General features: G+C 43.8%; 4 protein-coding genes, 1 long non-coding RNA gene and 1 other non-coding gene across 7 annotated transcripts; all 6 read right to left on the reverse strand.

The window, feature by feature from the left end:
• Positions 1–2174: 2174 nt before the first annotated feature.
• On the reverse strand, positions 2175–7193 carry LOC106601560 (gap junction delta-2 protein). The gene is made up of 2 exons (XM_014193871.3): positions 6588–7193; positions 2175–6138 (listed from the first exon to the last, which is right to left on the reverse strand). The coding sequence occupies exons 1-2, from the start codon at positions 6656–6658 to the stop codon at positions 5292–5294; spliced, it is 918 nt and encodes a 305-aa protein (XP_014049346.1). The 5' UTR covers positions 6659–7193; the 3' UTR covers positions 2175–5291.
• Positions 7194–12815: 5622 nt separating this feature from the next.
• On the reverse strand, positions 12816–17147 carry LOC106601553 (actin alpha cardiac muscle 1). Its single transcript, XM_014193859.1, has 7 exons — positions 16999–17147; positions 16094–16236; positions 15569–15893; positions 15322–15483; positions 14548–14739; positions 13418–13599; positions 12816–13161 (listed from the first exon to the last, which is right to left on the reverse strand). The coding sequence occupies exons 2-7, from the start codon at positions 16220–16222 to the stop codon at positions 13018–13020; spliced, it is 1134 nt and encodes a 377-aa protein (XP_014049334.1). The 5' UTR covers positions 16223–16236; positions 16999–17147; the 3' UTR covers positions 12816–13017.
• Positions 17148–25105: 7958 nt separating this feature from the next.
• On the reverse strand, positions 25106–27500 carry LOC106601549 (uncharacterized). The gene is made up of 2 exons (XR_001328026.3): positions 27218–27500; positions 25106–25831 (listed from the first exon to the last, which is right to left on the reverse strand). It is a non-coding gene; the product is annotated as an uncharacterized LOC106601549 (long non-coding RNA).
• Positions 27501–28991: 1491 nt separating this feature from the next.
• On the reverse strand, positions 28992–90195 carry aqr (aquarius intron-binding spliceosomal factor). The gene is made up of 35 exons (XM_082973741.1): positions 90110–90195; positions 89713–89816; positions 89179–89235; positions 89049–89089; positions 88911–88946; positions 88699–88819; positions 88327–88467; positions 87642–87710; positions 87322–87422; positions 86013–86089; positions 84879–84943; positions 83438–83668; positions 82772–82875; positions 80081–80183; positions 78453–78573; positions 77848–77989; positions 77488–77666; positions 72350–72517; positions 65092–65261; positions 64298–64539; positions 64032–64178; positions 63128–63197; positions 61634–61744; positions 60151–60260; positions 56347–56482; positions 54674–54883; positions 52185–52322; positions 52000–52071; positions 51136–51323; positions 50222–50393; positions 44513–44683; positions 36887–36972; positions 33553–33727; positions 32083–32196; positions 28992–29565 (listed from the first exon to the last, which is right to left on the reverse strand). The coding sequence occupies exons 2-35, from the start codon at positions 89785–89787 to the stop codon at positions 29227–29229; spliced, it is 4482 nt and encodes a 1493-aa protein (XP_082829867.1). The 5' UTR covers positions 89788–89816; positions 90110–90195; the 3' UTR covers positions 28992–29226.
• A 1167-nt stretch (positions 90196–91362) lies between these two features.
• Positions 91363–95712, reverse strand: LOC106601540 (uncharacterized). Its single transcript, XR_014391948.1, has 2 exons — positions 95563–95712; positions 91363–95224 (listed from the first exon to the last, which is right to left on the reverse strand). It is a non-coding gene; the product is annotated as an uncharacterized LOC106601540 (transcript).
• Positions 95713–97302: 1590 nt separating this feature from the next.
• dph6 (diphthamine biosynthesis 6) lies at positions 97303–184235 on the reverse strand. Of its 2 annotated transcripts, none has more exons than XM_014193806.3 (15): positions 184054–184235; positions 183613–183704; positions 183275–183459; positions 161703–161776; positions 160725–160843; positions 150084–150145; positions 149731–149825; positions 149552–149639; positions 147312–147453; positions 146942–147064; positions 145585–145714; positions 145095–145281; positions 123095–123340; positions 117065–117461; positions 97303–98682 (listed from the first exon to the last, which is right to left on the reverse strand). In XM_014193806.3, exons 1-15 carry the CDS (start codon positions 184074–184076, stop codon positions 98564–98566), a joined length of 2082 nt encoding a protein of 693 aa, XP_014049281.1. In that variant the 5' UTR covers positions 184077–184235; the 3' UTR covers positions 97303–98563. The 2 variants fall into 2 exon arrangements, with proteins under 2 accessions (XP_014049281.1, XP_014049270.1); XM_014193795.3 differs by having other exon boundaries at positions 149546–149639.
• Positions 184236–288358: the final 104123 nt, after the last annotated feature.

A 288358-nucleotide genomic window follows, 5' to 3' on the forward strand; every position in this document is an offset into this window, starting at 1 on the left:
TAGCTCCACATTGATCTGGTACTGGTACTCCCTGTATATAGCTCCACATTGATCTGGTACTGGGACTCCCTGTATATAGCTTCACATTAATTTAGTACTGGTACTCCCTGTATATAGCTCCACATTGATCTGGTACTGGAGTCCTGTATATAGCTCCACATTGATCTGGTACTGGTACTCCCTGTATATAGCTCCACATTGATCTGGTACTGGTACTCCCTGTATATAGCTCCACATTGATCTGGTACTGGTACTCCCTGTATATAGCTCCACATTGATCTGGTACTGGTACTCCTGTATATAGCTCCACATGATCTGGTACTCCCTGTATATAGCTTCACATTAATCTGGTACTGGTACTCCCTGTATATAGCTCCACATTGATCTGGTACTCCCTGTATATAGCTTCACATTAATCTGGTACTGGTACTCCCTGTATATAGCTCCACATTGATCTGGTACTGGTACTCCCTGTATATAGCTCCACATTGATCTGGTACTGGTACTCCCTGTATATAGCTCCACATTGATCTGGTACTGGTACTCCCTGTATATAGCTCCACATTGATCTGGTACTGGTACTCCCTGTATATAGCTCCACATTGATCTGGTACTCCCTGTATATAGCTTCACATTAATCTGGTACTGGTACTCCCTGTATATAGCTCCACATTGATCTGGTACTCCCTGTATATAGCTTCACATTAATCTGGTACTGGTACTCCCTGTATATAGCTTCACATTAATCTGGTACTGGTACTCCCTGTATATAGCTCCACATTGATCTGGTACTCCCTGTATATAGCTCCACATTGATCTGGTACTGGTACTCCCTATATATAGCTCCACATTGATCTGGTACTCCCTGTATATAGCTCCACATTGATCTGGTACTGGTACTCCCTGTATATAGCTCCACATTGATCTGGTACTCCCTGTATATAGCTTCACATTAATGTAGTACTGGTACTCCCTGTATATAGCTCCACATTGATCTGGTACTGGTACTCCCTGTATATAGCTCCACATTGATCTGGTACTGGTACTCCCTGTATATAGCTCCACATTGATCTGGTACTGGTACTCCCTGTATATAGCTCCACATTGATCTGGTACTGGTACTCCCTGTATATAGCTCCACATTGATCTGGTACTGGTACTCCCTGTATATAGCTCCATATTGATCTGGTACTGGTACTCCCTGTATATAGCTCCACATTGATCTGGTACTGGTACTCCCTGTATATTGCTCCATTCTTGTCTATTTTATTTTATTCCTCTTGTGTTACTATTTTATTATTTTTTAACTCTGCATCATTTGGAAGGGCTTGTAAGCAAGCATGTCATGGTAAAGTCTACACCAGTTGTATTTGGTGCATGTGACAAAGCCCAGACCAATGAATACAGTATACTGTATCTGTAAGGATGTACTGTATGTTGACAGGGCACTGATGCAATGTCCCTCACTATGGTTGCACAGTGCATCAAATATATCTGACAAATAGTTTTCTCTCATGGGCCTCGCTCACCAACCAGAAATAATACATTGCTGGTATCCCACTTTGTAAACCACCGTCTGTCTCCCAGTGGTCTTGCCAATGGTCTATGACCTGGAACTAAACTGTCATTGAATTAAACCAGGGTCAAGGAGGCTTATTAATGCATAATGCATGAATACATTAGTCAATTATAAGCAACAATAGTTAATGAATTGACTAAAATATAATTCATTATAATTAAATGTGATGGTCTTGGACCGTCTCCATAGGTGACCCTCTCACCCTTTCAAATGTACAAGACATATGCACACACAATATTCATAGAAATAAACTGTGTATTATTTAATTGGCTTTCCCACTTTTATAGTATATAGAAGAATTTACAGCTGTGCTGATGATAAGGTGTAAGAGTGCTTCTGCAGAATTTCAGTTGTGAGCCCGTGCCATACAATGTTGACGTTGTTTGGATCTTCTTCCACATAAAATCCTCTTTGGATGTAGCAAATGACTTCATATTTCTAGACAGCAAGTAGAGAAAATAAAGACTCAGCGTTTGAAAAATAACCAGCTCTGAGTTTTTTCTACATGGCTGTCTTAAAGATTAATTCCTCCTGTAGAGAAAAGAAGGAGAGCAAGGAGAGTCAGAACATAAGAGAAAGAAATGACAGCACACCCTTAACAAATGTATTCTCCTCTTGGTGAGAAAATGGATTTAATTCACAGTATGTCTTTCAAAGTCATTCCGCTTACAGTACATATACGGAACCAGCGCATTAAATAAAAAACGTCAAGGGTTGGAGGCTTGGTTTGGTTTGTTGTTGAGAAAAAGAGTATTGATTTTTTTTATGGTAACCAGTGCATTTTTTTTATCGGCAAAGCCTTATTAAAGTGTTGAACAGGAAGGATGAAATTACACTGAAGCAGTAATGGATGGTAATAAAATGAGCTTGATATTTTATGAGGACAGGACACTGACCACCTCTCCTCTCTCCCAGACCATAACAGTCTCAGGGAGATGATTCTCTCTAATTCAGAGGTGTTTCTCTAGACAAAGACTGAGAGATTAAGAGATAAAATGGTCCTCTAAAATTCCCTCCCTGTATATTTAAGCACCTGCAATCAGCTGAAATGTGTGGTTTTCCTGAGCATTTGTCTTGGATCCTTGAAATAGCTGCAGTCCTTGCTCAGATGTATCTACTGTTGTCAAGAGTGGGGGCTGAAGCGAGCACAAGATAAATGGCATAGAACTGGGAGAGTCACTTACATCTGTCGCTATCTCCAGCTATCTCTCTGGTCAAAAGCCCTCTTCCTTTTTAGCCCGGCTCTAGCGAGCTGAGCACAAAGGAAATAAAGAGCAGCACAGGTACAACGTAATATTAAACCAAGCCTCCCAACGCTCACATGGAAAATGCAACACAGCATGCATAATTGCATTCATACATAACCCAATAATTTGGGCATTTAGAAGTAGCCGTGAAATTACCAGGATGAATATTGCAGGGAAACCACAAGCACAGCATCAGAGCAAGTGGCCCTTTAGTAAATGTACAGTAAATATACAGTAATATACAGTGAAAATATAGTCTTTGTTTGTAGGATCCCTTACACAACAGCCTTGTATAACTGGGAATTCTCAATGAAAGAAAACCCAAGAGATTTACAAGCGTTGAAAACAACTGAGTGGAATTGGACAGGATGGCCTGTACAGTCATTTGGTCAGTAAACATTTTCAGAGATAGGGAAGGGAGAGACAAATAAAGAGAGATGGAGGAGAGAGGCCAAGTAGGCAAACTGCACTTTTCCTCTGTTTTTTTATCCAGAGTTCTTGAGTTACAGACAATTTTCACGTCCCTGCTGAGTTTGAGATGGATGTCAGAGTGCAACACACTTCGATTTCTCTGGGCTTTGCCAAGTCATCCTGGCAGAGGCAGAGTCTTGCATCCTACCATCCCTCAGATCATCCTAGATGGTCAGCCTGGAATCCTCCTCTCTCTCTCTTTCTCTCCCCCTCCCTCTCTCTCTCTGGAGTGTGGGCGTACAGTTCAGCACTTTCTCTTTTTTCTCTTTCTCTTTTTCTTGCTGACCTTCATGAGGCTCACACGACCTTCCCTTCAGCCAGAGCCGCTCCTTTGCTCACTTCCTTGAGAAGAGGGAAGGGGTGGACAAAAACGTCCTCTATCAACGAAGATCAGGTTTTAATCATCCCTGTTCTGTAGGGTGTGTCTGTCCAATAGCTTCCTGCTCAAGGTCACAAAGTCAGTAACAGTATAGCAGCCATGTGAACAGTCATGGTCGGGTCAGCTATGACTGGGAAGGGACAGTACATGGATGTTAGAATGCATTTCACATTAGGGCTGCGTCTGGTCACTGTTATGGGACATGCAGTATTGATGTTTGTCATGGAAGCATCATCCCCATTGAAATGCATTACAGCACACCCACATGTTAACAGACACTGATAACATCAAAGGAAGAGCTCATAGGGGTTTTCTCATGGGATGGATGTGTGTGGCAAACATTGCCATTTTCACTGAACCAAACCATGGTTAGACAGGGCAGCTATAGGATCCTTCTAACATTCCAGTTCAGCTTTCAGACAGAAAAGTATTGCACCTCACACGTTTCTGGTGTACATGAATCCCACTTTTATTTTTCGACAGAAAAGGGTGTTTTTTTTCTGGTTTATTTTGGTTACATTGAAAACCATCCTGTGAAAAACCGTAGCACCAGAGCAGATACTTATTGCCCATTCTTAGTTTGTTAAAAAGGTCAATTTGTGCTATTTGAGTTGAGATCAATTATGATTGTGGAGAAACATTTTCTTCCCGTATATAATAAAGACTAGCACTTTATTCATTTCCCAGTCATTTGCCAAATAAAAAGGGAGATAGAGAAAAATGTAATATATCCATTTAAACAACAAGTTAAAGCAAAAAATAGGGCGGCATTTAGCATAATTCATGCAGGGAATTAGCTTTCATGATGAATAATATTATATATTTATATATTTCTATGTATATATATGTCTATGTACAAGTATGGCACTTAATTACACGAAAGCAAGAAAACACTTTTCACAAATGAAAGCAGTGGGCGCTTTGGTGTATTATAAATTAAGGAAGTCACAGACGTTAGCGTTTGCAGCAAATCCACCAGATACTGTTTTGCAAGTCAGCTATATAGCAATGGAATGATTACATACGTTAAGGTCAGTGGTGCGAACACAGGCAACAAAAATATGAATGATGCTAATGTATTTCAACTAGGTCGATCCATAGTCAAAATGTATTTATATATTTAGGCATATGCCTACATAAATCTGGAGAATATTTCCCCTCGAACATATGGTCAACCGGTGTATTGTGTCGCTTAAATAGATTGGTGTCAACAATCGGTTTAAATTTTTTTTTTAAACACTGTCACGCATCGGGTTAGGTTTGGCTCCCGGGTGTTCACCTCTTAGTGCAATTTTAATTTACCCTACTCTCTTCAAGTACAGTAGATCAGCCCACAAAGAGTAAATGCGTGAACACGTCGACATGATCTCTATTTAGCGCTTTACATAGTATAAACGTTACTAAAAAGTTGCATCAGTGCAATGTAATAAATAAATGAACAAACGTGTAATCCACGCTTGCCATTGGAGTCCTTAAAAGATAAACAAATAAAAAATCGGCCCACGCTTTTAAGTCATGAAACGGATGTGGCGTTGGGAGCTGTCATCATCCAGTGTTCATCTTGGTTCAATCTTTACACATCGCACATTGTCCCATCGGGAACTCTCTCCATGTGCTACACATAAGCAGAGTCACTGGATTGAGTGCGACCGAAATTAGGCACACTCATTCTAGGCAAGTCCTTATTTCTGATTTCATAAATGGACTTCCGCCTCGCCTGAACTCCTCGCACCGCCGTTTTGATTTTCTTCCACCCCAAATGATTGAGTTCTGCCAGATTCAGCAACACACAAAAGCCACTGACCGCGAACATGAAGACTAGAAACACGGTCTTCTCTGTTGGTCTGGAAACATAACACTCTACATCTTTTATGCAGGGGTAACGATCACACTCGTACACCGATGGGACATTGAATCCGTACAAGAAATATTGACCCACTAAAAACCCTATTTCCAGCGCGTTTCTGAAAACCACTTGAATTATGTAAAATCTCGAGATACCCTCTTGCCGACTCTTTTTAGACTTTCCAGTAGTTCTCATGGCAGAATTGGGGATATCTTTGACTTCCAAACAGTCGGGCTCGGCTTCTTTGGTGGAGTTCTCTGTGTTCTGAAGTACTCCATTCACAATGGTGTTTTTAATCTTTTTGCTGTCATCTCGTTTCATTGAATCTTGATCCTTATCCAGGGTCAGAAAGACGGTGGAGTACCGTCGCTCCTTCTGTTTCGCCGACTGATGCACCGAGTATGTGATAAAACAAAGACTCGGGGTGCAAACCATTATGATCTGGAAAACCCAAAATCTAATGTGTGAAATTGGGAATGCCTTGTCGTAGCAAGCCTGGTTGCAGCCCGGTTGTAAGGTATTACAAACAAACATGGTTTGCTCGTCATCATAGACTGTCTCTCCAACTATTGCTACGATTAGAATCCGGAAGATCACCACCACAGTTAGTAGGATCCTAAAAACAAACAAACAAACAAACAATGTATGAGTATAGAGTCAGTAAATTATGTTCATTTTGTGAAAATGGCTGGAGATTGAGTCCAGTGTCTCTAAACAGGCGCGTGTTTGGGAGCTGTCCAGTGCTGAAACGAACGCTCTTTGCTGGGATATACGCTCTGCTCGCTCTTAGCACGGGGCTTGGTTCGGATGCTATGTGTATTATGCTTTTATAATGTCAGTGCGCCATTGTTATATATTTCTGTGTACTCTGAATTATTTACTCATTGATAATCATCTGTATTGTGTTTTGAAATGTTTTGCTAGCGTTTGTTTGGTAAAGTGAGCGTGACAGGCAATAGCGCCCAGTCTCTGCTTCTCAGTTAGTGCCACCTATCTAGCACCAACAACAGCCATTAAAACATGCATATCTAGTTATTACAAATCCAGTTGACGTTTTGCTCTTACCTTCCTATCATAGTAGAGTGCTGCTGGACAGCAGCCTCCAGGAGCCTCTCTAGTATGGTCCATTCCCCCATTGTTGTTCATCCGGAGGAGGCGAGAGCCCACGGCACTCTGTACGAACTCCTGCCGAATATGTGGAAAATATTTCCCCGGGTTTTTGGTCGTTATCACTCTCCAGAGGCTCCGAGGTTATCTGGCAAATGCATTGATCACAACCCCACAGCTGTCCCGCCCTCCTCTCTCCAGCGCTGTGCAATATTGGTCTGTGCTTCTGCCCAAGCGCTGGTACGACGCTGCCACACTTTCTCGTTGTCTTGTGGAGCTGAAGGGCTGATTACTATAAGCCCTCCTATTTTCGATCTTCAGATCAGGTTGATGGGTCGCGCACTGTCTGGATGGAGGGTGGTTGGATTTAATGTCTTGCCAGCATTAATCCGCCTTTAAGTAGTCCCCTCCCTACGTCACGCGCAGACAGGTTGGTGGAGCGCCGCCAAAATACCAGGATTTCTCATTTTCAATATTCGACGAATGGAATCCAGGGACAGCGCGCAAGATTAATCTGTGATAACATGATTGGTGATAACCTCAATGCACCTTGTGTGTTTCTAGTTTATAACACATCAAAATCACTGAGCCAGATCGAACTGTGTCCGGTTGCGCGCACTCAGTGTGACAGAGGTAGAGTTGTGAATGCGCCGTGACCTAAAACCGCAGGTCAAGACATGGCGCCCAGATATTCGGAGCCACTTTTAAAGCAGATAGGCCTACCTGTTGCTTTTTTTTTTACTGTAATTGTGACAGTCTCCGTGCTCCTAGTAACCCAGTGGGCATAAAACGTGATAAAGACGTCTTTTACTGGTTGAAATCTGGTCGGGACTTCTTATAACCAGATCACAATCAGAAATCATTAAAAAATATGTCGTTTTTTGGTTGATATCTGTTTTTTGGTTGAAATTGAACTACTAACCAGTTATCTAAATGCTACTCAATTAATAGACACCAATCTATATAAACATTTGCGTAGTGTTTGTGGGCCATGCAGCCATTGCATATAAGACACTAGAACCATTACAATTATACAACATTTGGGTAATGTTCTTTTTCAGCAGGGTTTGCATGATTCAGATTTGCATACTTGGCAAACAACAGCTGGCAGCACTCACCAAAGCGGGTTATGGTCTCGTTGGCATACTGTACTCAGTCAACACTTTGGGCTTGGGCCTATTCTGTTTGAGTTTCTGGAGACTCAGCATGGACTTGGACTCGGGGGGATTCATATTTTCCAGAGCCTTGCAGAATCACATTACTATGGGCTAGGACTAATGGTACTCGGTCCGAGTTCTCTTCAGTTTATCCACCCAGACTAACTTTTTCAGGATTAGGGCAAGGTTTTTATTCTGCAGGTGATGAAATACCAACATTTTTTTTAAACTAGGAATTGTGATATGTCACCTCCAATTCATAGAATTTGCTAGGTCATTAAAAGCTGAAATTGAAATAATGGTTATTTAATGAATGTCTGGTGTGTGCTGTTGGCTGTTAATACTACTATTTTGTTGATGTTAATTGCACTGTTCATTGTGTTGCACATTTTCTTCTGTTCCACTGAATGCAATTTTAATGTTCTATTATGACTAACTACATTTCTTTTCAGAATTTAACAAATAAAACATAAGTCTATTTTATTTCAATATCCTACTACAAAGATTTACAAAAATTATTGCACCTGAATTTGACCCTTTTAATGTATTTTATTTACCCTGAGAAAATTACATTTCTATATTTTCCGTTAAAGCTTTTAAGTAATTAACATAATGCCTGCAGTTATTTTATTACAATTTCATTAGCTAAATAAGGAGGTAGGCATAACAGTTCCAGCTAAAACTTGGATTGGAATCTGTGCTTCAAGCAGCAATAGATCTCTGCGTGCAGGCACTGCTTCATTGGGACAAAGAGCCCGCTAGGTTACACAACAACAGTGCTGGGGAACAACAAAAAAGATTTGACTGCTAGGTGGTAGTCCCTGTTCTCCTGCATTCTTGTTTTATTTTTGTAAGTAAAGCAGCGGTTTGTTGGGGAGAAGAATGTCAAGGAAAGTGTTGCTAGCTAGCTAGCTGGCTAATGTTAATGTTAGCTCTCTGGCTAATCTTCCATTGTCATGGTAAGTTTACATTTTGATATCATTTTAGTTAATGACAATAACATGTGTGTATGTGTGTTCTCTCTCTCTTGCTCTGTGTGTGTGTGAGAGAGAGAGAGACATTATGAGCTAGCCTAATTCTTGAAACTTGTACCCCCCCATATGAATATGAAGTTTTTCATCATTCATCAGGGATCCTTGTATTGTGTGTATTTGGGATTTGACCATATGATACATTTAGCTTATCCCTGCTCCCCCTCACGCATTCTAACTTTACAACTCTCAACTGCCTTTTTCATTCTTGATTCTCTTTTTTGCAGGAATCTTCTTGCTTGGATGGCAGGATGGAGGAGGGAACAAAGGGAAAGAGTACAGAAGTTATCCAGCCGGCTGACTAAGACATGTAAATAGCCTATGTTTTGCTGTTGATCTCTCTATCTCTCTCCGTATGTCTGCCTGACTGCCAGATTGCTGAGGGGCAACATAGTCAATGTACTTGCTAGGCTAAGTCTAACTTAGTGAAGACCTTAGGTAATGGTCAATGATGATTCGTCTCAGTCTTTAGAGTACTGGAAACATGTAAATGTCCTGATGCTTGGCCACCCACTCAGTTACCAGTGACCTATTCTGCCACATCCCAGGGAAAGGAAAGCGCTGAACCACGACTCCTAAAATCCATAGTCAAGTTTTATCAGTAAAATGTTAATTTTTTTCTGTTTGATACTCTGATCTTCAATGTGTTTTGATTCCTACTAGCCAGCTTTGTAAGAGCTAGGTTTGTACTAGTTATGCAGATGATCATTCAAGTTTTTTCTCTGTATCAGGTCTCACTGAGACTGGATTCCCCAAGAGACATGCTATTCAGCTGCCCATAATGGCTGATCATACACTCTTAGAAAAAAAAGGTGCTATCTAGAACGTAAACCGGTTCATTGGCTGTCCCCATAGGAGAACCCTTTGAAGAACCCTTTTTGATTCCAGGTTAAACTTTCTACAGAGGGTTCTATATGAAACCAAAAAGGGTTCTCTTATGGGGACAGCCGAAAGAACCGCTTTGGAACCCTTTTTACGAAGAGTGTAGTGTAAGTAGATCCAATTAAAATAGCACTGCTTCTAATAATATAAAGTAAGTTTGTAAAGCAAATAATACCCTATTTTAACTCACCTTTTTTTAGGTGCAAAACCCTTGTGTCCTGATTCAACAGACACCTCCCTTGGTGAGTCATGTAAAGTTTCTCCCACTTCTCTCTTGCTCATTCTCCCTGTCACTCAATCAAACTCACACACGTGCTCAGGTGCAGCCAATGAACCCCTTTAGGTTGCAGAGAAGAGGAAGAGATTTGCCATTTCCATTTCTAATGTTTGTTGCAGGAATTACATTTTTTTCCCTTCTTTTTAATGCCTCTTTACACATAATTACATTTTTGCATTTACCTTTCTTGGGGGACTCTTTGTCCCAAACAATGTCCTCCGGATTATAGAGCTGTGTGTTTATACAAAACTTTACCATTTAGAGATGAGTTAAAAATGGTCATTATCCAACTACTGTCTAATTTAATATCCTCTTAAAATGTTTCAAATTGATGACCAATGAATTATTGTCCCACTTCTGTACTACTGTGTCCTGCATATTCACATTATGCCAATCGTTAATTTATTTTCTTCTCTTTTTATGCTTACGGTCCTGAAAAGCCAGAAAACTCAGGAGGTTGATGTGTTGCGGGCCCTCCAGAAAGTCCTAAAATATGCTCCTGACCCCTGTGTTGGAGGAAGACACAAAGTACAGTGCCAGTCAAAAGTTTTAGAACACCTACTCATTCAAGGGTTTTTCTTTATTTTTACTATTTTCAACATTGTAGAATAATAGTGAGACATCAAAACTATGAAATAACACATGGAATCATGTAGTAACCAAAAAAGTGTTAAACAAATCAAAATATATTTTATATTTGAGATTCTTCAAAGTAGTTACCCTTTGCCTTGATGAGAGCTTTGCACACTCTTGGCATTCTCTCAACCAGCTTCATGAGGTAATCACCTGGAATGCATTTCAATTAACAGGTGTGCCTTGTTAAAAGTTAATTTGTGGAATTTCTTTCCTTTTTAATGCATTTGAGACAATCAGTTGTGTTGTGACAAGAAGGTAGTGGTGGTATACAGAAGATAGCCCTATTTGGTAAAAGACCAAGTCCATATTATGGCAAGAACAGCTCAAATAAACAAAGAGAAACGACAGTCCATCATTACTTTAAGACATGAAGGTCAGTCTATCCGGAAAATGTCAAGAACTTTGAAAGCTGAGTTCACAAAGTATCTTCAGGAATATCCTTTTTTAAATCTTTTGTTGTTGTAATCCGCTGATTCTCTTCACTGCAGATGTGACCCATCACACCACTCTTCTTAATCATTAATACAATAAAATAATCTGACTTTATATAAACTGTGTCCCAGTCTTTCCATATATGTAATATCTGTGGGTGAATTATGAAACAATTGTGATGCAGATTTGTTTTTGCCATTGCTTGATCTATTTTAAATGCAAGAATATGTTGCAGATTTAAACTTGAATTGGTGACTATGGAAACAAATCGAAATGTAATGAACCATATTTTCAATATCCAACTTTATCCTCGGCAATACTTTTTACAGTAGGTAATAAACTGGAGTCAGGTGGTCATTTCCAGGTTATGATGAGGTCTTAACTATGACCAGTAGGCTACATAATATAGCACATAATATAGTGCTCAGAATTATGATCAGCTTGTCAGATAGAGGTCACAATTATGACCAACTGGTCGTATGATGTTCAGAAAAATACGTAATATTCTGGTCAGTAAAACGACGTATAAAAAAAATGTAATTTTTCAACCACTTTGCGACCAGAATAAGAAGTCATGACCTTTCAACCAGGTTTTGCCCACTGGGAAAGCTATTGTTTCCATCACAGGGCAAAGATATTGCTGTGGATACACTGTGACTAAGTGAAAGTGCCATCCGTGTTGCTAATAGCTTTTTGCCTGCCTGTGTGTGGGGGTTTAAAAAAGGCATCAAAACAGGCCTGTTTTGCCCTTAGATATGATCAATTCAACTACAGAGCAGGGAGCGTGTACACGTGACTTAACATTAGGCTATTTTTAGATGCAACCACACAAATATTTGTCAGTGATATCTCAGATTATTTCAAAGAAGTGGTAGGCCTAATAATAATAATTTTAAATTGAGTAGCCTTTATTGTATATTCACATAAATATTAGAAAATATAAAATACAAATAATCTTATTTCCCCCCAAATGTCATGCATTACAATGCAGGATAGGCCTATGCCTAATAAGTGAATTGTTTAATGAGGCAACTAAAATGCCTCAAAAATGCTCTGTAAAATATTCCAATTTTTGACCCTTGGTATGGAAGAGAACCGATATTTACACACAGAATGTACCTTTGCAGATAGAATCTATTGCCTGATCTAAGGTGCATGGATTAGAGTGAGCGATCATGTGACTGTTTTTATTCAATGAACAGGCATGTTTAATGGATCATCAGATGCCTTAGCTCTCCCTGCTGTAATCTTTCATAACCTTCCAATGAATCATCACGTGATGTGATAGACGAGGAGGCGTGTGTGTGTGTGTGTGTGTGTAAGAGAGAGAGGGAGAGGCAGAGGGGAGGGGGGAAGCTCAGCACATGATCTTGAATAATAGAGACATAGGTGGCTTTGAGGTCATCAGGAATGCAAACACTGCATACCAATACACAAGTCACAACGCCCATGAAACACAAGGCAAAAACACACCAATCCAAGTCCTTCATTTATGCAGTGTCAATTTCTGTCTTTTCTTTGATGCTTTTGATTTGCATGTATGCTCCCCACTGGCTCACCTGTACAGGACAAGGTATTTTACAGTGCCATTCCTGACACCTTTGTCATTGAAGAGTCATATAGGCCTATAGGTTTAAGCTATAAGCGATTGTGATTAAGAAACATGCTCTCCCTACATGATTTATAAGTGACCTCTAAAACATATAGGCTATCCTTATAGGGGATAACTGAAGTGTATCTGTTGCAAGCCATAATGAGACACAAAAAGGTATGTTGCAAGTCCCGGGTCTCGTTTATTTATAAACCTATACATATCCACATATAAATTGCACTTGAGTGTAAACAAACTGGTCAATGACGACAATACATGAAAGGCTGCCTGGGCCTGAGCCTGGGCTGTAAGTTAAGTTGAGCGCAGATGGAGCAGAGGTAACTGTGGGGCGGAGGAGAAGGTGGAGGAGGGGCCATGGAGATTAGAAGCACTTCCGGTGGACGATGGAGGGGCCGGCCTCGTCATATTCCTGCTTGCTGATCCACATCTGCTGGAAGGTGGAGAGAGAGGCCAGGATGGATCCGCCGATCCACACAGAATACTTCCTCTCAGGGGGAGCGATGATCTACAAACAAGTGATAGTGCCATTGGTTAGTGGCCTAATAGCAAGGTGTTTTATAAAGTGAAAAACATTTGTTCTTATGTGCATAAAATCTACATAATTGACCATTCTCTCAAATGGGCAAGAAAACAGCTGACTTTGTTACATTTTTGGGTTTAAAAGTTGTGCCCCATAGCACTAAACCGTTTAGGAAATACATTGCAATAGAACATTGAAAATAAAGAACAATCCTAAAACAGCATGTCTAAATCAACATTACCTTAATCTTCATGGTGCTAGGGGCCAAAGCTGTGATCTCCTTCTGCATACGGTCAGCAATTCCAGGGTACATGGTGGTACCACCAGACATAACGTTGTTGGCATACAGGTCCTTACGGATGTCGATGTCACACTTCATGATGCTGTTGTAGGTAGTTTCGTGAATGCCAGCAGATTCCATACCTGTTTACCAAGGACAATGATGTTATCAGTCTTGCCCATCGCTGCAATTCCTCTACGGACTTGGGAGAGGCGTAGGTCGAGAGCCATGTGTCCTCCGAAACACGACCCTGCCAAGCCGCACTGCTTCTTTACACACTGCTCGCTTAACCCGGAAGCCAGCTGCACCAATGTGCCAGAGGAAACACCGTCCAGCTGGCAACCAAAGTCAGCTTGCAGGCGCCAGGTCCGCCACAAGGAGTCACTAGAGCGTGATGGGACAAGGAAATCTCAGCCAGCCAAACCCTCCCTAACCCAAACGACGCTGGGTCAATTGTGCGCCACCTCATGGGTCTCCCGGTCACGGCCGGCTGTGACCCAGCCTGGGATTGAACTCGGGTCTGTAGTGATGCCTCAATGATGTTATCTTTCCATCTGAGCCAGCTCTCTCTGGAGAAATAGGCTACACTTGTTATGACCTTCAACTGTGAAAATACAGTAGTTGGGCAGTTGACCTCTAGAGCGTTGGCTGTGAACAGGTACTGAAATGGACAGCTCCTCAGCACCAGCTGCAAGCTCTTGTTATGGTAGGTATTTCAACAAGCATTCACAGCTCATGCTTCACATGCTGGGGTTGTATTTCAAAAGCAGCATCAATAAGTTAGTCAGCTAAACCAGAAAACTTTATATTAACACACAGAAAGACCTTTGATTTAAATATAATACAAATATGAATGAAAGCTCAAACTGAATATGGGTTTAGTTAAGCCTATCTGGATATCAGGATAATTCATTGATTCTGCTCTGTGAAAATACCCACAGGCATATGCTCTGTTACCCTACGTCACATAGATGACTTAACGAAGTCTAAACTAATCCACAGCAGTCGTATGCGTTACTACACAATGATTATCTCAACTTAAGATAACCATGTGCAATATATCAACGGCTGGGGAGATCAGTAATACGCACCAATGAAGGAGGGCTGGAAGAGAGTCTCGGGGCAACGGAACCTCTCGTTACCGATGGTGATGACCTGTCCGTCGGGCAGCTCGTAGCTCTTCTCCAGGGAGGAGGAGGAGGCAGCGGTGGCCATCTCATTCTCGAAGTCTAGAGCCACGTAGCACAGCTTCTCCTTGATGTCACGAACTATCTCACGCTCGGCTGTTGGGTTTCAAGTGATGCATTTGATTGTTATTGAAAAATATATTTGTGGCATATCATTTTACTTTTACGATTTTGTTTTACAAAAAAAATGTACCCCCTTTTCTCCCCAATTTTGTGGTATCCAACTGGTAGTTGCAGTACTGTCTCATCGCTGCAACTCCCGTACGGACTTGGGAGAGGCGAAGGTCGAGAGCCCAACCAAGCCGTACTGCTTCTTGACACAATGCCCACTTAACCCGGAAGCCTGCTGCACCAATGTATCGTAGGAAACCCCATACATCTGGCGACCGTGTCAGCGGGCACTGAGCCCGGCCTGCCACAGGAGTCGCTAGTGTGCGATGCGACAAGGACATCCCTGCCGGCCAAATCCTCCCCTAACCTGGACGACGCTGGGCCAATTGTGCGCCGCACCATGGGTCTCCTGGTCGCTGCCGGCTGCGACAGATCCTGTACTCAAACCCAGAATCTCTAGTGGCACAGACCACTGCACCACTCGGGAGGTCCCAATGGCTTATCATTTTTGCCAAATATCATGCTTTTTGTCATTCCTCATGCGGTTAATATTGCCCATGTGCGTACCAGTAGTTACGAAAGAGTAGCCACGCTCAGTCAGGATCTTCATGAGGTAGTCTGTGAGGTCGCGACCGGCCAGATCCAGACGCATGATGGCATGGGGCAGAGCATAACCCTCATAGATGGGCACGTTGTGGGTCACGCCATCACCAGAGTCAAGGACAATACCTGAAAAAGTGTGGTGATACATGTTAGCATTGGACAAGACCTTTCAGGTGGTCATGGCTGAAGACTACTCATCTATCCATCATACCTGTGGTACGTCCAGATGCGTAAAGGGACAGCACGGCCTGGATGGCCACGTACATGGCGGGGACGTTGAAGGTCTCAAACATGATCTGGGTCATCTTCTCCCTGTTGGCCTTGGGGTTGAGGGGAGCCTCTGTCAGCAGGGTGGGGTGCTCCTCAGGGGCCACACGCAACTCATTGTAGAAGGTGTGATGCCAGATCTTCTCCATGTCGTCCCAGTTGGTGATGATGCCGTGCTCAATGGGGTACTTCAGGGTCAGGATACCCCTCTTGCTCTGGGCCTCGTCACCGACGTAGGAATCTTTCTGACCCATACCGACCATGACGCCCTGAGAAAACGCAAGGATAGGTCTGAATCAATGTGGCGTATGAGTATGATAGCCTATCAAATGGCCTCTGAGTGGAATTTACACATGGCTCTCCAAGGTTCCGACGTGATGTTGTGATTTTACAGACAATAATAATCTAACCACTTTTTATTGACTATTTATTTGGTTTTCACACAGCAGCTTTAGGTGAAGTACTCTACCTGGTGACGTGGGCGACCCACGATGGAGGGGAAGACAGCGCGCGGTGCATCATCTCCGGCGAAGCCAGCCTTCACCAGGCCAGAGCCGTTGTCGCACACCAAAGCCGTAGTCTCCTCGTCGTCGCACATGGTGTCAGCTTTGACTGTAACGGTAGAACAATATGGTCATTTTGCAAACGAATTTAAGCTTGGACTATGTGGCACAATCAATGCACCACGCTCCAATCAACTGAGCTATGAATTATGCATCTACGGCAAACTGAAATGAAAGTATTAATACTAGGCTATTTATGGGCATTATATTTTAGAACAATGTTTACTGCAGGTTTGTTAGTTGAATCACATCAGTAGAAATAAGGGGTGGATGCAACTATCATATACTGATTTTACATGATTTACTCTTCAGTCAATCCATTTTATAGAGGACCCTAGTTTAGCAAGTATTTATGGTTGTAATTCAGAAGGTTAATGGTTAGTGACTTTTTGTACAAATGCTTCATGCCAACCAATTTTGACTTATTTTGACTTGTTAATGCAGCTCACATTGTGGTAATTTAGTAGCCTACTACTACATCATCGTTTGTTACTTGGCACACCATGTCCCCATCTATTATCCATGGTCTGTATACAATAACCACATGTCAAACGCGGGACAATAAATGGGCATTGAAAAAGAACAATGTATGCAGCCGAAAAACGTAGAATTAGTGTATGGTGAAAAATCTGTATCTTTGACGCAGTTCCAGTTAGGGGATGCCAGTTGGTTAGTTGCGGACGAGAGCATTCCATTCACAAGCTTTCCAGTCGGGTTAGCATTAATGTAGTCCTCCGAGGTCATTCCAAAACACTTGTAATTTCTTACTCTTGACGCAAGAGGAAGAGCTGATGAAACTAGCGCTACTCACCAGATCAGCACCGTGCGCTAGACCTTGAGGGTAAAACCAGGGGCAAGGAGCTGTGAGGACGCGCCAATTTATACTCTGACAGCGTGCGCTACCTTCTCCTTATTTGGTAGCCCTCGCACCATTGACAAGCGCGTGCCCATTAATGGAACGGTGAGGAGAGGGGAGTCCCGCGCGCGGCATCCTTGCCCGACGCCCATGTAGGGAGGAAGATGAGGGCAGCTAAACAATGCGGGTCAGCGGACAATAGGCTACAGCAGTGGAGGCTAGTGAGATGAGCTATAGGAGGACAGGCTAATTGTAAAGGCTGGAATGTAATGAATAGAACAGTATCAAACATATGGAAACCACATGTTTGACTCTGTTCCAGGTAATCCATTCCAGCCATTACAATGAGCCTGACCTCCTATAGCTCCTCCCACCAGCCTCCACTGGGCTACTCACAACTCTGTTTCCAACAGATGTCAAATACCAGGTTAGAATACAAGGACTGAAATAAACAGCCTGTCAATTGAAGACTGTGAAGTCATTGATTCCTTATTGTTAAAATGACATCTTAGTTGACATCTTGATGCCGCAAGTTCCCAGAACATTGTTCTATTGATCCTATTCTGTGGGAAATTAAGCAGATTCTAGCATTGGTTGATTGATTATAATGATAACACGTTTAATTCCATGTGGTACATGGATAGGCAACTAGTTCGATTGCACTTGGAATTTACAGAGGCACATGGAAAAGGCCAAGAAGCTTGTTATAGGTTACAGTAGTAACAATTCCCAGACAATAGACATTAAGATGGGATGAAACAGCAGGCAGCATATGGGGAGACCACTTGTGCCACACAGCTGGCTCCAGCAGCTGTTTTCCATGATTAAGAATAGAAATTCCAAACCCCACCATTCTGGATTCTCTTTAAGCAGAGGGAGAGGTCAGTCATTGAGGCATTGTGAAGCAACAGCACGAAATTGAAGTTGTGAAATATATGATTCAGTTGAACCTGTTTTCATTGTATAGGCCTACATGGCCTGTCTAATTCATGTCTGTTTCCAAGAAGAAATTGATATTTCAATTGTGGAACTCATACATTTGGGTGATTGGATTTGCATAAATCAATAACCATTGCAATAACCATAATGCATTATTTATTGTTATTGAGTAAATCATTTTCTAAAATAGACATTTTGATTATTATTGATAGCTGTGATATAATGGCTATATGCCAACATGAACTATATCATTTGCATAATTCTGTACTCATTCCGTCTGCAATTTCAATAATGTATTTAATGTAATGGTAGCAAATAAGTTTGGGATGCCTTTAAATTGACAAATTCAAATTCCACATCAGAATAGCAGAAATACGCGTTCCTTTCATGACTACCAGTTTGTGTGTGTTGAACTATTTCATATTTTGTTAAAAGGACAAGACATTACAGATTTCAGATGACACTGCCTGTGCTCTTGAAACAGAGAAAGAACAAGTTGGTCTAAAATAACACTGGCTGAGAGCATTGGAGGGGTCAACCACAAGGAAGAAACACAAAAGGGCACAACGAGCCATGAATCATATGCTGCTGTCACCCGACCCCAAGCCATAGTCCTCATTTTGCTACTCGTTGTTTTTACATTACATAATGAACGCTAGCCTAGGCCTGCTTTCCTCATCATTCTGCCCCTGTTTTCAAACATTGTTGTCTTGCTATGAACATACAGTTTGGCTAAACTGAATTATTATCCTCGTCTGAAAAATCCTTTCTGAGTGGAGAAGGGTACGATAGCGCACAACATGTCGGGAGGCAGTGCCAGAGTGAGGGGAAGAGACACTTTGGAAGCTGCTCAAATATTCACATACTGAGATTTCCACATTAGCAGTAGTCATTGAGGCTAAATAAACATGACACTATCATATTTCCTGTGCCACCTCCTTAATCACACACCCTGAAGGAGAAACACGTTTTTTTGGGGACTGAAACCACAATCATAGGGGCCAAACTGTCGAGCAAAAGTGAGTCGATTTGATTTCCATTGGGAATGACTAATAATAATAAACAAATGTAAAGGCCCCAATTCACACCCCTGAAGCACATCTTTTGCGTAATGCTTTAAATGTGCTTTCACAATAGATTGAGCAAGATTGGTTCCATAAGATGCAACTCAGTGTGTTTCAGTTTTTAACAGTTAATCAGAACTGGTTCAATTCATATGCTATGAAAGCATTTAGTCCTTTCCCACACAACTCTGAACTGAGAGGCAACTGGATTGTCTTGAACATGTTTTTGCTTCAGACCTTCTAACCTGGAGAAGGTACTGGGTGCACCATGGCATTAGGGCTGCTATGAACAACACACACTGGATGATTCCAACACATTTTCACATGTGGAAATGAAATCAATGAAAGCACAGATATGCGGAGCACTGAACAGAATAAGTAACTGATGAGCATTTGTTACCAAGGTAATATTTGTATAAAATGAATAAATAATGTTTTGATGTTATGATCTTGGATAGATAGAAAGATAAACAGATCCTCACCCCAAGTGCAGTCCACCAAAACAAGCCTATTTATTAAATATGAAAGAAGTGGCATGCCTACAACAGCATCCATATTCATCAAGTAAGAGAAAAGCAGGTTGAAAAGGAAAAGCTAATCGGGTTATAAGACCAAGAATGTATTGTATAATTCTGAACTAATTTCCAGAAAGCGTGTTCAAAGCTCACAGCTTGTCGTGCTTCATACTTTGTAAACATGCACCATCTTTAATTAAAGCTATAGTTTACATACAGTTAATGCTTACATAATGTATGTTCTGCACGTATTATAATTAATCAATAAGGCCCGAGGAGGTGTGGTATATGGCTAATATACCATGGCTAAGGGCTGTTCTTATGCACAACGCAACACGGAGTGCATGGATACAGCCCTTAGTGGTGGTATTGTCACGTCCTGACCAGTATAAGGGTTATTTGTTATTGTAGTTTGGTCAGGACGTGGCAGAGGGTATTTTGTTTATGTGTTTCGGGGTGGTGGTGTATGTAGTAGGGTGTTTGATTTATTATTTCCGGGTTTTGGTCTATGTTCTATGTTTTGTATTTCTATGTTCTTTCTGGTTTGTGGTAGGTTTATGGGGGGTTGGACTCTCAATTGGAGGCAGGTGCTTTCTCGTTGCCTCTGATTGAGAGTCCTATATATGGGTAATTGTTTGGTGTAGTGTTGTGGGAGATTGTTTCTTGTTTTGCCTGTGTGAGCATGACAAGACTGTTTTGTTGTTCGTGAGTTCTTCATTTTGTTATTTTGGTGTTCTCTTTATTTTAAAATAAATACAAGATGAGCATCCACATTCCTGCTGCGTTTAGGTCCTCTATTCCCGACGACAACCGTTACAGGTATATTGGCCATATACCACAAACCACCAAGGTGCCTTATTGCTATTATAAACTGATTACCAAAGCAATTAGAAAAAATAAATAAAAAATGGTCATACCCGTGGTACACGGTCTGATACACCACAGCTTTCAGCCAATCAGCATTCAGGGCTCAAACCTCCGGTTATACAGTTGAAGTCGGAAGTTTACATACACTTAGGTTGGAGTCATTAAAACTTGTTTTTCAAACACTCCACAAATGTCTTGTTAACAAACTATAGTTTTGACAAGTCGGTTAGGACATTACTTTGTGCATGATATAAATAACTTTTCCAACAATTGTTTACAGACAGATTATTTCACTTATAATCACTATCACAATTCCAGTGGGTCAGAAGTTTACATACAGTAAGTTGACTGTGCCTTTAACCAGCTTGGAAAATTCCAGAAAATTATGTCATGGCTTTAGAAGCTTCTGATAGGCTGATTGACATCATTAGAGTCAATTGTAAGTGTACCTGTGGATGTATTTCAAGGTCTACCTTCAAACTCAGTGCCTTTTTGCTTGACATCTTGGGAAAATCCAAAGAAATCAGCCAAGACTTCAAAGAAATTGGAGACCTCCACAAGCCTGGTTCATCCTTGGGAGCAATTTCCAAATACCTGAAGGTACCACGTTCATCTGTACAAACAATAGTACGCAAGTATAAACACCATGTGACAACGCAGCCGTCATACCACTCAGGAAGGAGACGCGTTCTGTCTCCTAGAGATGAACGTACTTTGGTGCAAAAAGTGCCAATCAATCCCAGAACAGCAGCAAAGGACCTTGTGAAGATGCTGGAGGAAACAGGTACGGTTCCTATATCGACATAACCCGAAAGGGCGCTCAGCAAGGAAGAAGCCACTGCTCCAAAACTGCCATAAAGACAGACTACGGTTTGCAACTGTGCATGGGGATAAAGATCGTACTTTTTGTAGAAATGTCCTCTGGTCTGATGAAACAAAAATAGAACTGTTTGGCCATAATGACCATCGTTATGTTTGGAGGAAAAAGGGGGAAGCTTACAATCCGAAGAACACCATCCCAACCGTGAAGCACGGGGGTGTCAGCATCATGTTGTGGGGGTGCTTTGCTGCAGGAAGGACTGGTGCACTTCACAAAATAGATGGCATCATGAGGTAGGAAAATGATGTGGATATATTGAAGCAACATCTAAAGACATCAGTCAGGAAGTTAAAGCTTGGTCGCAAATGGGTCTTCCAAATGGACATTGACCCCAAGCATACTTCCAAAGTTGTGGCAAAATGGCTTAAGGAAAACAAAGTCAAGGTATTGGAGTGGCCATCACAAAGCCCTGACCTCAATGCTATAGAAAATTTGTGGGCAGAACTGAAAAACCGTGTGCAAGCAAGGAGGCCAAAAACCTGTCTCAGTTACACCAGCTCTGTCAGGAGGAATGGGCAAAAATTCACCCAACTTATTGTGGGAAGCTTGTGGAAGGCTACTCGAAACGTTTGACCCAAGTTAAACAATTGAAAGGCAATGCTACCAAATACTAATTGAGTGTATGTAAACTTCTGACCCACTGGGAATGTGATGGAAGAAATAAAAGCTGAAATAAATCATTCCCTCTACTATTATTCTGACATATTACATTCTTAAAATAAAGTGGTGATCCTAACTGACCTAAGACAGGGAATGTTTACTAGGATTAAATGTCAGGAATTGTGGAAAACTGAGTTTAAATGTATTTGGCTAAGGTGTATGTAAACTTCCAACTTCAACTGTATAATTAATCAATAAGGCCTGAGGAGGTGTGGTATATGGCTAATATACCACGGCTTAGGGCTATTCATATCCACGACACAATGCGGAGTGCTTGGACACAGCCCTTAGCCGTGGTATGTTGGCCATATATCACAAACCCCAGAGGTGCCGTACTGCTATTATAAACTGGTTACCAACGTAATTATAGCAGTAAAAATAAATATTTTGTCATACCCATGGTATACGGTCTGATATACCACGGCTGTCAGCCATTCAGCATTCAGGCTCGAACCAGGACTCAAGCCCTGAATGCTGATTGGCTGACAGCTGTGGTATGCAACGGGTATGACAAAACATGTATTTTTACTGCTCTAATTTAATGCTGTAACTCTGGGGTTTGTGGTATATGGCCAATATATAACGGCTAAGGGCTGTATCCAGGCATTCCGTATTGTGTCGTGCATAAGAGCCCTTAGCTGTGGTATAAGGCCCCCCTCATGCCTTAATGCTTAATTATTACACATTAATAACACACAGGTTCATAAGATACATTACTACAGTATAAAGACAACCATCAGCACAAGCAAACCCCATTTGTGATGAGTTTGTGAGCTCCTGTTGGTGCACTGCACAGACACAGGTTAGCATACCACACTCTCCTCTCCCTTTGAGAGGTGGCCAACTTTGACATTCCCTGAGTTAACAGTACAGGAGTATCCCTGTATTTTTTTGTGTGTGAGAGGGTGAAATTACAAAGCAGTATGGGGTTAATTGGATGCTGAGCCACATTTTCCTTTCTCTGAGCCACCCAGGTTTCTTCCCAGCGAGGCACGCCGGTCTTTTTCCATCCCCAATCTCACACCCCCAAAAAATATTCACCAGCCCAGCCGAATCTCTTCCCTCTCTCCTTTATCTTTCTCTCAGCTTCTCTCTCTTTCTCGCTCTTCCTCCCTCCTTTTTCTCTTCCATCTCCCCTCAGTCTTCCCCTTCCCTATCTTTCTCTCTCCTTTGCTCTCTACCCCGCCTCCTTCTCTCTCGCTTCCTCTCACATGCAGCCTCTCAGCACGACGCTGTCAGCTTGGCTTCCATGCCTAGGCTGCTCCAGCCAACCAAGCCTCATCCCCTGCCAAGACTTCTGGGAGATGGAAAAAAGACAAACTTAAAATCAGGCAGTTTTTGGCAAGTTGTTTTCTGCCCCCAGGACTTTTGGGAGAAAAAAAATCAGCCCAACTAGGTCTCATATGGCACTCGCATAAATATTTCACTAAGATTTTGGGAAGCATACATCTTTTTTCAAATGAATTTTTGCAAAGATTAGAACTCCCCATATAAAAAGCATTAGAGAATTATTGTCACAATGTGTATCAGTCAAAAGTGAGAGCGAGAAAATGAGTTTAAATAGTGCTTTGGGAAAAAGACAAATCTTTCATGAATTACATTTGAATAGTTTAATCTACAAATGCATATAGCTCCCCTGGTTTTGGTAATGGCAAAGGCTACACTCAGCAGGAGTGTTTTGGATAAATCCTAATAGGGATTTTAAAGTATTAGAACCTGGGCTATTTTTTTGAAGTTGATGCATTGTGTCAATCAAAACAAGATGGGGAAGAATTTTAAGGAGACAAAAACTATAAAGGTACTTCATCTAGCACAATAGAGGAATTTACCAATAATTTGCATTACTCATGCCAGCATAACCCACTGTTTCAATTGGACTTTCATAGCTCTGCAATTCATTTAAATGCATCATCCTTCAGTGTGCATTTACTCTTGCTTTTATTCTTGAAGGAGGAATTGTCCATGATGAATGGTTTAAGCATGACGCAGGTTTCGCAAAAGTGAACTTCCTGATAGATGTGCTTGAAAAGTTGGAATGTTCCACTCTCTTTCTCCACTCTGACCTTGTGTTCTCTGTGCATTTCCTTTGAACTGGAGCTATTTTTCAAGTTTCGTCTCTTTCATGTCCCAATTGCATGAGAGCACGAAGAGATGAAAGGATGGCATCTCTGGTGGACCTTTCAATTGCTTGCTGAACTATGGTGCCGGAGTGGGCTTTTTAAACAAAAGTCAAGGTGATGCTGACTTTCACTGAGAGAAGGAACTTCGTCTGTGCTATGAGGAAAGATCCAAATCACATAGTTTGAGAAAAAATAAAGCTCATTGAAAGGTGACATAAGGTAATCCTTCCGCGAGAATTTGAATTCACCAATAGGCAATTAAAAATGGCCACCTATCATAGTTTAGAGAGGTAATGCTTATTCTTATCCCCAGTTACTGAATTCTGCAATTTCTGCATTTCACATTAAGGGTCGAAGTTGAACTTTTATGATTGCTGATAGATCCATAAATCTCAGCACTTTATTGAGGGAGAGCCTAGAGTATCTGACATTCACAGTGCATCAAAATATGTTACAGGACTTCATCCAGATTTCCATCTGTTCTCATCATCTAACAAGTTCACACCAAAACCTTCCCTATAAGCAAAGAAACGCTGATGAGCTGGCACTTTCCTTATTTGGCATACATTTCCAATTACTGCATATGGCCATCTCTACATTATCTTCTCATGTACACTGAGCATACAAAACATTAACACCTGCACTTTCCATGAACTAGACTGACCAGGTGAAAGCTATGATCCCTTATTGATGCCACTTGTTAAATCACCTTCAATTAGTGTAGATGAAGGGGAGGAGACAGGTTAGAGGAGGATTTATAAGCCGTGAGACAAGGCTTAGTGTATAGTCAAACAGAGAGAACTGAAACTTCATTTTAAAGTTTGTAGTTAACCCTAAGGTAAGAGGTAGTTAACCCTAAGGTAAGAGAAGTGGACCAGTAGTCGGAATTCCACAATGTACTACCTCATTTCGAGGTGGAGAAATAGAGAGCTTGTAAACTTGTAAAAGTGCAATTTAAATCTTCCACTTCAGTCTGAAAATGTTTCTGAGGATTGACAATGCAGAGATATTCCTATGTAAAATATTAGAGACAGGCAGACATTTTATTTTCTGTCTAATGACAATTCGATCAATAAACACTATGTAAGTTCAAAATAATTGTATCACTTTTAGTTTAAATCCATAACTGCTCTACTGTTAAAGTTAAGCTTTAGAACATTCTTATCTGCACTGTGCAGGATGTCATCATGAATTAAAATCAGCAAATTCAGGCTATGAATGCAAAGTATCTGTATTTCAAGTTGTAGAATAGATAAACCCAAACAAAAAAAAGAACATCCACTGTTAATAGCACTTTTATAGAGCGAGCATAATCATTTTGTTAAAAGTTTGGTAAGTGAAGTTTTCCTTGTGTTTTGGCTTTGGACTTATATTAACACCTCAATAACGTGACAAGACGAACAATAACACAATGGCCTTTGGCATGAACAGTAACAGTGACTCTTCCTCTGTGCAGGAAACGTTTGTCTGTTTCCACGGTGACAGGACCAGAACCAGCAGTCAGGACCAGGACCGGTCTCAGCACACTGCCTTGCCGTGTTTCATGTTCTGGGCACAGGTCCGACCCAGGTTGGCCCCCTCCAGGAGCAGGTCTGACAGGCGGTCCAGGCCCACACAGGTGGTCAGGGGGGTGATGAGGCCATACAGCCCCCCGAGTAAGATACTGAGGGGCCAGCCTATGATCAGTAAAATCACCAGCCACACAATGCTCCAGAAACACGACCCGCAACTGGCCATCCTAGTCTGGGAGAAAGAGAAGAGGAGAAGGGGAAAAAGATTGACATTTTTCATTCCGTTAACAAATCAATCATGAATACAAACAATAGGCAACTTGCATCACACAAAGATGGAATTTGCAGAGTTGACAGAAATAAGAAATTGTTAGCCAAACTTGTCTATTGTATTGATTTCTCATAAAAAAAGAATAGGGAAACAGTAATATTTATATTGCCAGAGCTGTTCCCCTCCCCATGTGATCAGAGACGATTAATATCCCTTCAGATGATTCGATTTGCATAATCCCATCTATACATCGCCCATACAAATATCAATGGCTCCCAGACTTCAGATCAGACGCCCAGTGTATCGGGTCCAATCTATGGTGATTCAATCACAGGATATAAACTCTGACACTCCCATCTGTAATTGGAGATGATCAGATTGAATGTGCCGGTCCAGTTGATGTGGATGTACTCGACACTCCCCGCTATCACCACGCTCCCTACCCGCTGGGGTCAACAGTGAGTCTACGCCTTCCCTACAGAAGATTTAGTGGACCTGACACTGCTCAAAGTGGCAGTGAACAGCAAGCGCTAAGGATTCATTTGCAGTCAGTGTATATAACACTCATTGGTCTTTAACTGCAGATGCAAAAAAGTATAAACTTAAATTTTATTCAATCCGTGGTCTTATCCAAAAGAAAATCTTCCAAGAGCTCAGTAGCTGAAGTAGGAACTGTCAGACTGACTCGTTCAAAAGCCAACGATCAGATCGATTAGCAAGGCTATTTCAGTTTTATGAGGTATTGTACACTTTCCTCCCCTCTTCCTTGTCTGTTCTGTGTAATATCCTGTTGTGGCGAGACAGACCGTGTGATGAGATCAGCTGCCCTGGTTAATCTCGAGGTTGTCTCGTGCTTCAGGGAACGCCCTTTACAGTGTATTAAAAACATCAGACAATATTAGCATTCCAAAAACACTACTTTTCCCAGAATCCATTGACTATTTCAACAATTTAGGATAAGATGGGCAATAAAAGTTGCTTTCATATTTTGAAGCAATATGAAAACATTTAACCATGCCTGAAGAAAAACATCCTGAGAACAGAAAAGTACAGAAATCACAGCATCAAATCATCTCTCTAACAGTTTACTGTCATACCTTTGTGTCTTTTAAATTCACCTTCTACAAAAGACCCTTAAAAGACGTAGAGAAGTGCAGTCACAGTACTTCCTCTGCACACAGACAAATGCATAGCACTGTTTTACTGCATGCAGTTAGTGATTGTGACACATCAACCAATAGCAGTTAACGGTTAACAAGTAGAAAGCCATTAAGCTCTGCGAAGTAGAGCTATGTAAAGTCATATTGTGGAGAGTACCTGTGGAGTGAGTATAAAAGACATGTTCACCTTCAGATGTGGGAAGTTTGAGAGTTCTTTGAGAAAGTATGAGCCTGTTTTTCCTCCTTGCCTGTGGAATGGATATCCCCCTGTCTCAGTTTAGTTCCTGCTTGGAGCTGCCAATGCCAAGTAAAGTCAGTCTGTATGAGTGGCCTCTTCCTCCCAGTTAACGCTAATTTACTGCAACAAGGAAGGCTCTGCTAGGGGAAACGGAATGCCAGCTCGAGATAAAGATAATTGGTAATTTGTTTTCTAGAGGGAGGCTATGACACAATGTGTGCATTCATGGACCGGTTGCAAAATAAAAAAAATCCTGGTTGTTGTAGGTTTAAAAAGTGTGTTACACTGCACATGCAGAACCAACGCAGAGAAGAAACTGGGGATTTATGGGACAAGTCTAGTTGTAAGGGAATATTTATCATACAAATAACAACTGAATTAATTAACCCTGTAATTGTTTATGGATTATGATTTAAACTGTGTACAAAACATTAGGAACACCTTCCTAATATTGAGCACCCCTTCTGCCATCAGAACAGCCTCATTAAATCGGGACATGGCCTACAAGGTGTCAAAAGCGTTCCACCGGGATGCTGGCCCTTGTTGACTCTAATGCTTCCCACATTTGTGTCATGTTGGCTGGATGTCCTTTGGGTGGTGGACCATTCCTGATACACACGGGAAACTGTTGACCGTGAAAGACCCAGCAGCATTGCAGTTCTTGACACACTCAAACCGGTGCGCCTGGCACCAACCACCACACCCCGTTCAAAAGGCACACATTTTTTGTCTTGCCCATTCACTCTCTGAATGGCACACATACACAATCCATGTCTCAAGGCTTAAAAATCCTTCTTTAACCCATCTCCTCCTCTTCATCTACACTGATTGAAGTAGATTTAACAAGTGACATGAATAAGGGATCATAGCTTTCACCTGGTCAGTCTGTCATGGAAAGAGGTGTTCCTAATGTTTTGTCCACTCAGTGTAACTGACACATAAGAGAAATCTATTCTAGGCTGACTAGAGTACATCTGCTTTGATGTCGCAGAGGCTTTGAAATCAAACATTAACATTTTTTGAATGTCTAAACAGCCTTTGAAGATGACACCAGTACACTGAAACAAAACTGTATAATCGTATTACATACATTGCTCTCAATGATAACCATTTCCCTTAATCTAAGCACTACTGGTTCTCTAGCTTGGCTGCGTTCAGGTCTGTTGAATCACGACTGTACTGTGACTTGAGCAGCTATGGACGCGATCTCTCCTCTCAGACAGTGGGAGTGTAGCTTGGGGAGAGGGTGCATGATAATGCCTAAATTCCCAGTCTGTGTTGTGAGCCTGCAGGCTGTGGCCTCTTCACTACCAGGGCCAATGAGGCTAGAAATGGGATTCAGGGCAGGGTAGGCTCTAATCCACCACCAAAATCTCAGTGAACTGTATGCCACTGTGTCCAGTTGTTTCCAAATACGGATATGGACACTGATGATTTGAGTGGAGTTGTGAGTGATACAGTATGTCTGATGTACCGGCTTCTCTCCCCCCGTGGCTTCATGTGCACGGTGACTGACCTATAAATCCAGCTTAGCGTCAACTTGTCCAGACGCTATTGGGCGAGCCAATCAGATTGACAGATGACAGTGACGCTGTCTGAGGGCGGGGCAGAACGGGAGTGTGTAGACTGGAAGAGTAACACGACAGGGAGAGTTGAACAAGGATTAAATAGGATGGCTGGGTGTCTGTAAATGTATGTAGAAAATTAAAAACTCAAGACTGCATTCACATTGAGAATTATTTTACTAAAAAAGTATCGATTACAAAACAGACCATTTCGGAAAATCGAATTAAACATTATCCTCAAGGCTTCTCAAGAGATCTTCACGGCTTCAGTAGAAAAAAAATTCTAAAACAGGATAATCATTTTAGCTCCAAGCTCTTTTCTAAGGGACAGTCCAGTTCTGGCCCCATCTATGGCAGATAAAGCAGTGCAGAGGCCCACAGAGAGGCCCCACTCTAAGGTGCTTCCGCTTCGTCACTCTCCTCTCCATCACTGTCGCTATCTCGGCCAGGGTGCTCTGGCATTTTGGGGTGCTCCTCTGGCACCTTCTCTGGTGTCTCCTCTGGCACCTTCTCTGTGCCGGCCTCCCCTGAGGGCTCCTGCTCCATCGGTGTCTCTTCCTGGTTCTCCACTTCAACTGGGGTCTCTTCCTGGTTCTCCACTTCAACTGGGGTCTCTTCCTGGTTCTCCACTTCAACTGGGGTCTCTTCCTGGTTCTCCACTTCAACTGGGGTCTCGGCTTGGTCCTCCTCTGCCTGGGTCTGCCGAGGTGGAGGCAGGAGCTTCTGCTGTTGCTGGGCATGGAAGAGAACACAGGGAAAGAGAGGAAGATGAGGAATGTGGGTGTATATAAGCAGGGTGTCACCATATCATTCCTACATTTATTAAAATGTTCATATCTTGAATTCGTGACAAAATGTCTCAGACAAGACCCTAACAGATTTTCCATGCTGTACCAAGAAAACAATTTCTATCACTGCTCATCTCATGTCTCACCCCCCCCCCCCCCCCCCCTCTGTCCTCCTGTCTCTATCGCTTTTGCTCTCATTCCTTCCTTCTCTTGCTCTCTCTGGTTGAGGACAGAATCCATGCACATGCCTTAGGGACAGGTTAGGGAGGGGCACTCGTCTCCCTGTTATGTTTGGAAAACAAAAGTTCCCTCTCCACTGCAGCCCTGCCACTTTAGGCGGGGGATAAGAGGGGTGGGGTAGCTTAGCATCACCCGTTATCCCCCCTCCTTTATCCACTCCCCACGGTGTCAAACAAAAGAATGCACTGCTCTTTTAATTAAAACTCACTCTGGTTCCCTCATCTAAAATGTTAGGCTCGTGGCCTGTTAAGGCTCGGCATGCAGAACTAAAACAATTCTCTTACATCTGACCTATTTCCACCACTGCATTATAAAGTTTAACAAATTACAGACCCTAAAAACAGATGAGGGATAAAGATACTTAAGACCTGGATGAATTACTGTAAGAGGTTGTATTGGAGCAGGTGTGTTTGTGAGAACCAGTATTAACCGGTCTCAGGTGTGGGTAAATAAACTGATAGGTGACATTGGAGGAGCTAGGTGCATCTTTCACTGCTGGACTATTAGCCTGTACTCAGTCTGTACTGCTGGACTATTAGCCTGTACTCAGTCTGCACTGCTGGACTATTAGCCTGTACTCAGTCTGTACTGCTGGACTATTAGCCTGTACTCAGTCTGCACTGCTGGACTATTAGCCTGTACTCAGTCTGCACTGCTGGACTATTAGCCTGTACTCAGTCTGCACTGCTGGACTATTAGCCTGTACTCAGTCTGTACTGCTGGACTATTAGCCTGTACTCAGTCTGCACTGCTGGACTATTAGCCTGTACTCAGTCTGCACTGCTGGACTATTAGCCTGTACTCAGTCTGCACTGCTGGACTATTAGCCTGTACTCAGTCTGCACTGCTGGACTATTAGCCTGTACTCAGTCTGCACTGCTGAACTATTAGCCTGTACTCAGTCTGTACTGCTGGACTATTAGCCTGTACTCAGTCTGTACTGCTGGACTATTAGCCTGTACCCAGTCTGTACTGCTGGGTGGAGCGAGGTCACCCGATACCCGTCTGTCTGTACTGCTGGGTGTAGCGAGGTCAGTAGTTACCCGTCTGTACTGCTGGGTGTAGCGAGGTCAGTAGTTACCTGTCTGTACTGCTGGGTGTAGTGAGGTCAGTAGTTACCTGTCTGTACTGCTGGGTGTAGTGAGGTCAGTAGTTACCTGTCTGTACTGCTGGGTGTAGCGAGGTCAGTAGTTACCCGTCTGTACTGCTGGGTGTAGCGAGGTCAGTAGTTACCCGTCTGTACTGCTGGGTGTAGCGAGGTCAGTAGTTACCCGTCTGTACTGCTGGGTGTAGCGAGGTCAGTAGTTACCCGTCTGTACTGCTGGGTGTAGCGAGGTCAGTAGTTACCCGTCTGTACTGCTGGGTGTAGCGAGGTCAGTAGTTACCCGTCTGTACTGCTGGGTGTAGCGAGGTCAGTAGTTACCCGTCTGTACTGCTGGGTGTAGCGAGGTCAGTAGTTACCTGTCTGTACTGCTGGGTGTAGCGAGGTCAGTAGTTACCTGTCTGTACTGCTGGGTGTAGCGAGGTCAGTAGTTACCCGTCTGTACTGCTGGGTGTAGCGAGGTCAGTAGTTACCTGTCTGTACTGCTGGGTGTAGCGAGGTCAGTAGTTACTTGTCTGTACTGCTGGGTGTAGTGAGGTCAGTAGTTACCTGTCTGTACTGCTGGGTGTAGCGAGGTCAGTAGTTACCTGTCTGTACTCCTGGGTGTAGTGAGGTCAGTAGTTACCTGTCTGTACTGCTGGATGTAGTGAGGTCAGTAGTTACCTGTCTGTACTGCTGGATGTAGTGAGGTCAGTAGTTACCTGTCTGTACTGCTGGGTGTAGCGAGGTCAGTAGTTACCTGTCTGTACTGCTGGGTGTAGCGAGGTCAGTAGTTACCTGTCTGTACTGCTGGGTGTAGTGAGGTCAGTAGTTACCTGTCTGTACTGCTGGGTGTAGTGAGGTCAGTAGTTACCTGTCTGTACTGCTGGGTGTAGCGAGGTCAGTAGTTACCTGTCTGTACTGCTGGGTGTAGTGAGGTCAGTAGTTACCTGTCTGTACTGCTGGGTGTAGTGAGGTCAGTAGTTACCTGTCTGTACTGCTGGGTGTAGCGAGGTCAGTAGTTACCTGTCTGTACTGCTGGGTGTAGCGAGGTCAGTAGTTACCTGTCTGTACTGCTGGATGTAGTGAGGTCAGTAGTTACCTGTCTGTACTGCTGGGTGTAGTGAGGTCAGTAGTTACCTGTCTGTACTGCTGGGTGCTCTGGATCATGTGTATGTACATGTTGTAGACCAGGTTGGCCATCTCCGGCATGTTCTTGATCACCTGGTCGAGCTGGGAAGAACGAGGCTCTCTCTGGAGGAGGGAGAGAGATGGTTTACGGTTTATTCATTTCTCCCTTCAGTCCTCATCAAATCGATTAGTTTAGACCACTTACTATTAATGCGCCTACGGTGTGAGAGTGAGTGTGAGAGAGAGAGAGAGAGTGTGAGAGAGAGAGAGAGAGAGTGTGAGAGAGTGTGAGAGAGAGTGAGAGAGAGTGTGAGAGAGAGTGTGAGAGAGAGTGAGAGAGTGAGAGAGAGAGAGAGAGTGTGAGTGAGTGAGTGAGTGAGTGAGTGAGAGGCAGAGAAAGGGAATATGCAAATAGGAAGACAGAGCCTGGTGGGTGAGTTGAATATTCTCTCAGCTGCATTAATGAATTCCCCCTAAACATAAGTACTACTCTGGCATTGCAGCGGTCCACTGGGCTGTGTGTGTGTGTGTGTGTGTGTGTGTGTGTGTGTGTGTGTGTGTGTGGTGGGAGCAGGGAGCTGCCGCATTGCAAAACAAGACTGCCCACTAGGAACAGATGTCTATTCCACAATGATTCAACCAGTGGGCGCGCAGTAAAGTCTGTGGGTGAGTTGCGCTTAACTGTTTCCCCTTAAAACTATTTTACTGCAAGTTAAGGGGAAAGAGTTAAGTGCAACTCGCCCACAGCATTACAATAACTATACATTAGCCAAATCACGTTTCACTATCATGTCATCAAGGGCAACTAAGCATAGACAAAGTGAATATTACATGATTTCTCTATGTGCTTTACAACAGGTCCCAGATAGGTGTTATTATATTGTCTATAATGAGTAAGGCTCAGAGAGGGATGGGAAAGACAGTGGAAAGTGGAGCGTCCGGGAAGGCACTCTTCTGATAGGTCAAGGGGGGCACATGTGCGCGCCTAGAGGAACTATCTCCCCCGGGAACTGGAGCTCTTGTGCCAGTGTGTGTGTGTGTGTGTACACCGTCTAGCACTATCCTGGAGGGGGTATGGTTTGGGGTAGACTGGCTTTGCCTGGTGACCTTTGGGGGTTAATAATATACTGTTTCCCCCCTGTCTGTAACAGTCTACCTTTACCTGAATGGTATTAACTGACTGGGCCGGTGGGTAAGAGGCTGGATAGAACGAGGGGGGGGGAATCACTCCATCCATTAAGAATTCAGACAGGCAGGATTAGGCTGCAGTGGGGATGAAGGGGTATGTACTATGCAGGAGCTGGAAAGGGTACTGCATAGAAATGTCTGTGTGTGAGAAAGTGTTTGAGTCAAATAGTTTTGTGTGTAGTTGTGCCTGAGTGTGCATGTGCCTGATAGTGTGCATGAACACATATTCAAGCTTGCATGCTTGCGTGTGTGTATTCGTTTGTCTCTGTGTGTGATTGTGTATGTACTCACAGGCTGTCCCTGTGTGTAGTATTCATTGGGTCTGATGTGGAGCTTCATGGGTCTGGCAGTGAGCTGGTTGAAGGCAGGAGTCAGTTCAAAGCAGTTCTGGAACAGACTGACCCGTCCAAAGATGTAGAGGCCAAGTCTGGACCTGGACATGGCTACTACCAACCGTCTCACATCCCTGTGGAGAGAGCGAGCGAGGGAGGGGGGAAGAGGAGGAAGGGGGAGTGAGAGAGAAATATTACATTTTAAACCACTTGGCGCATTTAGCCTATAAATCACAAGCTTATACACTATCTACACAGCCATTCCACTCCCAAAGCAAGTGGGTGAGAAAAATACATTTCTAAAGGAACTGGAAAGGAGCGAAAGGGACAGAGATGAGAGAGCAGGAGTAGAGTCTTTAAAGAAAGATAAGGCGGCAAAGGTGAGGATAAATACAAAAATAGAGAGGGAGGGGCGGATGGCGAGAGGAGAAAAAGCAGAGGGCAAGGAACGAGAGGGAGAGAAAATACAGCGAGAGGAGCGACAGACAAAAGAAAAGGGCAGAGGGGCGAGGAGATAGGCTACTTTCTTTCCATCCAATGGAATTAAAGGATTAGCAGGAGGGAGAGGGGAGTCTGGAATCTTCTCTGTTTCCCTGGCTGTAATACAGCCGTACCGTAGTGGCGTGTTTAATAAAACAGAGGCTGCCATACTCTACTAGTCCTGGTCCCCAGGGAGGAGCCAGTGACATTATGGGATAGATATATGTATGATATATGCCTCATTTATCTAAGCAGCCATGAAAAGACAGCGCACATTAGCAGCACAATATTTCCTCATTTCAACTTCTGGACTATATGGGTAAAAGCAGGGAACCAACTGTTCCCAATGGGCTGCTGGTTAGCCATTATGTTACACCAGTAGGTTTATCTACTGTATTCAGACCTTAGAGAGGCAGTAGTTCAACCAAGACAAAGGCAGGTAGTTCCAGGTAGAAATATCAAATGACTGTATAACAGCTGCCTGTAATACCTTCTCCAGTTCCACCACTACTGCTCCTGTCAACATGGACCGAGGTGAAGGCTTTTACGTGGGAAGGGAGGAGATTTCTCTGGCGTATTCAACACACAAAACATACATTCATACGCAGACAAGATGTGGAATGAACACAAGTAGACCACGAGATGAATCTACACTTGTGTGTTAGTATGGTGTGCTGTGTTAAACTGTGTGTCGGTGTGTGTGTAGTAATCTCTTTAGTTAACAAGGCAACAACAAGTCAAGAACGTGGACCATGGAAAAGCTACCTAAAAACACATCACTGCCACAGAAACAAACCACAAGAGAAGCCCTCCAATCAGCAAAGAGCCTGACAAGAGAGGAGCCAATCAGAAGCAGTGTTGGCCTGGGGAAACAGCTCTGTGTGCAGGGGTAGAGGACGCCCAGCTGGGTGGTTCCTTGACATAAGCAGCCACGTAGAGGGGCAGTGAGTCTGTCTGTGCCCGTCGAGGTGTGTCGGTGGCCCTGCATGTCTACTCTCTGGTGTGCGTGTGTGCGTTTCTGTGAACATTTGGGTATACCTGCACATGTGTGCTGTTGTGCACCTGTCAGTGTGTGTCTGCGTCTGACCCGGTGTGTGTGTGTGTCCCAGTACATGCGTGTGTGTGATCCTGTCACAGTGTGTCTGTCTATGTATGTGTCTCTCTCAGTGGGAGGGCTTCTCCTAGACTGTCAGATCCAGGGGTCAGCTTGTCATACGGTCAGTTGCATGGCAGCGGGTTGCTGTGAGCAGAGTGGAGTGAAGCGAGGCAATACCGCAGCGTGGGAGAGACAGCAGGGGGAATTTCCCATGAATCACTGCTTTCCCACCCATTCAGAAAGGCCACCAATATATGAATTAAGTTAGCACAATCAGTCACAGAGATCCTCTCTAGCTTGATGTATTTCTATACTCAAAACAGACAAGTAGGCAATGTTGTTATTGAAGGGGTCGTTTGAGAATTCATAGGGCCATGTTCAACAGTGGTTTAATGTCTATCATAGTATAAAGTACAAAGCCATTCAAAAAGAACACTTGCAATGTCTCATTGATGAAACGCTCATGTCTTGCAGTTACAATACAGCATTTCCTCTCCTCTTCAGTAAATAACTAACTCTTGGCCATAATAGAGGTGTTTTAAAACCCACTCCACATATAAAGAGACAGAGAATGAACTGTGAATTAGGCAGAAGTGTGTAATCTCCCGTGTGAGACAAGATTAAACGGGAGATAGGCGAGACGAGGGCATGCCTGGGTGACGACAACATGATAAACTGGCGACTCTCCCTGGCCCACACGCACCACTTCATCACCAGCCCATCAATCTACTCCTTTATCAGACACAGAGAAAAGGGAGTTTAAGTGTTTTTCTGGCCCTGGCTTTATGCACTTGCTGCTAAACTAGAAGAGGCTTCAAAAGAGAGGATGGCTTATTCATCCAGCCAAAGCGCCATTTGGAGACTTCAATTTCGGTCGGCTGTGTCGCGACTCCAATGGGGTAGGCCTTCATCCATAAAAACCCATTACACCAGCACACCCACCACTATATATCACAAGGAGAGGGAGAGTATGTGTGCGCGTGGCCTGGTACAGAGAGCTAAAATACTGTGGCAGTGTTTGCCTGGTGTTTAATATGCAGCGTATTAAGGAAGAGGGGCTCGTGGGTATCTCACAGCAGCCTGGAAATGAAAGGTCTTTTCACTAGGTATCAATTCAGAGAGAGCGAGAGGGAGACGGAGGGTGGGAGAGAGAGAGAAAGGAATAGAGGGAGAGAAAGAAACAGCAAGAGAAAAAGAGTAAAAGTAGACGCGAAAGGGGAAGCGAAAGGTTAAGAGAGGGACAGAGACAGGGACACCGACAAAAATGGTAAGAAAGAGTTTGCGATAAAGAGCAGAAAAAGACAACTTAACACAGGCGAGGGGTTACCAACAGGGCTCTTTGAACCTGTAATAGGCTGTTTTACAAAAAGCCTTTGATGGTAAAGCTGCTCTTTGTTCGATACCCTCACCCCAATCATCTTCACACAATGCTGCAGCTGAACTTTACAAAAAATGGTTAGTGCGGCTGCACGCTCCCCTTTTTTTACCTCCTCAAAAGCTGACTTTATCCACCCTGTGCGTGACATGAGAAATAAGTCTGCAAAGACCTAACCAACTTTCAGAAAACTCCATATTTATTCATACCAAGAGACTCTTTAAAAAGACATACTTAAATAAAAATAAATAAAAAAAAAGCTCCTCTGCAGGGTAAAGTGACTGGTGTGGTGGATTTCTGCTTGTGTTGAAGTGTGTGTGTGTTGTGCGGTAAAGTGCCTACCTCAGATGTCCCACAGCTCTGGTGCGGACCAGTGACAGGATGATGTAGTCATTCTGCTGACCCTGAAACCTGTCCACCGTCGTCACCTAAAGAGGAACACACACATCCATTATTTAACACGTCTTTAAATCAGGCCAAAACCCGCAAGGCCGCGGGCCCGATGGTGTTCCAGGGTGCGTTCTCAGAACAACTGGCAGCTATATCCAGGTACTCTACCCAGTCTGTAATCCCCACGTTTTAAGATGTCCACCATCATTCCTGTTCCCAAGAACTCTAAGGCTTCACGCCACAATGACTACCGCCCTGTAGCCCTCACATCTGTAATCATGAAGCTTTGAGAGGCTGGTTACGGCACACATCAACTCCATCATCCCAGGCACACTAGACCCAGTCCAATTTGCATACAGCCCCAGCAGATCCATAGGCGACGCAATCTCAATTGCACTCCACACTGCCTTCACCCACCTAGATAAGAGGAATGTCTGTGTGAGAATGCTGTTCATGCTCAATGACTACAGCTCAGCATTCAACTCCAAGCTCGTCACCAAGCCTAGGGCCCTGGGACTGAACACCTGCAACTGGCTCCTGGACTTCCTGACGGGCCAACCCCAGGTGGTGTGGGTAGGCAACATCACGCTGACCTTCAACACGGGGGTCCCACAGGGGTGTGTACTTAGTCCCCTCCTGTACACCCACGACTGCGTGGCCACACATGACTCCAACACCATCCTCAAATTTGCTGACGACACGAAGATGGTAGGCCTGATCACCAGCGACGATGAGACAGCCTACAGGGAGGAGGTCAGTGACCTGGCAGTGTGGGACCGGAACAACAACCTCTCCCTCAACGTCAGTAAGAATAAGGAGCTGATCGTGGACCACAGGAAACGGGGGAGGGCATGCCCCAATCCACATCAGCGGGACTGCAGTGGAGCGGGTCGAGAGCTTCAAGTTCCTTGGTGTCCAAATCAGTTAGAGATTAGTGGTCCAAACATGTGCACAGTCGTGAAGGAGGCGCGACAGCACTTTTTCCCCCTCAGGAGGTTGAAAAGGTTTGTCATGGGCCCTCAAATCCTCAAAAGGTTCCACCGCTGCACCATTAAGAGAATCTTGACTGGGTGCATCACTGCTTGGTATGGCAATAGCACCGCCCTCGATCGCATGGTGCTATACAGGGTGGTGTGGACAGCCCAGTACATCATTGGGCCAAGCTCCTTGCTCGGAAAGACCTCTATATCAGGTGGCGTGAAAAAGAAAATCATTAAAGACTCCAACCACCCAAGCCATGGACTGTTCTCTCTCTGCTTCCACATGGCAAGCGGTACCGGTGCATCAAGTCTGACACTAACAGGCTCCTGAACAGCTTCCATCCCTATGCCATAAGACTGCTAAATAGCTAGCTAACAAAAATATGGCTACACAGACTGAGTTGACCTTCCTATTTTATTCTTATTTATGTCTCTATGCACAGTCACAGGGCCCTACACACTAAGCACACTGATACTCCAACACACATACAAAACACTCTCCATTTCCTCATACACACATAATATGCACATACATTTATACTCACTCTACACACCCACTCACATACAATCATCATATACACTGTTGATACCCTGTTTATCATATATCCTGATGCCTAGTCACCTTACCCCATACATATCTACCTCTATTGATCCAGTACCTCCCCTGCACATTGTAAATATGGTACTGGAACTGACCCTCTATATAGTATGCTTACTTACTTAATCATGTTCTTATGTTTATATATTATGTTTTTGTTCTACCTTGTTATTTTTAGTATTACATTATTGATTACTGCATTGTTGAGGTTAGAGCTGGCAAGAAACGCATTTTACTGTACCTGTGCATGTGACATTAAAACAGGAAACAACCTGCAAAGTGCTAGCTCTGCGGTGGCTGGTGTGTTCTGCAGTAGATTAGTGAACATGAGGGCATGCGTGTGTTGAGGATGGCCGGATTTAGTTCAGATGTTTACGAGCGAGAGTGTGAGCTGAGCTCCCTTCCTAAAAACCCAGAGAGCAGCGGATCTTCTTACAGAGGAGGGAATGGTATGTGTTGTTCCTGCTGTAATCATGCTGGGCCACATGGAGAGGCAGGGGGGTGTAATACGGTTTAGAGGGGCCCAGCCCAGGGTATTTACCTACACTACCCAGGCTGCTTACCTGGCCCTCACAGACTCAGGGTGACAACACAATTTATGGCTGTTATAGGAGGGAAATAGCCGGGATTTCTGAAGCCGAGGAATCGCGTGTCAGGCGAGTTGCTTTATCCCCGGCAATCCTGTCCGTATAAGAAGCACATTTCAAAGAATTCCTTTTCCTTGTAGTGAGGAAACAAGCTGATTTTGGGAGGCTTTATTGTCAGCCTTATGCAATAGTGTTGCATACAGTATCTAATAGGTTGAGCTGTTCACTAAAGTAGTTCATGACGACTTCAGTTGATATAGCTAGACCCAGGCTGTCTCAATCGAAACCCTCATCCATCAACCTACGCTTTGCGCATTGCAGACAGTTCAAGACCTTACCAGTGAACCATTAATGTTGACTGGAAGGGTCTAGGTGACGAAGAATGCCAGATGGGTATCCCAGTAGCAAGAGACAGCCTCTTCCATTCTCCTGAGTGGATCAATACTCCAGAGGGAAGAGAAGAGCCATAGAGCTTCAGAACAGTAATAGCGTTAAATAAATCATCCTATCGTAGCCTTTTCTTTTGGGCTAATGCACTATTCATTGACTTGGGAGTCCCACAAGTCAAACCGCCTCCGAGTCCCCTTATGGGAAAAAGGAAGGCCAGGGAGAGAGGGAGGTAGAAAAACCAGGAAGTGGACCAATATTTATTTAGATCGCCCTGTTGCTATAAAGAACAGGTGCAGCACTAGAAGCAACAATGTCACTTTTACAACAGCGTGAGACGTCGAGATGTGTCTGTTCAGACACTATGGCCAGTCGCTCTCAGGACCTCCCACCCACGTACCGGGCCTACTGTTACCCCACAACACCCACCCACCCAATGGCATAGCCTAGTGGAAACTGAAGGGGGAAAATATGCTGTGCAATTTCAGCCAAAATGCTTCACCATATTTTCCAGCGCAGAGCAACGGCTGAAACCTTTTATTTTTAGCTCTGGGAGAGAGAGCGAGAGAGAGGGGGCTAGATAGATTTCCCGGGGGCTTTTGCATTGTGTTAAGTTATTTATGTGAAATCTTCCAGGGAGGGAATCGCAGAGGTCATGACTTCACAGCAAGCAGCCAGGCACACATCCAAGGGTAGTGGGATCTGTTCTAGTGTACACACACACACACACACACACACTAGAATCCCTGACAGAAGACACCCGACCAGAAAGAAAAAAACACTAGCTCTCTTTCTCATCACTGTCATACTGAATCTCAGCAGATGGTCACCGGATTCAAATATTCATTGTTGTATCTCTGGTCTCTCTCTGCTCTCCCCTTCTTCCCTCTTGTTCATGTGCCTGTAGGTAACTACTGAAGACCGTAAGCAGGAAATTCCATGGTAACAAGGTGACACAGACTCATACAACTATATGTACAAGGACTACTTTTAACAAATTCCACAGAACATTTTACCAAAAAATACATTTACTTGAACAGCGCAGATGCAAAGTTTGGTAGCAGAATGATGACACCACCAGCACAAACCGGCATTGTTAACAAACTTTGCACCTGCACTGTTCTTCAAGTAGATGTTTTTTGTAAATTGTTAAAAGTAGTCCTTGTACATATAGATGTATGGTTGATTCATTTAGCAACCAATGTTTTTTGTTTGACATACATTTTAAAGCGAAAAATCTGAGTCTCCGTGAAACTGTTTGCGGGGAATTGCCCATGCCTAATTGTCCCATCTTTCACTTGGTTGAGTGGGTTCCCAGGGCTATGCTGGGTGTAGTGAGAGGTCAGCGACCCACACAGAGGAGGCAGTGGTAGAGAATTATAACTCTCTCTCTATGACACCGTCGTCCAAACTCTGAGTCCATCTGTATGAGTGTCCCTGTGTGTAGCAGCGCCCTACCACTGCTTTCAGAAAACGAACCCACCGGAAGAGAAGGAGAGATTGATTTCAGTGCAGGCTCCTAACATCCCTCCTTCCCTCTGTCATTCTCCCTCTCCCTTCATCCCTCCCACCACAGCGTCGCAGTGAATAACTAGGTGGACTGATTAACCTTATCGCTTTTGTTACGGGTTCTATCAATGTCAATCTAAATTAGCCCTGACCTGCCTATGGATGTTTGCATGAGTGTGATCGCTCTAAATCGAGTTTGCATTAATGTGATTGTGTGCATTAATCAAATGACCCATTCACACAGTTAAGGTAGCAGGTTAAACACAGCAAACGGCTTTAGTGTTTATAAAAAATATCTATTCATCACCATTCTAAAGTCTGGGTTTGGCCGGTGTAGGCAGTCATTGTAAATAATAATTTGTTCTCAACTGACTCGCCTAGTTAAATGTATATATATTTTTTAAATAAAATATTTAAAGAGAGCACTTTAACATTTCCCCAGTAACTACAAGTCCTTAAAAATGCATAGTATGCAAAAAATTTGAGATATGTTAAACTTGCTCCCGATGCATATGCATGTGAACAGTTCCTAAGACTCACTGTACTGTGGTCCACAGCGGAATATAGAGCTATTCAAACCCAGGGCCTTGAGGTGCGCAGCACAACACTGCTGATTTTCATCATTCACCTCTAACAAGGGACGGCTTCAGCCCCGGTTGGAACACTACCTGGCTAATCAGTGAGTTTCAGTTAACTGACTAAATAAAAAGGAAACACTTGATTAAATTAGAGATGAAGTATACTGAAAGCAGGTGCATCCACACAGGTGTGGTTCCAAAGTTCATTAAGAAATTAACATCCCATCATGCTTAGAGTCATGTACAGTGCATTCGGAAAGTATTCAGACCTTGACTTAAAAATAAAAAAACATCTGCGTTGTCTTGGCTGTGTGCTTAGGGTCGTTGTCCTGTCGGAAGGAGAACCTTCGCTCCAGTCTGCGCGCTCTGGAGCAGATTCTCGTCAAGGATCTCTGTACTTCGCTCCGTTCAGCTTTCCCTCGATCCTGACTAGTCTTCCAGTCCCTGCCATTGAAAAACATCCCCACAGCATGATGCTGCCACCACCATGCTTCACTGTAGGGATGGTGCCAGGTTTGTTCCAGACGTGACACTCAGCATTCAGGCCAAAGAGTTCAATCTTGGTTTCATCAGACCAGAGAATCTTGTTTCTCATGGTCAGAGTCCTTTAGGTGCCTTTTGGCAAATCCCAAGTGGGCTGTCGTGTGCCTTTTACTGAGGGGCTTCCATTGGCCACTCTACCATAAAGGCCTGAATGGCGGAGTGCTGCAGAGATGTTTGTCCTTCTGGAAGGCCCCCCCCCCCCTCCACAGCGGAACTCTGGAGCTCTGTCAGAGTGACCATCGGGTTCTTAGTCACCTCCCTGACCAAGGCCCTTCTCCCTCGATTGCTCAGTTTGGCTGGAAGGCCAGCTCTTGGAAGAGTCTTGGTGGTCCCGAACTTCTTCTATTTAAGAATGATGGAGGCCAGTGTGTTCTTGGGGACCTTCAGAAATGTTTTTGTACCCTTCCCCAGATCTGTGCCTTGACACAATCCTGTATTGAAACTCTACAAACAATTCCTTCAACCTCATGGCTTGGTTTTTGCTCTGCACTGTGGGACCTTATATAGACAGGTGTGTGCCTTTCCAAATCATGTCCAATCAATTGAATTGACCACAGGTAGACTCCAATAAAGTTGTAGAAACATCAAGGATGGTGGTCAATGGAAACAGGATTTACCTGAGCTCAATTGAGTCTCAAAGCAAAGGGTCTGAATACTTATGCAAATAAGGTATTTTGTATGTTTTTATACACTTGAAAAAATTTCTAAAAACCTGTTTTCGCTTTGTCATTATGGGGTAGTGTGTGTAGATCGATAAGGATTGTTTTTTTATTTAATCCATTTTAGAATAAGGCTTTAACGTTAAAATGTAGAGAAGGTCAAGAGGTATGAATACTTTCCGAATGCACTGTATGTGTCCAAATCTGTGTTGCCTTACTCTCATGAGCTGTCCAAAGAATGGGTTTCTGTGTATTTACATGGTTTTGTGTGTGTGTGTCCGGGTTTCCGTTAGCCGGTAAAAGCCGGTTTTTGGCCGATCTTTTTCTCAAGCTGATAAATAAAATAGGCAAATTGGCAATCCCATTGCAAAATAATGCTTTTTAGCCTATTAATTGATGAAAATACCAGTCGATGTAAATACAGCACATGCTCATCAGTCTATAGGTACATTTACCTAATTTTGTGGAATTAAATTGCTGTGTATTTTCGGTAGTCGTTATGATTCTTATTCATCGCACACGCACAGCATACAGATACAGAGCCTAGTTAGAGAGGAAAATCTGTCAGACAGCGTGAGAGCTGCTGCTACAGCTCCTGTTGCTGCTGGTGTGAAACGTGCTTTTATAAGAGCAATCATTACGCAACAATTCTAAATGCAATCGCGTGTTCAAATTGTTTTGATGGCCACGATAAAAAATAGCTACTATTTTATTTTTCAAACTGGTAATTGAAGCACGCTTCCCATTCAAGTGCATAGGCAACGGTAGGCATGCTTCAGTGCATCACACGACTTTCCAATGAGCTGGAGGCGGTACGCATTTTGAAAACATACCTAATTGTGTGAAATCTGAATATTTTATTTAATATTATGTCTTACCTTGCTTCAAAGTAGCCTAGTCAAAATCAGTTTCTATAAATGTGGAGGCAATTACAAAGACTTCCATATGCTATTGAAAAAAGTAGCCGATTTCTCTCATGTTCTATTGTTTTCAAAACAACTTTGTTTCATTGTTCAGTAGCCAAAGGAACAATCCTTGTCATATTAGCAACCCATGCTGGTTGTTGCATCTTTAGATCTCCCATCTTTCAACATTGATAAGGGATAATTTCATCTCTGTCACATGAAACCGCTGGCATGTGCAGTGCACCTTTGACAACGGTGTTCTCCCGCTAATTGCATTATTGAACTTACATTTGCGCGTAGTCTACTTCCTTGTGTGCATTGCTTAGCTTATAATGTGAAGAAATAGTTTATCAACATTTTAAGTTAATGTTCTGATCCATTGCTTCAGACTCATTCATTTTTAATATGTTTTTTTCCCAAATGTATTGTATGAATTTGGGATCTATTGTCCCACAACTGTCCCAGAGTCTGTTTGGAAATGCCCTTTCTTTCACGCACGTACAAGCTGACCAATAGAATAGGTCAACTTTTCTACTATGGGGGACAGTAGATTGACATAGGCTTGTGATTTTGTTACTCATCTTGTCTGAGGAAAAGTAAACGTGGAGAGTTATTCTAACATCTTCAAAGCTTCCTCTGAGTTGCATGTTCTGTTAAGATGAATTACCATAATCTAAAATGTGATTTCTGTCATGCTGAGCACTGTGGGTAAAAGCCCTAATCAGGTTACGCACCCAATACATATGGGTCCGGTACATTTCTCAAATGTCCAGTAAATTAAAACGCTGCCGGTCAAATGTCCGGAAACTCTGGTGTGTGTATGAGACCTTACCTTGTTGGGCTGTCCAAAGAAGGGGTTCCCAGCACAGCGCTGGTTGATGACGTCTCTGATGAGGTGTTTCTGTCCATTGTAGGTGGTGAGGATACTGATCCTGTCAGCAGGGTATCCCAACAGACGCATGTACATGAACAGAGCGACACAGTACTCTGCCTCACCCAGATTCTAGAGGGAGGGAGGGGAGGGCAGGTTAGATAACACGTTTTGCACACAGAGGAAATTAAACAAAATACTATTACAAATACAAAAACCAATTTCCTAGCGTATGAGAATGTTTTCCCCTACTGGTTTTAAATGGGCCTATATTACATAGGAGAGAAAGTGAGATGATTACAAAAGTGTTCATGTTCGTAATACAAATTTATTTCCACACCAAAGTCAAACTCTTTTAGTACCCAGAGAGCATCCGTCCTTGAGGGTAATGGAAACCATTGTGTGTGTATATTAAATCTGTGCCCAAGCGGTGGTTTGAGAGGCATCTCTCCCCCTCCACAGCCTGGGCCTCTGCTAGACAGCTAGCCATGGAATTTCATCAAAACAATGTACCTCTGTTTCTGTTCCCCTTGACCTGGATGGACTGATATGGACCCCGTTAATATGACTAAGGCCAGGAGATTTTCCTGACTATGTCATCTGACCAGGAAATACTCTGGGGCCCAGTTTGAAGCCCAGAGACACTCCCTAGGATACAGACATGCAGTAAGGCACACATATCCACCCATCAGAGCAGACATCTGTGTGTGTGTGTTTGCGTGTGGCGTATCCAGTAGTTGTGCCCGTCTGTCTCATGTCACTGCTTAATACAAAATGTGATCTAATGTGCCCAAACTCCAGATATCTCAGTAACCATGGCAACAGCTGCCTCTGCCCATCGCCTCAGTTTGAGTGTAACGGCCCAGGACTGGCATGTGGCTGAGAGCAAGGAAGATGGGAAGGAAATAGGGAAAGAAAAAGGGAGGGAAAGAGTATATGGATGTGGCACACTCCTCTACCCCTTAACACTAAAACCGCTGGGCATCGAGGGCCCCACCCCTTCAAGCTAATGAGCAGTTATTTTGACTGCAACATTATAACAGTGTAATTAACACATTTCATATATGCTTGTGTTTATGAAGGTCTAAGGCGCGGTCAGCAAGACGCGCGGTCAGCAAGACGCACGGTCAATCGATGAAAACAGCAGTAGTCTAAACATCTTTTTAAGCACCAAGTGCGCTTGATAAATAGTGATAATCAGCACAAAAGCAATAATGGCATTATAATAAATATAAGTGTTAATATGACAGCAGTCAAAAATAGTCTATTTATAAATCAGATACCGTGGCAAATTTGTCTGTTTCTTTGTCATCAAAATGGAGGTAACGTATGATCTCTGAAGCAACCCGGTGACATGGTTTCTCCAAAGAAAAGTATCCCTTACATGTCTGACCAGAAGCTCTCCATATACACGCTCCTCCCACCGAATGCTCCATGGACATACAGGATAGAAATGAAAGCTTCCCAGCTCATCAACAGACAGGGTCTCCTTGCTTAGCCAGAGTCAAGTCTCTGAATGCTGTAACACGCCCATGTCATAAACAATGAAAGCTGGTGATGGCATTGCTGATGCGTTTTGCTTGAGATGAAGGATCTGCTGTCTCAGTGATGACATTTTGTGCCGATAAATTGTCCCGTAGCATTGTCACTGGCTTGTTCCATCTAAAAATGGTGCAGTCCTTTCCTCTCCCACCGTTTCATTTGGTAGTGGCACGGGCACTTGCTCAGTGTGCACTGTTCTGGATTTTTTGTGTTTAGGCCTCGGAGATGTAGTTATTCAGGCTGAGGCTCAGAATCAGGAGAATAATCAGAAATGTCATGATTCATTTCTTCCTCGCCAGAGTTTTCATTCAGATCTTATAGCAGCGCAAACGCAGCATGTGCATCCATTCATCTTGGTCTTGATGGGTAATTTACAATGGCAAGTTCTCACTGTGTACTCCAAGTAGACTGAGAAAACTGCTTGGATTTGGTGGAAAGATGAACATTTGAAATATACCAATACAATGGCCCACTCTGTTCTTAATGACAATTGGTGATTACATCATTGTGCATTGTTCGCTTCCCTTCACTCATCAACTCACCCATTCTCCCTCATCATACTTTACGTCATTTCATTGGTTCTTATATATGTGTGAAATTAGTTTCGGTATAGTTCAGGTTCAGTTGAGGCAATTATCTGGGTGATTATCAACTGGGCACGGCCCATTACTCTGTCGGGAGAAGGAGCGGAGCAGACCCAACTGTCAGGAAGATGATGAGCAATGGGGGGGACTATTTATTTATTATTTTTATTTATTATTTTAATTTTTTTAAAGACAAGCCGCCATAAAAGTGGTTATAACTCCAGTTCCGTTAGTGATATTAAGATTCTAACAGCAGCAGCATCTTACAGTCTATAGACTTACTTAGGAAAAGCCCGGAAGGGGGGAGGCATGACGTTAAAAATGGCACATTCATGTTTTTTAATTCACGAGCAGTCAAAATTACTGCCTTAGCGGTTCTAGCGTTTAGGAAAATTAAAGAGAGTTAAAAGTCCTCAGTTGAACTACTGTAGAATCAGGGCTGAGTGAAAGATACTGAGAATGTAATGTACTGGTAAATACACAGACATGCTAAAGTAATCCATCGAATGTTAACCTTTTCCAATGACCAGTGACTTCAATCTTCTCTAGCGCCCATCAGTGATCTATTGAATAATGAAGTGAGGCTAAGACCATATACAGCATAGTCCAGTGGTTCCCAATCTGGGGTACATGTACCCCTGGGGTACTTGAGAAGGCTCATAAGACCAGGCCTCTGGTCAAATCCACCAGGGTACTTTGTGGGTTTTCAGTACAGAACAAAATGTGATTCGGGGTACAGTAACCAAAAAAAGGTTGGGATTAACTGGTCTAGTGTACATCACAACCATACCTTGTGTGTCATTTTACAACTATAGGAGATGTGGATTAATAAGGGGAAACATTTTCATTTTATGGCCCATTGCAAGTGTGTGTACAGAGCAGGGGCACTCACAATGATCTTGAGGGGTTGCCGTATTAACGTAAAATGTACTTTAGCAAATGAGCCATGCCAAAGAGACAGGGGGATAGATCGCTGTTGGCTAGGTCTCCTGTTGCTAGAGCCCAAAGGAGTGCCTTGAGCTGGAGTGTGTGATGGGGGGAGGAGGCTGTTTGTACAGCTGTGACAGGCATTCACCACACTTTTGGACACTATTGCCTCTCCAGAGTCCAATTCACCCCTCTGATCTCTTGATGTGTGTGTATATGTGGTGGGCGCCACTACCCCTCTGGTCTCTGGACAAGAGTGCTTATTAAAGGGGGGGGGGGGGGGGGGTATTTATGAGATGTGGTACATTTCCTTGCGGCGCCTGAAAGTGGCAATAGGAAAACAGAGAGGAGAGGAGCTCATGTGATCTGATGTACAGACCGAGAGACACACGCTCCTCATTTAACCAACAATGGGCAGATTCAGCACACACACACGCATACCAGGGTTTCCGTTAGCCAGTAATAGCCGGTTTTTGGCACCCCAAAAAATATGAAAAGCCGATAAATCTAATTGCCGCAGGCCACTTGTCCGGGAGAAGAAGAAAAAAATGCCCTTCTGAAATAATGCTTTTTAGCCTATTCATTGACGGAAATACCAGTCGATGGAAATACATTTGACCGGTCATGCTGATCGGTCTACAGGTTCATTTGCATAATTAAATTGCCTAGTGTATTTTTGTTAGTCAGATACAGCTCTGTCATATAGCTGCTGCTACAGCTACTCAAACAGCTTGTTCGTTGCTGCTGGAGTGAAACGAGCTTTTACGAGGCCAAAAACATATACCGGTACTTCATTTCTTAAAACCGGAAAGTTTTACTTCATATTATGAGGCAAGTCTTACCTCACTTCAAAGCAGCCTCGTTAAAATCCGATTCTGACCATAGAAACGTGGAGGCAATTCTTTAATAAAGACCTCCATATACCATTGAAACCAGAAGCTTATTTCTCTCAAGTTCTATTGGTTTTCAAATCAACATTCTGTCATTGTCCAGTAGAGTAAGACTACATCTTTAGGTCTCTCCTCTTCCTAGATTTCTAACTGCTATTTTCTTATCAGTCACATGAAACTGCTAACATCGGAGGTGCCCTTTTGACAAAGTGTTTTCCTGCTCATTGCATTAGGGAATTAACATTTGTGCCTAGCCTAGTGCTTGTGTGCATTGGTACGCTTATAATGTGAAGAAATAATTGTTTATCAACATTTTAACCTAAACATTGTGACTCATTGCTTTTAAAAAAAATTATAATAATATTTTTTTTTTAAATGTATTGGTTGTATCGTCCCACAACTGTCCCAGAGTCCGTTTGGAATAGGCAATTTCTTTCTTGCACAGAACGACAAGCAGACCAATAGAATAGGTCAACTTTTCTACTATGGGGGATAGTAGATTGACATAGGCTTGTGATTTTGCTGTTCGTTACTCATCTTGTTGTGTGAGGAAAAGTAAATGTGGACAGTTATTTTAACATCTTCAAAGTATTATTGGCCGATATACCGTTTATACCATAAACTGTGCAGGGTCTGCGGGCTACACCACTGCTTATAACTTTAAATTAAGTATAACTATAAGAAATATAATATGTGAAATAAATGAAATCCAGCTCAGAGCTCCAGCTATACATTGGTTTTGCTAACCTGCTGGCTAAGTGGCTACATCAAGCTTCTTGGTTACAGCAGAGACATTCAACCCTCTCCTGGGTCAAGACCTCTGTTGCCTAAATTGTTTTGTGCGTCCCCCCAGAAATAGCCCCCCCCCCCGTTTTTATACCCCGGTATGGCACAGCAACGGTACGGCACAGAAACGGTATGGCACAGAAACGGTATGAACATCTGGATACCGCCCAACTCTACTTCAAAGTGTGCATCAGAACTCAGTAAGGACGACGCACGGAGCTGCATGTTCTGTTCAAACCTATCACCATAATCTAAACCTGATCTGTCATTCTGAGCACTGTGGGTGGAAGCCCTAATCAGATTATGCACCCAATGCATATGGGTCCAGTTCATTAAAATGCTGCCAGTCAAATGTCCGGCGCCACATTTTCCTAACGGAAACCCTGAGACGGAAACACAGACAGAGACACGCACACAGACAGACAGAGACACGCACACAGACAGACAGAGACACGCACACAGACAGACAGAGACACGCACACAGACAGACAGAGACACGCACACAGACAGACAGAGACACGCACACAGACAGACAGAGACACGCACACAGACAGACAGAGACACGCACACAGACAGACAGAGACACCAGCCTAAGCCACTTTATAAGGAAAGACAATCTAAGTGCTAGTCTGGAGGACAGAGTCATTAGCCTGTCCTGAGTGGCTCCAGTGTTAACGGTTAGCTAGCCCGGGTAATGAATATATCATCTGGACTTGTTCTGAATCCATTAAGCTTTAAAATGAATGAATCCTTGAACAATAAACACTACTATGCTACTGTGGTGAGTGTGCGCATATGTGAAGTGTGTGTGTGTGTGTGTGTGTGTGTGTGTGTGTGTGTGTGTGTGTAAGTCTAGGTGGACTGCTTGTGTTTGCGTGCTTGTGTGTGTGGGCGTACGCAAAGTCCTTGTGCGTGTTCCTGTATAAATGTGCATTATTAACCTGGTAGAAGTAAGGGTTGGGCTCGGACTCTCCCACTCCATTGAAGTCCTCCACGTTGATTAGCTGGAAGTCGAAGGTCAGGCCAGGGTTGGGGGCCTGGAACTGGGGCAAGAGCTGTACGTGGGGCAGGTTCCCCAGCTGCTTATAGCGCCAGTTATACAGGTTACACAGACTGGAGGAGAGATGGACTACCATGTTAGCAGTCATTCATATGGTTAGAGAATGACACAGTATTAAAAAGGTGCTACACATAGGATTATGTAGAATGTTTGCATTGTAATTTCAGAAAATGGCCATCATTTATCTGCCACTAATAGCCACAAAGTCAAAACAGCTTTCCCAGTTTGACAACAGATTCCGCTCTGGCAGAAGAAATCCAAAGGCCAATATCACGGCCAGTCAGAACATTGGCGGGTAAGTAATACTGTGAAACACTATCATTCCACTTTTAGCGCCAGGAATATGATCAAGGTTTTCTGAAATTATAATGCAAAAATGTAAAAAAAAAAAAAACCTTAGTGTAGCACCTTTAAAGAGCGATTCACTATTCACCATTTTAGCGTTCATGTTAGTATACAGTACATACTGAGGGCACTACTACTGATTAGCCAAGCCAATTAGCCAGGGAGCCATTCACGTGTATCAGCGGCTACTTAGAACCTATTGGATCACGGACATAACCAATTAAACCCTCCTGGCTAACAGACTAGTTATTCTTGTCTTGTCTTATGTTTAAGAGGATTAAGAAATGTCACATTCACACTAAACCAAATATTCTGTTGCTATTTGTGCATAAATGTTTGATGATGAAAACTTCAAATGACTTGTTTATGTTTGATTAGATCAAAATAATATGTACCGTATTCAGCGTTTCAGTTTAAACCATATTCCCTTGTCCCCAGTGTCTAACCCACCTGGCGCGGGCACGTCCCTGTGCGTCCAGGTCAACGGTGGGCACCCCTAGGCGTACGAAGCGGGTGAACAGGGACTGCTCCATGTTGGAGTACTTCTGGAAAGCCATGTTCTTAATGACGGGGGGCAGCTGGTGGTGGTCTCCTATCATGATCCAACGCTTCAGCCTGCTGTAACCGTCTTCTGGGTTCTGGAGCGGGAGAGGAAAGATACAAGGTCAGTTCTTCTCCACAAAGTGTTCTTAGGGAAAACGCCTTGTAATTCAAAAACGCCCATCACCGGCCCTGCACCTCTTCACACATCTGCTCTTCACCTTTCCTTCTCTCCATTCTCCTCCCTCTGCCTGTGAACTGAGTGGTGAACTTTGTGCGCCATCTATCTGGCTGGTATATAATACTGGGAATGCAGGAGAGGAGAGGTAGGATAGAGACAGAGCGGAGCCTCACTGATGCGTTTACTAGGCTTCTGCTGATTAGGAGGGAGAGTAATGAGGGCTTGACCCCAGACAAACCTGATATTACCAAGGCTCATAAGTCCAGCCTGATTCAATCACTGATAGGGATCCAATGGAAGGAAAATGAAAGGTGGGGGATGTGGATTCTCGTTACCGCCTGCGATGCTACGACAGCAGGCATGATGGGTTGGATGTTAGCGTTGGTTGGAGCAAGAGGAGACTAAGAGGTTGTTGGCCAGGTTGATGTGGCTTAATGGTCTCCCTGATGCCATCTGCTACCTGAGGCTATTAGGCCTCAGCATGATGACCCCATTCATCCTGAGTGACAAGGAGTTCTCTTCTCAGGGGAAGTATAGACCTAAAAAAGGGCTTCAGACCAGTGGGATTTGGGGGTCTGGCTGTAGTAATGTACCTGCAGCAGGAGAGGGATGAAGGTCTCTATCTCCAGGATCTGAGCTGCTTCCTCCATCAGGATGTTGTCATACTGAAAACAGAAGAACATTTGTGTAAGTGACGAGTTGCCTCTGACCCGAGTTGTGTGTGTGATCGTAGGGTGTGTGTGTGTGTGTGTGTGTGTGTGGAGTGTGTGTGTCTGACCTTGAAGCCCAGCTCTACCAGGTCATGGCGTTTGAGGGCAGCGTGGGTGCAGGTCATAGCGATGATCTTTGCCTCCTTTACCAGCAGGTACTTGGAACGGTCCAGTCCGCTCCTCAGCAGCTCAAAGGCCCGGAACTCCTGATGGACACACACACACACACACACACACACACACACACACACACACACACACTAGTAAGAAGGTGGTTCAGAGGGCTGGGGTTAGGGTTAAAGGTTAAATCGCCCGCATTGTCAGGTTGTGATGACTGGTTCAAAGCGCTGCACCACAGTGAGCAGATGTTTATCATAAGATGACACAATGGAATACAATTATCCTTGGATGTAAAAAAAAGTGAAGGGTAATATAACACTTAAACCTCCATCCACGGGGATGTGATCTGACTCAATGCTCTAAATAAACACAATACATCTATGTCGGAAAAAATACTTTGCTTTGGTGCCAAAATAGGGGACCATAATCAATTGTGTGTCCAGATATATGTCAAATGCTGTCATCTACAACAGGGAGGTCATGCAAGGCCGTACATTTTTTTAAATATAAAAACAAAAATTCACATTCCATTACCTAAAAACAGGATTCTTAGAGATTCCATTGAAAAAAATACCAAAACAAGGAATGAAATGTAAGACAGTAATTGCACGTGACCTTGCTATGCTTTTAGGAAATCCTTGAGATCTCAAGACCGGATATCCTCATTTTCAGCAATCTACTTGTCAGTCCTTTCTATCCTCAGGAGCAGGCAGGGTGAGCATTTAAAGGATATGGGTTAGTGTTCAATAGAAGCTTAGTGAGCAGCCCAGCACTTCACAACAGATTCCATTACAGGGCTCTTCTGAATGGGAAAAGCAAGACTGGGGGTGTTTTCCTAAAAGGGACCGAAAGGGAGTCGCTTAAATTGAGAGAGACCAGGCAGAGACATCATAGCTCTATACTGCTGGGGATGAGAGTGGGCTAGTAGGCTAGTGTGGTTATTTTGAGACGGCCACATTTGCGGTCAAGGGGCTTGGGGGGTGAGGAGGGCTGAGGGAGGTGGAGCCTCAGAGGGAACTGGGAGAGATAAATATTTGATAAGTTCCTATTTTTACAATAATATTAAACGCGACCAAAACATGTAATATTAATGAGGGCTATTTTTATCCCCCCCGTGGTTCCTCAGCGGTTGAAGGGTGAAATTAAGCCGTCTTTCTTCCTACCTCCCTGGGAGGCTTCGCGGACTGAAAGGAGAGGAAGAAAAATATAGGAAAAAGAAAAGAAAAAGGATAAATAGCGTGAGGCTGGATGTAGAGAAATCCAAGCGGTAGACATCTCTGTACACTGTGTTCCGGTTGTGTGTGTGTGTGTGTGTGTGTTGGCACCTCATAATACACAAACATCTTTAAAACACTCCTGGTAGGCAGCCAGGCAACAGAGCACTTTCATTCTCCTGTGATTGTAGAGGGAGATTGTAACATCTAGGTGGGGAGACAGACTGATATCACAGCAGCATCATGGGCGAGGCTAAGGCCAGGCTGAGTGAACATAGTGAGGTTCTCCTGTCTGATGTGATGGGGCCAGTGATACGAGGGATGCTATAGAAAAATCAAGGCCACACATACATGTTAGGATATTACCTCCAGTGAATAACTTCTTTATTGCTTCTGTGAGGCCTTCAACGTTGCTCCCATAAATCTCTAACGTTATTGTTATCTCTATATAAAGACTGGGCGCAACCAGGAGGGGCTGTATCTGAGGTGTGTGTGTGTGTGTGTGTGTGTGTGTGTGTGTGAGTGTGTAGGGAATGCAGAGTGAATGCAGGGGCCTGTAATCTCCCAGCTTCATCTGGGGAGACATGCACTGCCACATGTCATGTAATGCCAACCCATGTCTCACACAACACACTCACACAGAGAGAGGGAGGAGAGGGAGAGGAAAGGGATAGGAGGGAGAAAAAGGGAGGCCGAGAGAGAGAGTTACGTGGAGATAAAGATGGTGGTGAAAATGGAAAAGAAAAGAATTGCGCCATCTATCCAACCGCATCATATTACAAACTCCTAATATCACAACAGAAACAGCTGTTGAAATCTGATTCAATGCGATGCAACTGTGCCTGCAAAGCTACTTCCGCAAAGAGTAGGACGTCCATAGAGAGAGGGGATCAGAATCGGACCTGTTATGGAGCCAGTGGGGTAAACACAATCATGTGTTCAGTGTTCCAGCTCCCACCTGCCCACAACACACACAGCTGGCTAATGACCCATGAGGAACAGCCAATCTGCTGACATGGTGTGTGTGTGTGAGAGAGAAACACACTTACCACTGACTGGGGTGAAGATGTGTGTGTTCAAGAGGTTGTGAGTGTGACATGTTGACCTCTGACAGTGAGGAGCTTCTTGGCGTGTTGAGCATGTGCCTTCATCTAGATAAACATGTGACGTGTGTGTGTGCGCCTCTACGTGATGCGTGTGTGTGTGTGTGTGGCCTGCCCTACCTCCAGCTGGGTAAAGATCTTCTTGATGTGTCGGTAGCAGCCCTCTGCGATGTCCATGTCTTCTTCGTAGGAGCGACCGTAGAACACAGGCTGGGGGGCGTTTGAGAAATACTTATGGAAGGGGAACTGTGCTGCCACGGCCTCGGCCTCCACCGGACAGCCCTGCTTCGAACGGACCTTGCTCATGTACTCTTCCCAGCGAGACATCACCTACAGCGGGAGGACACCAGACAGACCCCCCCTCCTGGATGTTACAGGTCTTGCTCCTTTTTGGAATGCCGCACACATGCATTCTCACTCATACAGATACACACAGTTGAGTCCCATTCACAGAGCACGCCTGCTTCTTCATACAAACACGCTCGTTGCATCACATACAAAAAAGGCACGCACAGTCATAGACATGGACGCAAACACACATTTTATAGTAAGAATATAAATGGGAAAAGAACAGAATAAAATATGAATTCTATTTTCCCCTTGAGTGTCACGAGAACGTGTGGAACCGTGATATATAGTGATACTTTCAAACAAAGGAAAACAAACACAGCCTTAGGGAAATGAACAACTTTCAATTGAATCAGTATTCCAAATGGGGCTGTCGCTTGGCCATCTGCTTTAATAGGCCATAACGATTAACAGAGACCATTATCCACCCCTGATATTCTACATCAGGACCATCTCCTCATGCTCATTACTGCCTGATGTCCAATCCCTTACAAGGTCTCTGAGTGGTAAGGTGACAGGGCAGATGAGAGGGAACAGAGGACACTCTTCATCTGACAGGAGTGCCCTGGCCTATACACAGAGATGTGTAACCATTTAGAAACCTTTATGACAATGTTATGGGAGATATTTTGATGAGTTGTCCGTGAAGTCGTGTAGATAGCTGGTGTCTGTTCTGCTTGCGTCTGTTCAAAGACTATAAAAAGCTTGATGACAATAGGAATCAGAGAAGAGGGGAGACCCCTTACTGGCATGGAGGATTTCAATGTGTTGAGTGAGGGGTCTGGCATAGACCATAGGTTCCATAACCCCCACTACAATACTGAGCCTGACACAATGACTGTGGAATCTGCTATTAAACCACTGTCTCCCTCACTCCTCTGCCTCCCCTCACCAGCCTCCCGTGCTCCTAGTTTCATCTTACTGACAGCATGCCTCCTCAGTGAGAACTCTTCTTGATTATTGATATGGGCTATCGTATGAGCCATCTCAGGTCTTCTTAAGTTGACAGTTGCCTTGGGTTGTCTTCTCTTTTGTTTAAAAAGGCTCTGTTGTCTATTCTGGGCTGTTCTGCTGATGCCTCCTGGAGCCAGTATGCAGTATTTAGGTGACAGAAATAAACGGAGGATCGAGTATAATAACTGAGGGGTTGGTATAATATTGTGGTATTCTCTGTCGAAGGCAGATATGAAGTGAAAGGAAACTAGATACTGACACTTACTGAACTGGGATGTGGAAAGCGCAACACGGATAAGCAGACTTTATCCCCTTGAACGTTGATTTTAGAGATGCATTTTATTCTCTATTTTTGCAGGTGGGGATATAAAGAATTATTGATTCATCTGGAAATGCATGTGTCCTCCCTGTACTGGAAAGTGGCACACACACACACACGTTCACATCCATATACGCCTGCACCCAGAACCCACACATCCTCCTGTACTGACCTGGTAGAGGTAGAAGTGTCCTGCGGTCTCACAGGTGTAGGACACGTCTCCGGGGACATCCAGACTCTCCTGCAGACGACCCACCTCTCTGAGCAGCTCCAGCCTCCTGGCCAGCACGTAGTTCACACGCCCATACCTGAACAACATTCCACATTACATCAGTCTTTTCATTCTAGGACAACCTCAACCCTGTTACGTTATTGGGACTTACTAGCGTATTTTTTTTTTTTTATGTTTTTTTTTTTTACCTCGAGATGGAAAATCATAGTGCTGATAACAGTCCCAACCTCCCTTACACATTGCCTGCCCTTCAATAGCTGAGGGTCATATCACACAATTCTGAGGGGAAATGTTCATGTTTTGAGGAGATCTGAAGCCTAAACCTGTGACATCATAGCCTAGGGATAGCGTTTTAAACCTCTAAAATGTTCATCCTACACGTGAGAATCAGCTGTAAGCAACAAGGCAGCAGGCTTCAAGTGGATAATCAAAAGTATACGAATGCTAACTCAATGGCAGTGGTGGAAAAAGTACCCAATTGTCATACTTCAGTAAAAGTATAGATGCCTTAATAGAAAGTTACTCAAGTAAAAGTGAAAGTCAGCCAGTAAAATAATTCAGTATAAAAGTATTTGGTTTTAAATATAATTAAGTATCAAAAGTAAATGTAATTGCTCAAATATACTTAAGCCTCAAAAGTAAAAATGCTTTAAAAATCCTTATATAAATGTAATCAAATCAAAATGTATTTGTCACATGCACCGCCTAAAACAGGTGCAGACCTTACCGTGAACTACTTACTTTCAAACCCTTAACCAACGTGGTTAAGAAAATATTTACTAAATAAACTAAAGTAACAATAAAATAACAACGAGGCTACAGTATATACAGATACCGAGTCAATGTGCTGGGGAACAGGTTAGTCTAGGTAATTCAGGTAATATGTACATGTAGGTAGGGGTAAAGGGGCAAAGCAGACGGCACCATTTTCTTGTTTTTAAACTGTATGGATAGCCAGGGGCGCACTCCAACACTTAGACATTATTTACAAAAGATGAATGTGTTTAGAGTCCGCCAGAGGCAGTAGGGACGACCACGTGTTCTCTTGACAAGTGTATGAATTTGACACATTTTCCTGTCCTGCTAAGCATTCAAATGTAACAAGTACTGATTGTCAGGGAAAATACTGTAAAAAGTACAATATTTCTTCAGGAATGTAGTCAAGTAAAATTAGTCAAAAATATAAATAGTAAAGTACAGGTACCAAAAATACTTAAGTACTTTACACCCCTACTCAACGCTGGGTATTAAAGTGTTGGTTGCTGAGGCGATGGGAAATAAATGCACAAAATAGCTAGATGGACCAAATTTCCTTTGTCACTAATAATGTGTACCACTGATCACATATATTATTTACCACAATTGACTACTATTGAATAAATAAAAAATAAATAAAAAAAGATTTTGAACAAACGGAAAAGACTAAAATCACAGTAAAAACTTGTCATCTTGTCTAGTTAGGTGTCCCGCCACAACAAACCAGAAAGCCAATTTGTATTAGTACGTGGCACTGGGACATGCCATGTCAGAGGTCACCCAGACACAGTGCTGTGAGAGAGAGTTGAGGTAGGGACCTATAAATAGATATCCCACTAAGCTTCACAGCAGAGGATTCAAACAGAATTACACCGGCTGACGATAACATTTAAAAAAAAGTGGCGACCTTGTTTCCCTCCTCACAAAAGCAGCCTTCTGCTCTACCATCCCAGGAGAGACTGAGAAAGCGAGAACACACAAACTGACCCATTTAGTCACGAAGAGCTTTCAACTTACACCCGTGTTCTCTGACCAACCAGTATTTCAATCTCATTAAAACTTCACTTAACTGAGAGAAGGGAAACGGTGTATTTATAGCATTTGACATTTTTGATTAAAAGGCAAAGTACTGTATATTAATGTCACTGTAAACTACCATTGGTTGAGCAGTGAGAACAGAGAAGGCCTCTATGCCTGTTCATTGTTCCTCCCATACAGTAGTGTTAATTAGTGTCCCCAGCTTACTCCTTCCTCGTCATTGGACCGGAAGGAAGGAGTGAATGTGGAGTCAGTGTGCATGTTCTTAGCAGCAGCTTAATCTGCCTCTCGTCCTGGTGCTGTAGCTAGCTTTAGCTGATCTGCATAATGCAATGGTGCTCCTCCAGAGAGAGGGCCGTCACATCCACTCCTCATCTCTGCTCTACGCAACAAGGAGCTGTGTTCAGTTGGCAGGAAACAGGAGAAAACCATTCAGTTTTAAAACAGAAGAGGATCGTGCATGAACTCCTAATGCTAAGGTCGCGATTCAATACGATCTCGGGTTATAGGCATTGCGGCTTTTCCGATAGAGCCGACATACGCAGCGTTTACTGTAAATGGGATCTTTGCGAATGCGGAATCATTGCCGTTAAAAGCTGCAATGCCTTTGACCCGCGATCGGATTGAATCCCGGCCTAAGGCTTTAGTGAGCCAAGACTAGGTAAGGCCAGAATCTCTAGGTTTAGAGCAATGTCTGCCTATGTAATCAACACAACTGATCTGATCCATGTATATTTTGTATCACTAGACCTATTTGTTGTGGCTTCCACTGACATTCTTTGAGCACACATAGTTTCCATTGGCTAAAGATGTAGTAGTCTAATAGACAGACTCCATTAGGCTCCTGCTCTGATACAAGGCTCGAGGCTATTCATCCTCACGGAGGTTTATACTTGGTCTCAATTAACTAGTTAGTCCGTCTGACAGCAAGATCAAAGCTAGTCAAAATGGACGCTGCACGAGCACTTAATATTAAATTAGGTTGGAACTATTTTAGACCAACATCCCTATTTTGGTCTTTAAAGCAGACTGAATAATAAACAATACTTTTTAGGTGCTTCATGTAAAGGTGGATGGGGAAAAAATGGTTATGTAAAGGTTTTGGGTCTCTCCCTTCCGCTCTTCCTCCCTCCCCCACTCAGTCTCAGGTCTGCTGTAAATGGTTTCAGTTTGCTGGCTTCCCCATCTCTCTCCCGCTAGTCAATGTCTGTGTGGTTAGGTCTCTGAGTCACAGTACCTCAAGGCATTGAATGAGACAGAGACACATAGCAACAGAAAGAATTCCCCCAATTGCGTGGGTGGGTGAACTACCGCGGCTGCCCTGAGAATTCTAGCGTGTTTCCTACCGGTGAGACAATCTGCTCCCGGCATCTGTGTGCATGCACCAGGGGTCTGCAACAACAAGGGACCACCGAGGCCTCAAATCCACAGCCTAGTAAGGTCTTGAAGAAGACCCAACCAGTTTTGGTAGCCAAATCGGTCCTCCAAATAAAACTCTAAAAACACTTTTCATGCCAAATGAGTCCCAAATGGGCCAGTGAGACACTGTACAAGGCTCAAATGTTGAGAGCACTAATCAGGATGGAATGGTTGATGGAAATAGGGGAGACAGCGAGCATGCGTGAGCGCAGTAGGCCCTAATTAAGATAAAACCATGACCAGGCTGGAGTGTATGGGGGGTATCGAGTGGCTCTGTCTGACTTGGACTAATTATGAGAGGGACCAGCTGGCTATACCCGTCACTGTATGTTGTTGTACTGCATGTATGTGTACTGCATGTGTGGAGCTGGTTGTGTGCTCAGATAGATGTATGCATGTGTAGAGTTGTGTGTGTGAGGTCAGTAAGGAATGTGTGTGTAGTTGGGCATGTGAGAGGGGGAGGGAGAGACGTGCGTGTGTGTGTGTGTGTGTGTGTGTGTGTGTGTAACACCACATGTGGCATTCTCTCACCTACTGAAGTCCTTCTCAGTTTCCAGTGCCTCCTCTCCGTGGCCCATACGCAGGAGGTGACGCTCGTCTATGTCCAGAGCCATGATCTTCTCAAACAGCTGGTTCAGAGCCTGGAACACACACAGAACAGAGGTGAATGCCTGCGCACGCGCACACACACACACACACACACACACACACACACACACACACACACACACACACACACACACACACACACACAGTTGCAGGGTGAACAGAAAGGGGACAAGGCTTTTTGATTAAATACTGAGGCGAGGAGACTGGGGCACAGGGGAGATTTTTAATTTTTCCTCCGTGACATTAGGTTGGGATTTCTCAGTGATTAATGGCACCATTTTGGGGAGGATTGGTGAATTCCTCCTGCAGCAACTTTGCTTCCTAAAATATGATCAGTCAAGAGGTGAAGAACCTTTTTATAAAAAAGGTTCCAACATGCAATACGTGTGACTATATGGGCCATATCTATGAATATAGGGGCCTGTGTGTTATCCATATGTTGCTTTGGATAAAAGCTTCTGCTACATGCCTATAAATGATGGTACACAGTGCATTCAGAAAGTATTCAGTCCCCTTCACTTTTTCCAATTTGTTACGTTACAGCCTTATTCCAAAATTGATTAAGGAGCCCCCCCCCCCCCCATCAATCTACACCCAATATCCCATAATGACAAAGCAAAAACAGGTTATGAAATTGAGCACATTTATTAAAAATATAAAACAGAAATAGTCACATTTACATAATATTCAGACCCTTTACTGAGTACTTTGTTGAAGCACCTTTGGCAGCGATTACAGCCTTGAGTCTTCTCGCGTATGATGCTACACGCTTGGCCGACCTGTATTTGGGGAGTTTCTCCCATTCTTCTCTGCAGATCCTCTCAAGCTCTGTCAGGTTGGAATGGGAGTGTCACTGCACAGTTCTTTTCAGGTCTCTCCAGAGCTGTTTGATCGGGTTCAAGTCTGGGCTCTGGCTGGGCAACTCAAGGACATTGACACTTGTCCCGAAGCCACCCCTGCGTTGTCTTGGCTGTGCGCTTAAAGTCGTTCCTGCTGGAAGGTGAACCTTCGCAACAGTCTCAGGTCCTGAGCGCTCTGGAGCAGTTCTTCAAGGATCTCTCTGTACTTTGCTCCGGTTATTTTCCCGATCCTCCCTCCCAGTCTCCCAGTCCCTGCCGCTGAAATGCATCCCCACAGCATGATGCTACCACCACCATGCTTCACCATAGGGATGGTGCTAGGTTTCCTCCAGACATGACGCTTGTCATTCAGGCCAAAGAGTTCAATCTTGGTTTCATCAGACCAGAGAAACCTGTTTTCGCTTTGTCATTATGGGGTAGTGTGTAGACTGATGACTTTCTTATTTAATACATTTTAGAATAAGGCTGTAACATAAAATGTGGAAAACGTCAAGGGGCCTGAATACTTTCCGAATGCACTGAGTCATTTTAGAGGCATTTCCTACCTGGTTGGAGTGTGTGACTATGAGGGTTCTCTGCTCAGGGAAGTTGTGGTAGAGGTTGGAGATGATCTGGACGGCCACATCGGTCTTTCCTGTACCTGGAGGACCCACAACCTAACGGAGAGTGAGGGAGGAGGGATAGAGAGAGAACATGAGGCAGCGAGAGAAAGTGCACGGAGGAGAAAAAGGAGAAGGGTGGTTAGCTAACAGAAAATGCCTCTGCCATCAGAGAGCCCAGTGGTTCTGACAAGGCGGCCCTGTGCCTGTCAGAACACACACACAGTTTCCCCCTCAGCGGATCAGACAGGACCGGTGTGTGAGAGTAGGGCTGAGGTGAGAAGTGCTTGGCATGCAAGGTCATCCTCCCTGCACTCACAGGCAAGGACACAGAAACACAGAGAGAGAAGACAAATAAAACTACAGAGAAGAAGCTCTTTCCATCGGCTCCTTGACCTTCTTTGTATCTAGTTAAGGTTTTAGAGATCCTCGAGTCTAGAACCATCACCGTCCTCAAACAAACACCACGACACCAGTTGGAAAGGATCATAAACAAACTATTCCATTTCCATCAGGGCTTTCCCAGGACGAAAGGTGCTCACAGACTAGCCGAGGCGACAACTGGGAATGGAGTTTACTTGACAGTATATTCATAAAAACATTTAGCCACTGTCTTACCACAGGTAAGTGTTAAGGCACTCGCATAAAAGCCAGTCCACTTTACGGACTGGACACCCCAAAACAAAGTAAAAACTTTAAACCAGGGTTAAAAGTGGCTCCTACACTGATCCAACAGATGATCGGAAAAGCATGGGACTGGGAGGCTGTCTTGGCTGCTAACGATTGTCGCGACATGCCAGTGAACGGTGTGTGTGTCTGTGCAGAGTTGTTTTACGACTGCCATATTTACTCAGACTGCCCACTCAGCCAGCTACCAATCACCACGCCAGGAATGAGCTTCATCAAAGCAAGGCGGTAGTGTGTGTGTGTGTGTGTGTTCTTCATCGGCACCATTTAAGATCATTTAGCGGATGGGCATTCAGGGAAGTATTTCACTGGCAAGGTGTGACTGATCTGCACCTTATTTACTAGTGGCTGGGGAGTTCCCTGCGTCAGGAAGAGTGGTCACAAATCCTCAGCTCTTCAAGCAGACAGGGCCAATATTACACCTGTCATATCACAGCTCACTGGTATGGCCGGCCTGCTGAAGTAGCCAACATCACACCCTGGGCTATGAGTGATTGAAAGGCAGTTTAACTCACAAGCCAATGGCCGGGAGACTTCAATTGTTGCTCAAACTTTTAATGCCGTCTGTCCATTGCCTTGGTTTATTCAAGTGGCCAGATAGGAGTCAATTCCTACAAGATGTTTCATCTTGAAAATATATTAAAGTATGAAAAGCAATATCAATGATTCCTATGAACAGTATGAGGTCAGTTTATCGGATTTGTGTAAAAAGGTAGCAGACGAGGTATACTTAAGTCCGTAAAATGTTCTTACCATGGTCAGTCCAGGCTGCATCCCAGCGCGGATGGCCTCAACCTGAGTTGGTGTAAACTGGATGGTATTTCTGTTCAAACACAAAGTTAGAACTCATGGTTAGAAGGTTTTAAGGAAAATGTTCAGAGAAGCTAAACGAAAGCTGTTTTCAACAAGCTCTGTGATGAAGTGTTTGAAACCCTCATGAAAGACGTTTCAGTCAAGGGACCCAGAGGAGCTTCTGTGACTAACAGGATTTGAATATCAATGTGCAACTGAAGAAGCAAAGTTACCATCAGATCAGATGAATGATAATTTCATTAACTAACAAGCCAATTAATTTCTGCTCAGTTATGATTAAGATTGATATAATTAAGACATCAACAACCGAATTTGACAGTTTGTTTTGATCTAGTTCGCTACAGGGCTAAAATGTCAGGAAATTACCTCACCAAACAGAACCACCAAAACACTACACAGCCAACAGCGCAAATCCCCAGAACTCACGCTAACATAGCAAATCAAAACACACCAACCCGAATAAATAGGAATCACTATAAAACGTCCCTGACAGAAATGTAAACATTTTAGAGCGTTGCATTTTACAGAGCAGGGGTTGTTTTTGCTCTAGGGGGAAAGGTTTGCTCAGTAAGCGCCCTCAAGCATAAACTAGTCAGGCCTTTGGGGGAAGCTAAATTTGGAGCAGGCAGGCACATTAGGGGTGGAAACACGCAGGCCCTGAGCATAGGCTAAACAAAAAGGTGGGTGCTTTATTTAGGAGCCCTGTGGACATAGTGGAGCAAGATGAGACTTGACTGGCTAGAGAGAGGACAAGGACTTGACCTCTGTGCGGTGCCAACCCTGCAGGGACTCCTGAACTCTTTTGGTTGACCTGGGAACCTGAACTTTAACCTTCGACCCTCACCGTTTGGGCTGGTTGTAGGGGTAGGGTCCCCTGTTGGGCGTGACGTGAGGCTCCACTATAAGAGTTTTTTCTTCCTCTATTTTCTCCTCGGAGTCTGCCTTCCTCTTCTTGCCTTTCTCTACCGTGTTCTGCACAGGGAACTTGATTCTAGGGTGGGGAAAGAGCAGAAGGTTCAAAGATATGTTGAGGTTGGACCACATCAAAAAGACAACAGCCCAGGAAGACAATGACCCCAACCCTACTCCATCTGACCCTTGACCTCTGACCTGAAAGGGGGTATCTGCAACTCAGGGTTGTCCTCGGTGACCTTGACAGTGTAACCAGGGAAACAGGACCTCAGGTGGTCGATCGACAGGAAGGTGTCATTGAAGTCCAGGGAGGAGATCTGATTGGGCATCTTGGAGTAGTGGGCGGAGCCCGGGTCACCATAGCCCAGGATGATGTCATGGAGCCATTCTGGGACCACACACTCAGTGTTCATCAGGTTCCTGATCGTCTCCAGGACAGCCTGGGGGAGAAAACACACCAAGATAGTTAACGGCTACATTTGAATTGCCAAGATAACTCCTGGCTCTCTTGGCCTTCTCTGCCAGCAGCAGCCTCCTCCAGTAGTGCAACCTGATTTAACAGAATGTGCATCATACTACAGGAATTCCTCCAGAGATGGACAACAAGAGATGAGGGGGAGGGGGGCCCTCGAGGGCCTCTGTCTGGGGTCAGTGGGGGGGGGGAATCAGAGGCCTTGAACTGGAGGTAATCCTGGATCACCCTCAGGCTTCCAGCTCCAGGACCCAGCCGCACCAGTCTGAGTGATTGATCACCCAGGGGTGGGGTGGAGAAGAAGAGATCAAGGCCTGGTGGCGATGATCAAATAAAGGGAGGGATGATGGGAAGGGAAAGAGAGAGGAAGCAATAAATGGATAGATGGCAGGTGAGAGGTAGTTTGAAAAAAGTAAAGAAGGGATGGAGGGGAGGGAGGGATATTGAGAGAGGGAGTTTAAATAACAAAGGTGGTCTGGGTCATGTGTAATGAGCAGTAATACAGTACCCCCCCACTCACCTTGAAGTTGTTCTCTTTGGGCTTGCGTCTCATGATGATGTTGAAGGACTCGTAGGGGTCCTCAGTGGTGTTCTGAATACTGCTGGTCATATCCTGCTGGTACTGGTTAGGGTCCAGCCACACTCTGAACGTCCTGGTGTCTCCTCTCAGTTTGGGCTTGGGGTCAGGGCCTGGGGAATAGAATAGGGACAACACATTGTAGTACATTATGGTCAAGATTTAATTAATACGTATTTGCACAAAGGTAAAACGTTTACCTGTGCATTTCCAGCAGGAATAGGATAATAGAAAGAACATATTTAAATAGAATATATGATAGGATTGTAAACGGTTTAATATTTAAAAAGTTAGTTTTTAGTATTAATTCACTTGAGAGAAGAAAAAAAAACAGGCATGCAAGGCAGAAACTGGTATGTGATCTTGTGACATGCAACCATTGATTTATATACTGTACACACACACACACACACACACACACACACACACACACACACACACAACACACACACACACACACACACGATGACTGACAGGGGGTGCTGTTTTGAAGCCACCACACCATCTTGGTACTTCCCCACCGTTGTAAAAAACAATTTTGGAAGCTATAGAAATGCATTTAATGTCCACATACATTTTTACCATGTTTATTCTATTACAGACACCTAGTGCATACTTTAAAAATACAGTTGAAGTCGGAAGTTTACATACACCTTAGCCAAATACATTTAAAAACTCAGTTTTTCACAATTACTGACCTTTAATCCTAGTAAAAATGTCCTGTCTTAGGTCAGTTAGGATCACCACTTTATTTTAAGAATGTGAAATGTCAGAATAATAGTAGGGAGAATGATTTATTTCAGGTTTTTTTTTTTTTTTTCCATCACATTCCCAGTGGGTCAGAAGTTTACATACACTCAATTACTATTTGGTAGCATTGCCTTTAAATTGTTTAACTTGGGTCAAACGTTTCGAGTAGCCTTCCACAAGCTTCCCACAATAAGTTGGGTGAATTTTGCCCCATTCCTACTGACAGAGCTGGTGTAATTGAGTCAGGTTTGTAGGCCTCCTTGCTTGCACGCGCTTTTTCAATTCTGCCCACAGACTTTCTATAGGATTGAGGTCAGGGCTTTGTGATGGCCACTCCAATACCTTGACTTTGTTGTCCTTAAGCCATTTTGCCACAACTGTGGAAGTATGCTTGGTGTCAATGTTCATTTGGAAGACCCATTTGTGACCAAGCTTTAACTTCCTGACTGATGTCTTGAGATGTTGCTTCAATATATCCATGTACATTTTCTTTTATCATGATGCCATCTATTTTGTGAAGCGCACCAGTCCCTCCTGCAGCAAAGCACCCTCACAACACGATGCTGTCACCCCCGTGCTTCAGGGTTGGGATGGTGTTCTTTGGCTTGCAAGCCTCCCCCTTCTTCCTCCAAACATAAGGATGGTCATTATGGACAAACAGTTCTGTTTTTGTTTCATCAGACCAGAGGACATTTCTCAAAAAAGTACGATCTTTGTCCCCATGTGGAGTTGCAAACCGAAGTCTGGCTTTATTATGGCGGTTTTGGAGCAGTGGCTTCTTCCTTGCTGAGCGGCCTTTCATGTCTATGTTGATATAGGACTCGTTTTACAGTGGATATAGATACTTTTGTACCCGTTTCCTCCAGCATCTTCACAAGATCCTTTGCTGTTGTTCTGGGATTGATTTGCACTTTTCGCACCAAAGTACGTTCATCTCTTAGAGACAGAACGCTTCTCCTTAGTGAACGGTATGACGGCTGCGTGGTCCCATGGTGTTTATACTTGCATACTATTGTTTGTACAGATGAACGTGGTACCTTCAGGCGTTTGGAAATTGCTCCCAAGGATGAACCAGACTTGTGGAGGTCTACAATTTATTTTCTGAGGTCTTGGCAGATATCTTTTGATTTTCCCATGATGTCAAGCAAAGAGGCACTGAGTTTGAAGGTGGCCTTGAAATACATCCACAGGTACACCTCCAATTGACTCAAATGATGTCAATTAGCCTATCAGAAGCACCTAAAGCCATGAGATCATTTTCTGGAATTTTCCAAGCTGTTTAAAGGCACAGTCAACTTAGTGTATGTAAACTTCTGACCCACTGGAATTGTGATACAGTGAATTATAAGTGAAATAATTTGTAAACAATTGTTGGAAAAATGACTTGTGTCATGCACAAAGTAGATGTCCTAACCGACTTGCCAAAACTATAGTTTGTTAACCTGTTGTGGCTAGGGGGCAGTATTTTCACGGCTGGATAAAAAACGTACCCGATTTAATCTGATTATTAGTCCTGCCCAGAAACTAGAATTTGCATATAATTATTAGCTTTGGATAGAAAACACTCCAAAGTTTCTAAAACTGTTTGAATGGTGTCTGAGTATAACAGAACTCATTTGGCAGGCCAAAACGTGAGAAGATTCTGTACAGGAAGTACCCTGTCTGACCATTTCTTGAACTTCTGTCGTCATTCCAGCCCCAGGCTGAAACACATTATCGCCTTTCTCAAGTGGCCGATCAAGGGACTGTGGGCTTAGGCGCGTGCACTGGCCGCCCCCGTCTTTGTGTTTTTTCCTCTGTTTGCCGAAAAGGAGATTCCCGGTTGGAATATTATCGCTTTTTTACGAGATAAATTGCATAAAAATTGATTTTAAACAGCGGTTGACATGCTTCGAAGTACGGTAATGGAATATTTACAATTTTTTTGTCACGAAATGCGCCATGCGCGCGACCCTGATTTACCATTTCGGATAGTTTCTGGAACGCACGAACAAAACGCCACTATTCGGATATAACGATGGATTATTTTGGACCAAACCAACATTTGTTATTGAAGTAGCAGTCCTGGGAGTGCATTCTGACGAAGACAACAAAAGGTAATCAAACTTTTGTAATAGTAAATCTGATTTTGGTGAAGGCTAAACTTGCCGGGTGTCTAAATAGCTAGCCCGTGATGGCTGGGCTATGTACTTAGAGTATTGCAAAATGTGCTTTCACCAAAAAGCTATTTTAAAATCGGACATATCGAGTGCATAGAGGAGTTCTGTATCTATAATTCTTAAAATAATTGTTATGCTTTTTGTGAACGTTTATCGTGAGTAATTTAGTAAATTGTTAGTAAATTCCCCGGAAGTTTGCGGGGGGTATGCTAGTTCTGAACGTCACATGCTAATGTAAAAAGCTGTTTTTTGATATAAATATGAACTTGATTGAACAAAACATGCACGTATTGTATAACATAATGTCCTAGGTGTGTCATCTGATGAAGATCATCAAAGGTTAGTGCTGCATTTAGCTGTCTTCTGGGTTTTTGTGACATTATATGCTAGCTTGAAAAATGGGTGTCTGATTATTTCTGGCTGGGTACTCTGCTGACATAATCTAATGTTTTGCTTTTTCTGTAAAGCCTTTTTGAAATCGGACAGTTTGGTTAGATTAACGAGAGTCTTGTCTTTAAAATGCTGTGAAATAGTCATATGTTTGAAAAATGGATGTTTTCGGATTTTAGAGGAATTTGTATTTCGCGCCACGCCCATCATTGGATATTGGAGCAGGTGTTCCGCTAGCGGAACGTCTAGATGTAAGAGGTTTTAACAACAAATTTGTGGAGTGGTTGAAAAATGAGTTTTAAATGACACCAGCCTAAGTGTATGTAAACTTCCGACTTCAACTGTATATTATGTGAGCTAAACATAAAAAAAAGCATGAAAACATTGTCCTTAAAGTATAGTTTTACATAACATTCTAATGTTACTGTCCCCACTAAAACAAAAACAATTAAATACATATAATTTTGTCCTTGAAACATTAAATTTAAATACTGTAGAATAGCATTCATTCCTATGGAGGACTGCTCCTTCTGGGGAGTGCCAATATGGCCGATCGGTGGCTTCAAAGCCTCTCACTAGCCAATACATAGCATCAGCAATCCAGGGTTTTTATATACATCGTTGCATGCAACTCAACTAACCCCAAAATTGCATTTGGAGGTTTACTGATAACCCAATTAATTCTCAAACAGTCTATTAGCCAATACATGTCTAATGATGTACGGCGGTGGTATATGAGCCTGGCCATGTTCATCACTTATGTAACAACACAAGGACACACAGCGAGAGAGATGAGAGAGAAAGATGAAAGATCTTGAAATCAGAGAAGCATTAGTTACACTGGCCAGACCCCCAAAAATACATTTTAGGGGTCATCATCTGCCTACCATTTCATGAATACCAGGGCATCTTCCCTGGTCCCCAAGAGAGCTAAGCTTTCAAATCCTAGTCCAGGCCACTAATCTCCCACCTCACTATCCACCCCCACATTACATTCTCATGCCACTCATCTCCCACCTCAGCACCGACACACATTACATTCTCATGTCTCTCACACACACAGGCTAGAGGCTTTAGACTTATTCCCATGGGGAGCCACTGACGTGCCTGTGTGTGTGTGTGTGTGTGTGTGTGTGTCTCACCTTTCACAAACATTTAAATGGGAGTATTGGTGGTGCCATAGTCCAGAGCCCTGGTAGTGAAACTCAAGCCGGTGGCCCCATCCCATGCATTTCCTTTAAATCCCCTCTACTAAAAGTAGTGTGGTGCGATTGACGAACGAGTGGCTGGAAGGAGGACACTTACACACTGAAATAAAGGGCTGAGGACAGCTGGAGATTGGTGTCTGAAGAGCTAGGCAGGCAGGCAGCCAGTAGAGAAAAGTAGCCAAACTCAGATTTAGGCGTTTGTATCTTTGAGCTATTTCCAGCTTTGCTGACTTTTACAGCTTATGGCAATGTAGACCAGGCAAAAAAGCTTCTATAAAAGCTTTTAAATCTCTATTGGGTTGCTGAATAAATGGAGGATAAATAAATAAATAAATAGAAATGATAGCGCCACTTTTCACAAAGTGCCCAGTGATAGGTGTCATGTCTGTCCCTGGCTGGGCCCTGTGGGCATCTGAAAGTTTAAACAGCGCTAGGCTCGTTACATAGATACACCAGCCCAGTTAGCACCTCTCTCTGCATTTTTAATACAGTGGGAACATGGAGAGGAGCGAAGAAGGTACATAGTGCTTTGGTAGAGGTGCACGGACACATGTTCAGACGGGAAAGGACGAACACTTAGGATAACATTTCTGGAGGTTAACCTGACATTATACACTCCAATAGCCCGCTCTGAACGCTGCTGGTGGAAGAGGAAGGCTCTAGGTAGAAGTTGCCTGTAGTAGGCTAAGCCCTAGGATCAGCGTACACTTCCCCAATCATAACCTTAATCATTAGGAGGGGTAATGCAAAACTGACCTTCGATCAGGGTAATATGCCTGAATGTCTCTTTTCATAGCCAAACATTTAGCGGAAAGAAAAGCCATGGCAGGCCCAGTCACAGCTTCAATAGGATGGATCTGAGACTATGGATGTCATGTTGGGAGTCTAGAAAAGCCTGTCATACAGTGCAAGTATTCAGACCCCCCCCTCAATCTACACACAACACCCCATAATGAAAAGGCAAAAAAAACAGATTGACATTTTGGCAAATAAAATATATTTACTGAAATATCACATTTTACGTAAGTATTCAGACCCTTTGCTCAGTACTTTGTTGAAGCACCTTCGGCAGCAATTACAGCCTCAAATCTTCTTGGGTATGACGCTACAAGCTTGGCACACCTGTATTTGGGGAGTTTCTCCCATTCTTCTCTGCAGATCCTCTCAAGCGCTGTCAGGTTGGATGTGGAGCGTCGCTGCACAGCTATTTTCAGGTCTCTCCAGAGATGTTTGATCGGGTTCAAGTCCGGGCTGTGGCTGGGCCACTCAAGGACATTCAGAGACGTGTCCCGACTTGTTCCTGCGTTGTCTTGGCTGTGTGCTTAGGGTAGTTGTCCTGTAGGAAAGGTGAACCTTCGCCCCAGTCTCAGGTCCTAAGCACTCTGGAGCAGGTTTTCATAAAGGATCTCTGCTCTTTGCTCCGTGTATCTTTCCCTCGATCCTGACTAGTCTACCAGTCCCTGCCGCTGAAAAACATCCCCACATCATGATGTTGCCACCACCATGCTTCACTGTAGGGATGGTGCCAGGTTTCCTCCAGATGTGACGCTTGGCATTCAGGCCAAAGAGTTCAATCTTGGTTTCATCGGACCAGAGAATATTGTTTCTCATGGTCTAAGAGTCTTTAGGTGCCTTTTGGCAAACTCCAAGCAGGCTGTCATGTTTCTTTTACTGAGGAGTGGCTTCCGTCTGGCCACTACCATAAAAGCCTGATTGGTGGAGTGCTGCAGAGATTGTTACCCTTCTGGAAGGATCCCCCATCTCCACAGAGGAACTCTGTCAGAGTTGCCACAGGGTTCTTAGTCACCTTCCAGTCCAAGGCCCTTCTCCCCCGATTGCTCAGTTTGACCGGGTGGCCAGCTCTAGGAAGAATCTTGGCGGTTCCAAACTTCTCCCATTTAAGAATGATGGAGGCCACTGTGTTCTTGGGGAACTTCAATGCTGCAGAAATGTTTTGGTACCCTTCCACAGATCTGTGCCTCGACACAATCCTGTCTCGGAGCTCTTGGGAAAATTCCTTTGGTTTGGTTTTTTCTCTGACATGCACTGTCAACTGTGGGACCTTATATAGACAGGTGTGTGCCTTTCTCAAATCATGTCCAATCAATTGAATTTACCCCAGGTGGACTCCAATCAAGTTGTAGAAACATCATGTATGATCGATGGAAATTTCAAGTCTCATAGCAAAGAGACCAAATATTTACACAAGTATGGTATTTCTGTTTTTATAAATTTGCACAAACTAAAAAAAAAAAAAAAACTGTTTTTGCTTTATCCTTATGGTGTATTGTGTGTAGAATGATGAGGAAAACTTAATTTAATCAATTTTAGAATAAGGCTGTAACGTAACAAGATGTGGAAAAAGTGAAGGGGACTGAATACTTTCCCAAAGCACTGTATAAAATGTCCCATTCTATATTAATAAAATGGAATAAATAAAACATTGAGAAGCGTTCAGGTACGATGGGTTGCCCTAAGGTTAATGGAATGTTAATGCGAACAGGTCAGTTCTCTGGTTGAGTGTCACCATGACAACCCCACTAGACTTCATGGGCTGGAAGTTAGGGGGTCGGAGGAGGATGATGGGAAGGGCGTGTGACATGAGTATGTGTGAGTGTGTATGGGCAGGATGCGTGTGCCTGTGGTGGTGGGAAGTGCATGTATGCACATCTGTGTGTGCGCGCGCCAGCCTACCTTCCTCGATGACACGGCCTTTGTCGTCCAGCATGCCCTGCACCTCGCAGCCCCTCACGTAAGCCAGGCCTGTCTGCTCCACAAAGGGCTGGCGGCGGTCAAAGCGCGTGCCGTAGGGCAGGTTGGGCCGCACCGTGACCAGAAAGCAAACGTCGTGCTTACGCAGCCCTGGGAAAGGTGAAAAAAAGAAAAAAAGGGAGAGGAGAGGGAGAACGCCCCGTCAGCGCTCGGCTGATCTTTAAAACATGAAGTTGTAATTATACAAGGGGGAGGAGGAGAGGGGGATATTGAGATGACATTGAGCCATCCTCCTGCACGCTGAGGTTTGCTAGGTGTGGGTGGAGAGCAGAGACCCTTTAATAAAACTACAGATTGATTTTAAATGAATCAATTCACTAAATTGACCAGCACAATTTCCACATCATACATTTCATCCTTCAAAAACATTCCTATTTGACAGAACAACCTCTCGTGCTAGCTACAGTCAGCAATGTCATATGGTTTGATGTGTTCATGGTAAAACAATGAATCTTGATTTGATTAATTAGGATCCCCATTAACCGACGCTAAGAGCTAGTCTTACTGGTTTCCATCACAATACCAGGGAGGCCAACACCACCCTGTTAACATTATCTACAGTAGCCCTGCTGCACCCGTTGGGGGAAGAAGATAAGGAAATAGAACACTGAAGCCAAGTGGTCAGGGCTGGTAAGAAACATGCTTACATGCAGACAAGCCTAGAGGAGGTCACAGGTCAAGGTACAGCAGGACTGATATAGAGGTCTGGATGAAAATACTATATGGAGGACATTAAAGGCTTCATTACTGAGATGTTGAAGTGGGATCCATAGAAAGATAGAGGGAGGGAGACAGTCGGTGAGAAAAGGAGTATAAAAGATAGGAGACAGAAAAATAGATGGCATAGAGCAGTGGTTCCTAAACTTTTTATAGTCCTGTACACCTTCAAACATTCAACCTCCAGCTGCGTACCCCCTCTAGCACTAGGGTCAGCGCTAGTGTTGTTTTTTGCCATCGTTGTAAGCCTGCCACACACACTAAACGATACATTTATTAAACATAAGAATGAGTGTGAGTTTGTCACTTCTCACGAGCCGGGTTGTGACAAAGAGCTCTTATAGGACCAGGGCACAAATAATAATTTTGCTCTTTATTTAACCATCTTACATATAAAACCTTATTTGTTCATCAAATTGTGAATAACTCACCACAGGTTAATGAGAAGGGTGTGCTTGAAAGGATGCACATACCTCTGCAGTGTTGGGTTGTATTGGAGAGAATCTCAGTCTTAAATCATTTTCCACACAGTCTGTGTCTATTTTGTTTTCATGCTAGTGAGGGCCGAGAATCCACTCTCACATAGGTATGTGTTTGCAAAGGGCATCAGTGTCTTAACAGCGCGATTTGCCAAGGCAGGATACTCTGAGCGCAGCCCAATCCAGAAATCTGGCAGTGGCGTCTGATTAAAATTAAATTCACACAGAACCGCTTGTTGCAATTTCCATCAGGCTTTCTTCAGATATCAGTAAGTAGACTGGAGGCAGGGCATGAAAGGGATAACAAATCCGGTTGTTTGTGTCATCCGTTGCGGGGAAGTATGGGCGTAAATTGTGCACCCAACTTACTCAGATGCTTCGCTATATCACATTTGACATTGTCCGGTAGCTTGAATTTATTTCCTCACAAAAAAAAAATCATACAATGATGGAAAGACCTGTGTGTTGTCCTTGTTAATGCAGACAGAGAAGAGCTCCAACTTCTTAATCTTAGCCTCAATTTTGTCCCGCACATTGAATATAGTTGGAGAGTCCATGTAATCCTAGATTCAGATCATTCAGACGAGAAAAAACATCACCCAGATAGGCCAGTCGTGTGAGAAACTCGTCATCATGCAAGCGGTCAGACAAGTGAAAATGGTCAGTAAAGAAAACTTTAAGCTCGTCTCTCAATTAATAAACAAAAGTGTCAATACTTTGCCCCTTGATAACCAGCATATGTTGTAAAAGTGTTACATGGTCGCTGCCCATATCATTGCATAGTGCAGAAAATACACAAGAATTCAGGGGCCTTGTTTTAACAAAGTTAACCATTTTCACTGTTGTGTCCAAAACATCTTTCAAGCTGTCAGGCATTCCCTTGGCAGCAAGAGTCTCTATCGGTGGATGCTGCAGTGTACCCAAGTGGCGTCGGGAGCAACCGCTTGCATGCGCGTTACCACTCCACAATGTCTCACTGTCATGGCTTTTGCGCCATCAGTAAAGATACCAACACATCTTGACCACCAAAGTCCATTTGATGTCACAAAGCTGTCCAGTACTATAAAAATATCCTCTCCTGTCTTGGTTTACAGAAGAGGATGTCTTCCTTAATTGACCCCCCATAAACATAACGGACATATACCAGCAGCTGTGCCAGGCCCGCCACGTCTGTTGACTCATCCAGCTGTAACGCATAGAATTCAATGGCTTGTATGCGAAGCAGTAATTGTATCAAAACATCTCCTGCCATGTCACTGACGCGGCGTGAAACAGTGTTGTCTGATGAAAGCATTGTCTGTTTAGTTTTTTGGCTTTTTCCCCCAGCATTGTCCCAGCCACATTCGCAGCAGCAGGAAGAATTAAGTTCTCCACAATAGTATGGGGCTTTCCTGTCCTAGACACGTGGTAGCTCACCACATAAGACTCTTCAAGGCCCTTCTTATTACTGGTATTTGTTGCTTTTATACGTCTTACTACTCAAAAGTCTTAACCGCGTTCGCTGCGCAAGTGTACTTTTGGACATACAGTTGAAGTCAGAAGTTTACATACACCTTAGCCAAATACAGTTAAACTCAGTTTTTCACAATTCCTGACATTTAATCGTACTAAAAATTCCCTGTCTTAGGTCAGTTAGGATCACCACTTTATTTTAAGAATGTGAAATGTCAGAATAATAGAGAATAATTTATTTATTTCATCACATTCCCAGTGGGTCAGAAGTTTACATACACTCAATTAGTATTTGGTAGCATTGCCTTTAAATTGTTTAACTTGGGTCAAACATTTTGGATAGATTTCCACAAGCTTCCCACAATAAGTTGGGTGAATTTTGGCCCATTCCTCCTGACAGAGCTGGTGTAACTGAGTCAGGTTTGTAGGTCTCCTTGCTCGCACATGCTTTTTTAGTTCTGCCCACAAATGTTCTATAGGATTGAGGTCAGGGCTTTGTGATGGCCACTCCAATACCTTGACTTTGTTGTCCTTAAGCCATTTTGCCACAACTTTGGAAATATGCTTGGGGTTATTGTCCATTTGGAAGACCCATTTCAACCAAGCTTTAATTTCCTGACTGATGTCTTGAGATGTTGCTTCAATATATCCACATAACTTTCCTACCTCACGATGCCATCCATTTTGTGAAGTGCACCAGTCCCTCCTGCAGCAAAGCACTCCCACAACGTAATGCTGCCACCCCCGTGCTTCACGGTTGGGATGGTGTTCTTCGGCTTGCAAGCCTCCCCCTTTTTCCTCCAAACATAAACGATGGTCATGTGGCCAAGCAGTTCCATTTTTGTTTCATCAGACCAGAGGACATTTCTCCAAAAAGTACAATCTTTGTCTGGCTTTTTTTTTATTTTTATGGCGGTTTTGGAGCAGTGGCTTCTTCCTTGATGAGTGGCCTTTCAGGTTATGTCGATATAGGACTCGTTTTACTGTGGATATAGATACTTTTGTACCCATTTCCTCCAGCATCTTCACAAGGTCCTTTGCTGTTGTTCTGGGATTGATTTGCACTTTTTGCACAAAAGTACCTTCATCTCTAGGAGACAGAATGCATCTCCTTCCTGAGCATTATGACGGCTGTGTGGTCCCATGTTGTTTATACTTGCATACTATTGTTTGTACAGATGAACGTGGTACCTTCAGGCGTTTGGAAATTGCTCCCAAGGATGAACCAGACTTGTGGAGGTCTACAATTTATTTTCTGAGGTCTTGGCTGATTTCTTTTGATTTTCCCATGATGTCAAGCAAAGAGGCACTGAGTTTGAAGTTAGGCCTTGAAATACATCCACAGGTACACCTCCAATGGACTCAAATGATGTCAATTAGCCAATCAGAAGCTTCTAAAGCCATGACATTTTCTGTAATTTTCCAAGCTGTTTAAAGGCACAGTCAACTTAGTGCATGTAAACTTCTGACCCACTGGAATTGTGATTTAGTTAATTATAAGTGAAGTAATCTGTCTGTAAACAATTGTTGGAAAAATGACTTGTGTCATGCGCAAAGTAGATGTTCTAACTGACTTTCCAAAACTATAGTTTGTTAACAAGGAATTTGTGGAGTGGTTGAAAAACGAGTTTTAATGACTCCAACCTAAGAGTATGTAAACTTCAACTGTATAACATACTGTGGTTGAGTTAAGGCCCTACTCCCAATATAAGTGAAGACCAAATCAATGCAGTTATCATATTTGCGCCTCTTCGATGGTCCAACGTCCCTGTCTGTTGTTCGGTGCTTTCCCGGGTCAGGGGGCAGTAGCTCTTCGGCTACATCAGATTCACAACTGTCAGTGTCCATGCCAGCTGGGCTAACAACAAATGTAGAATTACTGATGCTAGCATTGGATGTGCTCGTGAAAGCAGAACAACTTGTGTTGTCGACAGGTGCAGGTGTCGTACTGCTGGTGTCTCTATGGACGTGGGCCTTAAAAAAAAAAAAAACTATTTATCCATTTTAGAGCAAACAGAATTAGCAGCAGCTACGTTTGGCTACATACGGACCGTTAGTGGAATTCTCGCGGGAGAGTAACGGTTAATGTGATTGGATGTTAATTATTTGACTAGGCTACCTGTATTTGACATCGTGTTGTTATTTCACTGAACACTAGATGGTTTAGTTTTATTTTTGGCAGTGAAACGAGGCTACTCAGGCGAGGATAAAAACCTCACCCAAATGTATAGCCCCGTTGGAAAATATAAATGGGCTGTTTGGAAATGATTTTTTCTCTATCCCCCGACAGCATTGCGCATACCCCAGTTTGGGAATACCTGGTATAGATGGAATGCTGAAAGGAAGAAAAGAGGGGGAGAACGAGAGAGCAGGGGATAGAGAAAGGAGAGGTAGGAGAAGAGAGCCATGTACCTTCCCACTCGTGTTTGATGTGGTCTCGAACGTTGAGATTGACAGTGATGTCCGCTCGGACGCGGGCGGGCCAGTTCTCGCCGATGTTGGGCTTGGCCACCTCCACAATGGAGAAGGCTGTGATGGTCTGAGCCATCCTGGCCCAGCCCCCAAACACCACACCACCATACTCTGACTGCCTATAGGAAGACAAGACAACAGGTCAGCCCCTAAACACCACCATACTGACTTCCTGAATGTAATAAAATGTATTATAATATGAGTGATACAAAATTATACATTTGAAAGAAACAGAAATGTGGCAACCTTATTTTACCATCAGTTTGGTGCTTGGTGTGTGTGTGTGTGTTCTCTGCTCACCATGGTTTCATGCGAGTCACCACGTCCTCCACGTCCTGTCTGATCTCGTAGGTGGACTCCAGACGGAACAAGTTGAAGTTTCTCAGCAGGTAGTCATGGAGGGTCAGGAACTGCAGGTTCAGCTTCGGCAGAGCCAGACAACCTGGAAAACACACACACACACACACACACACACACACACACACACACGCAAAGATGAAACAGATTTGGGAACAAATGCTCAGAATTGGATGCACGTCATTGGTATAGACCTATTACCTACACATCTATTTCAGAGTAACATAAATAGGGCCCTGTGTTTTCCCTGACCAGGAACAATTCTGGACCCACTTGACAGGGACAATCCCTTAGCTAAAAGTCGACTATACAGCTAGTTTTACACCTTTAATCTCCTGGCAGGCTAAAACAGCCTTATAAAATGTCGATAGGCTCATGGATTTCAATGGCTTAGGGGTGTAGGCATCTTAGCTGGTGAAGGTGCTCCAGCCAGCCTAAAGAGGATTGCCCATTAAGAGGATGCCAGCTCAGGTGCCCCTGAGGTGTGGGATAACAGCAGTGTGTGTGTGTGATGAGTTTGCGAGGAGATACCGTAGAAAGACACGGACCTTCGCCAGAATAGTACTCAGTGGGGACGATGTTCTCATCCCAGATAATCTTCTCCGTTGGATAAAGAGGCATTTGATTAAGTTGCTCAATCTGGGAGATTCTCCTCTCATGACGAGACACCTGGAAGAATGTGCGAGAAGGAAGAGAGAGACATGAAAGACAGAGAGAGAAAGAAATTGGATGAATGAGCCATTGGTGTACTCTGGCACTGACTGCCCTTGCAACACATATCCTCCCCTTCACTCACTAGATCAGACAGCGGTATTAAAAACAATGTTTGGTCAAATTAAAATCGGGTCAGACGTATTGCGTCACACCAGTCACCAGTCATGACAAACCCCTCATTCATTCATGTGTTTTAGGTCAGGGGCCTTAATGTTGTGGCCTAAATTATGGTTGTGTTCCAAACAAGATGCAGAAGCCTATATAATCCCTGTGTTCCCATATGTGATCAGTCAGTCAATAACCGCCATGCTACGCTAATCCTGTTACACTGCTGTGTTCTCTGCCAGGCACTATCCAACCCAGGGTTTCGTCATACTCATGTCCATCAGGGACTGGCAGAGAGGTCCATAGAGCTCTAGACCCTATGCCCCAATGGAGAGTAACGTTCAGTTCAAATACCTCTGACAATTTTAAAACTATGCAAAAAAACTAAGAAATATCATAATGTTGGATCAAATTCACTGCAATCCAGGAAAACTCAAGTTCCCAACTTCCCCTCGGAATTCAGTCCACATTAAAGGAAAAACAATATTCTGTTCAGAATTCAAGAGTGGTTGGTTAATGTCTTGGGGAAATGAAATAACCATCAGAACAGTGATAGCTAGAGGCTGAACAGAGCCTAACTCCAGTCAGCTCATCCTCTCCTTCCCCAGGTTTAATTGCAGACTCTCTCTGCAGTGTGTGTGAGCTGCTCTGCTCCCTACCGTACAGCACAGCGCCCCGAGCCTCTGACAGACACATAATACCTAACTGGACTCTTTGGAGATTTTCGGTTGCCCAGGGCAACCCGGGGCCAAATGAGTCCCCTGACATTGTTTCCCAGAACCAATCTAATCAGCTAATTATGGAAAAGCTTCTCTTCAGTAGTGGGGAGAGGAGGCCTTGAGAAAACTTGAAGTGGGTAATTACAGTAGTAAGGACAGAGCAGCAGGTCAGTGGCTGGTCGCTTGGTAACGGAGGGTTATGGGGGATGAGACTTGTTTTCAACACACTGGATGCCTGTTTTTAGGAGGGACTAAGGGTGTGTGTGTGGAGAGCAATCAGATCAACTGCTGTCTTTTCCTAGGATAAGAAAAACATTGCTGGGGGTTGCATACTGTATTCCAAGGTCAAAAGCATAAATTAGCGGCTTTTAAAACGAGCCACAAATACCAGTTACGCCGCTACGCTCCCCAGGCGATTATTGTTCTGAAAATGACCATATCCTGACGTTACTGCTGTTTAGCCATGCACCTTGGGGGGCGTCTCATTATCGTTCACTTCCCATCACCCCTAACCACAGATCTAGGATCAGATAACCCTTTCCCCATTCCTAACTTAAAGCATTAGGACGATGACACAAATATCTGATCCTCAATCAGTGGTTAGGGACAACGTCTCCCTGTTTCGTAGCAGCACCTACCAGCAGCTCCAGGAGGACCTCCTTCTCATAGGTGGTGTCCTGTCCCTCTGCCAGCTCTGGTAACAGGCATAGATACGAGGCCACCCTGTGGAGAGTGTTGGAACTGCATGGAGGAAAAAAGAAAAAAACTTCAGCATATTTGACATTACGAACTTCCAATTAACATTTATTTCCTTTGAGCATCATGATTTAAACAGTCGTATATTTTCTGCTAAGTCAGTGTGTTTACTACAACATGAAGACCCAGGGGTAGAAACGCACATTCAGGAGAATATTTACACTGTGCCGATTATTCTATTTTTCTGTGGAAAACTCCCCTATTCCCGCGTCCGGGTCGCTACGCTTCATTTGACAATATGAAAAATGCCACATTCTCCCAATGCACAGGCTGTTTCTTAAATCTGTGCTTGTTAGACTTGCAATGTAATGTATGCTAGTCCTTGTGTTTTCCTCAGCTCTGCTAAGTAGCGGCCACTGAAGTCCTGCTCTGTCAGCACGGCGTGTACAGGGACCGGGTCGATGCGATTATTAAAATCCAACTGCAGAGGCTGCCTCAGCATGTGCCGTGACACAGGCAGCGTTGGTATAGAGAGAGACACTGTGACTGAGTCCTGTACAGACAGACAGGGACACGTGTCACTGTGAGCAGAAGCGTGGGCAAGCTGGTGATGATGCCGTGGTTTGACCACATGGATCCGTGTTCCGTCTAGGGACTGGTGTGGGTCAGGCTGCTGTACTGTACTTCATGACAAAGCTAAAATAGCTGCTTTGAGTTGTTAAGGAGATGAATGCAGCAATAATCTCAATATCAAATCATTTCTGATAACAATTAAGTTCCTTACTGTAAATGTTTTCAATTTAAAAAAGGGCATTTTTTTTATTTTATTTTTAAGATTCTTAGCAAAGAGCAATTTCTCAAGCAAGAATTCTGCTGGGACTGTCTAAGTGGTCTGAGTGGGGAGGGGAAAATGGCGCCGGAGGAGATGGCTGCCGTTTTACTAGCTCCTAACCAATTGTGCGTTTTTTCGCGTTATTTCTAACTTATTTTGTGCATAATGATTCTGCCACCGTCTAATATCTTGTGTTTGACAGAGTCGTGGCTCAACTAAATCTAATATTAAGGAAGTCCCAGGTTTTGCTCGCCTGACGGTAGAGTATCTCATAAGCTGTGGACCACACTATCTACCAAGAGAGTTCTCATCTATATTATTCGTAGCCGTCTATATACCACCACAAACCGATGCTGGCACTAAGACCGCACTCAACGAGCTGTATAAGGCCATAAACAAACAAGAAAATGCTCATCCAGAGGCGGTGCTCATAGTGGCCGGGGACTTTAATGAAAACTAGACGTTATTGGCAGAGAGGTTTGGAACTCTTTTTTATTTGTCTATTAACTAATTCACCACCTGGTGATTTCACAAGGCAGGCCAAAACTCCATTATACCAAAACAGGCTGAAAACTCTTACACCACAAAGGGCATTATCATCATTTTCACAATATTATTCCAAACTCATAGTGCAGAAATATTTATAAAACACAGGAAAATGGGCCTTTAAAACTGAAAGGGAAAAACACCCAGTCTGTGTGTGTTTTGGGTACTTAGCAGATCAATCGGGAATAGTGGACGAGTGGCAGTTTATCTTGTGGGTAGCACAGCGGAAATAGCTGGCATTAAAAATAAGGTTCTCTGGGCAAAAAGTGCCTTGTTAAAAGTGATGGGCATATGTGGAGTTTCCACAGCTGCTTTGAAGCCAGTGGGGCGACTGGATAACAATGCAGAGCCTGGCTTTATTCATGAGAACAACATTACACAGGAGAAACGACAGCTTGAGCTTCTCTCTCTTCTGGGATAAATACACACAACAGCTCTGATACTTCACAGCCTGGCTTGCTGAGACCCAGTGTTAACCATCTCAAACTCAGCAGCACCTAGGACCAGGAGGAAAGGAGGCAAGGATAGGAAAAGGGATACCTAGTCAGTTGTACAACTAAATGCATCTTCCGCATTTAACCCAACCCCTCTGAATCAGAGACATCCACGTCATTGGCGCCCGGGGAACAGTTGTTGTTGCGGGTTAACTGCCTTGCTCAAGGGCAGAACGGCAGATTTTTGTACACCTTGCTGGCTCGGGGATTCAAACCAGTGACCTTATGTTACCGGCTAGGCTACCTGCCGCCGCTGCCCCCCCCCCCCCACACACACACACAAGGCCCCATCAAAGGGGGGAATGCTTTTTGCTGAGGCCACTCCCTAACATGATCTGACAAACACAGCTGTTCAAAGAGTTTATTCTCCAGCCCCTGCAGATCGATTCAATTAATGAGGCGAGTCTCTCTCCCCCTCCGACTGGCACCACTACTGCACATTCAAGGACTCACAGGCTGACTAACATTCACTGTCAGGGGGGGCAGCGTTAGGGATGCTAGCGTTACGACACTGACAACTCAACGTTTGTCATCAGGGTAGCGTGAAGATATAAAAGGTTAAGATGTCTATGGATGTTCTTTTCCTCCACACACAAAAACAGCTTATATTTGACAGCCTGGCTTGCTGAGACCCAGTGTTACCTATATCAAACTCAGCAGCACCTAGGACCAGGAGGAAAGGAGACAAGGATAGGAAGCGCACACACACACACACTAACAATTGATTTTTCTCCCACCCGTCTATCGCAGACACACTTTACCTGAGATGACCAAACTGTTTTGTAAGGGATTCCCGTGTGTCCACTGCTGCCACATTGGACAGGGCAAAGTCCTGCAGCTCTGGGAAATGGGCAAAGGCGGCCCTCTGAAAGACAACACACAAACATTAAAAGCAGGTGCAAACACCCCCCCCCCCCCCCAAACACCTCAGAGCCAGTGTTGTCCCTCATTTATTAAACCAGCATCTATGTGGGGCTAGAAAGAAGTAGGGGAAATAGAGAGATGGACAGATGGCGAGCCAAGCTAAGAACAGATGAATCAGCCTGTATATTTCTCTGAAGATACATTTGATCATATCAAGTTGAGAGGTAAAAAAAAATTAAAAATAAAAACACGAAACATGTTGAACACTGAAATCTATGGAGAATTCTCTCTGGGACTGAAATGTGACTTGATATTCTTTCTTGTCAAAGACCTCTGGAAGCTGTCATTAAATCATGAATTATATCAAATTCGTACGTTTTACTCACAGCCTCGTCGCCCAGGTGCACACAACTCTCGTGCTCTACTTTCAACACTTAAAATGTGCCACTGACGTTAACAACAATCCCTATCAAATAAACGATTTTAATACACAATACATTCTTAACAAGACAGGCAAGGTAACCAAACAAAATGGAGGCCAGCATGGTGTTGTATGCGTGTACCTGCAGTGATGTGATTCTGTCGTAGTGGAGTGTGGTCATCTCCTTCTCTGTCAGGGCGTTGCCCGTCTGGTCGTTGATCTCAAAGCCTGTGTAGAACTTCAGCATGTCCAGTAACTGGCAGAAGAGGTGACCCTCCTTCTCTCTCTGCATGAGACTGGACAGGTGGCAGCTCACCACCAGGTGGGAGTCGTCCAGCACCGTGTTGAACCAGCGCCTGGTGGGCAGCAGGGCCTGAACACAGACATAGAATGGAACCACACATTACACATCATGGTAAAACAGCAGCCTTTATACAAGACCAGAACCTCAATAATTATATTTTTTTTATTTTATTTTTTTACACATAACCTATAAAAACAAAGGTGTCTCAGTCAGAATGTTAACACATTGAGGGTGTTATAAAATCTAGCCTACTATTACTATGCAGCCCAGGCCTGTAGCTGATAACAAGGAGACGGTGCAACATCACAGCCAGGATTAGTCCATGTATGGATTGACTCAGTCTCTGAAGTCATTCAGATCAATCCATCTACAACCCAGAATTCCCAGCATTGAGGCCCAGAGTATAAATAGGGCCCTATTGATAAAGGCTCTATTTGAGAAGGTTGTTTTAGACTCTTTGTAATGAGGGTTAGAGAGTTCACATTTCCAAAAAAGAGGAAAGGAGAAAAACAATGACAATACTTATACAGAAACATTTATGGAAAATGGCAACACCAGAACCTTGATTTATTCCATTGAATTCACCTCTATACAGAAGGCAGGTGCTGCAAATGATATTACCCTCTCACAACACAGGCAGGCATTATGTATGGCAGCCATCTTTGATCCCCACACAGCCATGACAGATAGACAGCTCAGCCTAGCAGGCGTGTAAAATGTAGGGTCTCTTTTTCCATCCAGATTCACAGGGCATCATCATATCATCCCAGAGAGGCAAGTATGAGATTTCAGCCATCCCTTTGTAAAATGATACTGCTGAGAGGGAAAGGATTTCTCCGGAGGCAGCTTGCCTTGCCGGTGCCAGGGGGAAAAAGAATAGCCTGTCATCGGATGCAATAAAACTCAATTTATCCTATCCTCCCTGTGTGGAAACAGGAGCACCGCTGCCTTGCACCCCGGAGAGGGAAGGGACCACCTTGACTGTGACACCTCGCTACATGTCATCATAAAGCCAGAGTAGAGACGATAAGAAAGCAGGCTACATTGTGACCTTACACCTCTGTTAGAAATAACCTTGATTTTCTCACAGTCATCAAAAACCAGTCATTCAGGGACAGGGTTCCATACTCAACACAGATCAAGACCAAAATAGCTATATAGGTAAGTACAGCAAACTCAATAGTGTCTTTGCATGCTCAGTGATTGCAGATATTCAGTTGATCATATATAATAACTACACAACAAGACCATAGCATCCCTTATAAATGGTGTTCCTTACCTCCAGGTCAATCATGAGCTCGATGAACCTCTCGCAGTAGTGCACCTTCTCCATGGGTACAGGGCCTGAGAGAGAACACAGAGAGACATTCAGATCAGGTAATACAATACATGACCATACACTCTGCTATCACACAGGAGGGAATGGGGGGAGGGGTGATGTGTGTGTGAGAGGTAGTGCCAGGAAGTGGCCCGGGCGTGCACGGAGAACGCGGTGTGTCTCTTCCTCAGGCACTGCAGCACACTGGGAGATCAGCCCTCATTAGGGGAGGTGTGTGTGTGCCCGTGCTGTGGACCAGGACTCTGACGGGGACGATTAGAGTCTGGGTCTCAGCATGACCCCCTTCACCCAGCTGCATGTTGGGAAAGATGCTATTCTGAGCACTCAGGTTGGCTGGGAGGGGTCTGGTCACCCTGCATTACATCACCATGGAGGCTGTGAGGAGGGGGAGCATCTGGACAGGACTGCTCTTTCAAAGTGGGGGTCAAGTCGGAAGGAAAGGATGAACTTTGGGACAGATAGAGGGTTGAAAAAGTGGGTCTCACACCAGTAATGAGGTCTGAGCTGAGAGAAGGCGACAGACGGTCACAGAGAGATGAGGCCTGCACATAGATAAAGACTATCAAAGATCTATGGCTAATCATTTACAAGGATAAAGGCTAGCAAGTAACACCTGCCTGGGCTGTCCTCGTCTGCCTCTGGTAGGAAAGGGGATACGTAGTCAGTTGCATGACTTAATGCATTCAAACAAAATGGTGTCTTAACCTAACCTCTTTGAATCAGAGAGGTGGGGTGGGGGGCTGCCTTAAGCAACATCCACTTCCTCGGCGGCTGGGGAGGAGTTGTTGTCAGGGGTTAACTGCCTTGTCCTTGAGCAACAACTGTTCCCCGGCCTCAGAACGGCAGATTGTTTTACCCACCTTGCCGGCTATGGGATTCGAACCAGCGACCTTTCGGTTACTGGCGCAATGCTCTTAACCGCTGGGCTGCCTGCCGCCAGAGTAAGATTTGTACCTCTGCTATGAGGACCATTTTTAGCCTTGAGAATCTCTCTTCTTAGTAAATCCTGCTGCTTGTGGGGAATAATGAAACACTGCTTTGCTCATAAATCATAACTGTGTTGCTAAATGTTACCTGCTGGGGAAATGGACACCAGAACACCAAGAAACTTCTTAATGAGCGCAGAGAGGAACGTCCTCTCCATCTTAGCTCTGGAAATAAAGGCAGGGAAATAATAATTAGCGACACACATCACAACACTGGTCCAGATACAGGCAGAAGGTCTATTTCTACTGGTCCAGATACAGGCAGAAGGTCTATTTCTACTGGTCCAGATACAGGCAGAAGGTCTATTTCTACTGGTCCAGATACAGGCAGAAGGTCTATTTCTACTGGTCCAGATACAGGCAGAAGGTCTATTTCTACTGGTCCAGATACAGGCAGAAGGTCTATTTCTACTGGTCCAGATACAGGCAGAAGGTCTATTTCTACTGGTCCAGATACAGGCAGAAGGTCTATTTCTACTGGTCCAGATACAGGCAGAAGGTCTATTTCTACTGGTCCAGATACAGGCAGAAGGTCTATTTCTACTGGTCCAGATACAGGCAGAAGGTCTATTTCTACTGGTCCAGATACAGGCAGAAGGTCTATTTCTACTGGTCCAGATACAGGCAGAAGGTCTATTTCTACTGGTCCAGATACAGGCAGAAGGTCTATTTCTACTGGTCCAGATACAGGCAGAAGGTCTATTTCTACTGGTCCAGATACAGGCAGAAGGTCTATTTCTACTGGTCCAGATACAGGCAGAAGGTCTATTTCTACTGGTCCAGATACAGGCAGAAGGTCTATTTCTACTGGTCCAGATACAGGCAGAAGGTCTATTTCTACTGGTCCAGATACAGGCGAGGCACACGGCCGTCGGCGGGCTATTTCTACTGGTCCAGATACAGGCAGAAGGTCTATTTCTACTGGTCCAGATACAGGCAGAAGGTCTATTTCTACTGGTCCAGATACAGGCAGAAGGTCTATTTCTACTGGTCCAGATACAGGCAGAAGGTCTATTTCTACTGGTCCAGATACAGGCAGAAGGCTCTACTGGTCCGTCGGCGGGTACTGGTCCAGATACAGGCAGAAGGTCTATTTCTACTGGTCCAGATACAGGCAGAAGGTCTATTTCTACTGGTCCAGATACAGGCAGAAGGTCTATTTCTACTGGTCCAGATACAGGCAGAAGGTCTATTTCTACTGGTCCAGATACAGGCAGAAGGTCTATTTCTACTGGTCCAGATACAGGCAGAAGGTCTATTTCTACTGGTCCAGATACAGGCAGAAGGTCTATTTCTACTGGTCCACATACAGGCAGAGGGTCTATTTCTACTGGTCCACATACAGGCAGAGGGTCTATTTCTACTGGTCCACATACAGGCAGAGGAGAAGGTCTTACTGCTCTGATGCTTTGCCTTCCAGCTTGTCAAAATTCTTCTTGATCAGATTCCAAAACTTTTGGAGTTTGGGAACTTTCTTCAGCTCGTGTTGCAGTCTAGACTGTAAAGATGACAGTGTGTTCATTAATCAATCTTAAGGATGCTATAAAAATAGTAAAACCCAACATTTGCACTAGGAATGTTGTTTTTGGCTCACCAACCCTATTCCACTTAATCAACCACAATTTGTAAATGTGTAAAATATTGTCCAAATGTTAAAGATAATACATATCTAACAGCGTGACAGTTCTAAGGACATAAGGGGAAGAGGAGTTCTTACAGGTAAGATACACATCCACATGGGCAGTGAGATGAGCTGCTGCACCTGCTCTCTAATCAAATCCACCTCCTGAGAGAGCGAGAGAGAGAGAGCGAGAGAGAGAGAGAGAGAAAGAGAAAGAAAGGGAGTAGGTCGGAGAGGGACATAAGGATATTTGTACATTGGTAGACTAATGGCAATGCACCAAACTGATTAGAATCATCGCATTGAGTTCAGGAGAAACAGAGGGGATGAAAATAGATTTTCAGAGTGAAACTGGTGCAATGGCTACCCATAGTTTTGAGAAGGAGTGGAGAATACAGATGTGCTAGGGCGACACCCGAGTACACAATTTGAAGCGTAATACTGCCACCTAGTGGAACCTGCACCAAACTACTTTTATTAAAACCACCTCCAGGAAGTTTTCCATTTGTTAGCTCATCTTCGTGGCCCTGAGACTACTGGATAGGAGTAAGCAGTAGCTCCATCTAGCTTCAGCTTTGTTGCTTTCACCTAGCCATTGTCATCAGGCCGGGGAAAGGGGAGTGAACAAGGGCAGAGGAAAGGGACTCTTCATTCTATGGTTGTTACTAACATACTTTCGCAATAAAACAATGCATTACTCATCTTATATTATGTGGTTGATTCAGCCAATAACCTATTCCACATTTCCAGAGAGGTAGACATTGGTTGGTGTGTGACATACCAGGCTGTTGAAGCAGTGGTCGAGGAAGACCAACAGTACAGTCTGCTCCTTCAGAGTCAGGCCAGCCTCCTCTCCAGCCAGCACGGCCTCCATCACACACTTAAAGAAGTACGGGAAGTGGCTGGGCTCCTTCTTAAACACCTGGATAAAGATAATAAACCAAGGGATAAAGAGGACATGCATTGATATTAGAGGACATTGATCAATGCTTTTCCCTAAGTAGCCGTAACACTGGGGCTGTCCCTGTACAGCAACACCCATATTCACAACATAGCATGTTGAACAACACTCGCTGTTAACACAGATAAGAATTTGCTACGTGAACCAAAGGATCGACATTCCTGTTTGACAGGCCACTGAATCCATTCTTACCTCCCAGGCAGGGACGTTCTCTCTGAACTTCTCATTGACTATGCAGCAGATGGACATGAGGTAGGCATTACTGGAGACCCCCGGATTATAGTTCACCCACAGGTAGTTCTCCAGGTACTGACTGAGAGGCAGGACACAAATAGCAGCATATTAAAAACATTAAATGAATGATAACGTATTGAGGCCACATTAAAAAAAGGTCAAAAACCCACCTGAACTCCAACAACATGATCTTCCTAATGGCGAACCTGAAGATAGAAAATTGCAGATATGGAGGATTTATTCTACTTGTAGTAAGACAAGTTAACATTACAAAATACTGATGCTATTCAAGAGTTGAGTTCACTCACTTGGACTTGAGAATCTCTCTCTCATAGACATCCTCCAAAACCTGAGTGGGTGACAATTATAGTTTGTTAGAGCAAGCAGACCGTCTCCTCCACTATATTCATAACACAAGTTTGTCAGTAGAAGGTTCACCTTTGGGTCAAATGGTAGTTTATTCTTGGCATGGGGAGCCCAGTATCTGTTAGACAACTTAGAGAAGAAAGAGTGTTATTATAACAGCAATCCATAGTACACCCCCTCCTCGGAAACCCTTCCCCTCCAATTCAAAAGGATGGCAACCAGGGCTGTGTTCAGTACGAAAAAACGGTGCGCAATGTTCAATCAAATGGAAACGGTTCTGTTCCGAACGTCCAGTTGAAAAACGGGGCGGGGTTGTGGAATGCCGTCAGCAACGTAGCAAACGTTGAAACGAACGAAACGCACCCCTGCTACATAGTGATTCGGTCAAATAAATCAGTGACATAAAAAAAAACAAGTAAAAAAAACCTCACATCCCAGTTTCCCAATCCCGACAGGTAAGGACGTTAACAGAGTAAAGTTACAGCAACTACCAATGTGATGCCCAAAATAAGGAGATATAGCAGTTATTTTAGCACAAGTGTAATTGAGACACCTATTAAAAAGACACTCATAAAGCACTAAAACGTTATTTGCGTATATAGTTACCTGTGTGACATATTCTGCGTTGATTTGGGACACAGAGGGCGCAGATGCTTTCTTAGCATGGGTTTGATTCTCCATGTCGGTGTTCAACTCGCTATCTTACTTTCCTGAGGAAAAATGTAACTATAGGATAACATAGCAAAGTACTTATTCCAATGACATGTGTAATTTATAGCACTAGTATGCTAGCTTGGACGAGCTAGCTAAGTTGACTTTACAGTACAGCGAACTAGCTAGCTAGTTAATGCTAACGTTAGCTAGTATCGTTACAGAGTAGTAGTAGATGACACTAGCTAGCTAGTACCTGTTATATTCAAATAGCTGGCTATGGTGGCAAAAATGAGTTGCTAATAAAACATTGCTTGTTTATAAACAAAGTCAAATAATTGTAGAAACCAACCTTGTATTTCAAAACATCTGTGTGATTCCCGCTACGCATGTACACAAGCAAAACGATTTATGTGCGACACATTTCCGGTTCGCTATGTTTAGATTCCTAGTGAAACAAGGGATGTAACATAACAGTTCCTACACAGCAAGCAGTGCCAGTATATTCATTCAGTATATTCCAAAATCTTTGGGAGTACCCATATTGAAAATCGATCAAGTTTGGTGTTATTTCTATAATATCTGGGGTTATCATTCTAGAGTTGTTATTATGGCTAAACAATATTTTAGACTATAGTGATATGAGAGAACATAGTAGTCTATAAAGATAGGTTACCTGAATCATTAACATGCTATTATGATGAACTATGAAGTACCATTTTGCATAATTCAACAGACTATATAAAAGCGCAGAGATAGACATTTATATAGTATAGACATTTATTTGTTCTAAACATGTCACACAAACTTTGATCTCAAAACAGCAAAGTATGGTTTTACCATTCGGCCATCAGATTTGCCACCAATGCTCCTTATAGGACACATTACTGCACTCTATACTCCTCTGTAAACTGGTCATCTCTGTATACCTGTCGCAAGACCCACTGGTTGAGGCTAATTTATAAAACCCTATCTGAGATATCTACTGCAGCCATCATCCTCCACATACAACACCCGTTCTGCCAGTCACATTGTTAAAGGTCCCCAAAGCACACACATCCTTGGGTCGCTCGTCTTTTCGGTTCGCTGCAGCTAGCGACTGGAACGAGCTGCAACAAACACTCAAACTACTGGACAGTTTTATCTCAATCTCTTCATTCAAAGACTCAATCATGGACACTCTTACTGACAGTTGTGGCTGCTTTGCGTGATGTATTGTTGTCTCTACCTTCTTGCCCTTTGTGCTGTTGTCTGTGCCCAATAATGTTTGTACCCTGTTTTGTGCTGCTCCCATGTTGTGCTGCTCCCATGTTGTGTTGCTACCATGCTGTGTTGTCATGTGTTGCTGCCATGCTATGTTGTCTTAGGTCTCTCTTTATGTAGTGTTGTCTCTCTTGTCGTGATGTGTGTTTTGTCCTATATTTTTCTTTTTAATCCCAGCCCCCGCAGGAGGCCTTTTGGTAGGCCGTCATTGTAAGTAAGAATTTGTTCTTAACTGACTTGCCTAGTTAAATAAAGGTTAAATAAAACAAAATAAATGGCAATTATGCAGATGATTAAAAAATAACTCTTAACCAATAAATAACACATTGTTTTTACCATAAATGCCTTGGCTTCACATGACAATTTAATTTTAAACTCTGGAATCAACAACTGACAATAAAAAGGCACATTTTATTAAAATCAATCAAATTGTAATTTTAATCTTTCTGAACAGTGTTGTGGGCATACAACACTAAACTGAGAAAAGATAGAGATAAATAAATCATATTAGATATAGGTAAAAAAAATAAAAAAAATAATCTAATACAAAAATGTATGAACCCACTATTGTAAATTGATCTGGATAAAAGTGTCTGCTAAAAGACTAAAATATAAATGTATCTGTTAAGGCCATTTCTTATTTGTGTGTACGTTGGTGTGTTTTTAGATGAGACGCTTGTGTGAAAGTCTTCTCACACACTTTACACTGGAATGGCCTCTCTCCTGTGTGGGTGACATAATGTCTCTGGAGTTTGGAGGGAGTCTTGAAATCCTTGAAACAAATTGCACACTGATATGGGTTTGACTGAGTAAACTCAATTAGATTTCTTGAGACACATTTATGGACCTGAAGATCTCTTTCCGTTTCAAAAGATGTGATGCATGTGTCACACTGAAATGGCGTGTGAATTGGTTCACTCCAGTAATGATCAAGCCTCTCATTTTGGATAACATTATGGCTGTCTGCATCTGCTACGACTCGATTGGTTTGAACATCCATGTGTCCCCCCATTTCCTGTTGCAATGAAGTCTGACCTGTAATCTTGTTGCTTTGGACATGAATATTTAGATGAGTAGCAAGCTCAGATGGGGACAAGAAGTGACTGTGACACTCAGTGCACCAATAGTCCTCACTTTGTCTACTCCCAGATTCCATACTATCATCTGGTACGTCTCGTTTTACCACAAAGCTTGGGTCTCTCGTCTGTGAAGAATGTTCTAAACCCTCATCAGTGACTGAGCAGTGATCAGAACAGTCTTTGTAGGACTGTGGCATGTCTCTCAGTGTCTTTCCTTGAGCAGAGGCAAGAGTTTCATGGTCCCTAAACCTGCTGTTTTCCTGGACATCACTGCATGTTTTATTCTCATGTGTTCGTTGTTCATGGCTTCTCAAGTGGCAAGGCTGTCTGAAAGTTTTAGTGCACAAACTGCATTTGAATGGTCTTATCCCAGTGTGTATGAGAAAGTGTCTGGATAGTTTGCTTGGAGTGTCAAAGCCCTTCTGGCATATTGTGCACAGGTGTGCTTTTCTTTTAACACAGATCACTTTGTTTATAGGCCTGGAGTTGTTGCGCTTGTGCAAATTGTTTTGTATGGATTGTTTAGAAGTGTTGACTATGTTGTCGTCCTGTTGTGCCTTTGCTTGATTATTACAAGTATCCTCAAAATTGTCCTGGAATGGTCTCCATTCATTCACACCATTCAAATGTAACAGCTCTGTTTTCATAGAACTCGCCACAGGAACTTGAACACAGACTTTAGAGTACTGATGTTGTTGCTGCCTTCTTACTTTCATTCTATTTCCTTGTCGAGAGGCAGGTCTGAAGGGTTTCCACTTGTTGTGAGTTCGCTCGTGGACTTTGAGGTGTGTGGCCTGTCTGAATGTTTTTCCACATGCCAGGCATCGGAAAGGTCTCAAGCCAGTGTGTACAAGGTTGTGTCTTTGTAGTTTAGAGGCACATGGGAAATATTTGAAACATAGCAAACACTGGTGTTGGCTATGGCTTGCATTCCCCACAGGGGTGGCATCAGCACCTTTTAAAGCCAATTCAGGACCTATACTCAGGAAAGGGTCATTGTGAACTTTTCCTGCTGAAGGTTTTGCTTGACTTTTCAATTCTAAGTGGCCACTTTTATTCAGTGTTGTTTCTGGTGGCATTTGGAGAGGGAGCCGAAGCTTGGATAGGGAGGATGTTGAACAATGAAACCACTGCACTTCACTATTGCATTCATTGTGTCCACATGTAAAAGCACTGCCTTGACCTGACTGACTCTCTGTAGGGGAGTTGAGGTGAAAGTTCCTATCAAAATTGAGCTTTTCAGGAAGCTTTTCCTGAAATTGGACACCCACTGGAGACCCTCTGTATTCAGTCATTCGACGTAATGGAGGTCTAGAACGCTGAGCATATGTTTGCTTGCCATTTCTGGGCCACAGATGAGTGCGGGAGTGGATCCTTAAATGTGTTGGCTGTCGAAACCTCTTCCCACATGTGTGGCACCCAAATGGTCTCTGACCAGTATGGGTCAACATATGCCTCTGCAGTTTGGATGGAGAAGGGAAACTTTTAAGGCATGCGAGACATTGACGGTTCAGTGGCTGATTCTTTGTTTTCTGGCTGATCTTCTTACATTGGCTGTTGGTTTGACCAGATACCGGTGTCTCCAGGTAAGATGTTGCAGTTGAGTCCTGAAGAGTGGAAACTGGAAAGTCTTTATCAACTTTGAAATTCAGCTTCCAGTGCTCTGGTTTAACAATAATATCAAGCTCAAAAACTTTTGAATCATTAGGCTCTGGAGAGGTCATCCCTTTGTCTGAATTCTGGTATGCATGTTCTGTCTTCGACACAGCATCCCTGTGATCATCCACCTGACTTGTGTTCTGAGATTCATCTAAGTTCTTATGGCTGAATTGGTGCCTCTTTAAATGGGTTGAAAGATGGAAGGCTCTGCCACAGACACGGCACTGAAAGGGTCTTACTTCTTTATGCATCATGTAATGCTGCCTGCGTCTAATTGAACTGCTGAATGTCTTCAAGCAAATGCTACACTGAAAGTGACTGGTACCACTGGTATTCGGCTCCACTTTGACAGGAAGAGGAGACTTTGTTTCCAACTTGTCCAGGTGCTGTGGAGCACTGACACTTATTTCACACTGTAGCTCCATCTCTTTATTTTTGTTTCTAGCATCTATTCGTTTTTGTTTGGTACACCCACTTTGGGAATTTGATATATTATGCGAGGCATATAGGTGGGTTTTCAGGTGTGACACCTGCCTGAATGTTTTCCCGCAGTCCTCACAGGAAAATGGCTTCTGGCCAGTGTGAGTAAGAAAATGACGCTTTAGTTTGGATGGAGAACAGAACGTTTTTGAACAGGTTGGACATTCATGGTTCACCCTCATTCTACCTCTGGAAGAGCTCTGCTGAGACCCTAGCATGGGGATAGTCTTAAACCCAGTATGTCTACGTTCATGTATTTGAGAGTGCATTTTCAAATGCACCCTTAGTCTGAAGGCCTTCCCACAAATGCTACACTCAAATGGTTTTGGATGACTGTGAACTGGTAAGTGCCTCTGAAGCTGGTGAGATGAACTAAAACACATCAGGCAGACTGTACATGTGTGGACACTGTCTGTATACCACGCACTGTTCTCCATTCCATCAGAGCCGATCATGTTATCTTGCAGTATTACATTTGTGAAGTCATTTCCACTTGGCAGAGTGCTTTGTTGGCTGATAAAGCAACCATTATCAGCAGGTGGGATTAGTTCAGGTTGCGGTTTGATCTCTGTGGCTGTAGTGTACATCTCTAGTAATGTCCTCTGCATGGTCCCATCTCTTTGAAAAGACACTGTAGGCAACAGTGGGGTATCGGTAGTCAAATAATGTCCTGATTTCTTAAGGGATGGATCAAGGTTTGTAGGTACTGATATGGGATGTGGCAAACTGTCTGTGGGTGGACTCCAATTGCGGTAATTCCCTGTGTGAGTCTCAGAGTGCTTCTTTAAATGTACAGATTGTCTAAAGGCTTTTCCACAAACCAAACAGATAAATGGCTTCTGGCCTGTGTGTATGAGATAGTGTCTCTGGAGTTTAGAGCCACTCGGAAAACCCTTCTGACAAACGGAGCACTGATGCATTGTTGTTGCCTTCTTCGTTCCTATGATGTTCCACAAATGCTTTATGATTCTCCTTCATTGAACAATCTAGGAAAAACATAAAAACAGTTTAGAATAGGCTATTCAATAATACAGAATTTATTGAATCAATCCCAAAACAACTGCATTCTTCAACCTAACAACAACAAACTTGTCCACCCCGAAAGGCAAACCCATTAATTATTCACAGCTTTCATCATGCTCTTGTAATAAAATGTCACCTGATCATTAAAACTCCTATTTAACATAAAATAGGCCTAACTTGAGATGTAGTAACATATTACGGAAAGCTTGATTCAAGCCAGAATGACACAATGAAGACGATAGTTAGCTAACCTTACCTAATGTTTCATTTAGCCCACCAGTTACACCATGATAAAACTCACCAAGCACGAGTCCGGCTGACTGTTCTCCAGAATAAGAAACATGTATGCTTTGCGATCCAGAAAACGACGATAAATTGAGGTTACGCGACAACAGCGTTCAAAATTAACTGTGTCCGTCTCTCAATAATGCTCGGACGGAAACAGCAAGACTTATTTTAGGTCCCCACACTACGGTCACTTCTGCCCGGACGTCTACTTTAGTGGCAGTATCTATGACGTTTATTTTATTTCACCTTTATTTAACTATCCGAGGTGATAGTAACAAACCAAAAACTTAGCAGAGATCCACTACCACACTTTGAACGAGTTATTTGTAATAGGATTGTGGTTGGTTTAGCACACCAATGGAGACACCAACTAATTACACAGGCTCATCTCTAGATTTATTTTTTACTGCAGATTAAGATTGTATCCACAATCCAAATCTGCCCCGGACTCATGGATTTGACCTAGACACGATCAGTCAGACACACCTGTCTACAATCAGTCAGAGATAAAAAATAGCCAAAATTGGGGAAAGGGTATTGGAAATCCAACTATAGAAGTATATGTTTACCCCAGCCTCTACTTCGATGTCCCACATATTGTAGTTTAATTCAAGATTAACCAATTAACCGAGTGGCTTTCTAGTTTTGAAGATGTCTGGAAGCTTACTGTTTACTGCCTGAGCTCAGTCACCCTTGGATTAGGTGCTTGACTAAATACTTAGAGATGCAAAAATACACAAATAAATAGACAAACTGTTCAAGGAACTCAAGTAGGCTTCCAGGAAGCTCAATTGAGCCAGTTATTTGGCTGCAGTTCATAAAATCAGCCACAAGAGGGATGCACACACCACTCAATAAACTGCTTCATCATCAAGCTGTATAAAAGAGTACATGTCAGTGATACAGGTCTCATGATGGTTGCTGGTATTCACAATTGTGAATCAAGAAACACAAATAAGAACTCTTTCAAAAAGATCCAAAACATGATAATCATATAAGTCACTGTGGATTTGTGGCCAGTGTCTTAAGCCCCAGAGATATCCTGACAAGGTCTCCCCCGCTGTAGACAACTGCCAGGGGGAAGGGAGCTGCGAAACCAGCCTGAGTAGCCTGAAGAAGCTAACACACAGTCAAAGTCCATGTGCCTGGTCACAATGACATGGGCCGCAGGCTGGTACACTGCACACAAAGGACAATGTTAGCCACAACAACTACTAGCTTGTGTGTGAGCTGGCTGCCGGTTTCTTAAATTGACGATGTAGATTTTTTTTAACACACAAAGAAAGAATACAAGGAAAAATAAAAATGTCACCCTGTCTTTATTCCTTTTCTGAAGGGGCAGAGGTGATAACATTGAGCAGTTTGTCTAGACAGACAACACAGTCTGTACAGTAGCCTTACTGTATGTGTTAGCCCATGTCCAGGGGTGTGACAACATGCTTGATGTCTCTGCTTGTGTCTGTCTGCATGTCTGGGAAATAATTGCTTTCTGTGGTGATCGACAAGTGGTTGTCTGTCTGTGTTTGGTACCAAATGTTATGGCTGGAGCATTGTTGACTCATTCTAAAATGCTGACATTATCCCCGTAGGCCTACCACATTCAGATTAGAGTGTGTAAAACAGGATGTAGGATTGTACCGACCACAAGATTCCTACCTCGGGGTGTCTACCCAGAGATCTGCTTGGTATTTCAATAAGGCAAAGGAATGCTTTGGACTCACAGTTCAACAAAGAAAAAGAGAAGAGTCTAAACTTCCAACATGTGTTCAGCATTTTAATAAGGAACTTATATACATTGTTAAATTGAGTGGTGCTGCTATTTCATGATTTTTCCTCTCGAGTTATATTCCATATTTGTGCCCTTGCGTTTCCTTTAGGTAGACTAAACCTACATGGTTAATCTTAACATGTGTTAGAGTGGTGCGTTATTTTGCTCAGCCTCATAGATAATTGCTTGTCTGTTTTTTGAACCTTCAATAAAATCTTCAGGCGCTGTTGGTTGCCTCTATTGTTCAATTTTTGATAAGAGCAATGAAAACAACAGATAGATGGTTGAGATCAATAGCGCACTCTGCTCCCTCCATCACCAGCACAATGGAGAGAATAGAGCCTGAGTAAAGATGCATTCCAATTGAGCTCGTCAATACGGTTCATAATCTTTGAGAAAAGAAATGTTCCAGGAGCAATAGTTAATGGTGTTGTTTTCTTCACACCCCGCACGCACAAACACACACACACACTCTTCCGCTCTCTTTGTGTGGACGCCAGACCTGCAGCTGTGTGTAGGCTAGGGGAACGACCCTCTCCTATAAACCAGACTGTGTTAGAATCAATGGGCAACATAAAGAGGCTTAATCTTTTCAGGTGCTTGGTTCTGATTGCCTATTGTAATAACACATCTCTAGCCGTGCCAAACACCAGGCAGACACAAACAACGCATAACACCCTAAAAACAAATCAATGTATAGCTTTTCTACAATCTAGGATTTTATTAGGGGTGTTAGCTTGCTAAGTGTGAATCTATTGATAACAGTAGAAGATCCAGGGATATTTAGTAGCTCTTAGCTCGTGGTCTGGGATACACTGACTGCAGCTCTCTGGTGCTGTGGCATGTGGGCTGTACTGTCCTGTCCATTAGATCTGTCTCATAAACGCTCTCTCTGTTTCAGAGTGACAGCTGCTGGAAGCCTTGTTTGAAGGATACAGTTGATTACTAGCCTAGTGTCTTAAGTAAGCCTCTATACTCATATGTTCGCAATTAGACATACATGTACAGAAACATACTACATCAGCACATTCACACACCACACATAAATAACAAATAGTAAGGCCATCAAGCAAAGGGTTGGTGTGTGTCCAAATGTAGTCTGTAATATAAGTGGTCTCTATGAACATTCAAGTCCCTCTTCTTCTCTGGGTGGATCATGGTCCCTCCTTTAGGATTGCTCTAGAGTTGTAGTTCCGTGCAGTGGATGGGGGAGTGTGGTTTCTCTTGTCCAGATATGTCTCACTCTCTACAGACTGAGCCAGCAGGACAGGTGGAGGACAGCAGAGTCAGGCAAGTCTAGGACTGGAGCAAAGGCCACAGATGGGCTGGCCTGGCCTAGAGTGGTCCTCAAACATTCCTCAAGTCCTGGGAGAGAGATAGAGGCAGTGAGAGAGGGGGGGTAAGGGAGGGAGAGAAAGGCGGGGGAGGAGGAGGAGGGAAAGAGAGAGATGTGAAGCGAGAAAAAAGTTGTTAATATCATCTGACTTCCCCATTGAAAAGCTGTAAATCTGCTTGTACCTCAGGATCTTAGGATCAGGCACGAGGCCCTAAGATGTCTGTCCCGGTGGGGCTGCCCCGAGACCGAGGCTGCACTTAACCCTTCAACCAGGGAACACAGGCCCATTCACAGAATATTGACATTCTCAAATCCCCGGCAGATTGTATAGCCCCCCATTTAACTCCCTGCAGTGCAGACATATGTTCAGCAAGGGCTGGACTGTAAGCTACTGAACCACACACCCTGCCCAAGACACACACACACACACACACACACACACACACACACACACACACACACACACACACACACACACACACTCCTTCCTACACCCAACTACATCCCAAACCCCTAACCTACCAATGGACAAATGAGCAGCAGCTTGTTGTGGGGGGATCTAGTGGAATAGATCCTGCACCCCCTGTCGTGTTGGGATGTAAGGAAGCTGTGTTGGGACGGTTGGCTCTCAGCTTGAGCGGAGCTGAGAGATTGTTCGAGAGGGTTAGTGTGTGTGTGTCTACAGACAGACAGGCAGTGGACATGTGAGAGTGTCTTTGACTGTCTCCTTGCTGACAGCCTGTCCATTTAGCAGTGGCCCACTGGGATGATGTGGCCGCCATGTCCTCTCCTGCTCCTCAACCCCTAATAGTCACAAGTGTTCCCCTGGCCTCGAATGGATGGCTTTCATGGGCTTGTTAGTTCCATAGGTCTAACAGTGTGTTGAGTGTGTCGTGGTGTGGTCACTGGGATGTGATATGTTGTTGGGATGTGGTAGCTAAGTGCATCTAGATATCAGTTGGTTGGAACCAATGGCTCAGATGGTTGTTGTATGGTCCTTGGGACATCAGAGTCATGGGTAGGGCTGTGGCGGTCACAAAATTCTGTCAGCCGGTGATTGTCAAGCAAATAACTGTCGGTCTCACGGTAATTGACCGTTAATTAACATAAACACATTTAGCATCTCCTGGCTTCCACCCATAGCCTACAAGCCACTGATGCAGACCTTTGGAACATATACATTTTAAAAAGTCTAATAAATCCATCTAATATAGCCTACACTATCACAATAAATCCATTATTTACTTTAGACAGGTCTAAGCATGATATGAAGAAAATGTCATCTATTTCAGAAGAACAGAATAGCATACTCTGAGTTGTCCTTATGTTAGGTCCTGATCTGGTTATGCCAAATGGCTGTGGGCTACACAAGTTCATTTAGCAGACAAGATTAGCTTAGAATTCCATGGCATTATTTTATAGTATGAAAAATACAATTCAATAAAGCTGAATAAAATAGAAAGAATATTTTCTCCAAATGATTTGAGGGAGTGCGCACATATGGCTGTTCTGTGTTGAACGCTTAACAAAGAAATAGGTATTCCTACATGCTCAATTTAGAGTTAATAATGTAACTTTAATTGTTCTACAAAAGTTGGGCTATATGTTTTGATGTTTAATACATTGTAAGGCTGCATGATGCGACTCTAATGATGATTTGAATACATTTTATTGAAAGGCATGAGCTCTGCTTTGTTTTTTGCGAAGGCTGTACAGTCGTGGCCAAAGGTTTTGAGAATGACACAAATATTAATTTTCACAAAGTTTGCTGCTTCAAATCAAATCAAATTTATTTATATAGCCCTTCTTACATCGGCAGATATCTCAAAGTGCTGTACAGTGTCTTTAGATATTTTTGTCAAATGTTACTATGGAATACTGAAGAATAATTACAAGCATTTCATAAGTGTCAAAGGCTTTTATTGACAATTACATGAAGTTGGTGCAAAGAGTCAATATTTGCAGTGTTGACCCTTCTTTTTCAAGACCTCTGCAATCCGCCCTGGCATGCTGTCAATTAACTTCTGGGCCACATCCTGACTGATGGCAGCCCATTCTTTCATAATCAATGCTTGGAGTTGGTCAGAATAAAATATCGATGTTTTGTTCCCCGAGCCACTTATCACTTTTGCCTTATGGCAAGGTGTTCCATCATGCTGGAAAGGGCATTGTTCGTCACCAAACTGTTCCTAGATGGTTGGGAGAAGTTGCTCTCGGAGGATGTGTTGGTACCATTCTTTATTCATGGCTGTGTTCTTAGGCAAAATTGTGAGTGAGACCCCTCCCTTGGCTGAGAAGCAACCCCACACATGAATGGTCTCAGGATGCTTTACTGTTGGCATGACACAGGACTGATGGAAGCGCTCACCTTGTCTTCCCCGGACAAGCTTTTTTCCGGATGCCCCAAACAAGTGGAAAGGGGATTCATCAGAGAAAATGACTTTACCCCAGTCCTCAGCAGTCCAATCCCTGTACCTTTTGCAGAATATCAGTCTGCCTGATGTTTTTCCTAGAGAGAAGTGGCTTCATTGCTGCCTTTCTTGACACCAGGCCATCCTCCAAAAGTCTTCGCCTCACTGTGCGTGCAGATGCACTCACACCTGCATGCTGCCATTCCTGAGCAAGCTCTGTACTGGTGGTGCCCCGATCCCGCAGCTAAATCAACTTTAGGAGACGGTCCTGGCGCTTGCTGGACTTTCTTGGGCGCCCTGAAGCCTTCTTCACAACAATTGAACCGCTCTCCTTGAAGTTCTTGATGATCCGATAATTGGTTGATTTAGGTGCAATCTTACTGGCAACAATATCCTTGCCTGTGAAGCCCTTTTTGTGCAAAGCAATGATGACAGCACGTGTTTCCTTGCAGGTAACCATGGTTGACAGAGGAAGAACAATGATTCCAAGCACCAACCTCCTTTTGAAGCTTCCAGTCTGTTATTCGAACTCAATCAGCATGACAGAGTGATCTCCAGCCTTGTCCTCGTCAACACTCACACCTGTGTTAACGAGAGAATCACTGACATGATGTCAGCTGGTCCTTTTGTGGCAGGGCTGAAATGCAGTGGAAATGTTTTTTGGGGGGACTCAGTTCATTTGCATGGCAAAGAGGGACTTTGCAATTCATCTGATCACTCTTCATAACATTCTGGAGTATATGCAAATTGCCATCATACAAACTGAGGCAGCAGACTTTGTGAAAATTAATATTTGTGTAATTCTCAAAACTTTTGGCCACAACTGTACACACTACATCAGTCCCTCATTCACAATTTCACAATCACTTGAAAATGCCTAGAATTTCACTGCGGCATCCCCTTTGTGTGGCCGTAATGCACCCTAAATAATCCAAGCCTTTTGCGGCCAGTGGCCATTGTGTGCTTCTCCCTGAGTGCTGCGTGCTCCATCATGTGATCGGGCCTTTCTCACAGGCTACAAGTGAAGACAGACACATCGGGGACACAACTGCGCGCATCCTTATCCAATTCCGAGGTGCAAATTGAAGATATTGGAAGGACTGTCCACATTTACTTTGTTAGCCAACAATATGAGCAGGCCCAACGAACAGCAAAAGCACTATCCTATGTCAATCTACTATCCCCATAGTACAAAAGTCAACCTATTCTATTCTGTGTGAAAAATAAATATTCAAACATAGTCTGGGACAGTTGGGGGATTCGATAGATCCCAAATGAATACAACCACTAGCATCAAAAACTTTTTTACACAATGTGGCTGACGCAACAGATTAGAACGTAAAATGTTGATAAAATATTAGGCTATTTCTTCACATTATAAGCGCATGGTAGTAGGCTATAAGCGCAAATGTTCCATTAGAGGAAAATACCATTATCAAAAGTGATCGCAAATGCAATTATCCATGTGATGCTTTTATTATAAAAGGAACAATTATGGTGAAAATGAACTTGCCCAAACTTGAAACTCACGCGCTGCTTATGTATGCCAGTTAGGATCTACACCCCTTGTAAAGGGGATTAATGTGCTTCATTTTAAGAAGTTATTTGGTCACTTTAGTTGTGATACAAACCTTATCAAAACATATAGGCCTATGGGCTAGGCTACATGAGGTGTGCGACTATGATTCAAACAAGTCGCAAAAAAAAGGCATCATTTCTTAAGCTGGGCATCATTCACAAGTGATAATATAGTAATTCACAAGTGATAGGCTAATATTGTCACCCATCAGACTATTCTTGATTTAATCTTGTCTTTACATGTACTAAATAATATATGTGTGACATTTGTTTTGATTTAGAATAGATCCTTATCATGCACCTGAATCAAAACGGGGCAGCTGGAAAAAATACATGTCATCTATGCACTTAAATAGCGAATGGAGGACGCTTTTCCTTTGGTTTATTTTCATGCCAGCCAGGTAGTAAAGCGAAGCAATGTGCTTAATATTAGGAAAGTTGAGAAATAAATATAGTAGGCCAAGCCTATAGAAAGCTGATCCTACTATTTTTAGTAGAGGCCATCACTCTGTTTTCTCGTGCAATTGAATAGCATATTGAATTGTTGCGCAACATGATCTCATGGGCTCTCATTAAGTGTTTGATTAGAATTTCAATTACATTTGCATTGATGTCAGAGTAATTAGAGGGACAATAGAGTGCTGAGTACCAGGCAGATAGTAAGTTTGGTAGGCTACTAATGACCAGCAGCAGCATCAGAGCTTGGAGAAGCCTAATTACAGTGACTAAATGGTCATGTGGAATTTAACTGCCTTCATGACTTGTGACCGCCGGTGTGGCGGTAATACGGTCACAGCAACAGCCCTAGTCGTGGGTTTGATTCCCGCGTGAGCCACATATGTTGAGTTTAGAACGTGCCATTTTGTCACTTAGGATAAAAATAACTGCTAAATGACTATATCAAAGCTTCAAAAACCTGTGTCACCAACTGTCAGTCTGCGGTTACATTCACACTGAATTTACATTTAATTCAGTGAAGTTACAATCTATAGAGACTCATCTTGTCACGACTTCTACCGAAGTCGATGCCTCTCCTTGTTCGGGCGGTGTTCGGCGGCCGACGTCACCGGCCTTCTAGCCATCGCCGATCCATTTTTCATTTTCCATTTGTTTTGTCTCGTTTTTCCCTCATTATGTGTTGTGTATTTAACCCTCTGTTTCCCCCATGTCTTTGTGTGGTATTGTTTATCTGTGTTGATGTATGCGCACGTTAGTCTGGTTGCGCTGGGTTACGTATATACCCGTTTTGTATTTTGTGTTCATTGTGCCGTGTGCTTTTGGTTTCGCCTGAATAAAAGGCTCCGTGTGCTACCAAATACCTGCTCTCCTTTTGGTTCGCCTGAATAAAAGGCTCCGTGTGCTACCAAATACCTGCTCTCCTTTTGGTTCGCCTGAATAAAATTCTCCGTGTGCTACCAAATACCTGCTCTCCTGCGCCTGACTCCCTTGCAGCCACTTATGCATACTTGACACATCTATAGTGAACAATAGCCAGTTTCAATAGCAAGCCTCAGTGTAAGAGCAGAGAAGTTCTGTCACCATGATGAACTTGTGGAGGGTTTATCAGGACAGAAAGGTTACCAGCACTGTTCAGTGCCATTTAATAAGCCTCATTGTCTTTCATTAGAGCACAACGCAGCACGCCAAACACACACACAAAGAACCCGTACGGGCTAATTAGCTAATATGTGTGACGGCTTAAAATGCCCCCACTGAACACACAGCCTTTTTCCTATTTTATGAAAAGGCTAAATATGGTTGTTATCTGTGCGTGAGGCTTCACCCTGGGATGTAGGACCCTCTGGAGATCAAGTGGAGACAACAGAGAGAGGCAGGGAGATCACAGAGAGTAATGGTAACATTAGGGGAGAAGAGACAAAGCCTTCATCACACCTCTGAAACAAGCTCTTTTTAGTCTTTGAGCATTGAGGCAGACAGGGCCTTTGTGTGCCTGGGACCAAGGCGAGGGGTGAAGGTGAAAATGGAGTGACCATCCGTCCGTGTGTGTGTACACTACGTGTGTAGTATGTGTGCTGCTGAAAGAACCCTCCCCACACTCGACACACACACCCGTCCCCCACCCAGAGAAGTGGGGACCCTGGTTGCGAGGTGCAGGGGACAGAGGCCATTAAGCAGGATCCTAAAAGCAATCACATTAGCAATGGGATGGAACTAAACCATCTACCCAAGGGAACCAGCCATTATTCTGCTTCACATCCAACACAGGGGGTAAAAAACCCGGCCTGCATGCGCCTGTTAAATCTCCACATTTTGAAATGCATCATTTGCCCATCATTAGTACCAACAATATTTAGCATTAGCATTACCTTTTTGTTTTTCATTTTAATCAATCAATACGTAAATATATACATGACTGGGGATCAGGGAGATTAGAGTACTGTTGTGGTCGGGCACAGCGAGAGAGAGAGAGAACAGGATAGAAAGAGGGGAATTTTGTGTGAAATTGCCAATGCCTGCTGGGCTTATGGGGCTTTTAAGCAGGGGAGAGAGCCCAGAGCTGCGTCCATGGTTTTTAGTTGTGCTACACTGCCTTCCAAACTGGTTCAAATTAACCGCTAAATGAGAACATAATTAGCAGGCATTGGCTCATGAAAATTGTTCATTTAGGCCGAGGTGAGTGAACAATGTGGCCGAGAGGCCAAGCACAGCGGGTGCAGCCAGGCTCCGCTCTATGGGGAAGGAAGATATCCCGCTAAATCGAGGCGCTCTAGTCTACAGTGCTTACAGCAGTGCCATCCAGTCCAGTGGCCATTTTCGGTGTGTCATTTATATATATATCACACACACACACACACACACACACACACACAAGTTTGGGGTCACTTAGAAATGTCATTTTTTCCCCCACGAAAATATACATTAAATGAGTTGCAAAATGAATAAGAAATATAGTCAAGACGTTGACAAGGTTATAAATAATGATTTTTAATTGAAATAATAACTGTGTCCTTCAAACTTTGCTTCATCAAAGAATCCTCCATTTGCAGCAATTACAGCCTTGCAAACCTTTGGCATTCTAGTTGTCAATTTGTTGAGGTAATCTGAAGAGATTTCACCCCATGCTTCCTGAAGCACCTCCCACAAATTGGATTGGCTTGATTGGCACTTCTTACGTACATACGGTCAAGCTGCTCCCACAACAGCTCAATAGACATTTTACTTTTTTTTTTTTTTACATTTAGGGTTGAGATCCAGTGACTGTGCTGGCCACTCCATCATAGACAGAATACCAGCTGACTGCTTCTTCCCTAAATAGTTCTTGCATAGTTTGGAGCTGTACATTGGGTCATCGTCATGTTGTAGGAAATTGGCTCCAATTAAGCGCCGTCCACAGGGTATGGCATGGCGTTGCAAAATGGAGTGATAGCCTTCCTTCTTCAAGATCCATTTTACCCTGTACAAATATCCCACTTTACCACCACCAAAGCCCCACCAGACCATCACATTGCCTCCACCATGCTTGACAGATGGTGTCAGGCACTCCTCCAGCATCTTTTCATTTTTTTCTGCTTCTCATGAATGTTCTTCTTTGTGATCCGAACACCTCAAACTTAGATTCGTCTGTCCATAACACTTTTTCCTCTGTCCAGTGTCTGTGTTCTTTTGCCCATCTTAATCTTTTCTTTTTAATGGCCAGTCTGAGATATGGCTTTTTCTTTGCAACTGTGCCTAGAAGGCCAGCATACCGGAGTCACCTCTTCACTGTTGACGTTGAGACTGGTGTTTTGCGGGTACTATTTAAGGAAGCTGCCAGTTGAGGACTTGTGAGGCGTCTGTTTCTCAAACTAGACACTCTAATGTACCTGTCCTCTTGCTAGGTTGTGCACCGGGGCAACAGTTTAGAGCTGTGCTAACATAATTGCACAAGGGTTTTCTAATAACGTGCTTTGAAAGGCTGGTCATGGCTCACATCAACACCATTATCCCAGAAACCCTAGACCCACTCCAATTTGCATACCGCCCCAACAGATCCACAGATGATGCAATCTCTATTGCACACTGCCATTTCCCACCTGGACAAAAGGAACACCTATGTGAAAATGCTATTCATTAACTACAGTTCATCGTTCAACACCATAGTGCCCTCAAAGCTCATCAATAAGCTAAGGACACTGAGACTAAACACCTCCCTCTGCAACTGGATCCTGGACTTCCTGACGGGCCGCCCCCAGGTGGTAAGGGTAGGTAACAACACATCCGCCACGCTGATCCTCAACACAGGGGCCCCTCAGGGGTGCATGCTCAGTCCCCTCTGTACTCCCTGTTCACTGATGACTGCACGGCCAGGCACGACTCCAACACCATCATTAAGTTTGCCGAAGACACAACAGTGGTAGGCCTGATCACCGCCAACGACGAGACAGCCTATAGAGAGGAGGTCAGAGACCTGGCCGTGTTGTGCCAGGACAACAACCTCTCCCTCAACGTGATCAAGACAAAGGAGATGATTGTGGACTACAGGAAAAAGAGGACCGAGCACGCCCTCATTCTCATTGACGGGGCTGTAGTGGAGCAGGTTGAGAGCTTCAAGTTCCTTGGTGTCCACAACACCAACAAACTAACACGGTCCTAGCACACCAAGACAGTCGTGAAGAGGGCACAACAAAACCTATTCCCCCTCAGGAGACTGAAAAGATTTGGCATGGGTCCTCAGATCCTCAAAAGGTTCTACAGTTGCACCATTGAGAGCATCCTGACTGGTTGCATCACTGCCTGGTATGGCAACTGCTCAGCCTCCGACCGCAAGGCATTATAGAGGGTACATCACTGGGGCCACGCTTCCTGCCATCCAGGACCTCTATACCAGGCGGTGTCAGAGGAAGGCCTTAAAAATTGTCAAAGACTCCAGCCACCTTAGTCATAGACTGTTCTCTCTGCTACCGCACCGCAAGTTGTACTGGTGCGCCAAGTCTAGGTCCAAGAGGCTCCTAAACAGCTTCAACCCCCAAGCCATCTAATCAAATGGCTACCCAGACTACTTGCATTGCACCCCCTTTACACCGCTGCTACTCTCTGTTGTTATCATCTATGCATAGTCACTTTAATAACTCTACCTACATGTACATACTACCTAAAATAACCGGTGCCCCTGCACATTGATTCTGTACCGGTACCACCCTGTATATAATCTCCCTATTGTTATTTTACTGCTGCTCTTTAATTACTTGTTAATTTTATTTCTTATTCTTATCCGTATTTTTTTTAACTGCATTGTTGGTTAGGGGCTTGTAAGTAAGCATTTCACTGTAAGGTCTGTTGTATTCGGCGCATGTGACTAATACAATTTAATTTGATTTAATGATCAATTAACCATTTAAAATTATAAACTTGGATTAGCTAACACAACGTGCTATTAGAACGCAGGAGTGATTGTTGCTGATAATGGGCCTCTGTACGCCTATGTAGATATTCCATAAAAAAATAGCTGTGCTTATCTTTCAAAAACAAGGAAATTTCTAATTGACCCCAAACTTATATATATATATATATAATATATATATATATATATATATATATATATAAATAAAGGTACCACTTTCATCTGTACAAACAATAGTACGCAAGTATAAACACCATGGGACCACGCAGCCGTCATACCGCTCAGGAAGAAGATGCGTTCTGTCTCCTAGAGATGAACGTACTTCGGTGCAAAAAGTGCAAATCAATCCCAGAACAACAGCAAAGGATCTTGTGAAGATGCTAGAGGAAACAGGTACAAAAGTATCTATATCCACAGTAAAACGAGTCCTATATCGACATAACCTGAAAGGTCACCCAGCAAGGAAGAAGCCACTGCTCCAAAACCGCCATAAAAAAGCCAGACTACGGTTTGCAACTGCACATGGGGACAAAGATCGTACTTTTTGGAGAAATGTCCTCTGGTCTGATGAAACAAAAATAGAACTGTTTGGCCATAATGACCATCATTATGTTTGGAGGAAAAAGGGGGAGGCTTGCAAGCCAAAGAACACCATCCCAACCGTGAAGCACAGGGGTGGCAACATCATGTTGTGGGGGTGCTTTGCTGCAGGAGGGACTGGTGCACTTCACAAAATAGATGGCATCATGAGGGAGGAAAATTATGTGGATATATTGAAGCAACATCTCAAGACATCAGTCAGGAAGTTAAAGCTTGGTCACAAATGGGTCTGCCAAATGGACAATGACCCCAAGCATACTTCCAAAGTTGTGGCAAAATGGCTTAAGGACAACAAAGTCAAGGTATTGGAGTGGCCATCACAAAGCTCTGACCTCAATCCTATAGAAATTTTGTTAGCAAAACTGAAAAAGCGTGTGCGTATTATTCTGACATTTCACATTCTTAAAATAAAGTGGTGATTATGGCTTATATATATATATATATATATATAATAAATATATATAATAAAGTGGTGATTACTTTATTATATATATATTTATTATATATATATATATATATATATATATATATATATATGCCATAATCACCACTTTATTTTATATATATTTTTTTATATATTATATATATATATATATATATATATATATATATATATATATATATATATATATGAGATTCTTCAAAGTTGCCACCCTTTGCCTTGATGACAGCTTTGCACACTCTTGGTATTCTCTCAATTAGTTACCTGGAATGCATTTCAATTAACAGATGCACATTGTTAAAAGTTAATTTGTGGAATTTCTTTCCTTCTTAATGCGTTTGAGCCAATCAGTTGTGTTGTGACAAGGTAGGGGTGGTATACGGAAGAAAGCCCTATTTGGTAAAAGACCAAGTCCATATTACGGCAAGAACAGCTCAAATAAGCAAAGAGAATTGACAGTCCATCATTACTTTAAGACATGGAGTTCAGTCAACAGAGAACATTTAAAGAATTTGAAAGTTTCTTCAAGTGCAGTCGCAAAAACCATCAAGCGCTATGATGAAACTGGCTCTCATGAGGACCGCCACAGGAAAGGAGGACCCCAGAGTTACCTCTGCTGCAGATGATAAGTCCATTGGAGTTAACTGCACCTCAGATTGCAGCCCAAATAAATGCTTCACAGAGTTCAAGTAACATACACATCTCAACATCAGCTGTTCAAAGGAGACTGCGCGAATCAGACCTTCATGGTCGAATTGCTCCAAAGAAACCACGCCTAAAGGACACCAATAAGAAGAAGAGACTTGCTTGGGCCATGAAACACAAGCAATGGACATTAGACCAGTGGAAATCTGTCCTTTGGTCTGATGAGTCCAACTTTGAGATTTTTGGTTCCAACCGCCGTGTCTTTGTGAGAGTAGGTGAAAGGATGATGATCTCCGCATGTGTGATTCCCACCGTGAAGCATGGAGGAGGAGGTGTGATGGTGTTTTGCTGGTGACACTGTCAGTGATTTATTTAGAATTCAAGGCACACTTAACCAGTGTGGCTACCACAGCATTCTGCAGCATTATGCCATCCCATCTGGTTTAAGCTTAGTGGGACTAGCATTTGTTTTTCAACAGGACAATGACCCAACACACCTCCAGGCTGTGTAAGAGCTATTTGACCAAGGAGAGTGATGGAGTGCTGCATTAGATGACCTGGCCTCCACAATCACCGACCTCAACCCAATTGAGATGGTTTGGGATGAGTTGGACCGCAGAGTGAAGGAAAAGCAGCCAACAAGTTCTCAGCATATGTGGGAACTCCTTCAAGACTGTTGAAAAAGCATTCCAGGTGAAGCTGGTTGAGTGAATGCCAAGATTGTGCAAAGATGTCATCAAGGCAAAAGGTGGCTACTTTATTCCATGTGTTATTTAATAGTTTTGATGTCTTCACTATTATTCTACAATGTCAAAAATAGTAAAAATAAAGCAAAACCCTTGAATAAGCAGGTGTGTCCAAACGTTTGACTGTTACTGTATATATATATTTGGTACCACCAAGACTCTTCCTAGAGCTGGCCGTCAGGCCAAACTGAGCCATCGGGTGAGAAGAGCCTTGGTCAGAGGGGTAACTAAGAACCCGATGGTCACTCTGACAGAGCTCCAAAGTTCCTCTGTGGAGATGGGAGAACCTTCCAGAAGGACAACCATCTCTGCAGCACTCCACCAATCAGGCTTTTATGGTAGAGTGGCCAGACGTAAGCCACTCCTCAGTAAAAGGCACATGACAGCCTGCTTGGAATTTGCCAAAAGGCAACTAAAGACTCTCAGACCATGAGAAACAAGATTCTCTGGTCTGATGAAACCAAGATTGAACTCTTTAGCGTGAATGTCAAGCGTCACGTCTGGAGGAAACCTGGGACCATCCCTACGGTGAAGCATGGTGGTGGCAGCATCATGCTGTGGGGATGTTTTTCAGTGGCAGGGACTGGGAGACTAGTCAAGATCGAGGGAAAGATGAACGGGGCAAAGTACACAGAGATCCTTGATGAAAACCTGCTCCAGAAAGCTCAGGATGTCAGACTGGGGCGAAGGTTCACCTTCCAACAGGACAACAACGCACACATCCAAGACAATGCAGGACTGGCTTCGGGACAAGTCTCTGAATGTTTTTGAGTGGCCCAACCAGAGCCCGGACTTGAACCCGATCGAACAGCTCTGGAGAGACCTGAAAATAGCTGTGCTGCAAAGCTCTCCATCCAACCTGACATAGCTTGAGAGGATCTGCAGAGAAGAATGGGAAAAACTGCCCAAATACAGGGGTGCCAAGCTTGTAGCATCATACCCAAGAAGACTCGAGGCTGTAATCACTGCCAAAGGTGCTTCAACAAAGTACTGAGTGAAGGGTCTGAATACTTTTTTTACATATATATATACACATTTGCAAACATTTCTAAAAAACAGTTTTTGCTTCGTCATTATGGGTTATTGTGTGTAGATTGAGGAGGGTAAAAAAAAGGATAAAATTAATTTTAGAATAAGGCTGTAACGTAATATAATGTGGAAAAGTCAAGGGGTCTGAATACTTTCCGAATGCACTGTAAATATAGATTTTTTTATGAAACAATTGATGCCTTTCTTTCAACATTTCAGTGGATCTGTAACAGCATTTTTACTCATTATTTATAGAAAACAACCAACATACTAATAAGACTTTTGAAATGTCTATTTAAGAATATTGTTAAATAGTAGACAAATCACTTCATTAGAAGTGCAAATCATCTGACACAACTAGGCCATATGTGGGGTTGTTGAGTCTCTGTAACGTAAGTAACATCTTCAGACAACATGTAAAAGGTTTCATCCGGAGCATATGTCTGTCTATCAGCCGTGAAGCGCAACGATAGTGACTCGGGGTGGGTCACATTTTTCAGCGGCGTTGCACTGCGCTACAACAGTGGCAGTTTGTGGCTGTGACGGCTAGCGCCAGAGGTGCTACTTTTCCTTCTTTGACTTTTGGGAAGCATTAGGCGCGGAGCTGGGCTGTGAACCATGAAGGCTGCCTGGCCACAGGCCCTCTCCCAGGCCATGGCTGGGGCTGTGCGTGCTGAGGAAAGGTAACAGATTCCAGTTCAATGATGAGTCAATAACTGGCTTAAGGGAAAGTGTCTGAGCACATAGCATAGAAATATGAAATGAGGGGTAAGCTGTGGACTTTTTCAAATTAAATCTGTCTGAAAAGTCAAATAAATACACTTATTTTTCTGTTCTAACTGCTCTGGTGAAACAGTACAAACCAATAAAATACCAAAAGGACGTTGTGTTATTTTACATATTTGAGATCCAACAACGTCATTAAAATTCAGCAATTTTTAAACACAACATTGTATTATATGCCCATATTCACATCAAACACGATTGCAGTACTAAAATGTCAGAGCATCCTTTAATTTCAGCCCTACTTTGTGTGAACGGAGTAGTTTCAAACTCTCCTGAGATGTTCAGAACAAGAACTGATGACCTTTCATGAATTGTCATCATATAATTATGTGACAAAACAAACACCCATGTTTATGTCCAGACATATTGTTGTCGACTATGTTCATTCCTATTCATCACTTTATAATTTCATACTCCCCAATAAAACATGTCAAGGCCGAGAAATGACTGTAAAAGTGTCGGGTCTGGCGTGGATTCAACTGTGTCTGGTTGATGAATGTGTTGGTTGGAACTTTTCTAAAGACAAAACGAGTCTCGCAGGGGAAAATAAATACCATTCCATATTTGTCTTGATGAGGAACCAGAATCCTGAGAGAGTACGATGGTGGCATAACAGTATAATGATGACAGAGGATGCTGCCAGCCCCAGTGCTGTTCTTTACAACAGAGAGCAAATGACTCCCAATAATTAAACACAAAGGAAGATGAGCTTCTCTCCAGAGACTAGTTTCTACTAGACCGTTGTTCTCACAACTTTACGTATGGAAATATCTTTACCAATGTCACCCCAAACATTCTTTAGGGCAGTAATATTCAAAGTCGGGGTCTGCAGTGGGGTTGCCAATCAGTCAAAAGTTTCGGCACACCTACTCATTCAAGGGTTTTTCTTTATTTGTACTATTTCTACATTGTAGAATAATAGTTAAGACATCAAAACTATTAAATAAATCAAATCAAATTTATTTTTATATAGCCCTTCGTACATCAGCTGATATTCTCAAAGTGCTGTACAGAAACCCAGCCTAAAACCCCAAACAGCAAGCAAAGCATGTGAAAGAAGCACGGTGGCTAGGAAAAACTCCCTAGGAAAAACTCCCTAGAAAGGCCAAAAACCTAGGAAGAAACCTAGAGAGGAACCAGGCTATGAGGGGTGGCCAGTCCTCTTCTGGCTGTGCAGGGTGGATATTATAACAGAACATGGTCAAAATGTTAAAATGTTAAAATGTTCATAAATGACCAGCATGGTCAAATAATAATAATCATAGTAGTTGTCGAGGGTGCAACAAGCACGTCCGGTGAACAGGTCAGGGTTCCATAACACATGTGGAATCATGTAGTGACCAAAAAAGTGTTAAACAAATCAAAATATATTTCAGATTCTTCAAAGTAGCCACCCTTTGCCTTGATGACAGCTTTGCACAGTCTTGGTATTCTCTCAACTAGTTACCTGGAATGCATTTCAATTAACAGATGCACATTGTTAAAAGTTAATTTGTGGAATTTCTGTCCTTCTTAATGTGTTTGAGCCAATCAGTTGTGTTGTGACAAGGTAGGGGTGGTATACAGAAGATAGCCCTATTTGGCAAAAGACCAAGTCCATATTACGGCAAGAACAGCTCAAATAAGCAAAGAGAATTGACAGTCCATCATTACTTTAAGATATGAAGGTCAGTCAATACGGAATTTTAAAGAATTTGAAAGTTTCTTCAAGTGCAGTCGCAAAAACCATCAAGCGCTATGATGAAACTGGTTCTCATGAGGACCGCCACAGGAAAGGAGGACCCAGAGTTACCTCTGCTGCAGAGGATAAGTTCATTAGAGTTACCAGCCTCAGATTGCAGCCCAAATAAATGCTTCACAGAGTTCAAGTAACAGACAGATCTCAACATCAACTGTTCAAAGGAGACTGCATGAATCAGGCCTTCATGGTCAAATTGCTCCAAAGAAACCACTGCTAAAGACCGAGGCTCTGCATCAAAGACCGAGGCTCTGCATCTGTCCTCGTGCTCCTAGACCTTAGTGCTGCTTTTGATACCATCGATCACCACCTTCTGTTGGAGAGATTGGAAACCCAAATTGGTCAACACGGACAAGTTCTGGCCAACTTTAGATCTTATCTGTCGGAAAGATATCAGTTTGTCTCGGTGGATGGTTTGTCCTCTGACAAATCAACTGTAAATTTCGGTGGTCCTCAAGGCTCTGTTTTAGGACCACTATTGTTTTCACTATATATTTTACCTCTTGGTGATGTCATTCGGAAACATAATGTTAACTTTCACTGCTATGCGGATAACACACAGCTGTCATTTCGACGAAACATGGAGAAGCCCCAAAATTACCCTCCCTGGAAGCCTGTGATTCAGACATAAGGAAGTGGATGGCGGCAAATTTTCTACTTTTAAACTCGGACAAAACAGAAATGCTTGTTCTAGGTCCCAAGAAACAAAGAGATCTTCTGTTAAATCTGACAATTCATCTTGATGGTTGTACAGTCGTCTCAAATAAAACTGTGAAGGACCTCGGTGTTACTCTGGACCTTGATCTCTCTTTTGACGAATATATCAACACTGTTTCAAGGACAACTTTTTTCTATCTATGTAACATTGCAAAAATCAGAAACTTTCTGTCCAAAAATTATGCAGAAAAATTAATCCATGCTTTTGTCACTTCTAGGTTAGACTACTGCAATGCTCTACTTTCTGGTTTCTGGCTACCAGGATAAAGCACTAAATAAACTTCAGTTAATGCTAAACACGGCTGCTAGAATCTTGACTAGAAACCAAAAAAATTGATCATATTACTCCAGTGCTAGCCTCTCTACACTGGCTTCCTGTTAAGGCAAGGGCTGATTTCAAGGTTTTACTGCTAACCTACAAAGCATTACATGGGCTTGCCCCTACATATCTTTCCGATTTGGTCCTGCCGTACATACCTACACGTACGCTACGGTCACAAGACGCAGGCCTCCTTACTGTCTCTAGAATTTCCTCTCTCTCTCTCTCTTTCTCTCTCTCTCTCTGAGGACCTGAGCCCTAGGACCTCAGGACTACCTGGCCTGATGACTCCTTGCTGTCCCCAGTCCACCTGGCCGTGCTGCTGCTCCAGTTTCAACTGTTCTGCCTGCGGCTATGGAACCCTGACCTGTTAACCGGACGTGCTACCTGTCCCAGACCTGCTGTTTTCAACTCTCTAGAGACAGCAGGAGCGGTAGAGATACTCTGAATGATCGGCTATGAAAAGCCAACTGACATTTACTCCTGAGGTGCTGACCTGTTGCACCCTCGACAACCACTGTGATTATTATTATTTGACCCTGCTGGGCATGTATGAACATTTGAACATCTTGGCCATGTTCTGTTATAATCTCCACCCGGCACAGCCAGAAGAGAACTGGCCACCCCTCATAGCCTGGTTCCTCTCTAGGTTTCTTCCTAGGTTCTGGCCTTTCTAGGGAGTTTTTCCTAGCCACCGTGCTTCTACACCTGCATTGCTGTTTGGGGTTTTAGGCTGGGTTTCTGTACAGCACTTTGTGACATCAGCTGATGTAAGAAGGGCTTTATAAATACATTTGATTGATTGATTGATTGATTGATTGATTGATTGATTGATTGACTAAAGGACACCAGTAATAAGAAGATACTTGCTTGGGCCATGAAACACAAGCAATGGACATTAGACTGATGGAAATCTGTCCTTTGGTCTGATGAGTCCAAATTTGAGATTTCTGGTTCCAACCACCATATCTTTGTGAGATGCAGAGTGGGTGAACGGATGATCTCCGCATGTGTGATTCCCACTGTGAAGCAAGGAGGAGGTGGTGTGATGGTGCTTTTCTGGTGACAGTCTGTGATTTATTTAGAATTCAAGGCACACTTAACCAGTATGGCTACCACAGCATTCTGCAGCATTATGCCATCCCATCTGGTTTACGCTTAGTGGGACTAGCATTTGTTTTTCAACAGGACAATGACCAAACGCACCTCCAGGCTGTGTAAGCGCTACTTGACGCATCATATGACCTGGCCGCCACAATCACCCCGACCTCAACCCAATTGAGATTATTTGGGATCAGTTGGACCGCAGAGTGAAGGAAAAACAGCCAACAAGTGCTCAGCATATGTGGGAACTCCTTCAAAAATGTTGGAAAAGCATTCCAGGTGAGGCTGGTTGAGAGAATGCCAAGATTGTGCAAAGCTGTCATCAAGCCAAAAGGTGGCTACTTTGAAGAATCTCAAATCTCCAATATATTTTGATCTGTTTAACACATTTTTAGTTACTACATGATTCAATGTGTTATTTCATAGTTTTGATGTCTTCACTATTATTCTACAATGTAGAAAATAGTAAAAATAAAGAAAACCCCTTGAATGAGTAGGTGTGTCAACTTTTCACTGGAATTGTATATATTTTTTTTATTCGTAACAAAAACTGTAGAGTACAGATTATTGCATGGGACAAAGGTTTTTGAGAAAGATAATATGTATTTTTTTATTGTATTGAGTATATGTATTTGTTTCTTTTAGATGAAAATGCAATGAATTTTATGTTATTTGTTGATGTGGGGTCACAAGAAATTCTTGGTGGAAAAATGGGGTCTCCAGAAATTTCAGGGGGAAAAAAGGCTTCCCCACTATTTTTGGGGGAATACCACTGTTTTAGGCGGACAGTTACCCAATCTCGGTTGCTTAATTTAAGATCTTAGTAACATAAAGATCATATTTATACCAAATAAATGTAATTGTATTTAACTCAAATTATTTTGAATTTGAAAATGTTTAAACATCTATTGCTATGTGTATGAGGAGCGAGCAGTGTAGTGTGTGGTTTACCTACCTTTTACAAGCTGTCCAGCCAGAGCATTGTTACACCTGTAGAACACCCTGGCACACAGTGGAGAGATCCCGCCACCACCAATCTTCTGCATGGCACTCTGAAGGGTAGCAACCAGTGCCTCCAGTATCTCCCCTTCCACCCCTGAGACAGCTGGCGCAGAGCTGGGCACCATCAGTGCCAAGGACAGAGTGGCACACTGGCTATCGCTGGACAGCACGGCATGACATTCTATGATTCCACACGCCACCTCAGTAGTCACGTGACAGGAAGTCCTGTGTCTGGGGTTGTCGTGGGCAGCGATGACGTGCAGTTCCACAGCCGCTCCCCTGGGTAAGGCAGGGACCACGGTAACCACCAAGGGTCCACTCTGAATATCTTGCTCCCCGAATGATTCCTCCTGCAATATAGAAATGTGCCCTTTATATTTGAGACAATTATTGCACATTTTATCACAAAGATAATTATTTGTATATCCAATACCTGAGAGAAAGTATATGCAGGGTGTCAGAGGAACATGAGGAAGATTTGAGATGGATTATATTCAGGGTATGGAAAATAATCATTTGTCAAACAAACATATATGGATGCCGACACAGTTATCCATCAACAACAGCACATATAAGTCCATCTGATAACATGACAGCTTCTTTCAAAGAAGCCCTTTTCACCGTTTCAAAGGAGATCATGATTCATGCTGTGGCCATTTCACACTATTTCACCAATCACCCTTCCACATTTAGCAGAAAACTGCCTTGATGGCTTCAAATGATTACATTTGCAGAGTTCAAATCTGTTCTCCCCTCCAGACGGTGTCAGTGGGCAATTATCAGCTACAAAATGTCTTCTGCCAGCTCGCGGCACAATGTAGCCCTCAAATAATACTTGGCTGCGGCCCTCATCTGCTAATGGGAGAGAAATGAGCGTTTTATACAAGTCATTTCGGCTGGAGTCGATAGGACAAAAACACTTAACCCCCTTTTCAATTTGCTGGATCAATTTTCATCCACTTACACCCCACTTCGTAAGTGCAGAATAATAACAGGTTACATACACTTTATTTTGTAATTCACTCACACAAAAAATCATTGACAAGAGCAGACGAGCGGCCTCTTTGTCCCCCTCGATAAACAAACCCATCGCGACCCAACACGCCAGCTACATGAACGCCTGCACCACTTACCTCCAGATTAAACTTTAGCTAAGGCCTAATTGTGTATCAACAGCCAACCTCTCGCCTTGGAGAGGGGAGAAAGACGATGGGGGGGGGGGGGGGGGGGGGGACCTAAAGAGGAGAGCCTAGATTTGTTCACTCCATTTCTTCACTGTGAAGCCCTAGCTAGTGGTGATGGTGAATAATAACAACAACAGGGAACAATAGTGTGACAGGGACGGCAGGCCTGTGTGGTGTTGTGTGGTGTGACACGATACATATGTGGCCTCTGCTTTGATAAATGTTAAATTAGCACTTAGCGCACGGCAAAGTATTCTCCTGGAGGGGCCCAGGTCTACACTTGTCAATACTCATTGCTCTGGGAGGGGGGAGGGATGTGGTGGTGATGGGGACAGGGGGGAGAAGAGCCCTGCTTAACCAGGCTTAAAGGCCATCCTGTTGGCCCTGGGTGCTGAGGTACCGTACTCAGTGAGACGACAGAGAACCTCGATGTCGATGCTACGGTACTCTAGCCTCTGGCCGATCACTGCAGACAGTCACACAGATCTAAACTTCCAGACTTTGTTTTTCCTCCCAGACTTGTCTGAGGTGGTTAAATCAACTCCTTTATTTATTTATCTCTCCAAATGTTACATGAACAGAGAGCGGTTGGTGCAGTACATTTGGTCCTTTCTGAGAATCTTGTTTCCTTCCCTGTGATTTCAGTGTTTCAGTTGGTGGTGATGTTTCAGTCTGTGTGTGTAGTCAGTACTTCATTGTTGTAGTGTGTCTCCCTGCTGTCAGGAGTGAAAGCACTCTACCCACCTGACACCCCCTGCCAGACTAGAAATAATGTATTAAATGAATACAATAAAATAAGGAGGTGACACATTGTGATATATGACTGAGCTGAGTGCCTGCAGTAGAGTTTGTGTGTGTGGCATGGTGTGTATGTACGTGTGATTGGGGCAGCCCTGCTCTTTAATGCTGGTTTCTCCACAATGCAATACATCACATTACTTCATCCCTTCATTCAGTTGGCTCACTAGCACAACCCCCCTCTCTCTCTCGCACTCTGTGAAAATCTGGAACTCACTCAGCCACTGTCGAAGGAGGGTGTGACCTGCTTTCCACCATGTTTATTTTATCTCCCTCCTTCCTTTCCCCCGCTCCTTCTCGCTCACAGACGCTTGGCGCAGGGCTGGGGACCAGAGAGGCGTGAAAGGCGAACGGTAAACACCGTAATAAGGAAGTGGTGTAAAGCCGGCGAGCAGCAGGGAGCTGATGGGGCCTAGCCGCTTAGGCAGTTCCCCTACATTTCCTGCCCAGCGGGAGGCCTTCAGCGCGTGGCTGGGGCTGCCTGGCTCTCCTCTGTGTGGCTACCTGAGAGACGTGGGCCACCAGTCCCCACAATATCCCCCCTCTCGTCTCTCCGTTTCCTCTGCAGGCTGGCTGGCTGGCTGTAGCCCTGGGGCCACTTGTATAAACCAAAGCCTGTCTACTGCTGCTGTGGTGTTGGAGGTGCGTTAGGTTAGCTAACACTAACAGCTCCCTCCTGAAGAGAGGGGGCAGAACAGGGTTAAAAGGAGGAGAGGGGATATACAGGAGGGAGTGAGAGGAACCCTTATATAATAAGGGCCTATATGTTTAGGTGTGTGGGGGTACCCATGGAGTTAGATGGAGATTGATGGATACCATAAAGAGGGCCTACTACAGAACACTCAAGCCAGGATTCAGGCAAACACAGAAAACGACCATAGCACGGCACTTGACTTCACACTGTGATCTTGTGTAACTTCTTATGATGGAAAGTGCCATTCGATCACACATCACATAATGTGCATTCATGAATACCAAACGTTTAGCCTAACTAATAACTAGGAGAAAATCAATTGGCATCAACACAAAAGAAGTCGCTGTGTTTTCCAGTCCTTTTGTCCATACCAACTGAGAAGTCTGGCTAACAATTACAGACGTATTGTATGCACACCTCCTTATTCATCACACTCACACACTGACCTCGCGGTTCGACGCGCCATAAATACAATTTCACATGCGAGGCGGCTCCGGCGTGCTCCCAATTAACCCGTGCGAGCTTCCCCGTCCACCTGATTAGAGAAATTATCAAGGCACAACAACAACACGGAGCCACGCGGCTGTGTTTCCTTCTGCCTCAGCAGCCTGATGTCTCCCACCTCATCACTGCTCTGATTGCTGGTTACGTTTGTGCGCGTCGCCGGAGGTAAACGTGATAAATGTTTTTGGCCGTTATTATTCGTCACGCTGAAAATTAATAGCAAGAGGGTTTTAGTGTTGCTTGACTGGCTGCAGGAGCTGGTCAGGTAAAAGTGAGTGCGACCTGGGAGTCAAATTGTTGAAACTAACAAGAGAAGACACTTTTATTCAAAGTGAGCCTGGTTTTATTCAGGGGTGGATTCAGGGTCTATTGGTTTCCTATGTAGCTAATTGCATGGGTCAAAATGTGGTTTCTGTGCTGAGCCACCTCATCAGGTGTCTCTAGTGGGAATCAATAGCTACTGACAAAGACAATAGTTAAGACGATCCACATCCAAAAACTGGCCCTGGAGCTTTACCCTTTCTAGTTTACATCATTATCTTCCAAAAAGTTGAATAATGACCACTTTACCATGGAATTTCTAAGTTGAACTTCTAAGTAAATACCAGGTAAAAAGCACACAGTAAAATACAGGTACCAAGAACATAAAGATCCCATTTACTGCAGGTGCACTCAGCCAGTCCTGAGCCTTGTATGTGTGAGTGAATAAAGGAGAGGATAAGTTATTCCCCAGTCTCTGCAGGAGTGGTGTTATCTGTATTTGACCTGTGTTAAATATTCTCATTACAATCACTTCAAATGAGCACCGGCGCTTTGTCTAATCCCCACCCCAGGGACAGAGCCATTTCACCAGGCCCAGGATGAAACGCAAGCAGGCCCCTGCCACAGCCTCTCTCTCTTCCCTGGATCCTCTCCTCCCTCCCCACCTGCGCTGAGAGAGAGGGAGGGAGGGGAGGAGGGATGGAGGAGCTGGGATCTACCAGCATCTATTGCTACTCGAAGACTACCTCACAAAGGGGAGGTGGGAGGTTAGTAACCCTTACCAGCTAGCCCACTGTAATAGTCTAAGGGCTGAGAGAGGGTTAACTAGCCTGTTTAGGGGGAAACTAACAGAGCTGTCAATCTGTGGAGGGGTTCATTCAAGTGCAAGTTCAGATAGAGGACTCTCAGGGTGCCAATAAACAGTTCGCTTAACACATCAAAGACTTGTTTTCACCAATTTATTGAATGTTGGCCATCTTGGAGCACATCTGACCTGGCCCTGATTGACCTGGCCCTGATTGACCTGGCCCTGATGCTGTAGCCAACCAGTTCCCTAAGCTTTGACCTCACAGTCCCTAAACTACATGCTAATTACTAGCATTCCCTGTTTTAATACGTTTATTTTACTCATGTTGGGGGAGGCCAGCTATGGGCCAGGCAACAGTTTACATGAATTCCTATTACCCTCCTCACAATAGAGTTATGGGTCCTCACTTTGTTATGGGTCCAACTCTATCAATACATTGTCACTAGACTCTTCTATGGAGCCTATACACTGAGTGTACCAAACACTTTCCTAACACTGAGTTACACCCCACTCTACAAGGTGTCAAAAAACGTTCCACAGGGATACTGGCCCATGTTCACTCCAATGCTTCTCATAGTTGTGTCAAGTTAGATGTCCTTTGGGTGGTGGACCATTCTTGATACACACGGGAAAGTGTTGAGTGTGAAAAACCCTTGCAGTTCTTGCCTTGCAGTTCTTGACCCAAACCGGTGTGCCTGGCACCTACTACCGTAGCCTGTTCAAAGGCACTTACATGTTTTGTCTTGTCCATTCACCCTCTGAATGGCACACATACACAATCCATGTCTCTATTGTCTCAAGGCTTAAAAATACTTCTTTAACCTGATTCAAGTGGATTTAACAAGTGACATCAATAGGGGATCATAGCTTTCACCTGGTCAGTCTGTGTCATGGAAATTGCAGGCGTTGTTAATGTTTTGTACACTCAGTGTAAGCTTTAAGAGGGTATCTAGTCTGCGATCTCCATCATGAAGGCAAGTCCTGCAAGTGAGCGAGTCCCCATTCTGCCCTTTTAGTGAGTCCCCACTTTGCACATTTTAGAAAGTCCCTGATTTGCACTTTTAGTGAGTTCCCCGACTGCACTTCCCACCACAGAGTCTGAGACACATGTTGGAGGTGGGTTCTTCCCTTCTCCCCTGCTCCCTTATTCCCCAGGGCTGGCAGATTACCGCGGGAGGAGCAGGCCTGGCTGGGGAGCCTGGTGCCCTTATTAGCCATGTGGAAGAGGGTCTGTGGCAGGGGAGAGGGGTTTGGGGCGGGGATATGGACTGGAGGGGGATAAGCTGCTCAGAGAGTTCAGCCTAACTCCAAAAGGGGGGATAAAGGATTAGGGAGGTTCTAACGGAAGACATCTGCTTCTGTGCCAAGCTCCATATTATCAAAGACACCAGTGTTTCCCACATCATCAACTTTTCATGAGCACACTCACTGGTAAATATCAGCAACAGAGCTCTGGGTCTCTGAAGGGGGAGAGGGTGGGACTTTGGCTCATTTGGAAATTCCACTTTTTGCCCATTAAATTCTGATAGAGAATTCAAGGCTCCATGTCTAATATCCCTATCACATTTTCTCCCTTATTCAAATGGAGATGGAAGCACACACAGATGCTATTTTTTTGCCTACTCTGTGTGAGTAGAGGTTAATTCAATTTATTTATGCTATTGATCATATTCACAAAAGGATAAATACACAAAGGATTTATACAAAGGATAAATAGTTGATAAAATAGCTCACCTTCTCTTGTGCGGCCCTCAGCTTGCTGTCCCAGACTGCTCTGATGACAGGGATGTCTTGGCTGCGGGTGGCATAGCAGTGGGCCTGCAGCACATGGCCCAGGGTAAGGCTGCTGATCACTGCTTCCAGAACCTTCTCTACGTGGCTGAAGGACAGGCTGGCCTGGGTCCTCGCTCCAGCCCTCACCAGCTGCATGGTACAAGGCACCAGGGCGATCTGGCCTGCACAGTACACTGCCTCATCCACCTGTAAAGGGGCAAAGGTACCACACAATCACATGTTAGTTAAGCTGATGCTAGCCTATTTCATGGTGTAGCTATGGAACCCTGTGCCTGGTTCTCCCTAGTTCACTTTCATTCTGGTTCCTCCTGGTTCTCAAATCAAATCAAATTTATTTATATAGCCCTTCGTACATCAGCTGATATCTCAAAGTGCTGTACAGAAACCCAGCCTAAAACCCCAAACAGCAAGCAATGCATGTGAAAAAAGCACGGTGGCTATGAAAAACTCCCTAGGAAAAACTCCCTAGAAAGGCCAAAACCTAGGAAGAAACCTAGAGAGGAACCAGTTCACTTTCCCTAGTTCACTTTCATTCTGGTTCCTCCTGTTTCTCCCAAGTTCACTTTCATTCTGGTTCCTCCTGTTTCTCCCAAGTTCACTTTCATTCTGGTTCCTCCTGTTTCTCCCAAGTTCACTTTCATTCTGGTTCTCCCTATTTCACTTTAATTCTGGTTCCCCCTGGTTCTTCCAATGGAATTGAGCCATATATGTGATTAAACAGGAACTTATACTCATACTGGACGGTTGTTCAGCTCCATTCACATTATAGACCCTGACATCAGTCTCATATGTTAATGTTACATTTCACTGCTATGCGGATAACACACAGCTGTTCATTTCGATGAAACATGGTGAAGCCCCAAAATTGCCCTCGCTAGAAGCCTGTGTTTCAGACATAAGGAAGTGGATGGCTGCAAACTTTCTACTTTTAAACTCGGACAAAACAGAGATGCTTGTTCTAGGTCCCAAGAAACAAAGAGATCTTCTGTTGAATCTGACAATTAATCTTGATGGTTGTACAGTCGTCTCAAATAAAACTGTGAAGGACCTCGGCGTTACTCTGGACCCTGATCTCTCTTTTGACGAACATATCAAGACTGTTTCAAGGACAGCTTTTTTCCATCTACGTAACATTGCAAAAATCTGAAACTTTCTGTCCAAAAATGATACAGAAAAATGAATCCATGCTTTTGTTACTTCTAGGTTGGACTACTGCAATGCTCTACTTTCCGGCTACCCGGAAAAAGCACTAAATAAACTTCAGTTAGTGCTAAATACGGCTGCTAGAATCCTGACTAGAACCCCAAAATTTGATCATATTACGCCAGTGCTAGCCTCCCTACACTGGCTTCCTGTTAAGGCAAGGGCTGATTTCAAGGTTTTACTGCTAACCTACAAAGCATTACATGGGCTTGCTCCTACCTATCTTTCTGATTTGGTCTTGCCGTACATACCTACTCGTACGCTACGGTCACAAGACGCAGGCCTCCTAATTGTCCCTAGAATTTCTAAGCAAACAGCTGGAGGCAGGGCTTTCTCCTATAGAGCTCCATTTTTATGGAATGGTCTGCCTTCCCATGTGAGAGACGCAGACTCGGTCTCAACCTTTAAGTCTTTACTGAAGACTCATCTCTTCAGTAGGTCCTATGATTGAGTGTAGTATGGCCCAGGAGTGTGAAGGTGAACGGAAAGGGTCTGGAGCAACGAACCGCCCTTGCTGTCTCTGCCTGGCCGGTTCCCCTCTCTCCACTGGGATTCTCTGCCTCTAACCCTATTACAGGGGCTGAGTCACTGGCTTACTGGAGTTCTTCCATCCCTAGGAGGGGTGCATCACTTGAGTGGGTTGAGTCACTGGCTAGGGTCAGTCTGTTATATCTGGAGTATTTCTCCTGTCTTATCCGGTGTCCTGTGTGAATTTAAGTATGCTCTCTCTAATTCTCTCTTTCTCTCTTTCTTTCTTTCTCTCTCTCGGAGGACCTGAGCCCTAGGACCATGCCTCAGGACTACCTGGCATGATGACTCCTCGCTGTCCCCAGTCCACCTGGCCGTGCTGCTGCTCCAGTTTCAACTGCTCTGCCTGCGGCTATTGAACCCTGACCTGTTCACCGGACGTGCTACCTGTCCCAGACCTGCTGTTTTCAACTCTCTAGAGACAGCAGGAGCGGTAGAGATACTCTCAATGATCGGCTATGAAAAGCCAACTGACATTTACTCTTGAGGTGCTGACTTGTTGCACCCTCGACAACTACTGTGATTATTATTATTTGACCCTGCTGGTCATCTATGAACATTTGAACATCTTGGCCATGTTTTGTTATAATCTCCACCCGGCACAGCCAGAAGCGGACTGGCCACCCCTCTTAGGTTTCTTCCTAGGTTTTGGCCTTTCTAGGGAGTTTTTCCTAGCCACCGTGCTTCTACACCTGCATTACTTGCTGTTTGGGGTTTTAGGCTGGGTTTCTGTACAGCACTTTGAGATATCAGCTGATGTAAGAAGGGCTATATAAATATATTTGGTTTGATTTGATTTGATCATACATCCTGGCAGCGGTCAACCAAAGCTCTTTCCAGGGGTTAATGTTTTCCCTCTCAGTTGCCCTATAGAATGGCTGTGCTTCTGCTTGGCCATGTGGCCTATGTACACACTCCTGGTTTCAGAGAATAAATCTCTCCTCAAACTCAATCCATTGCCTGAAACTCAATTACACACTCCCACAGAACTGGCTACTGGTCAAAGATGATAAATGCAGTCATTCTCTCAAACGGACAAATGGCTGGTGAAGACGTTGGGCTGTTCGATATAGAACTGAGGCTAACTTATTTATTTAATTTCCAAACATACACACACCTCATGGAGGACTACAATGGAAAAATATACGATTTTGTAAAGCTATAGAGTGCAAACTGCAAACACAGACCTGACACAACTTGAATGTGAAAACAGACAAACAAAAATATGTTCTAACTGCAAAGAAGTGCCGTTCATTTCCTAATCAAACTAACTTAACTCTACCGGAGTCCTGTCAAAATAACACAGTGCAGACATCAGTGAGGTGTAACGTCCGAAATTAACATCAATTATCAGCCTGTCTGATTAGTGCATCAACTAACAAGTTCCATCTTTTTTCGCAATGTATCATATCACCAATAATACACATGTCCCACCAGGAAGATAAGCAGGTGCCTTAGCATGCGTGAGAGCAGATCCGTTCAAACGGGGGTCTGTCTGTGTTGTCTTATTCATGAGCATAATTAGCCACGCGATAATAAGCTGAGATTCCCAGATAAACGGCCTGTTAGACGACAAAGTTCCTAAACTCAATAATTTAAGCTCAAAGAAATCCATGCGATTAATGCAGAAGGATGCGTGGGGACCAATGAGACCAGTGGAGAGGTCAGGTCCCTGGACACCCATCACCTTGCTACATTAGGATATCAAAGTGTAGCTAACATGCCACTTCCTAGTCAATGCAAACAGCCGCTGGTGACAGGGTGTTAATTGGTGGTCTAAACAGAGACCTTTAGGGTCTGTGAAGAAGCTGACCTCCAGAGGGATCAAGGAGACCAAAATCAATTGATACATGGCATGAGAGCAGGGTCCTTAACCGATTACCATATGTACATACATGGGTATTGTATTTCTCCCCCAGATTACCAGGGTTACCAAGTGTGGACCAGTGGTATTACTGAAGGCTTAGCACTTCGCCCCAACCCCCTCTTCACCTCCACTGAGTCAGTACCCTTGCTCACTTTGTTAGTAGCAAATGAGGCCAATTGTCTAACCCCCACCGCCCTAAGGTTCTAGGCGTTATAGTCCAATCACCTACTAGGCTTATCTGAGATATCGAGTCCACATCAATGAGACAGGGGAAATCGCTTTTACATAAAAGTAGCCTTTATTACTTAATAAAATTTCCAATGAGCAATGTATAAGATAAGAAGCATTGCAAAGCTATGGGATGAACGCAGGATAACATGGTGCATATGTTTTGAGTTACACTGTATTTTCAGTACACATCAATGCACCATAGTGGACATTACTACTGGACATTCAAGGGCAGTGTGATGCCGCTTTAAAATTCTGCTGCAGCACACACAAAGGTTTTTCTTCACCATGACAAAATCAGCAGTTTGTAGAATTTGATTTGATAATAACAGAACAACATAAAGCTCTTTGCTAGAGGGGGATATGGCCACAGCCATTTCCATATGGGTTTCCCATGATTCCTAGCTCCTGGGTTCACTTGTCAACTTTGATGAATCTTCAGCATCTGCCTCTGCTGCTCCAAATTACCGCGACAGAGGAGGAGATGAGAGAGAGGACGCAAGGGAGGAGAGGAGAGGAGGGGGATGGAGGAGGGAGGACTCCCGTCTTTCAAACGGTCGGATCAACCACCTGATCATTTACCTGCGAGCACTATCTGTGGAAGCGCGAACTATACATCTACGGCTGGTCTGCAGCGTAACATAAAAGCCTGAGTTGTTGGAGACGTCGACAACAAATCGTCATTGGCATTCCATTTATGAGCCATCAAGGGCCATCATATCTCCTCCATCTGAGGGGCCTTGATAAAGTCGGACGGGTGGCGAGGACCTCATAACAAGCCATAAAAAGAGCTCCCCATTTTGACTTCCAAAATAGGAGGACTACCATTTGTTGATTTGAATATCAAGAGGCCAGCGCACGCCCCCTTGACTGTTAAAGACAAACTCCCCATAGCTTCCACCAAGCAGGTGTGTGATGATCAATTATTAAAGCTCCAGCTCAGGTTATTACTGGCGCATAAGGGGGGGGGGGGGAAATCGGCTTTTCACGGCAAACCTGAGAGTGGAGGAAAAAGGGAAACGAATACTATTTACATAAAATTAAAAGTTCAAAAGAATGAGTTCACACACCAATCAAACTTGTTAATTGACTGTCAATGGTGTGTCCCTGAATATACAACACAGCTACATTATTTATCTACTGCACTGACAGGGAAGACAGTCCAATTTGCATGGGCGTCCTAAACGTGATCAACAAGCACAATGCCACATGCATTTTTAATAGGCCAGAGATGAGACTGTTAATATTCATAAGGGTCAAACAATAGCATATTACATTAAACTTCCTATAAACAAGTCAAGTATTTTTCAAACAGTAACCTTAGGAGTCTAAATGGCCCAGTGAGGAAAGGACACGCGGTATTAAATATTTCACGGTTAAATCAATAATAAGGCGTGTTCATGGTGAATGGTATACCTAGCCTCCACTCCCTCTCACTGCAATTGCAGATATCCTGACCCTAATGAGTAAAAGGTACAATGTAACTTATGTTTTTCAATCTGATATTTCAATTGTTTCCTGTCTTACTGAAAATGCATATTTAGTTATTGTGCAAGCCAAGTTTTGAATATTGTACCTCAGGGTTACAAAATCTATTAGTCTGGCTTAACACTAAATGTGTCTCAGACCTTATTTCCCCTACAAGCTACACAAACATCCTCTCTGTGAGACGCCTGAGGCAGTCGCGGCACACGCTGCCTGCTTAGCATTAATTGAATCTGTGTTTTGGCTTCATGCTTTATCAACCTTTATTTCATGGCTTAAACACCATCATTTTTCATAAACCCAATGACGTGTCAAAAGGTCACTGAGCCCCAAGGATCCAGACAGTAACACGTATGCAAATGCTGGAACACTGGAACACTAGAACCGGTTGCATGGATGAATCCATCCGCTCTCAAGCCTTCACTGCTTCTTGTAACACGCCTAGCGTGTCTGAGGCCTTCTTAATTGTCGTTTTAGTTCGAAACCTCCAAGGCATGAACAGGCTAGGGTGCTAGGCTATATTTACATTGGTGTTGTAAAGTAACTCTTTGGGCTCAATTCTGCTGAATGACAGTTTGACTCTGTGTCATTAGCAGGGCTGGGTATAGAACGACCAGACTGGGCCAGTGCAGGTAAGGTTTTCTTCCTGGTCCAAGGACAGGGTGAGGGGGAACAGCTCCATGGCCTGCTTATCAGATATGCTAATTCACATCTCCCATTGAGCCCTCATGCGTAATTTAACTAAGGGAATGATAATACAAATGTACAAAATGAATCAAATGAATATGCTGGAACTTTTGGCTAACGCAGGAAGGAAACACATAACACAAAATGAAAGGGGTAAACAGTGTATGACTAAATGCAGCATAATGTGAGTAAAAATTGGTAACAGAATTATGTTTGCTTCTGAATCTTTGAAGCATTGTTAACAGTGGGTCCACAGTAAATGGGTAAATGTAGTACTTTGGACTGAAGGCAGGGGGGGATATTGAATGACTCAATCACTAGAACGCTGGAGCAAGGCATGTCATAACACCTATCAAACTGAATTAGAACGAATCGCCCTTCTAAACCTCACAATATCATAGTCTATAAAGGAACATGCTTATTTCATGCCACAAAATTCTTAATCTCTATCCTGTATTTTTTATTTCTTTAATATTTAAAGGTTGGCAAATAGTTGTAAATGTGCGGATCAAGGAAGAAGTTTATTCCACGCATTTAAGTGCATATATTATTTCTGCTTTTTGGATTTGATACGGAATAACTGTTTAATCCTTCCGCGGTGGATGTCAGTTTGTCAGGTCTGTGTGCTGTGATTCCATCTTCAACTGGCTTCAAGTCTGTGGGGCTCTTTCAGCATTAGTGCATTCAAAGCGCATCACGTCTCCGAATAAGAAATGATAAGAGATGGACTCATGTTGTGCTACGCCCTGAGGAGATTCTGGGGCTTCTGACACCTCATTTATAGAAATATTACATGTTCAGGAGAACCAAAACCTCTCTCCCCTTCTCTTGTATCTTTCATCATCTTAGTCTCTCTTAATTAAGGCTTCTTCTGAAAGAAAACTAAATTGTATTTTTTTATTTATTTCCTTGTCTTATTAATCCTCCATGTCCCTTTTTTCAGTTTGTGCTCTAGTTTGAGCCTAACCCTTGTATGCTCAACTGTCACACAACATCAGCGTTACTTAAACGGCGACATAAATAGCCCGAACGAAACTCACAAAGAAAGGCAAACATGGGGGATCTCTCAAGCATCCTCTCTGGTCCGGAACTGCATATGGAGACAAAAAAGACCTACGGACATATGTTCTAAATAGAATAGTTATTACCAGAACAAATATTTGAGAAAGAAAAATAATCAGGAATTGTGAAAAGACACTATAAAGACAGAACGTGACATTGGCCCCTCTCTCGCTTTCACTACACCGTTTCCATTCTGCCTGCCTGTCTGCCCTCGACATACCCGTTCCAGAGATGCCCGCGTGGAGAAGTAACACTGTCACGTCGGCTCTGGTCAACTTTATGCTGATTACTCGTCTGTCTGAAGCCTAGGCTGCGTTGGGGAGTATTATCAAGGTCAGAAGGGACTGCTTTATGTTATTGTGGGAGACACCCTCCTCACGCACATCCACACGCCACAATACAGGAGCAAATAAATAAATCATTTCGAATTTTTGAATTTCACAATTTCGGTTGACAAAAATAAATAGATTACAATTGACATTTGCTGTGTTTAATCTTAAATTCACTTCAACCCAAATCATTTTTTAAATAAAATCTAAATGAAAAAATCTCGCAAAATATAAAAAGTCAAAGTGATAAAGGTACATGTTAATGAAGAGTGTGGTAGCCCAGACCATCAGAGTTGTGTGCTGAAGTGATAGAAGAGCATGTTTTCTTTTTGCGTTAAAGCAAAATGCCCTGGTGCCTTCAACTGTCCCGACCTCAGATTTTTTTGACAAATTGGTTGTGAGGCTTTTACGACTGATGCACATATCTCAAAAATCATTTCTGCCAAGCTTCTTCTATGACCTGCCCGTGGGACATGACAAGCTCCTCGATGCGTCGCTCTATCAAACAGGATCATTCCAGGACAATGCAAATTATGACAAATTCCATCATCCCGCATTATGCGCTTTCCCGCTAATCTCCCTAATTCGAGAGAATCGGAAGGGTTTCGCTGTTTCAGCTGAGGGGCATGTTTGTCTGATTGAATGATGTTGAAACTGCAACCCTCAACCCCTGTTCATTCTCCCTTTCCAGCTGTGACCACCTCTTTCAGTCATACATTGTTTATTTTTTTTTACATAGTGGCCCATGCAAGCTTTATTTACCTTTTATTCACAGTCAAAAGAAAAGACTAGATTGGTCAACTCCTAACCTGCGCACCTGAAATCAAGACTCAAATGTAATCTTATATCTGGAAAATGTCTATCTCTTGGATGGTCTTATTGTGTCAATATCAGTCAGTTCTATGTATGTCATTTATGTGTGTGTTGTTGTTGTGTATTAGTGTGTGTGTGTGTGTGTGTGTGTGTGTGTGTGGGGCGGGGGGAGGGGGTGACACAGTGAGTGATGTCCACTCTGTCTCCCCCGTGACTTGTGGTGACACGTGAGGCTGTCTCATTGGTAAAGGCGCTGGTCTGGAGAGGCAGAGGCCAGTCCTACCGCATCGCCTTGTCCAGCCATCATTTACTGTTGCAGATAGGGTCCAGCCACACCAAGGTTACACTGAAGGACCTCTGCTTAAAGCGAGTGGACAACCTGCAGTACAGTAGACATCAATACAAATACAGGCAAGCGGAATAAAAGACAAACAGAGAGAGGCAGAGAGAATGTCCCAGTGAGGATTGGTTGTGGTAGTTCCCTTTCCTTTCAAGAGATGGCAGTATGACTGCATGGAAAAGGCTGTGGTCGTAGGGGAATGCGGCTAAGCATTCTCAATGTAGGCCTACACTTTATACAGTGTGTATGGCCAGACATATTCTACCTCCTCTCAGATGTGTTATGGACAACAACAAAATGTTTTTACTGATAAAAAATAAATCCCAAGTCAAGGAAAGGTGGATTAAGGTCAATGGAATGTCAGAAAGGAAATCATTTTCTGGAAATAATTTGGATGGTTTTTATGTTCAAAATGCTGTACCAATATTTCTTGCACTTACAAATTCAGGATCTTATTAAAATGTTCAGGTCAATTTTGGTTCCTATTTGGAAAATAGTGTCAAACTTGTTCCTCTATCCTTCATGGCTTTATGGTATACATTTGACTGAATATTTAATTAAATAGATAATGTATCCACTAGATATATTATTTAGTCTATAAAACTCTAGTTATTTTTTAATTTAAGCTGTTGAAACATTGAATTATGATGTTTCTACTTTAAAATCAAACAATTACTGTATAAAAAAACATAAAATACTATATTTGTACTGTTCTCTTTCCCCCTAAAAGCCCACTAACATTTATAGTACCTGACAGATACTTACATAATAAATCCAACCATATCAATAATACATCTGGAAAAAGACGAACATGGTTATATGTCCACAGTAACGCAGCGCTTGCTTAAAACAGGAAATTGTTTATAATTCATCCACAACACCTCTGTAAAGTGTACTTAAATGGCAATGGCTGTTGAAAAATGTGTGACCCAGGTTAAAAGTTACCGTGGCTTTGTACCGTACCCACCACCTCAATGTGAAATTCATGAAAAGGTGAGTGTCCAGAAGTAAATGGGACATAAATGCTAACTTTTCCCTGAGCCGTCAATAAATCACTTAATAAATGAAGACAAAACGGCGATGCTCATCCACCGTCGTATGATGACGACGAACTAACAAGCATTTTTCACCAGAAGCACTTACTGTCACTTTGAATATAGTAGAAATATAAAATTAAATATAGCAGCAAGTCATAGAAAGTCTAAAAATAACCAATACCACCAAAATACACAGTTTATAAAACAAACAGCGGTGTAAAGTCAGTTGTGGCATTCTTGAACTCACACACTAAGCCGTATATTAACCTCAAGGTGATGATTCTTGTTACTAGGGCACACTACTACTCTGCTCTTTCCGTTTATGTATGATGTATCCCTTTATCTCTCTGTCAGCACCATCTCTATTCAACTCTGTCTGCTGTCCTGCCTTCCTGTGTGCTTATATACAGTGTATTAGCTATATTCAGTGTGTAGGCTAGTGCTGGGCTGTTCTGTTAACGTTTATTAGACTAGATCGTACTACTCAAGTAGCCTCTCTGCATTGTGCTGTGTGGAACTATGTACGCTAAGCCAGGTTTGTTTGTGTTTATTTTCTTAAGCATATAGCTACTATACTGTATGTTGGCACCCACCTTGTAGTGAGTGTGCGCCTGTCAACCAACCTCTATACTTCAGAAGGAGCATTTTACGTCCGTCCATCCGTCCGTCCGTCCGTCCCTCTGTCTCTGTGACGGTGTCTGTGTCTTTCTGTATGTCTCTGTGACGGTGTCTGTGTCTTTCTGTCTGTCTCTGTGACGGTGTCTGTGTCTTTCTGTCTGTCTCTGTGACGGTGTCTGTGTCTTTCTGTCTGTCTCTGTGACGGTGTCTGTGTCTTTCTGTCTGTCTCTCTGTGTGTGTGTGTGTGTGTGTGTGTGTGTGTGTGTGTGTGTGTGTGTGTGTGTGTGTGTGTGTGTGTGTGTGTGTGTGTGTGTGTGTGTGTGTGTGTGTGTGTGTGTTCACTCCAGTCCTGTCAGCTATGCCCACTCATCACTGCAGGGGGAATAAACACACCCGGGCATCACTGAATATAGTGGCTAGTTACCATAGTAATAGAATGGTCATACATCTCCCATTCCTCAGACAGTGATGGGACTGGACAGCTTGGCCGTTTTTCTTTTTATGTATGCCATTGTTACTCTGCTATTTATACCGCACAATAAAACAGAGCCACTCCCATTTTACAATGCTAAAAAAGGGGACAATATTCTGGTGAAATTTCATACCAAAAGAAAAACAATATTTGGAACAGAGTGTTTGTGATTGGATGGTAAAAATGGATTGAGGGTTTTAATATGCATCTCTGGCTGTGGCATTAATCAAACATATTTTGTGACATGGCTGGTCTATTCCTTAATGTCCTCCTTTAGACTGATCAACATGGACAAATCTAAGAGTAAACAGACTCTCTCTCACACACACACACACACAAGATGTATGACCATTCTATTACTATGGTAACTAGCAACTATATTCAGTGATGCCCGGGTGTGTTTATTCCCCCTGCAGTGATGAGTGGGCATAGCTGACAGGACTGGAGCGAACACACACACACACACACACACACACACACACACACACACACACACACACACACACACACACATCTGCATGTCACTTATTCACTCACTCCTACAGACATTAAAGCCCTTAAATTAATCTGTCAAATCACATCCATACATCCTGAGTCCTGACAGTTAAATATGTGTATTCATTTTCCTTTTCCCCCCTAATATTCATCCACTGAACTTTCTATTCAATTCAATGGAGTTTATAAGTAAATAGAAATGGAGATCAGTAATTGTGTTCCCTTCTCTAAGCCAATAACAAACACTAGACATGGTTTCACTGACTATACCAGGGGAGTGGGAAAAAGGCCACCCACTACAGAAGAGAATGCATCTCTGATCTCCAGTGACTGCCTGGGTGTGTAAGGGTCACTGCACTGGGGCATGTGGCTAGAGTGTGTGTGTGCGCATGTGTGTGGAGGTCTATGCCTCTGTTCATACAGTGTGTGTAGGTGTGTGTGAGTGTGGTATATGTGTGTGTGCCTGCGATGGTGGTGGCTATCCTGTCCCTCCTTTCCGCCGCTTGTTTACATGAACCAAGCCAGTCAGACACCAATAATACATGAAGAGTTGTTCATAGCCAATCAGGATCAGTTGTCAAGGCAGGACCCATTAATGAAGACCTGTGTGTGTGGGTGTGTCTGTGTCTGAGCGCGTCACGGGTAGAGAAAGGAGGGCGACAGTGGCCCAGCGCAGTGAGAGCCCAATGCACTGTGACAGATCCAGTCCTTCCCATGTCCTGGGCCGATATTAGCTAATATCAGCCTCCCAAACCACGTGGCCGAGGCAGGGCTGGAGTGGGCTGGGGTAGTGCTGCCTGCCTAACACAGCCTCTTCTTCCTGGAAATGACTGCTGCCACTGGCACTCAGCCTCCATGGGGTCACAGCAGGGAGAGGAGGGGTGTGTGTGTGATGGTGGGGGGGGATAAATAATGACCCCATCTCAGTCCCACCCAGCCCTGCTACTATCCACTACCACCCCCTCACACCGCCTGTACTAATGCCCCCTCATCAGATCCTGTTATAAAAAGCCAAATAAAGAATGAAAATAATATACAAAATTGTCATTATTTTCTGTTATCTAAATGTTTTTTTCTCAATGAATCTGGTGTTTTTCATGCACAAAATCAAAAGAATTGCTGAAACTGCATCAAAACCTCTCTAAGGTATTCATGCGTTCCTTTTCAGACATTTCAGACGTAGCAGAATGGAATCAAACACCTGTAAACCACGTTTGATGTATTTGATACTATTCCATTGATTCCGCTCCAGTCATTACCACAAGCCCGTTCTCCACAATTAAAGATGCCACCAACCTCCTGTGTTGCACATGCATACTGCCTTAACATGTTGGGTATTGACTGGGGTAAGCTGTGTACATTTGGCCGTGTCCACATCATTTGACGCTCGCATCCCTTGAACTGAACAAACTCAAAGCTAGCTAGCAAAAACAACCTGGGAAACGGACACCATACTTCACCTCAAACAATTTCAGCTGTCGGGCAGACGAACAGTGAGTACTGCACTGTCCACTTGTCTGAAATGTCATTACCAATTAATACTTTTTACCCAGACTTTTACACATTTTGGACATTTACTGTTACTTTGTGGACGGAATTACTTTTTGTGTCAGTGTAAAAATGGAACCGAAGGAGGCCTTGTGGATGTGTCTTCCATATGACCGTGGGCCTGCTGTTTGCATGTAGAATAAAATAATGGACATGGGGTTCTGCTGTGACTTCTATAGCACTGTCCATGGGGCCATGCTGTGACTTCTACAGTACTGTCCACGGGGTTCTGCTGTGACTTCTACAGCACTGTCCACGGGGTTCTGCTGTGACTTCTACAGCACTGTCCATGGGGCTCTGCTGTGACTTCTATAGCACTGTCCATGGGGCCATGCTGTGACTTCTACAGTACTGTCCACGGGGTTCTGCTGTGACTTCTACAGCACTGTCCACGGGGTTCTGCTGTGACTTCTACAGCACTGTCCATGGGGCTCTGCTGTGACTTCTACAGCACTGTCCACAGGGTTCTGCTGTGACTTCTATAGCACTGTCCATGGGGCCATGCTGTGACTTCTATAGCACTGTCCATGGGGCCATGCTGTGACTTCTACAGCACTGTCCATGGGGTTCTGCTGTGACTTCTACAGTACTGTCCACGGGGTTCTGCTGTGAATTCTACAGCACTGTCCATGGGGTTCTGCTGTGACTTCTACAGCACTGTCCATGGGGCTCTGCTGTGACTTCTACAGCACTGTCCATGGGGTTCTGCTGTGACTTCTACAGCACTGTCCATGGGGCTCTGCTGTGACTTCTACAGCACTGTCCACGGGGCTCTGCTGTGACTTCTACAGCACTGTCCATGGGGTTCTGCTGTGACTTCTACAGCACTGTCCATGGGGTTCTGCTGTGACTTCTACAGCACTGTCCACGGGGCTCTGCTGTGACTTCTACAGCACTGTCACTGAGAGGTTCACCAGAGGAATGGACTTAATTTACAAGTAAAGGTTGGGCTAAATGAAATTGAGCAATTTCATGTTAGGCTACTGTTTAATCATGAGAATAAACAACATCCCTTTGAATACTTTTGATTTATCGATCTAGAATTTAGTTTTGATAAGACACTTTTTGGACATTTTGAACTGCATTCAGTCACTTCGATCGTTGATATGGAAATTGAATCAGAACCTTGTTTATTATATGTGTGTAATAATATTTCAGATAATAATATTATGTTTGTGTGGGTTTGTGTGCGCCGTGCATTGGAAGAATTGTAAATCCATTGTGAAAGGCTAAGCTTGTGTTTCAAATTATTCGGATGAAATGTGGTCTTATAGCGCCACCTATCAGTTGTAACTGTGGATGCTACATCGGTCTATGGCTGAGATGAGCAGTGTGTCATTTTTTCAGATGATATGAAATATGCTGCCATCGGAGGCTATCGCATCTTGGCTACATTGGTATTTATATTTGGTGCAAATTTCTGTTAATAGCCTATGTCACTCTGGTTGTTGAATCTATCTGTTGTATGGTGAACTTAGACTTCATCAAGGTTGGTCCCGTGTGGCTCAGTTGGTAGAGCATGGTGTTTGCAACGCCAGGGTTGTGGGTTCGATTCCCACAGGGGACCAGTATGGGAAAAAAATGTATGAAATGTATTCACTACTGTAAGTCGCTCTGGATAAGAGCGTCTGCTAAATGACTAAAATGTAAATGTAAAAATGGTTTATTTGTGAGTAAATCTGGCTTTGATAATAGCCTGTGCTTACCCAGCCACCGACCTCACCGCACGTCACTGCCTCACACATACACACACATACTCATCCATGCGCACACAAATATACACAGACGCCCAACCCCCGCCCTCTGATTCCACCACTGTCCTCATCACAGAGACCATGTGTCAGGGCAAATATCCGTCTCCTTAAACGGGCTTGTTTTAGGGAAGACGAGGGTAAGGAGGGGGTGGAGACCCTGTTGTTGTTCTCCACTTAAATCCACCAGACCCCCAAGTGCAGTGTGTGGTGGTTGTAATTTTAGCCAGCCAGCTACTGGGACAGGACAGTTACCCCAGCCACTCTGGTGACTCACAGAGGGACAGAGACTTACGGATGCTCAGTCACTCTCACTAGGGGCCTACATGTCCCATAATGTTTGTGTGTGAGCATGCGTGTTCATCTCTGTGTGTAACTATCTGTTTTGAACACAGTGTACTTGTCCTGTCACTCATCTATGAGAACCATGGCTAGTCATAGGTGAATCATTATTAGGCTGATGCCTGACCCTGTACAGGTGAGTCTGTGTGTAATACTAGGCTCTGGGGCATACCACCGACATGCCATTCAGGTAAGGCCTTATCGGGTATGAAAGGTGAGTGGTATGTTTGTCAAGCTCAAGTGTGTACAGTTGACCCCAATGTTTGGGCAAGATGAGTAAGGTCTGAGTGAGTCCGTATAGACGTACACAGATGATGTTCAGAGACGAGACAAGAAGTTAGACCCGTTTGGGGCTTTAACCACAACTGTCAGTCCTAAAAGCCGTTTTGAATCACCACCTTCCAAAACAGAGTAACGTATTACTTTTTCTAGGACTCAGATATTCAACTGAGGGAAACAACGAAAACATATTTTGACGTACGTCAACTAATTCCAGCTCCAACACAAATCCATGTATAACATCCTCCAAGGAAACTGTGGCCACTGACTGAACGAAAAGAAAAGTACCCTCATCTTCAATCTCTCGGCTGATCAAACCCTTCTAGCTGCAAACCTCATTTTTCATCAGCTCAATTACTCGACAACTGTTTCGCTCTCTCCCCCTCCTTTTCCCCTTGCCTCCTCCTCCTCCCTTCTCCTCCTCGGTTGGAAGTGATCATTTGTTCTTTTATTAGAGCTGATAACATCCCCTGCATTGTCTGCCAGCGCTCGTTGGAGAGCCGCCCCTACTGTTCTAGCCTCCAGCGCTACTCCGTATTACTGGTGCATTATTTCACCCATGCCCTGCTCTTTTATCAAGCGCTTTAGAAGTAATGTTAATACACTCGAAAATGTTGACATTTATGAAGTATAGGCCGTGTTTATGAAGAAATCCATAAAGTATGACAGGGAGGCGAGGTAAAAGCGGGTGTTTTAGTATATTATGGAGAAAGGGAGAGCCGTCAGGGGCCCTGAAAGAGGCCTCCGCAAAGAGCGCATATTTTTTATGGCCTTATTTTTGTTGTATTAGAAATGAAGTTAAACGTTCAAATTAATCAGCACATACTGTGTATCTGTCCTCCCACGCACGCACACAGGCCACACACGCACGCACGCACGCACGCACGCACGCACGCACGCACGCACACACACACACACACACACACACACACACACACACACACACACACACACACACACACACACACACACACACACACACACACACACACACACACACACACACACACACACACACACACACACACACACACACACACACACACGTCTGACTTGCATAGATCTTTCTGGCCCCCTGAAGCTAGACACCTCCTTTTTAGAGTAGCTAATTACCCTCCTGTGGTAATTTAGGTGCATGTTGCCTCCACTGGCTGGCGGACGGGGTTGGGGGGTGAGGGAGGGAGGGGTGATGGAAGAGAAGGGCGGGGGGGACAATGAGGTGTGGAAGTAAGCTCTTTATGGCTGTGAAATATTCAGAGGAAGAACAACTTGCCATAAAACAAAGCACTTAGCTTAATATTGGCTATTGATCAAAAGCTAAGCTTTCTTTTTTCTCCCTCTCCCAACCTGAAACTCAGTCAGTCAGTCAACTCACCATGACGCTCTATTGGCTCCCTAATCATCAATCAGAGAACCCTCACATATAGTGCTTCATCTTTATATGAGAGGAGGGAATTCCTCCCTATGTTCTCTTCAGATAGAAACAGAGAGAGGACAGACAGGCCTAAGTGGGAGGTTCTGCTTAACTTGACCTGTGAACTTCCCCAACAAGAGGGTCAGCCTCAGCTCAGCTCAGCTCATTGTTTTAACACATTTAGCCTCCCTTAAGAAGATTATTCAAATTCTACCGCCCACCACGCTTCTGCTCCTCCCTTTGACGCTAATTGCCAACGTCAGATCCACTTTCCCCTCCATGCTTCCGAGTCCACTTTCACAATTTTCAAAATCCAATGCAAATCCTATTGCAGGCTCGCGAGAGGCTTCCTCAATATTGAATGTCACTCACAATTAGGGGAGTGAAGGAAGGGTGAGCGGTGAGCAGAGCGTTGGCCTGGCAACCTGAGGCTAACCCCGCTAGCTCCCCAAACGCTCTTCTACAATTTGATCAGTGAATATCATTACCCCACCAAATATCCCAGGGGTGCTCCATTTACCTTAACACAGGAAAGAGGATATGTTTAACAACCATTCAACTGATGCTGCTGCAGCTCAGGAGTAAATCTGGCACTACTGTGTTTGTGTCTGTAATGGTGCTCCAAAGGGATTGTGATTGTGGGGAATAGAATGGGCAGCACTAAATCGAATAGGTGTGAATAGAATTTGGTTGAATGCATTCAGTTGTGCAACTGACTAGGTATCCCCTTTCCAATTCCATTTGGGACTCCTGCTGTTAACTAGCATGCTGGTTAATGAAGGGTCAATTTTCTCCGTCTGGCAAACCCGCAAGCTTAATCATCTGTTATGAGTACAAATGAGTTTTTCTTTACAAAGACGTGGATGCTACAGAATATAGGACTTTTTCCTATTATTATTCTGATAATGGGACAATGTGGTTGTGGAAGCTGAGTGATACTGAGTGACTTGACTCAACAACCGAGTAATATCTGTTTTTATGACAGTTTTTATGAAAGTTTTCCTGGCATAACTTGATGGTTGTTGTAAATAGCACGGGTGGTTTCAAAAGCCGTTTTCTTTTATATTTTTTATTAAAGCTGGAACTGCTCTTTTTTACACCAGTGATTGATGTGATACAACAGGGGCATTTTTGATAATTAAATTATGCAAATAATGTAGACAAAGCATGAGTCTGGAGAGAATTCACATTAAATCACTGATAAACATCAAAATACCTAAACAGGAACAAATTGGTTAGAAGAGGAACTCTGATCGCTGGTGTTGTATCTTAAGGCAGAGCAGTGACCACAATCAAATGTGTCACCCTTGAAGAAAACCCTCATTACCCATATCGCTGCTAATAATATGTTAAACATGACCTCCAAGCAGAAACTAATCAAGGGTGTAACAAAAAACGCATAAACAAACCACAAATTAAATTATTGTCCCTTCTTTGTGAGCCTCCCGGTTGATTTCACCTTAACGACGGTAACCAAAACACACCCAAAGGGCCTGCCGCGACGGCATCATAAAGGTTAACATATTCTGTACATCAGCAGGGCAGATAGGGATCTGTCAGATTGCCAGACAATATCAACAGTTAGTCTGAGATTAGGGAGAGAAGGTGGAGCAGACAGGCAGACAGACAGAGCGGTCCAACATCGATCACACGCCACGTCAAGCTTTTCTTCCCATGATACTCTCTGGTCTACCACCAGTCCTGCTCCCAGTCCTAGTCAGATCTAGCATGCCCAGTCTGCCAGGCCTGTCAGGAGCCATGTGCTGTCCCTCACACTGGCCACTTTAGCATTCTGCCATATTCAGCCTACTGTCATTGTCAGTGCAAACCCTCAAACTGGCCATTTCAGCCTACTTGCCTTATTCAGTGGGTCTCAACAGCCACGTAGAAGCGATTTAACAACAGGCCCAAAACTTCAAACAATAGACTTCACCAATCAACATACTGCCATAAAGCAAGACAATGCAATCATTCCTAAATTAAACTTGAATAATTTCTGTGTGTGTGACTGTTACATCAAACTGACAACTTCTTCAGGGGAAATAATTAAGACCACAGAATATTTAATATAATTTGAGCTGTTCTTCCCCTCCCCCTTTCTTTTATAGGATCCCACTCATTATCTCCTAAAGTGGGATAGAGGGGGGTTGAGGGAGGTTGTTTTGGTCTCAGACTGCCTCTCCTCTGTCAGTCTAAAGTGCATTCGAAAGTATTCAGACCACTGCCCCTTTTCCCCATTTTGTTACGTTACACCCTTATTCTGAAATGGATAAAAAAAATGTATAATTCTCATCAATCTACACACAATACCCCTCAACTCTTCTTGAACTGCACTGTTGGTTAAGGGCTTGTAAGTAAGCATTACATGTTAAGGTCTACACTTGCTGTATTCGGCACATGTGACAAATAAAGTTTGATTTGATTTGAATGACAAGCAAAAAAACGTTTTTTAGACATTTTTGCAAATGTATTAAAAATAAAAAACAGAAATACCTTATTTACATAAGTATTCAGACCCTTTGCTATGAAACTCGAAATTGAGCTCAGGTGCATCCTGTTTCAGTTGATCCACCTGTGGTAAATTCAATTGATTGGACAAGATTTGGAAAGGCACACACCTGTCTATATAAGGTCCCACAGTTGACAGTGCATGTCAGAGCAAAAACCAAGCCATGAGATTGAAGGAATTGTTCGTAGAGCTCCGAGACAGGACTGTGTCGAGGCACAGATCTTGGGAAGGGTACCAAAACATTTCTGCAGCATTGAAGGTCACCAAGAACACAGTGGCCTCTGTCCTTCTTAAATGGAAGAAGTTGGAACCACCAAGACTCTTTCTATAGCTGGCCGCCCGGCCAAACTGAGCAATCAGGGGAGAAGGGCCTTGTTATGGGAGGTGACCAAGAATCCGATGGTCATGCTGACAGAGCTCCAGAGTTCCTATGCGGAGATGGGAGAACCTTCCAGAAGGACAACCATCTCTGCAGCACTCCACCAATCTGGCCTTTATGGAAGTGGCCAGATGGAAGCCACTCCTCAGTATAAGGCACATGGCAGCCCACTTGGAGTTTGCCAAAAGGCACCTAAAGACTCTCAGACCATGAGAAACAAGATTCTCTTGTCTGATGAAACCAAGATTTAACTCATTGGCCTGAACGCCAAGCATCACGTCTGGAAGAAACCTGACACCATCCCTACGGTGGGGCATGGTGGTGGCAGCATCATGCTGTGGGGATGTTTATCAGCGGCAGGGACTGGGAGACTAGTCAGGATCGAGGGAAAGATGAACGGAGCAAAGTACAGAGAGATCCTTGATGAAAACCTGCTCCAGAGCGCTCAGGACCTCAGACTGGGGAAACGGTTCACCTTCCAACAGGACAACGACCCTAAGCACACAGCCAAGACAACGCAGGAGTGGCTTCGGGACAAGTCTCAATTTCCTTGAGTGGCCCAGCCAGAGCCCGGACTTGAATCTGATCGAACATCTCTGGAGAGAGCTGAAAATAGATATGTAGTGACGCTCCCCATCTAACTTGACAGAGCTTGAAAGGATCTGCAGAGAAGAATGGCAGAAACTCCCCAAATACAGGTGTGCCAAGCTTGTACCATCATACACAAGAAGACTTGAGGCTGTAATCGCTGCCAAAGGTACTTCAACAAATTATTGAGTTAAGGGTCTGAATACTTATGTAAATGTGATATTGAAGTTTTAATTTTTATAAATAAAAAAATTAAAAAACTGTTTTGCTTTGTTATTATGGGGTATTGTGTGTCTAGATTGCTGAGGGGAACATAATTATTTAATCAATTTCAGAATAAGGCTGAATAAGGTCTGAATACTTTCTGAATGCACTATATATTGTTGCCGCGACCCCAATGCTAGGCTATATTGTCATGGCAACATTCACAACCACGGCAACAGCAGATTCTCATTAAGGCGTGAGTTGTGGGGCCACACATCTGCATGCTCATAGCGAGGGCCTAATTGGACCAATATGTAAAATTCTCCCCCTAAAACACAGTGATGTTGCAACACATCCGGCCGTGATTGGGGGTCCCATAGGGCGGCGCACAATTGGCCCAGCGTCGTCCGGGTTCGGCTGGGGTAGGCCGTCATTGTAAATAAGAATTTGTTCATAACTGACTTGCCTAGTTAAATAAAGGTTACATTTAAAAAAATTAAAATGTTGTTCATATATTTGTGTTCTAATTGAACCAGTACAGCATGGAGGTAGTCAGCAGGCTGAGAGAAAATCTTTGGGATCGTTCTACAGAGTTCAGTGCAAACAAATCCAATTTCATTGTTTTCTGGGGAAATTGCTTTGGATTTTGAATGATCAGGAATAATCACATTAAGAGAATGCTTCTGTTGTTTAAAGGCGAAACGACATACAACTGTTAGTTTGTATGTCACTAAGGGTCTACGGTACAAGTGTAGGCTCTGAGCGTAGTATTAGAGTAGGATAAAAGAATACCCATCCTGCACTACATGCTTATCCAAGGCTCATTTAACAATCTGAGGCTTGAATTACTCATGTCAATAATAGCTATGACTTTATTGATCCCCTAAAATGTCTGAACCTTCTTAACCTTCTATGAGATCAACAACAGTGTGCACAGCATGATATCATTACTCTGTAAGTTATCCCCAATACTCAAGGGTTCTAACTCAACCATCCATCCATACACACGTGTTCTTACTCATCGGAGGTTTTGGATGGGAGATCAAGGTCGTTGTGGATGAGATGGACACTTTCCTTGTTGACAGTAACTTGACAAGTGTAATCCCCAGTACAGAGTGGGTAAACAGACAGCACCAGCCGCCCACGCAACCACGGATACACTCACTTCCTGTGTTCTCTCCTGTTGAGCTGAGTCTGTGTGTTTAAACAATAAGAAAAAACCTTCCATCCTACAAACTTCACACACGAATGCGGATGTAGATAGACACACGTATACACACACCCACATACACAAGGCTACATTCTCCAAACTTTACAAAAGTGCAGACAAATACACACTCTCAGACTACAAACTTCAGTGAAATCACAGCTTTGTATCCTCGTCGGATTTCAAAGGCTATGTATTTGTTTCTAGTTCCTCGTCAGACTCAAACAACAAAGTTGTAGCTAGTTATAACGATCCCTGGAATGATCAACCATTCTTATCGATCTGTCTTTCACTGAGAGTTCTCTATGCACCACTCTGCTCCTTGTAAGCCCCTAGAAACACAAGATTGTCTTTCCCCATCTAGCCACTTAGCCATCAGTCTCCCCCCTCACCTCTTCATGTTTGTTAGACCCCTGTATAAATCTAAAGACACACATATATCCCCAATCCAACCACCACACCCCCTCTCCATGTTTCTACTAAGTTCCTTGGAATCTAAAAGACCCAACCCAGCCATCCATCCCACCCCCCTCCCCTCCCGTGGGGGTCTCTTACCCTGAAGGCCTGGCTGTAGGGCCCGATGTTGGCGGGAGCCCAGTGGGACAGGCTCTGGACATGAAGAGCCTCTCTGTGGTGAAAGGTAGCCTCCTGCTGGGCCTCCTGTGGCTCCGGGGGCCAGTCGTGGAGCAGACAGTCCATCTGGAGGAGCTGACCAGCAGGTAGAGGTGCCTGGACACACACCCTTGAGAGGTGGAGGGAGGGATGAAGATGAGGGGAGGACATGAAGGAACAGAGCCTGATGATATGATCTTTATACTCATCAACTGTTTACTGACAGTGAAGGATTTAGTGAGGATATGTGATTGTCTCTGCTTTTTGGGTGAGGGGTCAGTCTAAGGGTGCTAAATAGTCTGTATGCTCTTCATCTGCACTGATCTAAGAACGCAGGAAAGGTGGGTGTAAATAACATTAATACGAGGTAAGAGACAGGGAGGGGAAACCTCTCTAGACAATATAGAGACAGCCTACTGGTCCATTATGGTACCTGGCAGGGGGGTTGATGCCAAAGTGGGTGGTGTAGACTTTGTTGAGTGAAATGAAGTCCTCCATGTTCCTCACATACAGGTGAACCAGAACAATATGCTTCAGCTGCCAGCCTCTCCTCTCCAGCTCACCTACACAGGACAAAGACACCGATTACAGATACACATACAAATATGTCATTATAGGGAGAACACAACCTGTTTAGGTTGCTAAATGGTTGTGGTGACACTTGGGAATGCACATTGAGCTATGTTTACCTTGACATAGTTCTGAGAGTCATGGTTTTTTTCATCCCATGCATTGTACATAGCTCAGCTCCCTTGAAGAGCACAGGGAAGGCAAGACAGGGGGCTTGAAGCAAGGCCTTTCTCCCCCTTATAATATGATCTGGCATCAAGTTTGTTTTCCTTTGCCGACGCTGGCATCTCAGAGTACTTCACACACTTCGCCCTCATACAAAGAGGTTCTCCATTAAATATTAACTCCTTTAATATTGTCTCTGCGCTGTGAAGGCTGTTCAGCCGCGTACCACGATTAAATATGCTTTTCATCTTTCTACCCTTTTTCTCCCCCCCCCCCAATTCAGATGCACTATTAAAGTGTGCACTTTTAGAAAAAGTTCTGCGGGGTGAAAAAGAGCTAACCCACACAGCAAGCCTGTGTAAGTGTGTGAGAGCGAGTGTCTGTTTGAAGAGGAGCAGGGTGTCCTCCGCTCTGGGTTCATTTAAAGTGTCTGTCCTCGTGTGGTGCGCTTGCAATTCCGTCCCTGTGATGGACAAAGCAGCTTACACGTGGGCCTCTTTAAAGCTTTGCCTCCCAAACTTAAAAAGAGCATTTGGGAATAAAGAGCTGATCTCTCCCCTGCTTTTTGCTCAGGCCCAGCCTGCCGCACCTCTTCAAGTGCATTTTGCTAACACAACAAGGAGAAAGAAAGGTGTCCTGGGAACAAAGGAGTTTTTCCCCTCCGATTTTCTCAATTGTCTGGTTTGAGGGTTAAACCTTGCAAAGGGGTTACAGAGTGCTGGTAACCACTCCAATACTCCCAAGCACCAACCACTTAATATATTCTATATTCCTGATATCACCTCTAGTAAAAGCAGTCCCGAACCTCCTCTTCCCTCAATAGTTCTAAATGTTTATTTGATCGAAGCGAACATAGATTATTTAGGGTTAGGGCGTTAGTCTGAGTTTGTGACTTATTACTAGACTTCCTGAGAACCTAAAGAATTTTCAAGTAGCCTTGGGAACGTTTTACAAGTCTGTTTTTTGAACTTGTGATGCACTAGTTTGCAGCATCAGAGTGACAAACTAGGTTGCAGTCAGTATACTCCCCCCTGTTTTGCTGTACTGAACTGCACCTTGCAGCAGAGTGAATGCTGTATTGGTCTGGCTCTGGATCCCTGGGTCTGGGCTGTGAAGCCCGGTGATGCCTGAGATCCACTGGTAGCCCCTGGAGCTTTTAGGTGAGCAGGACGGGAAGTCTGGAGGGAGAGATATGTTTTAGAAGATATGAAGAGTATTTTTAACAGCAAAAATCATATGTATACGACAGCTAAGTAATAATTCATTCAGAAATGGACAGTAACAAAAAATGTAATTCCTAAACAGTCATAAATGTATGTTCTTAGAACAACAGCTCTTGTCAAGTGATCACTCAAAAGTGCTAGCATAATGACACTGGCCACATGACACAGAGCACACACGCACGCACGCACACACACGCCTCACCACGGCCCCGATGACAACCAAGGTCGCCATTTGATGTAAATTCTTCCTGGATGTCTTCAGCTTGATCAGCCTCCTCAGTCATCTTTTCAATGACACTCTGGCAAGGACAACTACCGAGGGGCAAAACACTCGCCACCGCGCCCTGCAGTAAAACACCAGCAGGGGATACATCAAGCCAAACAGAAACAGCCCCAAAAATCACATAACTACACACAACCAGCGCAAACAACCAAACAGAGAACAATTCGTTTTTTCAATAAGCCGCCACTACACAGGCTAGGCTATGTATGTCACTACGTTTCTGACGAGGGCCTAGCCACAAATAACTTCAAGGTGAATGAATATGAAACAACATGCTAACATATTCATGAATTACACCAAGCAGGGAGGGGCGGCAGGCGGTTGCATTTTCTGATACTGTAAATTCAATCATGCCGGCTGTCACTCTTCTTGACTCCTAGCTTTGCTTTGACACGCTTTGGATTTCACCACACTGGTGTTTTATTCATTTGTTTATTTAGAACTTTGCCTCCATACCCTCTTCTTAAAAAAACTAAAAAAACATTAGCATTCTCAACGGCGTACATATTACCTGCCAAATTCCACCAGGGCGTAAAACATTTAAATAGATATTTCAAATGTTCTTAACAACTAATCCCCCCTCCCCCTTCACCCCCACCTTCCTGCTGTCAGCTGCATTTGGCCATATGATAATCACATTAATTATACTGCAGCCCCTCTTGGTTGCTGCCTACACAGGGAGGGAAAAACTGAGGGGCAAATGACGGAGGGTCGTGATGTCCCTACCCCCTGTGTTGCCCACCGCCCGCCCCAGTGTCGTCTCCTCCAGTCCTCTAGTGCTGGTGTCAGGGCTGATCTGTCACCCTGATGGAAAGAGCTTTGGACTGCAGCATGAGGGCAGGTTCTCCTCTCCCCTGAATCCCAGGCCCAGGGAATCTCCCTGCTCTTCCCCCAAACAGCGACCCAGGGGGGTTGTGGGGATGTGTGTGGGGGTAGAAAATACATAGCTGTAGGTATGGAGAATGGAAGCTGGAGGGTCACCGGGGTTGAAGGGTATGATTTCTGTCCATAATAACACACAGAAAAACCATACCCTGGAGCACTGGCCTGCTAGGGGCCGCTCCCACCCGTGTGACCCCTGTGAAACCCCTGTGTACCCCCTCACACACAAACATACACACAAATGAACGCAGCTAGCACAGCTCCCCTATCAAATACTAGATAAAAACTCTCATCCTCTTTGTTCCAAGTTGGCTCTTTCTCTCACCACTCTTTAATGGTTTTCTTTACTACAATCACAATGCATAGAGTAACTGACCCAGATGCTGTTGTTTACTAAGCTTGTTGCTTTTATTTAGTTTCCCCGTCTCTCTCTTACTCACTGGTTGTAGCCTCCAATCCGCTAAGATAATTAGTGGGACCAGACCAGACCACTGTAATACTGTTAAACGGAGGGGCTGTTGTGTTACACACAACCTTATCTGACATCATAGTTAACTGTGTAGACTTAAGTTGACCAAATCTAAGGATACATACACTTGTTAGTCCTCTTCTACCCTACTAGACCAGAGGCAGCCAGGAGGAAACCAATGAGAACATGTTGCAACGGGAAAAGTGACATGAGTCAATCCAATGTGTTGCATGGGTACATACAGTCAATGTGCAAACTGTGGGATCCAGATAATCTCTCTCACACTAGGAGCCAGGGCATTATCCCTATGCTTTTATCCCCCCACCTGTACTCATCTCCACCATTCTTTACTCCGCTCCATCCCCCCACCCCTCTATCCCCCCACCGTATCCGCTTAACCAGCTACCTGAATCCTAAATGCCTTAATTTGAGCAGACATGTTTATTAAGCCAGGCCTAGTTTCAGGCAGGAGTGAATATTGCAGATGTCAAAGTAGGCCATGTGGGGCTAGAGGAGAGAGCAGTGGAGAGATGGGAGGGAGACCCTCTAGAGGCTGATCTCTCCCCTGCCCCAAAGTGCATTCCCTTCCTTATCACGTATCAAAAAAGCAACTATTAGGGACTGTTCAATTCTATTTATTCTGTTTACTGAGTGACTTCTGTATCAATGGTGTGCAAGACATTTATTTATGTTAATATCCTTAATATTATAAAGTAAAACATTGAATTGCATTTACATCTTCAACTGAAACCACTAAACGCTGACACAAAAATAGTCTAACTCTGCAAGAAGGAAGACTTACATTCACCTTGTCCTCTGTGTGCATCATGCTGAAGTGCAGGTAGCCAACCGGAGCAAAGGCATCTGCAGAGTGGATCACTGTCTCCATAGCATCACTGCAGAAAGATGAAAAAACTATTATTAGTATATACTTTTTTGTCTGTACATTAATTTCAAGAAAGATACAACTTTCAATGCTGGACTTACATAACAAGTCTCTTCTTGAACAGAGGACAATCGAGAGTAAATGTCTCGTACTCGCCCCCTTCTCCACAGACATGGACTCCATACTTCTCAGAAAGCTGTCCAACAAAAACAATATGTTCATAATCATTTCATTTTATGATCCAGCCTAAAAGCCATCACTTTACTCTAAATCTAAATGTTTGAAACACTAGCCAAAACATCACCGTTGGTCATATATTGAGTCTTTAGATTAAACTCAATGATGCTAAGAAAGCAGTAACAGTCTGAAAGCAGGCTACTCTTTAGTGAGTTCATTCAGGGTGACATAAGTATATAACAAAGCCAGATCCAGCTTGGTGAGGTAATGCTCTGACCTGAGTTAGATAGGGCTCCATGTCAGCCAGAGGTTTCCCCAAGTGTTTCTCAGGATCCAGCCCTACACGCACACACGCGCACGCACACACAGAAGAGAGAGAGGGAGGCCTGGTCAGGGACAGAGAACAGTGATTGAAGATGACAGGCGCTGATGCTTTACGGGCAGTCACACAGACACACACGTAAACCTCCACACTGGATCTATTTATTTGACTTTGCAAGTAGTGTACACAGATCTCTCCGGGTAAGGGTAACAGTTTTCAGTCTCAGCGGGACGAAAAGAGAGAAGCACCCCTCATCTGGTTCCCTTTGATAACCTAAACTCTGAGAGAGGGAGAGAAAGGGAGAGAAAGCGAGAGAAAGGGAGAGAAAGGGAGAGAGAGATCCTGTTTATTGGCCTTCCCACTCTCCTTCCCCTTACACGGTGCATGGAAGTGACTCACAGGCCCTCAGCTTTGTGTGGGGCAGCAGAGAGAAAAACAGGACTAGGAGAGGAGGAAGAGTGCTATGTCTGTTTACCCAGCCAGTACCTACCAGTGCCACATTCCAAGAACACCATTACCTCTTACTTCAGTTTCTTCGTCCTCATTTTACTTCAGATCAAAGCTTAGAGAACAAAAAGACCCCACCTTTGAATGTATAAGCCAGGCAGTCACTCAACTACAGGACTGTTTTGCTATCACAGACTGGAACATGTTCCGGGATTCTTCCGATGACATTGAGGAATACGCCACATCAGTCACTGGCTTTATCAATAAGTGCATTGAGGACGTCGTCCCCACAGGGACTGTACGTACATACCCCAATCAGAAGCCATGGATTACAGGCAACATTCGCACTGAGCTAAAGGGTAGAGCTGCCGCTTTCAAGGTGCGGGACTCTAACCCGGAAGCTTACAAGAAATCCCGCTATGCCCTGCGACGAACCATCAAACAGGCAAAGCGTCAATACAGGGCTAAGGTTGAATCATACTACACCGGCTCCGATGCTCGTCGGATGTGGCAGGGCTTGCAAACTATTACAGACTACAAAGGGAAGCACAGCCGCGAGCTGCCCAGTGACACGAGCCTACTAGACAAGCTAAATCACTTCTATGCTTGTTTCAAAGCAAGCAACACTGAGGCATGCATGAGAGCATCAGCTGTTCCGGACAACTGTGTGACCCCGCTCTCAGCAGCCGACATGAGTAAACCTTTAAACAGGTCAACATACACAAGGCTGCGGGGCCAGACGGATTACAAGGACGTGTGCTCTGGGCATGTGCTGACCAACTGGCAGGTGTCTTCACTGACATTTTCAACATGTTCCTGATTGAGTCTGTAATACCAACATGCTTCAAGCAGACCACCATAGTCCCTGTGCCCAAGAACACAAAGGCAACCTGCCTAAATGACTAGACCCGTAGCACTCACGTCCGTAGCCATGAAGTGCTTTGAAAGGCTGGTAATGGCTCACATCAACACCATTATCCCAGAAACCCTAGACCCACTCCAATTTGCATACCGCCCAAACAGATCCACAGATGACGCAATCTCTATTGCACTCCACACGGCCCTTTCCCACCTGGACAAAAGGAATAATTATGTGAGAATGCTATTCATTGACTACAGCTCAGCGTTCAACACCATAGTACCCTCAAAGCTCATCACTAAGCTAAGGAACCTGGGACTAAATACTTACCTCTGCAACTGGATCCTGGACTTCCTGACGGGCCGCCCCCAGGTGGTGAGGGTAAGTAGCAACACATCTGAACACGTTGATCCTCAACACTGGAGCTCCCCAGGGGTGCGTGCTCAGTCCCCTCCTGTACTCCCTGTTCACCCACGACTGCATGGCCAGGCATGACTCCAACACCATCATTAAGTTTGCAGATGAAACAACAGTGGTAGGCCTGATCACCGACAATGACGAGACAGCCTATAGGGAGGAGGTCAGAGACCTGGCCAGGTGGTGACAGAATAACAACCTATCCCTCAACGTAACCAAGACTAAGGAGATGATTGTGGACTACAGGAAAAGGAGCACTGAGCACGTCCCCATTCACATCGACGGGGCTGTAGTGGAGCAGGTTGAGAGCTTCAAGTTCCTTGGTGTCCACATCAACAACAAACTAGAATGGTCCAAACACACCAAGACAGTCGTGAAGAGGGCACGACAAAACCTATTCCCCCTCAGGAAACTAAAAAGATTTGGCATGGGTCCTGAAATCCTCAAAAGGTTCTACAGCTGCAACATCGAGAGCATCCTGACCGGTTGCATCACTGCCTGGTACGGCAATTGCTCGGCCTCCGACCGCAAGGCACTTCAGAGGGTAGTGCGTACGGCCCAGTACATCACTGGGGCTAAGCTGCCTGCCATCTAGGACCTATATACCAGGCGGTGTCAGAAGAAGGCCCTAAAAATTGTCAAAGACCCCAGCCACCCCAGTCATAGACTGTTCTCTTTACTACCGCATGGCAAGCGGTACCGGAGTGCCACGTCTAGGACAAAAAGGCTTCTCAACAGTTTTTACCCCCAAGCCATAACACTCCTGAACAGGTAACCAAATGGTTACCTGGACTATTTGCATTGTGTGCCCACCCACCCAACCCCTCTTTTATGCTGCTGCTACTCTCTGTTCATCTTATATGCATAGTCACTTTAACTATACATTCATGTACATACTACCGCAATTGGCCCGACCAACCAGTGCTCCCGCACATTGGCTAACCGGGCTATCTGCATTGTGTCCCACCACCCGCCAACCCCTCTTTTTACACTACTGCTACTCTCTGTTCATCGTATATGCATAGTCACTTTAACCATACCTACATATACATACTACCTCAATAAGCCTGACTAACCGGTGTCTGTATATAGCCTTGCTACTCTTATTTTCAAATGTCTTTTTACTGTTGTTCTATTTCTTTACTTACCTACACACACACACCTTCTTTTCGCACTATTGGTTAGAGCCTGTAAGTAAGCATTTCACTGTAAGGTCTAGACCTGTTGTATTCGGCGCACGTGACAAATAAACTTAGATTTGATTTGAATTCTTAGCGGTTCCAACATTAGCCAGTAATAGCCACCATGGCTGTATTAACGGCTTAGCATGTCAATTAAGTTGCAGTACTTGTGCATTAAGGGCACTAACAGTCTGTGTTCCCCTCTATCTAAGTGTCTATGGTTTTACTCTCTGCGTGACACAAAATCCGGCATCCACCTGTCAAACCTTTTCTGACACCTGTTCCTGATGAAGCCTCCTTTCCGACCTTTAGCTCTTTGATGAGGAGGCCGATGAGGTCACACGATATCTCCTGAGAATAAACAACTCTGATCCTCAAGTAAACAAACAAGCTACTTATGGTATCACCCCAGGTGACCCTACTTGCTCTTAACCTCAAACAGCCAATGAGACAGCATGTAACTCAGCAGACACAACAAAGACAAATAGCCAATGAGACAGCATGTAACTCAGCAGACACAACAAAGACAAACAGCCAATGAGACAGCATGTAACTCAGCAGACTCAACAAAGACAAACAGCCAATAAGACAGCATGTAACTCAGCAGACACAACAAAGACAAACAGCTAAACAACAGATGGGAGTAAAGGTGAAACCAGGTGAACACCATGACCAAAGAGGCTTCATATAAATTATCCTAATGTGGTTTCCTGTTCATGCTAGAGCCTCAGCCAATCCAATCTAGCTAGCCTATCTAGCTAGCCATGGAGACTACCATAGACAAGATTAGCAAGGCTATGTTCAGCTTCATGTGACTGAGAGGCTTTTTGGTGGCTCACTTAGTATCACCCATATCCAATGTCTTCTCAGTGTGGCTTTTCATACATAGTCTGACACATTAACAAACAAGTAATTACCTGCAGTATAACAAACTGATACGCTATTTTGACATACGCGCCAACACAACAAACACCACAGTATTCTGTTCCGATTTAAACCTCTGAACATTCATTATCCTATTCAAATGTATTTAATCCTGCTCATTTACAAGTTTCTATGCAATTAGAAGGCAAAAGTTAATCATAACATGAGAAACTATATTCTCTTCTTGTCCTGACAACCTCAAAAGGTCAAGGTTAGATTCCACGGTAGCTCTGAGGAGGGGCATGCAGCATCCCAAAGTGGGTTTCAACTTAAGCCTCAACTAGGCCTCCCAAGCCTCCAATGGCGCGGCGATGTGAAGGAGCGAGAGAAGTTCTGGGGGGAGGGATGGAAGGAGAGAATGAGCCAGGCCCTTGTTCTCCACCCAGGGGAGCTGTGGCCTTAATTAGTATGAGAATATCTAATCTCGTCACCCTCTCATCTTAACCCCGCACAAAGGTAATAAGAGAAAAAGCATTAAAATTCAATCCCATTTAAATATCCTTTTTAATTAGTCATGCCTTTTAACAAATTTTAATGATTGGCTTCAAATTGCTGAGGGGATGTCGCTTTTTTAATGTGTTCATTAACTTTGCCTAGCCTTAAATAATATATGATACATGATTTGATATTTACAGGGAGGGAGGTGGCAAGCGCATAGAGATGTGCGTGACAGGAATACGTGAAAATATACCATACAGTATATAACTATTCAGACTTGTGATGCCAATCTTCCAATGACATAAAAGTAGTTTCATTTTCATGAAATTCCCCCAATGAATGAATAATGGCAACAGAAATCTGTTTATCTTCTACTTGCTGAACCATAAGATAGGCCTAACTGAATCCATACTGGACACGTTTTGTGAGTGTCACTCAGTGGCTACGTACTGTGAACCCAGCCCACCACATTGTTACTGTTAGCTTCATCCAGCAATCTTAACACTGCACTCATTTACATGGTCTTCACATCCCCATCTCCTCTCAACCTGTTTTACAACCTGACCTAAACCCAATTACATAACCTCATTATGCCACATTAAACCCAAATAAGCCCACTAGAAGCTGCCATTTGTCTGCCGCCAGAGACAGGTTGGCCGCACTTTAAGAGAGAGAAGCTTTCCTGGGAGACAAAAGGAATAGCTGGCCCTTAAAAGGCTTTTTATCCCGTATTATCCCATAAAACCGCAATTAAATTCAGTGAACTTTTCAAAGTAGAGAGTGGAGTAATGAGGAAACGCGTTTTAAGGGGTACAGTGTTCACAAAATTACTCTGCCAAAGCTTGAAATTAGTGTGGAAAAAGAGAGGTTTTGCCCTATTTGAACAATCACGTCAGTAATATGTTCAAGACTATCATAGTGACATGTAAAACTTTGCAAATACTGTATAAAAATGTGTGTTCTGTAAGTGTATTGATGGTTATGCTGTACACAAAAAATAGTATGGAAAGGACACCATCATATCCATTACTACCTGCTTATTAGACAACTTCAACGAAAACATTTGAAATGATGCATAATAGACTGATCTTTGAAACAACATGTTTGAAAAAAAGGCAGTGTTAACAGAAAAGGGGTTCTCACTCTTTACTGAACTCTGCTTGTGGAGTCTCTCTCAGACCTATACAGTCACAGCCAATTATTTCAACAGCAAAACCTTGTGTATACTTTTTACCCACTGGAAAAAGCCTAAGCACCCTTCATCAAATGATTAATGTAAACCTACAGCATGAGTTACCTTCTTAATTTAAACTAGTTGTGCTCTCCTGCTCAGTGTCCTTGGCACTCTGCTACATTGCACCTAATGCTAAATTAAAACCTGGGAGAGAGATTCTAGATACTGCCAATGCCAGAGCCGAGTATCGCAGCCATCCATGAGTCGTCTTAAGATCTGGCATGTCTGCCGACTGACAGCTTGGCTTTAATCCCTGCCTTCAGAGAGAAAAGAGAGAGAAAATTGGATTCAGGATGTGAAACATTTTAGCTTTAAATGCATGAAATAAGCATCTCCCGCTAGAAGGTGAGCCGCGTCAAGCCTTTGAACAACGCTCTCAAAGACCTTAGTGAAAACAATAGCTGTTCAGTATCACCTCATCTTACAGGGGGAGAGAGAAAGAGAAAAAAAAGGGAGGAGAGAGGGAGGGATGCTGCCACAAACAAAAGATGATAAGATTGAGGTTATATGTGAAATGCGTCCAAGCTCTTATCTGAAATTCAATGTCTCTGAGAGGAATAATAGGCAGGGTGAATAGAGCAGCACCCACCTCAAAGATGGAATCTGTTATATCCAACACATTTAAATAAAAAGATATTGTGGGCAATTAAAACCTTATCCAATGTATATTGCAAGGTTTACACAGATGTTGTCCCTGACTTTTAGAAAAAGACAATAACTGACATTAAAGAGGAGGTATCAATGATACAGAATGGAATTCCATCTTTACTTTTGTATTTTTTGACTCCAATAGGTGCCTCTTGGTTGACTCTTAGTCTTGATGTATACATTCTAGCAGCAAAATGGACTATTTACATTGACTCCCCCCATTTGTTTTGTACACTGCTGCTACGAGCTGTTTATTATCTATGCATAGTCACTTCACCCCTACCTACATGTACAAATTACCTTAACTAACCTGTAACCCCACACACTGACTCGGTACCGGTACCCCCTGTATATAGCCTCTGTATTGTTATTTTATTGTGTAACTTTTTATTCTTTTTTACATTAGTTTATTTGGTAAATATTTTCTTAACTCTTCTTGAACTGCACTGTTGGTTAAGGGCTTGTAAGTAAGCATTTTACGGTAAGGTCTACACTTGTTGTATTCGGCGCATGTGACAAATAAAGTTTGATTTGATATCAAATATTGCTGTTTCAGTTCATTGTGGCGAGCTGGGCCAAAACAGTTGATCATTGAAACGTACACTAAACTAATAACATTGTTGACAGAGATTTATATGACTGAACTGGCCCCACAAGGTCAGGTAAAAAAAAGAGTCTTGTTACTTGGCATGTCAAGCCTAAATGACTAATCCTCCACTTTCTTTTGTCTTTCTGTTGTTAGCAACTTTCCATCCAAACGTGATGGAGGAAAGGAGGGGTGGATGGGGGTCTGTGACCCGAGTCAAGGTTAAGCTGTGCAACCTGAGGCTGACGGTTTAGCGTTTACTGTCACTGTGTTAAAGTTGCTTTAATTGTTTTCATCACAATGCTTTACTGTCAGTGGTACATCAAATGTCAACAGCAAATTATAGCACTGCTTGCCTTTCAAGGCTAATTTGGCCCCGGCCATTGAAAGGACAATGGAAGCTGACTTGACTTTCAGAAGAAAACATATCTATTCCTCTGCCTTCAAAGAAGTTTGGTGTTTCTGACAGTAGACAAGACAACATCGCATTTCAAATAGACAATTGTTGTCAAACAAAACTAAACCAACCATTAAGACTTCTGAAAGAACTAAATTAGTCCAGGGTTTTAAACTGGAGCTACAGTATGGTCTTCTGAAAGAACTAAATTAGTCCATGGTTTTAAACTGGAGCTACAGTATGGTCTTCTGAAAGAACTAAATTAGTCCATGGTTTTAAACTGGAGCTACAGTATGGTCTTCTGAAAGAACTAAATTAGTCCATGGTTTTAAACTGGAGCTACAGTATGGTCTTCTGAAAGAACTAAATTAGTCCGTGGTTTTAAACTGGAGCTACAGTATGGTCTTCTGAAAGAACTAAATTAGTCCATGGTTTTAAACTGGAGCTACAGTATGGTCTTCTGAAAGAACTAAATTAGTCCATGGTTTTAAACTGGAGCTACAGTATGGTCTTCTGAAAGAACTAAATTAGTCCATGGTTTTAAACTGGAGCTACAGTATGGTCTTCTGAAAGAACTAAATTAGTCCATGGTTTTAAACTGTAGCTACACTATGGTCTTCAGTGAATGCAAATCAGTCCATGTTTTATTTTTTCATAACACAAAGGAAGGCCCAGCGCAAAGGGTAGAGCTCAGCTCACAATGTGATAAAAGGTTTCCGACGGAGAAACCTTGATTTCAAAAATGGCAATTATCGCTAAAGCTGCAGAGCAATTAGCCGCTGCAGAGAATGCTGAACCCGCATGTGCACCCACACACACCAACACTAATCAATCAGCTAACTAATTACATTAATATTTAATACTGGCATTTGGAATTGCCAATTATCACTTGCTAAGAAGAGAGCGGGTGTGCTGTATGTGAAAACATTGAGGACCCAACTCAGGTAAAACTTAATGATCATCTAATACACATTTACAGAGAAATTTTAATTTGGCTTTATAATATTCTGCTGTGCTCAATATCTTAAGACATGCAATAGCCTTCACTACATAGGATATCAGGAGACAGAAATCTGACAATAATCTTGTTCTGTCTGTTCTTTCTCTCTTTTCTCTCCAACTGTGGATTAGGGTAAAGTCAGTATGAAAATAAGCGCTTCCTGAGAATTCATTTACAGGATCATCCAGTTTTTGGACAGCTGTCTTTTGACAATAGGGATTTGTCACCTTCAAAATCTCTTCCCTTCCCCCCAAAAAGCAAAAGCAGTAGGAAATGCGGTTTACCATACATTTTTCACCTGTCTCTCCAAGTAGGCAATGAAGGAATATTACACTGAAACTTCCACCCAGTATCTATCCCTTCATCCCCCCCAAAGAAAAACCTATCTTGCAGACAGTGCCAGATGAACCAAAAGCATCTCTAACATCGCAGCATTCTGTCATTTCAGATGTGGCTTTGACCTTTAACCCTGAGAGAGCTGTTATTATCTCTTCCTGAGGTCTGCGAAGGAAAATCCCCCTCGCCCCCTACCTCATCCCCTCAGGTACACCCATCTGTCACCCAATACCCCCCCAAACAGCACACCTCGCTGCTCAGACCTGCTTCGAACCAAAGCTGCAATTATTTGAGTGGTGCCTTAAAAGGGCCCGAGGCGCTCGCGGCCCCATTAAATTCTCTCATTTCTAATTACCCCTGCCTCGGGACAGGTGAGGAGTCAGGGACCACGATAACATCATCCCCTTCTACCTGTAGCCAAAACACTAAATACACACAAACAAACACACACTCACAAAATGAATGTGTGGAATTTTCTTTTTTCTTTTAGAGGAGTAGCCTATGTGTTAACAGAAGGGGATGAAAGCTTGGCGGTACGGTGGCCTGGCCACTGGTGGTCTTAAGCTTTTAAGGTGAGGTGTTTTCTCTGGCTGTGAATGACTTTGGGCGGTAATTTGAAGGGACTAGCGATGCTGGGGCGATAGCAGAGAGCAGCAGCATACAGCAGAGCAGCATTCCTGGGCCAGACACAAAGAGGCTTTGTCTCGGCGACCAAATGAAGATGACGTTGTTTTAAAAAGCCCTGCATTAGCATAATTACCATCCTCTCTAACATTCTCTGGGTTCATTGCGTTCAAACAGGGTGGAAGAAAGGACAGTGTGATCATTGACATCAAAGGGAGAAGAAGTAACCCAAGTGGAATACACAAGTCAAAAGCATGTGTTAGATAAAGCTAGATAAAGGGACTTCACGTGGAGAAAGAACATAATGATAATACGTTTACTTTACGAAGATGCTAGAACACAATGATCTTGTCAGTAAAATTATAACAGGCTCAGAATTGGATTCTTGCAATTATCTCTCTCCTTAAAAAGTGAAAGATTCAAGTTTGAACAGGGGAAAAAAAGACTAATAACACTTCAAACAGTCAAACTTCAAAAAATGAGAAATAGTCATAGATACGAAGACTAATAATGCAGGTAAATGATGAACTACATTCCAACAGTGACCATTTCAATGGTGTTGAGAGACATCTAGAAACCTGAACATGTCACGACATTCAGTTCACTAGGTCATCAGTCTGGCTGGCACCCCTTTCAACTGATTGCTCCTGAAGGCGACAACAAGCACTTAAGAGCATGTAAACAGTGTCTCCATAATGATCTATCACCACGAGTCCGTTTCAAAGTAAAAATAACCATGTGCCACATTATTATAATTTATCACTTTCACTATCAAAGGGATCCAACTCAACTGTCAAGTAGATACAGGTAGCACACTGAAGAGAAAGAAAAAAACACTTTTCTCTCTTATTCCGCAAACCAATCCTTCTATCCCCCAGGCTCCACAGTGGCCAAGAAGACAAACCTAGGTGACGATACGTTAACCTTTTCCCTTTGTGCCGGAGCTTAAATTAGATATATACTAGATTCTAATCTACTCTTTATGGCCCATAAGTTATGAGGTATGCAAAAGGTGTGAGGTACGCAACACTGGCCTCCCACCACAATAGGGACGCCTGCGCGGTGTTATTGACAGGTTTCATTAATGCGCTGTGCAATCACCTGTACAGTTGCTCAACTGCCAAGATCCCCCCCCCCCACTCCTCCTCCCTTCTGCTTCTTATCTTTCTATTCATATTCTTTTCCACTCTGCTGCCTTTGCCCCCTGGCACAAGTCTCAACATTGCTGCTAAAAACCACAGATTGATGATTCGGAACATTGCACATTACTCTCTCTTTCTCTCTTTGGTAACACAAACCCTCCACCTCCCGTTCCCTCCCCGCTCTCAATCTCAAACTCTCCTCACCCGCCTCTAACAAACTCTCCTACTTAACCTGTACCTTTTGGACTGGGAAAAGAGCGAGCACTAAGTCGGCAATGAGAGAAGGGCGGTGTTGGACTGCTCACCCGCTGCCCTGATGAAAGAGAGAGAAAGAGAGAGGACGAGAGAAAGAGAGAGACACACCGAAGGCGGCCACTTTGATGAGGAGGGCCTGGAGGTCACACGATATCATCTCGGAGAGCAGGGTTGCCTGGTCACGGCGCCACAGGTAGGCCAGTGGCTGCAGACCCAGTCGCACACACCTGGGAGAACAGGTGAGGGAGGGAGGGAGGGAGGGGTCAGAATGAAAAATTACCAGGATCACAACGCCTTCAAAGTGCGTCGGGCACTTTCACTAGTTTTGTGGGCAGGCTGCCACACCAAGGCTCAGATGGAACACACTCTGAGCCGTCTCTGGTGCTAGTGGCTTTGTTCAACAGATTCAGCAGAAAAAGGGGGAATTAAAGAGGGGTAATTATCTTAAAATGGCACCTTTACACTATAACTGTCTGTGTCACACTCACGCACGCACACACACATACACAACACACTCACATAGGCTGAGTGGCGGTAACTGGAGCCGAAACTCTTGGGCGTACATGTCTTTGTCTCAGAGAACGCCTGCGGTGAGTGTGTATGTGAGGGAAAGAGTGTGTGTGTGAGTGGCTGAAACAATACATGACTGACAGCAGGATTTGTTCATAAGCTGAGAGCTCTGTGGTTGTGTTGGGAACACAAGACGAGAGAGGCTTGTGCTGGAATGTACCTTACCACAGTGACAGAGGGAGGGGGAGAGAGAGGGAGAGCGAGAGAGAGGCCCATGCTAGGCCTCTCCCTAAGGTACTATCATAGAAACCCTTTCACCTGTATCCAATGTCCTACTGTATAGATAAAAAAGTGACGTGTCCTTTCTGATGTCGTGTATAACAATACATTGTTTCCCATTACGTAAGTAAGCCATTGGCCATTCTGGTAATACAACTGTACCATAACAATACAGCTAGACTGAACATCATGGAGTAAACATATGTACATCATCTTTGTGTGGAATACAGTGTCTCTCAGGCATGTAGTTGTGTGTGTTTGTTTGTGTGTGTGTGTACACACACTTGTTCTACTTACACATTTTCCACTCGTACTCTTTGGTAGTCTGAAAGAATGGCCCCTACAGACACAGCCTCGACATCCTCCATTTCCTGTGAAGAGAAGAGAGGGAAGGAGGAGGAAAATCTTCCTTTAGGAAACTTTCTATACTTTAAACTCTCACATCACAACGGTTTCCTGTTCCATCATATTAGCGTCTGGTGATGATCTAATTGGGCCAAAAGGCCACATAACCATCTAAATATCACTTGAAGAACAAAAAGAGAGGACACTGTGAGAGAACGATGTCTATGAACACGCGCACGAGCCCGGAGAGAGAGAGATGCATGCACGCACACACACTCACACACAAACACTCTGAGAAAACAGTGTTCTTTCCCTCCATCAGATAGGTGGGGATGTTTACATGATGGTCATATCAAGGCTTTCCTGGCCCTGCACACATCCCCTAGTGAGGGGGGTGAACTCCTCGTCCTGTCTGGGCCTGGCTGGCTGGGCCTGGCTGGAGCCGGAGCATCAGAACAACAACACTAACACTGGAGCAGCAGAACCAGTCTGCTTCTTATCAGTAGCTTTGTGTGAACTGGACATGGAACTGTCCGACCACACTGCAAGGTCAGAGACCGTTACATAGGGCAGAACTGAGCACGCACGCACACACACACGCACGAGACAGAACTGACCCAGTTCAGTATTAAGCTAGTCAGTTTGCAAAAGGACTCACTGTGCTCCTGCGTGAGTCAGGGAGACCAGTCTGGAAAACAACAGTTAGTAGTTAAGGAGTGTCCTCCAGACATGTTGTCCTCATGACAACCCTCAATGACTGTCACTGCTAACAGAGCTGCCCCCTAACATCCCACCACAGACCACACATCTACCAACACCAAGCTCCAAAACACAGCATCACCTCGTTGACTTAATATATGAAATACATACATCATATAGGGCTGTCACACTGCCAAATATTAATCAGACACTTTTTCACATCACATTCATCTTGGGAGACAGCCACACACACAGACTCTGGAGAGAGTCACCCACCCACCCACCCACCCACCCAACCAGCCACACACACAGACTCTGGAGAGAGTCACCCACCCACCCACACACCCACCCACCCAGCCACACACACAGACTCTGGAGAGAGGCTGCACCCACCCACCCACCCACCCAGCCACACACACAGACTCTGGAGAGAGTCACCCACCCACCCACCCAGCCACCCACCCACCCAGCCACACACACAGACTCTGGAGAGAGGCTGCACCCAGCCACCCACCCACCCAGCCAGCCACACACAAAGACTCTGGAGAGAGGCTGCACCCACCCACCCACCCACACACACAGACTCTGGAGAGAGGCTGCACCGGCCTCCCCACCCACCCAGCCAGCCACCCACCCACCCACACAGCCCAGCAACGTATTCAATCTCAAGCACTGGCCTCCCCACCCACCCAGCCACCCACCCACCCACCCACCCACCCACACAGCCCAGAGATGTATTCAATCTCAAGCTCATGTTATCACTCCAGACTGGCACAGAGCACACACACAGACTCACACACACACCCCGCAGCTTCATTAGTGCATTACATGGCCTGTAATTAGAATGAGGGGCCGGCCTAGGCAGCGGCGCGGTGGAGGGATGCACAAGTTGCCAGTAAATTACCTTGTAGCCATTATCAATTTCCCAGGCTACTGGTCCTTAAGATAACCCCTCTCTTCTCCCTGTGGTCCTTCCTGCAATTTCTCTCTGCCTGATAAACATGCTGATTAAAGCGAGCGGCGTGTAAACCTTTGATACTTTTTTAAATGAAATCCATGCCCTGCCTTGGGCCTGACGCTGCTCTGCTCAGCTGCTGCACTGCACAGAGCTCCACACAGACGTGTCAGCTAATCAGATAAAGAATATACTGTCTGTGTGTGTTGGGACAGAGAGACACACACACAGCAGTCCCTGGGCATAACGAGGGGACAAGGAGGGAGAGGTGCACACATAAACACACACAGGCAAACAGGGATAGGCTAGGGTAGTACAGGGATAGGCTAGTACAGGGATAGGGTAGTACAGGGATAGGCTAGGATAGTACAGGGATAGGCTAGGATAGTACAGGGATAGGCTAGGGTAGTACAGGGATAGGCTAGTACAGGGATAGGCTAGTACAGGGATAGGCTAGTACAGGGATAGCCTAGGATAGTACAGGGATAGGCTAGGATAGTACAGGGATAGGCTAGGGTAGTACAGGGATAGGCTAGTACAGGGATAGGCTAGTACAGGGATAGGCTAGGATAGTACAGGGATAGGCTAGGATAGTACAGGGATAGGCTAGGGTAGTACAGGGATAGGCTAGGGTAGTACAGGGATAGGCTAGTACAGGGATAGGCTAGTACAGGGATTGGCTAGTACAGGGATAGGCTAGGGCAGTACAGGGATAGGCTAGGGCAGTACAGGGATAGGATAGGGTAGTACAGGGATAGGGGTAGTACAGGGATAGGGTAGTACAGGGATAGGCTAGAGTACATTTTTTCATTTTAGTCATTTAGCAGACGCTCTTATCCAGAGCGACTTACAGTAGTGAATGCATACATTTCATAATTTTTTTCCCCCGTACTGGTCCCCCGTGGGAATCGAACCCACAACCCTGGCGTTGCAAACACCATGCTCTACCAACTGAGCCACACGGGACCACAGGGAGTAGTACAGGGATAGGATAGGGTAGTACAGGGATAGGCTAGGGTATGTGTGTGCTGGATTCTTTACTGCATACTGAGTGTCATTGCACTGTGAAATGGGCCCAAACACATACAGTACAGCAAGTCACTATAGTCAGTGTAAAATGTAATGTAGAATACAACTCAATCTCTGGAAATTCAGAGTTCTGTGACAATAATTACTCCAGACTGATAACATTGTAGCACTGCACAGAGCCAAGAGGGCTGGAGCCATTGTCCTATTACTCTACGTAGGCCACAGAGCTGTTCACTATTTTCTAATGATATGATAACCTTTTCCTCAGAAACATGTCAGTTCCTGAAGAGACAAACGAAGCTTGGGAGAGAGAGAGAGAGAAAGATGAAGAGAGGGAAAGAGAAAGATGGAACGAGAGAAAGAGAGAGGGAGAAAGAGAAAAAGTGTGTAGAGGACAGGCCAGTCTCCGAGGGGTGTCTAACTAACTGTTGACAATGTGATTGGGTCATTGAGCTGTAAACTTGGCAGGGCCTGATTAAACAACACAGTATAATGCCTCTCCTTTCCCCTCTGTCCTTCAGGGAGCCAGAGGCAGACATAACATTAAAAGTGGGCCCTCTGAGGCCTGAATCATCAAGTAACAATGAAGTTGGCTTTCTTTTAACTACATGGCTCTTAGCTTCGTCACAGATATAATTATCACAAATAGGCAATAATAGCCACTTTAGCAATCCATTCTAGACATTGAGAAGAGCAAACTGTCACACCCCCTTTTTTAAATGTAGACTCTCCGACTCTAACTCTAGACCGTACGCAAAAAATAACTTTACTTAAAGCTCTGGAGAGTTATTTTTGGGTGACGTTTTGTTTTTGCCGCCATTATAGATATCGTCGAGACTGCCAGGAATAAGAGGGGACTAGCGTTGCGCTGGACAAACTGAACGACTTGGATTGAGCAAATTCTAGACATTCTTTCTCATCCGCTGTGGGAAAGCCAAGCAGGCAGAGGGAATAATTGTGAGGCTGGTGTGAATACATACATCTACAGAGACGGATATTGCAGAAGTGTTCCATGTATTCATGACACTATAAAAACACAAACTCTGATTTCATGCTGCTTGACATATTTAACTAAATATTTTATACTTGGATAATACCTGAAAAAGAGTGAGATGGATCATGAACTATATGTTCGCTAAAAACTTGAAGTGACATCTGGCTGAAGGATGTTTGGATTGTGTTACCATTGGGACTGTGGGGAGAATATATGATAACGGTACTATAAATTACAGCACATATTTCCCAGAAAGATATCCTACTATTGGAATTTTAACGCAATAAACCTATTGTGACTGTCAAAACGTATAGCCAATACAATTAATACACATTCAGTTAAGATGACTTATTGGACATTAGACTTTGCTATGGGTATTCTGCTTATTCCGAAAATCTAGCTACGACACCATGTCATTGCTACCTCAGACCGTTCCCACAATGCTCTCTGTTCCTTCTCCATGACTGTTGGTGTGCGGAAGGACCCCAAGGACCCCCACCAGGGGCAGACTAAACAAAAGCCTGTCTAGTCTAGCTGTAGTCGTCAGGAAACTAAAAGCATTTAATTAGGATATATGGCTTGGATCACAATATGGCTTGGATATATATGGCTTGGATATATGTCCATCAGGGTACTAGGCCCCATACAGTCATTAACTTCTGTTACTAATTGTCAAATTCATTAAAGGAAACCTCCCCCATGAAAATGGATGGGCTGAACTCTAAACGGCTCAGAAGATTCACCCAAAAAATGATACTCTTTAAACTCTATTTCAAGGTAGCGTGTGTGATAAACATTGTAATTATATATACATACGTTGGACCATCCGAGTGTAATTCAATTGTATTCATAGGCATAGCTAGGCCTATAGTCTAAGCGCAGATACAGAGATATGATCTGAAAGACGGAGGAAAGCCTATCATGTAGCACGATGTTGATCTACTTCTTCTACTAAATGCTTGACGAGTCAACACTTCTCCTGAACTCTTATTCATCAAGTTTTGCATCAATATTGACAGACCAACTTTTATCCCAAATTCTGTCTGTAGTGTCTTGAGTTTAATAGTGCTGCAAAACTAATTTCCCCCTGGGATAATAACGTTTGCTACTACCACTACTACTACTACTACTAAGAATCAATGATACAAATACAATTATATATAAATGCAAGGAAAAAAATGCACAAGCAAAGTCTGAAACTTGATTGAAACTACGTAGCATTACCACTTACAAAGTGAAAGCTGATTCTGTACAGACCATCCATTTCCATCTTAGATTTTAAATAGGGTACTTTATGTTATCCATCATATCACTCCATCTGGATTAATATTTAATAGACCAAAGTAATTAATAGAAAACAGGGCAATTAGGAAGCTATAAAATATTAAACATTCACAGATTCATTAAGTACATCAGAACGCTCATTAAATGATTGTGTAGATGATCAAAACGAAGTCTTAATGACATTCTTAAAACTCCAGAGAGATTTTTTCTAAATTAGGCCTAATCCAAAGGGCCTGTGTCCTCCGATTCAGACTATTAGCCATTAGCCATAGTAACTATCATAAAATCACTAGATATCTGGTATTCAATAAAGCAAGTTCGCCTTTGCACTGAACGATTAGCTGAAAACAGTTATTCTTGCAATACTATACAGAAGCAGGTATTTACACAGTCAGTCTTTTCTCCTGGCTCACGGTGTTTGTGTGCCTTCTTGCACGTTAGTGTTACTGCCCCAGCCTCATAATATGACTAGGCAGGAAGACGACCTGATAAATTAATTAAAGTGCCTTGAATGACAGTTTGATCAAGGGCACATAGTACAGTACCATCACGTGCCCCGAAGTGTCCTTGTTGTCATACGGACCCCCCCCCCCCCCCCCGAAGTGTCCTTGTTGTCATACGGACCCCCCCCCATAGTTCCATCAGTGAGTGACTGGACACAACATGGTTTTAATGGCCCAGGCTCCATTATATCAGCTCTGCTCTGGGCCTGTTCTAATGTAATGGGATTGTTCTCCCGTACTCCGCTACACGTGGGTAACACAGGGGGCCCCTGTTCTGTTATGACAATGTGTGCTGCGCTGGAAGTCTGGGTGTAAAGCGTGGGGTTCAAGCAATTTGTGCTTAATCAAATTTGGGACAACCCTCCAGGGGCCTTGTTAGGGGTATGATCAGACACCTCTGTGGTCAAGGATGTGACAGTCACAGGAGCCTTCCAGTGGGATGGGGGAAATTGCTATGCTGTTTATTTGTGTTATCAGCATCATTACCATTCCCTCCCTACACAACACAACCCCAGCTAGGCTAACTAGGTGACCTATGTACACCGCTCTCTGGGTTGTGAAGGAGATGAGGAGAAATGGCAGTTTGGGTTAAAGTGTAAAGCAGTGGACTGTAACAGGATAGGTCAGATGGTTCAGGACAGGGTCAAAAACGACTAAATCAATATTGTATTTTATTCTCATTTTGCACCATCTCTATGCAGTCACAGGGCCCTACACATCAAGCACACTGACGCTCCAACACACTTACAAACAAATGCACATACATTTATACTGACTCTACACACCCACTCACATACAATCATCATATACACTGTTGATACCCTGTTCATCATATATCCTGATGCCTAGTCACCTTACCCCATACATATCTACCTCTATTGATCCAGTACCTCCCCTGCACATTGTAAATATGGTACTGGAACTGACCCTGTATATAGTATTTTTATAAAACATGTATTTCACCTTTATTTAACCAGGTAGGCTAGTTGATAACAAGTTCTCATTTACAACTGCGACCTGGCCAAGATAAAGCAAAGCAGTGCAACACAAACAACAACACAGAGTTACACATGGATTAAACAAAACATACAGTCAATAACACAATAGAAAAAAAGTATATATAAAGTGTGTGCAAATGAGGTAAGATAAGGGAGGTAAGGCAATAAATAGGCCATCGTGGCTAAATAATTACAATTTAGCAATTAAACACTGGAGTGATAGCCAACGAGAGCATACAGGTCGCAGTGGTGGGTAGTATATGGGGCTTTGGTCACAAAATGGATGGCACTGTGATAGACTGCATCCAATTTGGTGAGTAGAGTGTTGGAGGCTATTTTGTAAATGACATCGCCGAAGTCAAGGATCGGTAGGATAGTCAGTTTTACGAGGGTATGTTTGGCAGCACGAGTGAAGGATGCTTTGTTGCGAAATAGGAAGCCGATTCTAGATTTAATTTTGGATTGGAGATACTTAATGTGAGTCTGGAAGGAGAGTTTAGGTATTTGTAGATGTCCACATATTCTAAGTCAGAACCGTCCAGAGTAGTGATGCTGGACGGGCGGGCAGGTGCTGGTAGCGATCGGTTGAAGGGCATACATTTAGTTTCACTTGCGTTTAAGAGCAGTTGGAGGCCACGGAAGGAGAGTTGTACGGCATTGAAGCTCGTCTGGAGGTTAGTTAACACAGTGTCCAAAGAAGGGCCAGAAGAATACAGAATGGTATCGTCTGCGTAGAGGTGGATCAGAGAATCACCAGCAGCAAGAGCGACATCATTGATGTATACAGAGAAAAGAGACGGCCCGAGAATTGAACCCTGTGGCACCTGCATAGAGACTGGCAGAGGTCCGGACAACAGGCCCTCCGATTTGACACACTGAAGTCTGTCTGAGAAGTTGTTGGTGAACCAGACGAGGCAGTCATTTGAGAAACCAAGGCTGTTGAGTCTGCCGATAAGAATGTGGTGATTGACAGAGTCAAAAGCCTTGGCCAGGTCTATGAATACAGCTGCACAGTATTTTCTTATCGATGGAGGTTATGATATCGTTTAGGACATTGAGCGTGGCTGAGCTGCAACCATGACCTGCTCGGAAACCAGATTGCATAGCGGAGAAGGTACGGTGGGATTCGAAATGGTCGGTGATCTGTTTGTTAACATGGCTTTCGAAGACCTTAGAAAGGCAGGGTAGGATAGATATAGGTCTGTAGCAGTTTGGGTCTAGAGTAGAGGTCGACCGATTAATCGGAATGGCCGATTAATTAGGGCCGATTTCAAGTTTTCATAGGAACGGTGGGTTAACTGCCTTGTTCAGGGGCAGAACGACAGATTTTTACCTTGTCAGCTTGGGGATTCAATCTTGCAACCTTACGGTTAACTAGTCCAACGCTCTAACCACCTGCTTTACATTGCACTCCATGAGGAGCCTGCCTGTTACGCGAATGCAGTAAGAAGCCAAGGTAAGGTGCTAGCTAGCATTAAACTTATCTTATAAAAAACAATCAATCAATCATAATCACTAGTTAACTACACATGGTTGATGATATTACTAGTTTATCTAGCCTGTCCTGCGTTGCATATAATCGATGTGGTGCGCATTCGCGAAAAAGGACTGTCTTTGCTCCGACGTGTACCTAACCATAAACATCAATGTCTTTCTTAAAATCAATACACAAGTATATATTTTTAAACCTGCATATTTATTTCATATTGCCTGCTAACATTAATTTCTTTTAACTTGGGAAAATGTGTCACCTCTGCAACAGAGTCAGGGTATATGCAGCAGTTTGGGCCGCCTGGCTCGTTGCAAACGGTGTGAATACTATTTCTTCCTAACAAAGACAGCCAACTTTGCCAAACGGGGGATGATTTAACAAAAGCGCATTTGCGAAAAAAGCACACTCGTTGCACGACTGTACCTAACCATAAACATCAATGCCTTTCTTAAAATCAATACACAGAAGTATACATTTTTTAAACCTGCATATTTAGCTAAAAGAAATCCAGGTTAGCAGGCAATATTAACCAGGTGAAATTGTGTCACTTCTCTTGCATTCATTGCACGCAGAGTCAGGGTATATGCAACAGTTTGGGCCGCCTGGCTCGTTGCGAACTAATTTGCCAGAATTTTACGTAATTATGACATAACATTGAAGATTGTGCAATGTAACAGGAATATTTAGACTTAGGGACGCCACCCGTTAGATAAAATACGTAACGGTTCCGTATTTCACCGAAAAAATAAACGTTTTGTTTTCGAGATGATAGTTTCCGGATTCGACCATATTAATGACCTAAGGCTCGTATTTCTGTGTGTTATTATGTTATTATTAAGTCTATGATTTGATATTTGATAGAGCAGTCTGACTGAGCGATGGTAGGCTGCTTCGAGGGTGGCTGTTGTTGTTGTGTTCCTGGTTTGAGCCCAGGTAGGAGCGAGGAGAGGGACGGAAGCTATACTGTTACACTGGCAATACTAAAGTGCCTATAAGAACATCCAATAGTCAAAGGTATATGAAATACAAATCGTATAGAGAGAAATAGTCCTATAATAGCTACAACCTAAAACTTCTTACCTGGGAATATTGAAGACTCATGTTAAAAGGAACCACCAGCTTTCATATGTTCTCATGTTCTGAGCAAGGAACTTAAACGTAAGCTTTTTTACATGGCACTTTTACTTTCTTCTCCAACACTTTGTTTTTGCATTATTTAAACCAAATTGAACATGTTTCATTATTTATTTGAGGCTAAATTGATAGTATTTATGTATTATATTAAGTTAAAATAAGTGTTCATTCATTATTGTTGTAATTGTCATTATTACAAATAAAGAAAAAAAATGTGTACATTTTTATTTATTTTTTTAAATCGGCCGATTAATCGGCATTGGCTTTTTTGGCCCCCAATAATCGGTATCGGCGGTGAAAAACCATAATCGGTCGACCTCTAGTCTAGAGTGTCTCCTCCTTTGAAGAGCATCAGCTTTCCAATCTTTGGGGATCTCAGACGATATGAAAGAGAGGTTGAACAGACTAGTAATAGGGGTTGCAACAATTTCGGCTGATAATTTTAGAAAGAGAGGGTCCAGATTGTCTAGTCCTGCTGATTTGTAGGGGTCCAGATTTTGCAGTTCTTTCAGAGCATCAGCTATCTGGATTTGGGTGAAGGAGAAATGGGGGAGGCATGGGCAAGTTTCTGTGGGGGGTGCAGGGCTGTTGACCAGGGTAGGGGTGGCCAGGTGGAATGCATGGCCAGCCATAGAAAAATGCTTATTGAAATTCTCAATTATCGTGGATTTATCGGTGGTGCTTATTTACTTTATCATGTTCTTATGTTTATATATTTTGTGTTTTTGTTCTACCTTGTTATTTTTAGTATTACGCTATTGATCACTGCATTGTTGGGGTTAGAGCTGGCAAGAAAGGCATTTAACTGTACTAGTGCATGTGACATTAAAACCTGAAACAATATGGGCATGGAAGACTACACTCTTGACCAAAATAAGTGTATATTATGGTATACCAACAAGAAAATTGGCACAAATACTAACAACCAAAATATGTGTGGTGGTGAGGTTCATCATCTCAAATGTGGGCCAAGAAAACAATAATAACTAAAAAGCTATCCATAGGGAATGCTGTCTTTGTGAATATCTTTGTAAAACATACTCAGACTAAAACTTTTTTAGTGGTTCCAGACTCTGAGATGTTCACTTCTGTAAATTGGAGAAGCTGGCTGTTAGAAGCAGCTGTTGACAGACAGGCCCTTCCTTTATGTTCACGGTTGTGTTCCCTCCATGACTCACCATGCGTCATTCCTCAACAGTAAAGAAAAGAACGGATGAAAAAAAACTATATGTTCATATAGCCGGCCTTGTACACGGTCCAGACGAGTCCCAGGGATGATGCGGGACAGAGTGAGTCAGTGAGTTTCATAAGAGGGGAACTATGGTCCTCAGAGAGGCCTCTAATGCCAGGTGTGGTCTGAATAGAGGGATATGACATCGTCCATTGTCTCGTCACTGTCACCACGATGAGTGACGCCTATCAGCCTCAGAGCGATGACCAGACTGTTCTGGGCTGGATTCTGGAGGAAAAGAAGACGCAACACTTCACTTTCAACACATTCACACTGAGGTGTTTGTAGACCGGGGAGAGCTTTTTTGGGGGGCCATTTCAGCTTGTTACTGTTGAGTCTTCTAGCCTGCAGTGCGCGCGCACACACACACACACACACACACTCGCAGTGCTGTGATTCATTAACAGTGACAGAGCTGTGTTCACCGATAGGGCCGGTGCATAAATATGCCACACCGCACAGCTGGAAAACGTAGAACTTCATCAGGGTTAAAAAGTAGAGAGATTAACGTTTCACGAGTTTCCTCTTAAATATATATAGTTACGTAAACAGAGGCCCAGACGTCAGACAGCCAGGCAGGCAGGCAGGCAGAGAGCCTGAGCCAAACCAAGCACAAAGCCTTGGATTCAGCAGCAAACAGGGCCAAGAAGGGTTTCCATATCAACATGCATGGAAAACTAACTAAACGCTGGGAAGCAAGCAGTGGGAAAAGGTATAGGGGTTTATCAACTCTTTTTTTATGAATCCTTGCAATTCAAGAATAAGAGATCAAAATGGAGAATTTTCAGGTCAACACAGGATATGTTGCAACCAGTTCCAGACAGCCTGCATCTCCATCTGCATCCCTCCAGAAAGAATCAGAACAACATGCCCTGATAAACAAATGCCTGACGTGACTCTCCTTTTCCGTAGGGCATAAAACAAACCTTAATCCTTCCTCTGTCACTGAAACATTCTCAGTTGGCTGAGGTGGGACTGTCTGAGACACCAAGACGGATATCTGGGAAGCTTCCAGCCAGCGAGATTGCAGGAGGGTTCATAAGGAATCATAACGCACCATGGCAACCGGTGTCACTCAACAACAAGCCTTCACGTGCTCCTCTCCGTCCGGCTCCTCTCCAAGATGCAAATGCTTTCCTGCTGAGGTTGTCAACTGGGGAAAAACTCAGTCAGGATACAACCAAACACTCGTCCTCCCTTCACGTTCTGGGCCTCAGACATCGTGGTAGTCTCCCAGCCCCATCCCTCTTCAGAGAGAGAGGGGGAAAATATGGCTGTGATGCAGATTTTACACACTCCAGACTCCAGACAGTGTTTTTCTTCTGCTGGTTATGGCTTTAACTGCAGGAGGCACGGGGGCTGCCACAAATATTTCTTTCAGGGAATGCTTTGCAAAACAAAACATAAAAGTCAAAGTCTGCTTAATTTTCGAGGAGATGGTTGGTGGGATTTGACTGACTAAGAGCTATCCCTCAGCCATCGGGTCGGTCAGACAAGAGGGAGGGAGGAGGGAAAGGCAGACTGAGACACTTTTGGGCCTGACCGACGACAGGCAGCTAGCTATTAAAAGGTGAATGACTTCTTCACAACAGGGTGCACTCTGGGTACTCTGGGCTAAGGAGCCTCTGAGTGTTTTTGTATCTGTCTGAAACGGCTGTTGTTTTTAGACGGACGGTCTCTGTTCCAATGACTTTTTATTATTTAGCCAGATCTCTCGTCAAATCGTTGAAATGGCTGAAAACTGATAATGAAGCAATGCGGGTGTGATTTATGCTCATGGCACATTACTTTTCACGAGGGTGATTAACTCTTCTCTTATTAGTGGGTCTCAGTGGAAAACGGGTAGGAGAAAAAAACAACACAAAATGATCAACTCTCAGACTCCCTGGTGGTTTAACCAATCAAACAACTCAGAACACCATGTGCGAGTGACTCACATAGTCTACACACACACTATCCATGAAAGTAAGTGTAACATCCACTCTTAAACAGAGTGCCCAAAAGAAAATATTAGCCTAGTCCTGAGCAATCTGATGCAAATAACTCTGAGCTATGTCTACAATCCATCTCTGTGGCCAGGGGGGAAAATCCTCCATTTGGAACAATGTTCACCCAACCAGCCTTAGCAGCTCCTGCCCTTGGCAAGCCAAGATAAGGCTATCTGTTTCCATCATCACTAAACAAGATTGAGCAAAGTACATTAAGCAGAAAAATACAAACAAATTACAAAGGCTTCAGGCTAGGCTCTTTATCTAATGTTTGTGTGGGTCTGACTGTTCCGTTAGCTATGTCGGTTGGGTCTGAGGGAAATGTGCCTGGTTCTAATAGATCCTGCCCCGCCACTTCCACACAGGGGCGAGAACAATACAGACGGCCATTATCTCAACGGTAATGCTATCCTTCCTCGTGTGCAAAACAACCCGCAATCTCACCCCACTGACTGTCACTGTTCCAGTCAGCAGTCAGTCTCAGACCAAAGGAAAAGATAACAATGGGCTGTCACAGCTAGAAGGAGACCGAGGCAGTGAGTGCCTGGCTGTACTCTAGTTTAACAGGAATCTAGGCAATGCTACTAGCCTCATTAGAAGAACATGAGACAAGCTAGACTACACACATGTCCTGAAAAACACATGTAACTAATTGGGATATATCAATTAACTTTTGAAGAACATTATCCATTGTTAATGCCACACCGCTAATTATACCTCTGAGAAAGGGGAAAAAAATGCATCTTTGCCCCACATCACAGGTACAAGACGCTCACATTAGTCTTCTTATTGATCCTATCTCATAAAGCCTCTCTATGACCTCACCGCTCGTGATTTATGCATTAAGCAGCTTTTTAAAGAAATCAATTTTCTTTTAGCCCCCATGTGCCTAACATGCCACTGTGCTGGTAAGGGTGTAGGGATGTGTTTGATTTTCTACCCTCACAACACACCGCTGTGCTTTGTAGCGACTGACTCCTAACACTTTGGCCCCCTAATCGATAACACAGGGCTCCAAGTTCAACACCAGACTCTTCTGCCTGTTCTATTCTTCTTTCCGCTCCTCCTTCTCTCCTCCTTTCTACACCTCACAGCAGGACCTCTCCACTACGGCACCTGCAGCAACGCAACACCAGGCTTCTAAAAAGGCTATGACGACAACACAATAGAATCCAGATATGAAGAGAAAAAGGAGAGAGAGAGAGAGAGAGAGAGAGAGAGAGAGTAAAACAGAGAAAAATAATGTTTGGACTTGTGGACGGACGGTCGACTCCCCCTCTCCAATCTCGGAGGGCCCCAGCCCAGTCGGCTGCTGTCGATAATGGAGTGGAGGGTGGAGGGTGACGCTGGGATGGGGAGTGTGTCTGTGTGTTTAACACAGGGATTATCTCGCAAAAAATGTGATGTTTTAACACGCACCAACAGAAGGGAATGTTTGAACATCTACAAAGGCCAAAGGGGACTGGAGCCTGGCGCTCTCCAGTATTTTTCCGTGACATCTTGAGCATTTGGCTTGATAAAAAGGGAAGAAAAAAAGTAGCCTACACCGCCCTGGGATAGGCTATCACTCAGTAATAACCATGTTTGAAAGCATTGTGTTCCTGAAAAGGCTGATTAATTACATGGCAGGAAATAAGATCTGAATGTAACATTTCCATCCTCCACAGAGCCAGGGCAGGAATGTGACAGAAATGTTGCTGCTAATTAGACGGTTCATAATGAAAAGCCTAGGTATTAATATCGTCTATTGTTCCCCATCAGCCTAATGAGCTGGCACCTTTTGTTTTCACTGATTAGTTCAGAGGTCGCAGGGTCATTGAACTGCAGTTGACATCTTTCTATTTCTATCCAAGTTCTTCAAGTTTTTGTTTCCTTAACATACTAGTGGAGAGATACCAATTATGCTTTAAAAGTGCTGTCAAGAGAACTAACATAAAAAACAGAGATAGAGTAACACCCTTTTCATTTATATAATAACAAATATATATATATATATATATATATATATATATATATATATATATATATATATACTTATTTTTTTGCAAAGAAATGATCTAGTTGCAAGGGGATTGAGGGAAAATAGTATTCTTTCCTGTGCAGAGTGCAGTATGAGAAGTTTGAACAAGCCAGGATGTTAGAGATAGAAGCTAATGCTTATAGCACCATGTGTGGAAGATGAAGATAGAAACATGCTATTATGTAACCTAGGGCCTCTGACCTATCCTTCAAGGGACACTCTCCCTGCCTCCCTCCCTCTCCTCCTCCTCTCCTGTCCTCTCGCACAGTGTCACCAGGCATAAAGAGCCAGTGTGTCAGAGCAGAAAAGAGGGGATGAAGAACTTGAGGGATGTGAGATGACTAATATGAACCTTTCCCCAGGCCTGCAGGGAGGGGGTGGGGGTGGAGGGGGGGGAAGGCGTTTCAGCCAGGGGTGGCTGACACTGTTGATCTTAATCACGGCAGCATGGCCAAGCCAACCGCCCTCCACAGCATGTACAGTATTGATGTACAGGACAGGAGGACAGGCGAAGGTGAGGCCAGGGCAACAGCTCTGGTTACAGAAATGAATAGAGAAGAATCATAACTTCACCTGATTGTATGTTATTAATGCTGTATGCTCCATCCATTTACTGGACAAGAATATCACAGAAAAAGGTATGGAAACATCATCCATGCATTATACAAGTTATGGATTTTAAATGTTTAGTTCTAAACTGAACAGACATTTTGACATCCAAACCATTTTCTCTCAAAACACTGAACCCCTCACGGTGAGATATAAGATAGAGAGTGACATGCTGACATTCAATCGGAGGTCTGATTTATGAGACATATGCTAGGCAGGGCAGGGGAAAAGGAGCCATCAGATCTGTGGGCATCAGACAGCTTTATAATCAGCACACACACACATACACACACGCTGAGGACGGAGTGAAAGATCCCCTCTGCCTCTGAGAAGACAGTTATTTTTCCTCCTCAAAGGCCAGGTTCAAAGATCAAAGCCATGGCAGGATGGGCCGGGGTATGTTATGGCTCGCGTGTCTATCAGGTTACACACTTCACAGAGAGCGGACCATACACAGACGCGCATGGGGGGGGGGGGGGGGGCAAGGCAAGAGGGCACATTGTCACTCTGCGATTATCACCACTGTTGGGATTGGGGGGGATATCATAATTGGGCATTTTTCTTCCATTGACAATGTTTCCACTGAAAATTATCCCATGTGAGAGACCGAAGGGAGTTGTGAGTTTGGTTTGGTTAGGCAACGCATGGGATTGGTCCATAGGTGGCACTGTTGGCTCATGTTATGAGCAGAGTTGTGGAACTTCAAGGATTTAAAGAGAAGAGGGAGGAAGAAAAACAGATTTACTCAGATTCATCACAGCTTCTAAAAAAAAATATGCTTTCATCTATGTTCAAGTGTCATTTGTCAAATAGATTTTAATAACATCTAATTAATTCAAACTGCTAGGATGAATCTTTCAAAATATCACACTTCCAAAACAGAACACATTTTTTATGCTAAAACTGCTCTTTTCCTGTGAGGGTGATTTAACAGATAATTATCGGACTCCTCTTCGCTGCAACACAATCAAACTCAGCACTAAACCTAAGGTGAATAAAAAACACACCTTTGAATCAACTGGATATTCAAGAGGAAGTGATTGTATTTTCACTGAACCCATAACTGACATAAAAAGGTACAAGTGAGATACTTAAAAAATATCGGCTGGAGACAGAAAATTCACTAACTAAACAAACGTATCTGATCTCAATGTAATTCTCATAATAGGTTGCGATAACAAACCACCACAATTAGAAAACATATTTCTGAGAAAAGTTGCATGGAGAGTGATTATAGCTCTTTACTTAAGGACAAAACTTAACGATACCGATATACAGCGCCTTGCAAATTCTGTATCTTTCTATTCTTCTTTTCACTCTGTCATGTAGGTCATTATTGTGGAGTCACTACAATGTTGTTGATCCATCCTCAGTTTTCAACCATCACAGACTCTGTAGCTGTTTTGAAAATCACCAATTGCCTTATGGTAACATGCCTGCGCAGTTTCATTCCTGTCCTGCAGCTCAGTTCAGAAGGTCGACTGTATCTTTCATGTGTTTGGGTGATTTAATATATAATCCACAGCATAATTATTAACTTGACCATGCTTAAAGAGATACTCAAATGTCGGATTTGTTATTGTTACCCATCTACCAATCACTGCCCTTCTTTATGAGGCTTTCAAAAAGCTCACTGGTCTTTGTAGTTAAATCTGTGCTTGAAATTCAATACTTGACTGAGGGACCTTACAGATGTTCAAAAATCATGTCAACACGTATTATTTCACACACAGTGAGTACATGTCATTTATTATGTGATTTATTATGCCAGATTTTACTCCTGAACTAATTTATGTTTGCATAAACAAAGGGGCTGAATACTTATGCAACAACTATATTCTAGTTATGAATTTTTTATTTGTCAAAATCTTCCACTTTGACATCAGAGCTTTTTGTGTATTTTTACAATTAAATCCATTTTAATCCCACTTTGTAACACAATAAAATGTGAAGAATGTGAAGAATAATTTTTCATGGCACTGTATCTGCCGATATACTGTTTACAGCAAGGAAATGAAAAAGTGTTATTTTTCCAAACTGAATTCTAATAAATTGCCATCCAGAAGAGCAATTGAACAATAACTATGCTTCAAATGTTGATTTCATACTTTGTGACAATAATGACACAAAGAGAATGACCACAAGTGTTCAGATCAGCATGTAATTCCCTTTTTTCATATTATTTATTGAATTATCATCCGGTACCAATATATCTGTAAAAGGCCAATATCAGCCAATAATATCGGTGAACCAATATATTGGTTGTGCTCTAGGTTGCAGGTCTGTGCCCTCCACGGTCTACTGTGAGAGAGGTAAACACAGTGAGGACTGTCTGTCTGCTGGGCCCTGCTGGCCTGGCCTTTGGCCCTAACAAGGGACGGGGTCACGTCAGCCCTGCCCTGGAAATGGAAAATGAGCAAAACCTAGCAATCACAGAGCCAGCCATCACAGACCAGGGACAGGGTAGGGTGAGGGGTGTAATTTGTAGGGTGAGGGGTGTAAAGAGTAGGGTGAGGGGTGTAAAGACGATGACACATACAGTGGGGTCCATAATTATTGACACCCTTGTTTGATAAAGATGAGCAAAAAAGACTGAATAAAATAAATAATGCAAATACTGACCAATATTGTACGCTCATTAAAAAAATAAAATAATGTATATATATTATTTTCTAAAATTGCTCAGAGAAAGAGATTTTGTTGAACAATTAATAAAATAAATGCAAACAGATAGGGGTCAAAATGACTAACACCCCTTTTTTTTAATAGTCTAGCACCCTCCCCTTGTGAGAATAATGACACTGAGATAGAACGAGAGAGAAAATAGAGCTCTTTGGTCAAGCACACCAGTGGTGGGTTTGACGTCGAAATGAATGCATAAATGGAAAATAACCCCCATACCTACTGAAAACTATGGTGGATCTTTGATGTTATGGTGCTATTTTGATTCCACTGGTCCTGGGGCCCTTGTTAAGGTCAACGGCATCATGAACTTTACCCAGGCCAGTACCAGGATATTTCTGCCAAAAACCTGGTTGCCTCTGTCAGGAGGTTGAAAATTGGTCACAAGTGGAACTTCCAACAAGACAATAACCCCAAGCACAAATCAAAATCCACAAAGAAATGGTTAATTGGCCACAAAATCAACATTTTGCAAAGACCATCTCAGTCTCCGGACTTGAAACCCATTGAAAACTTGTGGTTTCAAATGAAGAGCGCAGTCCATAAGCGCAAACAAAGGATATTAAGGATCTAGAAGGATTCTGAATGGAGGAATGGTCTAAGATCCCTCCCAATGTGTTCTCCAACTTATATTTTTTGGGGGAAAAAGGCTCAGAGCAATTATCCTCGCAAAGTGACATATTGAAAAGTATTAAAAAACAGGGGTGTCTTATGCTCAGCATATGTGGGAACTCCTTCAAGACGGTTGAAAAAGCATTCCAGGTGAAGCTGGTTGAGAGAATGCCAAGAGTGTGCAAAGCTATGATCAAGGCAAAGGGTGGCTACTTTGAAGAATCTCAAATATGGAACACATTTTGATTTGTTATTTTTTTTTGGGTTACTACATGATTCCATATGCGTTATTTCATACGCGTTATTTCATAGTTTTGATGTCTTCACTACTATTCTACAATGTAGAAAATAGTCAAAACAAAAGAAAAACCCTTGAACAAGTAGATGTGTCCAAACTTTAGCCTTTTAATGTGTTTGTATGTATCAAATACTTTTTTCCCCTCACTATATATATACACTATATATACACTATATAAAAAGTATTTGATCCCCTGCTGATTTTGTACGTTTGCCCACTGACAAAGAAATGATCAGTCTATAATTTTAATGGTAGGTTTATTTGAATAGTGAGAGACAGAATAACAACAACAAAAAATCCAGAAAAACGCATGTCAAAAATGTGAAATTGATATGCATTTTAATGAGGGAAATAAGTATTTGACCCCCTCTCAATCAGAAAGATTTCTGGCTCCCAGGTGTCTTTTATACAGGTAACGAGCTGAGATTAGGAGCACACTCTTAAAGGGAGTGCTCCTAATCTCAGCTTGTTACCTGTATAAAAGACACCTGTCCACAGAAGCAATCAATCAATCAGATTCCAAATTCTCCACCATGGCCAAGACTAAAGAGCTCTCCAAGGATGTCAGGGACAAGATTGTAAACCTACACAAGGCTGGAATGGGCTACAAGACCATCACCAAGCAGCTTGGTGAGAAGGTGACAACAGTTGGTGCGATTATGCGCAAATGGAAGAAACACAAAAGAACTGTCAATCGCCCTCGGCCTGGGACTCCATGCAAGATCTCACCTCGTGGAGTTGCAATGATCATAAGAACGGTGAGGAATCAGCCCAGAACTACACGGGAGGATCTTGTCAATGATCTCAAGCCAGCTGGGACAATAGTCACCAAGAAAACAATTGGTAACACGCTACGCCGTGAAGGACTGAAATCCTGCAGCGCCCGCAAGGTCCCCCTGCTCAAGAAAGCACATATACATGCCCGTCTGAAGTTTGCCAATGAACATCTGAATGATTCAGAGGACAACTGGGTGAAAGTGTTGTGGTCACATAAGACCAAAATGGAGCTCTTTGGCATCAACTCAACTCGCCGTGTTTGGAGGAGGAGGAATGCTGCCTATGACCCCAAGAACACCATCCCCACCGTCAAACATGGAGGTGGAAACATTATGCTTTGGGGGTGTTTTTCTGCTAAGGGGACAGGACAATTTCACCGCATCAAAGGGACGATGGACGGGGCCATGTACCATCAAATCTTGAGTGAGAACCTCCTTCCCTCAGCCAGGGCATTGAAAATGGGTCGTGGATGGGTATTCCAGCATGACAATGACCCAAAACACACGGCAACAAAGGAGTGGCTCAAGAAGAAGCACATTAAGGTCCTGGAGTGGCCTAGCCATAGAAAATCTGTGGAGGGAGCTGAAGGTTCGAGTTGCCAAATCTCAGCCTCGAAACCTTAATGACTTGGAGAAGATCTGCAAAGAGGAGTGGGACAAAATCCCTCCTGAGATGTGTGCAAACCTGGTGGCCAGTTGGACAAGAAACGTCTGACCTCTGTGATTGCCAACAAGGGTTTTGCAACCATAACCTCCCTATACCACACCACTACCATTAGATAACCTCCCTATACCACACCACTACCATTAGATAACCTCCCTATACCACACCACTACCATTAGAAAACCTCCCTATACCACACCACTACCATTACATAACCTCCCTATACCACACCACTATCGTTAGATAACCTCCCTATACCACACCACTACCATTAGATAACCTGCCTGTACCACACCACTACCATTACATAACCTCCCTATACCACACCACTATCGTTAGATAACCTCCCTATACCACATCACTACCATTAGATAACCTGCCTGTACCACACCACTACCATTACATAACCTCCCTATACCACACCACTACCATTACATAACCTCCCTATACCACACCACTACCATTAGATAACCTCCCTATACCACACCACTACCATTAGATAACCTGCCTGTACCACACCACTACCATTAGATAACCTCCCTGTACCACACCACTACCATTAGATAACCTCCCTATACCACACCACTACCATTAGATAACCTCCCAATACCACACCACTACCATTCCATAACCTCCCTATACCACACCACTATCGTTAGATAACCTCCCTATACCACACCACTACCATTAGATAACCTCCCTATACCACACCACTACCATTAGAAAACCTCCCTATACCACACCACTACCATTAGATAACTTCCCTATACCACACCACTACCATTAGATAACCTCCCTATACCACACCACTACCGTCAAATAACCTCCCTATACCACACCACTACCATTAGATAACCTCCCTATACCACACCACTACCGTCAAATAACCTCCCTATACCACACCACTACCATTAGATAACCTGCCTATACCACACCACACCACTACCGTTAGATAACCTCCCTATACCACACCACTACCATTAGATAACCTGCCTATACCACACCACTACTATTACATAACCTCCCTATACCACACCACTACCATTAGATAACCTCCCTATACCACACCACTACCGTCAAATAACCTCCCTATACCACACCACTACCATTAGATAACCTGCCTATACCACACCACACCACTATCGTTAGATAACCTCCCTATGCCACACCACTACCATTAGATAACCTGCCTATACCACACCACACCACTACCGTCAGATAACCTCCCTATACTAAAGAGTGATGATAGGCTGAAAGTTGGCTCATAGACTGTGACACATGTCATGTAGTTTAGCGTAGCTCTCTCTGAACCTTGAAGTGTAGTCACAAGTATGTCTGATGAGACTGTATGGCATTGTATAAAGGGGGTCCTTGATATCAACAGACTAAGCTACTTCTAAGAACTGATTGCAGAGTAAATAGGTTGGTCTTATAGGCTACCAGTGTGGTCTCTTTAGCCAACTAATTTGCTGTTGCCTCATCTTGCTAAAACACTAGCAATACAACTCCTCTTATCTGTCCCCATGTCCCACTCACTCCTCCATGTTGAGGTTTACCTGAACCATCTTCAGTAGGTGGTAGAGGTCTTCCACTTCGTCTCCCTCTGTCTGGCTGTAGTCTCTCCCAGTGTCCAGGCTGGAGCCCTGGATGGTGCGTCTGTACAGGGGCAGATCCATAGCCTCAGCATACAGGTCTATGGCCTGGTGCCCCACCGTCTGATACATGTAGCTGTCCAACTCATCTAACACAGGGGATGGATAACAGAAGTTCATTCATTTACAGTATTACTGTTCCACTTTGGCAAGGCACATCTCTTAGGGGAAACATTGACCAATATTTTAATTTTGTTTTAAGTACCCACACATACAGGAGGAAAAACAGGTAGACATCTCACCCTTGTTAGCAGGACGCAGGTTGGCCAGCGCTACTATCTGGTGTCCAGCAGCAACACATTTCATCATGTTAAAACAGCTGTCTTTACCTCCACTGCAACAATACAGTCAGAGGGATTAATGCATTCACTACATGAAGGTGCAACTATGTAAATAGCCGTATCACTGTCACTATGATCAGAAACATACAAATGTTAGGGTGATTTCCTTTAGAGTTCTATAATGAAATGCAAGTTCCTCTTACTTGCATGTATTCAGAATGTTATGAACCTTTATTTCTGTAACGAATAACGATGCATGCTATTTCTCCCACACTTCATCTTAAACTAACTAACAAAGTACAGGATATATCTACCTAGTTAGCAAGCAACACATCCTTCTCAGATAGCTAGCTAGAAAACGTGGATAGAACAGGAGCTGTGACAGCAATGACTTAGGCTTACCTTATCAACGCGACTACTTTCATTTTCTTTATGCAATATTTCTGTAGACATAAACAGTTACTAAATGCATAATCGGATAATGTTATCTATGTTTCGTTTACTCTGAATATGTGTACAGCATAGCAACCAGTCACAGCAGCAGTTCGACATGTACACAAAAACTCATGTGAGCAAGCACTTCCTGGTTGAAAGGACCTTTATGAATGAAGCTGTCCTGTGGGATGCCTGATTTAAAATGAAACATTTATTACAATGAACACTTTGCTCGGTAATGTTATTTATAGATGTCTTATTCCTCTATGATAGAGTACCAATGTTATTGATACTCCTAATGAATATCAATAACATATATATATATATATATATGTCGTGGGTGCAAGTTTCTACAGTCCTGAAGGTCTACATATGAGCTGCTAACATGTTATACTACAATATAATTAATAGATTCGCAGTTGATAGTTTTCTGTAGGACTGTTTGGTGATCAACCAAATGTGGAGATGCTGATTGTGCATGTGTTGTGATGAGAAAGTCAACCAAAGACGGCCATCCCAAACTCTTTGGCTGAATTAGTTAATGACCCCTTCAGTTTTCCTCACTGCACAATTCCACAGTAACAGAATTACGCTGATATTCACATTGTTCACTTTAAAATGTATGCCAATAAATTTCAGTTGATTTAAAAGTTTAACAAACCATACAACTCTAGGCACAAGGACTACCTTTAACAATTTACACAGAACCTTTTACGAAAACACATTTCCTTGAAGTACAGAGCAGACGCAAAGCTTGTATGATGGTTTGTGCTGTTGGTTCCATCATTCTGTTACCAAATTTTGCGTCTGCACTGCTCTTCAAATAAATGTATTTTTGTAAAATGTTCTGTGTAGTCCTTGTGCATAGAGTGGTATGGTTTGTTAAACTTTTAAATCAATGGACTTTGTTTGGCATACATTGCCCCCCTGGTAAATTGACACAAGCTCAAAATAACTTCCTCGGCGTACACATCGCAGACAAACTGAAATGATCCACCCACACAGACAGTGTGGTGAAGAAGGTGCAACAGCGGCAGGGGCAGCAGGTAGCCTAGTGGTTAGAGCGTTGGACAAGTAACCGAAAGGTTGCAAGATTGAATCCCCGAGCTGACAAGGTGAAAATCTGTCGTTCTGCCCCTGAATAAGGCAGTTAACCCACTGTTCCAAGGCCGTCATTGAAAATAAGAATTTGTTCTTAACTGACTTACCTAGTTAAATAAAAGTTAAAAAAAATAAAAAGGCTCTCCAGCAGGTGGTGTGGTCTGCACAAGGCATCACTGGGGGCAAACTACCTGCCCTCCATGACACCTACAGCACCCGATGTCACAGGAAGGCCAAAAAGATCATCAAGGACATCAACCACCTGAGCCACTGCCTGTTCACACTGCTACCATCCAGAAGGTGAGGTCAGTACAGGTTCATCAGAGCTGGGACTGAGAGACTGAAGAACAGCTTCTATCTCAAGGCCATCAGACTGCTCAACAGCAATCACTAACTCAGAGAGGCTGCTGCCTACATTGAGACCCAATCACTGGCCACTTTAATAAATGGATCACTAGTAACGTTATACAATGCCACTCTAAATAATGCCACTTTAATAATGTTTACATATCTTACATTACTCATATCACATGTATATACTGTACCTTATACCATCTATTGCACCTTGCCTATTGCCGCTCAGCCATCGCTCATCCATATACTTACATGTACATATTCTCATTCACCCCTTTAGATTTGTGTGTATTAGGTAGTTGTTGGGGAATTGTTAGATTACTTGTCAGATATTACTGCACTGTTGGAACTAGAAGCACAAGCATTTCACTACACTCGCATTAACATCTGCTAACCATGTGTATGTGACAAATGAAATTTGATTTTATGATTTGTTTCAATGAACAACCTCCATCCATGTTCACTTAAATGATTCATTTTGAGTTGGTTAATTGTTTAGTACAGGCCTGTCGTGTTATTCACAATAATCCCTGGGCTGTTAGGCCGTATTGCTTAATTATATTATTAGTTATTAGCCTATTTAAAAAATTCCACAAATAGGTTGAAAGGGGTATAGCCCAAGACAAGTCCAGAAAATAAAACCCCTCACCCGCTCGCCCCATAAACGTGTAGCCATAGAGACAGACAGCCCAAACCAAACATCCATGCTATGGTATTCACACAGGTTGTGCTTTTTTCCCCGGGGGAAGGCTGTGGCTTAAAGAAACCTTTTGATGCTCTTTTTGCTATCTGTTGTTGTGCCAGAGTAGAATAATTGCACTGCTGGGGTGTGTTTCCCTCACCTTCTGCCCCTAAGCAGGCCAAATGCAACTGGTTTTGTCTGAATGTACAAAATTGAAGAAGACATCTTCTCAACCCACTGCTTTTTGCTATGTTCCTTTCTCTTGTTCTGTTTTTGCTTTTTGAAAGCGGAGCAAAGCCTCAGACCTGAGGATGTGCTCCTTTCACCCTTAAAGAAATCCTTCCATACCATATACGTATTCATTCCTTTACACTTGTGTGTATAAGGTAGTTGTTGTGGAATTGTTAGGTTATATTACTTGTTAGATATTACTGCATGGTCAGAACTAGAAGCACAAGCATTTCGCTACACTTGCATTAACATCTGCTAACCATGTGTATGTGACAAATACATTTGATTTGATTTTTGAGTGTGTAGGTATAGCCTGGTGGTGCAGACACTGAAATACATACATTGGCTAGAGGCCACTGGTAGTATCATCCTTGTGTTAAGGCGAATGATTGCATTACTAAAATCATTCCAATTGATTTTAGCATGCAAATACAGTCTGCAAATGCAGGGTGGAAATGATTTAATATTGCTTTTCAACTTTTTTTCTGATTGTGAATAAGATAGGAGTAAATGGATAAATGAATGAGATTTTGATCAAATGTAATCAATATACACTATAAACAAGGTATTATTATGTTAAAATGGTATTGTATTTTCTTAGCCTTCTCAGTTGAAAAGCTGCCCTTTCTCCTAGAGGACACCGCCCAATAGCTCTGTTTGTCCTTCAGTTTTGTAAACTCATAAATATATCAGCACCAATTTTCCAATTGTGTTGGTAATTCTTCACCACACAGCTTCATTGCTTCTGGTCATTTCCCAATAATGCCCATCGGCTCTGACCAATGCAAATTATCTCACTTATCAGCTGCAGTTTATTAAGTAGATTATTATCCAGACAAATTAATAAAGAAGTGTGTTCTGTTTTTTAGGCATAAAAGAGTGTTTTATGTCATTTTTGTTGGTGCGAGTGGGATAAAAAGTGTTGATGGGTCGTGCAACCAAGACATAGGTAATGACGTGAATATGAGACGCATAAATATGGAAGCAAGGCGGAGGAAATGGAACCATTGGCCTTTCCTTAAAAGAGCATGTGAATTATGACAAGTGATTTACACATATTACACAAACATTTTTTTTTTTTTGCACAAGGACACAAAAATCTTTCGGTGTAATGAGAAAGTAAGGCTGAAATCACGGGCCGATAAATGAAGTGCCAGGACAGGCCACTCAAGGTTGCACATGGAGGGGCAAGAACATAAACGCATCTTTCTCTTTGTATTCTTTTCAATAGACAGTCCCTATACTACACAGATGCTAGAAATAGTGAAATATGTTGACATTATGTGTACCTTAGTGCTAGGATTCAATTTATACATTGATACCAAATCAATTTGCATTTTGTTTTAATAATATATCATCACTAGACTAATGACAAAAAAAATGTGCGTAACTAGAAAACAGAAATAACACCCTTATTAGAAATATCAAAGGATATCCAAGGGAATGACAAACAATGTTGTAGGTCAGCTGTGCAATGAAACTGAACTCTTTAAAGCGTTTAAAATGATTGTATTTTCTCAGGGGGCAGACTTCATTTCCAAACATTCACAGTAAGAGAATAGAGTCAGGTTCTATTCTTCTCCCGGTGCACATATTTGAATAACCATTTCCCCTTACGTTAGTGTGTATCAGTAACCTTCCTAAAGTGTGCTCTGCTTAAACTCAAGCCATTCCAGAGTCCAGATTCTGACTTTGTGCAGAACTCAATTTGGGTTCCAATTCTTCATAAGGCCACAAACACAAAGCAGAAGCGGCTTGTGATTAGCTTCCAGATCAAGCCTGGTGTATCCCCCTGACCAATGAGAAGCTGAGGGTACAGAACCAGAACACCTGGCGGTCTGTTTGTGTTGAACTTCCTGCTCTCTCAGACTCAGGCCTCACTAACGCATATCAGTGGTTGAAGCCATCCAAACAACATCACAGCATTTAGCCTCCCTGGCAGGGATCAATTTGAGTTCCTATTGAGTTCAGCAGCACACACAGCACACGCTTGTGAGCTCTTATAGAAAACTTTGATTGAAATTAGTTAATATTCACCAAGGGGTCATTGGTTGAATATTGTGACAGTGTTCCAAAACATTGTTGATATTTATTTGACAGTTTAATGTGAGATAGACAGACATTTTGAAGGCAGCTCTGTGTATCTTTAACTCAGCCCCACTGTGATGTTTCCTTGATCAAGAGGCTCATTTTCCAATGCACTATCAACATAATGATGCCTCTTTAGGGCCAAACCACATCCAAATCAGTTAGTAAACAACCAAAATGGGGATCTGTACACATTTTTACAGACAATTAACTGTTACCACGAGGGGCCCAAATGGATTAGTAGACTCATTAATGTCTTAGGCTAATGCGCCCTTGATTAGAAATGTGAGGAAACGTGATCCAAATTGTGTTTGATCTCAGAGCGATGCTTAAAAAGGCCCCTCAGCTGGATAACAATGATTGAGATTGCTGGAAATCCCCCCAGAAAATGTCCTGCTTTTATACCTTTATTTTATTTGGCGGAAAAGCCGATGCTTTTGTAAATGCGAGCGGATGAGGTTGATGAAAATTGTCTTCCTTCTTGAAGGCTCCCTTTTTTCTGCCTCCACTGAAAGCTCTCAAATCATTGGTTTGAGTGAAGTGTTTATCAGTGTTTGTCTCCTCCAGCTCTGTTTTTGGTGTGGAAAACCTCAGAATCATTTTGAAGGGGATGATGCTGTTGTGAATATGATTAGGTGGGGCTTGCGTTCATAAATCTCAAATATCCACCATGCCGCACAAACGTGGATGTTAATTCATATCCGAAGGGAACCCTATCCCATTCAGGGATTGTATAGGGATTCTGGGAGCCAATCACATACGTTGAATTAATTAATGATCATTTTATAGAGCATTAATCATGAGCTGTGGACATTCTCAACACAAGAGAAACAGAAACGTTTCGACCAAGCATCCCTAAGTACAAATGTGATTTTCTATGAATATTTTGCTGATTTTAAATTGTCTTTGATTTTCCTTCCAAAATCCCAGAATCAAATTAAGAGTGCAGTTCTGTTCCCCTTGTGAAGCGCCAGCCAAGTGGATGTGGTCGATTAAAGTACACCATTCTGCTAATTATAAGGCAGCCAGGGAAAACGACATGCACTCTATGTGCCTACTGTCACCTGACTGCTGCCAAACACAATTTTGTACACAAGGGCCTTAATGTTTTACAGAGACACCCTCAAAGGCCTTGTCCTGATTATCAGCCAGGGTAAGAACACTAATGATACTTCCTGATTTGATTTCTTTTTTCTTATTCTTTACTACTCTGTGTACTCTGTCATAAGCAACTGTCATAAGTATAGACAGCCTAGAATACAGAAACTCATCACTCCACTTCAGAAAAAAAAAATGAAGATGAATTGCACTGTACAAACTGGCAGCTGATAACTAACCTAAAGTTGTGGCATCACAATAATAGTAGGAATTCTATCACTCTTTTTGTAGAAATGTAACATTAGACAACTGTAACACTTGGGACTTTACTTGCTGCCAATGAATCATCCCCAGATCTCTGGGAAATTAAGACGTCTGCTCTCTGATATACAATACCGCTAACGGCTTCACTTGCGCCCGACAAACACAATCTTAATCCAGGAAATAGCTTGCAATCAGAATATTGGAGCTGACATCAGAGGTAGCCACAAATGCGATCCCCACACACCCTCCCGAGCTTCAAATGTCTTCCCGGCCCTGTTATGGGTTTCCCGCATGATGAAGTGTGACACTCTGCAAACACAAAAGCCTCAGCCCTCTCGTGGGTCCACTTTGCTTTTCTTGGATTGCCCCAGCCCGCCCAATGCCAAGTCAACTTGACTCTTGTCAGAATGGGCCCCATATCTATGAAGAGTGTGTGTGAGGTGTACAGTGTGTGTGTGTGTTCAATTCAACGTCAATTCCACGTTGGTTCATTGTAATTTCATTGAAATTAAGCGGAAACAACGTTGATTCAACCAGTATATGCCCTGTAGGTTTTGAGTGTGGATATCTTGTCACAGGGCACTGCCTCAGATGTGGTTTGTGTGTGTGTGTGTGTGTGTGTGTGTGTGTGTGTGTGTGTGTGTGTGTGTGTGTGTGTGTGTGTGTGTGTGTGTGTGTGTGTGTGTGTGTGTGTGTGTGTGTGTGTGTGTGTGTGTGTGTGTGTGTGTGTGTGTGTGTATGAGCTGTTTTGGAGCCCACACTGAGATTATACGATCTGCTTCCTAATCAAAGCCACCACCTGCTCTGCATCGGGGGCCAGCACCTGCTCTGCATCGGGGGATGCTGCCTGTCTAAAGCCCCACTCATTCTCATTTGACTGTCCCTACTCTCTCCTCCATGAGATTTGGAGGGACTTAGAAGCTTTAGGAGGACCACTTTACTTCAATCAGCCATGTAGTTTGACTCACTGGTGAATAATGCAGTTATATATTGGAGTTCAGTTTCTAACATTTTCCCTGACTCCGAAGACCGAACCCATTCTCTATTGGTGAAACAGACACATTTTTTTGTTTCTCTCCCTGTCAATTGATGAAACAACTGAAGTAGCTGTCAACATCCAATATCTCTTTAGTGCCTCTGTCATTCTGACAAATTCAATAAAAAATTGTTTTATCCTAATATACCTGGTGGCCTGGTGTCCTGGTCATATAGCCTCTCCCTCTCTTAGGTCACCTGCCCTAGCCTAGTCTCGGCTAAGCTAACTAGTTTTCCACCAGAACACAACCCGTCTGGGTCTGCCATTTGTCTTGTGGTTTTGAGCCGTGGCTATTTCTCTAACACGGAGTCCAATGTCAACACAGGCACTATAAATATCCAGCCGGGCAGAAGTAAGCCTCCTATGAAGGAGGAATAGGAAGAGAGGGAGGAGTAGAAGGAGATTGCGGAGAGGGAGGAAGACAAGGAGAAAGCGCTTGATCTGTGGACGCAGTTTAGTGATCTAATATTTAATCACATCCTGGACTGGGGTGACGGCATGAAGAAGGGGGAACCAGGACTAGCTGTACTGTAAGTGCAGGAAAACCGCAGGAGCCACATGGAAAAAATTATAATCCGCAATCAGTGTTACTGTATTCTGAGAGCTGCTTCAGTCTGGACCATGAACGTTGAGGGCCTTTGAGAGAGTTCAGCTAGACTGCTCATCTGATGATTTACAGTATGAATCATTGACTTTTGGTTGACTTTGCATGTGCCAAAAGCATTAAATAGGGTCTAATAGTGTACATATTTATTGAAGACTCAGAAGGAGCTACCATACAAATCTTACTTGAGTTTGAGATTCATAGAAACACTTTCACACAGATACACTGTGCACCAAGAGGGTTAACCGACCAACCAATCGCTCTAAATCTCCGGTGAGCATTGTGTGAGAGATGGCCTCCGATCATTCAGAACCATTTCTAAACCTGTGACTAACCATAAATAACAAACAAAAGCCAAGGCCTCCTGCGACCACTGCTGCCGCATTACCGTCCTCGCCGCCAGATGAGAAACGGTCCGCCAGGCGGGACATGACCTCAAGTTTACGGCCTAAAACCTGTTGATCCCAGGCGATTGATTGTCAACCCGGTTAAAAGAGAGAGCCCCCGCTGATACCCCGCCAACCACTGTCTTGTCTGTCTCAGGGAGAAACAAAAGTAATTCTGTCAGCGATTCTGCCATGAGAAGCACACCAGTGGCCTCTGCCTGGCTTTTATGGGGTGAATTCCATACACTGGGCCCAATATTCTTGGCTGCTGGAGTCCTGTGATTAAAGTGTATACAAAAGGAGGCAGCTCCACTAAAACGCAGTGATTTAGAGAGCTGTCACCCCAGTTCAGACGGGGCAAGAAGTTCAGGCCCCAGTAGGAGGCTTGTAATAAAAATTAAACAAGGAATCATACAGGAGCGGACAGTGCTGGGGGGGGGGGGGGGATCGAGAAAGATCGAGAAAGACACAGCATCGCAAAAAGCCATGACACACCATTGACCTCCCCGTGACCTTGTAAAAACCTTGACCTCATATTTTCCACCTATTCCCCCTATGCAGGATTCATCTGGCCGGCTAAAAGGAGGGGTCTGATACCTTCAAGTACCAGCCGGCTATAAAAGATACATCCTGATGTAGCTTCCTCTGTTGTGTTTATTAGCCCTCCTTCCCCTCCTCTCTCTACCTCCTCCATCTCCGCTAACCTCCAGCACCACTCCCATCCCAGCTCCTTGCCTGCTAGCCCTTGGCTAACCCCTGATATCCCGGGTTCAGGCTAGGGTCAGCAGACTCCCAGCAGTGGGCGTGTGCCTCAGAGGATTCGATCCATGCAGGACAAATGTAGGAGACCCTGGGAGTCCTCTGATGTTCTTTGGAGCTTCCCAAGAGGGAGGGGCCTTCTGCTTGTTTACGACATCTTCGATTCAGATGGTGAGATGGGGTGTATATTATGAGTACAGTACTGGAGAGTACAGTACAGTGCATACAGATGTCCCATGTAAAAGAACACTGTTATTCCCTAACATTACTGTCAAAGGGCAAGCTGTGAGATGGACCAGCTGTACTGGTGGAGTAGAGAGAGGGGGGTGGAGGGGTCCGTGACCTCAGTACATACGGGGTCCAAACTCCTCTCTATCTCTCACCATAATTGGGAAGCATAGGGATTGTGCAGAAGTTTATTTAACCCTTATTTAACTAGGAAAGTCAGTTAAGAACAAATTCTTATTTACAATGACGGCCAACAGTGTGTGTGTGTGTATGCTTGTGTGCACGCATTTGGATGTGTGTGCATTTATGTGTGTGAGAGAAAAGCGTTGCCATGCCAGATACCATGTCCCCTTTCTCGCTCTCCTCTCCTCTTGAGGAAGAGCCTGCTCTCTCGGAGATGGCTGATGCAAGAGGCTGGTATCCGCTGCTTCCTGCTCACTGCTTCCTGATCGCTGCTTCCTGATCGCTGCTTCCTGATCGCTGCTTCCTGCTGTAGGACAAAGAGAGCACACACAGGGGACCAGGCAGCACACACACTCCTCATGCCAGCTCACCTCATGTGTTCACAATACATTCGTGTGAATCCCTGCCCTGGCACTATCCACTCGTATCTACACACCTCTCTCTCTCTCTCTCGCTCTCTCTCTCTCTCTCTCTCTCTCTCTCTCTCTCTTTTCTCTCTCTCTAACATTGGAAAAATCTTTCAAGAGGATATGAAATACCATAAATACTATTCCACTATTGTGTCAGCCTGTTGCTGAAAGCATATTATTTGCTAAGCAACAATAATGGCAACAATGACATCAAACACTAAAGTACCATAATGGAAATAAATCTATTACAAAGTGTACATGGACACATCCACAATTGAGAATGCTGAAATGTAAACAATAACATCCGAAAATGTACTTCAGAAACTGGGGTTCTTTAGAATAACAAATGCTTTCTCCTTAGGGACCCCTGATGGTTCCATTTTTCACCCGGGATAACCTGCTAATTTTTACTGCTCAATGTCCTCCACTCAACCTATGTCACTAAGTCATACACACGCCGCCACTGCCTGATATATGAGCTGGGACTATGATGTCAGCGAAAAACACTTTCAATAATTGCTTTGATGAATATCCTCAACCTTCCAAAACCTTGCGTTCCCCAGCCAGCCTGCATCTCTCCCTGTAAAGTTCATCTCTCAGCTCACTCTCAACTGTTGAAGCCATCCAAGTGATATATTGCCCTCTGCCATCCCTGTTTTCCAATGCGCACTATTTACATTCGATCAAATTAAGAGGCTACCAGCCTCATGTGCATAAACATAAAATTACCATGAATTAAAGAGGGAAAGAGAGTGTGTGCAGCATCAGAGTGTTGAGTGTTTAATTGGTGTATTTGGCCTGTGCTCTCAGAGAAGTGCATTTCTTTTCTTTATGGTTGGTCTGATGACCACACAGTTTGTCCAGTCGGTCTGGCCTCTCCTTAGACAAATGTATGTGTGTACAGAAGTAGGATCTTAATTTGATCATTCTTTTGCTGCTGAGAATTTTGGAGTGTATTTTAGTTTTAAACAGGCTTCTAAAGTTTGTAATTGGTTTCAGTGTCTCAGCCCACGGCCTCAGATCCCAACAGTTGGTTGTACTGTAAGCGTCTGCATATAGAAGGCCCTCACAGGGGAGCATGTCTGTTCCTGCTGTGTGATTGTTCAGGATCAATTGAAATGGATATATACACAGGGACGGGTCTGGAGGGCTGAGAGGCAAGAGGGAGCCTTGGACTGATCCTAGAGGGCCTGGGGCAGTAACTGACGTGTCATAGTCACCATTCTAAATTAATAGGGGGGTGTAATATTCCTTTACGTGGCTTCAGAGAAAATAAACGTTCACTTCCTGGATGCTGATGGAGAAATGCAGATAGCTGTATGGAAATGTGTCACGCACTTGCCGCCGGCCAAATGGTGCTGTGCCCTGAGTGGAACAGCTCTAGGATACAGTGAGCTACATCAGAGATGAACAACCAGTGGATAGAATTCTGATCTCCAAGCAATCATGGTTCAGGATGTAAAAAAACAAAGTCATGTGATTTCATTTAATATTTCTGTATATGTACTATATTTATTCTAGGGGAGTACTGGATTGGCTGGGAAGGAGGCTGGCTCCTCTCCATGTTAGAACGAGGCCCGGCAGTGATGGCAGTGATGGTCTTAGTGTAACAAATTGATAGGAGTCAATTAAGTGTCTATTATTAACCTCCTATGGTTCACTGTCAATTAGCTGTCCCATTAACTCTGGAACACTGTACACTGTATGTATTTAACTCGGGGGGATCCACCATGCCTTGGCAGACATCTCTTCCATAGTCATAAAGACGACACCGAAAGGATGACTTTAAAGCAAATGAAATTCAATTAGACGTAATTAAACGGTTAAGGTCATTTGTACCTCTGGTTCTGGCTCTTAGGTGATTCATAGTAATAATAAGGTACATTACGGCAGCGTTTGTAGATTAATCATAAATTCACCACACTTATATTACCATCTTAAACCAAGTGCACAAAGAAGGTTTTTATCCTGGTAATTGTCATATTAATGATGATATTACTCTCCGTTTTGGGTCTGGGTTAGGGTTGATAGGAAATTACTTCTACCCATAAGAGGCGTGGGAAATCTAGATACAGCAGGATAAGATTTGGATCAGGGATGAAGCATAGTCTTTCCTCTGTTCTAGGCGATTAGAGAAAAAAACGAAATAGTATTTAAGGCACCATTTCAGATCCATCCTTCAAATACAGGGACAATAAATGATGAACTCAGTTGTCATATTTATTTTCATTTATTTTCACCTCAGTTCGTCAGGTTGTTAATGGCTGATAATGACACAAGAAAGTGTCTGGTCCTCGTCAGCTCTATGAATTTGTTAGGCCATAATTCACCCTTAAGCCACAAACACTGAGCAAACACTACCGATAACACCCAAACACCATTTGAACACCACCTTTTCCTTGAAATCTCCCCCAATAAAAGCATGTTTTCATGGAACAGATATGAAAGGGATAGTCTTTATTCTACTGGACATCTAGAATTTCTGAAAAAGTTTAAGGTCAACCAATGAGAAACATTGCTAAGAGAACATCCACCATATTTCACTTCCTGACCGTGTCTCTTGCTTCTGTCATCCCATAATTGGTGTGTTTGAAAACATGATCTAATTTTAGTCAACGAGAAGGAGGAGAAATCCAATAGCATTTGAACCAAGCCTTTCGTGTTTGTCTGCCAGCGTATGACATAGTGAATTCCTTTGCCAATGTCCCTTTTCATGTCCATCAGTTAACCGTTGCACTTGTAACAGGAAATCAGTTTACTGCTGTACTGACTGATTCCTATTTACACAAAAGCCCCTAAAACACTTAAGACAGGATATTCAATTGTGAGAAGTATTTTGCACGCAGGTTTCCCGGAGCTAGCCGTCATACTCAGTTATAGCACTACGAGTTGAAACTCACAACACAGTACAACTCAGGGCTCTACTAACACAGTGAGGAAGCCAAGGCCTGCTCGTCATTAGGGAGCTAGGCTAGCACACTACACACAGTCAGGGCTAGGCTCAGGAGGCCTGTTATAGAGTCGGACTTACCTACTGGATGTTACCATAGACAATATTATCCTCTGTGTTAGGATAATTGATGCCTATGATAATAGTATCTTCTTTCCTGAGAAACTTGAAGCTCAGCTTGGTCTCTCTGTTGACTTTGGCGGTTCAGTATCCTGCATGTGCTTAGTGTGTGACAATTCAATCCAACTCTGTGGTTAAAATAAAGGGAAATGGAAGTTATCCTTCCCAAATGCTGAATTTGAACTTTCAACTTTGACCTGCCAAGCCAGACATTGTATCATTTGACCTGGCAGTTGTATTGTATACAGCAGTGCCTGGAGTGAATTTGTGGACATCCTCCACTGTATAACAGTGCCTTGCCAGCCAGAATCCCAGCCAGCCATTTTAGCTAATGGCTCTTCCTTGAGAGATTTACGATGAGGAGACACCGAACAATTAGAGAAAGGAAAACACGAAAGCCAGGAGTGCCCGGAGGAGAGATTTATGACCACATTGAAGGTTTTATTTTTGAAAATGAAAGTCTGATTAGAAAGTGCTGATGGTTTAGAAGAGGGACACTCACACTCTTAGCTGAATTCTTATGTCACCTCATCGCTGGCCTCATTTAGTTTAGTTTGTTCGGTCGCAGCGTCCTGTCTAAAGGGTGATGCGTCTGTCCTGTCCTGCTTTGTTTGTTTACTGCCATGCGACCTGTCGCTTTCCTGCTCTGACGCAGGCAGGCAGATGTAATAAATGAATCATGCTGAGATAAAGCCCCTGTCTAACCCTATAGTGATACAGCCAGCAGAGTGCTGCAGACTCTGTTGACAGAGAAGGGGTCTGTTTTACTCCCCATCCGGAGCACTTCTGGTGTCTCTCCACTCAGGAAGTATAGCTGGAAACACTTGTAGTCATGTTCCCAGAATCCAGGAAGGAACCTGCAACGCTGAGAGAGGATATACGACAGTTTGAGAGAGAAAGAGAGTGGGGACGACGACGACGACGACGACGACTGTAGCTTACAGTGGAGTTGCTATTAGATAGCGTATAATAATATTCTTAGTTTGTCCAGTCCACAGACTGCTGGATAGAAAACGAACAAAGCCGTTTAGATTGAGTTACAAACAGAAACCCAGACAGAGCGGGGAAAAAAGAGATAGAGAGGGGAAATGGAAAGGTCAAAATGTATGTATAGCATCCCTGGCCAATGTGGTCCTTGCAAGAGGACAATTGCGATATAAACAGAAGGAAAGGGTGGGAGCCCTCTGACTGAAGCTTATCTGTGGTGTGTGCTGCTGAGGGACTCTCCCATCCTACTGACCCGAGCTATATTAAACATACACCACACAAGATAAACTGCCCCTCTCTATGTCCCATGTAGCTAATCCCTTACCAAGACCACAGAGAGGAAGAGGAACTATACCACTGACAACAGGGCAGGGGAAATACAGATTTGAGATAGGCCTACAGAAGAAGGGAAGGGTGTGTGAATGGGTGGGATGAGCTAAAATAGACATGAACCCTCAATCCCAAACAGGTCTATTGCTTTTGTAATTGGATCATAAACTGGCAGCATCAACATTCTATTACCACTCTAGTGTAAGCCAGAGTGAAGTTAGTTCCTCTTTCTTTCTTCTTCCCTTTTCCCCGTGTCACTCCTTCTCTCTCTCCCTCGCCGTCTCTCTCTCCCTGCACAGTGCGATGCTCTGTGTGTGCACGTTGTGCTGTGTTGTGTTGTGATTGCCCGTGTTTAATGGCGGTCTCCATCTGTCTCGGGGCCCGTGTGTCTGCAGGCTAGCGGCCCGCGGCGGCCTACATTAGAGAGCTGTTGGCCACGGCCCCAGGCACATTACATCCCTCCTCTGGAAGTGTGATTATGGGGGCCTGATTATGATGTCTGAGACCACGATGAGAGGCCGGCCCAGCCGTGTGCCAAGCCAATCTCATTGCAAAAACAAAACGGCAGGAAAATTAATGACGCTTCAAATTCTGCCAGGTTTTTTAACGCCGATAATCTGCATCCAGGGCAATTTGCAGCAATTGGTGGCATATGGACTAGTGTTATACACCCTGGGTCCAGTAACAGAAATAGAATCTGTCAGAGTAGGAATGATATCACACACATAGAAATACATTTAGTTTAATCGAATATGATTAAACAAACAAACAGAAAGCGAATTAACAGTAGTGCGGAGCGATTAAGGGAAATGTAGTATTTTTTTGGTTATTAAGCAACTAATTGACTGACGTCGGTTCAATTACTTGAATTCTATTTAGTTCAGGGTTTTTTTGTGAGCCCAGCACACAATTTCTCTAGAGAGAAATCAAATCATTCACCAGAGAAATGAAGTCAAGAACTACACTGAACAAAAATATAAATGTCACATGTTTCATGAGCTGAAATGAAAGATGTTCTATAGACACAAAAAAGCTTATTTCTGTAAAATGTTGTGAACAAATTTGTTTACATCGCTATTAGTGAGCATTTCTCCTTTGCCAAGACAATCCATCCATCCACATGACAAGTGTGGCATATCAAAAAGCTGATTAAACAGCATGATAATTTCACAGGTGCACCTTGTGCTGGGGACAATGAAAGGCCACTAAAATGTGCAGTTTTGTCACACAACACAATGCCAAGTTTTGAGGGAGCATGCAATTGGCATGCTGACTGCAAGAATGTCCACCAGAGCTGTTGCCAGAGAATGTAATGTTCATTTCTCTACCATAAGCCACCTCCAAAATTGTTTTTGAGAATTTGGCAGTACGTCCAACCGGCCTCACAACTGCAGACCAAGTGTAACCACACCAGCCCAGGACCTCCACATCCGGCTTCTTCACCTGCGGTGTTGTCTGAGAACAGCCACCCGGATAGCTGGTGAAACTGTGGGTTTGCACAACTGAAGAATTTCTGCACAGACTGTCAGAAACCGTCTCAGGGAAGCTCATCTGCATGCTCATCATCACCACCAGGGTCTTGACCTGACTGTAGTTCGGTGTCATAACCAACTTCAGTGGGAAAATGCTCACCTTCGATGGCCACTGGCACGCTGGAGAAGTGTGCTCTTCACGGATGAATCCTGGTTTCAGCTGTACTGGCCAGATGGCAGACAGCATGTGTGGCGTCGTGTGGGCGAGCGATTTGCTGATGTCAATGTTGTGAACAGATTGTCCCATTGTGGTGGTGGGGTTATGGTATGGACAGGTATAAGCAACAGACAACGAACACATTTGCATTTTATCAATGGCAATTTTAATGCACAGATTACCATGACGAGATCTGACTTGATTTGAGATCCTGAGGCCATTGTTGTGCCATTCATCTGCCACCATCACCTCATGTTTCAGCTTGATAATGCACAGCCTCTTGCCGCAAGGATCTGTACACAATTCCTGGAAGCTGAAAATGTCCCAGTACTTCCATGGCCTGCATACTCAGGAGACATGTCACCTATTGAGCATGTTTGGGATGCCCTGGATCAACGTGTACAACAGCGTGTTCCAGTTCCCGCCAACATCCAGCAACTTTGCATAGCTATTAAAGAGGAGTAGGACAACATTCCACAATCCACGATCAACAGATTGATCAACTGTATTCAAAGGAGATGTGTTGCGCTGCATGAGGCAGATGGTAGTCACACCAGATACTGACTGGTTTCTGATCCACACGCCTACTTTAAAAAGAAAAGATATATGTGACCAACAGATGCATATCTGTATTCCCAATCATGTGAAATCCATAGATTAGGGCCTACTGAATTTATTTCAATTGACTGATTTCCTTACATGAACTGTAACTCAGTAAAATCTTTTAAATTGTTGCATGTTGCATTTATATTTTTGTTCAGTATATATGGGATGCTGGGCTGAAGGGTGTTGTAGTTTTCATGAAGCAAATATTCAACCTAGTTCACGGCAGAGACAAAGTAATTAATTACAATGACCATAAACCATTGCGGCTGTTCTTTTCCGGCTCGGACAGAGATGGATACACTTTTACGCCTGCTATGTTAGGTTAGATACACACAGACCGCATACGTTGCTGCAGGAGAGAGAAGTTTACACAACAGAAATACCAGAGAAAGGGATAGAGACAGCACATATAACTTATACATATACCTTGGGCTCCTGAGTGGCGCAGTGGTCTAAACCACTGCATCTCAGTGCTAGAGGTGTCACTACAGATCCTGGTTTGATTCCAGGCTGTATCACAACTGGCCGTGATTGGGAGTCCCATAGGGCGGCGCACAATAGGCCCAGCATCGTCGGGGTCGGGTTAAGCCGTCATTGTGAATAAGAATGTGTTCTTAACTGACTTGCCTAGTTAAATAAAGGTTAAATAAATAAATATATCTGCTTTGAAAAACGAGTACAATTATTATCACAGCTCTTCAGCATACTAAGGCTGGTTAGCCTAGCTAAATATGAGGACTAAAGACAGTATGGGGAGAACAGATATAATGTTAGATGGTTGTCAGGCTGGCTGGCTGCTACTGCCTGAGGAGAGATTAAGGAGTAAGAAATTATATATAACTAAAATATTGTATTATTTCATAGTAATTTTGCATTGTTCTGCGTGGACCTGACAGAGACAGTGGAGTATTTTCAGTGTTTTGGCAATTGAATGTTCACTTTTTTTGGCTTTCGAATTTCCATTAAAAAGCTCCAATCATTTTAATGTCATTATTTCATCATGTATTTAATAAAAAATAAAGAAAACGAACTGAAACCGAACCAACCTCAAAAAGCACTAATCACTCAGCACTAATTAACAGGTATGTTAATAAGCAATAAGTGAAGCGAGTAATGACAGAAAGAAAGGGGAAGAAAGATGTTTTAGATAGAAAAAGAAAGACAGATGAACAGACAGAAAGGAAAAGCGCAGCTTACACATTAAACAACAATCAATGTGTCAAACCAGCAGTCAGAAAACACCCCACTACCTTCCGGAACTTTTCCAGAGGATGTCTGTGGGGCAGCTAAAGCATGTCACTGTGTAGCGTGGAGAAGTATTGGAGAACTGTGAGCATGCTGATCCATGTTTGACACATACCTGAAAGCCCTTGTGTTCTCCCTCAACAGTGCCTGTGGTGGTCTCCACATGCCTGCCTGGTTTTGAGGGCTACTCATCACCTCATCCCTGCCTCCAGGCATACCTCTATCCATCCCCTTCCAACTCATTCCCTCTCATGCTTTGTCTCACTCATCAGCCCCTTCCTTTTATCCTCCTTCACTCTTTCTCTCCTTTGCTTTTGTCCTCCATCTATCCAGACCCTCAGGGCAGCAGGTGAAGTCTTGAGGTTGAAGTCTATAGCGGCGATCAGAGCTGATAACCTCTGGAATGGACAGACGTGCCACATGGGGTCATATCTTGCCTGAGGACAGGTATGTTCAGTCATGCTGGGGGCTACAGAGACGTAGGGGCCAGGGGCATGGGGCCAGAAGCTGAAGGCAGGGGCAGGGGCCAGCATGGTACAGATGAGGCTTTTGTGGCCCCTGCCAGATTGGAGCTGACAGGTGAAAGGCCAACACAGCCTAAAGATGGCAGCCAGAGGGCAAGGCGGGAGATGGAGGGATAGACGGATGGAGGAAGGATGAAGGAGGGAGGGAAGGGAGAACGGATGAGATGGGTAGTGCACTGAGCTGACGAGAGGACGATCAAAGATAATCAAATGACTGCATGATTGAACATGTGATGGCATGCAATACATCTGTTATTCAGACTATAGGCTGTCTGACATATTTTCTTAGGTGCGGTTTATGCGTAAAGATTCAAGAGACTTTGGTCAGTTTGATCAGACCATAATCCGTTTTTCTCTCAGGTTTAAAATCACCTTGGTAAAATAACCAGAACTTCTCACCATTATGTAATGGCTACATAACAAATAAAGGAGAAGGCTGTCTTTCTCATCCTCCCTTCCCACACCACTCTCTCCCAACACAAACACAAAAACACACAGCCACAAGCACTGTGCATTTCTGTATTCTGAGTTATCTCTGTGTAACCACAGGTCATGTGTTCTAGTATCTAGCATCACTTATAGTAAAGCACAGCCTGTGCAATGCCAGTCAAAGTCTATAGTGTATGTACTGTGTGTGTGTGTGTGTGTGTGTGTGTGTGTGTGTGTGTGTGTGTGTGTGTGTGTGTGTGTGTGTGTGTGTGTGTGTGTGTGTGTGTGTGTGTGTGTGTGTGTGTGTGTGTGTGTGTGTGTGTAGTGGGCTAGTATTGTGTGGAAATGATGCCCCTTCTGCCTGCCTGTCTGCCCGGCCCGATTCCATCTCCTTCCAAGGGAGCAAGGGGATGGAGGGGGTGGTGGGGGATTGATGGGACGTTGTTGGGGGAGAGTGTACACAAAAAGTCACCCCGAATCTGCCATCTGATTAATCAAGGGTGATTTGGCGGCAAACGCAGCCTACCCGCTCCTTCCTGGCTAGTCCCTGTGTATTTATTTAGAGTAACCCGCAGCCAGTCACGCCTGACCTCAAACTATCAGGAGCAGCCACAGTTGCGCCAAAGCATAAACAAAAAAATGCGTAATGAAGGTAAGGGGAGAGGGGGGAGAGGGGGGAGAGGGGAGGATTTGTTTTCTTGAAGGCAGGGATCTTGAGCTCACAACAGATTTCATGAGTCCAGACACGTCGCTGCGTCGCAGAGCAGAAATAGCCTCCTGTGTCCTGCTGTTTGTTTCTCCTCTGACATGGGAAGGGAAATCATTGACCTCCGACGGACCAAAAAAGGCTCCATCCATCTTTTAAGCCAGACTCATTTTGCAGGGAGTATCAAGTAGCTGTTAGTGAAGAGGAAACCTCCCTGTGTGTATACATGGCTAATTGGGAACGTTTGCCTGTGTATTTATTTATGGAACAGCATAATGACTGAGAACTCTGAGTTTAATAATGATCAGAAGAGCATAAAATGGAATCTCTCTGTTCATGAGAACCTTGATGTAATAAGTGGTCATCAAGCACAGTCAATATCCCCTTTCCATTTGTCATTTGTTAATGGTCTGAATATGCGCACCCACACATACACACTGTATGGGGGGGGCAACTAGCCTAGCGGTTAAGAGCATTGGGCCAGTAACCAAAAGGTTGCTGGTTTGAATCCCCGAGCCAGCAAGGTGGAAATATCTTCCGTTCTGCCCTTGAGCAAGGCAGTTAACCCGCAACAACAACTGCTAACTGGGGCACCGATGACGCGGATGTCCATTAATGAACCTCCCCACACCTCTCTGATTCAGAGGGGTTGGGTTAAATGCGGAAGACACATTTCATTTGAATGCATTCAGTTGTGCAACTGACTACTGTAGGTATCGCGCTTCCCTACATAAACACCCTGCAGCATTGGAAGTTCTGCTTCGAATTCCCTTAAAAATCTCTGCAGTGTATTAAAAGACATCAGTGGGTTAAAATACATCTAGCTTGATACATTTCATCATCTAAGCAAGTGAGTAGTTCTGCGAGCAGAAGAAGGCAAACTAACAATTGGCCCTCTGTGGAGACGTATTGATCCAACATGAAGGTTGGCTTTCAGGACAGTGCACGTGGCTCGCAGAGGCCTCTCTCGCGTTTCTTCAAGTGGAGAAAACACAGAAAAGAACAAACAGAGCGGACAGGAGAGGAAGAGGGGAAGAAACAACAACATACACCAATAAATCAAATCAAATCAAATTGTATTTGTCACATGCGCCGAATACAGCAAGTGTAGACCTTACTTATAAGCCCTTAACCAACAATGCAGTTTTAAGAAAAACACCTAAAAACAAAAGAAATAAAAGTAACAAATAATTAAAGAGTAGTAGTAAAATAACAATAGCGAGGCTATATACAGGGGGTACTGGTGCAGAGTCAATGTGCGGGGGCACCGGTTAGTCGAGGTAATTGAGGTAATATGTACATGTATGTAGAGTTATTAAAGTGACTATGCATAAATAATAACAGAGAGTAGCAGCAGCGTAAAGGGGGGGGGGGGGGGGGGGCAATGCAATTAGTCTGGGTAGCCATTTGATTAGATGTTTAGGAGTCTTATGGCTTGGGGGTAGAAGCTGTTTAGAAGCCTCTTGGACCTAGACTTGGCACTCCGGTACTGCTTGCCATGCGGTAGCAGAGAGAACAGTCTATAAGTAGGGTGGCTGGAGTATTTGACAATTTTAGGGCCTTCCTCTGACACCGCCTGGTATAGAGGTCCTGGATGGCGGGAAGCTTGGCCCCGGTGATGTCCTGGGGTGTATGCACTACCCTTGCGTTGCGGTCGGAGGCCGAGCAGTTGTCATACCAGGCAGTGATGCAACCAGTCAGGATGCTCTCGATGGTGCAGCTGTAGAACCTTTTGAGGATCTGAGGACCCATGCCAAATTTTTTCAGTCTCCTGAGGGGGAATAGGTTTTGTCGTGCCCTCTTCACGACTGTCTTGGTGTGCTTGGACCATGTTAGTTTGTTGGTGATGTGGACTCCAAGGAACTTAACACAGAGGATGTGATAAGTTTAGATGAACCAAAGCAGCCTGGCATAGAAAGCCCTGAATTAAGGTTATGGTCAACCAGCACTGTTTCTGTAACATCTTTATGTCATCTCTATATACAATGAGGGTACGAAACATTAGGAACACCTTCCTAATATTGAGTTGCACCTCATGTTGCCCTCAGAACAGACTCAATTCATTGGGCATGGACTCTGCAAGGTGTGGAATGTGTTCCACAGGGCTACTGGCCCAAGTTGACTCCAATGCTTCCCACAGGAAGCCTTCCCTCAAGTTGGCTGGATGTCCTTTGGGTGGTGGACCATTCTTGATACACAGGAAACTGTTGAACATTCAAAACCCAGCAACGTTGCAGTTCTTGACACGCTCAAACCGGTGCACCTGGCACATACTACCATACCCTACCCTGGCACAAACTACCATACCCTATTTTGTCTTGCCCATTCACCCTCTGAATGGCAGACTTACACAATCCATGTCTCAAATGTCTCAAAGCTTAAAAATCCTTCTTTAACCTGTCTCCTCCCCTTCATCTACACCGATTGAAGTGGATTTAACAAGTGACATCAATAAGGGATCATATAAGGGATTTAAGGGATAGTTCACCAGGATTTACCTGGTCAGTCTATGTCATGAAAAGAGCAGTTGTTCCTAATGTTTTGTACACTCAGTGTGGAGTACAGTAAGAAACAAGCTTCTAGGCAACATATTCAAGAGGAGAAAATCCACTGCCAGGTGTCGGTTAGTAAACATCCCCAATGTCACAATCCTGCATCCCAACTCCTGAAAGGCATTTTAAAGACATGGGGGGAAGGATGGTGTGGTGGGAGTGGGGTGTGGGAGGGGGTGCTCGTTAGGATGCTGTTGATCTCCCTGTCTGTCCTTCCTCCCCTCCTTCTCTCCTCTTCTCCTCCTTCCCTTGTTTTTGTAACAAATCTGCATGAGACGTGGCAAGGGCCGAGGGGGCGGCAGGTGGGCAGGTTGGCAGTGCAGGCGGGTGGGCATCACCACCTGGTGCTGAGAGAGAGCCTCCTGCCAAGGGACCATGGTGGGACAACCTCCCAGCACAGCTTGTTGGGCTCTGACCCACCACAACCCTCTCCGCTGCCTCACCCCTCCCCTCACCCCTCCCCCTCCTCCTCCACCTTTATCTCATCACCCCATCACCCTCTTTCCCTCCCTCCTTCCCTCCCCCTCCTCCGTTCCATCACCCCATCACCTCCCTCCCTCCTCCCCCTCCTCCTCCCATCACCCCATCCAGATCGGCATAACACTACAACTCTGACTGTTGAGGAACAGAAGGGGGTCTGGCTCACGTTGAGGGAAACACGAGAGAAGGATGAGGAGAAAAGGGAGGGAGAGGGAGAGGGAACACGTCGGTAAACAGCAGCACCTTTGGTCCGGCGTCTGTCTGGGCCTGGAGTCCTGTGGTGTGACAGGTAGACGCTCTTGTAGAGTTCCCAGCATTCCTAAACGCCGAGGTGAGGTTGAGACGTCCCAGATGCCCCCTCCTCCTCCTTGTAGCAGAAGGGAAGGACGGACTCACTCCAGCGTGACTTTGAGGCATGGGAACAAACAGTCTTTTACACAGGAGAATATACATATCAATGTGGTCATTGGTAAAATAGGCAGATCCTCCGTAAGCTGTTTAAATACAATGGTTTGACGATATACTGTGATATCAGCATGTCAATTAAGTGAATCAACAGAGTGTGACTGTGTGATAAATGTTTGGCACCCTATTTAATAAAGATAATGCACATACTCCATTACACTGATGTTTAATAGTGTTTAATAACATTGATCGTGAAAGTAGCCCCCTTGTCCAAAAGTCTACTAAATAAGTAACAGCCCACACAGTTGATGATACATTGTGGATCAAAAAACCTAGCGGTGCTTTCACACACACCAAACACACAGTAGTAGGTGACTGAAAGAGCGACTACTCCACATCAGAGGACACAGAACTATGATTAACCCCCCATCTTCAAACTTCTGATGAAATTATGCATACGCCATACTGCAAGAAAATATTTTCTGTCAAAGTAATACCCTCGACAGCTCCTCAACTCTCTCTGACAAAATAAAATAAATGCATAACCCTTTGACTTTTTGGATTTAGGAGACTTCATGACAGATGTATCACCGCATTCCACATCTCCTCTGCCCAGAAAATACAAAAATGCATTATTAATTTTCACAATATGCGGATGCATTGATGGCCAAAATCCATACAGCATGCCAGGAGAGAGCAGGCAGGCAGGCAGGGAGGGAGGGAGGCAGCAGGCGGGCGAGTCAGCAAGCGAGAGAGCAACCCTAACCTTGAGCTTTCACCATCATAAGTTGACATCTCTAAAAACATGTTCTTTTTTTCTTCAAGTGTGGGTTGTCAGCGGGGCTGTCAGTGGCGAGGAGAGGCGACGTTAAGTAAGGAAGGACACATGTGGCTAGGGGAAGGGGGGGGGGGGTCTTCATAAAGTCACTCAGTGCTTCCCTGTCACTGTTAAGTAGACAGGTGCTTACCGTTAACACCCCTCCCTAATATCTTTATGAATATTTATGACTCTTTCCCTTCTTATAAGTTGCTCGTTAATGTCACAGCTGCCAAATATTGACTATGACTTTCTTTTCAGAAGTAGCGCATAAATAAAACATATTTTAAAGAGAGATTCTGACCTGCTTAAATACATCACGTTCCCCCATCCTCTTTGATCAAAAAGCACTTCGTTATTATAAACTGCTTTGCTGATTTTTCCTACCGTCTTGACTGAGCTTACATGTGGAATACATCTTTATTTACCTACGTGTATCCCTCCATCTATTTCATACCCATACTGTATGTATGCCTCCATCTATTTCATACCCATACTGTATGTATCCCTCCATCTATTTCATACCCATAATGTATGTATCCCTCCATCTATTTCATACCCATAATGTATGTATGCCTCCATCTATTTCATACCCATACTGTATGTATCCCTACTTTGTTTCTCGTAGTGAGTGCGGTCAGAAGTGGCTAAGTGTCCTTCTTATTATGTGGGAAAACTTTGAGAGTTGAAGTAAAAGTTGCTGCTGGGTCTCATCAGTGGAAATGGGGGGAAATGACTCTCTGGTCTCCTAGGATTTGTTCCCTGATTACTCCCTAATTCTGAGTCTCACTCCGTCACTGCATACTCTTCTATTCCCATGAAAACTTGGCCCGAGGACCGGAGCTGCGATCCACACTGTAAAAAGAAGGGAGGGGAGGTTGAGACGATACATGGATGAAATCCGACAAGTTCTTTATTTTCTGTTTTAATGGTTGAGGAGGCTAAAGGGCACTGTTAGATCTGGGGTCTCCCATTGGAGGCAGATCTGGTATTAAGTCACTGTATGTACAATATCATGCTGAATCAAAGACTAGACATTAGCTACGTAATCAGTTGAGGGCAAGTTAGGGTCTCAATCAAACTGGGGATTTATGTCTAAATGTCCCAGCACACTGCTTCAACAGACAATGGTGCATTAATGCTCCATTATAGAGATGTTTACTGAATGCCTTTGTCTCCGCATAGGCTAGTGAGAAGGTCACAAGTGAAGAGGAGGCCCTAAAGGTGGACTCAGATAAACTGTGCTGTGGATATAGCAGTGACCAAATATGAATAGCTTCAGCTCATATCTATGTAAAGCGGTCATCTTCTCTCCCCATGTCAATCCTTGATTTTGGACATTAAACTCTCTCGCATGGCTCATGCATTCTTTATCAGAACCCCATATTGTTATTTTTGTCTGCCGTCTCCTTTTATTCATTTTTTATTCATCTTTGAAAACATTGGGATGCTCTTTCCCCCTTCACCACTTTGCAGAAGTCGATAGCTCTGCATTGAGCCAGCTGTCAATCAAGGCATCATCAACTCTAAAGGGGTTTTTATGGAAGTGATATGAAATGAATAAATAAATCAGTGATCTTAGATATAGGCTGCTCTTTAAACATTTCATTCCATGTGAACTCTATCAAAGCATTTGAACTTATCCATCAGAATAGGTGCCAAAACGGACATGGTTGGGGTAGACAATTTGGATATTGGGGAGCAGATGGTTGTATTTGAAGTCATATGAAGATGACTTCATATTCAACAAATATAGAATGTTAGAGCATAATATCACTGCATGATAAATGCAAAAAAATCTAAGGAAGTAGAGGTTTGCATGTGTGAAAAGGTTGGATGGAAAAGAAAGGAAAAGAGACTTACAGTGTTTAACAGACACACGTAGAGGTCCTTTATTTTTAAACCCTGACTTAATTACATTCTGTTGGGATGTCTGTGAGACCCCCTACCTCTAAGAGTAAACAAATTAGCAGAGCGAAGCATTGTCAAAGGTCAAAGGTTAGGACACAGACAGGAAGTAGCTAGTGTGACAGACTCAGGCCTTTCTGGCTCATCGCTCAGGGAAGGAACAGATGTTGGTGGCGACGCACCACATGATTATCGCCACGGTGATAGAGGAACAGGGGAGGCGGGCGGCCTTGGATAGATGCTGGTAATTACCCATACTCCCCTGGGAGGGAGATGACACGTGCCCGCCACTTTTCAAGATCACAGGGGCATAATTAGAAGCCCAGAAACAGTTGTTAATAGGGAAGTGAATAAAGGTAGCAGGGAGAGAAGGGACTGGGAGGGAGGAGAGGGTGTGCTGATGGAGGATTGTCTGTCTCTATTCTCTAACGACAGTTTTTTTTCTCAGTGCCATAACCTTCCCGAAAGGCATTGGGAACATTTAGAGAGGTTTTGAATGGATTGGATGGTAGGAAGGACAATCTGTTTGAATCGCTAGGCAAGTAAAGTGAAGAAGGGCTACAGGAAAGAACTGTGTTGTTCCTACATTTAGATCTTAGCTCAGACATATCCTCAAATAGTTATGTGCCATTGTGAGACACTGAAGTTACATGAAGTTAACCCACCTTTTCAAGCAAGTTTTCATCTCTTCATCATTTTACCTTGAACTCAGGAATCTAACCTGAAGTTTGAGCTTAACCTTGCTATGGAACATAATTGAAGCTCAGAAATGCCCTTTCATCATCACAAAGACAAGTTTTATGTTGAGATACAAAGGAGCTGAAGTGTACCACAACACTATGATCAACTCACCTCACACCTCACGTCCGGCATCAGTCTGAAAACACCCCAGAAACCTCTTAAGTGCAGCAACGCTCTGCAGTCGGTGACAGGTGTGTTTTTGTCCATCTCGTCCAGTGTGATGGGGAGAGTGCCCACAACGTACAGCTCTTAAAAGCTCTGTGGAAGGTCTCCCATGTCAGAGCATATCACAGCAGCCTTTTAGCAGCACAAAACCCCTCTGACAGCCCCAAAATGGCTCCTCACACTCCCCTTTGTGCTACAGTCGTTCCCCGTAAACGGGAACATTTGACCCTTTCTTTCACTTGACGGCCTTATGAATTCTTCAGGGTGAAAAGGCTTAATGGGTACCACTTGGACGGAGGACGGTTAGTAAGTACACTTAGCCATTGCCTGGGGGACCGTGGTTGTGTCAGAATTTCTCTTTTTAAGTTATCTACCATATAAAGTACTTCAAAAGGTATGGTAGGCAGGTAGTCTAACGGTTAGAACGTTGGGCCAGTAACCGAAAGCCGACAAGGTGAAAAATCTGTCGATGTGCCCTTGAGCAAGGCACTTAACCCTAATCTCTCCGGGGTCACCGTTGAATGGCAGATCCTGGCCGTGACCCCACTCTCTGAGGGTGTCTCAGGGAGAGTGGGATATGCAAAAGCACATTTCCAATTCACACGTGTATTAATACACACTTCTACTTGTGTGAAATAGGACAAATACAAGCATCCACCAAATTATTATTAGTGTTATTATTAAAAGCCCTACTTGAGTGGCTTAAATGTCAATAAACATTTATTTGATGTACATGGCTGCTTGACCAATGACAAAAAAAGTGTGATTTATGACTAGTAAATACAACATTTTGATGAGCAGATCATTGTGTGTGTGTGTTCATACAAGCGTGTGTGTGCGCATGTGCAGCGTGTCTGTGTGCCTAGGCTGCCGTTGTGCCGCATGGCGCTGTGCTTGGCGACGGGCCCTGTAAGAGGAGGCTAGAATGAGTTCACTGCAGAGATAATGTGTGAGTTTGCCAGTCAGCCTTGTCTTCCTCAACAGAGGGGAGTTCCTGGGAGAATTAGCCACGCTGAGGCTGACACAAAAAACCCACCCAGATAAATGTGGAGACTTTGGCAGGACGTCTTTTTTGCATTAACTCGCTGACCCAAAAAAGCGATGTCCGCAAAATGAGACCCTCAGGGAGCTTCAAGGGGAAGTGGCTATTTCCTCGTCTGCTAGAGCGCATATCATAGAATGGAGCTCAATCTTTTCAATGGCCGTCGTCCAGTTTTTAAAGACAGGGCTCCACTAGGAGTCATTTGTTCAACACCTTTTGCCAATTCATACATAACAGTAGTCAGGAAAGGGGGATATCCATAGGCCATCTATTTTAGAATAACCATATCTTAAGCATTAAATAATGTATTTCGTATCTTTGAAAGGCTGAATGTGTGGTATTCTGAATGTATTGTAAATGGTCATCAAACCCCTATGTCCTTTAAATTCAATAACCACTTCTATTTGTAGTGCTCTCATTTGACACCCTTTCCTTTTATGAAGCTCTCCAGTTGGCATGACATTCCTCCTTTCTCTCTCCACCCATTTGAAGCTCTGTGGTAGGCCAGAAACATTCAACAGTGCAAAAGACCGCTCTCCTCTCCACAGTCCACACGCTCTTTGTTGTGTGTTGTCTCAGTGTTCCATGACTTATTCACTCATTTGGTTTGGTCTCACACAAGGCATCAATATTTTATGGGGAGGAGAGAAAGAACGAGAGAAAGAACGCTTTTCCCATGCCCTATCTAATGAAGTGTGTGTGTGTGTGTGTGTGTGTGTGTGTGTGTGTGTGTGTGTGTGTGTGTGTGTGTGTGTGTGTGTGTGTGTGTGTGTGTGTGTGTGTGTGTGTGTGTGATGTGTGTGTGTGTGTGTTTGTGTGTGTGTGTGTTTGTGTGTGTGGTGATGTAACAACAGACATCTCTCTAGGATGAAGGAACACAAACCACAGCAGCACCACCACCACCACCATGGTGCTCTGAAGACCTAGACTCCCTCAATCGTGTCTGTGGCGTCTATGGGTCAGTCAGTCAGCACCGGGTCAATGTCAAAGGAACACCGGGTCACTGTCAAAGGAACACTGACCTGAACACTGACCCTCTGATTCCAGACTCCTTCAACGGTTACTGAGTCGTTTTACCAATTTGGTGCCTTTTGAGAAGTGTTGGTAAAAAAAAAAATGTAAATGTAACATTCTGTCATTCTGTCATAACAAAAAACACATTTCCCTATCTCAAGAGGTTGAATAAAAAATGACTATAGTAACTGCTTATTAAGTACCAAATAAAGTAACAGGGTTGACCATAACACAGTTGACCGTAACAGGGTTGACGAATTCGTCTTAAATCAGCCATCAGGGGGAATGGAGCTTGCTGTGTTCAACATGGAGTGACAATTGAAAGCCAGCTTCCACAAAAAATCACATGAAATAAATCATCTTCAGAAATGTCTTTGTCAAAGCAACAAAAGAACTAGGGCTTTACAATCATGGTGAGACTTGGAGACATGTTTTGATTAAGTGGGTTGACGGAGGGACATGCCAAAATGCTATGGCCTGCTGGGCCCTCAACACAGCAACTGTACTCATAAGAAACCTAGCCATGCCCATTAACTGTATTTGATCTGATGCTAGGTTCACAAAGAGATCGATTCATAAAACCTTCTGCATTTAAAGGGCAGACATTACTAAATTAGCATACCTTGTGACTTGATTACCGGCCGATTACCTCATTGTATTGGCATATCAAATCCACAGTTAACGCTTATCAAATTGAATCCTCACTGGAACCATGCTGTGAAATGTGCTGTCATATTCCTCTGATGCGGTGTGTCTAAACTGATTTGGCACCCTTTCTTCCTGGCTAACATGGCCAAATCAATACCAATGCTTTCCCTTGGTCCGACAGGGGAGGCCCTGATCAATATAGGTATTGATTGATAAGTGGTTTTGGATGCAGGGCCAAGAGTCAGGTCAGACAGAGCTGGTAGGTTAAGGCTAATCGGTTTAAGTTGGCCACAGGCAGTTTAAGATGGGATTAAGCTGTGTTAAAATGGCTGACCTACAGGGAGTGGGAGGGGGCTCTGTTCTGGATGGGCTCTGGTTGGGTCATGGAGGCCTGGAAAACCTGAGGGTCTCAAGGGGGAGGACTGGACAGCCTAGCCCAGGGGAAGTGTCTTGGAGACAGACAGGGGGCCTCCTCTCAGTCTCCTGACTCTGATCTGGTGCTCTGTGTACCACGCCTGGACAATGTCACTGTTGGATGGCTTCAGCTGGAAGCCAAGGACCAATGAGTAAGGTGGGTTTAGAATGTGTTTGAAATATGACCAAAATCCTTTGGATTTTTTTTGTTTTGGTAATACCATGCTCCACCCCAACAACAGATGCAAACACTCACTTTATAATAGGATAGGTACACATTAAAATGTTTCAAAAATGTTATTGTACAAGATTTCTAAGGTGAACCTAACCTCCAGTGGAGTATGACATTAACACTATGCTCTGTGGTGGGAGCTGACTGTGACACGCTACATGGGGGTTGACATAATGAGACATGACGATGGAGTGGACACACATAAACCCTTTAGGGAAGTCATTAACAGAGGGCAGACCATCCTCGCCCCCAACACCTGCCCCCCTTTATCCCCCCCCTTTTATAGTTCTCCTTCTCCCTCTCTCTCTATCTCTCTCTCTCTCTCTCTCGCTGAGGTATATGCCCTCAGCGACGTGAACCATAACCTAGATCAAGGATGAAGTCGTGATGGATAGAAAGGCAGAGGGGCAGAGATGTCAACAGAGAAGGTTTCGCCACCCCATCAAAGGAGAAAAACCTTATAAAATAAACCTGCACTGAGAGAGAGAGCGAGAGATAGAGAGAGGTAGAGAGAGAAAGAGAGAGAGAGAGAGAGAGAGAGAGAGAGAGAGAGAGAGAGAGAGAGAGAGAAAGGAAAAATCTGAAAATTGAAAGAGTGGAAAAAGAGAGAGAGCGGAGCACGCTGGTGATGGCGCAAGAGATGACCTTTCCAAAGACGACCCAGTCACAGACCCAGGCTCGGGCTTGGGCCAAGGTACACTCTTATTTATAGAAGGTATTTATAGAGGCCATTTTCCCGAGGTTGTCCTGAACGAGATGCCACTTCTCATTACCAGCGGAGGGGCTGCTGCCTGCACCTCATTTTACAGCTGGCTGAACCCAGGACCAAGGCAGGCAGCGGGAGCCACAGCACCAAGCCCAGGGTCACCTAGTAAATTCTCAGGTCCGGGAGGGAGAGCACCGTCACGCACCCAGCACCGTCACACTCCCCATGTCTCAGTGGTGCAACACAGCATAGGGTCAGGGGGCATTGGTGTGAGTGTGTAGGGTGTATGGGGAGGATTGCGAGCATTGGGAGCATTACTTGGATATCTGTAGAGTGCAGGTTTTCCTGAATATTTTCACTATTTGCGGTGTATTTCTTGAGGTGGCACAACATTCTTTGTTTGTGGTATATAGGGTGTTGCTGTGACAAGCGTTACATCCTGAGCCAATTCTGGTTGTCCTTCACCTGCCTCCAGAACCTGAGTGAGCTATGGTTGTTACCAGAGAGCGTGAAGGTGTGTAATACACACACCCTCCTCCCTTCTCCTCTTGTCCCGACCGCTCTGTTTGTGCCTCTGCCTGTGTGTGTATGCCATTGTGTCTGTCTGTGTTTAATTATGCCTGTGTGTGTGTACCTGTGCGCGTATGTGTGTGTGTGTGCGAGCCGGTGTCCTCACAGCAGCCATAAGTCACACTGGTAAAGCACCTCAGGCCCTTCTGGCAGGGCCCCGGAGCCCCAGCATGGGGTCATCACGGCCCAGGGACACAGAGACAGAGAGGGGAATGTCAACTCAAAGACACAGACACACGCTCCAGGAACAGAGCTAACAACCTCTCTCTCTCTCTCTCTCTCTCTCTCCCTCTCTCTCTCTCTCTCTCTCTCTCTCTAATAATAAAGAAGTCAGTTAAGTAGAACAGACTCAGCCCTCCTTTTCTGCCAGCGCTGAGCTGAGCTGTACCAGGACTAAAATGGATGGTCTCTTATGACAGAAACAGTTGCTAATGGTAGCAAAAGGTTACCAATACCCAATTCATAGTTTTAGGTCTCATCACTTGTCGATCTAACTTGTAATGCTCAACATTTATTTAATTGCTATGTTTTGTATGTGGGAAAACTGGTCGTTCGCAACTTAAAACTAAAGCACTGGATGATGAAGCACAATTCAGCACACCTGCATAAACCCTCTCCATCAGTCATAGCTCAATGAGAGAGAACAACACCAGTGGTTACAGTATGTACGTATAGGGGACAATTGAATACCTTTCCCTCCTGATGGTGTCTTCCGGGGACCTTGGACATTATTCACACAGCTAGAGCAGCAGCAGCACAGCGGTAATCCAATCTACCCTCATCCCAACGGAACCTCTCCTCTTGCGTGGTTTTCACCTATCGGAGGGTTTTGCAGAGATTGATGTTAACAGTAGCGTTGGACAGGACGAACAAATCACTCCTCCTCCAACAAGTCAGACGCCAATGCCCTCTTCACCATAATTGCAATTTTTTTATGAGAGCGCTAGCTGCATAATCCTGCTTGTTGTCAGACACAAGAAGCCGAGGCCTGTCCTAAAAGAGCTACATTTGCACCGCAAGCAGAGAGAGATTGGGTGAGAGGGAGAAGGGGTGGGGGAGCTTTCATTTTATTGAATATATTTCTCCCTTAAACCAGCGATTTGCCAATAAATTGGGTGCTTTGTCACTTCATTGAAAAACAGTAAGATGAGTTTGCTATCGATTGCATTTTTTACTGGCTCCTCATTTTCCTCGCTACACTCCCCCTCCTCCCTCTGCTCCCCTCCTCCCTCCTCCCTCCACCTCACTTCCTCCATCCTTCCTCATCCCTCTTCCTCTGCTGGTTGCTTGGTGCAGGGCAGGGCGGCAGCTGGCTGGGAGGCTGTCAGGTGAGGCACCATCAGACTGACTCCTGACAGGCTCCAATAATGACCACTGATGGAGAGAAGAGCTCTAACGTTTTGCACAGGGGCTACACTCGCTCTCTCCCTATCTCCCCCTTCTTTCTCTCTTTCACTCTTTCTCTGACCTTTCTAGGCGGTGGAGAGAGATCCTCCCATCTAGTCTTCTCTAGCTCTCAGTGGTCCAGTCTGAGTGAGTGATAGGGCCCAGCAGGGCTTCCCTGCATGTCACTCTTTCACACCACAAACAGAAACACAAACCGCTCGTTACAACCAACCACCTCACATGCCTGATGGATGGAAATGGCGTCAACACTGGCCTTCCCTTTTACCTTGTGTTTCTCAAGGCAGACCTCCTGTCATTCTGTGTGTGCGCAAGTGAGTGTGTGTCGGTGTGTCGGTGTGTCTGTGTGTGTGTGTATTTGGCTCGCAGCCTGTATACATTTCAAAGGTCCGTATAGATTACAGTAGAAGATCTCTAATCTTGCGGTTACCATTTCCTCCCATTGATAGAGAAATTGGCCCGGATCACATTTTTGGGATTTTCTAGCGCAAGGATTGGAATAGCCTTTATCTTGCTTCTTGGCCTCATCATCTCACCAGCGTGACAAGATCGGTGGTTGTCAGAGCTTCGCTATGCCTCCCTACCCCCATGAACAATTCCTCCATGTCTCTGATTGGCTTACAGGCTTTACTGTATGGTTGTAATTCTTTCCATCCCACAAGGCTTTGTAACACTTAACGTGAATGGAGACATTTTCAGGAAAAAACAGTTGATGCAAACTTGGCAAGTGCTGGCCGGGCTATTCCTCACAATTAAACTGGGTTATTCTTTGACATCCAATCCAAAAGGTAGCCAGGAAAAAAGCAGACAGTTGCGTCTGGCATTAGATAGAAGCTATGACCAGTTACTGAGTGTATGACCGTATCTAAAACAGACAATTTCACAACCCACTTTCTCATATCTAAATTGTCCTACACATGCCATCAATTATTACCTTAAACTACCCAGTTAATCTGTGGATCCAGCGTGCCAATAAATGGAGCATATTTTCCCTATGATATAGCTTGATGAAAGGGACAGTGCAAGACAGCCATTCCCAGGCATACACAATTACAGACAGTCATGTCTGAGGGTTGTGGCTAGATGGAGTACAGCTACAGATCAAAAGTTGTATGTTCGAGTCGTGTCGGGGATAACTGTAGCATTGTAGCTAACCCTAACACTAACCTTTAGCCTTTTCCTAACCTTAACCTAATTCTCATAATCTGTAGCTACACTATCTAGCCAAAACCATGTCAGAGAGAACAGCCATACTGCCCGCATAATGCACCGTGCTACAGCGCCACACCAGACAGCTCCGGTACCATGATCCTTTACTCTGACGGTAGTCCTTTGGCCAACGTCTCATCACTACTGTAGATCTATTTGACCAATGACCATTCAGCTCCAGCTCCAAAGATGAGACATCCCGTTACCTTTCCTCTCATTCAAGAGCCACTAAATTCCTGGTGCCCCAAGTCTGGGATTGAGCAGAGCGAGGGAGATGAGCGCTCCGGGCCCCTGGGGCTGTTTGCCTGGCTGTCTGACATCATAGGGTACGGCAGACTCTGATCCGCCAGCTTAGAGACACTATCTGACAGGCTTAATTTACTATGTCAGCCCCTTCAAAACCATTTCCCCCTCGTGCTGACAGCCATCTAGCATTTATAAATTAGCAGAAACATTAACCTTTAAACTGATTATAATGTGTTCCGAGGGAAATAAATTAACTTCCATTTGTTAATGTCAGGTTTTGGTTCAAATTATTTAAAAAAATGGGGGTAAGGCGATCAGAAGGATGAGTCGGGAGATTGTGTCATATAAATGAAATGTTTTATCTTGGCTTTGATGAATCGTCGTGATATTGTTCTAGAGATTATGTAGTGTTTCACAGCAGGTCAGAGGTTTAATTGTGCTTGTTGCTCTCATAATTTTCAACAAAAAGCTTTTATTTTGTTCCGATTTCTTTCTTTAGTGATAGGAAAGAAATGATACAGATATACACATGTAAAGATTTCAATGTTATCATGTTGAATAGCATACAATTAAATGTCGACAATTCTGTGCAAATCTGTCAATCATGCACATTTTTAGCAATATGGCAAGATCTATTTTGAAATATGCTGACTGTACAATAGATGGACATGTGCAATTGGCTCAGTCGTATTTCTCAGCCTGTTAACTTGTATCTAGTGAGTGGAGAGCAGAGCAGAGCAGTCTTCACACATACATGTCTAACAGCTTGTCATGTGAAACTGTTGCCTTAATATTTGTGGCTATTACACTAATTAGGGGGAAGCACACAGATGGTGCTATTTCACAAACTCACAGGCTGAGAATCAAAATGGCATCACTGCCAACATTAGTGATGGCCTGTGGAAGAAAATTCCCCCTCCCAGAAAAACATATCACTCTTTTCATCCAGCCCTCATTTTCAGAACTTTTCTTTTTTCCCCAGTGAAATATACGTTAAAAGGCCTTTCTCCCTTGATGAAAAAGACGGGTCTTTAGTGGTGAAACAATGGTACTTGGGTACCATATGCTGCTTTAAATGCTGTAAGACAGCTGTAGAGCCAAAGTGTTCCTGGAGGTCGGCCAAGTCCCAGGCAGAAGCAGGGAGAAGAAGCTTTTCCACTGGTTGGAAAATGGTTCCAGCTATCAGGAAGAAGCCACTTTTCATGGACCCGCTTCCAGATGCAGGCTAGTGGGTTCTGTAGAGGATGAGATGATATGGGAGAGTGTCTGGAGGTGTGTAACTGGGTTTCTCATAATTAGTGCGTGCGTGCGTGCGTGCGTGCGTGTGTGTGTGTGTGTGTGTGTGAATGTACAGTGCATGTGAGGTATACCGTACATCAGCATGACCTGTGTGAGTGAGTGACTCCCAGTTCTGCTCTGATGAGGTAAATCTTCTAAAGGTGGGCCCTGCTGATTGGACTGATTCTGAAGGTGGGCTCTGCTGATTGGACTGGTCTTAAAGGTGGGCCATGCTGATTGGACTGGTCCCCCGGTGCCCTTGAATTTAACCCTTCTATCTCTCTCTGGGCACTTCTTCATGAGCTCAGTAGCCTATTAGAGCAGGCATTACTGTCCCTCTCCTCATCTGTAGCCTATTAGGGCAGACCTTACTGTCCTTTCCTCATCTGCAGCCAATTAGAGTAGGCATTACTGTCCCTCTCCTCATCTGTAGCCTATTAGGGCAGACCTTACTGTCCCTGTCCTCATCTGCAGCCAATTAGAGTAGGCATTACTGTCCCTCTCCTCATCTGTAGCCTATTAGGGCAGACCTTACTGTCCCTGTCCTCATCTGTAGCCTATTAGGGCAGACCTTACTGTCCCTTTCTCTGCTTTCAAGTGACATTTTGCTATGACAGTACAGTCCATGCTGTGGAAGATGACTTCTGCCACAGAGAGATCCTGATGTTCCATTGTATTCAAAGTGATTAGTTAGTTAGGACAGTGCTTTGATTTACAGAACTGGTACAGGTATAGGTATTCACATGGTATTTACTGAGACATTGTGTAGTACTAGTACACAAAGTACTGGTACTTACTGATATTCACTTCCAATAATTCAACACAATAGGTAACTATCTGGCATCAAATAGGACACCATTAATAATTAAAAAAAAGAGATTTAAACAAATAAAATAATTATAGCAGCTGAATAATGAATATACTTGACTTTATTTCCACCATAGAATGTCTGTCAATCAAATCATGTTCTTTCACACACTTGCCCAAGGGTACAGAACTAGTACACCTTTTCAACAATGTTAGGTTGTTCGCCACATATACCATATCCACCTCAGAGAAATGCAAGCTTCAATACTTAGACCATACCATGAGATGATCCCCTTTGTTGAAGAAAAGTCAGTAGAATTGATATTGCGGAGGTGAGCTTTTATGCGGTGCTGAAACATGGTTATGGGGAGGTGAGAAGTTTCCAAGAAGTGTATTTTGCCAGTGGCAGGGATTAAACTAAATACAGTATATTCCCCATGTCTGAATCTCAGATTACACATCTGGACCTGGCCGTTGGGGATTTTGTCTCATCTCTGGAATTTCACTATAATCCCATTGAATAATGTCTGCTTGTTTATGTCTGTAAATCACTACTTTTACCTAAATCCTTATGTTGATTAAATTAGTACTGGACCCGATGTTTGACGCATAGCAGTAATGATAATAAATAATACCAGGAATATACCAAAACAATTTGCCAGAATAATATAGGTTTACAACAGATTCTTAGGGCAGAACATGTCTGGGCATGTGACTTCACTGCTAGTTGGGTCTTCTTACTTTTCCCCCTCAAATAAACTGTGAAATTCACCATACACCATGTTACCTTGTCCATACAGTCTTGTATGATATTCTAGAAATCAGCCTTCTCTGTTTCCCCTCTCTCCCTCCCACTTGGAAACAAAAGCAACGGAGGATGTTGGAGAGGTGGTGGAAGTGCTGCTGCTGGCTATTTGGAGCTTCAGGTCTGTTTGGGGGGAAGAGAGAGAGAGAGAAGGAAAGAGAAAAAGAGATACTTTCAAAGGGAAGCAGGCCGGCATCAGATTCACTCCTCTGAGCTTTAATAAAAGGGTTCAGTTAGCCTCCACTCATTACTATCCTATGAGTATTGACTTTGGCCTACAGTCGTGAACAGATAAAATGGTGTAAGACCTTGTCCTAAGTGATTACTCAGAATTACAAATCACTCTGCATGTAACCCAATCCAGCCAGTCTGCCGGGCACCCCAACTCACAGAGAATACACATGCACACGCTTTAAAAAAAAACGGTCTCAAATACAGGGCTGGGACACTCTGTCTAGGGGTGGATATGCTGCAGCATGCATGGACATGAGGGCCGAGCACACCTGGTGACATAGAAATTGACATATACACAAACAAGCACAGAGTGAGCCCTGGATAAAGGGAGCACATTCATTCCTTAACGATTGCATACATACAGACATGCATGCATAGCCACACACACAAACACACACACACCGTAGTCGAGACAGTGTAATATCTGCTCTCTGACAGCTGAGTTTTAATTGGGCAGGGTGGTGTTTGTAGTGCGTGCAGGCCGCTGTCACACGGCTGGCAGTTTGAGGGGTGACGGGACAGGCCCCACCATGGGGGTTGTCAAACGGGCTTGCGCTCTCCACGGGAACCTCCTCGGTGGGTGTCCCAGCTCATTTAGGAGCCCACAGACAAAGCGCCAATTAAGAGGGGCTTTAAACAATCAAACAGAGTTCCTCAGGGCCCACAGACACTCCACAGGGCACTCAGACACACACACACACACACACACACACACACACACACACACACACACACACACACACACACACACACACACACACACACACACACACACACACACACACACACACACACACACACACACACACACAGGCAGACACACTAAAACACTTGAATACACACACACATCGTAGGTGAGAGGAGTAAAAATAGAATGATCACGATTAGGTCAAAGGCATAATTAATGCATGCATATTTCTCTCTATAGAGTCATTTCAGGCTATTTTTAACCCTAAAAATGTTAAACCACAAATTTCAATGACTTTTGTCTACGTTACCTTGAATAAAAAAAAGTTAATGACTTCAATGCCTTGAAATCAGGCCTATCCCATTCTTTGCAATTATCGCAACCCAAAAAGCTTAGAGACAGAAGATCAAATTGAATAAATCCAGAGTATCTACCCAAGTCACAACAGAAGGTCCATCTGGCTGTGTTTGTCTGGCTGGCGCCTCTCGGAAGCCTCACTAACTAATATTCCCCCACCAAACTGATGAACCTTGCATTTTTTAAGAGCAGAGCAGTGTCTTTAATGTATATCGCTGTCACTCCCCTCCTCTCGGCCCATCTTAGACTATGAGGTCCATATGCCAGTTCCATATGGCCCACCACCCTCTACTGACAAGCCTATGGCTAGGGCTCATCCATCATTCCGGGAGCACGCTCACTTGTTATCAGCTCAGCTCTGGGCTGTGTGGGGACTGGAGGCTGGGGAGTAGGGAGTGGGGGAGAGGCTGAGGCAGGCTCCAGCTCCAGCCTCGGTGGTGCAGGGAACAAGGAACAGGGAGCAGGGAGACCATGTGCAAGTTGTCCTGGAGGGGGAGTTACAGGCATGCAATCCAACCAGCTCACCCAGAAAAACAACACCACGCCATGGTGTCAAGGACCATGCTTATACAGTCATATATTCATACAGTCATACAGTCATACATATAGGCACATGTGTGGTCATACAATTAGCCAAGAAAATATATACTGTAGATTGGGTGCCTTTGATATTTTAAGTAGAAATGAGGCACCAATATTGAATTTGAAAAGCCTGTGCACTTTAGTGCAATTTATTATAGACCACATGGAGAATTCAATACATCTGATTTTTTATGTGAGTAAAGGCTTGCTAAAGCGCAAAGAAATGCAGCATTTTGACATGTACCTCGGTCAACCGTGTGTGACTTCTAGGAAGATTTTACCCCATTTTTGATTCACTAATTTCTCCAAGTTCTCACCGTCATTGTAAAGCCCTAGTTATTTTGCTGCTTTGACAAAGTCATGTCTGAAGATGATTATTTATTTCATGTGATTAGTGATGCATTTACGTCTGTCCCTCATTTTAAGGCCACTCCTGTTATGTAAACTATTTACCCCTTTAAAATAATGGATCATTCCACCAAGTTAAATGATTCACAGCAGGAGACATGGTTTGTGTCTTCTGAACAGCATGGTGGAAAGGGTAGTAAGTACTTTCTCTCTTTTTGGTCAATTTATCTTTGACTGAGGTGGTCGACCTCAACACGTCAACCCTGTTCTCTCAATTAATGTTTGGAAAACTTGAATTTCATTTAACTTTCATTATGTGTGGAACGTATGTATAATTCCTCCTTTCATCAACACCGTGTGGTCCCATGCTCTTCACCACATGAGGAGTAATGGCCGATCTTCACCTAAAACCTCAGCCCTGTTAACGTCAGTCTTGTTAGATGCCCAACGGTAACTTTATCAGGTTGATATTATATGTGAGTTTATTTGTACAAGGGATACTTCATCAATGAGAAAATGTTTTATCTCAAACATGCTTTTTAAATAGTGAGGCAGTTACATAAGTGTCTGTAGCGGGGTTGACAGACAGTGTTTTACTCTTAGTTCATAGGATTTTAAACATATCCTCCATGCAATTTAATGTTGAAAGAAGAGATATTTTTAAGTTAATTTCTTAAAAGTTTACATATCCAAAAGGCACCCATTTCGTGGAACGACCCAGATCCCAAAAAGCTGCAGGATGGTAAGAATCACTTTGTGAATAAAGAATACTTAAATAAATAATAACTTGCAGTACATCATTTTGAAAAACGTATGCTCCACTTGAAATCTAGTGTATATGAAAGACAATAATATTTGTATTGTTTCCATATGTTCTAAAGGGTGGCTTATTGAAAAAGAGCAGGTTTGGATGACCATCAAATCTGCAACACTACAGTTAATTTGTACAAGTATTTACAGCATCGCTAAGGTTTTGGGTGCAATACAATCTCCCTATTAGATACAATCTCCCTATTAGAAAAATAAACAGTTTCTTCCTCAAGACCAGATGCTGTGAATTTATGATGTTTATTATTACTCATATAAACTTGAACTATGAACAGTTTACATTTGCATGGCCTAACATGGTCTGGGCGCTCTCTGTGTTACCAGCCAAATAGTTGTACTATTTCAGAACTGATACAAGAGGATGAGAAGAGCAATATGTTTCATACTGACACAAAATGATAACAAAAAGTATGATGTAACAAAAACAATATTTTGGCTTGACTTGATGTAAATATCCATGTAAATGTGCGGTTTCCCTATATCACTCCATGTCAAGGCGGTGTATTCACAGAGAAGATGAAACAGGCTATCAGTGCTTAAACAGAGTGAAATCTATTCCAGGCCGAAGATAAACACAATCTAGTGCTAGAGAGAAAGCCTTCAGTTGCTATGTAATGACATGCAAACACTGATAGAAATCTGTAAACACTTCCTGGTAAATAGGAATATCTGTACAGCAAGCTGGATACTAGTGAACGTCTGAGGAATACAGAGAGTGAAAAAAAAGACTATAGTTCCAAACTGCGGCAAACTCTTCTCTGGAAAGAAAAAGCTTTCCTGAAACAAGTTAACATGTACTGCAAATGAAGATGACGGAGGTGATGATGTCATGATTTTGAAGACAGAGATGATAGTGATGAGGATGGTGATTATGATTATGAAAAGGAAAGATTGTGATATTGCAGATTTGTCGTTGTCCCAGAGACTACTGTTGGTGTCATATTTTTGGGGACCTCGGGGACCAGAAGCCCCTATGCACTCGTATATCAGGGCTAGGAGGAGGCTGGGGAACGCAGCACTGACCGGGTAATCTTAAACCCCATTAACAATCATCATATTTATTTATGAGGCTGGGCTGCCAGCCTATGTATTGGTGCACACACTTTCTTTCTTAGATTGGGTACAGGGGACAGACGATCCCTGTCTGTGGCTGGGCTGGGGTGGGCTGGGAGTAGTCCCCACTTCCTTGTAGACTCTCTGATAACATGAATTATTGAGAGGGTGTAAGGAGAAGAGGCAACTTAAATGTAATATGTGTCCTTGTTATTGGCTCCCACTTTTTGTAACCTTTCAGCTTTAATTAATGTGCTGGGATGAGGCCTATGGCTGGTGCCTGGCTGTGTGTGTGTGTCTGTGGTGGTGTGTATGTGTGGTCCGTGCAGGGGAGAATGACTGCCCCTTCATATTGAAGCTTCAGAAAGCCTAGAAGCCTACTGCTGAGTGATTAGTGCTTTTTGAGGTCGGTTCAGGTTCCGTTTGATTATTAAAATGAATCACAGTTTTTGGTTTTGATCATTTTAAATGCACTATGCATTATGTGGGTTGAATGCTGTAACAACACAGAATAAAACAGTGAATACAAGTCCCATGATGGTAGTAGTGACCGCTCCCCGGTCAAATGGACACGCAATGGATTATGGTCGATTTCAGTTAATTACCAGGTTTTCTGCGCTAAACTATGTACAGTATTGGCCTGTTGGAAACTACTACTACTCCATCGCACAGTTCGGGACTTGATCTGATTTATCTCTAGAAAAACTGCACGCAGAAGAGTATAGTGTAATTTAGTTGCTAATGGCAGCCTGCAGTACCCTGGTCGGCCTTCAACTTGACTTTTTAATCAGAGGGGGCAGCACTGAGCTAGCATGCAACGTCACTTCCGGGGTCGGTGTTATCTGGGATCCTTGGGAAGTCTCTACACTAACCTTAACCCTAACCTTAACCATAACCTTAATCCTAACCTAACCCTTACCTTAACCATTTTGAATTTCAACTTCAATGCGGTATGGATGTCCCAAGGATCCTGAATATCAAGGACCTCACTTCCTGGAGTAGCTCACACTGGGCATGTTATGTCTCCATGAGACGCAGTCTTAACAGACTTACTTTGGCTTCAATGATGTCCACAATAATTTCCATTCAGTGTTATCAGAGCAAAAATATCCTTGAATAACCTGCACCCCTACAACAAGCTTGAAAGGATCCAATCCCAATTACTTTGATGCCAATTGCAAGTCAAGTGCTGTTCCATGCCATCGTAAATCATCAATATACCAAGATTCTATACTGTACCACAACGAAGGCCACACTGCAGCTGCTCAGAGCCGTGACACAAGGGGAAAGTTTCCCTGATCAAACGTCGTGTCTGAGGCCTGTCCCCAAGAAGTGCTGCCAAGATGGCCGCCTCCCTGCATCTCACTGGGAGAGATGATGCATCACCACCATGCTGCCACGACTTCAAAGCCCCAACCACGCCACGCTGAATGACAGACAGGCTGGGCTGCTTCTCCGATGTAAATAAACACTCAGGAATTCAATCCATCAAAGGGAGGCAGCCATTGTTGTGGTCCGTGTTGTCTCACATGTGTCATGTCAGATGATGTGTTGGGGGGTGTGAGGGGGTGTTGGGGTTGTTTGATGCACTGTGCTACTTCTCATTGTGACCTCTTAAACAGTGCAGGGAACGGACGTCTGTTCTGTACGACCACAATGCACCAGGCCCTATTGATCAAAGAGGAGTGTCAAAGCAGTCCTATACGGTGGCCTAGGATCATAAGAGTGCCGTTTAAACCAAGAGGCAGGGCTGGAGAGGATTCAGAGAGGTTATATATGTAGGCTATATATACATTACACACACACTATCAGCACTCCAGTAAAACTAAATCAATAACTTAACCTCACTTACTTAAACTAATTTGTTGTTATTTACAACATATATTACACTGAACAAAAATATAAACGCAACATGTAAAGTGTTGGTCCCATGTTTGATGAGCTGAAATAAAAGATCCCAGAAATGTTCCATATGCTCAAAAACCTTATTTACACTGGTGCACCATGTGCTGGGGACAATTAAAGTACACTTTTAGTACACAAGTTTTGAAGGAACGTGGAATTGCCATGCTGACTGCAGGAATGTCCACCAGAGCTGTTGCCAGATAATTGAATGCTAATTTCTCTACCATAAGCCGTCTTCAACATTGTTTAAGAGAATATGGTAATATGTCCAACCGGCCTCACAACCACAGACCACGTGTATGTCGTTGTGTGGGCGAGCGGTTTGCTGATGACAACATTGTGAAGAGTGCGCCATGGTGGCAGTGGGGTTATGGTATGAGCAGGCATAAGCTACAGACAACGAACACAATTGCATTTTATCGATGGAAATTTGAATGCACATAGATACCATGACGAAATCCTGAGGCCCATTGTGAGGCCCATTTTTTTTAAAGGTGTCTGTGACCAACAGATGCATATCTGTATTCCCAGTCATGACAAATCCATAGATTAGGGCCTAATACATTTATGTCAATTGACTGATTTCCTTGTATGAACTGTAACTCAGTAAAATCTTTGAAATTGTTGCATGTTGCGTTTACATTTTTTTGTTCAGTATATATTACAGTACATAGCAATTAAGAAAGAAACAGACCTTTGAATCAACCTTACCCACACGGACTAACACTGTTATTGTCACGTCCTGGCCAGCATAAGGGTTAATTGTTATTGTAGTTTGGTCAGGACGTGGCAGAGGGTATTTGTTTTATGTGGTTCAGGGTGGTGTGTTAGTTAGGAGGGCGTTTGATTTATTATTTCCGGGTTTTGAGTTATGGTCTATGTTTATGTATTTCTATGTGTAGTCTAGTGAGTGTGTTTCTATGTTGAGTTAATTGGGGTGGACTTCCAATTGAAGGCAGCTGTTTGGTGTTGCCTTTGATTGGAAGTCCTATATTAGTTGGGTGTGTTTGTCTTGTATTTGTGGGAGATTGTTATTTTTATTTTTTTGCATTGCGTGTTTTTGTGAGCCTGCAAAACTGTCATTTGTCGTGCTTATTGTTTTCTTGTTTTTCTGTGTGCAACGTTCGTTAATAAATTAAGAAAATGAACACCAACTCTGCTGCATATTGGTCCACCTTTTCAGACGACGATTTCGCTATATCGTCTTCCGACGAAGAAAGCCGTGACAGTTATGACTTTCATGTCAACCCTAGCAGAGATGTAAAAAAACAAAAACACTCAGAGTTCAGACTTTAAAAAACAAAGTTATGTTTCATGCTTCGGGCTGCAGGCTGTTTTTCAAGGGGTTTCTATTGTAAGCAAAAAATAATTGTGGCAATCCCCCTCTATCTACATTATCTACCACTGGCAACCACCATATTAAACTACCTTTGTTTTAGTTTTCTCACACCCGCCCAAACCTCCAGCCCATCTCCCCGGCACTTCAAAAGAGTTGTCATTTTTTAACATGATCGGATCGTCTGGACCCGCAGCAGAGTCAATTCCTGTCCAGCTGTTTTGTCCAGGGGCCAGGGGTGAGGGGTAGGGGAAGACTATGGGGGGTGGAACTCTCCTAACAGGGGAATCTGTCTTCCGGAGAGGGAAAAGAGAAGTCTCCCTCTCATCCTCAGTCAGGCCATGTTAAACATAAAGATGTGGGAGAGAAAGAGCGCGAGAGAGAGAGAGCGAGGGAGAAAGAGAAGGAAGATGAGATACAGAGAGATGGAAATTCAGTCAGTGAGTGCAGCCTGACCATTTCCCCCCTGACTGTCTGTGTTCAGTGTGTTGCTTTCACTGTGAAGGCATTCCCATAGCAGGTGGTCTGTCTCAGCAGGCATCTGGAGGCCCAGCTCGATGGCCAGATAACCTCGGCTATTTACAAACCCCAAACTTTGTTTAGATAAACCCTCTAAAAGCCATCCGCTCGCCAAAAAAAACGTCTGATTTTTTTTGTTGTATTTAACCATCGAGACCTGGGAAAAATGGAAAGTCGTGCCGAATCTTCCCTCAAACCACCATGAGAACACTTCTGTTCGGAATATGTAAATAAATATGGAATGAGGGTAAGATTTTGCACTTGCGTCTCAGACTTTTGGCATACCTAAAATCAAAGAGCATGGAATGGAACTGCATGGAGCCGCATATGAAGTAGTTTCTGCCTATATCCTTTCCAAAAAGTCCAAATAATTACATTAATTCAAATGTTGAGGAATGTATAAGCAAAGCAGTTTTGTAGTCTGAGGAAAAAGGTCTGGCCAAAATGTAATGTCTTAGGGATATGCTGCTACGATAAAACAACAAAGAAATTGAGGAAGCAATTATTCATTATCAAAATCAATTCCTTAATTTAGATAATTCCCCTCTATTTGTTAAGCATTTCCTTAAATTCTCTGAAAATATTTTGTATCATTAAATCTTGACACAACATTTCCTAGATTTCCATAGATATTGACAATAATGAGATGAAGTCTGCCTCTTCCTTACAGTAATTCCCTTCCGGTTAGTGAAGCAGGTAAAGAGATAACGGCCTATCTCAAAACTAGGTCAGTATCATTGGAAGGAAGCACACCTAAAGTTCAACCAACATGCTTTGAATGTTGTTTGAACATCCTTTTCCCCTTGCTGCATGTTAAAACGGGGTGATTGCGAGCCTAATCCACCTCGACTGCATTAAAGCCGTTTCCGCTAAGTGAAATATGTGTCCCGTCAGGGCTGCTCATTCATTATTTATCCGTTTGCACATATCTGAAACAAACATGAAAAAACAACGTTGTTTATGGCATGGGTTGGAGGAGGGCTGATGTCATGCAGGGGATGTGCTGCAGAGCTGATTTATTCACAATGTTATTAACCTTTTCCTCCCCAAAAGGTTCCACTGCACTTATCCCACAGCAACAGTGAAAACGAAAATGAAGGTGGGACAGGAGGAGAGGAAAAAGGGAGAAAAGTGAATGGGGGTTTGCTTTCGTTTGTCTGCATGGGTTTCACTCGCTGTCCTAAAACCAGTTTCTCCCAGTTCAAAGCAGAACGCATGTGGTTTTTCACTGTCCTGTGAGTAATTATGAATGGTAAAATAGTCGCTATGATATTGCCATAACTGTGTAAGCTCTGCTGGGATGATTTCCAGATGTCCCTTACACACTAATGCATTTGCTACAGCAATAAAAATACTTTTGATTATATTTTCATTTCCAAAATGGCCCAAGCTATCATTGAAACTGGAACAAAAGCACATGGAAAGCCGTGCAAGATCAGAGGGAGATGAAGAGAGAGGAAAGAGGCCCGAGATTTGAGACAAATGGCATTATTGATAGAAATGTACCACGAGGTGAGAGAGAGGGGGTATCAAGATCCAAGTAGGCCAGGATTTATTGTCTCATTGCAGCACCGAGCAGGGAAATTAAGTGATAAGAAAATCAATTTGCTTACTCCTGCATCCATATAAATGTAGCTAATGTTTAACATTCCCAGCAAATGTGGAGGGAGTAACGGGTGTGGGAAGTAGGGGGTGATGGAGCTGAGAAGGGGGAGGAGGGGCAGGGAAGAGGAGGTCATCAATCATGGCTGGGTGACACACAATGAAACCTGACCGGGGCCCAAGATGTTTTAATACGGCATCCATTAAAGCCCTCAAATAAATTGCAATTTGGAAAACAGAACATAATGCCGGCCAAGTTTTCCTCATCCATCTTGCTGCGTGTCATGTAATGTAATTGCGTTGTTAATTTATCCAAGAATTTCCTTGGTACACCATTTCATCCACATTGGTTAATTTCCCTGTAGAGTATATTTTTTCCCCTGCTCAGTCCGGTCCTCCTCTCTCTCTAGCCGTAGCTAGCGGGGGCATTGTAATGTTTCTGCTTAGCATGGCATTAGTCGAAGGGCTAATCAAAGCGCTGAAGTCTGTGACACTTTATCAATGCCTGACTTGGTTGGCTGGCTGCCGGCCGGCCCTGTGTAGAGCAGGCTCAATCACCTCTCCGCTGCCTGTCATTAGGCTCCTCTGACAGCAGGATCACTCAAAAATTCCTGTGGATTACATCGATATTATCGACAGAAGGGTTTGGGGGCATTTAAGACTGGGCAGCAGCACCCAACACCCAGCGCAGCACACACAGACTGACACTTCCTGTGTTGGAGTTAGGGCAAGAGAGCAGGCCTGAGTTGTTATTGTTTGCGGGGGGTAGGCCGAGGAGGAGCGATGACAGGACTGGGCAAAGACAAAAATCAATGAGGCCCAGAAAAAGATAGAGAGGGAGCTTAACATGTGCGTGGTTTCGTTTGTTTTGATAAGAAGGAGCAATGTGACGATATCCAAAAAACACAGGTTTTCAAACATGATGACATAAAGTCCCAAATCAAATTACTCGTCAATATATAATCCCAGTGCAGAAGTAAGCCAGTATGGGTGAAGAGATACGATCCGTTCCAACCCTCTAATTAAGCCAAGAGGAATCATGTAGTCACAGGTGTCTCATCTCCTCTCTCCGCAGGATCCACTTGTCACCTTCCCTTCATACCACTGTCCAGGACATTCCCTGTCACTAGTAATGGGCTAAGAAGCCGCAACATTAAAAAGGCCTTGATACATCGTTCCCCTAATGTAAGTCCTTTACCCGCTCCTCTTCAACCTACATTTGGATTCTATGCATTCCTGAACAGAGCCGAGCCCAGGTGAGGGATTTGCACATTTTGACATCCCTCTGCAGTAGTGTGGTGTTTCATCACAGGTGCTGACCCTTGTCTCAGTTAGAAGATAGCATCGCTAGCCCGTGGAGGGGGACATGGGGGTCCACTGTGGGGAGGATCCAGGGAATCCAGGGGTTTTTGCTCACCTGCTGTCATCTACCTGGCTGGGGTGTGTCGGGATGGGTGTGGGGGTGGAGGGTTGGAAGATCCAAGGGCAATGGATGGGATACCTATCGTCTCACTGAACGCAGTCCTATACGTACATAGCTCCCGTCAACCCCATTAAGGTAGAGAGAGAGAGAGAGAGTGCAGGGGCTTGACGTGATCAAAGGATGACAGAAGAGAAGCTAGAGGAGGAGGGAGTCAACCAAAACAAAGGCTGATTGTGAAGTTCCCCAGTGCAGGATTCCATGCGGACTGACAGAGAGAGACGTGGACTCCACCCACCCATCCAGAACCCATAGCTGCCAATGGACTGATCACAGACAGCAAAATGACTCTCAGGATCTCATTCATCTCTGGGTTTACATCAAGGAGATGCTTGGCTCTAGATTCAACCCAAAGTGAGAGGAATGTTAGATAATCTATCTCTGGATGGTTTTGGTTAGGTACAGTACAGACATTTCTACAAATTGTAATAAAGGTGTAATATTTGCAAAAGACTTTGTGTAGATATTATTCACTTTGGCGTGAAGATAGCACTCAATGTTAACTTCCAACTTGGTTCTATTTCTTGATTATTGACGCAAGTGTAAAACGCTAAATAAGATTATGCTCACACTGTATAGTAATGCCTGAAAATCTCAAAATAATTCAATGAAATTGGTAAAACCCTTAAAAGACAACACATTAACCACAAGACACAGTCTTTGATTCTAACAAAGTTCTTTCTGACGTAGCCAGTCTGATGCATTCAGTGGGCTTTGCTTTGGAAGCTACAGTTCGCCCTGATTTCGCTGACATTCAATTGGTTTTGATCGGAGTTCAGCTTTTTCATTTACTTTATACAAAAACAACAACAGGGTTGCAATGCTTGCAGCCGTGCCATGTTCAGCGACTTCTCCAAGATCTATCATTAAACCTCTTGTGGTTTTCAAAGAGGAAGTTTAAAAATCTGCAAAATAAAGACAAAACCTTGCATGCGTGTCCACAAACCTTAAAGCCAAGGCTGCAGAGAGACATATTTATTTTCATGGTTTGCAAGCTATAATTGAATGCCATTATGTGGATTTGGCCCAGCTAATTGCAGTATCCACGTTGAATACGTATGCTTTTAAAATCAGCACTGAAAGGTACACATTAATAAAAAGGCAACCCCAACATTTGGAACATTAAATCCAACTGATAATAACAGATGGTTCTACTTTGATTATTACAAGTATCTATTCTATAAAATGTTACATTATATAATACATATAACATATGTTCTTGTAATTCAGAGTGCTTTGTGCTTGCTCTACTCTGTGAAGGCCTTGGCTAATGGACATTACTGGCAGAAAGGAGCGTCTCCACCGCAACAAATCTAACAAAACTCACCATCAACTGACACAGTATCCATGTGATGAATATGATTGATCTATTGTATACAGTATGGGCCTGACTGGTTGGATGCATGAGCAGAAGAACCTCACCTGCAAACCCTCACAACTCAGCCAATCCTGGACAGGTGTCTCCACTGTCTTCACTGTCGATCCCTTTCATATCTCTCTCGCAACTAGTTGTGTTTTAGAGGAGTAAATGACATCTCAAGAGGAGAAGGATGAGGCGGTTGCTTTCTCAATCACTCCGTCTGAGATAAAGAGTGTAGTGTGTGTGGGGGGGGGGGGGGGCAAGGGGGGCCCTGAGACGAAGGCCTGGGCTGTCTCCTCCTCGCAGGCTGTCACGGCAACGCACGCGGGTGAAGACCACAGGAAGGGCAAGCAAACGTTTGTACGTCAGTCACCGCGCTGACAGGTGAAAATAAAGGTTGACAGGGTTGACATCCAGCGTGGTCTCCGAGACCTCCTCCTCCATTTTCCTCTCCTATAGTCTCCACTAAGAGGGAGAGAAATACATTATTAATAGCGCTTACCTGACAACACAGGCACTCCTCCACTCCCTGGCTGTCTTTGGACTAGTGTGTTCTTGGACCTTGTCTCCTCCACCACATCCTATTCTCCTCCAGTTTTAAAGTCATTCAGGCACTTTCATTAGACGGAGGAACAACTGCAGACAAAAGGTTTGCGTCTTTTACAGAACTGTAAAGTACAGATGTGAGGAGACGATAGTAGATTCCAAGATTCCATTTTCATATAACAATATGAAAATGACTAAAATATGTTGAGGATGATGAATAACTCATATAGTCTTATGCCTACCTGAAGGCAACATTATAGCAATAAAGCTGGGTCAGGAAATGTTTGAGTCTGTAAACAGACGCTACCTTCAATGATTGCAATTCAGGGTCTATAATCCTCACATCTAAGTAACTATTACAGTAATATCCTGAAATGAATACATTTAGCATAAATGGCTATTCCAAGCGCTTTGTATGATGTCATTTACTCCCCCTGTTGCAATTCATACCAAAGCCTTTTCATTTAGAGATCTTATCCAAAGGAAAATCTATGTTCAGGTGTATCAGATATCCGTCTACCTCTCAAATGAGCATAAGGACCTCTGTAATTGAATTTGTAATCAACTAAGGTTTCAGCTCTGTCTATTTCCATTTCATTTATCCATGTTGTCCAAAAAGTTTAAAGTGGACATTTTAACAATAAAACATCATGCCCTCTTGATTAGTGTGCTTATTGTAAACTGTACAAATTGAGAAAACTTTTCAGACATATTCCGCTCAAGTCTTAAAACAAAAAAAACACTTCTGTTTTTCTCAGAAATGTGTATACAATTACTGGCACAAGTAATATCATCATTAAACCTGTGAATTGTAATAGATGCAATAATCCAACATAATTAATTTCAAGATGTTTTAATAATTCAAGAGAGATAGAGGAAAGAAAAGCTGACACCATATAACTGAATGTTCAAAACTGCCCTGTGGAGGATGCTCTGCTCCTACTCCTACTTTCACAACCCCCTAAAGCTTTCCATGGGACTCTACAGGCTGATAAAACCCTTATGACCTCTTTATCTGTTTTATGGACTGCCTGTCCATTTCACATGGTCAGAATCAATGGCATATTTGACCAAAATCAATGGAATTTACTGGCCCTAATTTGTGCTGTATGCTGGAGGGGTAGTAAGAGTACCAGGGAATTGTGGGACAGAAAACCACAATCTGGGAAGATCAATACTTGAACTTGTGATTGACATTTCAAATATGTATTTAAAATACTTAAGTGAACTAACTCTTGTAAAGGGAAGCAAAATAGCTGTAACCAAAGCGTACTAGTCATTAAGGCTTATATTTCAGTTTGATCTGTACCTCCGGGCAGTTTACTGTTCCATAGCCTCAATTAACATACACATCCACCTTCTTTTTCATCAGTTCCTCTGAAAGCAGACTTATTTTAACGCATGGCTTCAAAGAGGAAAGGAGAATTCATCACTTTTTCATGAAGAGACAAAGACATCATTGATCATTTTGTAGTGAAAGCCGCATCTTCGTAATCCCTCTCTTCCTCTTGTAGTTGCTGCACTGTCTAATGATGCACAGATTGACACTGAGCCCCCTCCCTCCTCCCTTCCTCCCTCCCTCCTTCCTTCCTCCATCCATCCTCTCTTCCTCCTCTCCTCTCTGCCCATCTGTGTGAAAGATCCGAGCGTACAAGGCTGCTGCAGCATGTTCCCTTAGATGTGCCTCCCAGCCCGGGAGATGAAAGGATTAATGAGATAGATTTATCTTTTCTGGTAATACACCCGCCATTGTTTTCCCCATGCATGTCCTAAATGCATCCCAGAGAGCCTTGGGAGAAGGCTTCATTATTGAGTCTCATAGATCAGTGGTACGGTAAAAACACCGTGCATTATTCTACATCTAGATTCGCCTCCATAAAAAACAATAGCACCTTAAATCTGCCATTGTCTTTTCAGTAAAATGAGAAAGGCTTCCAAACCTCTACTATCTAGCAGTAGCATTACTAAAACAAATACTGTTTTTGTTGTTGTGCCTAATCTAGTGTCGCTGAATGTGGACAGAAAGTAGAAAATGCTTTGTTTTAATCAGAAAAAAAAAGAATAAAAAAGAACTGATAATCTCTGTGATTGCAGAGAGAGACCATCTAATCAAAAATAACTATTATAATCTCTGTGATTACAGAGAGAGACCATCTAATCAAAAAGAACTATGATAATCCCTGTGATTGCAGAGAGAGACCATCTAATCAAAAATAACTATGATAATCTCTGTGATTGCAGAGAGAGACCATCTAATCAAAAAGAACTATTATAATCTCTGTGATTACAGAGAGAGACCATCTAATCAAAAAGAACTATGATAATCCCTGTGATTGCAGAGAGAGACCATCTAATCAAAAATAACTATGATAATCTCTGTGATTGCAGAGAGAGACCATCTAATCAAAAATAACTATGATAATCTCTGTGATTGCAGAGAGAGACCATCTAATCAAAAAGAACTATGATAATCCCTGTGATTGCAGAGAGAGACCATCTAATCAAAAATAACTATGATAATCCCTGTGATTGCAGAGAGAGTCACCCTCAACAACCTCAAGGAAGTCATGTACATGGATAAGACAATTACCACACAGTGATGAGAGCTGTTAAAAAAGTCTGAGTCAATAATTACCTACATGTTCTTATTTGGTTTTTCGAATGGTTTCTCCCTCGTGGGATTTTGTTTTGCTGCAATGCCTCCAGCTTGATGTGAATTAGCAGAAAACCATAACATTACTACCAGATAAACATCAGAAGTTCTATCGTGGCTCACATAATTATATTGTCTCTACTGTAGGCTATCCTTCTGTATTTTAGTACTCCAATCAATAATGGCAGTTTTCTATTTTTAAGTATTGTGTGTAACATACAGTTGAAGTCAGAAGTTTACATACACCTTAGCCAATTACATTTAAACTCAGTTTTCACAATTCCTGACATTTAATCCTAGTAAAAAGTCCCTGTCTTAGGTCAGTTAGGATCACCACTTCATTTTAAGAATGTGAAATGTCAGAATAATAGTAGACATAATGATTTATTTCAGCTTTTATTTCTTTCATCACATTCCCAGTGGGTCAGACGTTTACATACACTCAATTAGTATTTGGTATCATTGCCTTTAAATTGTTTAACTTGGGTCAAACATTTTGGGTAGCCTTCCACAAGCTTCCCACAATAAGTTGGTTGAATTTTGTCCCATTCCTCCTGACAGAGCTGGTGTAATTGAGTCAGGTTTGTAGGCCTTCTTGCTCGCACATGCTTTTTCAGTTCTGCCCACAAATGTTCTATGGGATTGAGGTCAGGGCTTTGTGATGGCCACTCCAATACCTTGACTTTGTTGTCCTTAAGCCATTTTGCCACAACTTTGGAAGTATGCTTGGGGTCATTGTCCATTTGGAAGACCCATTTGCGACCAAACTTTAACTTCCTGACTGATGTCTTGAGATTTTGCTTCAATATATCCACATAATTTTCCTACCTCATGATGCCATATATTTTGTTAAGTGCACCAGTCCCTCCTGCAGCAAAGCACCCCCGCAACATCATGCTGCCACCCCTGTTCTTCACGGTTGGGATGGTGTTCTTCAGCTTGCAAGCCTCCCCCTTTTTCCTCCAAACATAACAATGGTCATTATGGCCAAGCAGTTCTATTTTTGTTTCATCAGACCAGAGGACATTTCTCCAGAAAGTACAATCTTTGTCCGCATGTGCAATTGCAAACCGTAGTCTGGCTTTTTTATTACGGTTTTGGAGCAGTAGCTTCTTCCTTGCTGAGCAGCCTTTCAGGTTATGTCAATACAGGACTTGTTTTACTGTGGATATAGATATCCTTGTACCTGTTTCCTCCAGCATCTTCACAAGGTCTTTGCTGTTGTTCTGGGATTGATTTGGACTTTTCGCACCAAAATATGTTCATCTCTAGGAGACCGAACGTGCCTCCTTCCTAAGCGGTATGACGGCTGCGTGATCCCATGGTGTTTATACTTGCATACTATTGTTTGTACAAATGAACGTGGTACCTTCAAGCGTTTGGAAATTGCTTCCAAGGATGAACCAGACTTGTGGAGGTCTACACATTTTTTTCTGAGGTCTTGGATGATTTCTTTTGATTTTCCAATGATGTCAAGCAAAGAGTTTGAAGGTAGGCCTTGAAATACATCCACAGGTACACCTCCAATTGATTCAAATGATGTCACGACTTCCGCCTAAGTCGGCTCCTCTCCTTGTTCTGGCGGCGTTTGGCGATCGACGTCACCAGCTTTCTAGCCATCGCCGCTCCATTTTTCATATTTCCATTTGTTTTGTCTTGTTCCATACACACCTGGGTTTCATTCATTTTCAGGGACCTGCACGGGCAGGGTGTAGTGGTGTATATCGTGGATGACTGGTTCAGGCGCGCGGAGGAGACATGGGAGGCCGCCCATGTTCACCTCCAGCGAGCTGCGCTGCGCCAAAAGACCAGCGTGGACCGTCACCGCAGTGAGGCCCAGGTGTTCGCACCGGGGGACCAGGTCTGGCTCTCGACCCGAAACCTGCCCCTCTGCCTGCCCTGCTGGAAGCTGGGTCCGCGGTTTGTGGGGCAATTCAAAGTCCTGAGGACGGTGAATGAGGTGTGTTACAGGTTACAGCTTCCCTCCGATTACCGTAATAACCCCTCGTTCCGTGTGTCTCTCCTCAGGCCGGTGGTGGCTGGTCCGCTCCAGGAATCTGAGGTGCGGGAGGTTCCTCCGCCCCCTCTGGACATGGGGGGGGCCCGGCGTACTCTGTTCGTTCCATCCTGGATTCGAGGCATTGGGCGGGGGGCCTTCAGTACCTCGTGGAGTGGGAGGGGTACTGTCCGGAGGAGAGGTGCTGGGTCCCGGTTGCGGATGTTTTGGACCCTGAACTGCTGCGGGAGTTTCATCGTCGCCTGCCGGATCGCCCTGCGCCTCGCCCTCCGGGTCGTCCCCGAGGCCGGTGTCGGTGTCAAGAGGGGGGGGGGGGGGGGGGGTACTGTCACGATGTCCGCCGAAGTCGGCTCCTCTCCTTGTTCGGGCGGCGTTCGGCGATCGACGTCACCAGCTTTCTAGCCATCGCCGCTCCATTTTTCATATTTCCATTTGTTTTGTCTTGTTCCATACACACCTGGGTTTCATTCCCTAATCTCACTGCATGTATTTAGTCCTCTGTTCCCCTCCATCTCTTTGTGTGAAATTGTATTTATGTTATGTGGGTATTGTTACGCGCCATACTTTTGTCTATGTTCCGTGTTTGGGCACATTTATGTACTTTTGTGCTTTCGTTGGACTGGAATAAAAAGTGTGCCTGTTCACTACACTCTGCTCTCCTGCACCTGACTTCGCCTCCAGTACACACCCTCAACAAATGATGTCAATTAGCCTATCAGAAGCTTCTAAAGCCACAACATCATTTTCTGGAATTTTCCAAGCTGTTTAAAGGCACAGTCAACTTAGTGTATGTAAACTTCTGACCCACTGGAATTGTGATACAGTGAATTATAAGTGAAGTAATCTGTCTGTAAACAATTGTTGGAGAAATTACTTGTGTCATGCACAAAGTAGATGTCCTAACTGACTTGCCAAAATCAGTTTGTTAACAAGAAATTTGTGGAGTGGTTGAAAAACGAGTTTTAATGACTCCAACCTAAATGTATGTAAACTTCCGACTTCAACTGTATATTAAAAAGATTCAATATTGTTAAGAAATCACTTACGTATTCATATCAAAACTGTTTCCCTGTAGACTATTGTCTATTGGTGGACAAACTAGTAATGGCTATCATTGTCAAGGCACATCCTCCCAGTCTAACCGTGCAGTCAGTCTGTATTGTCAGCTGACATCCGTGAGAGGACACAGTGTGTAATTATCAGGACATGAATCACTCCAACACTCCTCACTGTCTGTCCCATCCATTTCTGCCTGGGTGGCAAACAGAGAAAAATAGCCCACAGACTGAGCCAGAAGACTCATGGGTGGGTTTTCTGCTAACAGGTGAGGACCTGGTTTTCAGCACGCCACAGATCAGGTTACCGGGGAAACCTGGGGAGCCTGCGAGAGGAGAGCATTGATGACTGCTAATGGGGCTGCTTCGGGAAGGGGTGTGTGTGTGTGTGTGTGTGTGTGTGTGTGTGTGTGTGGTGTGTGTGTGTGTGTGTGTGTGTGTGTGTGCGTGTAAGTTCCGTTCACTTCATTCTCTCTGGCCTAAAGCAAATCCGCAGCACGTATCCCTACAGTCCCTGACCTCCCAGTGTGAATGCCAAACGTCAGGGAAATTTACAGCTGGAATGATTAGCTCATATTTAAATGCAGCTTAACAGCTAACTTCTTGAACGTTTCACAGGGAGAAGTAGTCAGTAGTGTTTAGGTAGTCCCAGAGGTGGCACGTCTTCCTGAGGGTAGCGGTTAGCCGGTTACATTACAGGCTTCCAGAATTATTCATGAAGATACTGTATTCACAGGGATTTAATTTCGTTTTTTTTTTACAAGAGGTAGTTTTGCGAGCCAATGCTAACTAGCGTTAGCGCAATGACTGGAAGTCTATGGTATCTACTAGAACGCTGGCAGTTACCATAGACTTCCAGTCATTGTGCTAATGCTAGTTAGCAATTGCGCTAATGCTAGTTAGCAACTTCCTTCAAACTGCATGCAGAGACATACAAATGGTATCCACGAGTTCATCTGACTCTGGGAAGTGGATAAAGGGCTTCATTGAAAAATCCTGAAGTATACCTTTAAGCTACGAGGTTATGAAAATGAAATCACACCCAAATACTGTATATTCCTGTCTGCTCCAAGTGAAGCCATGTATTTACTTACATTGCATAGACTAGCCCCTATCCCACATTGCATTCCACAATAAGACAAATGAAGATGCAGTGCAATGGAACATTGAGACATCTGTCCAGTGGGACTTCATCCATATTTTCTTACACCCTTATTGTTGGCCAACTGTACCCACATATGGAAGAGGCTTGATGTTGAGACACTGTAGTCATATTTCTACGGAAACTTATTCCTGGACTGTGAAGGTGAGGACAGAATGATGTACTCTCCCTGGTACCTTCAGACCCAACAATTGCTAAGAACGAGTGAAGCCCCATGCTAGTATGCTAAGACCTGATGCCATAACTATCCACACTGTCTCGACTTGAAATGGTGACGTGATGTAGGGAGGTTTTCGCCTCCCTCTCCCTCGATCCCTGTCTTCCCACATGCACACTCATCAGAAGGTTAATTACCTGTGAAAGCTTCTCACTTGAAACCTTAAATCACTCATTCAGCGTTCTGTCAGGAGCTGCCAGCTCAGCCATGCTGACGAGGGTTCCGCCTTGTTTACCCAACACTGCAGACAGGAGGGTGGTGGTGGTGGAGGATGGGGATAGTGGTGGTGGAGGATGGGGATGGTGGTGGTGGAGGGAAGTAAATGTCTAAAATGGCAGCACATTTTTTTTAATGTAAAATGGGATGTGTCAATGAACTCTAATGTCGTATTATTTTTAGCTTACCGTGTTCTGTGCATCTCTCTAGTCCAAAGAATAATAACAGGTGGATTGAATAAGAGGGTACTCTTTTGGAAGGGGATCAAGACCCCCCACCCCTCCCCTACCCCTCAGATAAACCTCTCTCTAGCTCCAACATGGCACATGAGACAGGGAAATTCCCTGCATTCCACAGTGGATGTGGCACAGAGAGCCTAGGTCAAATTTGGCAGGCCGCCAAGAGGGCAGCAGCCCCTAGCTCCTAGCCCCAAGCCTCAAGCCCCTAACCGGGTGTCATCTCAACCTGCATGGCTGCATATTATTGCTGTCTCCGTTGCATTGGGAGTACTGTGACATTTGGATGTTTTCTTCCATTTGTCAAAGCCTGTGGTGGGATAAGACCTATCCCCTGCTGAAAAAAAACTGCACAGACCAGCATAAATTTCAAGCAGGTCCATGCTGGTCTATGCTGGTCAGTGCTGGTCAGATGCTGGTCAAGCTGGTCTGAACAGCATGGTCTAAATGGTTTTGCTGGCCAACCAGTATGGTCTAGCTGGTTATGCTGGCAGACCAGCCTTTGTTGTATTTCCGTTGTTAACCAGCCTTCATTGTGTTTTTACTGGTGACCAGCATAAACTAAAGCTAAAAACCAGCATCAAGTCACATTTTGCTGTCTTACAAAGTGATGTTTAATTCCAATTGAAATCGAGGCAGAGTGGATTCCCACAATCTGCATTCAGAATGACTGCCAGGGTTAGACTGCCTAAACCATCTAAACTGGAACAACCATTTCAGTAACAGGTGCAACTAATAGATTGGATTAGTTCAGAAAAATGTGTTATTTATCTTTGTATTCATGTACATATAAAAACACAGATATTGAAACAAACTATTAAAACATCGAACTCCAATAGAGCATGCTACATTTATCAATCTGCCTCCATTACCATGTGAATGCCACAGGCCCATAATCCTATCCAGTGGGTATAGCCTTGCATCACCACTCAGAATACTACAGTTGAAGTCGGAAGTTTACATACACCTTTGCCAATTGCATTTAAACTCAGTTTTTCACAATTCCTGACATTTAATCCTAGTAAAAATTCCCTGTCTTAGGTCAGTTAGGAACACCACTTTATTTTAAGAATGTGAAATGTCAGAATAATAGTAGAGAGCATGATTTATTTCAGCTTTTATTTCTTTCATCACATTCCCAGTGGGTCAGAAGTTTACATACACTCAATTAGTATTTGGTAGCATTGCCTTTAAATTGTTTAACTTGGGTCAAACGTTTCGGGTAGCCTTCCACAAGCTTCCCACAATAAGTTGGGTGAATTGTGGCCCATTCCTCCTGACAGAACTGGTGTAATTGAGTCAGGTTTGTAGGCCTTCTTGCTCGCACATGCTTTTTCAGTTCTGCCCACAAATGTTCTATGGGATTGAGGTCAGGGCTTTGTGATGGCCACTCCAATACCTTGACTTTGTTGTCCTTAAGCCATTTTGCCACAACTTTGGAAGTATGCTTGGGGTCATTGTCCATTTGGAAGACCCATTTGCGACCAAGCTTTAACTTCCTGACTGATGTCTTGAGATGTTGCTTCAATATATCCACATAATTATCCTTCCTCATGATGCCATCTATTTTGTGAAGTGCACCAGTCCCTCCTGCAGCAAAGCACCCCCGCAACATCATGCTGCCACCCCCGTGCTTCACGGTTGGGATGGGGTTCTTCAGCTTGCAAGCCTCCCCCTTTTTCCTCCAAACATAACGATGGTCATTATGGCCAAGCAGTTCTATTTTTGTTTCATCATACCAGAAGACATTTCTCCAAAAAGTACGGTCTTTGTCCTCATGTGCAGTTGCAAACTGCAGTCTGGCTTTTTTATGACGGTTTTGGAGCAGTGGCTTCTTCCTTGCTGAGCGGTCTTTCAGGTTATGTAGATATAGGACTCGTTTTATTGTGGATAAGCTAGGAACAAAGAGCTAATATCATGCCATATATGTCTTAGAATGAAATGATTGAGTTAACCTTAGCTCAGAGATAAACAGTTATATGCCGAGCATATATGCCATGTGTATTGTGAATAACATTTACCACAAAATAATTCAAGGAATATTACTCAGAAATGTGAGGACTACTGTTCGTATCCATTTAAAAGTAATCAGATTTATTACAGTTGTGCAATAAGAATACAATGAGCAAATGGTACATACCAGAAATCTTCACATATAAAGAATACAAAATATCCTAAGTCTTTAAAAATTCACCACTATGACATACGTACATCAGGAGATTAGTTTACCATTGACTCTCTGATCAAAGTTTAAACACAGATTTTATTATTCCTACAGCTCCAACTCCAAGTATCTCCTATAGTCTAATTACAATCACTTTGCATGTCCCAAAACATTAAAAGAAAATGCATAAGACTTCACACACATTCTCTAGTCTAATCATCACACCTCAACACTGTATGATAAGAGCACACCCCGGGTGTCGTTCCTCTTTGAACTATCTGCCATCTGACGAACAGAATAACACAGTTTCTCTGTAACAATACATCCATAGCATACATAGCATCCATATAATGAAACGTCATAGCTCTTTATGATGTCTTGAAACAATCCAAACATGACAATTTAATTCACACAGTAACATTAATTTAGTCAATTAAAGTTTAATCAGTCGTCACATCTCTCCTGGCGTCAGTGACCCCGTGACTTCCGTGAGAACGTCTCTTCATCGAAATTGACACAGATAAGGTGTTTTCTACCCCTGTGATAGCCCACAGATGGTCTGCCATCCAAACGATGTCATAAATTGTGATTGAATCATCACGCTGTGCTCCCACACTAGCCAGTAGGTAGTTGCGATTATCACCTTCTCTCATTCTTCCACTACACTGTTCCAATCCATACTGTCAGCTGAGTTCTCAGTACATCGCGCAGACAGGAATGAAGAACTCTCCAGGAGAAAGAAAGGCGGAAGTGTATGTTTCATGATTAAAACCTGTTGGGGCTAGAGGGCAGTATTGAGAATTTAGAAAAAGATATGTGCCCATTTTTAACTGCCTCCTACACCAACTCAGAAGCTAGGATATGCATATTATTAACAGATTTGGATAGAGAACACTCTGAACTTTCTAAAACTGTTTGAATGGTGTCTGTAAGTATAACAGAACTCATATGGCAGTCAAAACCCTGAGACAATTTCTAACAGGAAGTGTGTATCTGATGTGTTGAATTACTTTTAAGCCTATGCCATTGAAACACACAGGGACTTATTAATCATTGAGCACTTCCTACGCCATCCACCAGATGTCACCAGTCTTTACAAAGTGGTTTGAGTCTTCTACTGTGAAAACTGACCGAACAAGAGACTTGGAGCGTTGGTCATAAGCGGATGGCCGATACTACTCTGGCGCGCGAGTGCATGTTTGGGTACTCTCATTCCAATACGTTTTAAAAGAGAATGCAATCGTCCGCCTTGAATATTATTGAAGTTCTGATTGAAAAAGGCCCTAATGATTTATGCTATACAACGTTTGACATGTTTGAACGAACGTAAATATTTTTTTTTCCCTCTTTGGTGAAGACAAGTCCAGCGGGCGTCGTTCATGTTTTTGAGTCGCCTACAGGACGCGTCAACAACACGGAGCTTTTTGGACATAAATTATGAGCTTTTTCGAACAAAACTACATTTGTTATGGACCTGGGATTCCTGGAAGTGCCTTCTGATGAAGATAATCAAAGGTAAGGGAATATTTACATAGTATTTTTGATTTTAGATCTCTCCAACATGGCGCCTAGTCTGTATCGCAAAGCCTATTTTTCTGGGCGCAGTACTCAGATTATTGCAAAGTGTGATTTCCCAGTAAAGTTATTTTTAAATCTGGCAATGCGGTTGCGTTCACGAGATGTTAATCTATAATTCTTTGAATGACAATATAATATTTTACCAATGTTTTCGAATAGTAATTATTTAATTTGTTGTGCTGATTGACTGGCGGTATTGGAGGGAAAATATTTCCTCAACATCAACGCCATAGTAAAACACAGTTTTTGGATATAAATATGAACTTGATAGAACAAAACATGCATGTATTGTCTAACATAATGTCCTAGGAGTGTCATCTGATGAAGATTGTCAAAGGTTAGTGCATAATTGTAGCTGGTTTTCTGCTTTTGGTGATGCCTGTCTTTGCATTGAGAAAACATTACACACAGCTATTTTCAATGTACTGTCCTAACCTAATCTAACTTTATGCTTTCACCGTAAAGCCTTTTTGAAATCGGACAACGTGGTTAGATTAAGGAGATGTTTATCTTTCAAAGGGTGTAAGATAGTTGTATGTTTGAGAAATTTGAATTATGACATTTAATTGTTTTCAAATTTGGCGCCCTTGATATATCACCTACTGTTGATAGGGTGTACCAGGGGTGGGACGCTGGTAGCCCATAGAAGTTAACTACTCATTGTTATTTTGGTAACGTACACAAACTCAAGTCCTTTTGTTCACCCAACCTAGAATACCTCACAATCAAATTCTGACCACATTACCTCCAGAGAGAATTATCTTGGTCATCGTCACAGCCATGTATATTCCCTCTCAAGCCGGTAGCACGACGGCTCTCAAGGAATTACACTGGACTTTGTTCCAATTGGAAACCGCATATCCTGAGGCCGCATTTACTGCAGCTCTTTAATGAAGCAAATCTGAGAAAAATGCTTCCCAAGTTTTATCAACAAATTGTCTGCGCTTCTCACGCATCAAAAACTCGTGCCCATTGCTACTCTCCCTTACAGGACGGCTACAATGCCATACTCGCCCTCCCTTCGGCAAATCAGATCATGCCTCCATTCTGCTCCTCCCTTCCTATAGGCAGAAACTCAAACAGGAAGTACCTGTGGTAAGGACTGTTCAACACTGGTCTGACCAATTGGAATCTATGCTTCAAGATTGTTTTGATCACGTGGACTGGAATATGTTCTGGGTTGCCTCTGAAATTAACATTGTCGTATACACTGACACGGTGAGTAAGTGGATAGGGGATGTTGTTCCCATTGTGATGATTAAAACCTATCCAAAACAAAAATCATGGATAGATGGTGTCACGTCCTGACCAGTATAAGGGTTCATTGTTATTGTAGTTTGGTCAGGACGTGGCAGAGGGTATTTGTTTTATGTGGTTCGGGGTGGTGGTTGATTTAGTAGGGCATTTGATTTATGTATTCCGGGGGTTTTGGGCACTGTGTTATGTTTATGTATTTCTATGTTTAGTCTAGTGAATCTGTTTCTATGTTTAGTTAATTGGGGTAGGGACTCTCAATTGAAGGCAGGTGTTGTCTATTTGCCTTTGATTGAGAGTCCTATATATTAGGGTGTGTTTGTGTTTGTAGTTGTGGGAGATTGTTTCTTGTTTAGCGTGTGTGAGCCTGACAAGACTGTTTTGTTGATCGTGAGTTCATTGTGTTTATTATTTTTGGTGTTCACTTTTGAGTTAAAATAATCTTCAAGATGAGCATCCACAATCCTGCTGCATTTTGGTCCTCCTTTCCCGACGACAACCGTGACAGAATCTCCCACCACAAATGGACCAAGCAGCGGAGTAAGGAGCAAGGGGAATTCGGTGAGGACCGGGAACGCTACCGGGGTACACGACTGGCGAGGAAACCGGAGAGGCAGCCCCAATAATTTTTTTTGGGGGGGCACACGGACAGATCGGCAGAGCCGAGGATGGACCCAGAGTTAGTCGGGGTAAAATTGGAGGTGAGAGTAACAGAGACTATAAAGGAATTGATGGGAAAATTGGAGGAGAAAAGGATGAGAGAGCTACTGTGCTGGTGTATTAGGCACGACATTCGCCCTACAGAGCGTGTCCTAATAATATCACCTGAGTTAGCATTCATTACTAGTCCTGAGGTGCGTGCTAGCTGTCTGGTGAGGATAGTACCAGCACCACGCATCAGGCTTCCAGTGCGTCAGCCCAGTCCGACTCGTCCTGTTCCCGCTCCACGCACTAGCCTGGAGGTGCATGTTCCCAGTCTGGCACGTCCAGTACCAGCACCACGCACCAGGCTTCCAGTGCGTCAGCCCAGTCCGACTCGTCCTGTTCCCGCTCCACGCACTAGCCTGGAGGTGCGTGTTCCCAGTCTGGCACATCCAGTACCAGCACCACGCACCAGGCTTCCAGTGCGTCAGCCCAGTCCGACTCGTCCTGTTCCCGCTCCCCGCACTAGCCTGGAGGTGCGTGTTCCCAGGCTGATAACCCCAGTACCAGCACCACGCACCAGGCTTCCAGTGCGTCGGCTCAGTCAGGAGTCGCCAGAGCTGCCCGTCAGTCAGGAGTCGCCAGAGCTGCCCGTCAGTCAGGAGTCGCCAGAGCTGCCCGTCAGTCAGGAGTCGCCAGAGCTGCCCGTCAGTCAGGAGTCGCCAGAGCTGCCCGTCAGTCAGGAGTCGCCAGAGCTGCCCGTCAGTCAGGAGCCGCCAGAGCTGCCCGTCAGTCAGGAGCCGCCAGAGCGGCCCGTCTGCCCGGAGATGTCAGAGCGGCCCGTCTGCCCGGAGATGCCGGAGTGGCCCGTCTGCCCGGAGATGCCGGAGTGGCCCGTCTGCCCGGAGATGCCGGAGTGGCCCGTCTACCCGGAGATGCCGGAGTGGCCCGTATGCCCGGAGATGCCGGAGTGGCCCGTCTGCCAGGATCTGCCAGAGTGGCCCGCCGCGCTGGATCTGCCAGAGTGGCCCGTCTGCCCAGAGTCTGCCGATGACCCGAAACCAAGGGAGTCTAGCAGCAATCCTGAACTAAGTAAGCCTGACAATTTAAAACGAATTATGATTAACTGTATAACTAATAAGTCTGCCTATAGTGTGGAGTGGAGGAGGTCTACATACGATCCGGAACAAGGGGAGTCTGCCTACGGCCCGAGGCTGATCGGGTCGGTCTGCATTCTGGAGGACAGTAGGCCGGAGCCTGAACCACCACCTGCATAGGTGGGTTGGGGAGGGGGGGTGTAGCACTAGTGCCGTCGGTGACGGCAGCCAACCTCCCTTCCCTCCCTTTAGTTTAGGGGGATTTTTTAAATTTTTTATTTGTGTTGGGTTTTGTTTATTTAGGAGGTGCGTCCGGGGTCTGCACCTTTAGGGGGGGGGGGGGGGGGGGTGGGTACTGTCACGTCCTGACCAGTATAAGGGTTAATTGTTATTGTAGTTTGGTCAGGACGTGGCAGAGGGTATTTCTTTTATGTGGTTCGGGGTGGTGGTTGATTTAGTAGGGCATTTGATTTATGTATTCCAGGGGTTTTGGGCACTGTGTTATGTTTATGTATTTCTATGTTTAGTCTAGTGAATCTGTTTCTATGTTTAGTTAAATGGGGTAGGGACTCTCAATTGAAGGCAGGTGTTGTCTATTTGCCTTTGATTGAGAGTCCTATATATTAGGGTGTGTTTGTGTTTGTAGTTGTGGGAGATTTCTGTTTCTTGTTTAGCGTGTGTGAGCCTGACAAGACTGTTTTGTTGATCGTGAGTTCGTTGTGTTTATTATTTTTGGTGTTCACTTTTGAGTTAAAATAAACTTCAAGATGAGCATCCACAATCCTGCTGCATTTTGGTCCTCCTTTCCCGACGACAACCGTGACAGATGGCAGCATTTGCGCAAAACTGTAAGCGTGAACTACTGCATTTAACCACGGCAAAGTGAATGGGAAAATGTTTGAATACAAACAAAACAGTTATGCCCTCCAAAAGGCAATCAAACAGACATGAGATGTACAGTATGTGGCAGGGACTCCAGGCAATCACAGATTATAAAGGGAAAACCAGCCATGTCAAGGACACAGACGTCTTGCTCCTAGACAAGATAAACATCTTCTTTGCCCGCTTCGAGGAAAACACATTGCCACCGACGTGGGCCACCGCCACTCAAGAGGATGGTGAGCTCTCGTTATCCATAGTCAACTTGACTAAGACATTTTAAGCGTGTTAACCCTTCAAGGCTGCCAGCCCAGATTGCATCCCTAGCCGTATCCTCAGAGCATGCGCATACCAGCTGAATGGTGTGTTTACGGACATATCTCTCCCTATCCCAGTCTGTTGTCCCCACTTGCTTCAAGATGTCCACCATTGTTCCTGTACCCAAGAAAGCAAAGGTAACTGAACTAAATGACTATCGCCCCGTAGCACTTACTTCTGTCATAATGAAGTGCTTTGAGAGGCTAGTTAAGGATCATATCACCTCCACCTTACACGACACCCTAGACCCACTGCAATTTGCATACTGCCCCAATAGATCCACGGATGATGCAATCGGCATCGCACTGCACACTGGCCTTTCCCATCTGGACAAGAGGAATACCTATGTAAGAATGCTGTTCATTGACTACAGCTCAGCCTTCAACACCATAGTACCCTTCAAGCTCTTGATTAAGCTTGGGGCCCTGGGTCTGAACCCCACCCTGTGCAACTGGGTCCTGGACCTCACCCCCAGGTGCTGAAGGTAGGCAACAACACCTCCATTCCGCTGATCCTCAACACCGGGGCCCCACAAGAGTACATGCTCAGCCCCCTCCTGTACTCCCTGTTCACCCATGACTGCGTGGCCACACACTTCTCCAGCTCAATCATCAAGTTTTCTGACGACACAACACTGGTTGGCCTGATTACCAACAATGACAAGACAGCTTAAACGGAGGAGGGGAGGGCCCTGGCGGGAGTGGTGCCAGGAAAATAACCTCTCCCTCAACGTCAACAAAATGAAAGAGTTGATCATGGACTTCAGTAGACAGCAGAGGGAGCACGCCCTCATCCACATTTGATGGGGCCGCAGTGGAGAAGGTGAAAAGCTTAAAGTTCCTCGGCGTACACATCACTGGCAATCTGAAATGGTTCACCTGCAACAGCACCTCTTCAATCTCAGAAGGCTGAAGAAATTCCGCTTGGCCCCTAGGACCCTCACAATCTTCTACAGATGCACCATTGAGAACATCCTGTTGGGCTGTATTTATGCCTGGTACGTCAACTGTAAAGTCCGCAAACTGCAAGGCTCTCCAGTGGGTGGTGAGGTCGGCCCAACACATCAACGGGGGCACACTGCCTGGACATCTACAGCCCCCGGTGTCACAGGAAAGCCAAGAAGATCATCAAGGACCTCAGCCACCCAAGCCACGGCCTGTTCACCCCGCTACCATCCAGAAGGCAAGGTCAGTACAGGTGCATCAAAGCTGGGACTGAGAGACTGAAAAACAGCTTCTATCTCAAGGCCACCCGACTGTTAAATAGTCAACACTAGTCAGCCTCCGTCCAGTACCCTGCCCTGAACTTTAGTCACTGTCACTAGCCGGCTACCACCAGGTACTCAACCCTGCACTTAAGAGGCTTCCACCCTTTGTACATAGTCACGGAACACTGGTCACTTTAATAATGTTTATATACTGTTTTGCCCACTTCATATGTACATACTGTATTTCAGTCAAAGCCATCCTATTTAACTATTGCTGTACATACGCTATTCTATCCTATGTATTCTACAGATATACTACATATTCTATCCATATACTGTCCATAATGTCTAGACATCCCATCATATATATATATAGGAACTTCACGATTATTCTACAATGTAGAAAATAGTAAAAATAAAGAAAAACCCTTCAATGAGGAGGTGTGTCCTAACTTTTCACTGGTACTGTATATATTAGATCACATCCCCAAATATGCTAATTAACCCCACCGGTACATTGCCCCCACCTACATTTCAAAGCGCAGTGAGGATTGTATCTTATATTCAAAAATATTTGGTTGATTTTCTGCACATGTACCCTAAAAGGAACCGACCAGTGCCATGTGAGTTCCTATGTGTACCTCGGAAGGTACTTTATGTGTTCCTTAGACCTTTTTGCTCCCCAGGGACAACACTGTACCCTAATTTTGAGAATGTGCTGATATACAGTGAAAATACCAAACATTAGGAACACCTTCTCAATATTGAGTTGCACCTCCCCCCTTCCCCTTTTGCCCTCAGATCAGCCTCAATACGTCAGGGCATGGACTCTACAAGGTGTTGAAAGCATTCCACAGGGATGCTGGCCCAAGTTGACTGCAATGCCTCCCACAGTTGTGTCAAGTTGGCTGGATGTCCTTTGGGTGGTGGACCATTCTTGATGCACACATGAAACTTTTGAGCGTGAAAGACCCAGCACCGTTGCAGTTCTTGAAACCTACACTCGATCCCTCCGATGTCAACAACTACAGACCAGTATCCCTTCTTTCTTTTCTCTCCAAAACTCCTGAGCGTGCCATCCTTGGCCAGCTCTCTTGCTATCTCTCTCAGAATGACCTTCTTGATCCAAATCAGTCAGGTTTCAAGACTGGTCATTCAACTGAGACTGCTCTTCTCTGTGTCACGGAGGCTCTCCGCACTGCTAAAGCTAACTCTCTCGCCTCTGTTCTCATCCTTCTAGACCTATCTGCTGCCTTTGATACTGTGAACCATCAGATCCTCCTCTCCACCCTCTCCGAGTTGGGCATCTCCGGCGCGGCTCATTCTTGGATTGCGTCCTACCTGACAGGTCGCTCCTACCAGGTGGCGTGGCGAGAATCTGTCTCCGCACCACGTGCTCTCACCACTGGTGTCCCCCAGGGCTCAGTTCTAGGCCCTCTCCTATTCTCGCTATACACCAAGTCACTTGGCTCTGTCATATCCTCACATGGTCTCTCCTATCATTCCTACACAGACGACACACAATGAATCTTCTCCTTTCCCCCTTCTGATAACCAGGTGGCGAATCGCATCTCTGCATGTCTGGCAGACATATCAGTGTGGATGACGGATCACCAGCTCAAGCTGAACCTCGGCAAGACGGAGCTGCTCTTCCTTCCGGGGAAGGACTGCCCGTTCAATGATCTCGCCATCACGGTTGACAACTCCATTGTGTCCTCCTCCCAGAGTGCTAAGAGCCTTGGCGTGACCCTGGACTCCGCTAACATCAAGGCGGTGACCCGATCCTGTAGGTTCATGCTCTACAACATTCGCAGAGTACGACCCTGCCTTACACAGGAAGCGGCGCAGGTCCTAATCCAGGCACTTGTCATCTCCTGTCTGGATTACTGCAACTCGCTGTTGGCTGGGCTCCCTGCCTGTGCCATTAAACCCCTACAACTCATCCAGAACGCCGCAGCCTGTCTGGTGTTCAACCTTCCTAAGTTCTCTCACGTCACCTCGCTCCTCTGCACACTCCACTGGCTTCCAGTTGAAGCTCGCATCTGCTACAAGACCATGGTGCTTGCCTACGGAGCTGTGAGGGGAACGGCACCTCCGTACCTTCAGGCTCTGATCAGTCCCTACACCCAAACAAGGGCACTGCGTTCATCCACCTTTGGCCTGCTGGCCCCCCTACCTCTGCGGAAGCAGAGATCCCGCTCAGCCCAGTCAAAACTGTTCGCTGCTCTGGCACCCCAATGGTGGAACAAGCTCCCTCACGACGCCAGGACAGCGGAGTCAATCACCACCTTCCAGAGACACCTGAAACCCCACCTCTTTAACGAATACCTGGGATAGGATAAAGTATTCCTTCTAAACCCCCCCCCCCCAAAAAAATATATATAGATGTACTATTGTAAAGTGGTTGTTCCACTGGATATCATAAGGTGAATGCACCAATTTGTAAGTCGCTCTGGATAAGAGCATCTGCTAAATGACGTAAATGTAAATGTAAATGTTGACACAAACCGTTGTGCCTGGCACCTACTACCATACCTTGTTCAAAGGCACTTAAATCTTTTGTCTTGCCCATTCACCCTCTGAATGGAACACATACACAATCTATGTCTCAATTGTCTCAAGGCTTAAAAATCCTTCTTTAACCTGTCTCCCCCCTTTGTCTACACTGATTTCAAATGGATTTAACAAGTGACATCATTAAGGGATTATAGCTTTCACCTTGATTCACCTGGTCAGTCTATGTAATGGAAAGGGCAGATGTTTACATCAAAGTGTTAACATCAAGGGTCCCTGAGCACTGCTATTTTTACATTGGTGTTGTCAGATAATCCCAAAATTATTGACTTGATTCTGGGCAATTTTTTTACAAAGCGCAAAAATGTATTCTTGCCATTGAATCTGTTCCCAATCTCTGGCATGCTCACAGACCTGGTGGTGTAGCAGGAAATTCAGGCCATTACCAACCAAGAGGTTGTGAGTGCAAATCCCAAGTGAGGTATAGTCTCAAGTAACCAGCATTCAATAGCATAGTGTCCTTTTACAGCAATACCACCTTAATTCATCTGTAGAAATTCAGTAACTTGTTGTTGTTTACCTTACTTTCACTGCAACCAGTAGCCTGTCGTGTACCATAAAATGACAGGAACTTTTTAACAGAGTATTTCATGGCATTAAAGAAAAACATGGTGGAGAGGGAAAGAACAGGATGGTTCTTCACAACCATCACAGCAGTAAATAACCCTTCCTGATATGCAAAGAAATGTATGTTAGACATCATTCTCACCCCTGACTAAGAACCCCCCAATAACGTGTGTGTGTGTGTGTGTGTGTGTGTGTGTGTGTGTGTGTGTGTGTGTGTGTGTGTGTGTGTGTGTGTGTGTGTGTGTGTGTGTGTAAGCTGGTCCAGCATGGTCACCAGCGGAAACACAACGAAGGTTGGTTACCAGCGAAAACATATCGAAGGCTGGTCACCTACGAAAACACATCGAAGGCTGGTCACCTACGAAAACACATCGAAGGCTGGTCACCTACGAAAACACATCGAAGGCTGGTCACCTACGAAAACACATCGAAAGCTGGTCACCTACGAAAACACATCGAAGGCTGGTCACCTACGAAAACACATCGAAGGCTGGTCACCTACGAAAACACATCGAAGGCTGGTCACCTACGAAAACACATCGAAGGCTGGTCACCTAGCGAAAACACATCGAAGGCTGGTCACCTAGCGAAAACACATCGAAGGCTGGTCACCTAGCGAAAACACATCGAAGGCTGGTCACCTAGCGAAAACACATCGAAGGCTGGTCACCTACGAAAACACATCGAAGGCTGGTCACCTAGCGAAAACACATCGAAGGCTGGTCAGCTAGCGAAAACAAATCGAAGGCTGGTCACCAGCGAAAGCACAACGAAAGGCTGGTCACCAGTGAAAACACATCGAAGGCTGGTCACCAGCGAAAGCACAACAAAGGCTGGTCACTAGCGAAAGCACAACAAAGGCTGGTCACCAGCGAAAGCACAACAAAGGCTGGTCACCAGCGAAAGCACAACAAAGGCTGGTCACCAGCCTATGCTGGACTATGCATTTTTTTTCAGCAGGGTCTTTCAGTACAGGGCCCAATGGAGTGGTCTGTTCATTTCTGTTCATTTCTCCTTTTAACAGGTTGGACATCTCAGAGGCAACAGTTCATTTTGCTCTCTCTCACTGCGGGTGGATTGACCAGTAATGGCACCCTAGGGGACTGGACTGATATGTTGGAGCTTTCAACAACACTGCTTCGGTGCTTGTCTGGGAGAGGATTGTAATTTATTTATCTAGAAGTTATGGTAGTAATCAATTCACTCACACAGGAAAGCTGAAAACTATGGTTGATTTTAATATTTGGCGGAGAAATGTATGTCCTCATCATCGACTGTTAAAGTGCCGACGGACAGTATTGACCATAAACACAAGGAATGGCCAGAGACCGAGCCAAACGATGCTCCTCGCTCCTGCTCTCTCCTCTGTGTCGTCTTTCGTCCTTCCTTCTAAAACATTACCGGCAAATATCACATCGATGAATCAAAGCAACGCTTTCCAAATAATCACATAAACTTCTAACAGTATAATTCATGCTCCTCATCAGCATTCTTTGTTTAACATGTATGTTTATTGATAAATGAAGATGTGTTTAAATAATTCAAAGCAAACATTAGCTGTGAGCTGCATGGGAGATTAATAATTGATGGGGTGTTGCGAGGGGCCAAGCCACTCTGGGAATATATAATATTAGCTTAATGCAGGACTGGGGCTGCGGAGAGCAGAGCAGGGGAAGTGTAATGGAGCTGCCGCCACTAACTGATGATGGTTATTGTGGCCTGAAAGTTGCTACAAAATAAGACAAAAGGTCACGAATTGAAGGAGGGGGGTGGTGGGGAAGCCATAGATTTGGCTTATAGGAGCTGACAGTGCAAATTGTGGTTTTAACAGCAGGAGGTTTACACATTCTACAGAGAGGCCCTAATGGTCGGGCCAGTGCTTAGCGCAAAGGGAGGAAAATCACCCTAAGCTATTAAAATGAAACCCGAGAAGTTTTTTTTCTCTTGACCTCCCCCTCCTCATCACTCATTTTGATCCCCTCCTGTCCATTTCCTGCCTGGAGTCTCCCTGAAGTTCTCCTATGCACCCCGATAACCTGGACCACAAAGCCACCCTTTACCCTGACCCTGTGAAGTCACACACTCTCATCTACTCAGGGGCCCTGAGGGGCCCGACCAGCCCACCTAGAAGAATGAGGAGAAAAGGAACGGCTGGCAGGACTGTAGACTATTCACACCTACTGGTTTTCATAAGGAACACAAAGGAGTGGCACCAATGAAAAGTTTGTTTGGTAGATCTACATGTCGGGTAAAATGTTGCATAAATTATATAGTAAGACTTTAATAGTTTACCTCTCAGTAGACAAGAAATGGTGCATTCATATGAAGTGGCACCATATTTCTTTATTTTCTGCATACAGGCATATCTAAAGGGCATGCTACCGTCCCTTTAAGAGGCCTTCTATAGCGTCTGTGTAGTTAGGGCAGATTATAGCAGCATCATCATTTCTTGTGCACAAAAACATGCCCCAGTGATGGTACATATCAGCCATATTCTTATGTTAATGGCCCTCAGCTCAGTGCCTGCAGGTCAGCATGCAACAAAAGGGCCTCGTTGACTCTCTGAGGGATTCTGCCTTGTTTTGCCAGCCAAGGAAAAAGATGCAGGGAGGGATAATCTGTATCAAAGGCTCTGGAGGACCCTTACATTGGGTGTTGCTATCACAGCAGCCTATTAGCATCTAAACAAAGGAGGCAGTATACCCTGCAGCCCAGGAGGAGCGTTTCAAGTGGTCAATCACCAGCCTTATTTATTTCTTCTTCATCTGTCACTTTTTATGTTGAGTAGCAGAATTCTTCACTACACCCCCCCCGCCCCAAAAAATCCTGGTGTCTTCAGCACAAAAGTATTCAAGTTGCCGCTTCTTCTTTTTTCTCCTTCAGTCCTTTTTTTGTTTCACTTCTTTATGGCAACGAGAGGTATGACAGCTGTCATCAGTCCTTAGCACCTTTCAGATCTGCATTTCAAGGTCTGCAGGTTCACCGGTTGGATCACCAGGTTCTGCTTGGACAACAGAAGAGTAGGGAAGAACCATCCCCACCTTTGTTGATCATCCCATCTAGATAGACAATGGGCTATATACAAATACAAAATATTCTATAAAACATAGCATTATCACTGTCACGTTTATTTATGTATTTATTTCACCAATGTTTGGGTTTTGTTGTTGTTCTTTAAAGAGATTTGGTAGTATTTTTTTGACTACTTATATTTTGTATAACAGCATGTTTATTAGGGTAATAATTGCTTGTAAATCTTAACTAGATTTATCGAAATACAAATCCCTTTTTTTAGTAAAAGAACAATGTGATACTGGATCGTCTGATGAAACTGCTGGCTGGAAAGTGATGGACAATATATAGAGAAAGGTTGTATGTGTAGGTTGGGGGGAGGGGGGGTCATTAGAACAGAGGAGGCCTCTGATGTGAGGGTTTGAACTGAAATGGAGGGAAAGGGGGAAGGAACGGAGGGGAGGGTGGAGGAATGGAATTGTCTTTTATCCCAGCCTGCGTCTGATCCCCAGAGGATTTGATGGGCATTTGTTTGTCACCGGTCCTATCAGCATGATGGCACAATTGGCCCTGTTAGGCCTGCTGGTCTCGGAAAGCCATGACGCAAAGCATATTGCAGCTACAAGAGAGAGTAAATACGGGTATCTGTCATCTTGGATAATTGCCATCCACTCTGGTTGAAATACCCCAACAATAACAAGGTAGTGTGTCTCAAACAGTGTGTGTAAAACATTTAATCCGTCAAGGAAGGATGCTTACATTCAAAAATGTACATCCATTAGACACAAAATACATTTTTTTGTGTTACAGGGGTATAATATCAGGGCTAAGGTTATTGAAAGGCCAATCCGTTGGAGACAGGAGCAGGCAGGCTCACTCCACAGCTGGCTCGTAGTCCTGTTTTTAACCCTGACTGTGCCTTCCCATTTTCAAATGCTGTCAGAGTTGAAACCCTGCATGGGAGTAACGTGTGAGTGGTCAGCTAGTAAACTGCCTCCCACTATCCCCAGAATAGTGGTTGCACCACACGCCATGGCCTACCCAGAATGCCGTGGGGCAGACTACAACAGCACCTAAAAAGGGATCAATAATCACCTGTCGAGGGACACCAACAGCTCTTCCTCTCACAGTGTAAAAAGTGAGGCCAGAACTGGTGAGTGAAGGTGAGACTTGTGAATTGGGAAATGATTTACCGGATGCTATTTCCACCTCATTGTGGTTGTGTTGCGGGTTTTCTCATAAAAGTGCAGAGGGTTGAAAAAGAAAGAAGAAATCCTAGTCTTAAAGATGTGAGGAGTCTGTTGTCCAGATGTAAACATTGTTGTCCAGACGTAAACATTGTTGTCCAGACATAAACATGTTCACTCATAGCGAATGTCTGATTGATGTCACCATTGCTTTTGCTTTTGGTACAGACCCTGCTCCAGGCTGAAGGAGTTGGAGAGTCTGTGCATATGTAACTGTGGTAATTTACACAATCCTCCAAGCAAGCTTTGCTCAATAATTTACATGCTTCGTTTGAACCCTCTCCCCCATCAGAGTGCCTCGGTCTGGGGCTGCACACAACTACAACACCCAGGCTCATCTGGATAGCTTGAGGCCTAGTCGGGGATAGATAATAGGCAAAAGGTACAAAGGCACATGGATCTCAATACATGCATGAGAGCAAAGTGCAGGGTCATTAAGGGTAGCCCGGGTATGCCTGTCCCAAAATCTCCTCTGATGTGGGGGTAAAGGAGCAAAATGTCATTGTCCTCATGTTTGACCTAAAACAAGGAAGGAGCTCCCTGTCATCCTCTCTGAATACATAAACAGCACTCATTCATCTGTCTGGACCACACAACCAAGGATGAAGCCATTACAGTCAATAACCTCACAACAATTATCAAGCCCTTTTTACAATCCTTTTCTTAAGACTTTCTGTATCAACCATGTACTATAGAAGCAACCCAGTTTATTATTATATATTTTTTTTGTTGCTTGATGAAGCTTTGACAAATCACTGTCATCATGATTTCAATTATTGTAATGAAAGCAATGGTTCTTTAAAATTTCTATGCTTATTTGCATGCAATTGAACCCTCTTTATGCTCAAAGTTTAAAAGCATTGACGTCCTCCCTCCCTATTGAAATAAATGCCTTTCTCTGGGTTTTTGTCTCCAGCCAGATTCATAGAATTCCTAGCCAATCAGAAAACAGAACGTAGGCTGGCCACCACCTAATGGAATCCTGCAGCAACACAACCAACATGAAAAGTGTTTATTTTACCCCTTCAACTACAAATGGGAGCTTATTTCGAAGCTCTAGACATGATCTAGTCAAAACCAAGCTTCAGATTTCAAATCATCTACAGCAGAGTACTTCGGCGAGTCTTCAAAACGAACTTGGCTCCTTCGAAATCTCAGAAACGTTAGCGGTTCCTCTGTTCCTCTCAGAGTGTGATGACTCTGACGAGGCGGAGCGGTTGGTTCCCCAGTAGTTCTGAGCACTAATGGTGTCTCAGAGAAGGCAGAGCCAAGACGTACCCGCTGGCAGGGACTCGCTCAGAGCAGCACACTTGTCACAGCCCATCACATGAGCACTCCTCTGAACTGGAGCCGTGAATAATTTCTTCAATATCCAAAAAGCCTTTCTTTTGCTTTCTGTTGCTTTGCAAGAACCAACCGACCCAAAGTCCTTGCAACTATTTCAACACACGCAGTGGAAAAAGTAAAGAGAGACAAAAATGTCTCTTCTTTGTTTAACTGAATTGTGTCAACTGAGAAAGTTTTGCAAAACTGCGTCTAGGAACTTGATATGAAACGGAGCAGACCGACGCAGATACAGAGAGGCGGGGACAGGAATCACGGGTAGAAGTGAACTCAGTTAATTGTAGACAAGAACACGAGTGCATGGACACTCATCACGCACATGCCAAAACACTGTTGCGCCTGACTCTGTTTGATAGCCACTATTCCACTGTACGCTTGAGGTTGTGTTTACGTTCTAACAGGTTTTGTTATCCCAGTTTTAAATGGTTATTGTGACAATTACTCACAGATGGATGGATGCTGCTGGTAAAATGGCAACAAAATAATTGATTTATTGCTAAGTCTCTAGGGCTTTTTCTCTGCCCTTCTCTTAGCTAGGTCTAAAAGCATCTGCCTGTGTCCCAATATCCCTGTTCTCTGCATTATCACTGATGGGTAAAAAGCATGGCTAGGTTGCCACCTGATTGCCATGACCTTTCAACTGCTTTAAAACCAGTGGTCATGAATGTAAGGAGAAAATGACAGTAGATTAAGGAAGAGAGTTAAAGGACTTGCAGTTGGCCTCTGTCTGTGGAGAGGAGAGCAGGAATGTGTCCATTGAGGGGAGCAGGAGAGCAGGCAGATGGGCTACGGCAGAGGGATCCCGTCCAGGGCTCATATTGCACTTGATTTCAGGGGCAGAAGACAGGGCAAGCTCCCCTCACACAGATGTTCACAAGCTGCTGCTGCTCCAGGAGAATGTCATGGGTTCATGGAATCCTCTTCAGAAAGGACAAACACAGGCAGTCTCACTTCGAGGGTCTGACCAGAGGTTTAGATTAGGATGAACCAGAACCTACAGTAAGACGCAGGGCACTGCCTTTCAGTATGCAGCCATGCAAACACAGAATGGAACTGGCCTTTTGTCTTAATAAATATGTGATAACAGCAAGGTAAGCGTAGCTATGTAAAATACTAACATCTATATATACTTACTGTAAATACAATAATATTTACACTGCATACATGCAATTCACAGACTGAGGTCAAAGTTAAACTGAGGGAAGAAATGGCCATACCAGTATTCAGCAAAAGAAGAAGAGCCTTGAAGAAATTGCAGAAATGCATCCTTGTGGCCTAGCTTCAAAACATGCTGGAACAAATGCTGTGTGGTCGTATGCTAATCCCATGGCTGTTGGCAATACATAATCTGCTCAACAGAGCATAAGATTAAAAAGTGTTTTTAAAGAAAAATATTTGTATGACAATGTTGTGCACAACTCTTTCAGTGCCATAAGAGATGTGGATCAAGTAATGAGTTGGACTAATCCTTCATTGGTGTCTGTGGCTTGGAGCATTAAAACTCGATGCTGTTCTCCCCTTCCCTGTAAATGCCTGTGGACTCCTTAATGTGTTAACCAAATGCCCTGTTGGGCTGGGCTGGATTGACCGTAATGGATTGGGTCCAACAACAGATACCCAACACTCGTAAATTGATTTCATCTCTGAAAAGACAGAAAGAGACGATATTTACAATTGAGACATCAATGGGACATGGACCACAACAGTGAGACATTGAGAAAGTCAATCCCCCTTGAAACAACAGACAAATTGACATATGAAAGGAAATCTCAATAATAGTTTGTCTCATTTGTGGAAGTGATTATTTATTAGTGTCCCCTGTAGGATTTATTAAAGTCTTCGCTAATAGAGATACTCTTCCTAATTCCTTCCATATTTCATTTTACAAGATTGCAATTAATGAACATGTGTATATTTAGTCTTTAACGACTAACCCTTATACTTCATCAAAAGGTAATACATCATTAATTAATTATATATTTTTATTTCATAAATTTTGTATTATTAATAGCATTGATATGACATTATGATTCTTCTTCTTGTGATTATTAGTAATATTAATATAGGTTTATAGGTCTCAAAACATAATCTAAACAACCTCAAGTCACAGGGTCTATTTTTAAAACCAGTCATTCAGCCAGCTGGAGTCGGATTGCTCATAAATTCGGCATCGAACCAAGTGATCAGATTACATTAAATGCATTTTTTGTATCCGCAGCCTTCTACCATAAATTAAAACCATCTGAAAGCGTCTGGAGTGCATTTCATTTTGCCTTGATTCATGTGCTGTAATATAACCCCTCTCCGATTCCCCCGCCGTGGCACAGGCCGACGAGGCGAGCAGGCTGCTGAGTGCGTCAGGAGATTAAAACCCAGTTGTGAGATTGAAAATGGGATGGAGGCATCAGATAATGTAGTAGAGGTATAATGAAAGTGTAAACAAAAACCTGGCGCAAGAGAAACGGCTGCTCATAAAGTCTCTCCACTGTCTTCCTCACAAAAGAGATTTCACAAGCCTGGCGCCCTGCAAGTTATTAACAGTTGACTGAATTACACAGTCCAAAACTTCAATGGATTAGCTTTTTTTTCTTCCCAAATGTCTTAGAGTGTGAGTAAATGTGGCATGTCAGAATAGGGTGGACTAGGGATTTTGTTTTTCGTGTACAAAATCCTTTCATTGCAAGTTTTCTCATAAATACAAGCTTGAAGGACAGTGCCCTCATCTGAATGCCATAACTTTAGATTAAATCTTTAGATCACAGTTTAACAATGAAATGGGTCTGTAAGACTTCATCAAAGTGTACATTCCTGACTCAGTCGAGGCATCGACAAAGAAATGCCAGAGCAATTAAAATAAAGGGTAATTTTACACATATCATCCTCTCACTGACAGTGATGTGTAAAGCCCTCACACTTCTCTAGCACACCGCTGAGCCAGAGCCCGTGTTTCCAGGGTTCGTTTACACCTTTGTGTCCTGGTGTGCCCGGCTGCCATGGTGATAGATTGGCCCACGCCGTGACGTGGGCGAGCTGGGAGCGTCATTCGCTGAGTGACTGGCCAGCCGGACAGCTGTGTTGGCAGGGCCTGCCATCCTGTCTGCCAAGTCTCAGAGCAGATAGCACAGCGTCTTTCCTGTCCTGCTCCCTGAATACTGCTCAGTACTTACCAGCAGCACTCCACTGCTGCCACACTACAGCCATGAAACACGCAGCAACACGTCACATCTTATTTTACACTTACTGAGCAGTCACTGGTGTGTATACTGCTGGGTCATCCAATGGAGAGGGTCAAGTTTGGTTTCTTGCAGTCTACCTATCACAGCCCAGGCAGTATCTGTTGGTAACAAACACCATAAAACCAATTATTTTATTTAGATTCACAAAATGATGGTACATTTTAAAAGAGTGTTCAGAGATAAATGTGAAATACCGCATCCTCAATTAACAAACTCTGGAATTGAGACATGCTCTCACCTCGTTAGAGTAAATGAAGAAGTTAACATGAAAAATATAGTGGGATGGATGTAATGTGTAATTAGCATTTTGCTCTGGCACCAGACTGCATTAATAAGAGATGAGAAATCAATAGCAGTCATTATATGCAAGATGAAATATTAACTAGTCTGGAAACTGACCTGAAAATGATTATTCTCTCCTACACTGTCTTTAGCCTAATATGGTTATTGGTAATGAACACCTTCAGTGCTGCACCAAACAGGGGAAAAATCATATTTACAAAAGGGTAGATTAGCAGTTAACCTTGAAATATAATATGGCTGACCTGTAATGTCCCAAACCAATTCTTGCAGGTGGAGCTTTTTCAAAGTACACTATTTTGTATAATTGAAATCTATGGGAAGTACAAAGTATGTATTGGCATGGGAATTCATTTTTTATATTGAATCCAGGTCTGTAGACCTCAAAAACATCTCTGCTGTATCCCAGCCTTGTGCAAACATCTGTCAGTGTCATATCGTACAGTATCATATGGATGTAGTTGCTTTGATCACTCCGAGCTAATATCAAGTGTAAATGCACAATAGGATCCTATTGGTCTTCATGATTCATCCTTTGATATATAAAAAGTGTAACGTCTCTATAACAGGATGCAGATGACGTAGCTAACCTAATTCTCCATACGTTGCTCCCCCCGCCCCCGCCCCCAAACCAAACTCTTACACTGTACTCGCCCGCAACTCCCCCCATTCTGCACACCCTCCATACCCTCTCAGTTTTGGGAATGGATTCCCAGTGGCAAGATCGACAAGGATTTCACAAACAATTTATTGTAAATTGCAGTAAAATTGGCTGCAGATCTTAGAGAAGAGAGAAGGGGGGAAAAACGGAATGGGGCTACAATGATACTGGGTTATTTATTCATTGTCCGTTCTGCAGCGTTCAGCAGGATTCTCCTCTTTCAAAATACCCCACCCCCCTCCTTCCCCCGCTCCCACCCTCCTTTCATTTGCCGTTTCAAATGTACTAATGGGCCGGAACCTTCCTGGATGATCTTGGCCCTCCCCTAATGCAAACGCTCTGCGGCTGGGTCCCAGCGCTGTAATCAGGCCCTGGCCTCTGGAACTCAGAGGGCTGCCGCTGCAGACCAGGAAGAGCCCCAGCATGACCCCACACTACATCCCTCTGTCATCCCAGAGCTGCCCCCTGTCCTCCTCATCTCCTCCCCAGGCCGCTCCCCTTTCCTCCACCAGAGACCCAGAACGCGCAGGGCCTCGGCCCAGGCCTGTGAAGCAGCATCGCCCCAGGATGAGGTGAATCCACTGGGCTTGATGGACTGGAAACATCACCTTTCACCACGTTCATTGTTTATGTAAACTCAATGATTTGTGAAACCCAGTAGTACAGTAGGACTTTTTGAACAGGCAGTGAGTGCTCTGGCTGGAAGTGAGCTGATCGAGTTCAAAGATTATTTTAAATGTATTTAAGATGTTTCTACACTGTCAAGTACAGTAAAGCCTAGAGTTAAAATAAAGTAGGACTTGGGTACCCTTGCACATGTACAGAAAGATGAGACATCGCTGACAAAGTTTGAGTCACTAACATAATCATTATTCTATGAAGTCAGTTCCTCTGAAATATTTCAAAATATGACATATTTCAAAATAGTACATTTCTTTCCCATGGTATCTTGGATGCATTGCAACTGCACCATATACAGAAGCCGGTCACATTGACATCTATACTTTGTGAGCTGTCATTCTGAAAGGCCCTTCTCTTGGCCATGATGATGGATTAAGTATCACCAGAAAGGTTTTCTCTCTCCACGTGTGTTTACCTGCCGGTGGCTAGGTAAGGCCTTTGTCTGGTCAGGTCTGACAGGTCTTCTTTTGTCACACCTGTCCCTCAGGCTCTGCAGTCAGCCTCCAGGTGAGAATGGCCAGATGTGGTGACCCAGGATCCTCAGCTTGCAGCTGCACACAATGCGAGGCCGGGTAGTGGGAGCTAGCGATGGGGCAACCGCCATGCTGCGGCTGGTGTCATCTGTTTTAACTTGTCCATCTTCCCTGACAGACCTGCAGAGTGCTGTTTTCATTCCCCTCGGATGATATCTTTTACAGTTTCGCAAAACTGTCAGCGGACTTGGGGCGGCAGGTAGCCGAGTGGTTAGAGCGTTGGACTTGCAACTGAAAGGTTGCAAGATCAAATCCCCAAGCTGACAAGGTAAAAATCTGTCCTTCTCCTGCTGAACAAGGCAGTTAACCCACTATTCCTAGGATGTCATTGAAAATAAGAATCTGTTCTCAACTGAATTGCCTAGTTAAATAAAGATAAAACATAAACTAAACTTTGGAGGAACTAGAGGAGGTGGAGCCCCACCTGCCTTCTCTGCAGCCAATTGCCGCTAGTCACAACCAGACACCACCCAAAACAGAGCATATAGTTGCTAACTACCCCACAGAGTTGTGGCTAGCTCAGATTTTCTGATTGTAGCGTTATTCATCAAGGTGACTTTTCTCTGATCATTTAGCTAGTTGGCACACAGTATCCTGTTATTCTTGCATTTGAAGAAAATATCTATTTTCCATATGTATGCATTGTAAAGTGTAGCCCTTAACTTAGATTTTCTTCAAGTGCAAATGAACCACTCAAATACGTTTATATCGTCTTCGAGGTTACGTTCCAAATTCCATACATTACTGTGATTCTGAGAAGACGTACAATAACTGAAGTAGAACATCACTCGAACCCAATATCATTCAAATAAAGAAAACTCTGGAGTCCGTCGTCCCAAATGATGAAAAATGTACCTCTTACTTCAGTGTATATGGTCCACATCTATATGTGAGTATTTCTTTAGAGCAATTTATTTCTGTATGAAAGAGGAGCCAGCTTTCAGATGTGTTTTTAGAAAGCTCAGTTAAAAGCCTAGTGGAGTGTGTGACAACTACACTATGGTCTGCAATTGTTTTTCTTGGGCACCTCCATTTTCTCTCTGACCTTGGGGAACAAGGACCACTGGGCAATTGGCTGGTGTCTCAACTAGTTAAGTCAGACATTTTACTGTTCCAAAAGAACCACCACAACCCCTTTAACTACTGAAGAAATTACAGGATAAAAGAATGAACAAAAAATCTGTCAAATCTGAAGCAGTCTAGCCTCTTTAGTGTCAGTGCTCAGCAGAGCATAAAATGCACCATTTAGACTCTTCTTCCAGAAACAAAGGCTTCCATCCCATCTTCCCAGGTAATGACTGTCTGAGGGAACGTCGGGAAAGCTTTCCATTTCCATCCCGCACAACCCCCTCCCTCCCTTACCTCCCCTCCCTCTTGCCTCATCCTATCCATTTCCAAACGCCACCTACCCAGCCCCTTCCCATCCTCAGACGGGACTAGCTATAGTGTTAGCCTGGGTCCTACCTGGAGTTAAGAATCAACTTTGGCGAAAAGCAGCACCGGATGAATCTCTTTAAGTCCCTCTGAACCACATAAAACAAAGTGGGCTTCCATTATTCACCGGGCTGGCTGCAGTGCGAGGGTATAGCTTCTTGTTTACAGTGGAGCAGAGCAGACCCAAGCTGCACCTGCACTCCACACACCCTGACAGCTTGATGGGGCCTTTAATGGTGATTCACTGGCCAGATCTATGGGGATAAAAACATGGAATTCTGGGAGAGCGATTTAATAAGAAAAATAAAGTGTTGAATGGTTGCCATGGTCGCTGGACGGGCTTGTAGAGGGTCATGTTTGGACCACATTGTCTGGAATCAAATCCAAACTTTGATCTTGAGCTTTTATTACATGCTATCACGTGGAGCTGGGGGAGCTGGAATAGAGTGTTATAGGGTCAAGTGAGGGGTGATTCTGCTGTTACCTTTAAATCTTAAAACTCTTCTGTAATCACTGATTTCGAGCCATGTGGAACATCTGCAGTGTCATTGGCACAACCACCAATGTCAATGTTGCACTCTTTGATTGTATGGACATCCTATGTGTTAGCAATGGCAATAGACGCCTTAACAGTAACCAACCAACTCTACCAAGTTATCCCAAGCCACTCTCCATTGAGGTGTAAAGTAACCAGAGGCAGACAGAGCTCTGCGATGTTCAGCAGCATGTAACCATTAAAGGCACACAGGGCCCTAACCCCCAAGTCCTCATTGATCTCCCCTTTCATATATAATTAATGAGGGGGTTATATCCTTGCTTAGGAAGCACAAGACTGGGCTTAAGTGGGTTTTGCCAGAGTAACTCATAACGCCAAAGACCCCTGCTAAAACCTCCCCAAGGTTAGGGCACTCCTTCTGGCCCAGCCAGGACGGTAATGGAGTGATGTCATGGAGGCTCATGTGATATCACTCTGGGACAGACCGCCCAGACTGATCTCAAATCAGTTCATATCATATCAGTTTGAAATTCATGAATCAATTTAGGCTGGGCAGCGCTACAATAACAATTGTGCCAAAGGCTAACCTGTTCTGTAATGATGATGATAGTGTACAAAGATGCTACAAATTCATGGCAGCTCAGAAAGAACTCGAGAGCACCCCACCTTCAACACGGCATCATGTTATACAGAGCAAGAGGACTGAGTGAAGTAAAGATCGTATTAGGATCCAACCCATAATACACACCAGTGATATTGATCAGTCTAAAAATCATCTCCCTTATGTGCCTCACCCATGGGTTATCATAGCATCATTATCATTCGGAGTTTGGGATGAAGCCATGATACTCTACGGCAAATGGACCTGTTATTGATTTTACGTGGTTGGGGGAATGGAGGCAATGGCAGATGGAAGAGGAGGACAGACATGTGGATGGGACAAAGAGGAAGGGTAGAACACATGCACACAGGCACGCACACACACACACACACACACACACACACACACACACACACACCCACACACACACACACACACACACACACACACACACACACACACACACACACACACACACACACACAGAATGTGTGTGATGGGCCTTCAATGTCAGATGATACAGAGCAGTGTCCTTGGGGCATAGGCCGCATATGTACGGATCACATGCCTCTCACAGGCTTCCACCATAGGAAATCACCTGACAGGTAAAGGGGATTCTGTCTTAATGTGAACCACGGGATTCTGAAGGGGAAATACTGGAACCTGTGGTAGAATATTTTTGGTTTCTGTACATTATTGTTCTGCATGCACTATTGGCGATACATGGTGTCAATATGATTCCATAATGGGATGTCCACAAAAAATGTTTGAGATTTTTATTCTACAGAAGAAAATTGCTCTGAACCATCCCACTAAATGAATAAAGGCTTGCTGCTTAAGGTGTTAATGCGATGAGCAGCGTGAGAGTTCGAAACATTATGGACAATGCTTCCTATCAGGAAAGGGATATCCTGAGGCAGAATGATATAGACCTTAAGTGCTGACAAAGAAGATATTGTATTTTTTCAGTAATCCTTTTAAACACTGCAGGGCAAAGGCCTGGAGTTTGTTCTGGTCATAACTGTAATGCAACTGTTATGTTACATTAAAAACATAAATGTTCTGATGATATCCCCTCCTATATTGTACATGCAGAGAGAGTGGTACAATGACACAATGCTCAACTAGGGTGTTCCAGCACTAAACTCTGGGAATGTAAAATAAGGACAACCTTTTTTTCAGGTCGACCACAAGCCTAAAATGCAACCAATTTTTTTCCTTCATTTGTTTTGTTCCGCTTGATTAGCCGAGAATGCTGGAAAATGTATGTATTGTTTCCGCTCAATGGACAGTATCATAAATATTTGCTGTGAATTAAATATTTTAGCCAGACCATCTAAATCCTTTCAGCACTCCCTGTTCCCGTGAATAGGCTTCAAGGAAAATAAATGTATCGGGCATGACGGTTTCGGAAAACATGTCAACAATCCATCCCCTCCAGAGTTCCTAACTGTCAGGTAGGGCTTACTAGCGGCTACGATTAGGTCGGATTTGTGTGATGCTCCACAACCTTGACACTGAACTGTGAAACGGTTTCATGGAACATTCCAAAGGAGCTGTCAATCAGGTCACATCGTTCTAGATAACTATCAGTGTTACCAAGGTGTGGTGTTGGAAAGAACCAATACTGTGTTTTTTTTCTTCATTTTTTTACTTATACCAAGTTATGCTTTGGGGAGCATGTCATATGTTCTATTTTAGGTTCAGCATTATTACTGACATGGTGTACATACAACAATCCAACATGGCTGACAAGTTTGTCAGAATGATGCTAACGTAAGAGTATTTAGGGACTGGTTTAGGGTAAGGTACTATAGTGAGTAATAACAGGTACAGTGTTGTGGAAAAATATGAAATGCTCTGTGTTTCTCCCAGTTCTGCTCCCTCACCTCCTCAGAGAAGACCTTGAGTGAGAGCCGTGTCCAAACTCCATCTCCAGCTGCAGAGGATGTTGCTTGGCAGGCCCTGTCCTCACCACGAGACCGTCTGTTTTTACTCTCTTCTCATTAAGACCAGCGCAGTGCAGGTGGATCCTCAGTCTCCTCAGGGGCTGTTTTCATGGTCTGTCTATCTGCCTGTCTCTGTCTGTGCAAAGAGCAAAAACTTGGCAAAAACTTATCTGTTTTTTTCTTCTCTTTCTTTTGCTAAAAACGCCATTAACAAGTGGACCAGAGAGGTTATGTGAAATATGAGGAAGCCAGGAAACACATTTTTCAATACATACAATTTCGGGAAGCATCTTTCACAAATGTCTCCGTTATTAGTTAACCTCAGGGAAGGGGTCAATTGAATTTCACCAAACGTTCAAGGTAGGGTTAGGGTACTTAGGAAGGCCGTGGGTCAGGGTGCACTGCCTTTTCATAAAACTTTGACTTTCATTATTCTCTTGTGCCATGCCACTTACGTTGTGGCTGCAGTATGTGTTTGTGAGAGAACTATTGCACTGCAGTAAAAGGGCTTTAAATATTTGATTTCGCAGTCTAATGTGGCAAGGCTTAAACAGATATATGGAGAGATTGAGAGATTGATAGATAGATTAAAGGAAAAAAGGGGAAGAGACAAATATCAGGTAGCCATGTGCACCGAAACAGTAGTTGCACAAAATTGCCCAATTTGATATGTGACTGTGAACAACATAAGCTTGAGTATTCAAGGACAAGCAGCATGGAATCTAATGCTTCTCTTTAGTGTGTCCGATTTTTCTGCTGACTTTTGGGAAATCAGGCGAGACCATTCAGCTAGTATGTGCAGTGTAATTTTCCCAGGCTTTCTAGAGGACATAAGGTGTCAGTAGGTGTGAGTTCTCATGACCTGGAGGGCAGGAAGCCTGAATGCCATGCCAGGGGAAACCAGGGGCCTTATGAGGGCTGAACCGCAATATTGGAAACAAACTGTCTTCCGGGCAGGCCTGCCCTCGGAACACTAAGAGGGCACCCTACTAAGAGGAAAAGGTGGGCTAAGGTGTGGCATAGCGGTTAGTACATCCCACCAGGGAGCAAAGAGGATATCACATAGGTTGTGAGGGTCAATAGAATATGAGTTTGATTTGTACTCAGACGCACTTCAGCCCAGAGCAAAAAGGGAAAAGGTGCTCAACTGAGGGACTTAGGTTGTGTGGGTCATTTAGCATTAACCAAGCATTGAACACTAGTTTACCTCAGCCAAACTCCACATTAGGAGTGTAAGAGCAGAAGAACGACTCTACAACAACAAAGGGTCTGTTATCGTTGGGCTAACAGGATTATTCAAGCCTCTCTCCACACCATTCCTGTTGGATTAGGGTTTGGCAGGGCTTCCAGACTGTCAGTCAAAGGCATGCCCAGACACATCATCCAGTAATCATCAGAGTTTATAGAAGTCAACCCCTTGACAGTTTAGAATGACTGATACCTCACAGCTCACCATCACAGTTTGTCTGTCTGAACCTGCAGTCAGATTCCCATCAAGAGATTATCTTATACAAACAGGACAAAATTACTACCCTGATATACTGACGAGATTAGGGAAATAATTCCCCCTCTGGAGGTAAATGAAGTTCTGCTGGTCCAGGAAAAAAACGACTTATCCCAGGACACTTCACAAGATGACTATCCCAGAAAAGAAAGACGAGCATTCAGATGTCTGCATTGATCTTCAGGTTTATTCAGGGAAAACAAATAGGCTTACGTTTCAGCCTATCAGACATATCCTCAGACGTTCTGCTGGCTCCAGTCATAAAGTGCAATACTATGCCAGAAATGACAAGGCCTGGCATTCTGTGTGACACTCCTTCATTCTCTTCAGTGCCATGGGGGTCTCAGAGGGCATGAGATGAGTGGCGTTATTAGGAATACAGACGCCCAGCGGCCTGACGTACGGCCAATGCTTCTGTGATATCATAAATATGCATGCTGCCCTATACTATTCAGGGCATTTATTTACATCAGAGAAGTGACAGTGTTTTTCACTTTTTAGGGCTACTTACCTGTCATGCAGTGTGACAGTAGCGGACAGTAGGGGACACGGCCAGACGGCGAAAGGACAAGCAGACAGCATGTCTAGTGGATGGATGCCTTTAGGGCCTCGTAATAGCTTTAGGGCTGATATGTTTATGCAGTTTAATTTCATTGACATCAAGCAATGTATTTAACATAATGAATTACACAGGGTCCACATGTAGGCTATCCACTTATGGCTGAGGACATGTATTAACCTGTTGAATGTTTAATTAAACCCTATCTTACATTTTTACATGGAACAATAACACACTCTGAAGTGGTGCAAAAACGGCCTTACCTTTCCTTTCACACACAGTCATAATACACGCACGCCCACGCGCCCCACGCCCCCCCCCCCCCCCCACCGCACGCACACACGCACACACGCACACCACGCACACACACACACACACACCACACACACACACACACACACACACACACACACACACACACACACAAAATACTCTGAATGTGAAATGCATGTGTCATTAAAGCATGGGGCCATTAACAAGCTTTACCTTCTCCCTCAAATAGAGCCTGCTCTCCCTCTGGGGATTCTCCTGGTACAGTGTGCTTCAGGAGCATGTTAGAGGTTTCAGATGTGGTGACCACAGAGAGGTCACGAGGCAGACAGGAAACCAGAAAGAAGAATAGAGGGATAGAGGGAATAAATTACTCCTTCAAGCATTTATAATTCTGGGCCCAGGAGTATCAGAGTACATATCGTAAAAAGTGACCAATCAGAAGTAAATCATCAGAGAGTGGCAAGAATTCAGAGTATGTGGAGGACTGTCTTCCCCCTGCTACTCTGTCCTCTCCTCTCTCACTCTCTCTCGTTCTCTCCTTAACCCCCTCTCTCCGTCACCCTACCACTCTTTCTTTTCTCTTTTTCTCTTTTCTCTTTAATTCACCTTTACTTTCACTCTCTTTTTCTCTTTTTCCTCTCAGTCTCTCTCTCTCTCTCCCTGTCTCTCTCTCCCTCTCTCTCTCCCCCATGTCTCTCTCCCCCATGTCTCTCTATCTCCCCCTTTCTCTCTAAGATGCCGTCCCTACACACAAAAAAATACTACAGTTTACTATAGAATACTACAGTACTTACTGTTGCATTCTGTAAAAACTGTAGAATACTATAATATACACTGTAGTATCCCTCGATCTTGTGTAGTACTTAGTATAGAATTTTGTAGTATACTGTAGAATACTATAATAAATACTACAGTATTATCCATAAAAATAAACACTGTAGTAAATACTATAGAATGTCAGCAAAACCACTACAGTCCACAAAAACACAACATTTTTGTAACTATAGTAAATACTACAGTATTTAATTTGCATGTACCATGCACATTCCCCTCCTCCATATCTCAATTTGTGCCACCCATAAGTGAGAAACCTACATGCCAATTATAGACCACATATTGTGTTCCATATGATTACAGAAAAGAGCCCTGAACTCTCCATTCACAGTACTACCTGCCTGCCTACAGGTTGTGGAAAATTTGCTCTTTTAGTATTTCTCCTGTATATTTCCTCAAGGAGAAAGCCCTCCACTTCTATGTCAAAGATTTTAAAACAAAAACACTTTAGAAAATACTACAGGAGTGTCCCTAAAACACTACAGTAAATACTAGAGTATACGACAGTCTACAGAGAATCCTATACACTATAATATTTTTTAATGTGGGTAACCTGAGAATTCAGGGAGTGTTCTCCCCTTCTACTTGGTCTTCTCCTCCCTCATTCTCTCTCTTTCTCTCTCTTTCTCTCTGTCTCCCTACCACTCTTAATCTTCCTTTGTTCTCTTTCTCTTCATTTCACCTTTACTTTCACTCAGTGGTGGAAAAAGTACCCCCTTGTCATACTTGAGTAAAAGTAAAGATATCTTCATAGAAAATGACTCAGGTAAAAATCACCTTATAAATTCTGCTTGAGTAAAAGTCTAAAAGTATTTGGTTTTAAATATACTTAAATATTAAAAGTAAATGTAATTGCTAAAATATACTTAAGTATAAAAAGTAAAAGTATAAATGATTTCAAATTCCTTATATTAAGCAAAATAGAAGGCACAATTTATTTGTTTTATTTTGATTTACGGATAGCCAGGGGCACACTCCAACACTCAGACATAATTTTTAAACAAAGCATGTGTTTTTAGCCTGCGCCAGATCAGAGGCAGTAGGGATGACCAGGGATGTTCTCTTGCGTGCGTGAATTTGACAATTTTCCTGTCCTGCTATGCATTCAAAATGTACTTTTGGGCATCAGGGAAAATGTATGGAGTAAAAAGTAAAAATGTTTCTTAAGGAATGTAGTGAAGTAAAAGTAAAAGTTGTAAAAAAATTGAAATAATAACATAAAGTACAGATACCCCCAAAAAACGACTTAATAGTACTTCAAAGTACTTTTACTTAAGTACTTTACACCACTGCTTTCACTCTCTTTCTCCTCGTCACCTCTCTCTCTCTCTCCTCCCCATGTCTCTCTCTCTGTCCTCCCTTTCTCTCCAGGATGCCGTCCCTAAGCTGATTGGGGTTAATGCACCGGACAATGAGCGAAACGCTGCCCTTCTGTTCCACATTATGCTCCTCTTTGGGGCGGTATGGTCCTGCTTTGGAGGGTACATGAGCTTTCGCCTCAAAATAATGTTTCCCAGACCCCAGCAAGTGGTATCGTTCTCAGATGGGCCGTGCAGCTTGGCTGATATCATCAACCCTCAGCGATCAGGCCATACTAGCTTCTTGTATGACAGTCTTAAATAATTACAGAGCATTCTGGGCCATGCTCTGTAACATGTTCATCTTGTCTTAAGTGAAGGTTCTGATCCGTGACCATTTAAAAAAATCTCCCAACCTGTGATGTCACTTGGGAGCAGAGGGTTCTAGGCAGACAGAGATGGATGTTCTCTTCCTGGGTCACCGTGGGGTCAAAGGGGAGGTGTTGATTGGACTGTGCCGCGCCCCGGGGCCCCGCATCAGATCATGTGATGTGATGAGCAGAGCTATGTCAAAAAGAACCCAGGTGCTTTGATTAGTACTGCATGTTCCGGCACCAATCCAGGCATCCAGGGAATCACCCTCTACACTCCCCTCCCATCCCTGACGATGGCAAGACCATCTGCCCCGGGAGACAATGAGCCTGTGGATCTTATGTCAACACAAACAGGCTGTTTCTGAGTGCTAGCAGAATCCAAGGTATTGAGTCAGTGGAAAGGGGTGGAGAAAGGGGCAGAGAAGGGTTGTTTAAATTGGAGGAGGGGTTGTGTTTTCTTTGATTTCTCCCAAAAAGAATTTCACCCATTTTCGTTGTCAACAAACGGCTGCCAAACGCTACATTTCAGAAATGTCTGAGGTATGCTCTGAGATATGGGAAATTGTTTCCATTAACAAACATATCCCTGGGTATTCGCCTGATTTTTCCTCCAAAGATGGATGTATTTTAGTTGTTTTAGCCGACACAGGGTTATACTCAACTCATAAAACCTCTAATACAAACGGGAGGATGCAATGGAAAAATGACAGTATGACTTAGGATGAAATCCTCTCATAACACATCTGAACCATATACATCTTTTAGCTGAGGAAATGATAAAGAACAACCCTATGGTTACCTGCTGTGCCGAGACTCACAATAGCCCACTGTTTCACTTCTTAAATACATGTTTTAAATCGGCTTCTCTCACTGTGTCAAGGCATTATGGCACAAGCCCAAACACGGCCCAGCGTAAAAGCAGAGAGAGGGGTGTCTAAGCCCTGGGCCCCTGCTGCAAACACGGCCCAGCGTAAAGGCAGAGAGAGGGGTGTCTAAGCCCTGGGCCCCTGCTGCAGAGGGAGTGAGAGTGTTTGGTTAGGCCCTCCTCTGCATATCGGAATGGGAGGAAATGTTGAATTGATGACCTCATGCACGGCGTGATAGATTTATCTCACTAAGCTGCGTGGCCCTGAGCCCCCCCCCCCCGACCCTCCCCCCCCCCCACCCCCCCGCCGCATTGCAGCACTGTGAGAAGCTAACTTTGAAGTTAATTTGGAAAAGCAAACGACTGCGCAGCCACTTGAACCTGACTGAATCACAGTTGGAAACATTTAAACAATGTTGTTTTTTGTGCTTCTTCTTGGTTTCTAAGCTTGGAGTGTTTGAGGGATGGCCTCTAGCTCTGGGCTGGGTTTAGTCCACCATCATCATGTTTCTGCCTAACAGGGTTAGATGAATGCGTAGAGATGAGTTGTTTTATTTTGGTGACCGTTTCAAGGACAATGTCACAATACAACAACCATGCGTGTGTGTATACAGTACCAGTCAAAAGTTTGGACACACCTACTCATTCAAGGGCTTTTCTTTATTTTTACTATTCTCTACATTGTAGAATAATAGTGAAGATATCAAAACTATGAAATAACATATGGAATCATGTAGATTCTTTAAAGTAGCCACCCTTTTCCTTGATGACAGCTTTGTACACTCTTGGCATTCTTTCAACCAGCTTCATGAGGTAGTCACTTGGAATGTAGAGATAGCCCTATTTGGTAAAAGACAAAGTCCATATTATGGCAAGAATAGCTCAAATAAGCAAAGAGGAATGACAGTCCATCATTACTTTAAGACATGAAGGTCATTAAATCTTGAAAATTTCAAGAACTTTCAAAGTTTCTTCAAGTGCAGTCGCTATGATGAAACTGCTCTATGATGAAACTGGCTCTCATGAGGACCGCCACAGGAAAGACAGATCCAGAGTTAACTCCATAGCCCCTGTGTCCAAGAACACTGAGGTAACCTACCTAAATGACTGCCGACACGTAGCACTCACGTCTGTAGCTATGAAGTGCTTTGAACAACACCATTAACCCAGAAACCCTAGACCCACTCCAATTTGCATACCGCCCCAAAAGATCCACAGATGATGCAATCTCTATTGCACTCAACACTGCCCTTTCCCACCCGGACAAAAGGAACACCTATGTGAGAATGCTACTCATTGACTACAGCTCAGCGTTTACCACCATAGTGCCCTCATAGTTCATCACTAAGCTAAGGACTCTGGGACTAAACACCTCCTCCTGCAACTGGATCCTGGACTTCCTGATGGGCCGCCCCCAGGTGGTAAGGGTAGGGAACAACACATCCGCTACGCTGATCCTCAACATGGGGGCCCCTCAGGGGTGCGTGCTCAGTCCCCTCCTGTACTCCCTGTTCACTCATGACTGCATGGCCAGGCTTGACTCCAACACCATCATGACACAACAGTGGTAGGCCTGATCAACAACAACGATGAGACAGCCTATAGGGAGGAGGTTAGAGACCTGGCCATGTGATGCCAGGACAACAACCTCTCCCTCAACGTGATCAAGACAAAAGAGATGACTGTGGACTACAGGAAAAGGAGGACCGAGCACGCCCCCATTCTCATCGATGGGGCTGCAGTGGAGCAGGTTGAGAGCTTCAAGTTCCTTGGTGTCCACATCACCAACAAACTATCATGGTCCAAACACACTAAGGCAGTTGTGAAGAGGGCACGACAAAGCCTATTCCCCCTCAGGAGACTGAAAAGATTTGCCATGGGTCCTCAGATCCCCAAAAGGTTCTACAGCTGCACCATCGAGAGCATTCTGACTGGTTGCATCACTGCCTGGTATGGCAACTACAATTTGATTTGATAAGTTCTTTAGAGTTACCAGCCTCAGAAATTGCTGCCCAAATAAATGCTTAACAGAGTTCAAGTAGCAGACACATCTCAGCATCAACTGTTCAGAGGAGACTGTGTGAATCAGGCCTTTATGGTTGAATTGCTGAAAAGAAACCCCTACTAAAGGACACCAATAAGAAGAAGAGACTTTCTTGGGCCAAGTAACACGAGATATGGACATTAAGACCGGTGTAAATCTGTCCTTTGGCCTGATGAGTCCAAATTTGCGATTTGTGGTTCCAACTGTTGTGTCTTCATGGTTCCTACCATGAAGCATGGAGGAGGAGGTGTGATGGTGTGGGGGTGTTTTGTTGGTGACACTGTCATGATTTATTTAGAATTAAAGGCACACTTAACCAGCATTGCTACCACATCATTCAGCAGTGATACGCCATTCCATCTGGTTTGGGACTATCATTTGTTTTTCAACAGTACACAACCTCCAGGCTGTGTAAGGGTAATTTGACCAAGAAGGAGAGTGATGGAGTGCTGCATCAGATGACCTGACCTCCACAATCACCCGACCTCAACCCAATTGACATGGTTTAGGATGAGTTGGACTGCAGAGTGAAAGATAAGCAGACAACAAGTGCTCAGCTTATGTGGGAACTCCTTCAAGACTGTTGGAAATGCATTCCAGGTGAAGCTGGTTGAGAGAATGTGTGCTGTCATCAAGGCAAAGGGTGGCTATTTGATGAATCTCAAATCTCATATCTCAAATACATTTTGATTTGTTTAACCCTTTTTTGTTTACTACATGATGTGTTATTTCATAGTTGTGATGTCTTCAATATTATTTTACAAGGTAGAACATAGTAAAAATAAAGAAAAACCCTTGAATGACTAGGTGTGTCCAAACCTTTGACTGGTACTGTATGTGTAGGTTTTGTAGGTTTACCACCCTCCAGTAACTGCCTGGGGCTGACGTGTCACTGGCATGTGCCTGGCCCCATGGACTTGTGATGTGTAATGCATATATGGTACACTCTGTGGAGTAACACGCCCAAAGCTTATCGGCCTAGATAATAAATACACATCTATCATCGTTCAGCTGAAAGAGTCATTAGGGCTACAGGGCCAAAGGAAAGATGGAGGGGTGGTGCGGTGAGAGGGGCTGGTGAACGGAGGGAGGTGGATGGGGGGATCAAGGGGCAAAGGAAATGGTGCAAGGCTGGAAAAAGACAAATTGAAGGCGATGCTTATTTTCGCTGCCCTCTTCACTATAAATGGACTAGGGCCTGTGGCCCCTGAAATACTGCCTGTGCTTTAGAAGTGGCCCGGCACTAAAAATACTCCCCCATCCGCACAAAACGTCATTGTTTGAGTTCTGTCTGATATATAAATGGCTCCTACGGGGTCAGGATCCCACGAGAGGGACATTTCCCTCATGCCTAAATTTAGGGAGCGGGAAAAAAAGCGGGGAAAAAAGCACCACGACACATCAAGATTTCGAGCTGATTTGTGGACAGCTTTCCTTTTCTAACCCTGCTAGTCCCAGAGCAGCATTCAGAAGGAAAGCCAACCACAGTCCTCATGCGGGCATCTTCAAACAACACACACAGTGAGAGAGAGAGAACGAGAGACAGAAAGAGACAGAGAAAGAGAGGGGGAGAGAGAGAGAGAGAGAGAATGAGAGAGAGTCCAGGCTAAAGAGAGAGAGAAAAGAAAAACTGTTGTCTGCAGACATCAAGAGGGCGCGTAAGTCCATCCGCTGTGTCTCCATAAACTGCTGGATGCAGACAGGCCCAGCGTGAGGCCTGAGCTCCAGGTCTGTAGACCATACCATTATAGAGAGCTCAGGGGAGGCCAGGCCCAGGTCTGTAGACCATACCATTATAGAGAGCCCAGGGGAGGCCTGGCCCAGGTCTGTAGACCATACCATTATAGAGAGCTCAGGGGAGGCCAGGCCCACGTAAAGTACTATCCCAGCCAGAGCTGTGGAACAGCCACTCCTGGACTTACTGGAGCACTTCCACCATTGTCTCTGTATGTCATTAACAACCTTCGCTCAGTATGATTGATGACTTTATGATAAATGTGTGTGCGTCTTAACACAATAAAAATCCTAGAATAGTTGGGTTTTCACTAAAACACTTCATTATTCCATCATTTTCATTTCAGGAGAAATAATGACAGTGATTTAATGTGCAGTAGCATGAGCCATTTCCAGCATGGTGCTTGTAAGCAGGGTACATTACCAAACGTTCCCATAGGCCTAGATAAACCACATGATGAGCATTACAATCAGAGAATCTTATCCGACTTAAGGCTCCATTGTGGATTTCAGAGAGTGCATTGAAAACTAAGATCTCATTTTTTACTCAACTCTTTTCCCACACACACAGAACCCCAGTCTCTCCTAGCCTTGGCTGGAAAGTGGCAGGTAATCTGGAGGTGAGCCAGGTCTTTACTCTGCTTAAACAGCACTGTGCCTGGAGGGCCTGCTAAACACCATCCCCCTGTATCAAGCCCAGGAGACCAGAATGAAGGAGAAACTACCTGGAGAAACTCCAGGCCTGCAGCGCAGGTTAATACGAGACCTAACCCTGGCCTGCCCACCGAGATCCACAGCTCCCTGTGTGCGTGCATGTGTGAGCATGTGTGTGTGTGTGTGTGTGTGTGTGTGTGTGTGTGTGTGTGTGTGTGTGTGTGTGTGTGTGTGTGTGTGTGTGTGCGTGTGCTTAATATGGCCTTTTCAAGAATGGCTTTTTTTCTTCACACGTTGTTCATTCCATCAGATTTATCTACCCAGAAAATGACATGTCCCCCCTTTTTCCTGTGGCATCCTGAGCTCCTTCCCTCTCTTTCACCCTGTCCCATCTCTCTCCCTCTATATGACGCTGGTGGGGGAATCTATGCTCTTGCCCTCTCTCTCTATCTCATACTTCCTTCCACTCCTGGTGTCTGTCTCTTCCCTCCAGTCTCAAACTGTGCCGGGGACACAACCTGGAGCCTCAGCCTTCCATTCGGAACGCCATTAATCCCAGCATTATCAGATCACTGGCTGGCTGGCTTGTTGGCCTGCAGAGTATACGGATACTTATTCTGATGAGATTCCCCCCTCCCTCTCTCCACCTCCTCATCCCCTTCTACTCTCCATATTTTCCCTCGTTCTTCCACCTCCCTCTGTAGGAATGATAGAGGGGTTGGGGAGAGCGATGGAGGGAAGGTGGCTTTGCCAAACTCAACTTGTCTTTTTTTCATAATCCTGTGAAAGGTGAGAGTAAAGTAAAGAGCGTTGAGTTTTCACTAACGTTATTCTTTTTTGGCATGACTCTCAGCCTCATTGCATCATGCAGCAACATGATAGCGGCTGTACAGTGATTTGTTCTTAAACAAAAGGGCTCTCCCTGAGAATTCTGGACAGAAATGCTGTAAATCTGAGTTGCATTCGTAGTACAAACTCTCACTGGGGATATTAGTTGCAGTATTTGGCGCATCACAACTACAGTGAACATAATGTTTAGTCTGAATACCTCCCCGAAGCAAAGCTCAAATCTACTGCTTGGGGAATTGCGTCAACATAGGGAAAAAGCAGTGTAGGCCTCAGATCAGCTTACTGTGAGTGGGCTGCTAGTGTCAGAGTCAAAGACAATATCACAGTTTCCTCATCATCTGAGGCTTGAATACAAAAAGGCTGGGGAGTAGGGACTAGAGATACTAGAGAGAGAAAGAGGGAATGGGAGGGGTGTACTGTCTGCCTGGGCCAAATAGTGGAACGACTGACAGCGAGATTACTTGGATTCACACAGCCAGAGAGAGGGCATAACGTAGCACATGTGAATGTCAGGTCAGGCTCACTGGTTATTAATGAGATTGGGGGGTTGTTGCAGTTCAATAGCTGGAGATTTACTCTTAAGCTCATTCTTGCTGTTAAAATGGAATTCCAAATTTGCTCCGCTGTCGTCATTCCTGGTCTGGAGGACAGATGAGAATGATTTTCTGGGGAAGGTTGATTGTACACAGATTCTTCGGAGGGAGATATGGGCAGTCTAGGCTGTGGAGATGTGCTTGGGGACTGTAAATGTCCTCAGCCTGATGTCTTCATCAGTGTAGCTCGGCACTGCTCTCTCATACTGAGGAGCTCTAAACACCCAAGGTGATTATCAATATATCAATCCAATCATTTCAGTTCGCTATTGGGTTGACCTTGGTACACCAACACACACTTAGATACAGTATAGTTTAATTGCTACGTGGAATGCTACACAATTCAACCATTGAGACATAACAGAGGACATTTTTAAGGAGTCTTTTGGATCACTCTCCTATGATTTACTGTATGCCATGGGTAACAAGAGGTCTATCACTTGGTTAAACAATGGACTGGTTGACATCAGTCAGCACCATAACTGGCTGTGTACAGTATGGTGAATATACTGGTAAATATTATATTCATGTACCTTGAGTCAGACCAAACTGACCAATAAGAGGCCTTTACTGTACCATAGTGGGACTCAATTAGACCCCTAAGTGGAGCGGCTGTGAATAAATCACTTTGCAGATCAATGTCTTCAATAATTAAATGCTGCCCGATAGCTTTTCTGTTTGGCTGCTGTCAATACGAATGAAATGTATTTCCCCCACTGCTACAGGAAGTCGATTTTTACAGCCCTTCGATTTTCGACTGGGAAAGCAAATAATTTGAATGTGGTCGTGGGGGGGGGGGGGGGGGATTAGAAAGTCGTCAGTGTGACTACACACACTGGTGTCTTTACATTTTCTCTCTTTTTGCTGCAGGAGTTAATCAATAAGGAAATAGAGACATGTCCTGCAGTTCTACAGTTCTTAACACTGTACTGTACTCTGGAAGAGAGAGGGATACACAATGCATGAAACACTGTACTGTACTCTGGAAGAGAGAGGGATACACAATGCATGAAACACTGTACTGTACTCTGGAAGAGAGAGGGATACACAATGCATGAAACACTGTACTGTACTCTGGAAGAGAGAGGGATACACAATGCATGAAACACTGTACTGTACTCTGGAAGAGAGAGGGATACACAATGCATGAAACACTGTACTGTACTCTGGAAGAGAGAGGGATACACAATGCATGAAACACTGTACTTAGAAAGGTAGCAATAGGTTATAAACATACAGTGTTTCCGTTAAAATCCACTATCTGTTATAGTCAACTTATGTGATGAAATACATCCAGTTTAAGTGTTTATGACGGTTCTTTATGCAGTTGCTTCTTGTGTCTTCAACATGAGTCTCTCTCTGGACATCCCTGAATATCATTATTATTGTCTAACCTCGGGCTATTTGCAACACTTAGGCTGACGAAATAACTTACTTCCAATTGGCAACCCCTGCCTGCTCCCTTTGTGAGATTATTTCCCATGCTGAGAACCCAGCTACAAACAGTTGAACCAAAGGGACTAATTATTCTCGGAGCCAAAGACAAGTAAGGACAACAAATAGTTCCCTGCCTTACCCTCCACAGAGCGGATTAATAACAACCAGGTACAGCTAAGTCTTTGGCAGCAGCTAAGGTTTGCACAAAGTCTAGCATACCTAGCCGCGCTAAAGCAAATAATCCCAACAGAAATAAAGAGTGAAGCTCTTTAGTCAGGTTGTGGATGGGGAGAGGAGTGTCTGACGGTAACACATAAATCAGAGCCAGTATCACAAAGCAGCACCTCCTCCAACATGGCTCCCTAGAGAGGAGTCTGAAGTCCTCAGTGAAATCCTCAGCCTTTCTCAGTGCTATGTAAATCATACCTGCCTGCCCCGACTGCCCGCCACACCAGACCTCCTCAAGACCCCCAGCTCTCCTGCCCTGCTCCCCTGCTCCTCAACCCTTAATTCAACCCAGCAGGCACTCAGCCCCAGCCCCATGCAGTCCCAGTCCTCAGCCCCAGTCAGGAAATGGAGCAGAGAGGGGCGACAGAGACCATTTGAACATCCACTGTCGCCATGTGAAAGGAAAAAATAAACACACTCCAAATCAAACCTCGTCTCGTCTCAGAGAAAAAACTTTGAGAAGCTGGCAGGTCGAAAAATAGTTAAAATAAGCCCCATGATGGTTTGCTTTGGAGGGCCCATATTTGATCCTTCCAGACACCTCATTGGGAGCTCTTGCGGAGGGAAAAAAGAGCTGTTGATGGAATGCAGCCATTGGTTTGACCCCCTGGCCCTCCCTGGGAGGAAGGCCGGAGACAGGTAGATATATGGCCAGTTTGTTATTGTGAATTCCAGATCCTGTGATTATCTCCAACTCCAACTTCTGGAGTTTTTTCATCTGAAAGGGATTCCTGAGTACGGTTCAGCCAGGGCGGCTGCTGCTTTCTACTCACCTTTCCCTGACCCCCCTGTATTTACCCCCCCATACTACCCCCCTCCCCCCCACTCTCTCCTTTTGGAACAAAAAAGAAAGCAAAAAAATTACACCTTACAGATTCCAGGGCCAAGGTCGGGTTTCGTTTTAATGTCCGTTTACATGTGGGTGGGGGTGCAAGGGGGAAGAACAGGGGGTATGGGGTTAGGGGGATTTCCCCCATGGCAGCCGTCCATTTTAACAGAAATGCACTCTGATGTCACACACCCAAACCTCTCTCTCTCTCGTCTGTCATTGTTGATGGGAAGCAGCATTCTAAGCGACTGCCACTGAAGTCCCTCTCTCTCTTCACTGTTGACCGACGCTTCAAAAACCTTGGTGCTTTTCAGAGCGGGTGACGGACAAGACAAACAGCGAACCCTTGATAGCTGCTGCTGCAGAGACGCCAGAGACATCTAGACAAAAGGAATCAAGTTTCCCTCCTCGCTCCCTGCTCTAAATGAGAGGCGGTCTGATTGAAACCAGATAAGGCTAAAATGGAACTGTTAGGTCCAATAATGAGATTCCCCCAGTGTATGTTTGAATTAGGTGATTACAGACCCCTCTACAACCCCCACCCCCTCCCCCACCCCACCCCTCCACTCTCCACCCATCCCTGTCAGCCACATAGTCAACCATCAGGCCATAGACGAAGGGGGGAGAGCGAGTTCACGAGATGGTGGAATATAACTCTTTCTTCCTCTCTCTGTACTTTTATAGGGAGGTGCAGTGGAACAAAAGGAAAATGGGTTATGAAAATAGACACAGCTGGCAGAGCCCAAACAATGGCCCAGCTGGTTCTTAGTGGAAGTAATGATCCTCAGACCCGCAGAGCAGACGTGAACGACCGAAGAGGTCAGTGGACTTAGTGCTGTAATAAAAGTACGGACAAGATTAAAAGAGAGAGGGGGAGAAGTCAATAACAGACTGAGGCTGACCACGGTCAAGCCGACACCTGCTTTCACAGAGGTTAAGTTGGCGTTTCAGGGCACAAACTCTGCTGCTCAGGGTCATGTGTGAGGGTAGGCTATATTCAGAATATGGCTTAAGACAGCATCGCTATTTAGGGCAATGCATTGACAAGAAAAGATTGTCCTTGACGATTGTTTTTGTTTTTACCACTAACGTTGTATACCTGTTTTATAAGTTTGATTTAATCATGTACTTTAAATATTGAATGTGGATATTTTTTTTACAACATTTTTTAAACATTTACAATGAATGATATGTTTTGAACCTTTGCTGTTTATATTTGAAAGAACAATAAGCTTTCAGAGCTTCATCAATAAAACTGTTCAATGTCATTCCCTTGTTTTATCAGTAGAAATCCAAAGATACATTAGTTATTGTAATATCAAATTAATATATGATACAAATTAACATCTAGATGTCAAAAAGTAGCCTTGTGATTCTGTCAAAGCAAAACATTTCACTTCTTTCCCACTCACTGTACATTCAAACAGTATTATATTGACATATGTTGAAATTTTGGGATAAGTATGCAAAGGATGTGTGGTATGCATAATTAAGTTCTGCTTCCATCTCATAACTGCAGGGACAACGTTGTCGGCGATGCGGTGAGGCTTGCAGCTCACTTCAATAACTGTTTCTCTGTGCATTGTTCTTTTCAAAAGTTTGTCACTGTGACAGCGTCACTGGGGTTTGTGACACGGCCTGTCATGCTGGAGATCACTCCAGCCTCTGTTGCTGTCAAGTCTTATCACCCCTCATTCCTTAAGTTTCTGCATGCAAATATTCCAAGTCTATATTAGCATACCGCTACAGTAGCTTCATGCCAGGGGGGAGAAATGAAAGAAGGCAATAATCTCTCTCTCTCTTTTGACTTTATCTGCGAGCTATCCTTCAACGAAGTGCTCGACATTAGGAATTCTTCAGCAGTCACTTATATGAGAGAGAAGGATATTAATGTTTCGATCGCAGTTTTTTGGAATATGAAACCGGCTTGTGTTCTCGATGACAAACACACTTAAGTTATTCTTTTAATATTCCTGAAAATGATTCTGTTTTACCCCAGGTTGAATGGCAATGTCACAAAAGAGCGTCAATAAAATGATTAAAAGCTACACATAATAGTTTGGGGGCTGCGGGGGCGGCTTACATGGACGTTTAATTGCATTACAAGACAAACATTTAGCAGCATAATGTAGAATCACAGCAGTACAATTTCATAGCGCTTCCACACAAAAACACAGCGCCTGGCATCCATTCTGATATATCCATCACAATGCCCCTATCTGCAAGGTGCAGGGTAACTTGATTAAGGGCAACTTATTGGATTTGTGGGAGGGACGGAGAGGGGTGGAGGGGGAGAAAAGAAAAACAAAAGGGAGGATTCAACTATGACAGAGTCTACAAAGGCAGCCGTGAAACAGTTGCTTGACGAGAGAATGATTGCATGATCTGCACGTAACCGCCTGCCACTGGCGTTGTTCTCCCTCCAACTCAGCTTGTCAGGTGTAATCATTTTGTTCAGCTTAATGTTTAATGCAAATGCACTCAGGGAGAGTGTTTTCAGGGGGTTGTTTTTTGTTGTTGTGTGAGTGTGTGTGTGTGTGTGTGTGTGTATGCATGTTCGTGCATATGCGCTTGTACGCACTTGTGTGTGCGTGTGTGTGTTCGTGTGTGCAAGCATGTGTGTGTGTGTCCTTGTATGTGTGTGTGGTGTATTGTTTTTTTAAGCACTCTGAAAATATTTGCATTCCTCTGAACGTTGCTGGTGTTGCCCTGATTAGTTCCTGTATGCATCAGGGTTTTCTCTGGTGGAGATCACACAGCTCATGTCACATCACACACGCTGCCTGGAGTGCTGGGGCTGGCATGTACTGGTGCCTGCTCCTCCTGCTCTTCTGAGCCCATCCACATGACAGCACGGAGAGGAGAGTTGTGTGTACTATTGAGATTCAACTCAATGTATTAGCAATCCCCTATGATGATGGATGAAGGTGGAATCATTTTGTATGTTTTGGAATTTGATTGAATTGACCTCAAAGACAGATCGTCAAGGTGACCAGAACTCAAGCAATCATCTAATTTGTCTCAGTGATCAATGTGGTCAATACTGATTGTTTTTTCTACCCTGTAACCTATAATGTGCCACCATATTTTTCCACTGTTATCTGCTGTGTCTAGCCACACACGGTCCATGACAACTGGATTGGATTCTCTGAGTTACCAGCGTCCATGAATAGTACATGCAACAACAGATGGATCTAGCTTGGGATCTCTCTCACTCGATGTGGCAAAGCACTACCACTTCACTAGGCCCAGGCAAAACTTCAACCCACCCATGCAGACGTCCATACACCACATTTACGCCACCCAAATCAAATAGTTTCCGCCATAAATAACATTCTTAATGTTAATCATCATTGCAAGAAAGGCATTTCACTGTACTTGTGCACGTGACATTAAAACATTAAAACTTGAAATTGATATCTCTAAAAGCCAACCACCGTGGACACAACTTAATACGCACCTCCTAGGTCCCCTTTTCTGCTTTTACGGAACTATATTGTTTTTTTAAGGTTTATGGTCAACATCAGAGGAGTTCATCTGAGACAGACTAATGTCAGCATTGAGGAAGAAGTTAGTCAGTCACGCTGAATGTATTATTATTATTATTATTATTAGGCCACGGTTTCATTCTCACCAGGTTTTTTTATTTTCATATGTGCCTTAATTTGATGCCGGATGCAATAAAAGGTATGTAGCCTGTGGAAAATAGGCCCACTGTCTTATCAACATAATGATATTCTCTGCCTAGTCCTTTTTATCACCTTTATAACCCTGTTGTACTTTAATACAGCCGGCTGACTCTTATGTAGCTGGTTCTCTCTCTTCCTCAGTTTCCTGTTTCAGTCAGTCAAAGCAGGAGATGGACTGTGTTTTGTGTGGTGTGTGAGTTGTCAGTGTGAAATTCACCCAATTTCTGAAGACTGTATTTGATACATTTTGACAAATGTAGGTGTTCTTTACCTCTTTCTTCTAATTTCCCAATACTCTGAGTCGGTAGTCACAGCTTCCCCATGTTGGGGGAAGATATGGGGGAGTTCTTATAGACTGCCTGTAAAAAAAGCCACCATTTATATGTTGCTTATGAGTGCATTTCACACTACTTTTGGATTTTAATTGGATTGTAAAGCTCGTTTGAATCCTGCTTAGTATAATGTTTCTGTCATCGTCGCAAATCAACTGCATTATACTTAAAAAACACTTCAACTTCAACCAGTAAAATAGCTCTTTGTCTAGCTTTGCTACAGTCTATGTCAGTGGTCACCAACCTTTTCTGAGTCAAGATCACTTTCACAGTCAAAAAGCAAGCCGAGATCTATCACTCTGATTTAAAAAACAACAACATTATTTGTAAAATATAACATTAACTTAACAAAAACAGGTCTGTAGGAATAAGGTTTGTGCAGTAGGCCTAATACATTATCACAGCATTTTTAATTTACTGGAATGATGGTACCTGCATCTGATGGTCATGGTGCATCTGATGGTCAACAGCATTAGTCTCAGCGGAGGGAGGGAGTGAGCAGCAGAGGGTCCGACTCTCACGGTCCCTGCTCTCTCCTTCCTTTCCTCCGGTGAGACTGACCATAGAGATGGGACACCATCTTCCACACCGCATCTGCCTCATGCACAAATGAATGTTGTTCCTATGACCAGAGAAAGTGAAATATTCCTCGATATTAAAATAAACACGATGCGCTGCTAATAATAATAAAAACGCGTTTCTATCGATACAGTTGGCTACTCATTCATTGCAGCTGCAGCACGAGTGGAAGTAGGGAGAAGCGCATTTTATGTTTTGTAGTAGTGTTGAATAAAAACAGTGCTGACTGTGCTGAATAAAAAATGTCACGTGAACTAATTTCTAAAAACAGCAGCTCTTTATGTATTCTTTCACAGTCTCTCTGTGGTCATGGTTTTAAAAGTGATTAAATCTTACATAGCTTAGTATCAAACCTTGCTGTGGCCGGGGTCATAGAAGAGCTGTAGGCACAGTGATTTGAGCTATCCGACTGGCCAGTAGGCGCTCTTGATTTAGCCACAGATCTCCCGGTCCACCGGGTAGGCGGAGTTTGTCTTTTCATACAAATGAAATGGTTCAAAATGGGAACACTTTGCTTACCCGGTGCGCAGGGCTTCTGAATCAAGTGCACTTACCGACAACAGCACAACAAGAGTGCATGCCTTTTATCGCAGCCTTCATCGTTATCGTTTTCAAATTTCATGATTACGATCTTGTCTCAATTCCCCAACCTGCTAGGGAGAGATGAAGGTCGAGTCATGCGTCCTCCGAAACATGACCCGCCAAGCTGCACTTCTTAACACCCGCCCGCTTAACCCGAAAGACAGTTGCACCAATGTGTCGGAGGAAACACCGTTCGACTGACGACTGAGGTCAGCCTGCAGGCGCCCGGCCTGCCACAAGGAGTCGCTAGAGCACGATGAGCCAAGTAAATCCCCCCCGGCCAAACCCTCCTCTAACCTGGACGATGCTGGGCCAATTGTGCCCCACCCTATGCGACTCCCAGTCACGGTGGGATTGAACCCCAGGCTGTAGTGACCCCGCAACACTGCGAAGC

Source organism: Salmo salar, chromosome 01 (genome assembly GCF_965601325.2).
Source record: "Salmo salar chromosome 01, fSalSal1, whole genome shotgun sequence".
Taxonomy (NCBI): Eukaryota; Metazoa; Chordata; class Actinopteri; order Salmoniformes; family Salmonidae; genus Salmo; species Salmo salar.

Coding starts and splice junctions, on each gene's coding strand:
- LOC106601560 (XM_014193871.3), bottom strand. CDS start 6,658: ATGGGGGAATGGACCATACTAGAGAGGCTCCTGGAGGCTGCTGTCCAG. Junction 6,139..6,587: donor CACTCTACTATGATAGGAAG/GTAAGAGCAAAA, acceptor GTTTGTTTTTAG/GATCCTACTAACTGTGGTGG.
- LOC106601553 (XM_014193859.1), bottom strand. CDS start 16,222: ATGTGCGACGACGAGGAGACTACGGCTTTGGTGTGCGACAACGGCTCT. Junction 13,600..14,547: donor CTTCCAGCCCTCCTTCATTG/GTGCGTATTACT, acceptor CTTGGTAAACAG/GTATGGAATCTGCTGGCATT. Junction 13,162..13,417: donor CTAGCACCATGAAGATTAAG/GTAATGTTGATT, acceptor ACTTGTTTGTAG/ATCATCGCTCCCCCTGAGAG.
- aqr (XM_082973741.1), bottom strand. CDS start 89,787: ATGGAGAATCAAACCCATGCTAAGAAAGCATCTGCGCCCTCTGTGTCC. Junction 87,711..88,326: donor ACCACTGCTTCAACAGCCTG/GTATGTCACACA, acceptor TCGCTCTCTCAG/GAGGTGGATTTGATTAGAGA. Junction 65,262..72,349: donor AGGCCGTGTCATCGAGGAAG/GTAGGCTGGCGC, acceptor TCTATTCCCCAG/GCCCTGACCCCAAGCCCAAA.
- dph6 (XM_014193795.3), bottom strand. CDS start 184,076: ATGAAAGTAGTCGCGTTGATAAG. Junction 160,844..161,702: donor AGAGTACGAGTGGAAAATGT/GTAAGTAGAACA, acceptor CTGTTCTCCCAG/GTGTGTGCGACTGGGTCTGC. Junction 150,146..160,724: donor CATCAAAGTGGCCGCCTTCG/GTGTGTCTCTCT, acceptor GTGTGCGTGTAG/GGCTGGATCCTGAGAAACAC.